General features: G+C 42.6%; 3 protein-coding genes across 5 annotated transcripts in view; all 3 read left to right on the forward strand.

Annotated features, from left to right (window-relative positions):
* The first annotated feature begins 9,150 nt into the window (after nt 1-9,150).
* On the forward strand, nt 9,151-195,357 carry LOC140462893 (protein phosphatase 1 regulatory inhibitor subunit 16B-like). Of its 3 annotated transcripts, none has more exons than XM_072556328.1 (11): nt 9,151-9,534; nt 60,278-60,676; nt 128,371-128,441; nt 159,889-160,034; nt 160,950-161,053; nt 170,933-171,057; nt 172,797-172,922; nt 176,990-177,065; nt 178,049-178,178; nt 182,393-182,564; nt 191,650-195,357. In XM_072556328.1, exons 2-11 carry the CDS (start codon nt 60,412-60,414, stop codon nt 192,157-192,159), a joined length of 1,725 nt encoding a protein of 574 aa, XP_072412429.1. In that variant the 5' UTR covers nt 9,151-9,534; nt 60,278-60,411; the 3' UTR covers nt 192,160-195,357. The 3 variants fall into 3 exon arrangements, with proteins under 3 accessions (XP_072412429.1, XP_072412430.1, XP_072412431.1); XM_072556329.1 differs by lacking the exon at nt 9,151-9,534 and adding an exon at nt 23,204-23,328; XM_072556330.1 differs by lacking the exon at nt 9,151-9,534 and adding an exon at nt 39,006-39,025.
* Nucleotides 195,358-208,409: 13,052 nt separating this feature from the next.
* On the forward strand, nt 208,410-226,436 carry fam83d (family with sequence similarity 83 member D). The gene is made up of 4 exons (XM_072556331.1): nt 208,410-209,441; nt 218,317-218,484; nt 222,171-222,295; nt 222,923-226,436. Exons 1-4 carry the CDS (start codon nt 208,968-208,970, stop codon nt 223,920-223,922), a joined length of 1,767 nt encoding a protein of 588 aa, XP_072412432.1. The 5' UTR covers nt 208,410-208,967; the 3' UTR covers nt 223,923-226,436.
* Nucleotides 226,437-234,313: 7,877 nt separating this feature from the next.
* dhx35 (DEAH-box helicase 35) overlaps nt 234,314-236,951 on the forward strand; it is a 65,432-nt gene continuing 62,794 nt past the window's right edge. Inside the window, exons 1-2 of the mRNA XM_072556332.1 lie at nt 234,314-234,371; nt 236,875-236,951. The exon at nt 236,875-236,951 is cut by the window's right edge and continues 57 nt beyond it. Coding sequence (XP_072412433.1) covers nt 234,332-234,371; nt 236,875-236,951 — 117 coding nt within the window. The 5' untranslated portion in view covers nt 234,314-234,331. The remainder of the gene's footprint in view (nt 234,372-236,874) is intronic.

Here is a 236,951-nt window from a genome sequence, read left to right on the forward strand (position 1 = left end):
GTTCTTTTATTCTGTCAACTTCCCCACAACCGATGTTAAAATGACATGTCTACTGTTTCTTCTTTTCAAAAAGGAAACAAACACATAAAGGGTAATTTCCCCTGTCTTCCCTTCTTAAATGCTGAAGTGACTTTTGCAATTTTCCAATCCAAAGCCACACTTCTCAAATCTAGAAAGATTTGGAAAATAATCACTCTGTGCCTGCAATACCCTCACTTATTTCTTTAAGATATGAACATAGGAACAGACCATTCAGCACCCTGAGTCTGTTCTTCGGTTCAATAAGATCATAGATCATCTGATTGTAACCTCAAACCACATTCCTCCTACTCCTGATGACCTTTCACCCCCTTGCTTAACAAGAATCTATCTGGCTCTTCCATAAAAATATTTGAGGACTCTGCTTCCATCATCTTTTCAGGGAGAGAGTTCCAAATATTCATGACCTTCTTTCTCTCTGTTTTAAAAGAGTAACCCTTGATTTTTAGATGGTGAGTTGAGAGTGTGGTGCTCGAAAAGCGCAGCAGGTCAGACAGCATCCAAGGAACAGGAGAATCGACAATTTGGGCATAAGCCCTTCATCAGGAATGAGGTTTGTGGGCCGGGGGCTGAGAGATAAATGGGAGGGGGTGGGGTTGGGGGAAGATAGCTGAGAATGAGATAGGTAAGCTACCTTCCTCCCAACCCCACCCCCCCCCCCCTTCCATTTATCTCTCAGCCCCTGGCCTACAAGCCTCATTCCTGATGAAAGGCCTATGCCCGAAACGTTGATTCTCCTGCTCCTCTGATGCTGCCTGACCTGCTGTGCTTTTCTAGCACCACACTCTCATCTATGATCTCCAGCATCTGCAGTCCTCACCCTCTCCTTTTGAGATGGTGACACTAGTCCTAGATTCTCCCTACAAAAACAAACATAGTCTCCACACCAACCCTAGCAAAACCCCTTAGAATCTTACATGTTTCAATCAAGTCACGTTTAACGTTTTCAGAAATCCAGCAGATACAAGCCAACCCTGATCCACCTCTCCCCATCTGACAACCCACTCATTCCATGTATTAGTCTGGCAAACCTGTTTTGAAGTCTTCCAATGCATTAGTATCCTTCCTTAAATAAGATAACTAATACTGTGCATGGTACTCCAGATGGTCTCACTAATGCTCTGTATATTTGAAGCAAAGCATCCCAAATTCCCGTCAAAATAACTCATTCTATTAGCTTTCCTAATTACATGTTCTACCTGCATATTAACCTTTTGTAATTCATACATCAAGCCACCTAGAACCCTCTGTAGCTCAGAGCACTGCAATCTTTCACTATTTAGATAATATGCTTTCCTAGTCTAACTGCCAAGATGGACAATTTCACATTTCCCTACATTATACATTTGTTTATCTGAAGTTCCATTTTACTCCTTATTCATTTTTTTCCTTATTAAGTCAGATATATTCTTCCTTTTTGATTTTTTAGTATGTTTTCTTCCTGTACTGTGTAAGCAAATATAGTATTTCCAAACAATTTCCAAACTCTTTGTAAAGCTCTCCACATTCACTTGGACAGCATGGTGGCACAGTGGTTAGCACTGCTGCCTCACAGCGCTAGAGACCTGGGTTCAACTCCTGACTCAGGTGACTGACTGTGTGGAGTTTGCACATTCTCCCTGTGTCTGTGTGGGTGTGCTCTGGTTTCCTCCCACAGTCCAAAGATGTGCAGGTTAGGTGAATTGGCAATGTTAAATTGCCCATAGTGTTAGGTAAAGGGGTAAACGTAGGAGTATGGGTGGGTTGTGCTTCGGCGGGTCAGTGTGGACTTGTTGGGCTGAAGGGCCTGTTTCCACACTGTAAGTAATCTAACCTAATTCTGGTATTTTTTATCATTCCTATTATTATTGATTTCCAAAACAAAGCTTGTGCTGTGAGAGCAGATCTGCATCATGGAATCTGTCTACATAAGACATAGGAGTGGAAGTAAGGCCATTCGGCCCATCGAGTCCACTCCGCCATTCAATCATGGCTGATGGGCCTTTCAACCCTTGTGACATCAAGAATTTATCAATCTCTGCCTTGAAGACATTTAGCGTCCTGGCCTCCACTGCACTCTGCGGCAATGAATTCCACAGGCCCACCACTCTCTGGCTGAAGAAATGTCTCTGCATTTCTGTTCTGAATTTACCCCCTCTAATTCTAAGGCTGTGTCCCCGGGTCCTAGTCTCCTCGCCTAACAGAAACAATTTCCTAGCGTCCACCCTTTCCAAGCCATGTATTATCTTGTAAGTTTCTATTAGATCTCCCCTTAATCTTCTAAACTCCAATGAGTACAATCCCAGGATCCTCAGCCGTTCCTCATATGTTAGACCTACCATTCCAGGGATCATTCGTGTGAATCTCCGCTGGACACGCTCCAGTGCCAGTATGTCCTTTCTCAGGTGTGGGGACCAAAACTGGACACAGTACTCCAAATGGGGCCTAACCAGAGCTTTATAAAGTCTCAGTAGCACAACGGTGCTTTTATATTCCAACCCTCTTGAGATAAATGACAACATTGCATTCGCTTTCTTAATCACGGACTCAACCTGCATGTTTACCTTTAGAGAATCCTCGACTAGCACTCCCAGATCCCCTTGTACTTTGGCTTTATGAATTTTCTCATTGTTTAGAAAGTAGTCCATGCTTGTATTCTTTTTTCCAAAGTGCAAGACCTCGCATTTGCTCACATTGAATTCCATCAGCCATTTCCTGGACCACTCTCCCAAACTGTCTAGATCCTTCTGCAGCCTCCCCACTTCCTCAGTACTACCTGCCTGTCCACCTAACTTGGTATCCAAGGTGTTTGTCCAATGTGTGCAGGAGGGTTTCCTGACACAATATGTAGACAGGCCAACAAGAGGTGAGGCCATACTGGATTTGGTTCTGGGTAACGAACCAGGCCAGGTGTTAGAATTGGAGGTAGGTGAGCACTTTGGGGACAGTGACCACAATTCGGTGACTTTTACTCTAGTGATGGAGAGGGATAAGTGTGCACTGCAGGGCAAGAGTTATAGCTGGGGGCAGGGAAATTATGATGTGGTGAGGCACGACTTAGGATGCGTGGCTTGGAAAAGTAGGCTTCAAGGCAAGGGCGCAATTGATATGTGGAGCTTGTTCAAGGAGCAACTATTGAGTGTCCTTGATAAGTATGTACCTGTCAGGCAGGGAGGAAAGGGTCATGTGAGGGAGCCATGGTTTAATAAGGAATTGGAATCCCTTGTTAAAGGGAAGAGGGCGGCCTATGTAAAGATGAGGCGTGAAGGTTCAATTGGGGCGATTGAGAGTTATAAGGTAGCCAGGAAGGATCTGAAGAGAGAGCTAAGAGCAGCAAGGAGGGGACATGAAAAGTCCTTAGTTGGTAGGATTAGGGAAAACCCAAAGGCTTTCTATAGGTATGTCAGGAATAAAAGAAAGACTAGGGTAGGAATAGGTCCAGTCAAGGATAGTAGTGGGAAGTTGCGTGTGGAGGTTGAAGAGATTGGGGAGACACTGAATGAATACTTTTCGTCAGTATTCACTCAAGAACAGGACATTGTTGCCGATGTGAATACTGAGTCACCATTAATTAGAATGGACGGCTTTGAGGTATGTAGGGAAGAGGTGTTGGAAATTCTGGAAAGGGTGAAAATAGATACGTCCCCTGGGCCTGATGGCATTTATCCTAGGATTCTCTGGGAAGCAAGGGAGGAGATTGCAGAGCTCATGCCTTGATTTTTATGCCCTCGTTGTCTACAGGAATAGTGCCAGAAGACTGGAGGATAGCAAATGTGGTTCCCTTGTTCAAGAAGGGGAGTAGGGACAACCCTCGTAACTATAGGCCGGTGACCCTCACTTCTGTTGTGGGCAAAGTCTTAGAGAGAATTGTAAGGGATAGGATTTATGAACATCTGGATAGGACAATGTGATCAAGGATAGTCAGCATGGTTTTGTGAAGGGCAGGTCGTACCTCACAAACCTTATTGAATTCTTTGAGAAGGTGACTAAGGAGGTGGACGAGGGTAAAGCGGTAGATGTGGTGTATATGGATTTTAGTAAGGTGTTTGATAAGGTGCCCCATGGTAGGCTACTGCAAAAAATACGGAGGTATGGCATTGAGGGTGAGTTGGAGGTTTGGATTAGGAATTGGCTGGCTGGAAGAAGACAGAGGGTAGTAGTTGATGGTAAAGGTTCATCTAGGAGTGCAGTTACTAGCGGTGTTCCGCAAGGATCTGTTTTGGGACCATTGTTTGTCATTTCTATAAATGACCTGGAGGAGGGGCTAGAAGGTTGGGTGAGCAAGTTTGCGGATGATACGAAAGTCGGTGGAGTTGTTCACAGTGAGGAAGGATGTGTCAGGTTACAGCGGGATATAGAGAAGCTGCAGAGCTGGGCAGAAAGGTGGCAAATGGAGTTCAATGTGGGTAAGTGTGAGGTGATTCACTTTGGTATGAGTAACAAAAAGAGGGGGTACTGGGCTAATGGTCGGATACTTGGTAGTGTGGATGAGTAAAGGGATCTTGGTGTCCATGTACACAGATCTCTGAAAGTTGCCACCCAGGTAAATAGTGCGGTGAAGAAGGCATATGGCGTACTGACTTTTATTGGTAGAGGAATTGAGTTCCGGAGTCCTGAGGTCATGTTGCAATTGTATAAGACTCTGGTGCGGCCGCATCTGGAGTATTGTGTGCAGTTTTGGTCGCCATACTATAGGAAGGATGTGGAGGCACTGGAACGGGTGCAGAAGAGATTTACCAGGATGTTGCCTGGTATGGTAGGAAGATCATTTGAGGAAAGGCTGAGGCACTTGAGGCTGTTTTCATTGGAGAAAAGAAGGTTTAGAGGTGACTTGATAGAGGTGTACAAGATGGTTAGGGGTTTAGGTAGGGTTGACCATGAGAACCTTTTTCCACGTATGGAGTCAGCTATTACGAGGGGGCATAGCTTTAAGTTAAGGGGTGGTAGGTATAGGACAGATGTTAGGGGTAGATTCTTTACTCAGCGAGTCGTGAGTTCATGGAATGCCCTGCCAGTAGCAGTGGTGGACTCTTCCTCTTTATGGACATTTAAACGGGCATTGGATAGGCATATGGAGGATAGTGGACTAGTGTAGGTTAGGTGGGCTTGGATCGGCGCAACATTGAGGGCCAAAGGGCCTGTAATGCACTGTATTTTTCTATGTTTCTATGTTCTATGTATCATTGGCAAACTTCGCTAGAATGCCCCCAGTCCCTTCATCCAGATCATTAATATATAACGTGAACAGCTGCGGCCCCAACACTGAACCCTGCGGGACACCGCTTGTCACCGGCTACCATTCCGTAAAAGAACTTTTTTTCCCAACTCTCTGCCTTCTGTTAGGCAGCCAATCCTCACCTCGAACACCATGGGCCCTCACCTTGCTCAGCAGCCTCCCGAGTGGCACCTTATCAAAGGCCTTTTGGAAGTCTAGATAGACCACATCTACTGGGTTTCCCTGGTCTAACCTACTTGTCACCTGCATGCTCTGCATACAACTGTATCTTGATAAATCCAAGCGAGGCAATACATTTTAAGGTGATTTCTAAGTCTGGTGATTGATATGCCAAAGCATCCTCTTGGGGGATCTTTCAGGTGGTGGTGTTACCATGCATCTGCTGCTTTTGTCCTTCAAGATGGATGTGATTGTGAATTTAGAAGATGCTAAGGAATTTCTGTAAATGGTATAGATTGCTGCTACTGAACGTTGGTGTTGGAAGAAGCGGATGTTTGTGGATGTGATGCCGATCAAACAGGATGCTTTGTCCTGGATGGTGTGAAGCTTCTTGATTTGTTTGGTATGAAGCTTCTTGAGCTTTACTAAATAAACAGTAGTTCAGAAATATGAAGGATCAGACTTGAGGGACGGCAAGATACATTAAAATGAACATTAGGGTGCATGTGCTTGGGGTGAGGTGGGGCATAGTGGTAACATCATTGAATAAATAATTCAGAGGCCCAGCAAAATACTCAGGGGCATGATTTAAAATGGAGGATGGTGCAGCTTAAATTCCATTAATGAAAATATCTCAAGTAACAATGACATTGAAATGGTCATAAAATTCATCTTGTTCACTAATGCCTTTGAGGGAAAGGAAACCTTCCAACCTCACTCAGTCTGACCTACATGTAAATCTGAACCCACAACAATGTGGTTGACATAATTGCAAGCCATTCAGTTCAAGGGCAATTAGAGAGGGACCCAAAAATGTTCTGGCATTGTCAGCAACATCCATGTGTCATGAAAGAGTAGTGAGAAACTGAGCTTGGTGACAACAGGCACGAGAAATGGGAAATAGTGAAGCAAATTTGGAAGGCTTTTCTGCCACCCTTGTTTCCAAGGGTTGGGCCATGGACTTCCATTGAACTGGTCCATTCTATGGGCAAAGCACTGCAGGAACTTGCCATTATCTTCTGCAATATGACTTACCGGAAACCTCTCCCACTATTACCACTTGCCATCAGGGATATTGGAAGGATTTACAGGCTGACAATCTGTCATATTCATTCTGTGCCTCGGGCAGATGGAGAGAGATGGCACCAAACGTGTGCAGTGATTACTATAAAGGGAGGTTACCTGTTTCCAATCGTGGACTAATAATACTCCAATTTCAGAGACAGACAGTATGTATCAACATCCACCACAACATTGAATTAGGGAGTCATTACGTTACTTCAATGCAAGGGAAAGTAATTAATTTCCTCTAACTGGAATAAGAAGGAAGCAGCATCTTCCAGGTCTAATCAGTTTGTCTAACCATCTCATTGTAGGCAAGAGCACATCATCTTTCACGATACATTGTTGCGTAACTGCCCATCTCACTGGAGCAATGCTACCAATAGGAAAATGACAAAGTCCATCATTAGAATGTAAAGAACCAGAGGTCATTTAGTTTGTCAACTCCAGTCCTTCTATTAAGCATGACATTATCTACATTCTGGCTGTCTATTTGAAGCCCAGTGGGTCCTTTCTTTCTTTACTTATAAAGCTAATTAAACAGAATACCAGAATATATTTTCATCCACTCATCCTCCCTATTTAATACTGCCCTCGAAATAAATATTCTTGGCCTTCACAGCAACACTAACAGCTCAAAATGTCAAAATGTTCTGAATTGTTTATTCCTATTCCTTAATGTAAGGTTGCGCGAGGTCCTAAATTTTTTGATTTTGTTTGATTTATTGTTGTCACATTTACCTAAGTACAATGAAACAAATTTGCTTTGTGTGCAGTTCAAACAAGGGGATCATAACAGACAAGGAGGAGCAGATTACTGCAAATGTTGGAGTCTGTACTGAAAACTACAAATGCTGGAGATCACAGCAGGTCAAACAACATCCATGGAGAGAGAGAGAGAGAGAGAGACGAAAATTGTGGCGTTGGAAAAGCACAGCAGGTCAGGCAGCATCCGAGGAGCAGGAGAATCGATGTTTCGTGCATAAGCCCTTCAGCAGGAACGTAGGGGGGAAGGGGGCTGAGAGATAAATAGGAGGGTGGGGGGAGGTAGCTAGGAAGGTGATAGGTATTTGTAGGTGGGAGTTGATGGTGCTAGGTCATATGGGAGGGTGGAGCGGATGGCTAGAAAGGAAGATGGACAGGTAGGGGTGTTCAAGGGGGCTGTGCTGAGTTGGAGAGTTGGATCTGGGATGAGGTGGGTGGGGAGCAGATAAGGAAACTGGTGAAATTGATGTTAATGCCGTGTAGTTGGATGGTCCCAAGGCAGAAGATGAGGCGTTCTTCCTCCAGGCATCTGGTGGCTTGGATTTGGTGGTGGAGAAGGCCAGGACTTTCATGTCCTTGGTGAAGTTGGGGGGGGTTTGAAGTGGTCGGCATGGAGTGGTGGCGTTGGTTGGTGCATGTGTCCCGGAGACATTCCCTGAAACATTCTGCGAGTTGGCAGCCAGTATGTATCAACATCCACCACAACATTGAATTACAGTGTAGGAGAGGCCCTGTCGAGAGCAACAGTAGGTGAGGTGTTTGGATGTGCTGGAAAATCTCTGCCAGATGTGGAAGGATCCTTTTGGCTTTGGACAGAGATGAGGGGGGACAGCTCCCCTCTGACCTATTCTCCATCACCTCCCACTTGCATCTACCTATCGCCTCCCTAGCCACCTTCCCCCGCACCCTCATTATCTTATTTATTTCCCAGCCCCCTTCCCCTTCCACACCCTCTCCCACATTCCCAAAAAGAGCTTATGCCCAAATAGGCGATTCTCCTGCTCCTCGGATGCTGCCTGACCTGCTGTGCTTTTCCAGCGCCACACTTTTTGACTCTGATCGCCAGCATCTGCAGTGCTTACCTTCTCCATGGAGAGTGAGAGAGAGCAGACTAACATAGCTCTGATGAAGAGTCATCTAGACTTGAAATGTAAACTTTTGTAGTCTTCATAACATACAAAATCATTGCACGCAACATTACTAATGAAGAAGTCTCACTCAGGTAGAGGTGCCTATGGTCATCGTGACTGAGGTACAACTGAGACCAGCAGGACCTATATTTCAATTCCTGCTACAGATTGGCCCAGGAAAAGAATGGACATCCACCAGACAGCTAGATCAGGCTGGTCAAAGAAGACCTAATAGAATACATTTTAAAGAGAAAATTCAAGAGCTGGGCACCACCCGGGTTGGAGCAATGGACAGTCAGTTGTGGAGATTTGCTCCCCATTGTCCTGCTTCGGACCAAAGGAACTAAATCTAAATAAATCTCAACTGATTCCCATAATCTTCAATTACACGATGAGATAGCTGTCCAGCACTTTTTAAGGATTGGGTTAATGAACATTTGAACAACTTACAGATGGCAGTCCCCATGGATGAGTAACAAAACACATCCATTGGCTCAAGATGCTGTGCACAGCTCCCCATTCCCCAAATGCATTGCTTCCCCATCCCAATGAGTCTAATGCAGTGTTTTTATCATTGTGATCTGTTGGTGGCTATTTCCATCTCATCCTTTTGTAGCATGTATTGGTGACGAACTCATTTCATTGATCAGCTCCGTGTGCGGAGACAAGAGGATCCGCCTTCCAATCTGAAGGCTTGAACGCCCAGGGGAATAATTCACTCCGCCTCCTGACTCAATCCACTGGTGAGCAACTCACCCCACCTACTGGCTCACTGCTGCTTCGGCGATTAATGCAGTCTCTGCTCCAACTCCTGGCGCTTACTCTCTGCCCCATGTCTTGATCCAACACTGTCCCTGGTGCATGCCCACCCTGACAGGCAGCCGGGGCTCAGTCCTGTCTAACTCCGCCCAGTGGAGCCGGGGTTCCCTTCCTCCTTCCTACTCACTACTTCTGCCTAACTCCTGTAAGTCTGTGGCGGTCGGTTCCCCTGCCGGGGTGGGTGCGAGTCGGGTCCTAGTGGAGAACTGTCACCCGTTGTCGTGTGCTGGAATTGAGGATTGCTGCCTGTTGCTTGCTCTGTTAACTCCTCTTTTACTGAAACCTGATTAAACCCAGTTCTGATTCCGCCTTAGCTCAGATCATATCGGCTGTGGACCTCGAGAGGTAAGCGTGTTGGAGCTTTCGTTTTATGTGTGTGTGTGAGAGAGAGAGAGAGAGTGTGTGTGTGTGTGAGAGAGAGACAGCTTAACATTTTAATTAAGTGTAGTGTATAAGTGTATCTGATGCAATGGGCCAATAATTCTGAGCTTTAAAGCTAACAGTAGTATGATCTCGCTTTTGTACAGAAAGTCTTTAGTAACTTGCTGTGTTTTTAAAAACACTAAACAATTATATCAAACAATTTATGTGAAGTGTGATGTTAATCATGAGGGTTTCGGGTTTAATCATAAATCACAAATCATTAGTTATTTCGTGTGACAGTTCGAATACCTCGTAAAATTCTTTCTACACTTTCATCTCTCTGGAGCGCTGATGTTTTACAACTTATTAGGAGAGCTCACAGTGTGTCCTGTGACACGTGTCAGGGCTATTCGGCCATGCAGGTCATCACATTGACCTCTGACTGTTTCACCTGTATAGATGGTGATTAGAAAGAGGTAACTCCTATATTCTTCACTTTAAACCAGGAACAGTGAGGTTTCAATTTTAAAGTGTTTCTAGAGATGTTGGCATTGTTGGCACAGACAGCATTTAATGCCTATTTCTAATTGCCCTCAAACTGGCTTGCAAGGCCATTTCAGAGGACAGTTAAGTGTCAGCTACATTGCTGTGGCTCTGGAGTCATATGTAGGCCAGACTGGTTAAGGATTGGCATATTTCCTTCTGAAAACAGCATTATTTATGCCAGATGGATTTTTACAATAATCATCAGTGATTACAGGGTCATCATTAGGCTAGTTTTTTTTTAAATTGAATTCAAGTTTCTCCATCTGCCATGATGAGATTCATATTTCATGAACATGGAGCAGATTACTAGTTCAGTGTCATTACTATTACACCACCACGCCCCTTCTTTGTTTCAGTTTGTAAAGATGGAACATCAAACATGGACCCCTTTGCTTTCGATGAGTTACTTTTGTGGTAACTTATGCACCTAACATGGAGCATAAAAATGTTTCTTTGAGTTTTAGCCAATTTAAGAGTCCCTTGTCCCACCACCTTCACTGGTATAAATGAATCTTTCCTGTAGCTTTTATGAATGCTCATGTAATTATAGGTCTCCTATGAACACCTGGATTTCAATCTCTATAATGTCAACGGCTGAATCTCAAAACAGCAGCCTGTCCTGCCAAAACTGTCAAGCAAGCCTACGTTTCGAAACTTGCAACAGTCTGAATTCTGTGCAGGAAATAGCTCGTGCTCAATTGAAACATTCAAAAGGGAATTAGATTTTTTTTGATTTGAGCAGGAACAATATACAAGAGTTACAGGGAGCAGGAGAGATATTGCACTCACTGAAATCTCCCTTTGAAAGCAGGTACAGACCTGATTGGCCAAAAGGCCTCTTTTTGCGCTGTAGTAGTCTTGTGATTCTCACAGCACTTTGCAAGGCTCTGGGGAAAGAGCAAAAAAGATTGTGTGACAAATTGGCTGCTCTTTCAAAGAGGAGAAAGTGAGGACCGTAGATGATGGAGAGTCAGAGTCAAAAAGTGTGGTACTGGAAAAGCACATAAGGTTTCGGGCAAAAACCTTTCATCGGGAAGGAGGCTGTAAGCTGAGGGGGTGGTGAGATACATGGGGGGGAGGGGGGGGCGTGGCTGATTTGACCACGTTTGCCCAGTTCCACTGACATCCACAAGTGATACAATCACAGATTGCCACAATTTCAAACAAGGAGGTTTAGGCATTGTGGTGTATTTCCACACCAAAATAAAGGGTTTTTAAAAAGAAAATAAACAAATTGCAAACCTAAAGTCAGCTGTAATGAAACAGAGGGTATCACGTGATGCCCTTAGTCCCAAGGAGCTTCCAGCTGGCACGCAAACACTCTATGCTGGTACCCCCAGAGTCACCTTGGCACTTTACTAAAACTCGAGGTGGGGGTAATGGGACCGCTCTCTTTTTCCTGGCAATCTCACTCGTCCAGGAGTTGCCAGTAGCAGGAAGAGCTGACTGAGCCAGGACTTAGCAGCCAAACAAGGATCTGGGAGGATTGAAGAGCACAGGAGGAGGCCAGCCAGTTGAGACATCACACCTGTGCAGGCTTTCTGAAAGGGGGCCACTCCTGATGAAGGGTTTATGCCCAAAACGTTGACTCTCCTGCTCCTCGGATGCTGCCTGAACTGCTGTGCTTTTCTCTTCTCTAATCTCCAGCATCTGCAGTCCTCATTTTCACTGACTTTTTGAAACAAACTGTTGAGAGAGGAACCTGTTGAATTTGTGATACTGCCTGTTAGTCTTGATGGCATTTTTAAGGTTAACTTTCAGATGTGAGACGATGATTAACTTGTAGAGAATCTGACTCTGTGTGTGTGTGCGCGTGTTTGGATAGGTAGGAGTAGGCAGAGCTGGACAATCAAGGTGAGACAATGTTCCTTTGTAAACTTAATAGGGGAAAAACATCACTGTGAGAATAATACAGGAAGAGTGAACACCAAAGTGAAGGGTAGACATACGTAAAGCGTCTGGCTGCTGATGGACAATTTAACAATCAGTTCAGTTGATCTACTGGTCGAACAGGTCTTTACTGAATAGGAAACCTCAGTTGATCTGGTGTGGCCAGTCAGTACCTGATCAGAATTGTTGACGTTTTGGCTGGAGTGATTGGATTGGTATGTAGAGTGAGGATAATGGGGAGAGAGGCTGCAGGGCATTGTATTTAATCAAATCCTTCATGTTGAACAATTAATGAGCAAAGTTGCCGCAGGATTAGGACCTAATTTTAAAAAAATGTAATTTACTCTCTTCAGTTGCCTTCAGGGTATGCTTAATAAAGGTTTCTCTGAAAATGCTGTTAACCGGGGAGCCGATTGTCTAGCTGGCTTTCTCTTTGCCTTCTGATGCAATTGGTTATAGGAATGGACAAGTTAGTGATCCTGTCACTTCTGCGGCTGCTGACTGCTATTCTTTGTAAATTTGGATGGGGATGGGAGGAGTCAGCAACACAGCTGCAGCCTTTCCTCACTGGAGTTTAGCTGAGTCAGAACGGATAGCAATCAAAAATCAGAAGTGGACTCAACATTATTCTGCTGAATGGAGTAATGAAGGGATTGGTAGAGGAACAGAGATCTCTAAGTGGTGTGTCATTGGGAAATAGCTCTCCAATCCCTTCCCCCTTGAAACTGGTCCAGGAGTTAAGGCCAGCCAGCATTCATCTTGTTTTGTTATGCTGATAGATTGATAAAGAAGTTTTGGAAAGAGGTTTGTGTAAAGTAGGGTTCTGGTGGGCCAAATGGTCCATTTATGTTCTGTGCGTTAGACTTACCCATGCTGAGGGGTGAGCTCTACAAACCCCAGCCAGAAACAAGTTTTCAGTTGAGGAATTCGGTGAATTGATTCTCGTTATATGAACAGTGAACCTGTTCCTGAAGTCTTGCTTTTGAAGTCTGTGATCTGCTCAGATCACTTCAATTGCAAGAATCCTCTTGCAAGGATGCCTGCCTTGAAGAAGTTTTCCTCCTCTCTCTACAAGAATCTGGGAGTCCGTCTCCCACTGCAACTCACAGGTCATTTCCTCTGCCATGATACTTTCTCCCCACCCCCACCCTCTTCTCACTTATCTCTCCACCCTTCAAGCTCTCTGCCTGTATTCCTGATGAAGGGCTTTTGCCCAAAACGTCGATTTTACTGCTCCTCGGATGCTGCCTGAACTGCTGTGCTCTTCCAGCACCACTAATCCAGAATCTGGTTTCCAGCATCTGCAGTCATTGAAGTGATCTGAAGTAAAAATAATGTCCAGTTTTAGTATTGAGACATGAGTGAGGCATTTAAGCACTGAAGAGAGTGTAGAGAAGGCCAACCAGGCTGTTAGACAGGGTGGCTAAGAAGGTGCTAGGCACGCTTGCCTTCATTGGTCAGACCATTGAGTATAGGATTTGGGACATTATGTTACAGTTGAGCAAGACATTGGTGAGGCCATTTGTTTTGGAGTACTGTGTACACTACTGGTTGCCTTGCTATAGGAGTGATATTATTAAATTGGAGAGGATTTAAAAAAAGGTATACCAGGATGTTGCCAGGACTGGAGGAATAAGTTATGAGGAGAAGCTGGGACATTTTTCACAGGAGTGTCAGAGGTTGAGCGGTGACCTTTTACAGAATTTATAAAATCATGAGGGGCATAGATAACGTGGATATCAGAGGTATTTTCCCTAGGGTGGGGGAGTTCAAAACCAGGGAGCATAAGTTTGAGCTGAGAGGAGAAAGACCTAATAGGAAGGGCCAATTTTTTTTCAGACGGTGGTTCATGTGTCGACTGAAGTGCCAGAGGAAGTGGTAGATACAGGTACAGTTACAACATTTAAAAGACATTTGGAGAGGTACACAAATAGGAAGGTTTGAGAGGGATATGATCCAAATGTAGGCAAGTGGAACTAGTTTAGTCTGGGCAACTGGGTTGGCACAGACAAATTGGACTGAAGGGTCTGTTTCTGTGACGTATGACTTTATTAGGTTTCTGCATTGTGGGGGGAAAAAAGCTTTGCAGGATGGACATTTTCAAAACTGATTGATTTTAGCTTGTAAATATTCTCTTCTGATGAAACTAGGAAGCACTCTGCTTCATCACTGGCCTGTTCTGAGTTGACAAGACTCCATTCGGACAGCAGTTTGGGTGTTTTGATTGTTATTTGGGATGGGAGCTTTAAAGATCGGTCAGGTCTGTAGTGACCTCCCCTGCTATGAAACCATCAGGTGAGAGGGAGCTTGAACTTGGTTCTGATGCCCCCCCCCCCTCCAAGTTCCAGTAGCTGGTGGCACTCCATATCTAGGCTCACTAAATTAAAAATCACACAACGCCAGGTTATAGTCCAACAGGTTTAATTGGAAGCACTAGCTTTCAGAGCGCCGCTCCTTCATCAGGTGGTTGTACTCGGTAAGAAAGTTTGGCATGAACTAGAACGTTTAGAAGAGGAAACAAAATGAGGGAGAGGTGACAGTGTAAGAAATGACAACTTGAATGATTTCACTTTCAGTTCTAGGATTTTTTTTAACTGCAAAAAGAAAATCTCTTAGCCACTTCACAACTAATGAGAGCCAACAGCTTTTGGGGGAGAAAAGTGTTTTAAAATTTAATGTTCACTGCAACACTGGAGGAAAAATGACTCATTGGTTTAACTGGCCATCAGTCAGTGAGAATGTTTCCAAGTATTTTAGAGGAAACAGGAATATGGGTCAGCTTTCCCAATTAGATAATGTTTTTGTAAGTCTCAGATGAAACAAAGACATGCATTACATCAACTGCCTGAGCTAAGGATTTGAGCATGCATTCACATCCATCAGCCTGTTCACAGTCTGGTGATCTGAAATGTTTTAAAAGGGAAAAATAAATAAGGAGATCTGACTGCTTAATTTTATATATCTGTAAGAATACAGAATTTACAGCATGGAATCAGACCATTTGGATAAATCTGTGTCAGTGTTATGTGCCACTTGACTTCATCACATCTTATCAGAATATCTTCTATTCCCTTTCCTCTTAAAGCCATTGATGCTATTTTATAATCCTAGACATATTATTTTTCAGGATAACTACGAAGGCCACTCCATTTTATTTTCCTTCATTGAGAATTGCTGTGTCATGAAATGGTGGAATACACAGGCCCCCGCTGGTGACTCTTTGTCTGAGTGAAGCAGCGTTACTCTGAGGGAAATCGGGCAGCTTGCAAACTTTCCAATGGAAAGGAAATTACAGAACTACCCTCCTCAAATAAGTTCATAATTTCTGCTGTCCTGGGAACAAGCCCCTTTACGCCAGTGCAAATATAAAGATGGTGCAGCATGGAGAACAGTGAGCTATATGAGGAAATTTAGACTGTGAACCCTTCACTGATGTCCTTGTGTTGGGGGGGGGATTGAGTTCTTTTTTCTGATCTTGCTGGTGAATTCCCAGTATAAGTGACAGTGACTGCAATGGTCTCTTCCACACTGTACTTGTTGACCAGATTGTATGCTGGAAAGGTAATTTTTAGGCAGGATGCTGAGAATATTTGTTTTCAATTATGTTGGATTTAAACATTAAATCTGAAGAAATGATAAAACAAAAGCAAGCAGGTAAATATTATTCTGATGTATTTATTGGTAAATCTGCACTTTACTAATTCTTTCCCACTTTTTAATTCTTTATGACTTTGAGAGATGTAAAAAATCCTGTATGAAAGAACCTTGTAATTTCAGTTATGCTTAATTGAAACCAAAGCAAATTGCTCTGGATGGTAGAGATCGGAAATAAAAACAGAAAATGCTGGTGAACCTCGGGTCTGGGGAGAGGAATCGAGTTAAAGTTCTGAGTCCAATATGGTTTTTTTCTGAACCTTAAGTGCAATGGTTGACTCTTCAGTTACAAGATCTTGGGTCACAGCTCACTTCTTAGAAGTTTGTTTTTTTTTAATTTGGATTAAGGTGAATTTTTCAATTTTGGGAAAGGAATGTTTCATTTGTTTGATACCTAGTTTCAACATTAACATTGCAACTCTAATAATGTAAGTTGGTGGAGCTTAAATCTTCTTGTACATTGCACATTTGTGGGTCCTTTGTTTAAAACAAAAAGGGAACTGTTACAGCAGTTTTTCTATTTTAAATATCCGTTTTAAACCATATTCACAGCCTATCGCATTTTAATAATTCATGGATGTGGCCATTGCTGGTTAGGCTAGCATTTATCCTTCCCTTGAGAAGGAGGTGAAGAGCTTTCTTTTAGAAATGCTGTAATCCTTCTGACAGAGGCACATCAACAGAGATGTTAGGAAGAGAGTTAAAGGACTTTGACCCAGTGACACTGAAAGAATGGTGATATCATTCCAAGTCAGCATAGTGTGTGGCCTGGAGGAGAACTTGTAGGTGATGGTTTTCCCATGTATCTGCTGCCCTTGCTCTTTTTCGATGGTCACAGTCATTGTTTGGAATGTGCTGTTGAATAAATCTTGGTAGGTTGCTGCAGTACGTCTGTTTATGATACACACTGCTGCCACTGTGTGGAGATAGTAAAGGCAGTGCATGTTTTAAGGTGATAGATGGGGTGTCAGTAAAGTAGGCTGCTTTGTCTTGGATGATGTAAATCTTCTTAAGCATAGGATTGTCCCCAGCCAAGTGGGGACTATTCCAGCACACTTCTGTATTCTGTCCTGGTATATAGGCTTTGGAGAGTCAGGAGGTGAGCTACTTGCTGCAGAATCCCTCACTGCTGTTGTAGCCTTAGTATTTACGGTGCTTGTCTGCCTTTGAGAATCAAGGACAGATAGTCAGATCCTCTGTGGAAGATAGTCATTACTTGACATTTGTGTGGGGTGACTGTAACTTGCCACATGAAAGCCAGGGCCTGAATGCTCTCAGGCTCTGGAGTAGAGTGGTGCTGGAAAAGCACAGCAGCTCAGGCAGCATCTGAGGAGCAGTAAAGTCGACGTTTCGGGCAAAAGCTGTATTCCTGATGAATACTGCTTTACTGCTCCTCGGATGCTGCCTGAACTGCTGTGCTTTTCCAGCACCACTCTACTCCAGAATCTGGTTTCCAGCATCTGCAGTCCTTGTTTTTACCTGAATGCTCTCAGGGACTTGCTGTATGTTTGTTTGGATTGCTTTTGTTTCTGAGGAGTCATGAATGGTGCTGAATGCTGTACAACAAATGTCTTAAATTCTGACTTTATTATGTTGGAAAGATAATTGATGAACCGAGATATTTGGGTCTGGGACAGTACCTTCAAGAATTTCAGCAGTGATGTCCTTAGACTGAGATATCCACCAATCACAACTGTTTGTACGAGGCATGAATCTAGTCGGTATTTTCCACTGTTTCTGGAGGGCTCCTTGATGCATCTGATAGAACCCAAATGGAGTGTCAGTGAGCAGGATACTATTGGCTCTGTCATTTGACAGCACAGTTGATGACCCCTTCCATATTTTCCTGATTGTTTGAGAGTAGACAGATGGGCTGGATTTATTCTGCTTTTTGTGTCCAGGTTTCCAGTTAGATGCCAGTGTACTGAGATAGTTTGGCTATGGTGTGGCTAATTCTGGAGCACATCTTCAGTTCTATTGCTGGAATGGTGTTTGAACCCAGAGCCTTTGCAGCATCGAATGCCTTCATGCTTTTTGTTAATAACACGTGGGACTTGCAGGGAGAGACTTTAACTCATTTTAGATTGTTGCAATGCAGAGGGATGGCAATAGCATGGGTTGAGTTCGCACACTCAGTGAGGTTACCAAGGAGGACTATCCTTCTCAATCTCTTTCCTCACCGAAAGTGTGGTGACCCTCAGATTAAACCAACATCAACCTCTCTCCCTTGCTCCCTCACTCCCTCACTCCCTCCCTCTCTTGCTCTGTCCAATGAGAGAGCAGCGATATGGTCTGTCGAACTATGGTCACTTTACTTTATCAATTTGGCTGAAGGCTGGCATCAGTGATGCTGTGGACATTAGAAGGAAGTCAAGATGGATTGATACTTTTGGCTGAAGATAATTGCAAATATTTGATCTTGCCGACTCCTGTGGTCTTTCTCCTGGTGTTGGTGATCGAAGACACTAGTTTATAATTGCTTCTTTATATCCCCTGCCTTACATATTTCTAATTCCATTGTCAAGCTCTGGATGAATTGGAAATGCATTTATGTTGTCATCCAATGGGGACCCAAGCTGGCTGAGACTTGGTGCTGTCAAGGGTAGGGTTCCCTACTCACTCTCAGCAAAAGATATCTTTGGTCAAGTAATGGAGAATGTAGGGCATTTGTGAAATAGCACATCCACTAGGAGTTAATAGAAAATGAATAATGGTGAAAATTGATAAAACAAAATCCAGCCTGGAGAGACATTATGGAGACTTTATCTCTCCAGATTGGGTTGCTCGTGATCTGTAAGTCCCAGAGGTGGAAAAACACTTCTGTCTACAGCGACTCGCATCTGCTTTTGCTTTTAGCACTTGTACCACTTACTGATCCGAGAAAAGAGCTTCAAATGATGGCTACCTAATGAGCTAAGTGACTTGAATAAGTTACATCATCTCGGATGATGTTAGTTGTAAAATTGCTGTTAATTATAATTACATCATGTTGCAGAATAGAAGCAGGCCATTCAGCCCAACAAATATGTTTTGCTGATTATCCACATCATTTCATCCCTCTCCATCTAGTCAGGTCAGCCCATCCATTTATACCTTTGTCTCTCATGTGTATCTAGCCTCTCTTTACAGGTGCTTAGGCTGTTTGTTTTGGCTGTATTTGAGGTCATGAACTCCACATTCTAACCACACTGTGGGTGAAGAATATTTCTCTTGAGTTCTGTACTAGCCCTTTTAGTGGTGACTGTGTCCACACTTCTCTGACTTGCTGCCTCTTATAACGCTCCTTACACCAAGAGGTTTTCAGCATCTTATTCAATATCTCTTTGTTTGATTTGATTCCCTTCAGTATGGGAACAGGCCATTTGGCCCAACAGGTCCACCCCAGTCCACGCCAACCCACACCCCCACCCTATATTTACCCCTAGCTAATGCACCTAACACTATATGGGAAATTTAGCATGGCCAATTCACCTAACCCACACATCTTTGGATTGTGGGAGGAAACCGGAGCACCCGGAGGAAACCCCATGCAAACATGGGGAGAATGTGCAAACTCCACTCAGACACTCAGCTGAGGCAGGAATTGAACCCAGGCTCCTGGGCGCTGTGAGGCAGCAGTGCTAACCACTGAGCCACAGTGCCGCCTGTATGTAGCTGTTTTATAACATGTCTTTCGAGCACCTTGAGTCAGTTCATTATGTAAAGATGCCCTACAAATACATTGTTATTTATGGACCCCTAACTTTGGACCCCTTGTAATCAATCATACAAAGGAAATTCAATTTTTTAAAATCTAGTATTATTGATTTAGAAGATAAAGCGTCTGAATTATTTTCTTTGCTATGTTTTTCATCTTACAATTTAAATGAGGAAGGAAAAGTCATACCCATGTTATATCAATAATGGCGGCATGGTGGCTCAGTGGTTAGCACTATTGCCTCACAGTGCCAGGGACCTGGGTTTGATTCCAGCCTCAGGTGTCTAGCTGGCTGGTGTGGAGTTTGCACATTCTCCTGTGTCTGTGTGGCTTTCCTCCAGGTGCTCCGGTTTCTTCCCACGGTCCAAGATGTGCAGATTAGGTGGATTGGCATTGCTAAATTGCCCATAGTGTGCTCGGTAGTTTGGTTAGCCTGGAAAATGCAAGGCTACAGAGGTAGGGGGAAGGGTCTGGGTGGGATGCTCTCTGAATGGTCAGTGTGGACTTGATGGGCTAAATTGCCTGCTTCCACACTCTGGGGATTCTATGTAATATCGTGATTTACAGGACATTTAAGTAACTGCCTCCAACCAACTATAGAATTGCCTGGATAATGTAGCCTACCAACTGCCTATTTGTATATTGAACTTTCATTTAGGGTTTTCAAACACAGCAGGAAGTTAAAAGCCTACAATTGTGGATTGGCTTATATACTTTGTATTACATTTAATCTGTTTTTAAGTTGCATCCTTTAAAATTTAAATCTTGCTGTTTGATTTTGGTGATGCTTGAGGATCAGAAATAGCTATTTTAATTATTTTATTTACTCATCGTTACACAATAGGTTTCAAGATGGCTTGAAACTAATTGTGCAACTAGAGAGGTTTGAACTATTGGCCTTATAAGGGAGATGGTGAAAGGGAGATTTGGTAGACGTGCTCAAAATGTGAGGTTCTGACAGTAAATGGGAGAAATTGTTTCTTTTGTTAAGAGAGTCAGAGGACAGAATTGAGTTAATTTGCAATGTACAAGAATAGAAAGAATACCAAATCTCAAGCTATACAGTAGTTCCATGTTGGAACCTTTTACTTTGTAAGAGCATCTTAAATTTCTCTGTTTTCAGGAAGGTTTTTTCCCCCTGTTTCATTTCAGTTATTATAAGGAAGAATGAATGGTGGCATTTGTATAGAGCTTTTATACACACTCAGACAAAGACAGCCTGCCACCTTTACACCCACGCAGACACTTAGCTGCAGAGACACAAGTGCAAACAGAGAGGCATAATAGTTGGATTATCTCCAAATATATGTCCTCCTAGGCACAAATCATCCTAGAATTTTTTTCTGCCACCCCCATCACCCACTTCCCCTGTTCAGCTTTTATTCTACCATACTTGCAGGATACAGCTTCCTATGCAGTGATATTAAGTGATGAGAAAAAGACATGTTGACCAGGGCTAGGGAGAGAAATTGTGAGCTCTTGTCCTCCTCCTGTTTCTTGGCTCCTTATTGACCAACTCTCCCGATCACGTTTTAACTTAGGGTTGTCAATTTCTTTGTATGTATGTGCTATAGATTTAAAGTTAATTGAAGATAATAATTTTGGAGGAATTTGTTGAATTCTTCTAATTCTTTTTGAACATCTTTAACTCTCCTTCACATTCTTTGGTTGTCAGAATTGAGAATTATGGTCACCGGTTGAAATGTTTCCAAAAATCTTGATTTTTTGTACTCCATGCCACTATTTATAAAGCCTACCAAAAGCTCTTTCAGTGTGATATATTTTACAACCACAGCTTTGTCACATACAATTTGATCATTTGTTTTAATACAACCATCTCTGTTCCGATGAACCTGGTCCTATTGAATATTCAGGCAGCAACAACATCCAAAAGACAAACCTAACAACCAGCCCTACCAATGATATTCCCAAGTATAAATAAAAATATCTTGCACTAAGAGGGACCTATGCTATTGTTGCATGCTTCCTGATTCCGTTTCAAGTTTTAACATGAAAAACCTTCCAGTAAATTAGCACCAAATCATTCACCTGCAGTAATGTACTACTTTTATTCACGCCACTGGACTTTGATATCAGGAAAAATACATTTTGCAACTGACTGGTGAATATTTTCTTTTTAAATTAAAACTAGCCATACTTACAAATGTAGAAAATAATAGGAGAGCAAAATACTGTGGATGCAGGAAACTGGGCATAATCTTATGTTTTTAATCAGGGCCATTTTTCTTTCCTTTTTTATTCTGAGTCATTTATTAGATGATGCAGTCACATGATGACATTTGCCTTCAGTATTTGTGTTGTTGTCTCAGATATTTGGACTCTTCTAATCAAAGTTAGAAGAATTCAACAAATATCTTCAGTAATCATCCCTCTCCATTAAATTTAAATTTATAGCCCGCAAGGAAAGCATTACATTCTGCGACAGCATATAGTTTGTGCCAATTTTAAACTATCATAAGTTCAAAAACAATTTTTGTTTCTAAAGTAACTGACATGCACTTCTACACAGACCCTTACCATAAACACAGGCTAGTAAGATCAAAGTGAATGGCCTTCTGTTACATATGTACAAATCCGCAAGCTATTAGTTGGGCAGTTACCACTCTATCTCAGATATCAATCTTTTATTTAAATTTAACAATTGTCAGTGATCACTAAAATAATGTCAACTGCATCTTCAGCCAGATCATACTTCCTGAGCATATGCAGCTTTAAGCTAGAGATTCCACATTCATTTGAAACTAGATGCTTACCTCAGATTAAGTCTTCTGAGCTTCCAGTTAGATGAATGTTCCTTTTGTTGACAGGTTTCTCCCTCTGGCGCTTGCCCTCTACCTTGCCCTTGCCCACTCTCCCTCTCATCCTCCCCCTCTCTGATTTGATTGGAAAGGCTTTTCTCTGGTTGCTCCAGTGCTTGAATGTTCCTGAGCCCTGGTTTGTGTGTTGGTGTTCCCTAGTGGATCTGTATTTCTGTGGGAGTGAACACCGCTCAGGGAGAATTGTAACTCTCCAGAATGCATCATTGCTGTCCAGAGCCAAAGGCCACCGGGAATTGAGCTCGCCCTTCAGGACAATTTGGATCTTGATTTTTGGAACTTTGTCTCGGAGCCGAGTGCTCACCAGCCATTTGGTAGCAACCTCCTTTGAATCCACTGGGACAAGGGTAGTGTTACATTAGCCTGGGGCTCCCTGAAGTACAAGTTGCAGGAACAAATGCCATATGCAGACCCTACCTCTGGGCCCTGATGTTGACCCACAATCCTGCCCCAAAACCTTCATGATTGGGGCATCATGACTAGTTACTCTTGACCCACCTTGCCACCATGAAATCTTCCGGGAAGGTTAAGGATAAAAGCCCAGACAAACAGGGCCAAAAAGATAGAGAGTGTGGACATGCTCTGGAAAACATCTCTTGATCTAATGACCAAGATCACTTCCATGAAATCACGTCAGATCTAGAGTAAAGGGGACAGCTCATGTTCTGATGTAACCATTCTCCGTTTAGTCATGGTGGTGATTGTACTGCTGTTTAGGGTCAAAAGATTGAAAAATATTTTAATGTGTTCGCTTGTGTTGACTGTCAGGAAGCACCTGCACATCACTGAAGCCAAACAAGTTTGACGAAAATGAATGCAAAACTGCTGTGATTTGACGTTTAGCTTTTTTGTAATCTTAACATCCATGATATTTCTTTACAACTTTACACATGTTTTCTGATGATCTGAAAGTAAGGTTTGCAGTTGCGACATTATCAGGACCCCAACTTCCTATCTGCTGTCTTTCTATTGGAAACTCAAGCCTGGTGAAATGTACACAAGAGGAAATAGCTTGTCAGTTTCTAATCTCTGGTGTTTCTGAACAGGAAGTGTTAAAGGTAAAATGGAGTGCTGACTGCACTACTGATTATAGAGCTGCATTGAGCGGACCAGTATTGAAACAAAGAATATTCTCCCAGCTGAACTTAACAGGTAAATAAACCAAGCCGAGTTCTGTTGGCTGTTTCATATTTGTGTTGTATCTTTGAAAAAGTAAGTTTTCTTCTGTCTGTTTTGCCATGTGCTACTTGAGGATCAGCTATTGCATTCAACCAGCTTTCAAATATAAAAAAATGAAACTAGTGGTGCGAAGGATACATTTTGGAGAAATTAACATCGTTAATTTTAGAAGGAAGATGGCTATTGGGCAATTTAGTAGGTTCAGAATAGTAATTCTGAATTTTGAGTGGGGTGGGGTGCTGTTGGAATAAATAAAGAGAAACTGTTTCAACTGTAAAAGATTTGCGAGGATGTTGGCAGGGCTAGAGGGTTTGTGCTGTAGGGAGAGGCTGAATAGGCTGGGGCTGTTTTCCCTGGAGCGTCATAGGCTGCGAGGTGACCTTATAGAGGTTTATAAAATCATGAGGGGCATGGATAGGATAAAGAGACAAGGTGTTTTCCCCCAGAGTAGGGGAATTCAGAACTAGAGGGCATAGGTTTAAGGTGAGCGGAGAAGGATTTAAGGGGCAACTTTTTCATGCAGAGGGTGATGCGTGTATGGAACGAGCTGCCAGAGGAAGTGGTGGAGGCTGGTACAATTACAACATTTAAAAGGCATCTGGATGGGTATGTGAATAGGAAGGGTTTAGAGGGATATAGGCCAAATGCTGGCAAATGGGACTAGATTCGGTTGGAATATCTGGTCAGCATGGACGGGTTGGACCGAAGGGATCTGATTCAATGTGGCACAGCTCTATGACTCTATGGTAGGAGGTTGCAAGGGGATCACAGCTGGGGACTTAATATCCAAGAACAACCTCTTATCTAAAGGCAGTTGGACGGGAGTGTGTTTGTCTTGTTAGTAAGAAATTAAATTAAATTGATCGCAAGAAGCAATATAGGGTCAGAAGGTGTGAGTAGAGTTGAGGAACCACAAACGGAAAGGACTCTGTGTGTTATGTACAGGCCTCAGAGCAGTAGTCAGGATGTAGGGAAGAGAGTGTGGTGCTAGAAAAGCACAGCAGGTCAGGCAGCATCTCAGGAGCAGGAGAATCGACTTTTCAGGCAAAAACCCTTCATCATCCTGAAGGGCTTATGCCCTAAATGTTGACTCTCCTGCTCTTCAGATGCTGCCTGACCTGCTGTGCTTTTCCAGCACCACACTCTTGACTCTGATCTCCAGCATCTGCCGACTTCACTTTCTCCAGGATGTAGGGCAGGAGATAGAAAAGGCATCTACGAAAAACACTATTACAATAAGCAAGGAGACTTCAATATGCAGGTGGACTGGACAAATCAGATTGGTAGTGGATCCAAAGAAAAGGAATTTGTGGGATGTCTACCTTTTTTTTGGAGTGGTTTGTAGTACAGCCCACTTGGGAACAGGCAATTCTGGATTTGGTGACATGTAATGATTAGATTAGATTCCCTACATTGTGGAAACAGGCCCTTCGGCCCAACAAGTCCACACCGACCCTCCGAAGAGTGACCCGCCCAGACCAATTTCCGTCTGACTAATGCACCCAACACTATGGGCAATTTAGCATGGCCAATTCACTTGACTTTAGACTGTGGGAGGAAATTGGAGCACCTGGAGACACAGGGAGAATCTGCAAACTCCACATAGATAGTTGCCTTAGGCTGGAATTGAACCTGGGACCTTGGTGCTGTGAAGCAGTAGTGCTAACTGCTGTGTCGTCCCAAAGAGAGACAGTTGATTGGTGAAGGAACCCCCAGGGGACAATGAGTGTAACATGATGATAGAGGTCACCCTGCAGTTTGAGAGGGAGAAGCTGGAATTAGATGTAATGGTATTACAATTGAGCAAAGATAACTGCTAAGACATAAGTGAGGAGCAGACCAGAGTTGATTGGAAGGGGAGCCTAGCAGGGAAGACAGAGGAGCAGCAATAGCAGGGGTTTCTGAGGGTTAGTTGGGAGACACAGCAGAAATTTATCCCAAGGAAGAAGAAACCTATTAAGGGAAGGACACGTCAAACATAGCTCCTGATGGAAGTCAGGGACAGCCTAAAAGCAAAAGAAAAGGCACACAATCTAGTGAGGATTAGTGGCAAGCCAGAGGATTGGAAAGCTTTTAAAAGCCAGCAGAGGATAACTTAAAAAAGAATTAAGGGAGGAGGTGTGTTGCAATATGAGTGTAAGCTAGCTAGTGATGTAAAATAATATTGCAAGAGTTTTTTTTAAACACAAAGAGAGAGGGGCAGGATTGGACATTGGATGACTGGAAAATGAAGCTGGTGGAGTAGTAATGGGGAACAAGGAAATGGCAAAGGAACCTAATAGTTACTTTGCATAGAAAGACACCAGCTGCACGACAGCCCTTCGAGAGTCGGGGGGGGGGGGGGGCAGAGGTCAGTGTAGTGGCCATCACTAAGGGGACGGTGCTGGGGAAGCTGAATGGTCTGAAGGTGGATAAATCACCCAGATCAGATGGACAACAGCTATTCCCTTCCTTGCCCACCTTCCCCCACCCCCACCCCCAAATACTGCAGTGTTCTGAAGGAGATAGCTGACAAGATTGTAGAGGCGTTGATGGTGATCTTTCAGAGATCACTGGAGTTGGGGAGGGTCCCCATGAACTGGAAAATGGCTAAAGTAAAAAGGGAGGGAAGCAGAAGATAGGTGACTTTGGTCATTGGTTAGATTTTACAGTCCATTATTAAGGATGAGATTGCGGAATGCATTTGGAAATGCTTGGTAAGATAAGACTATATCAGTGTGACCACAGTTATTCATGTCATATGTTAGTAATCTGGACAAAGGAACTGAGGGCATTGCTGCTATGTTAGCAGCTCATACAAAGATAAGTGGAGGGAGAGGTAGTTTTGAGGAAGTGGGGAGGCTGCTGAAGGACTTGGAAAGGCTAGGACAGTGGGCAAAGAAGTGGCAGTGGAATACATTGTGGGAAAGTGTGAGGTTTGCCAGAAGAACAGAAGCATTTTGCCAGAAGAACAGAAGCATAAACTATTTTCTAAATGACGAAGGACTTTAGAAATCTGAAGCTCAATCTGAACCTAGGGGTCCCAGTTTAGAATTCGTTGAAGGTTCAGAGTCACACAGCATGGAAACAGACCCTTTGGCCCAACCAGTCCATGCCAACCATAATCCCAAGCTAAACAAGTTCCACCTGCCTGTGCTTGGCCCATATCGCTCCAAATATTTCTTATTCATGTACTTACCTAAATATCTTTTAAATGTTTTAACTGTATCCACATCCACCACTTCCTCTGGAAGTTCATTCCACGCCCGAACCACCCTCTGTATGTAAAAAAAAAGGAAGTTGCCTCTCATGTTATAGAGTTATAGAGATGTACAGCACGGAAACAGACCTTTGCTCCAACTTGTCCGTGTGAGACCAGATATCTCAACCCAATCTAGTCCCACTTGCCAGCATCCGCCCATATCCCTCCAAACCCTTCCTATTCATATACCCATCCAGATGCCTTTTAAATGTTGCAATTGTACCAGCCTCCACCACTTCCTCTGGCAGCTCATTCCATACACGTACCACCCTCTGCATGAAGAAGCTACCCCTTTTTATATCTTTCCCCTCTCACCTATGTCCTCTAGTTCTGGACTCCCACAACCAGGGAAGAAAGGCTCTGTCTACTTAACCTATCCATGCCCCCTCATGATTTTATAAACCTCTATAAGGTCACCCCTCAGCCTCTGATGCTCCAGGAAAAACAACGTCTTTTATAAATCTTTCTCCTCTCATTTAAACACATGCCCCCTAATCTTGAAATCCCCCAGGGAAAAGATACTTGGCATTCTCTGTTATATATATCCCACATAATTTTATACACCTCTATAAAGTCACCCCTCGATCTCCTGCACTTCAACGAAAAATGTCCCATCCTAACCACCCTCTGCCTATAACTCCAACCCTCCAGTGTCAGCAACATCCTGGTCAAACTTCTCTGAACCATCTCCAGCTTAATAATAGACCTCCAATCATAGAGTAACTAGAACTGGACACTCCAAAAGAGGCCTCACCAAATCCTGTACAACTTCAACATAACATCCCAACTGCTATACTCAGTGGTCTGAGCAATTAAGGCAGGTGTGCTAATGTACAGATTCATTGGGCAGTTTGGAAGGCAAATGCAATGTTAGCTTTTATTTCAAGAGGGCGAGAATGTACTGCTGAGGCTGTATAAGGCTCTGGTCAGACTGCATTTGGAATATTGTAAGCAGTTTTGGGCCCCATATCTCAGGAAGGATGCGCTGGAGTTGGAGCGGGTCCAGAAGAAATTGGGAAGAATGATCTCAGGGATGAAGGGCTTGTCATGCAGTTGAGGACTCTGGGTCTGTACTCGATTAAAGCTTAGAAGATAAAGGGGAGTGTGAAGCTCACAGGACACTGAAAGGCCTGGATACAGTGGACGAGGAGAAGATGTTTCCACTAGAAGGAGAAACTAGGACTCGTGGGGACAGCCTCAGAGTGAATGGATGGTCTTTTAGAACTAAGATGAAGAGGAATTTCTTCAGCTAGAGGGTGGTGTCTCTGTGGAACTCATTGCCTCAAGTCATTGAGTGTCTTTAAGGCAGAGATACGTAGGTTCTTGATTAGTGAGGGGTTCAAGGGAGAAGGCAGAAGAATAGGGTTGAGAAACATATCAGCCATGATCGAATGATGGGCTGAATGGCCAAATTCTGCTCCTCTGTTATCCTGTCTCATGGTAGGCAGAAAATACAAATTTAGGTAATTGCAAAAGAACTGAATTGCAGAGGAGAATTTCTTGTTTGCATTGAGTAATGGTGATTTGAAATGAGTTGTCTGAAAGGTTGTTAGATGCAGACTCAGCAGTAAATTTCACAAGGAAAGTGGATAAATGAATAAGTCAGCACTGAGTGCTGTTTGGGAGTGAGACTAACTGAATAGCTGACTTGCTCTGTGAATGGAGCTGAATAGGCCACTTTTTGGACTGTATCAATCAATTCATCTAAGTCAATATGTGAACGGTTATGTTTATTTTAACAAGATGTTGTTAAGTTAAATTTTTGTGTTAATTAAGGTGAGTGGGGTAATAATTCGGCAGCAAGATTAGTTTTCCTGGACTGTCAGTGCTAAGTATTTTGGTACCTCCCAGATAAACCTACACTAACCTGGACCAGTTCGATAATTCTGCAGCTCAGTCAGTAACCTGGTGTTGTGTGATCTTTAACTTTGTCCACCCCAGTCCATCACCAGCACGGCCACATCATGAGTAACATTGATACCCATGGGTCAGGTGACTGAAGGCTAAGTTCCCCAAACAGGATTTGAGGTTGTAATTTGGATGCTACAACAACAATTTACATTTGTGTGGTATATTTTGAATGGTAAATGTTTCCTGCCACTTCACTGTGTTATTGAACAAATGTGGGCACAACACTCTATCAAGCATCAATAGATCAAGTGACTAAAAGCTTAAAGAGGTAGATTTTCAGGAGCAGAGGGACATGGAGAGATTTGAAGTGGGAATTTCAGAGCTTATGGACTTGGTAGCTGAAGAGACACAATGGAAAATGGGAGCGTGCAAGGCAAGATCTGAAATCGAGGGACTGATGGACTGGAGGTGTTGAAAGATGGGGAGAGATACAGACAGAAGGATGAGAATTTTAAATTTCTGGCATATTTGGAATTGGAGCCAATATAGCTTCATGTATTACTGAGGGCATGATGCAATATTAGAGGTGACATTTTTAAAACCTTCTCCTTTTTGGACTTTAAAAACTCTCTGATATTTCAAAGAGGCGGAGAAAGTTCTTGTGATTTTAGCCAACTTCCTTATCCCAACGATCACTGGGTGGGTACAGCAGAAACAGTCTTTTAGCTGATTATTCTGTGAGATATTACTAATGCAAAATGATTGTGTTTACCAACACACCAGTCACTCTGCTGTTACAATAATTCAATGCAAAATGCTTTGAGACATTCCAATGGTATGATAAGACCATTAAACCATAAGAAATAGGAACAGGAGGAGGCCACTTGGGATTGCTCCATCATTCAGTAGAATCATGGCTGATCCAACATTCCCGAAGTCCACTTTCCTGCCTTTTCTTTCATCCTTGATTTCCCCTACTAATCAAGAATCTATCTCAGTTTTTTAAACTTACTCAAGGGTTTTTAGCTGTCATATAAATGCAAGAAATTCTATTGTTCCTATAGCAGCTGTTCTTTATCATTTAACTAAGTTTCTGTAAGTAATCCTGTCAGTTTAATAACAGTCTGGTGTTCAATTTTGGTTAAGTTAGTGCTGCAGGCTCGATGTCCCTGGGCATTAGTTCCAGACAGATTATTGAAGCTCTGAAGCAACAGATGACTTTCACTCTGTTAACCTGGCTGGAGTTGAACTCTGGTGAGATGCCGTAAGGCATCTTACTTATCTAATGAAATATTGATTAGCAATTGGGTATTCTTAAAACGTTACCTGCTTGTGAGTGCAAATGGTTTCTTTTCTCACAAGATATGCTTTTAGAAATTCAAATATTAACTCAATTAATTTGTCCTTTCTATAAAACACATCTTCACTGGAGAGCTACGTTTCTGCCAAGTAGTCAGCTCATCAAATTCGCCAGCTGGGGTCGTGCACAGTACTACGAATAGTGGAGTTGTGGTAAGGCCCAGAGATGCAGGTTCAAATCCCACCACAGCAACTGAAGAAATTTTAAATTTTTACTTGCAATTCTGGGACCAAAAGCTGGAGAACTTGGTATCGCCGATGAGAAAGTGATCTCACAAAAAGACAGATGGGATCAAACTGGCGTATTGAGCTGTGAATGGTAGTGGCTGATTAAACAACTAGTAAGAAGAGATGGCTGTACGTTGTTCAGTGGTGCAGTACATCAGTGCAAAGTCAAGGCTTGTTTCAGCTGTAAACACCTTCCACTTTGACTTCCTAGATGGCCATCTTTACCCAATCAATTCACTCTAGGTGCTATCAACAAAATTGTGAACAGCACAGACTCTGGACTCTGACAAAACCCTGTCAGTAGGAGATATTGTTATGTAACCTGCCTGTTCAGAGGTACTGTGAGACTTCTCTGGACCATGTAGGACTTGAATCTTGGTCTCCTGGCCCAGAGTTAAGGATGCTACCATGACACCTCAAGGGACCTACCATGTCAGTGGTATTAAAGATTTGTAGATATTTCCCCAACCAGGCTGCTCATACTCTGGATTGGATGGGACTTGATCCTGACCCTTCTGGTCCAGAGGTATGGATAGTGCCTCTGTACCACAAGCACCCTCTCCCTGTCAACAGTAGACTTGAATTAGCTGTCTGTCCAGCCAAACTACTTCAGTGTAATGACATTTACTCCACAAAGTGGAAAGTTAGCCAAATATATCCTAGCCATAAAGACCAAGACAGTTTAATCCAGCCAGTTACTGCTCCATCAGTTTACTCTCAGTCATCAGTAAGTGACTGAAGTTGTCATTGACAGTGTTATCAAGTGGCACCCATTCAGCAATAATCAGCTTATCAGTGCACAATTTGTCTTCCACTTAGGTCACTTGGCTTCAGGCCTCCTTATAGCTTTAGTGTAAATGACAGCGAAAAGCTGAATTCCAGAGGTGAAGTGAGAGTGACAACTTTTGACTTCAGGATAATGTTTGCCCTAGTGTGACATCAAGGAATTCTGGAAAAATTTGAACTGAATAGAAATCAAGGGAAATACTGTTGCAGGTTGCAGTCATGCCAGGTTAAAAAATAAAGAGAATTGTGGTTGTTAGAAACCCAAAATTCTCACTCCTGGGACTACAGGAGTTCCTTGGGGGCATCGTCAAAGGGCCAACCATCTTCAGCTGCTTCATCAATGGCCTTCTCCCTATTACAAATAGAAATGCTAGTTGATGATTGCATAGTATCTGCTTGACTTTGCTTCAATATTTGAAGAGCTGTAATGTCTGTCAACCCACAAGACCTGAGCAACATTCAGACTGTGGCTGACAAGTGGTAAGTAATATTCACACCACACAAAGGCCGGGCAGTGACCATCTCAAACAAGAGTGAATCTAACAATCTTCCTGAAAATTAATGGCATCATCATTGCTAAATACCCCTATCATTAGTATTCTCAGTGTTACTAACTTTTATATATTCATGGGGTGTGGTTATCATTGGCTAGGGCCAGCATTTATTGTCCATTCTTAGTTGCCCATGAGAAGGTGGTTTGGAGCTGCCTCCTTGAACTGCTGCAGTCCATCTTGTTTCGCCAATGGCGCTTTTAGGGGGCGAGTCCAGAATTTTGACCTAGTGACAGTGAATGAGTGACACTGTGTTTGCGAGTCAGGATGGTGTGTGACGTGGACAGGAATTTGCAGATTGTGATGTTCCTGTCCATCTGCTGCTGCTATCCTTCTACATGCTAGAGCTCAAGGGTCGGAAGGTGCTATCAGAGGAACCTTACTGCAGTTCATATCATTGATGATAGACAGAGCTGACACAGTGTGCCAGTGATGAAGGGAGTGAACACTGAAGGCAGTGAGTAGGAGTGCCAATCAAGTGCCTGCTTTGTCCTGGATGGTATCAAGCTTTTGAGTGTTGAAGCTGAAGTTATTCAGGCACTTGGAAAGTGTTCTGTTACACTCCTGACTTGCGCCTTTTGATAATGGGCAGTTTTGGGGAAATCAGGAGATGAGTTACTTGCTACAGAATTCTTGGCTGTTGACCTGGTCTTGAAGTCAGTGTTTTTTTAGATAGTCATCGAGTCATAACGATGTACAGCATGGAAACAGACCCTCTGGCCCAACTCATCCACGCTGACCAGCTATCCCAACCCAATCTAGTCCCACCTGCCAGCACCCGGCCCATTTCCCTCCAAACCCTTCTGATTCATATACCCATCCAGATGTCTTTTAAGTGTTACAATCATACTAGCCTCTACCACTTCCTCTGGCAGCTCATTCCATACACTTATCACCCTCTGCGTGAAAACGTTGCCCCTTAGGTGTCTCTTATATCTTTCTCCTCTCACCCTAAACCTCGCCGTCTAGTTCTGGACTCCCCAACCCCAGGGAAAAGACTTTGCCTATCCATGCCCCTCATGATTTTATAAACCTCCATAAGGGCACCCCTCCGACGCTCCAGTGAAAACAGCCCCAGCCTATGCAGTCTCTCTCTATAGCTCAAATCGTCCAACCCTGGCAACATCCTTGTAAATCTTTTCTGAACCCTTTCAAGTTTCACAACATCTTTCTGATAGGAAGGAGACCAGAACTGCACGCAATATTCCAACAGTGGCCTAACCAATGTCGTGTACAGCCGCAATATGACCTCCCAACTCCTGCACTCAATACCTTGACTAATATAGGAAAGCATACCAAACGCTGCCTTCACTATCCTATCTACCTGTCAGATGTATTTCAGTTTCTGGTCAATGGTGATTCCCTAGAGTCAGTGGTGGGGGTTTGGTGATGGTAGTACCATTTGATATCAACGAGTGTTGGTTAGATTCTCTCTTGTTGGAAATGGCCATTGGCTGGCACTCATGTGGTGCAAATATTATTTGCCACTTATCATTTCCCCCACCTGAATACTGTTTGGGTCTAGCTGAATTGGGCACAGACTACTGCAGCATCTGAGATTGTGTGATATTCATCATTATTTGTGCAGTCATCCGTGAACATCCCCACCTCTGACTTTTTGCTGGAGGGAAGGTCATTGACTACTGCATGGAGATAGATCCAGTGGCTGGGAATTCTGTAGTGAATAACTCACCACCTGACTTCCCAAAGCCTCTCCACTATCTGCAAGGACCAAGCCAGGAGTATGTTGCTGTCTGTAGTTCCAACAACACTTGAATCTTCCAGAATCATAGAATCACAGAATTCCTACAGGGTAGAAACAGGCCCTTTTTTTGGACCATTGTGTCGACACTGCCCCTTCCAGAGAACATCCCACCCTAAGTCACCCCCATAACCCTGCATCTCTCATGACTAATCCACCTAGCCTGCACACCGCTGGACACTGAGTCATTCAGCATAGCCAATCCACCTAACCTGTACATCTTTGGACTCTCGGAGGTAACCGGAGCATCCGGAGGAAACCTGTGCAGGCCCGGGGAGAATGTGCAAACTCCACAGACAGTCGCCTGAGGCTGGAATCTAACCTGGGTCCCTGGCGCTGTGAGGCAGCAGTGAGCTGAGCCACCGTGCTATCCCAAACGCAGCAGCCACTTAATCAGTATCCCATCCACCACTTTTGTGGTGTAGAAGATTTAGAGAACTTCCGGTAGACGCTTAAAAATGAAGAGGAAAAGGTGAGGGAGGAACTTAAAACAATTACCATCTCTAGGGAAAAGCTATTGAAGAAACTATTAATCTGAAATCTGACAAATCCTCTGGACCAGATGGCATGCATCCTAGCTTCTAGCAGAAACAGCTGTAGAGATAGTAAATGCAGTGATTATAATCTTCCAAAGGTTTTTAGATTCTGAAAGGGTCTCAGTGGATTTGGAAATTGCTAATATAACACCACTACTCCTACAAAGAGGGACATAAAAAGTCAGGAAACCTAATTCACCTAATCCAATTAATATAACATCCATCTTGGGGAAGATTACTAGAATCCATTAATAAGATGATTATGCCATGATACTTCGAAAATCATAATGTGACTGAAGCAGAGTCAAACATGGTTTTGAAATTGTGTTTAACTTTTTGCAACTTTTTGAGGAAGTAACAATCAAGTTGGATATTTTGGCATTTGGGAAGATTGTTATACAAAATAAGAGATTGTGATTTAAGGAGTAACACACTACAAGGGAAAAAGCATTGATTTAGTAAATACGGAGAAGACTGGATACATAGATCATTTTCAGGTTGGTAAATTGTAACTAATTGAGTGCCAGAAGGATCAGGGCAGATGCCTCGACTATTTACGCTCCTCATAACTTCGATGTGAGAGATTGTATGTATGGTAGCTAAATTTGTTAAGTTGTCAAGCAGAGGTTGAAAAGTCTGCAAAGAGGTATATTAAGCAAGTGAGCAAGAATATTGATGCTGGAGTATAATGTGAGAGAAGGTGAACTAGTCCACGTTGGAAGCAAGAAATAGAAAAGCAGCTTACTGTTTAAATAAACAAACATTGCAGAACTCAGAGTTAGAGAGGGACTTGGATATCCTGGTCCATGAATTGCAGTTCATCTGCAGGTACAGCAAGTGATTAAGAAAGGTAGAATGTGGTCATTTATTGCAAGAGGAACATTTTACTGCAGCTGTACAGGGCATTGGTGAGGCCGCTTTGGCAGTATGGGGTACAATTTTGGTCGTCTTATTTGAAAAATAATGTAGTTGGGTTGAAGCAGTTCAGAGAAAGTTCTCTTGACTCCTCCTCCTTGGGAAGAAAGGCTAATTTGATGAAGAAAGATTGAATGGTTTAGGTCATTACCCATTGGAATTTGAAAGAATGTGAGGTGATCTTATTGAAACATGTAAGATCCTGAGGGGACTTGACTGGGGAGATGGTGAGAAGATGCTCCTGCCTGTAGGGGATATTTGAACTAAGGGCACAGTTTAAAAGTGAGGAATCCCCTTTTAAGATGGAGATAAAGCAAAGCTCTGTGGACTGCTTTTCCTCAGAAAACATTGGAGGCTGTGTGATTCAAATCTGAGTTGGATATTTTGAAAGACAATAGAAGGAGGGGCCGATTTGGGGCAGACAGGAAAGTGCAATTGAGGTCACAATCAGTTCAGCCATGTTCTTATTGGGACAGGGACTGAAAGGCGTACTCCTGCTCCCATGTTCTGCTGAAATGCTTATTCCCTTCACCATCAATAGACAGTGGTGGCACCATACACAAAGATGCACAGCAGGATTCCCTGTGACAGCACCCTTTAAACACGCAGTCTCTACCTAGAAGGGCAATGGCAGCTAAGCCATGGAAATGTCACCACCTGAAAGTTCCCCTCCCAGTCGGTCAAGAAAGCACAACCACTTCCCCCTCTTCCTCAGGAGGCTAAGGAAATTCGTAAGGGCTCTCACCAACTCTTACTGACTCACCATAGAAAGCATTCCATAATGACAATTGTTCTGCACTGGACAGTGGGAAACTACAGAAAGTTTTGTGCACAACACAGATCATTGTGGAAGCCGACCTCCCATCCATGGACTCCCTCTACGCTTCTCGTTGCCATGGAAAGGCTGCCAACGTCATCAAAGACCTCTCTGACCCCAGTTATAATCTCTTCCATCAGGCAGAAGCTTGAAAACATGCACAAATAGGTTCAACAAGGGCTTCTTCTCTGCTGTTATCAGACCTGCTGAACGGACTTCTCCAATTTCAAGTCTAATGTTGATCTTGCTTTGTGCACCTCCTGTGCAGTTGTAATCTTGTATGCCTCGCTCTGCCTAAGCACCCTATGAAAGGAAAGAAAGACAGTCATCCTTCTATAGGAAGGGGTGGGTGCAGAAAAGATTTACATGGACGTTGCTGGGATTGGAGGGTTTGAGCTATCGGAAGAGGCTGAATAGGCTGGCACTTTTCTCCCTGGAGCGTCAGAGGCTGAGGGGTGAATTATAAAGGTTTACAAAATCACGAGGGGCATGAATAGGATGAACAGCCAAGGTCTTTCCCCTGGGGTGGAGGAATCTAAAACTAGAGGACATAAGTTTAAGGTGAAGGGGGAAAGATTTAGAAAGGACCTGAGGGGAAACTTCTTCACACTGAAGGTGGTGTATGTGTGGAACAAGCTGTCAAAGGAAGTGGTGGAGGCTGGTACAATTGCAACATATTAAAGGCATCTGGACGGGTATTTGAACAGGAAGGGTTTAGAGGAATATGGGATGAGATCAAATTGGGATATCTGGTCGGCCTGGATGAATTGGATTGAAGGATCTGTTTCTGTGCTGTATGACTCTGAGTCTATAAAGGCTTGGATAATTTTTTGAACTGAAGACTAAGTTGGAGGTGGAGTTGGGGGCTGATGTGTGTCAAATTCGCATCCAAAGACAGTATACTGGTTGTCTAATGTTACCTTGTAGTGATTTTTCCAGAGCCATTTTCAAGGAGATGACTGATTTGTTTGTTTCTTACCTGGCAATGGTGGGACTGAAATTAACTCAATTAAGGAGGAAATTAACGGCGCTAATTGAAGCAACGCAGCAGGAAGTGGCTGCACAGTGAGAAATAGAAACTGCATCACGAATGCAAGCTATTTAAATAATGTGGCCAGTAAATAACCAGGCTGTTTTTGTTTTTCCCAAAAAGCATACATATTCATCAAGTTTGTAAAGGTTATTGTACAATGTACATTTATATCAGTTTTTAATGCTGTAGATGTGGTGCCACACTGTCCTTGCATTTACACTGTATGCTTACATGTCAAACCTTCCCTGGTATCTTCATGTGTGAAGTTTTATGCTGTTCCCAGCACTGTTAATACTACAGTAGGAGGGTCTTACATAGCACCCCCCACCCCATTGAACTTTTATGACGGCTATCCCAGACTTTAGTGCCTGCTTCCCTCCATCATCTTGTCCTTGGATGTTGCAACTGGCATATTCCAATCACTGAAAGCTGTTTCTGCTGGTAGATCAGCAAGTGGCAAACACACCAACAAATGAGTTGATGGTCTTTCGGCAGTGGTGAATGTTTGTCTCAGAATTCTATATTACAGAGCTGCTTAGGATGAAAAACAACAGAAAAATACTTACAGCGAAGAAAGTTACCTCCGATTACAACAGGATCTTGATCAGATGGGCCAATGGGCTGAGAAGTGGCAGATGGGGTTTAATTCAGATAAATGTGAGGTGCTGCATTCTGGGAAAGCAAATCTTCGCAGGAGTTATCCACTTAATGGTAAGGTCCTCTGAGTGTTGCTGAACAAAGAGACCTTGGAGTGCAGGTTCATAGGTCCTTGAAAGTGGAGTCACAGGTAGATAGGATAGTGAAGAAGGCATTTGGTATGCTTTCTTTTATTGGTCAGAGAATTGAGTACAGGAGTTGGGAGGTCATGCTGTGGCTGTACAGGACATTGGTCAGACCGCTGTTGGAATATTGCGAGCAGTTCTGGTCTCCTTCGTATCGGAAAGATGTTGTGAAACATGAAAGGGTTCAGACAGGATTTTTGAGGATTTGTGCTATAGGGAGAGGCTGAACAGGCTGGGGCTGTTTTCCCTGGAGCATCGGAGGCTGAGGGGTGACCTTTATAGAGGTTTATAAAATAATGAGGGGCATGGATAGGATAAATAGACAAAGTCTTTTCCCTGGGGTCGGGGAGTCCAGAACTAGAGGGCATAGGTTTAGGGTGAGAGGGGAAAGAAATAAAGAGACCTAAGGGGCAACCTTTTCACACAGAGGGTGGTACGTATATGGAATGAGCTGCCAGAGGAAGTGGTGGAGGCTGGTACAATTGCAACATTTTAGAAGGCATCTGGATGGGTATATGAATAGGAAGGGTTTAGAAGGATATGGGCCAAGTGCTAGCAGGTGGGACTAGATTGGGTTGGGATATCTGGTCGGCATGGACGGGTTGGACCGAAGGGTCTGTTTCCACGCTGTACATCTCTATGACTCAATGACTCCATGACCTTTGCCAAGAATCATTCCAGCCGGGGGGGTTGGGTCGGAATCTCCCTTCCCAGCCTTGGCATTGAGTATGGAATTTCTTGGTGGTTGGATGACTGTGATTGCTATGGGCTTCAGCTGCATCACTTGCTCCTGTTGAAAGTGGAGGAACGTTCCTGCTGCTTAGGCCTCAGTAGCCTCTCTCTGGCCACACATTGAGTGTAGTCAGTTTTTCTTGCACTGGGCTGCATTACCCTGAGCTTTTGCTTCCAGAGTCTGCCCACTTCTGTCTAATTCGCTGGCCAAAGCAGAGGCACCATACTAATCGGTCGACCCCTATGAACCCCAGCTAGCAGGAGTGCTCTGATCTTGGGCAGAGTCAGGTCTCGACAGTGGGCCCCAATGGTAGCTCCCCAGTGCTTATGGGCGATTTCAGCTCATCATTTGCACGTCAACTTTCATAACCTCGGTGCTCTGAAGACCTTGTCAACCGATTTTAGTTTCTTTTGAAGTGTAGTCATTGGGTAGTGTGCTTCCTACAACAATGTGTGCTCAGAAGTCGCTGGCAAGCAGCTAGATGATTTTTCTTTTCCCCTTTTTTATTCTTCCATGGGAAATAAGTGTCACTGGCGAAAGGCAGCAATCGTTGCTCATCGTTAATTGCCTTTGAACCGAGTGTTTCATTTGGCCATTTGAGGGCACTTAACAGTCAAACACGTTTTTGTGGAGTTGCATATAGGCCAAACCAGTTAAAGATGGCAGATTTCCTTCTCTAAAGAGCCATTCGTGAACCAGATGGGTTCTTACATTTGTCGTAGTCTGCCTCTGTGAAATTCACCATATGTTCCAGAAGTATTAATTGAATTGAAATTCTACAGGTTGCCATGGAGGATTTGACCTCTAGTCACCAGAACATTAGCATTGGCATCTGGATGGCAAGTGCCATTACCTCAATACCACCCTATTCCCTTATTGAACAGTTTGAGGAAGGGTCACTCAACTTGAAATGTTAACTCTGATTTCTCTTCACAGATGCTACCAGACCTGCTGCGCTTTTCCAGCAATTTGTTTTTGTTTCTGATTTACAGCTTCCGCAGTTCTTTCGGGTTTTTTTTAGTGGGACTTGGGCTCACAACTTGCTGACTCAAAGCGACAGAGAGCTACCAACTGAGGTGTGTGTGTGTTCTTTTAAGAGAGCAGAACAAATTTGACAGTCCATTCTGGGAACAAGTAATGTGAAAGAAAGTGGTTCTATGGTTTAACAATTCAGTTGTTTCACCAGCTGCACACGCTCTGTGGTAGAGTTGTGAAAATATGCTGCAAGATGCAGTAAGATCCTGAATTGAACTATGAAGTGAGCATTGACTGTATGTGTGTGTATGTGTCATGTATCGAATAAACATCCCAGTGAGGTCACTGCAAAAACGTGGGGTCATAGCTTCTTCAGGGTACAATAACTGAGCAAGACTCCCCCAATTCATTATGGTCCCAGATGGATACCTGAAACAGTTACCCCTCTGGGTAAGGAGAGATAACCTGGCTCCCCATCTTTGTTCACCTACCCCCTTTGTTTGGTGGCAACAAGGTTAATGTATGAATTGATCCCTTCTCTCATGGATGCCTTCCCCCCAGTCCAAATACAGCTTATGTTTTAACTAAGCTTTCTTGAATTTAAAACGAGTGAGTGTATTAATTGCTAGATGTGAGTGGAATTCTGAATGAACACGCAAATACAGATTAGAAATACGAAGTGTGTCCAAAAGGATGATGGTTCAAAAAAACAAATCTATGGGTCAGTCTTTGAATCACTGAAAAAGAGTGGATAGTTGAACAATGCTGCTATTGCAGTGGAGAGTGGCATTGATTTGGAGATGCCGGTGTTGGACTGGGGTGTACAAAGTTTAAAAATCTCACAACACCAGGTTACAGCCCAACAGGTTTAATTGGAAACACACTAGTTTTCGGAGCGACGCTCCTTCATCAGGTGAATGTGGAGGACGCAATTCTAAGGCACAGAATTTATAGCAAAAATTTACAGTGTGATGTAACTGAAATTATACATCGAAAAATACCTTGATTGAGTCTTTCATCTGTTCGAATACCATGATAGTTTCACTTCTTTCATGTGTAAATCACAAAAAGATTTTAAAGTTGCATTCTCGGGTTAGCTGTTAACAATGGTGATAGCTAGACAATATGTTGAAGGTGTTAGCCCCCTGTGTTCTCTGTCTATGCCATGATGTTTAGATTGATTCTAATCTAAAAAGTGAGATAACAAGAGTTTTACATGAATTCATGCAGTTTTTGAGCAAAATACAATGTAACTCTGCAGAGTGGCATTAACGTTGGTAATCGAGCAGTTGATTTGAGAGATTATTGGTTTCGTAACTTGACAGGAATCAGAACTACAGAATCTGAACCAATCATGATTTTCTCTCACTCTGATTGCTGGATTTCAGTCTTCACCTGAATCACAGGGGTGATTTTGGCATAACTGTTCAACTCTGACCTTTAACACACACTAACACTCAAACCCAGGCTGGTAAACAAAAAACGTTCAGTCCCACTAGAACATTCCAGTGGTGTTAAAACTGGTTTTGTCCTGGTGTATTTTTGAAATCGGTGTGTCTGCAGTTTGGAACATAACGTGGCTGAGCAGGGGATCATCAGTTCCTCGTTATCTTTGTAGTCACAGGAGATCACTGTCCAGTCTGTTTTGAGATTTCTTTGACACCTTTAGGTGTTGTATCCCATCAGTCACAGCCAATCACTAGACTTACAATTGCAGTGATTTTGTCTCTGTAGCAATCCTTTGTTGACAAACCACATGTTGGAATTAAGGATTAAAATGCCCATTGTATTTTAGGGTACCAATTTGTAATCATAACACAGGGACATTGTGGAAATGTAACAGGGCCGGTAATCCAGAGGTGCGGGCTAAGCCTTTGGGGCATGAGTGAAAATTCCAACCTGGCAGCAAGTGGAATTTGAATTTAGTTAATGAAACTGGGACTCAGTAATGGTGACTATTGTCATTGAAACTTCTCTGGTTCACTAATGTCCTTTGGGGGAGGAAATCTGTCCTTACCTGGTCTGGCTCACATGTAATTCCACACCCAGCAACAATGTGTGGTTGTGTCTTAACTGCCATCTGAAATAGCCAAGCCAGTCACTCCAGACAGGCAAAAAAATGGTAGCCTTACCAGAGATGTCCACATCCTACAAAAGAGTAGCGCAAGTTATCAGTGGGACAGGAGTTGGTTGGTGCAATTGATGAGAAGTGATTGTTTGGCCTTAGATGCTGATTAGAATAGTAAGATGGTTGTTTCTGATTGGCACTGACTCAATGGGACAGAAGGCCTTTGTTTGTACTGTAGACCTCTATGACGGCATGACTCTAATGTTTTGGAGATGTCTGTGTTGGATTGGGGTGTACAAAGTTTAAAAATCACACAACACCAGGTTATAGTCCAAAAGGTTTAATTGGAAGCACTAGCTTTTGGAGCACCACTCCTTCATCAGGAAGAAGGAGCAGCGCTCTGAAAGCTAGCACTTCCAATTAAACTTGTTGGACTATAACCTGGTGATGTGTGATTTTTAAGTTTGCCTCTAATGTGTTTGGCAAGAATTACCTTTGCAAAATACTAGTCAATCCTCTACACCATGGCTGATCAGGAATTCAGGCCCAATTGTTTATTTTTGTTATTATGGTATTAGCTATGGCCCATTCTTGCCTTGGAGGTAGAAAGTTAAACACAGAATCAGTGGAATGCTCTATTGTCAGAGGTGTCACTTTTATTTTGGGCAAGGTTCAAGGCCTTGTCTTCACTCTTGGACAGGCTTTAAAAAATTCCATGCATCTTTTGAAGAAGAGCAGAAGAGTTCTCTCAGGTCACCTGCTCAATATTGATTCCTTAACCAACATCATGCAACCATCAATAATTTAGCCATTACCTCCTCACTGTTTGTGGGAACTCAGGTTAGTTTCTGCATTTCCTGCATGATAACATTAACTTTATTTCTAAAGTCCTTCAGAGCATGGATACTCTTCAGAGAGATCCTGAGATTATGGAATGTCCTATTAATCTGGCGATCTTTCATTCTTCCCAGCTTTTGACAAAATTCTTATGAGATTTTAATCTTTGATTCTTTGAATTCAGCTTCCATTCGTCACATGTCCACACTTGTCTACCATTTGGTATTTTGACGTCAGGCACTACAGAAAATATTGCTCTTAAAGGAGCTTGGTTTTTCATTTTTGTTATCATCAGGACTGACACGCAAGAACCCAAACTTCGAAAGGGGACACCAATTTATAAATTATGAGAAGAAGGAGCTGTTTGTTTGTTTGAGGAGATGTGGCGGGAATTGTTAACTGTCAATCATAGTTAGCTGAAAAATCTCAGAGCAGGCAGGCCCTTTCGAAGCTGCGGTTGTAAAGTCAGAAGTAGGGCAGCAAGTGTGCATTAAGCAAGCTGCCAAAAATAACAAAAGCAGTCAATGCTGGAGAAACTCAGCAGATCTGACAGCATCTGTGGAGAGAGGCACAGGGTTAACCCTTTGATTCTGGTATGATTCTTTTATTAGCAATCTGGTAACCAGATTTTGGTTTTGTGACATTGGTTAGAACATAACAGAGAACATGGAACAGTACAGCACATGACAGACCCTTCGGCCCTCGATGTTGTGCTGACCTTTTATCCTACGCTAAGATCAGACTAACCTACGTACCCTTCATTTCACTATCGTACATGTGCATATCCAAGAGTCGCTTAAATGTCCTTAATGTATCTGACTCTATAAGACCACCGGTAGTGCATTCCATACACCCACGACTCCATGTAAAGAACAGACCTCTGCCATCTCCCCTAAATCTTCCTCCAATTTTCCTTAAAATAAATCAAACCAAATTTCTGCTCTGGGAAAAAGTCTGAGTTTTCACTCTACCTTTGCCACTCATCATCTTGTATGCCTCTATCAAGTTGTCTCTCACTCTTCTTGAGGGGTAAACATTGGCCAGATCATCAACGTGGCTAGCTGTGCTGTTGATGTGGTGCCCCGGGATCCTTCATATCCCCCTGCCAGGGCAGCTCACAGTCTCTGTTTACTCTTTCATCAGAAAGACAGAATCTCTGACCATGCGGCACTCCCTCAGTAATGGACAGCAGTAATCGACAATAATACCATAGTGCTGAAAGCTAGAGTGGGACAGAGGCAAAGTGCAACTGAACCATGGCTTGCACACAGAGAAACTATTTCTACCTAAAGAAAAACATGAGTGGAGAGGAGAGTTTACAACCTTTAAATTAGAGCCAGATTATTCAAATATGATCATATGATCCTGTGTAATTCTGTAATGCTGAAGAGGTCCTTTGGCCTAGCGAGTCTGTAGTGCCAAGCTGCACAAATCCTATCGTCTTCAATAATTCACCAAATATTCTTAGACAGCACCTTTCAAATCCATGACCACTTCCATCTAGAAGGACAACGGGAGCGGATATATGAGAACACCCCCTCCGCCAATCCCACAACCACAGCCAGTCACTGTCCTGACTTGGAAATATATTGGTGTTCCCTCGTTGTTGGGTCAACATCCTGGGACTCCCTCCCTTATGGAATTGTGGGTCAACCCACAGCAAAGAGGACTGCAGTGGTTTCAAGAAGGCAGCTCATCACCACCTTCTCAAGGGCAACTAGGGACGGGCAAAAAACAGTGGCCCAGCCAGAAATGCCCACATCCCACAAAATGAATACATTTTTTAAAACGTTAGAAAGCAATTTTGCGCACACAGAATCCGTGTGAATCTAGGAATGAAAAAAATGGGTAGGAAATTTGATTTGATTTATTGTTGTCATGTGTACCTAAGTACAGTGAAAAGTCTTGCTTTGTGAGCAGTATAGCTAGATCGTAAAAACAGGGACAAATAGATTACAGGGTGTTTAGACAGAGAGAGGCATTCAAACCACAAAAGTCATTTACTAGCATGGTACAAGAGAATTGACTATGTATCTGGTAGGAACAAAGGAAGTGGCACGGTGTCTCAGTGGTTAGCACTGCTAGACAAAAGTGAAGACTGCAGCTGCTGGAAACCAGAGTTTAGATCAAAGTGGTGCTGGAAAAGCACAGCAGGTCAGGCAGCATCCGAGGAGCAGGAAAATCGACGTTTTGGGCAAAAGCCCTTCATCATCTATGAAGGACTTTTGCCCAAAACATCGATTTTCCTGCTCCTCTGATGCTGGTTAGCACTGCTGCCTCACAGCACTAGGACCCAGGTTCGATTCCAGCCTTGGGCAACTCTCTGTGGAGTTTGCACATTCTCCCAGTGTCTGCATGGGTTTTCTCCGGGTGCTCCAGTTTCCTCCCACAGTCAGGTGTGCAGGTTAGGTGAATTGGCCATGCTAAATTGCCCATTACTCAGAGGGAAATGGGTCTGGTTGGGTTGCTCTTTGGAGGGTGGTGTGGACTTGTTGGGCCAAAGGGCCTGTTTCCACTCTGTAGGGAATCTAATCTAATCAAACAGGAGTAGTTTCCACAATTCATTTAGATCATGACTGATCTGTATATAAATTCCAACTGCTTGCCTTAGCTCTGTGCTAAAAAAAAATTTCCTGCTCCTCAGATGCTGCCTGAACTGCTGAGCTAAAATTTCCAGCACCACTCTAATCCAGAATCTGGTTTCCAGCATCTGCAGTCATTGTTTTTACTTAGCTCTGTAACCCATTGTGACTGCACAGGAGGTGCACAAAAGCAAGGGCAACATTAGATTGAAATTAGAGAGGTCCATTCAGCAGGTCTTGCTAGAAATGCTCAGCATGTCAGGCAGCACTGTTCCCACTAAGTTGTTCTGAGGATTTGTGTGTGCTGATCGATGTTCCGACACTGTGCTGTCTTCTGATTCCTCCAGTTAGTGCCACTTGCGTACCTCCACACAGCGACTGGAGAAATTGGAGGGAATGTGGTGAGGTTGCATCTATGGAGAGAGGGACAGGGTTGAGTGAACCTGTATTTGTGAAAATACAGAACTCCTTTTGCCAAACCTCCCTCCTAACCCCCAACTGTTTTGAGGTTAGGTCAGTCAAAAGTTTCAAAATTTTGATAACCTCTTTACCACAAAAATATATTTATGGGTGACAGAGCTAAGCCAGGCGGTTCGAAGTAAAATACAGATCAGTCATGATCGAAGTGAATTGTAGAGGCAGCTCCTCTTCCTCTGTTCCTAAATGATGCATAGTCAGTTCTCTTGTGCCACACCAGTAACTGACCTCTTTGCTGTCATACCAACAGTACATAATGGAGGCAAATTACACTACACCATCCCCCTTTTGTGTTCTCCATTTTGATGGCACAGTGTATGTTGTTGAGTTTGCTTTTGATACAGTGACACAGTGCGGGTTTCAGAACAGACACTGCATTGTCAGCATGAGGTGTGAATTGCTGGAGGGTTTGACTGTCAGACTTGAAAGTGGTGTTGATATGTGTCGACAGAAGGGATTAACATTTGCACCCTGCTGTGCAATCGGTGCTGGCTATGACTCCTTGCAAACAATCCAGATTTATGTATTGAGCTGCTTTGACCGACAGAAAATATATGTAGATTAAATATATTAAGTTAACAGAATGGAATTTATGCTGTTATTCTGGCTAGATTGCTCAGAGACGAGGAAAGAATCCATTGCACTTTAAAAGGTAATTGTAATAAAATACCAGTGTTACCATTAATAAATGTAATGGTTCAATAGATGTTGTTATTACAGATCACATAGAACATAAAACTTGGCACGGTGTTCTGTGAATATGATGGCAGTTGCTAGGATTGCAATTTATTGGGATTTTTAAAAGATAATTGTTTTTCACTCATTCAGTGTCGCTCAGTGTTAACTCTGTTATTTATCCTTAGACAGACTATTCTCTTGCCACTCTCCGTTTCTAGCAAGGTACTATCTCCATGAAATGTTGGAAATGGTCAAAAGTCACACACCACCAGGTTATAGTCCAACAAATGATTTTAAATAAACCTGTTGGACTATAACCTGGTGTCATGTGACGTTTGACTTTGTCCACCCCATACTAACACTGTCATCTCTACATGTTGAAAATGCTCAGTAGGTCAGACAGTATCTGTGGACAGCCCTAATGTTTCATTTTGGTGACCTTTTCTTGTAAGTGTAAGTTCTGATCTGAAATTGTCTCTCTCTGTCTCTCTCTGTCTCTCTCCCCTAGTACAAGAAATGAGAAAGTTCAGTGATTGATTCAGGGTAGATTGAAGAAGTTGGTACAATTCTTCTTGGAGAGAAGAAGGATGAGGGGAGATTTGAAATCGTGAGCGAGTTAGTCTAAGTAGATAGGGAGCAACTTCTCCTGCTTGTAAAAAGAGTAAGAACAAGATGGCGTAGATTTCAAGTGATGTGCGAAAGAAGCAGGATGATAATGTGAGAGAAAACTTTATCAAGAAGGTCGTTAATGTATGGAATGCACCGCCTGGAAATATGGTGGAGGCAGGTTTACTTGAGGCATTTGCAAGGGCAGTGGATGATCATTTGAAGAGAAATAGTGTGCAGGAAGTATGTGGGGAAAGCAGGGGATTGGTCCAAGTGTTTGAATAGCCAGGACAGGCAGAAAGGGTTGATTAAGAACATAAGAACTAGGAGCAGGAGTAGGCCGTCTGGCCCATCAAGCCTGCGCCACCATTTAATAAGATCATGGTTAATCTTTTCATGGATTCAGCTCCACTTACCCACCCACTCGCCGTAACCCTTAATTCCTTTACTGTTCAAAAATCAAACTTTGTCTTAAAAACACTCGGTTGCTTCCCTGGGCAGGGAATTCCACTAATTCACAACCCCCTGGGTGAAGGAGATTAACTTCCTTCTGTGCTGTAACCCTTCTGTGCGTCAGGCAATATTTCAGAAGTCATGAAACATAATGGACAGCGTCACTACCTCCAGGATGGAACCCCCAGGTTCAAGTCCCACTGCAGGACTTGCTTGCCAGGGAAGGAGCATTAATGATGCAATTCAGCTGATGAGCAGCTTGAGAGTGCTTCCACCCTGCTGTCCCTCTCCCTGTTCCTGCGCTGTGATTTTTTTTTGTACTCTTAAAAGGGGGGAAAAAATTGTGTGAAGCTGCGCCATATTACAGATGCAAAATGTTGCCTTTTTTTTTAAGGCCTCCATGCAACTCTGCCTCATTTGGTTTCTACTTGCTATGGCTGAGGCCAGGGGATCTGAAGAGAATGGGACTCAAACCTGTGTTTTGTTTAAGTGGGTTGAATTTATAATCAACTACCCTTCAATTAGGTACCAATTGATGTTGAAAATAAAAATGCTGCATCAGGGAATGGAGGATGTAATCATCTACTGCGGTTGAATTAAAATGAGCTTTCATTATATATCACATCCATGCTGTACCTGACCTGGAAGAATCCCTAATTGGCAGGGCTTCAATAAGTGGAAGAGCAGTTCTATTCAATTACACTGATTATTCTGTCTACTCTGCCAAATCATAATGTTCTTCAAGCTATGTATCTTATTAAAATCGGCTGTTAATTCCTCAACATTGATTTCCCCTCATTCCACAAACTCTGAGAATGGTAACTTCTTACTATTTTCAATTATCCCTATTGGTGCGAATAACCTCATGCAGGAGTTGCTAACATCTCCTGACTTGTGTGTGGACTCGATGGAAGACCTTTATTGAAAGTTTTATTCAGCCGAAAAATCACCTCTTTTCCTTGCTAATCCTGCCTTGATATTAAAAGTGAGGCAGTGTTCTGTGGTTCTGTTCACTGCTGAATGTTAGGATCTGTTCTGTCCTGCATAACAGGAGGATTAGGGCAGAAGTTGTGAGCTGTTTTGTCTCTGATAATGCTGTAACAATTCAAATGAATATCTGTAATATTAGGAATGATAAAACCAAACATATCTGTTGGGTGCAAAAGCCAAGTGCTGGAGAAACTGAGTAGGTTTTGTGACCGAGTTAACATTTCAAGGTCAGTGACCCTTCTCGACCCTCACCCTCTGAGTCATAAGATAACAACATAAGAATCAGGAGCAGGAGTAGGCCGTCTGGTCCCTCAAGCCTGCTTCACCATTCAATACGATCGTGGCTGAACTTCTCATGGACTCTACTCTATTGCCTGCCTGCTCACCATAACTCTTAATTTCTTTAACTGTTTAAAAATCTCTCTAATCTTTGCTGTGAAATCAATCAATGAGGTAGCCTCAGCTGCTTCATTGGGCAGAGAATTCCACAGATTCACAGCCCTTTGGGTGAAGATGGTCCTCCCAACTCAGTCTTAAATCTGCTGCCCCTTATTTTTGAGGCTATGCTCCCTAGTTCTGGGGTCACTGGACTTGATCCTTTACCTGTACTTTTCTCTCCACAGATGCTGCCAGACCTGTTGAGTTTTTCCTGCACTCCTTGATTGTTTCAGATCTCTAGCAACTGCAGTTCAGTATAAATTGGTTGTTGTTTTCACTCTGAGAAACTTGCTGCTGATGCTGCACCAGTGCTTTGTAAGAATGTGGAGATATCTTTGACAGGCACATGCTCGGGGTCACGAGCAGTGTTCATCTTGGCTCACTGATTTGTTTGCTTGAATGTCATTGATGAAAATTCAGCTTTTTAATCAGTAGGTTGTGTGAAATGGGAACAATCCTGGTGCCGCAGAAGTAGCAGCACTGTTATTCTTTGGAGTATTTGTGCCAGAAAGTTTCCAGCAACGTTTTACTGAACCAGCTTCTGAGGGAACCATCTGTGGAAATGATAATGAGCTTTCCTACCGGACTTGGCTTCAGTCTAACCAGACAGATTCCTGGGGTGACAAGACTGACATATGAAGAGAGACCAAATTGGTTAGGAGTAAATTCACTGGAGTTTGAAGATTGTGGAGAGGGTATTTCATAGAAACCTGTAAAATTTCTGACTGGACTAGAGAGGATAAATGCAGAAAGGATGTTCCTGATGACCGGTAGTCCAGAACCAGGGTCATTTTTCTAAAGATATGGGGTAAGCCATTAAGGACTGAGATGAGGAAAAATTTCTTTCCCCACAGAGTGGTGAACCTGTGGAATTTTCTGAAACAGAAAGTGGTTGAGGCCAAAGTCTTGAATATTATCGAGAAGGAATTAAATATAATTCTTGGAGCTAAACCAGTCAAAGGATATGGAGAGAAAGTGGGAGCAGACGACTGAGTTGAATGATCAGCCATGATCATATTGAATGGCAGAGCAGGCTCAAAGGGCCTGTTCCTAGTTTCTGTGCTTCTGTGATATATTGTCTATGAAGGAAGGGACTGGTAGTTAGCTGACAGATCTGTAGCGGATTGAGAGCCAGACATGTGCTCATCCCCTCAACTAAAGCATATATTGTCATCTGCTTTTTATTGCTTTGAGGCATTATGTGGCACATTTTGCTAATAAGGAGACATCCCTTCTCCCCCAGCACTTAATCACCGCCCCTCCCCACGATAGTATAAATGCTGCCCCTTCTGATGAAGAGTTGTGAACATAGTCCAATCCATCATGCAAACCAGCCTTCTATCCATTGATTCTGTCTGTACTTGCTGCTGCCTTGGGAAAGCAACTAATATGATAAAAGACCCTTCCCACTCCGTTTATACTCTTCTCCACCCTCTTCCATCAGGCAGAAGATACAAAAGTTTGAATTCCCATGCCAACAGATTCAAGAACAGCTTCTTCCCTGCTGTAATCTGACTTCTGAATGGACCTCTCAAATTTTAGCATTGACCTCCCTCTCTGCACCTTTGAGTCATAGAGATGTACAGCATGGAAACAGACCCTTCCGTCCAGCCTGTCCACACCAACCAGATATCCCAACCCAATCTAGTCCCACCTGCCAGCACCTGGCCCATATCCCTCCAAACCCTTCCTATTCAAATACACATCCAAATGCCTCTTAAATGTTGTAATTGTACCAGCCTCCTCCACATCCTCTGGTAGCTCATTCCATACACGTACTGCCCTCTGCGTGAAAAAGTTGCCCCTTAGGTTTCTTTTATATCTTTCCCCTCTCACCCTAAAGCTATGCCCTCGTGTTCTGGACTCCCTGACCCCAGGGAAAAGACTTTGTCTATTTATCCTATCCATGCCCCTCATAATTTTGTAAACCTCTATACTGTACTTTGTACTCTGTTCTATTACTCTGTACTTTATGTGGTATGATCTGCCTATATAGCACGCAAAACAATTGTCTCTGTACATGTGACAATAATAATAAATCACATCAAATCGAGAATCAATAGAAGATTATTCAGCAAAGTAAGAAGTCGGAGTAAAGACACAAAGCTAGTATCCAAGTTCAACGAGTAATAGGGAAAGCAAATGGAATGTTGGCCTTTATTTCAAAGTGGGTGGAGTATAAAAATAATAACTATACAAGGCACTATTCGGACTAGTTAGAATACTGTGAACTGTTTTGAGCTCTGAGGAAAGCTATACTAGCATTGGAGGCAGTGCAGAGAGGGTTCACTAGGATAATACCAGGTATGGAAGGATTGTCTTATGAGGAGTGATTGTGTAAATTTGAGCCTGTACTCATTGGAATTTGGAAGAAAGAGGCACAATGTTATTGAATCATACAAGCCTCTTAGGGGACTTCTCAAGATTCATGTGGAAAGGTTGCTTATCTTGGTGAGTGTAAAACGAGGGGGCATAATCTCTGGATAAGGGGTCACCCATAAGCGCAGAGATGAGAAGGATTTTCTCTCTAACAGTAGTGAAATTGCAGAATTGTTTGCCATAGGGACCTGTCAAGGCTGGATCATTGTTTATCTCAGTCTTGAATATAGTTAGATTTTTAATCAGGTAAGGGAATCCAGGGTTGGGGGAAAAGACAGGAAAGTGGAATTGAGGATTATCAGATCACCAATGACTTTATTGAATGGAAGAATGGACATAATGGGCTGAATGGGGGTCTAGATTAGAGTAGTGCTGGAAAAGCACAGCAGGTCAGGCAGCATCTGAGGAGCAGGAAAGTCGATGCTTTGGGCAAAAGCCCTTCATCAGGAATAGAGGCAGGGTGGAGAGATAAATGGGAGGGAGGTGGGGCTAGGGAGAAAGTAGCATAGAGTACAATGGGTGAATGGGGGTGGGGATGAAAGTGATAGGTCAGAGAGGAGGGTGGAAAGGAAGATAGGCAGGTAGGACAGGTCATGAGGGCGGTGCTGAGCTGGAAGGCTGGAGCTGGGGTGAGATGGGGGAAGGGGAAATGAGGAAACTGGTGAAATCCACATTGATGCCCTGGGGTTGAAGTGTTCTGAGGTGGAAGATGAGGCGTTCTTCCTCCAGGTGTCGGGTGGTGAGGGAACAGTGGTGGAGGAGGCCCAGGTCCTGCATATGCTCAGCAGAGTGGGAGGGAGAGTTGAAATGTTGGGCCACAGGGCAGTGGGGTTGATTGGTGCGGGTGTCCCAGAGATGTTCCCTAAAGCGCTCTGCTAGGAGGTGTCCAGTCTCCCCAATGCAGTTTTATAATAGGTGAATGGGCTGAATGTCTACTTCTGCTTCTATGTCTTATGGGTTCAATAAGGAGTATCATGGATAGAAAAATGGCTGACAGTGAATAGATATGTGTCAAAAGTGTAGTGCTGGAAAAGCGCAGCAGGTCAGGCAGCATCCGAGAAGCAGGAAAATCGATGTTTCCGGCATAAGTCCTATTTCTTTTCCCGATTGGAAGGATAAGATGAGTATGGTCCTGCAGTTGGTCTGTGCTGAGGCCTCAGCTTTTTATATTTCATATTAATGACCTGAGATGAAGGAGCAAAGGCATGGTGTCTAAATTTGTAGATGACACCAAGGTAGATAGGAAAGTCTATTGTGAAGAGGATATAGGAGGTTGTAGATGGATTGAGATGTGTTGAGTGAGTGGTCAAAAATCTGGCAGATGGAATTAAAATTTCAAATTTTAGATTTTATTGTCACCTGTACTCCTGTATAGAAATACAGGAGTATGGTGAAAAATGTACAAAGTCACCTTTCTCCAGTGCCATCTTGGTTACAAAACCAGAATTTTTTTTAAAAAGCAGAAGAAAGAGTCCGAGCTAAAAGGAAAGGAAAGTGTATGGAATGCTCAGCCTCTGCAGGCACCAGGGCCTAGTTGCGGCCTGAAGCCTTTTGCCGCCGCCACCTCAGATTGCCAGGGGGAGCTATGTTGCTGCTGCTGCCTCCGGTTGACAGGAGGTTTCCGCCATTCTGCAAATAATCGACTCTCGTTGCTGATGACACCACTGCAAAAGGCTTTAAAGAAAAGAAAATGGAATAAAAAAAGAAAAAGAGCAAAAGTAAAATGGAAATAAAAAGCAGCCGAGGAGACGAGCCCCAACCCAGAATCTCGAACACAGAGTCCTGTTACTAGGCCGTCATCTTGAAACAAAATAGAGGATTATGTTGGAAAATTTGCTCCTTTACATGTTAGCAGGAAGAATAAAGAAAAGCATTAATTAAACAGCAATTGACTGCAAAATTACAAGGTGTTGAGAGATCCAGGTGCTCTTGTTCATGAGTCAGAAAAGTTAGTATGCAGGTACAGCAAGTAAGAGAAAAGGCTAATGCAATGTTATCCTTTTATTGTGAGAAGAATTGTACACAAAAAAAAACCTGTTCTGCTTCAGTTATATCTGGCATTGGTGAGACAGTGTCTTAAATATGTGCAGTTTTGATTTCCTTACAAAGGAAGGATGTAAATATGTTGGGGGGATGTTTAAGAGGATCTTTATTAGATTGATATCTGGAATGAGTGGATTGTTTTTTTTAGGAAAGGTTGCACAAGATGGGCAATGATTTCACTGCAATTTAGAACATTGAGAGGTGATCTACTCGTAATGCACAAAATCCAGAATGGTTTTCACGAGGTGGATATGGAAAGGATGCTTTGTCTTGTTGGTAAGCCCAAAGTGTGGGCAGTATTTTTAAAATTAGGAGTAAACCTTATTGTAAAGAGATGGAGAGAATTTGTTTTCAGAAGGATATGCAACTATGGAACATTCTCAGTCTGCTTCAGAAGGTGGTGAAAGTGGAGTCATTGAATATTTGTAAGGTAGAAGTAGATGGGTTTTTGTTGGGCAGGGGAATCTAAAGTTACCAAAGGTAGACAGAAAAGTGGAATTCAAAATATAAACAAATCAGCCATAATTTTATTGCATGATGGAGCGGCTAAATGGCCTATTGTTCGTGTGAAGTAAAATTTGAAGTAAGAGCGTAGAGCAGATTTTTAGAAGCATGTTCGAGGAGAAGAGGACGGTAGGAAATTCCAGAATTGTGGGCTTTGCCAACTGAAGCCATGTCCATCAGAGGTTGAGCAATTAAAATCAGGGAGGCTTCAGGGACCAGAGTTGGATGTGGATGGCTGGTTTGCGATGCAGTGTGATGTTAACAGCGTGGGTTCAATTCCTGCCCCAGCTGAGTTTGCCACAGAACTGGCTCAAAGGTAGAAGACAGAGGGTGTTTTTCAGACTGGAGGCCTGTGACCAGCGGAGTGCCACAAGAATCGGTGCTGAGTCCATTACTTTTCGTCATTTATATAAATGAATGGACGTGAGCATAAGATGTACAGTTAGTAAGTTTGCAGATGACACCAAAATTAGAGGTGTAGTGGACAGTGAAGAGGGTTACCTCAGATTACAACAGGATCTTGATCAGATGGGCCAATGGGCTGAGAAGTGGCAGATGGAGTTTAATTTAGATAAATGTGAGGTGCTGCATTTTGGGAAAGCAGATCTTGGCAGGACTTATACACTTAATGGTAAGGTCCTTGGGAGTGTTGCTGAACAAAGAGACCTTGGAATGTAGGTTCATAGCTCCTTAAAAGTGGAGTTGCAGGTAGATAAGATGGTGAAGAAGACGCTTGGTATGCTTTCCTTTATTGGTCAGAGTATTGAGGACAGGAGTTGGGAGGTCATGTTGCGGCTGTACAGGACATTAGTTAGGCCACTTTCGCAATATTGCGTGCAATTTTGGTCTCCCTCCTATCAGAAGGATGTTGTGAAACATGAAAGAGTTCAGAAAAGATTTACATGGATGTTGCCAGGGTTGGAAGATTTGAGCTACAGGGAGAGGTTAAATGGGCTGGGGTTGTTTTTTCCTGGAGTATTGGAGGTTGAGGGGTGACCTATAGAAGTTTATAAAATTATGAGGGGCATGGATAGGATGAAGAGACCAAGTCTTTTCCCTGGGGTGGGGTAGTCCAGAACTAGAGGGCATAGGTTTAGAGTGAGAGGGGAAATATATAAAGGAGACCTAAAGGGCAACCGTTTCATGCAGAGGGTGGTATGTGTATGGAATGAGCTGCCAGAGGAAGTGGTGGAGGCTGGTACAATTATAACACTTTAAGGGGTATTTGGATGGGTAAATGAATAGGGGAAGGGTTTGGATGGATATGGGCCAGGTGGTGGCAGATGGGACTAGATTGGGTTGGGATATCTGATTGGCATGGGCAAGTTGGACCGAAGGGTCTGTTTCTGTGCTGTACACCTCCTATGACTCTTTGACCCTCCCTCTCAACTTTGTCCTCTGATTAAACCACCAACAGTTGTCTCTCTTTCTAATGAGAGAGCAGCTCCTTGGTCCTCTGGATGGTACAGTGGTTAGCAATGCCTTCTCATAGCATCAGGGATCTAAGTTTGATTCCACTCTCAGGCGATTGTGTATGTGTAGTTTGCTTGTTCCCCCGGTGTCTGCATTGGTTTCCTCCAGGAACTCTGCTTCCTCTCTCTCAAGGTTAGGTGAATTGGCTATGCTAAATTTTCCATACTGTTCAGGCATGTGCAGGCTAGGTGAATTAGCCAAGAGAAATTGTGGGATTATGGAGAAAGGGTAGAGGAGATTGGGTCTGGATGGGATTCTCTTCAGAAAGTCAGTGTGGACTTGATGGGTCAAATGGCCTGCTTCCACACTGAGAGGATTCTATGACTTTAGCAACTTTACCTTTTACCTCGATGAGCACAAGAATCTAGGAGAGAGAGAGAGCTGGTGTAGATTTGAGATGGGGAATGAGGGCAAGACTGTGAAAGTATTTAAGAATGAGGATGACAATTGTAAAAAGGTAACTCTGAGCAAGTGTAGGTCAGTGAGTATAAAGGTGATGGATGTACAGGACTTGATGGGATTTGGGATATGCCAGTTGGGATTCGGATGACCTTACGTTTATGGAGGCGTTGGCTGGGAGATTGGCCAGGAATGTGGGTTTGGGAAGTAAAACTCTTTCATGCTTGGAGGGAAGCAAAAGGCAAAAGATTTTCTCAATCCATACTTCTCTTGTACATTTAGTAGTTCTCGAATTAGGTCAGACATGTTTTGTTTTGGAAAGGTTATTTTAATAACTGAGGAGTACTTTTTTTGTATTTATGAGTCACGTAAAAAGAATTGCAATGTAAATTGCTGAATGCCAGGATTGTATTATCTTAAATTAATAATTAATGTTGCGTCACCATATATGGATAAAGTAATTAACTTTGCTTTTATCTCACCAAGCTGAAGCCACTCCATTTCAAGAAAGTCTGTGGGAGGTTGAATCCCTAGAGATTTATAGATACAATATGCACGTGGGCTCATATTTGTCTTATGTGCTGTCGTTTGGATTCCCCTGTGATAAAACAACAACATTTCAAAATCCAGCTATTATTTTGTAATCCAAAATTCAGATCTTGCTTTGACTATACTTCATTTATTGCTATTCAAACAAAATGTGGGTACTCCACTGTTCGTTTTTGAGAAGGCCTTTTGTTTTTAATTAAGCTTTCACTCTTCAGTGTGGAACTAATCCTCAATTGGATCCAACTGCTCTGCACATCAGCAGCACACTTCAGTCAATGGGTTAGAATTGGAAAATGTGCCAATCAAATCTAGAGTCAGACAGTGATATCCTCTCTCTTTCCTATCTTGTTCCTGTGCTTCATCGAACCTTTTTCCAAGTCCCTCAGCAAGCATGAAGGCACATGTGGGTTAATAATCCACTAGGGTTATCACTTCCCTGTACATGAATGATATAGCCATCTTTTGCGGTCAAGTGTCTCACCTGGTCTGTTTGGGTGCCAGGAGCCAATAAAGATTCCCTACAATGTGGAAACAGGTCCTTCGGCCCAACAAGTCCACAGCAACACTACGAAGAGTAACCCACCCAAATCCATTCCCCTATCCTACTACTCCTGCACTTGCCCCTTACTAATGTACCTAATGTACACACCCCTGAACACTATGGGCAATTTTTAGTAATTCACCTAACCTGCACATCTTTGGATTGTGCGAGGAAACCCACGCAGACACAGGGAGAATGTGCAAACTCCACACAGACAGTCGCCCAAGGCTGGAATTGAACCTGGGTCCTTCGCACTGTGAGGCAGCAGTGCTAACCACTGAGCCACTGTGCTGCCCTCAGGCAAGAGAAAGATCATGCTGCTTGTGAACTGTCCCCTTCTACAGACTAGACTATGTGAAGATGTTGGGGAATGGTTTAGAGGGGACACAGTATGTGTTAAAATTTGGAAGGAGTGCAACAGAAACTGGTCATATGGTTGTGAAGCTGGTTATCATGTTATTACCAGAGCTTGGAGATCTGGTGTGAGGCACACTCTCTCTGCTGGTCTGGCCCATACCCTAGACCTGCAGCATAGTGTGCAGCCAGATTATCTTCCACCTCATATATCAAAATATACAAACCTCTCGATAAATGGGGAGAAATATCCACTGCCTCCTGATGGCCACCTTTTGAGTAGTAAGCATCAAACTTTGCCTAGCTCCACAGTACACACACGCCAAGTGTCCCTACACGTTGAGGTTCTATCTATCCATCCATGGTGTTGTGAAGGATAGGTCCACGTAGCCGCAGAACTCTCTGCTCAGTGAGTACCAGCCCATGTGGAGGGGTTTATGCAGAAGCACACCTTTTTTGACCACAGTCCCATCAGGCAGTGAAAGCATATGATGTCCTCCAGGCCCTGCAGGAAAGGTGCTGGTGCATTCTATCAGATGGTTCTCTGAACAGACTGAGGAAGTCACTTCACAGAATGCCTCCTCACTAGACCTTTCAAATTTGCATCAAGGGTCAGCTTGGCTGGCAGTATGAAGGCCCCTCCTTGTCAAAGCCTTCCTACATACACACTGCTGTTGGGGCTGCTGTGGTGAGGAGTGGGCTGTTGCCCACCACCTTATTGTAAGTGCTCTGACACAGCAGGAAAGCATTTTTGTTGGGGGGGGGGGCGGGGTTCATAGTAGCTGGTCAGTGAGTTTTACTTTCTACAATAACATTGACGTGCCTTCTCATCAAATTCAATCTAGAGATTTTGCTCCTATTGACAAGGGTGTTGCCAGGGTTGGAGGATTTGAGCTGCAGGAAGAGGCTGAATAGGCTGGGGCTGTTTTCCCTGGAGCATCAGAGACTGAAGGATGACCTTTTATAGAAGTTTATAAAATTATGAGGGGCATGGATAGGATAAATAAGCAAAGTCTTTTCCCTGTGGCTGGGGAGTCCAGAACTAGAGGGCATAGGTTTGGGGTGAGAGGGGAAAGATATAAAAGAAACTTAAGGGGCAGTTTTTTTACGCAGAGAGTGGTGTGCATATGGAATGACTTGCCAGAGGAAGTAGTGGAGGCTGGTACACTTACAGCATTTAAAAGGCATTTGGATGGGTATATGAATAGGAAGGGTTTAGAGGGATATGGGCCAAGAGCTGGCAATTGGGACTAGATTAGGTTAAGATATCTGGTTGGCGTGGACGAGTTGGACCAAAAGGTCAGTTTCCATGCTGTACATCTCTATGACTCTGTGGGCAATGGGCTTTTCCTTCTTTCTTTCATGGGATGTAGATATTTCTCATTAATTCCTCATTGCCCTTGAACAGATTAGTTCACTCGTCCATTCTTGGGGTCAGTTAAGAGTCAATTACATCACTCTGGTTCTAGAGTTGCACGTGGTCAGTCGAGGTAACCATTTCCTGCCTGAAGGGGCATTTGTCAACCCAATGGCCATTGTTTTTACGACAGTTAGGGGGACCATTACAGAAATTAACTTTAAATTTCTGGCTTATGCATTATTTGAACCTATGTCCTCAGAACATCAGACTGGCCTCTGGATTATTAGTTCAGGGACGTTACCACTGGGCCACAACCCCCTCCATGGTGCATTATGATAATAATTAACTGATATCAAAAGATCTTCAACTTGTTAAAATTTGGTCTTTGGTTTGCGTGAAATTTGTTGGTCTTCCAATGCAAAGAGCAGTTTTGACCAAGTATTGCAACATTCCAAGGTTCAGGTCTATTGGTTGAAGGATGTATTAATGCGTGGGGCAGTTGCCACAAAGGCTCATGGGAAAGGTCAGGGTCTAAGGCCCTCATGCACCGAGGGACTGGAAACTGTAAAACCTCTTGCAGTGTGTATGCACAACTGAATGTTTGACATGAAATATAGATGTACATTGTGAATATAAGCTGTGATAGCAATTTACATAGCAGCCCAAAATTAACCATCTATATTGTACTCACACAAACTTTTATGAATAAGGCATAATTTTGGAAAAATGAGTTTTCAGTTCCCAGTGTAGGTTTTGAAAGACCTGTTTCCCTTTCAGTTCAGTAGGCAATTGGAAGTGGTAACTACTGTTTACTACTTACTGTGGAGTAGGGTCTGGATGATTATGCCCTCAGATTCCTGGATCTGAACTCTGGAAATTCTGCATCCATAGTTATGCCTCCATATCTCGCTTTCCCAGTTCAAGCCTATCTCTCTGAACAAGATTTTAGCCATCAAATCCAGTATCATCTTATGTGGCTGCATGGTATAGTTTGGTTTATAATGCTCTTTGCAGTGCTTTAGGATGTTTCATTTTATTCACGTCATTATTTGAATATAAATTGTCATCATCTTTACCCAAGCCATGAAGTAACAAGTTGAACCAAGCATTATTTTTGTACAAAGCATTGGCACCAACGTACTTTATATATAACTAAACAAAAGGACTGTGGATTCTGCGAATCCAAAATTGCTGGAAATACTCAGTCATTCTGGCAACATCTGTAGAGAGAGAGAGAAAAGAGTTACTCTTTTGGGTCCAGTGACCCTTCAGAACTTAAACAGCTCCTTTTAAGGGGACCTGTAGTCGTGGCCAAATGCTTAAGGAGATGGGTTAGGAATCCTTGGGTGGCTCAGTGGCTAGCATTGCTGCCTCACAGCACCAGGGACCCGGGTTCAATTCCCGCATTGGGTGACTCTGTGTGGAGTTTGCACGTTTCCACCCTGTATCTGCGTGGGTTTCCGCCGGGTGCTCTGGTTTCCTCCCACAATCCAAAGATGTGCTGGTCAGGTGAATTGGCCATGCTAAATTGCCCATAGTGTTAGGTGCATTAGTCAGGGGTATATATAGGGTAGGGGAATGGGTCTGGGTGGGTTACTCTTCGGAGGGTCAATGTGGACTTGTTGGGTCAAAGGGTCTGTTTCCATACTGCTGGGAATCTAATGTAAAATGTCCCAGGGTGCTTTGACTGTGCTGAACCAGAACCAGGCAATGACCAGCAAGGAAAGTGGTGATGACTGCACAATCCGATCAACCATGGTTGTATGCTTTACTGAATGGCAGAGCAGGCTAAAAGGCCCAATGGCCTACTCCCTTCCCCCTAATTGTTGAGCTACATGAGCTATTTGGGCACATGTCTGAAAGTTAGGTAATAAAGGTCGGTTGCCAGGCAGTCCTTGGGCGTGTGTTGGTGGACACTGGGGAGGAGAAAAGTGAGGATTTTAAAGTCGAGGTATTTCTTAATCAGGAGCCGGTGCCCATCAGGGTATTGGGCGAATTGGACCTGGGTATAAGTAAGGACATGGACAGCAGAGGTTTAGATAATCTTAGGTTTATGGGGAGTTGAATGTGGGATGCCAGCCCGGAGTATGTTGGAACAACAGATTCACCCATCAGTGTTCAATTTGTCATCACAGCTGTCCTTTACCTTTTCTTGCTAACAATGATCCAAGATGGAAAATTGTTACACGGAGGCTGGCAGTTTTCCCAAGAGACCAGGGATCATTTATGACCCTTGCAGTTTGAGTGCTGTGCCTCCATTTGTTCTTGTCCCATGACCAAGAAGGAGCATTAACTTGGAGGAGGCAATTGTGAGAAGTGGGAATTTTGCCTGGGCTCTGCCTTCCCAGGAAAACCAGAGCAGATTGAAATTTGTGCCCAAGATCTTGTTGCTCTGTGATCAGACATGCTAGGCAATAGAGTTAACTAAATAAGCCACTGTGCAGCCTAAGTGCTCCTCTTCAGGTGATTTGCAAGGTAAACTCAAGAATGGATTTGTAATGTAACCTGCTTCTCTGCAGTTATTAGCTCTGGTTCATTTTGGTTCTGTTTTCTGCAGTGTTATGTTGAATATACTCAACTGAAACGGATTAATCCTCTGATTTTTGTTTTTGTGTAATGCAGGATAAGGCGATGGCAAGGATCGGATTCACTTCTGGTTCGCCCACCTGCACCAAGAGTACCCATAAGTAATACCAAAGGTTTGGATCAGTGCACAGAGTTCTGTGTTTCTCCTCATCCCTGTGGTTCCTCATTTGATGATCCTTCATTCAGTCATGTCGAATCATATGGACCTCCTCACCGAACTCCCGTTCCTGGAGAGGCTGCCTACCCCAGACCGCCTCAGAGCTGCAAAGAAACGCCGGACGCAGCAGCTGAAAAAATGGGCACAGTATGAGAAAGAGATGCAGAATAAAAAGAGGAAAACTGACAAGAAGAAAAACACAGGGAATCACCAACGAGTCTCCTTCACTCTGAATGTTATGCTCTTAGAGGCTTCATCTAGGAATGATATTGAAGAAGGTAAGTAAATCTCTCAATTTGCTTAGACACCATTGTTCTAATCCTGACTTCCAATAATTTTTGAAAAACTTTATTTCCTATTTGCTACATGGTTTTTCAATATCACACTGTTAGATAGTCCATATTTCTCCTTGTCCTTTTTAAGAACAGAAGTAAAAGAAGCAGGAGCAGGCCACTCTGCCCCTCATGTTACCACTGTCATTCAGTAAAATCTTCTACTTATATGATCTGGAGATGCCGGTGTTGGACTGGGGTGTACAAAGTTAAAAATAACACGACACCAGGTTATAGTCCAACATGTTTAATTGGAAGCACTAGCTTTCGGAGGGACGCTCCTTCATCATGTTGGTTCTACCTTTTACTCTTACATTCTCATTAACCATGAAATGATGCACTTACAGTTGAAATTGACGTCTGATGTTGGAGGTGTGTTGACTGGTGTGTTAGCTGTGTGTGTAATGCAGAGTGATACCAACTCTGGTTCAGTTCCTGTACTGCCTGAGATCACGCTTCAGCTTTTCAACCTCCCCATCGCCTGTGGCATCAGGTTATGATTGTCACCGGTCAGCTCTCGCTCTCGCTCTCTCTGTAATGATCCACTGCCACTAAGACAGCTTTCACTTTAGAAACTAGAAATAGGAGAAGGACCTTCAAGCCTTTCCTTTTCTTTCTTCCCTTCCTATCCAAATGTCAATTGAGCTTCAACATATTCAATTGTTAAATCTGCAATCCTCTGACATTAAAAATTTTAAAGATTCTCCACTCGCTGAGTGAAGGAATTTCTCTCCTAAGTAGCCTACTTTTGTATATTGATGCTATGACTCTTTTGACCTGGAGAAGAGAGCCCCCCCAGTGTAGACTCTGCCAAGATTGATAACTTTGTACATTTCAAAAAGATCGCTTGTTCTTTCAAAACTCTTTGAGATTTTGGCCAGTTCTGCTCAACATATTCTCATCTGAGGAATGGAGCTACTGGACTTTCAGAATGCCTCCTGTAAAATAAGTTCATCCTTCCTTGTACACCGTACCCTCTGTGATCTGATCAAAGCTGTGACATTGCAGAAGGTCATCCTTATTAACCGGTTTTACAAAGGCCGGTGAAAGGGGAGGAGAGAGAAAAGACCAAATGGAAAGAGCTGAGGTAAGACAAAGAATGGTTATGGGACAAGTAGGGTTCAAAAGATAGAGTCATAGAGATGTACAGAATGGAAACAGACCCTTCAGTCCAACTTGTCCATGATAACCAGATATCCTAACCTAATCTAGTCCCATTTGCCAGCATTTGGCCCATATCCGTCTAAACCCTTCCATCCAGATGCCTTTTAAATGTTGTAATTGTGCCAGACTCCTCCAGTTCCTCTGGCAGCTCATTCCATACACACACCACCCTCTGTGTGCAAACGTTACCCCTCAGGTCCCTTTTTATATCTTTTCCCTCTCACCTTAAACCTATGCCCTCTAGTGTTGGACTCCCCAACCCTGCAGAAAAAAGTCCTTGGCTATTCTCCATGCCCCTCATTATTTTGTAAACCTCTATGAAGATCACCCCTCCAGCCTCCGACAGTCCAGGAGAGAAAGGTGCCAGTGTATTCCGCCTCTCCCTATAGCTCAAACCCTCCAATCCAGGCAACATCTTTGTAAATCTTCTCTGCACCCTTTCAAGTTTTACAACATCCTTCCTACAGCAAGGAGACCAGAATTGAATGCAGTATTCCAAAAGTGGTCTAACCAATGTCCTGAACAGCCTCAACATGACATCCCAACTGATATAGTCAATGCACTGACCAATAAAGGTTTAATTGCAGTGTTGTGTAAATAGATTTTCAAAAGGTTGTGCATGATATGAACTCCTCAAACATGTAGGTATCTTCAGGTTACTGAAATACAATGTAATACATCTCTTCAGTGCTGGAGAGAAACTTGGGATGGGAAGGTGCAGATCCAGTTGTTATTGTCCTCTTCGTACTTGACGGCATTGTTAGGACTAAAAAGGAATTTCACCGGTAAGAGTTGGAGCAGTTAGGAGTGAAGAGCTGCCTTTGGAATATATCTTCATACCTTCAATATCACTGGGTCAAAATCCTGGAGCTCCCTCCTTAATGGCATTGTGGGTCTTCCTATCACAAATGGCCAGCAGTGGTACAAGAAGGCAGCTTATCATCACCATCTCAAAGTCAACTAGGGTTGAACGATAAATGCTCAGCCAGTAATGAAGCCCATGTGTTATGAATGATTTTTAAAACCATATTAAACATCAGAACCCCCAAAATAATGATCTTGGGTTTACTACAGAGGCTGGTACAAATGCAACATTGAAGAGGCATTTGGAAGGGTATATGAATAGGAAGGGTTTGGAGGGATATGGGCCAGGTGCTGGCAGGTGGGACTAGATTGGGTTGGGATATGTGGTCGGCATGGACGGGTTGGACCAAAGGGTCTGTTTCCATGTTGTACATCTCTATGATTCTATGACTCTATATAGTTAACTGGCATAGGGTAAATAAAGGCAAAGTGCTAAATGCGTGACTTGAAGATTGGTGTGGATGGAATGGGGCATTAGCACCAGTATTGAGGTCGAGGGGAACTGCTCTCGAAGACTCAACTTCACCTGAGCCATTGTCATTGTGAATTGAATAATTAGGGCTTTCAACAAATAAAATGGGATGAAGATTTTGGGAGAGGGGAAGAGTCAGCATTGTCAGGGCATCTATTTGGTTAATGATACTCTGAGTGAATGGGTAGGAATGGACAGCATGTACATGGAGGACAGCAACAGCAAATAAAATCTTGTGGGAGGGGTGTAGGAATGGTAACAAGGCAAATTGATGGATTTTCACTTTAAAGCACGTTGTACTCAGGAAAGTAAACAAATACAGGTTAATGGATGTGATCTTTATTGCCGTTACACAGACATGGTTTCAATGAGATGGAAGTTGGGAGCTAAATATTCAGAGGTCTGTGACTTTTCAAAAGGGTGCACAACAAAGGTAGGGTGGTGAGCAGCTTTGTTAGTGTGGGATAGAGTAAATACAAACGAGCAAAGTTCTTGCCTTGGAAGATGCAGAATCCCTACTGGGGGAGGGATGAAGACCTCTAAGGTGGGGAATTCCAAAGATTCACCACCCTCTTTATAAACAAAAAAATGGTCCTTATCTTTATCCTAAACAGTCCAACCATCCCAGGAGCAAATCTGATGAACCTTCATTATATTCCCTCTGCAGCAATAGTATCTTTTCTGAAACACTCAGATTAAACTGTGCACGATATTCCAGGGGTGATCTAACCAAGCTCCTGTACAATTAAAGCAAGACTGAGACCTGGACTCCCAATTTCTTGTGGTAATGTACCATTCGCATCCTAATAGCTTGTATGTTAGGATACCCTTTGCACGTTTTACACTTGCTATCTTCCAACTATAAGAAACACTCGGCATATATGTCCCTCCAACCAAAGTAGATAACCTCACATTTTTCCAGTTTATATTCCATCTGTTGTGTTCTTATCCAATCATGAAGCCTGTCCAAATCCTCCTGAGAAAACTGGGGGTGGTGGGGAGAAAGAATGACTTTTATGTTGCTTGCTCCAGATGTCCTAAGTCACGTTACAACCAGGTAAATACTTTGAATTATAGTTATCATTCCAATATAGGAATCACAGCAGGTAACTGTGCATAGGAAACTCCATAATAACAACAATCTGATTATGACGAGATTTTGGTTTTAATGACGTTTAATGGGGGGAGAAATATTGTCCAGAACCCAGTTAAAATTTCCCAGTGTATCACTGTATAGACAGATCTTTTGATCAGCATCTCATCTGAAAGACTGCATTTCTGACAAGGCAGCACTCCCTCGGTACTACAGTGGAGTGTCGTTCTCGAATGCGATTGAGCCCACAATCTTGCTGTTTGGTGGATGCTGGAATGAACATAGTAGTGGGCCTATGATCTCAGCCCTTTTCTACTAATCAATAGCTCATCAGTTTCCATTTACAGTTCATTCTGTATTGTTGTAAGTTTGCTGCGTTCATCAAATGTTAGATAAATGCCCCTAGAATATTGTAGTCAAAACAAAGGACCATCTGGAACCGATTTATTGAAAGGAAAGGGATGATGAATTCTGCAGCCTATCCATGAAGGTGGCTGCATTTGAAATGATGAGCGACATATGAAAATCTTTGACAGAATGTATCATTTGTTTTCAGCAATACTGGAGCGAAATTCTTATCCTTTGCTTCAGAAGGGGCAGAGATATCCAGAATAAGAGAGTTAAGATATTTCTGCAGCGAAGGAGGTTAGCAGCACAACAAGTAAAATGTTCTTCCTATGCAAATTTCGAAGAATTTGTGAAAACAATGCTCCTGCCTGTCTTGGCCAGATGGAATATTTTTGTTTTTGCTTTTGCAGCTGTAGACTGAAAACGTTTACTTCTGTCAAAATCATTGCAGATGTGATGGTTTTACATTTTCTATTTTTGTACTCATCAAATCGAGAGACATCAGTGTCAAGAAATGGAAATAGGCTCATTTCACGGATCAATGTTCAATGTCACAACCAACCTAATGGAGTAACGCAGAGGTGTAGCAAAAGTGTGTTAAGATGGGGAGAGCTTGTGGACAAGTTCAAGTCGTAAAAGGAGCAAGTATTGGAAACGTTCAGTGTGTCTGCCACAGCGTCTGTGGGCAAAGAGGAGTTTAGGACAGGAGGAGGTGCCGAATAGGGCACTCATTCAGTGTCTAGAAATTAGGGCCCCTCTCTCCTCCCCAATACGAAAATTTCTAGTACCTCGTTAGTGTGGATCAGTGTTGTATATTCACTTAGAGGGAGTTGGAGCTAAAAGTGTGACTATGTTGTGGAATAAATTATCCATGTTCTAAATGAACGGTGAAACGGGAGCAATCTATTTCTTCTTTTTCTACAGAATAACCCCCTCTCAAATCTATTCCTGCAATCCCCTTAATCTCTCTCCAAATTTACTATGCAGATGAGAAAAGTCCCAGGCCAATCCAAGCAATCTTTGGTTTCTGAACGGATTGATTGTATTTAGCAGCAGTCAGAGTTCTGCAGTCATCCTCTGCTCCACCTGTTTAGAAAATGAAAAATGATCTACTGTCAATGTTCCCGAACACTAAGCATCGTTTCATGCTGTAAATGCACATATGACATAGATTCATAGTCATACAGCACGGGCAACAGACCCTTCAGCCCAATTCCTCCACGATGACCAGATATTCTAACCGAATCTACTCCCATTTGCGAGCGTTTGTCCTATATCCCTCTAAACCCTTCCTATTCATAAACCCCTTCAGATGCCTTTTAAATGTTGTCATTGTACCAGTCTCCTCCTCTTCCTCTGGCAGCTCATTCCATACACACACCGCCCTCTGCGTGAAAAGGTTGTCCCTTCAATCCCTTTTAAATCTTACCCCTCTCACCTTAATTCTCTGTCCTGCAGTTTTGGATTACTCTCCCCTGGGAGAAAGACCATGACTATTTACCTCATGAAGTATAGGGTTACCCCTCAGCCTCCAATGCTCCACGGAAAATAGCTCTATTCAGCCTCTGTTTGCTGAAACACTGGGACAGAGAATTGGCCTCCCCTCTGATGCCCCAGTTTGTCGTGTTTAAAAATATCTCTGATTTATATACCATATTTTGCAACTTCAGGACGACACAAAGTGCTCTATAGTCAATGAAATACTTTTGAAATGTAGTCACTACTGTGTAATAAATGTGAGAGTCACTGTACACAGAGTTAGCTCCCACAAACACTAATGTGATAATGACCAGATGCCTTGGTTTAATTGATCTCAGTTGGGAGATACTGTTTTACAGGGAGGCTCCTTGTATTCACCTTGGCTCATGCGTGTGGTTGAAAATATCTGCTGGTCTGGTTTTCATCACGTTAGTAGGCGTGAAGAGGAATTTTCTAAAATAACTTTTTCCTTTTGGCTGTTTTTTGTCATACAGCACGGAAGCAGATCCTTCGGTCCAACACGTCCATACCTAGTGGATATTCCAATCTGACCTAGTCCCATTTGCCTAGTCCCTTCCTATTCATATACCCGTCCAGATGCCTCATAGATATTGTCATTGTACAAACCTCCACCACCTCTGGCAGTTCATTCCATACATGCACCACTCTCTGCATGAAAAAGTTACCCCTCAGGTCCTGTTTAAATATTTCCCCTCTCACCTTAATCTATGCCCTCTAGTTTTGGACTCCCCTGTCTTGGAAAAAAGACCTTGGCTATTCACCCTATCCATGCCCCTCATGATTTTATAAATCTCTAAAAGTCACCCTTCAGCCTCTGACACTCCAGGGAAAATAGCCACACCCACAACCTTCAATCTGCAATTTGAGAGGGAGAGGGTACAATTGGAAGTGACAATATCTCTATTGAATAAAGGGAACTATGGAGCTATGAGGGAGGAGCTGGCCAAAGTTCAATGGTGCAATACCTTAGCTGGGATGACAGTGGAGGAACAATGGCGGATATTTCTGTGTATAATTCAGAAGTTGCAGGATCAGTTCATTCCAGAAAGGAAGAAAGATCCTAGGAGGAGGCATGGGTGGCCGTACCTGACGAGGGAAGTTAAGAAACATATAAAGTTAAAAGAGAAAAAGTATAACATAGCAAAGATAAGTGGGAAAACTGAGAACTGGGAAGCTTTTAAAGAACAACAGAGGATTATTAAGAAGGAAATGCGCAGAGAAAAAATGAGCTACAAAGGTCAACTGGCTAATAATATAAAGGAGGATAGTAAAAGTTTTTTTTTAGGTATGTGAAAGTCAAAAAAATGGTTAAGACTAAAATTGAGCCCTTGAAGACAGAAACAGGGGAATATATTACGGGGAACAAAGAAATGGCAGAAGAATTGAATTGGTACTTCAGATCTGTGTTCACTGGGGAAGACACAAGCAATCTCCCTCAGCTAACAGTGGCTGAAGGACCTGAACTTCAGGGAATTTATATTTGCCAGGAATTGGTGTTGGAGAGACTGTTAGGTCTGAAGGTTGATAAGTCCCCAGGGCCTGATGGTCTACATCCCAGGGTACTGAAGGAGATGGCTCGAGAAATCGTGGATGCATTGGTGATTATTTTCCAGAGTTCGATAGATTCGCGATCAGTTCCTGCGGATTGGAAGGTGGCTAATGTTGTACCACTTTTTAAGAAAGGAGGGAGTGAGAAAGCAGGAAATTATAGACCAGTTAGTCTGACCCCAGTGGTGGGAAAGATGCTGGAGTCTATTATAAAGGATGAAATTACAACACATCTGGATAGTAGTAACAGGATAGGTCAGAGTCAGCATGGATTTATGAAGGGGAAATCATGCTTGACTAACCTTCTGGAATTTTTTGAGGATGTAACTCTGAAGATAGATGAGGGAGATCCAGTAGAAGAAGTAGTGTACCTGGACTTTCAGAAAGCTTTTGATAAAGTCCCACATAGGAGGTTAGTGAGCAAAATTAGGGCGCATGGTATTGGGGGCAAAGTACTAACTTGGATTAAAAGTTGGTTGGCTGATAGGAAACAAAGAGTAGTGATAAACGGCTCCATTTCGGAATGGCAGGCAGTGACCAGTGGGGTACTTCAAGGATCAGTACTGGGACCGCAGCTTTTTACAATGTATGTTAATGATATAGAAGATGGTATTAGAAATAACATTAGCAAATTTGCTGAAGATACTAAGCTGGGTGGCAGGGTGAAATGTGATGAGGATGTTAGGAGATTACAGGGTGACCTGGACAAGTTAGGTGAGTGGTCAGATGCATGGCAGATGCAGTTTAATGTGGATAAATGTATGGTTATCCACTTTGGTGGCAAGAACAGGAAGGCAGATTACTACCTAAATGGAATCGATTTAGGTAAAGGGGCAGTACAGAGAGATCTGGGTGTTCTTGTACACTAATCAATGAAGGTAAGCATGCAGGTACAGCAGGTAGTGAAGAAGGCTAATAGCATGCTGGCCTTCATAACAAGAGGGATTGAGTATAGAAGCAAAGACGTTTTTCTTCAGCTGTACAGGGCCCTGGTGCGACCACACCTGGAGTACTGTGTACAGTTCTGGTCTCCAAATTTGAGGAAAGACATTCTGGCTATTGAGGGAGTGCAGCGTAGGTTCACGAGATCAATTCCTGGAATGGCGGGATTACCTTACACTGAGAGACTGGAGCAACTGGGCTTGTATACCCTTGAGTTTAGAAGACTGAGAGGGGATCTGATTGAGACATACAAGATTATTAAAGGATTGGACACTCTGGATGCAGGAAACATGTTTCCGCTGATGGGTGAGTGCAGAACCAGAGGACAGCTTAAAAATACGGGGTAGACCATTTCGGACAGAGATGAGGAGAAACTTCTTCACCCAGAGAGTGGTGGCTGTGTGGAATGCTCTGCCCCAGAGGGCAGTGGAGGCCCAGTCTCTGGATTCATTTAAGAAAGAGTTGGATAGAGCTCTCAAGGATAGTGAAATCAAGGGTTATGGAGATAAGGCAGGAACAGGATACTGATTAAGGATGATCAGCCATGATCATATTGAATGGTGGTGCAGGCTTGAAGGGCAGAATGGCCTACTCCTGCACCTATTGTCTATTCAGCCTCTCCCTATAACTCAAACCCTCCAATACTGGCAAAATCCTTGTAAATCTTTTCTACACCTTCTCAAGTTTAACAGCATCCTACCTATGGAAGGGCAACAAGAATTGAACACAGTATTCTAAAAGTGATGTCACCTATGTCCTGTACAGCTGCAACATGATGTCCCAATTCCTGTACTCAATACTCGGACCAATAAAGGAAAGCATACCAAACACCACCTTCACTAATCTATCCACCGTTGACTGCACTTTCAAGGAGCTATGAACCTGCACCCCAAGGTTTCTTTGTTCAGCTATGCTCCCCAGGACCCTAACATTTAAGTGTATAAGTTCTGCCCTGACTTGTCTTATCAAAATGCATCACCTAACATATTTCTAAATTAAACTCCATCTGTCACTCCTTGGCCTATGGGCCCATCTGATCAAGGTCCCTCTGTACTCTGAAATGATCTTCCCAGTCCACTACCCTACCTATTTTTCTGTCATCTCTAAATTTACTAATCCTACCTCCTTTTATTTATATCCAAATCATTTATATGAATGACAAAAAACAGTGGACACAGCCCCGATCCTTGTGGCACACCACTGGTTACAGGCCTCCAGTCTGAAAAGCAGCTCTTTCACCCACGTTCTGTCTCCTACCTTTTAAGCCAATTTTGTATCCAATTGGCTTGCTCCCCGCCCCCGGATCCTGTGTGATCTAACTTTGCTAACCAGTCTACATGCGGAACCTCTTCAAAAGCTCTGCTGATGCTTCCCTCTTTTCTTCAGCCATGATGTAGAGGTGCTGGTGTTGAACTGGGGTGATGACTTCACTTGACGAAGGGACAGCGCTCTGAAAGCTCGTGATTTCAAATAAACCTGTTGGACTATAACCTGATGTCATGTAACTTCTAACTTTTTTTTTCTGCAGCAAGGGCTGATCCTGTAGAAGTTTATTAAAATCATTAGGGGCATGGATAGGGTAAATAGACAAGTCTTTTCCCTGAGGTGTGGGAGTCCAGAACTCGAGGGCATAGGTTTAGGGTGAGAGGGGAAAGATATAAAAGAGACCTACGGGGCAACCTTTTCACGCAGAGGGTGATATGTGTATGGAATGAGCTGCCAGAGGAAGTGGAAGAGGCTGGTACAATTGCAACATTTAAGAGGCATTTGGATGGGTATATGAATAGGAAGTGTTTGGAGGGATATGAGCCAAATGCTGGCAGGTGGGATTAGATTGGGTTGGGATATCTGGTCGGTAATGACGAGTTGGACTGAAGGGTCTGTTTCTATGCTGTACATCTCTATGATTCTTTGACTCTAAGTGATAAGATGGCTGTACAAGGGTTGCGAATAATAGCAGGCTTTAGGAGGTTATTAGTTCTGTTAATGAACGGTGCATCTTGTGTGTGGAACAGGCTTAATGGTCATTTCCTGCACATAACATTTGTACCTTCATAATGGTTTACCTCAGCCCCTACCTCCAATAAAAAGTCAGTGGCCCCAGTTAAGCCACAGTGTTTCCCTTCTTTATTACACAAGCAGGACACCAGCAGATTTTATACCTTCTCCAGATTAGATTTGCCAATTTACTATCAGTTACTGCCAAACTGGGGCATTTTTCTGTTTCCCGCCTGAGTCCAAGAACTGGATTGTAGTCCAAATACGTAGTCACCTTGTAGCAAGAGACCAAATGAGGTTAATGCAAATAACTGTTTCAAATAATGTTCTTTTAAGCAAAATTTACTCTGCAGAATTTACCACTACATGCCTGAGCTAAGACTATGATTACCCACTTTGGTTAGATGTTACAAATCAAATTTTCATCCTTAAAATATTTTTTGTTACAGCCTCTCATTCAATTTAGCTATGTGGTCATTAAGCTATCAGATATCCAAGAGGAATCATTTATGATGATTTTAAAGCCTCGAGGAATCTCTGGTGAAGGCACGGTGGCTCAGTGGTTAGCACTGCTGCCCCACCGCACCAGAGTCCCAGGTTCAATTCCAGCCTCGGACGACTGTCTGTGTGGAGATTGCACATTCTCCCCGTGTCTGCGTGGGTTTCCTCTGGGTGCTCCAGTTTCCTCCCACAATCTAAAAATGTGCAGGTCAGGTGGATTGGCCATGCTAAATTGCCCATAGTGTCAGGTGCATTAGTCAGAGGGAAATGGATCTGGGTGGGTTACTCTTCGGAGGGTCAGTGTGGACTTGTTGGGCCGAAGGGCCTGTTTCCACACTGTAGAAAATCTAATCTAAACTCTGACTGTGATTTAGATTTAGTTACTCCTGGATCTGAGGAATGCCATTTGAATCCTTGAAGAAATGTCACTTTATTGTTGAACATGAGACTGAGGCTATTTGGTCCTACAACTTTCGCTCTGCCTTTTGGATACGATCAAGGCTGATCTAATTGTGGCCTCAAGTCCTTTCTCCTCTCCGTACAACCACTTCCCACAAGATGCTTCTTTCTCTTACAAGCGAGTCTAATATTGCAGAGAACCTATCAGTGTGTTACATTTGTTCTGCACATTTTGACCACCCATTCTGTTTACATCTGAGGCAGCACTCTATTGAATCTTGGGCAGATAAAGGGGATACTGTTGGCAAGTGAAAGATAGAATCCTTGGCTGATTCTGCCTTTGAAAGAATGATTCTCCAAATTCATTGTTCTGGTTGAAATAAAGAAAATATGTTTAAAATGAAAGACAAATCAAGGAGTAGCTTATAGTTAACCGTTTTTCAGTAGTTGGTATCTGCTCCGATCCCTTTTAAGAAGAAGAACTCACTCCTTGCTGGAAGTTTCGAAGTTTATATCTCCCTCCTGATTTTAATTTTTAACCTTAAGTATGTTCTAGTCACATCTGTGTTTGTGAGCACAAGTAGCAACAGAACCAGGAAAATGGCTGGCTTCCAGGACTGAATGCATTTTTTTATTATTGTCTCGTGAGCAATACAGTGAAATATAGAGCGTTATTAACACAACAAAACTGCTCCAGGGCCAATGATATTAATTTAACATACTATTAAATGAAAATAAATGTTTAAAACACTATTAATTCAAACATGAGTAATATTTAATTTTGTCATTGTCTCTATTTCTTATTTCTCCCTATTAGTCCATAATCATAAATATTTGTAATTTTTTAAAAACTTCTTTAATTAATTAATGAATGATTGATTATATGGAATAGCAAATGTTAACCTGAAACACCGTACTACAATACTACCATCTCCTCATTTGATAATCCAGAAACGTGGGCTAATGTTAAAATTACACTATTTAAATACAATTAATGAATATAAAGCCAGTATCCTTACCTGGTCTGATCCATATTCCAGACCCAAAACAATGTGACCCCTGAAATGGCCTAGGAAGCTGCTCAGTTCAAGGGTTTTTAGGGATGGGCAAATAATGGGAATAAAGAATAAAGATTAGATAAAAGGCTAAGCCACAATGATGGGTCATGTCAGTTCAGGTGCAGTATGATAGTGAGAAGCAATCTTCAACATCATGATTTACTACCTGGCCTGGTCAAATAGATAGAGCAGTGGGAGAGGCAAAAGTTCTTTGGGAAGAGCAGTAGGGTTCTACAGAAGAATTAACAAGATGGATTCAGGGCTTCATCCTCGTAGTCGTAGTATTATAGGGCCATACAGCACAGGAACAGATCCTTCAGTCCAACTAGTCCAACTAGTCCATGCTGAACATGATCCCAAACTAAACCAATCCCACCTGCCTGTTCCTGGCCCATATCTCTCCAAGCCTTTCCTATTCATGTGCTTATCTAAGTGGCATCCACCACTTCCTCAGGAAGTTCATTTCATAGAAGAACCACTCTGAGTAAAAACAAATTGCCTCTCCTGTCTTTTTTTAAATCTCCCTCCTCTCACCTTAAAATGTGTCCACCAGTTTTGACCTCTTCATTTCACTGTCGCCGTGCTTGACCTCTTCATTTCAAACTGTCGCCGTGACAGCGACCTCCTCAACCTGTCCACCCCCGTCACCCACTCCAACCTCCCACCCTTGCGATGCACAGCTCTCCACTCCCTCCACTCCAACCTCAACCTCACCATCAAACCTGCAGACAAGTGGGTGTGCAGTAGTAGTGTGGCGCACTGACCTCTATACCACTGAAGCTAGGTGCCAACTCACAGACACCTCCTATTTTCCCCTTGATCACGATCCCAGACCATCCACAACCTCCTCATCTCTGGGGATCTCCCATCCACAGCCTCCTACCTCATTATCCATGAAACCAACACTGCCCGATTCTACCTCCTACTGAAGATTCGCAAACTTGACTGCCCCATTCGAACCATTGTCTCAGCCTGGGCCTGTCCCACTGAACTCCTCTCTTCCTACCTTGACACTGTCCTGTTCCCCAAGTCCAGGAACTCCCCACCTACGTTCGTGACACCACCCATGGCCTTCACCTCCTCCAAGATTTTTGTTTCCCCGGCCCCCAACGCCTCATCTTCACCATGGACATCCGGACCCTGTACACATCTACCTGCCACAGCAAAGGTCTGCAAGCGTCCGTTTCTTCCTCTCACACCATCCCAACCAATACCCTTCCACTGACCCCTTCATCCGTCTGGTCCTCACCCTCAACAACTTCTCCTTCTAATCCTCCCACTTTCTCCAAACCAAAGGAGTAGCCATGGGCACCTGCATGGGACATAGCTATGTCTGCCTGTTCGTCGGATACGTGGAACAGTCCATCTTCAGCAGTTTCACCGGCACCACACCCCAGCTGTTCCTCTGCTACATTGATAACTTTATCCGCGTTGCCTCGTGCTCCTACGAGGAGTTGGAACAATCAATCAACTTTACCACCACCTTCCACCCTGATCTCAAATTCACCTGGACCATCTCCGACATCTCCCTCCCCTTCCTGGACCTCTCCATCACAGTCTCCGGTGACTAACTAACCACAGACATTACTACAAGTCCACTGACCCCCACTCTACCTCCTATAAAAACTCCATCCCTTATTCCCAATTCCTCTGCCTCCGCCACATCTGTTCCTAGGATGACCAATTCCACCTCAAACTCCTAGATGGCCTCCTTCTTCCACAATCACAACTTCCCTCCCCACGTGATTGAGGATGCCCTCCAGTGCATCTCCTTCAATTCATGCATCCCTCCCAACGCAACAAGGACAGAACACCCCCTTGTCCTCATCTTCCACCCCAACAACCTCCATATACCTCACATCATCCTCTGCCACTTCTGTCACCTCCTAACAGACCCCACCACCAAAGATACATTTCCCTCCCCACCCCTATCAGTGTTCTGGAGAGACCATTTCCTCTCCGACTCCCTTCTAAGGTCTTTTCACCCCCCTGCCCCCAAAACCCACTCCTGGCACCTTTCCCTACCACCACAGGAAGTGCAAAACCTATGCCCACACCACTTCCCTTCACCTGCATCCAAAGCCCCAAGGGATCCTTCCACATCTGTCAGAAATTGACCTGTACCTCTACCAATGTCATCTGCTGCATCTGTTGCATCCGGTGTGGTCTCCTGTACATCAGGGAGACAGGATGCCACCTTGCGGATTGTTTCAGAGAACATCTGTGGGACGCCTACACCCACCAACCCTACTGCCCCATGGCTGAACACTTCAACTCCCCCTCCCACTCCGTCAAGGACACGCAGGTTCTGGGCCTCCTCCACTGCCAAACCGTTACCACCTGACACCTGGAGGAAGAATGCCTCATATTCCACCTTGGGCCCCTGCAACCACACGGGATAAATGTGGATTTCAACAGTTTCCTCATTTCCCCTCCCCCGACATTATCCTAGTCCCAAGCCTCCAACTCAGCACTGCCCTCCTGACGTGTTCATCACCTTTCCCAGCTATCCCCTCCACCCTCCTCTCTGACCTGTCACCTTTTCCCTCACCTTTCTCAGCTACCTTCCATCACCCCCAATCCCACCCCCGCCCCCACTCCCATTTATCTCAGGGCTTTTGCCTGAAACGTCGATTCTCCTGCTCCTCGACAGCTGCCTGACCTGCTGCGCTTTCCCAACAACACATACTCGAGTCTGCTCTACAGCTTCTGCAGTCCTCACTTTCCCCCAGTCTGGAAATCTTACTTGCTAGAGAGAAAGACACTTACTGTTATCTAGACCCATTATGATAATAGTTATGTTTATATAACATTTGGGCAAATAGGGACAGACAATAAACGTTCTCAATGCTCACATCTCGTGAATTAATTTTAAAGAGTTACATGTGAGATATGGTCACTTTGGGTGGGCTAAAGAAAGAATATGTTGTGTAATTGTCTGTTTAAATGTCTTTAGGTCTGGTTATCTGGTTGTTTGAAACTAAATGAAATTATCTTTCTTCCAGTAATCTGTTTTAAACAAAAAGACACTCATTTAGGTTGTGTCTAGTTAACTTCTTTTCACTGAATGGAAAAAAGTGTGGAAGTGGGAGCGACTGTAAAATATTCGTTACAAATATCCATTAGTGAAAGAGGACTTTTGGAGCAATTGTCTTATCTCTACAAAGAAGGGAATACGTTTAGATAAACAAAACAGAATTTTTCAGAACAGAGAAAGTCCATTTGGCTTGCAAATCTGTTTAAGATTGACCTCAACTTCCCCTAGCTGAACGCCAGAAAGTTCAAAGGAAATTCTTTTAATGCCATATTTATGGTACCATCAAAATAATTTCTTCCTTGCAGCTTTAGTATCTGTAACTCCATCTCTAGTTCATCCTTATCACTGCTGTAAGAGCCTTATTTTTGCCTGTGCCATCAATGTATTGGGCAACTCCAAATTTATCATCATAAATAACATTATATCCAACATACTGCTGTCCTCTGTGGCTTACACAGGCTCCAGAGCTCCCAGCATATTCAATTATAAATCTGTATCTGCATTATTACATTCTTCCATCCTATCTCTACAATCTTCTGTTCCCTGTTCTGCATTGTCTTTGGCTCCCACCTTGAGTGCGTTGACCTTCCCCTCCCCTTTGGATAGTTATTGGTGCTGGTGCAATTACTTTGTCTATTCTGTGTGTAACTTCTTTCCTAAACTCATCTGTGTTGTCTAATCCCTCCACCTTTAAGCCTCCTTCAAAGCCTATCTTTACAACCAAGCTTTTAGTCACTCTATAATCCTGTCACAACTCAGTCTGCATCTCCCTTCGATTAATGAAATGATTTGGGACTCTCTTTATATTTAAGTGGATGCAATTTGCATCCGATTCCAAGGTGTGTTTTTCTGCAAATTTCCCCTACAATAATTTGAATAGTTGCTCAGGGGTGGGTTCGAATGCTTTTCTGGAGCCTATTCTATTTAGTTCATTGTAGGAACAGAGTTGAAAATGTATATGCTAATATCTAATGGCTACAATATTAAGCATCCAATCTTGAATCAGAAGCCTTATTTGGATTTGATTGATTTGGAGATGCCAGTGTTGAACTGGAGTGCAGAAAGTTAAAAATCTCACAACACCAGGTTATAGTCCAACAGGTTTATTTGGAAGCACTAGGCTTTCAGAGCGCCACTCCTTGCCACCTGATAGAGGAGCAGTGCTCCGAAAGCTAGTGCTTTCAATAAAACCTGTTGGACTATAACTTGGTGTTGTGTGATTTTTAACTTGGATTTGATTGTTCTGCAGGTTGAAGTACTGATCGTACTAGTTTCTGAAGCAATCACTAGTGGTGGTATCAAGGTGCTTTTGTGCTGCTTATATCTCATCATTGCTTCTCTGGAGAAAATCACTAGTTTTACTCTACTCCATTGTACAGCAGCTGTCTGTCGGGGTTAATCTCAGAGACTGCTGTGTTTGCATTTGAGCAGAAGGGCTGAAATCTTGACAAGATGGAAGGGACCTTTAATGGAGTGTAAATCTATTAGCTAACTCCTTGTATTCGTTGTGCAAGAAATCAGTCTCTTTAAAGCAACAGCAAATTTACTGAATGTTTGAAGAACAAATTTGCATTCATACCTCAATTTGTATTTCTTCAGGATGTCCAGAAGAATTTTAAAATCACTTCTTGATTTGGGAGTGTAATTACTGCTGTACTGTAAACAAAACATTCCAGCCAATTTGCACAGAGCCAGGGGCAATTAACCTGCCTCATTAATTTTGAGGCTAGAATGGGAGGATTCTGGAATTGTTTTTTTTAAATAGATTTAAAGTAGTGATGGAAAAGGATAGACCAGATCTAAAAGTTGAAATTCTAAATTGGAGAAAGGCCAATTTTGGTGGTATTAGGCAAGGACTTTTGAAAGCTGATTGGGGGCAGATGTTCGCAGGTAAATGGAAGGCTGGAAAATGGGAAACCTTCAGGAATGAGATAACGAGAATCTAGGGAAAGTATATTCCTGTTAGGGTGAAAGGAAAGGTTGGTAGGTATAGGGAATGCTGGATGACTAAAGAAATTGAGGTTTTGGTTAAGAGAAAGTAGGAAGCATATGTCAGGTATAGACAAGGTCGACAGAGTGAATCCTTAGAGTATAAAGGCAGGAGGAGTATACTTAAGAGGGAGGGCAAAAAGGGGACATGAATTGCTTTGGCAAATAGAATTAAGGAGAATCCAAAGGGTTTTTACAAATACATTAAAGACAAAAAGGTAACTACGGAGAGAATAAGTCCTCTCAAAGATCAGCAAAGCGGCCTTTGTGTGGAGCCATAGAAAATGGGAACGATACTAAATGAGTATTTTGCATCAGTATTTACTGTGGAAAAAGATATGGAAGATATAGACTGCAGGGAAATAGATGGTGACACCTTGAAAAATGTCCAGATTACAGAGGAGAAAGTGCTGGATGTCTTGAAACGCATAAAGGTGGATATATCCCCAGGACCTGATCAGGTGTACCCGAGAACACTCTGGGAAGCTAGAGAAGTGATTGCTGGGCCTCTTGCCAAGATATTTGTATCATCGATAGTCACAGGTGAGGTGCCAGAAGACTTGGAGGTTGGCTAACGTGGTGCCACTGTTTAAGAAGAGTAGTAAAGACAAGCCAGGGAACTATAGACCAGTGAGCCTGACGTCAGTGGTGGGCAAGTTGTTGGAGGGAATCCTGAGGGACAGGATATATATGTATCACTGCAGTTTCTGTCCATACTAAGCTGTTGTGCAATCCTCAAACCTACCCAATGGTTGCAGAAGGTGTTCAGGTCTCAATGCTGGATTTCGACTCTCAAATTTGAACAAAATCTGTTTTGTATCGATATGAATATTGGAATATGAATATATAATCACCCCAAAAATAGTTGCATATGTCTAAAATCAGCGACCATTTGTGAAATTGTAGTTCATGGTATAGAAACTGTAAGAGGCTCTACATTTAGAGTCAATGAGGAGGAACAATGAGGAGAATGTTGTTGGAGAGAATCCTGAGGGACAGGATGTACACGTATTTGGAAAGGCAAGGACTGATTAGGGATAGTCAACACGGCTTTGTGCATGGGAAATCATGTCTCTCAAACTTGATTGAGTTTTTTGAAGAAGTAACAAAGAGGATTGATGAGGGCAGAGTGGTAGATGTGATTTATATGGACTTCAGTAAGGCGTTCGACAAGGTTCCCCTTAGGAGACTGGTTAGCAAGGTTAGATCTCATGGAATACAGGGAGAACTAGCCATTTGGATACAGAACTGGCTCAAAGGTAGAAGACAGAGGGTGATGGTGGAAGGTTGTTTTTCAGACTGGAGGCCTGTGACCAGTGGATGTCACAAGGATCAGTGCTGGGTCCTCTACATTTAGTCTTTTACATAAATGATTTGGATGTGAACATAAGAGGTACAGTTAGTAAGTTTGCAGATAACACCAAAATTGGAGGTGTAGTGGACAGTGAAAAAGGTTATCTCAGAGTACCACAGAATTTTGACCAGATGGGCCAATGGGTTGAGAAGTGGCAGATGGAGTTTAATTCAGATAAATGTGAGGTGCTGCATTTTGGGAAAGCAAATCTTAGCAGGACTTATACACTTAATGGTAAGGTCCTTGGGAGTGTTGCTGAACATTTTTTTAATTTCAAAAAATATACTTTATTCATAAAATATTTTGATCTGTACAATTGGTCATGCCATATATCCGTAAACATTTCATTTCTTGGTATACAGAGACAGAGTAATCATTCATATATACAGGTCTGTATGATTACATATTTAGCTGAGGTGTCAGCAGAGCCCAAATTACTGCGTGGGCCCCTGTTCTTCTTAGGCAGGCAGATGTTACATGGTGGTCTTTCCCCACCGTGCCTTGGCGGCAGTGGCCCCAAGCTTGTGCGCGTCCCTCAACATGTAGTCCTGGACCTTGGAATGTGCCAGTCTGCAGACTCAGTCAGGGTCAACTCCCTCATCTGGAAGATCAACAGGTTTCGGACCGCCCAGAGAGTGTCCTTCACAGAGTTGATGATCCTCCAGGCGCAGTTGGTGTTTGTCTCGGTGTGTGTCCCGGGGAACAGACCGTAGAGAACGGAGTCCCGCGTCACAGCGCTGCTTGGGACGAACCTCGACAAACACCACTGCATTCCTCTCCAGACTACTTCTGCATAGGCACATTCCAGAAGGAGGTGTGTGACAGTCTCATCCCCCCCCGCAGCAGCTTCGAGGACAGCGGCAGTGCGGGAGAGAATCCGGGTGTGCATAAAGGAGATCTCAGGCAGAGCCCTTCTCACCACCAGCCAAGCCATGTCTTAGTGCTTGTTGGAATGTTCTGGTGATGAGGCATTCTGCCAAATGGCTTTGACAGTCTGCTCAGGGAACCGCTCGGTAGGATCAGCCTTTTCCTGAAGGGTCCCAAGGACACTACGTGCTGACCACTTCCTGATGGACTTGTGGTCAAAGGTGTTTTTCTTGAGTGTTGCTGAACAAAGAGACCTTAGAGTGCAGATTCATAGCTCCTTGAAAGGGGAGTCGCAGGTGGATAGTGAAGGCAGCCTTTGGTATGCTTTCCTTTATTGGTCAGAGTATTAAGTACAGGAGTTGGGGGGTCATGTTGTGGCCGTACAGGACATTGGTTAGGCCACTGTTGGAATATTGTGTGCAATTCTGGTCTCCTTCCTATCGGAAAGATGTTATGAAACTTGAAAGGGTTCAGAAAAGATTTACAAGGATGTTGCCAGGGTTGGAAGATTTGAGCTATAGGGAGAGGCTGAACAGGCTGGGGCTATTTTCCCTGGACCGTCGGAGGCTGAGGGGTGACATTATGGAGGTTTACAAAATTGAGGGGCATGGATAGGATAAATAGACCAAGTCTTTTCCCTGGGATCGGGGAGTCCAAAACTAGAGGGCATAGGTTTAGGGTGAGAGGGGAAAGATATAAAAGGGACCTAAGGGGCAACTTTTTCACACAGAGGGTGGTATGTGTATGGAATGAGCTGCCAGAGGAAGTGGTGGAGGTGGGTACAATTACAACATTTAAAATGCATCTGGATGGATATATGAATAGGAAGGGTTTAGAGAGAAATGGGCCAAGTGCTGGAAAATGGAGCTAGTTCAGTTTAGGATATCTGGTCAGCATGGATGAGTTGGACTGAAGGGTCTGTTTCTGTGCTGTACATTTTTATGACTGTTGGAGATGCTTGCCCAGGATCACTGCACATTGGGGAAGTGGGGGTGGGTTGGCGGGGAGGCATAAAAAACACAAGAAAAGGAAATCCTGAACCAACAACTTATCCAAGGTCCAGTGAATATCCTGTCCTATTTGCAACAGAACTTTCCGGTCGCCCACCAGAACCCAATCAAACACTAGAAGATAAACAGAGACTCTTTGCCTCGAAGAATGAATGAGAATTAAAATCAACCCAGCAGACTGACAGCTGTGCTACTGAGTTATAAAAATGTTTTTAGACTCATGTAGTTTCCAGATCATTAGTTAGTCTTGTTTGGTTAATGCAATTTATGTAATGGGTCAGTTGGTGTGCTAATTAGCTTGGAGTGCCTGAGGCCTTTGGAGGTGTAAAGATAGTTTTTTTTCCATTTGACTTGATAGTAAAGGTCAAGTGTTGAAGCACGAGTTAGGTTGGACCTGGAATGTGAAGATCCTGCTGCAGTAACTCAGTAGTGCAGGTTTAAAAGAAACAAACTGAAATGAATTTTGATGTGTTCTTTTTCACTTTGAACCACATCCATGTGCACCAGAGGGTGACCAACATACCCAGCAGCTATGATCCAGTAAGATTTGTTATCTTAAGGAAAACAATAAATTGTGTATGTATGGTGCTTACTTTTTGTTTTATATTTGTTAGATTTACATAGGGTAAATTACTGTATGGTGAATCTTAAGTAGTTTCTTAAGAGCGTGTACAGAGGTGTTACAATATACAAATTCCAAATGTTTGGACTCAGTAACAAAAAGGCATCAATTTTGGCATTAGAAAGATGACAATGAATTTCATCAAAATGTTATTAAGGTGGTCACTAGAAAATGTTTCATTTTCTACATTACCAAGTTCTCTGCTTCCAAATAAACAGTTGTTGATAATGATTCGTTCTCAGACAGATATGGTATTTGACAGCCAGCAGTACAAGTCTTATAGTCATAGGATCATACATAAAATCATAAATCACAAAGAGAGAGACCGCTTGGACCATTGTAGCTGTATTGGTTACCTAATTAACCCTGCCCTCCTGCCCTTTGTCTGTATAGTTCTACACTATTTCCCCTTACAGTACTTATCCAGTTCCCATGTGAATACAGGGTATTACTATTGAATCTGTTTCCATCAGCCCTTCAGGTAGTGAGTGCATTCCCAGTCACAGCAATTCACCATATAATGCAAATTTTGAATGGCTCTTGTGCCAACCCTGCCTCTGAGCCAGGAGGTGAGAGTTCAAATGTCACCTGCTCCAGTGTTGTGCGATAACAGTTCCGAGCTGGTTGTTTAGGAATGTCTGTGAAATGAACTTTCTTTATTTTGCCTCTGCCTCTGGTTCTTTTGCCGACCACCTTTAATTCTGTGTCCCAGGGTAACTGATCCTTCAGCCAGTTTATCCTTCTTTGCAGCATCAAATATACTCAGTCATACAGCCCAGAAGTAGACCCTTCAGTCAAACTCATCCGTGCCGACCAGATACCCTGAATTAATCTAGTCTCATTTGCCAGAGTTCAGTCCATATCCCTCTAAGCCCTTCCTATTCATATACCCATCCAGATGCCTTTTAAATGCTGTAATTGTACCAGCCTCCACCACTTCCTCTGGCCGCTCATTCCATACACGCACAAACTCTGTGTGGAAAAGGTTGCCCCTTAGGTCCTTTTTAAACCTATGGTTTTGTAAATCTCTAAATGTTTAAATACATTACCTTGAGAGTGCTGCTTCAGTTTGATCAGAGTCTATCTTTCTGAAGCAGTTGTGTTCCATAGTATCTGCAATGAAACAGTCAAGGAGCATGTAAATACGTTTTAGTGCCTTAGGTCCTATAAGCAGTTAAATTACACCATCTGCCATCATGAGACTTGAGCACATGCTCCCAGAACATTAGCCTAAGATTCTGAACTGCAGGTCCAATGATATTACCATTACACGACTACTTCCTCTAATTGATAATGGAGGTAAGTTAGTGCCAATTGTCATGTGTATGGCTCCCATTGAGAAGCTTGGATAATATAAGTCAGAGCTTCCCAAAAGCTTTGCAACTATACAAAACACTGGTGTGGCCACACTTGGAATATTGTGTACAGTTCTGGTCGCCCTATTACAAAAAGGATGTGGAAGCATTGGAAAAGGTGCAGAGGAGATTTACCAGGATGTTGCCTGGTCTGGAGGGAAACTCGTGAGGAAAGGCTGAGAGACTTGGGTGTGTTCTCATTGGCAAGAAGGAGGCTAAGAGGGGATTGGATAGAGACATACAAGATGATCAGAGGATTAGATAGAGTAGACAGTGAAATTCTTTTTCCTAGGATGATGACATCAGCTTGTACGAAGGGGCATAGCTACAAATTGAGGGGTGATAGATCTAAGACAGATGTCAGAGGCAGGTCCTTTACACAGAGGGTGGTAAGGGTGTGGAATGCCCTACCTGCGAATGTAGTCAACTTAGCCACATGAGGGAGATTTAAACAATCCTTAGATGAGCACATGGATGATTTTGGGGTAGAGTAGGGGGACGAGCTGAGAATAGTTCACAGGTCGGTGCAACATCGAGGGCCAATGGGCCTGTTCTACGCTGTATTGTTCTATGTTCTAAATCCCATGAGTGTCAGTGGGATTGCAAACTCCTAAGCAGCAATTGGTTCTGTGGAGTTCTGACTGATTCTGACAGCTTCTATGCCGCCTCTCCTTGTTCAATAGCTGAAACTCACCTACCCCGTATCCCTGAACTACTTAGCATCGCTTGTAACCATTCCCCAGCCATTTTGTTCTGCGGTCACAGGAAGTCCATGTGATCGGCTGTGTCCTTATTGAATAGTTGGAGAAGGCAAGAGGGACCAAATGGCCTCCGTCATCTCCTAATTCATAATTTGTAAGACTGAAGTATTAAAATATTCATACCAGGCCAAAAAGCTTTGGGAAACACTGGAGTAAGTAACATAAGTGTCCTAAGTTATGGATTCCTGTCCATTTATTGACAGTGTGCAAAATGGGCATAAATGCTGCTTAGGAATAGATTATCCTTCTCTACATAGCTTTATCACAGTTGGAAAAAACTTCTGATTACAACGGACCCTACATAGAATGTAAATGAGATTCACTCTTTGCTTTAAAAAAGTAATTTGTCAAGAAAATTGTTTAGTTTAATACCCTAATGACTAAGCCAGGGAATAATTTTGCAGCAGTTTGTCAAAACTACTTAATTTGCCTTCAAAGAATGTAAATGATGAGTTATTAAATACAATCATTAAAATACAATCGCACATTTAAAAATTAAAAGTGGAAGACTGCATTTCCTGCAGCCTGGGTTTTGCTCTGTACCAACACTGCAGTTAGAACATGAAAGTGTCCAGGAGAGCTCAAGTCCTGAGGCAGCTCACTTGCTGGGGCACTGTACACCCAGGATCACTTCCTCTGGCTTCAGAACTGTGGCTGAGACAGAAACCACTCGAAACTCAAGGTCCTCAAGACGGTAAAAGACTGGCATGGCTGCCATGGACCTTGCCCAGTCTCCCAAAAATGTCTGTTGGGTCATGAGTTCAGGTGGGTAGGTGGCTGCCTGGAGATGTGGCATCCATAAGTTTGCCATAATCATGAAATAAAAGCCACTTTTCTTCCAGACTTTACAATTTACAGTCGGCTGAATGCTCTTGCTGTTGTAGAGACCCAAAACAAGAAGTTATGATGAACCTTATATGAAAATCTGATCTTAATTGGAATGATGTGTCCGATTTGGATCCTTTGGGAATGATATGAAGGATTTAGAAAGGTTACAGATTGAGAATGATTCCAAGAGCTTTAGTAATGTGGACAGAGTGGGGAAGCAGTGTTGCTCTCCTTAGGAAAGTTTGAGGCAAGGTTCTATAAGAGTTATTCAATATCATGAGGAATTCAGATAATGTGGATGGAGAGAAATTATTCTTGTTGTCAGGATGACTGAGACTCAGAGGAGATTTGAAGTGACAAAAGAATTAAAGATGAGATGAGGAAAAATCTTGAAGTAGCACGTTGCTACGAGCTGAAATGCATTGAGTGTATGTGATGCAGGCAGATTCAATACCTCTTTGGAAAGCCATGATTGATAAATTCCTAAATAGAAATAAATTTTGAAGGCAATAAAGATTAGGAGTGTGAGGCCGGCTAAATTGCATTAGCAAGGAGCCCGATTTAGCTGTCTAGCCAAGTGATGTCTTTCGGTGCCGTGACTCTAGATAAATCTAGATATTATGCTACTTGTTGGACTGCATCATCAGTGATGTCAGCTCACATGTCGCTGGAACCTGAAGTACTGCAGCTGTCCACTTTACCAACCTTATCAAGAAAAAAATAAATCTATATTACTTTTTAATGGTGTGGTTTCCAGCTGTTTTCTATTGAAGAGTGTGCACACCCCAGTCATAACTTAATTGTCCAAACTGGCCACGGCATTTGCTCCAGCCTAGATCAAGACATGAGAAATGAAGAGAGAGAAATTGAAGAAGGGTCACTGAACCTGAAACGTTTCTCTCCACAGGTGCTGCCAGACCTGTTGAATTTTTCCAGCAATTTCTGTTTTTGTTTCTGATTTCCAACATCCGCAGTTCTTTTGGTTTTTATTTCGAGAGAAATTGAGATTGAACAAAGGAGGTTCTTTCCATATCTGGAGACCTGAGTTTCTACCAATTGAAAACTGATGCTTTTCCAAAGCCAGAACTCCATTTCCAGGTGATGTAGCTAGGCCCATAGTCATGGGCATGAAGGTGCATAAATTGTTACTCACTCAGCTGATCACCTAACTCCCCCAGAAAAGATTGGCAGGTATGGGGCATAAATGCTCATTGCGGTGTTTAAGATTAAGATAAACTGGGAAAAGGGGAGGTCAGAGTGGTTGGCAGCAGGGGCATGGAAGCTGGTCTGTATGCCTCCTTTCCATATAAAAAGGAAAGTTTACCAAAAGAAAAGCAAATCAACACTTGTTTTAAAAAAAGTTGTATTTAAATTAAAGTGGTTTGATCTTTGATTCATGCAGCATCTGTCATATTTTACGGTTTAATGGAATGCTGCCAAAACTCATTGTTTTTCTTTGTGGCTGAGACTTAATATTGCTACATAGGTTCAGAGAGAGCCTTTAGTCTCAAATGTTTTGTATGTAAACACTTAAACTAAGTGCTTGTGTAATCCCAAGCACTTATACCAGAACTTCAAAACAATATTTTGATCTTAAGGTCCAGAATTGGTGACTGATGATCTGTATTCCTGTCACTTTACTTTCTGAATCTTTTATTCTGAAGACTGTATTTGGGGCTATCTAGGTGTCATGTAATCTTGCAATGGTGATGGTATTTGACATGCACTCATGTATGTGTGAAAATGGATACCTTTCATAATTTATTCTTGCAGCATGTGTGAATGGATGGGCCATGTGCTGTAGATCGCACTGACTGTATAACTCTAATGTGTATTAAAATTTGACATTTAGCCACAGACCTTTGATTAATATTATATCTCATTGTTAGGATGACTTGCGATCCTACAGCTGAAAGGGAGCAGTTTTGTCTGCTTTGTATTTCATACTTTGATCTGTCAAACTGTAGTTAAATTAGAGATGCGACTGGAATTTTTTATAGGTGCCATCGCTAATAGAAGCATGTCATGGTGATAATTGCATCCTGTCTTGGAAGCAGCCATTCGATAATTACTGCAATTGTGTGCAGAAGGAAGTGGAGCCTTTCTTTTTAATTTATAGCTCGAAGTGGTTTGGGAAGCAGATAAGAGGGACCGAGGTTGCTATCTGTTGGGTCTTATCCTTTTGAAGCAAATGCTGTTTCAGATTTATTTTGACAAAACAGAGAAGAGGATCACGAAGAAGGTGACTGATTATAATCATAGGCATTATTGTGCTTGGAGACAAAAATGTTTCAAGATTTTAATGTGGCAATTTTAACGTATTTGATGTTTGAATTAGTACTGTGTGTTTTTTAAAATTCATTTATAGAATATAGGTGTCATTGGCAAGGTAAACATTTGCTGTCCATCCTTAATTGCCCTTAAGAACAACTTAGAGTCAACTAAGTGACTTAACTCTGGATTGGATATAAACCAGACAGAGGCAACATGGTGGCTCACTGGTTAGCACTGCTGCCTCACAGCGCCAGGGACCCAGGTTTGATTCCATCCTCAGACAACTGTGTGGAGTTTGCACCTTTTTCCCTGTGTCTGTGTAGGTTTCCTCTTGTGCAAGTTAGGGTGGATTGGCCATGCTAAATTGCCCATAGCATCCAGGGATGTGCAAGGTAGGTGGATTAACCATGAGAAATGCAGGGTTATGGGGATAAGGCAGGGGGGAATGGTCAGGGTGGGATATTCTTCAGAAGGTCAGTGCAGACTGGATGGGCCAAATGGTCTGCTTCCGCACTGTAGGGATTCAATGATTCCGACCAGTTCAGAATGTCACATTACCTTAACAAAAGGTCATTACTGAACCAGATGGGCTTTTCTTTACAGCAGTCGATGGAATTTCCCACTGCTCCCACACTCAATGCTTCTCAATGACCAATTGTAGGCCCAGAAAAGATGAGCAATCTCTGCACTATAATTGCCAGAACATTGTGATTAAGCCCTTCCTCCCTTTCCCTGTTACCCATATTCCAAGCCTGCCACCTCCCCACGCCCCCACCCCGCCAACCCTGCTCCCTGCTGCCGGGTCACTTCATTTATTTGGGTCGCGGGGGGTGGGGGGGAGCGAAGATCAAAAAGAGCAAAACTCCTCTCTGATCTCTTCAGGTATTCAAAACCTGCCCTGGCAATTACATTTTGTTATCTGTAAGGACACTTACCTTATACAATGACATGATTTCAGGCACAGTCAAGAACTTCCTCCTTGAAGGTGAATGGGACGTCCAGAGCTACCACTTCACCCTGTGATATTTTAAGGGACTTAGGACTTTCTGAGAAAATAAGTGGCTAATATTTCAGGCTATTCCGCTGCTGCGTAGTTTAAACTTGCTTCCTTGATCTTCTTCCATCTGTTCCACTGGCTTTAATCAATAGGGACACAACCCTAGTCCAAGTTTTATTTCATAGACCTTCTTTGATTCACTTCTGAGCCAAACTGCTCTGAATTAAATAGGCTCAGGACCTTAGTGGATTTGTTTAAACTAGAAATCATTCTTGTAGATCCCCTCTGGACATGTTCCAAGTCATGGGATCACAGAATGAGGATGGAACCAGAATTAGGTGTTATAAACAAGGTGTGATCTGACCAATGACCTGCATTTGCTTTATGCCGAATGACCCTTTTAAATATAATCCAATGCACAGCATCTGTTAGCTGCTGTTATCGAGTCAAAGCGATGTACAGCGCAGAATCAGACTTTTCAGTCCAACTTGTCCATACCGACCAGATATCCCAAACTAATCTGGTCCCACCTGCCAGCACCCTTTCTATTCATATACCCATCCAGATGCCTTTTAAATGTTGCAATTGTATCAGTCTCCACCACTTCCTCTGGCAGCTCATTCCATACACGTACCACCCTCTGTGTGAAAAGGTTGCCTCTTAGGTCTCTCATATCTTCCCCTCTCACTCTAAACCTGTGCCCTCTAGTTCTGGACTCCCTGATCCCAGGGAAGAGACTTTATCTATTTATCACATCCATCCCTGTCATGATTTTATAAACCTCCATAAGGTCTCCCCTCAGCCTCTGATGCTCCAGGGAAAACAGCCCCAGCCTATTCCACGTCTCCCTATAGCTCAAATCCTCCAACCCTGGCAACATCCTTGTAAATCTTTTCTGAACCATTTCAAACTTCACAACATCCTTCCAATAGGAAGGAGACTCTAATTAACCGCAATATTCCAACAGTGGCCGAACCAATGTCCTGTACAGCTGCAACATGACCTCCCAATTCCTGTACTCAACACTCTTGACCAATAAAGGAAAGCATACCAAATGCTGCCTTCACTATCCTATCTACCTGTGACTCCACTTTCAAGGAGTAATGAACCTGCACTCCAAGGTCTCTTTGTTCAGCAACACTTCCTCCGACCTTACCATTAAGTGTATAAGTCCTGCTAAGATTTGTTTTCCCAAAATGCAGCACCTTGCGTTTATCTAAATTAAACTCCATCTGCTGCTTCTCAGCCCATTGGCCCATCTGATCAAGATCCCTTTGTAATCTGAAGTAACCTTCTTTGCTGTCCACTATACCTCCAATTTTGGTGTCATCTGCAAACTTACTAATATAGCTCTTATGTTCACAACCAAATCATTTATGTAAATGACAAAAAGTAGAGGACCCAGCATTGATTCTTGTGGCACTCCACTGGTCAAAGGCCTACAATCTGAAAAACAACCCTCCACCATCACCCTCTGTCTTCTACCTTTGAGCCAGTTCTGTATCCAAATGGCTAGTTATTCCTGTATTCCATGGGACCTAACCTTGCTAAACAGTCTCCCATGAGGAACCTTGTCGAACGCCTTACTGAAGTCCACATAGATCACATCTACCACTCTGCCCTCATCAATCCTCTTTGTTACTTCTTCAAAAAACTCAATCAAGTTTGTGAGACATGATTTCCCACGCACAAAGCCATGTTGACTATCCCTAATCAGTCCTTGCCTTTCCAAATACGTGTACATCCTGTCCCTCAGGATTCCCTCCAGCAACATTCTCCTCATTGTTCCTCCTCATTGACTTGATAAATGTAGAACCTCTTACAGTTTCTATACCATGAACTACAATTTCACAAATGGTCGCTGATTTTAGACAAATGCAACTATTTTTGGGGTGATTATATATTCATAATCCAATATTCATATTGATACTAAACAGATTTTGTTCAAATTTGAGAGTCTAAATCCAGCGTTGAGACCTGAAATATTTCCAAAACACTTCTGCAACCATTGGGTAGGTTTGAGGATTGCACAACAACTTAGTATGGACACAAACTGCAGTGAGACTTATTTATTTACTTACTTATAAACTATAACTACATTGAGTGAGTAAGCTAAATCCAGTCATGTGTTTTCTTTTCATTCATGGGATAGGAGCATTGTTGGCTAGGTCAGCATTTATTGCCTACCCCTAATTGTCTGGAGGGCAACTAAGAATTAACCATGTTGATGTGGGTCTGGAGTCACAACAGGCCAGACAAGATAGAGGGCAGATTTCCATCCCTGAAGGGCATTAATGAGCCAGACTGGATTATTTTTCACAACACTTGATAGTGGGTGCATGGTCATCGTTAAGCTAATTTCTTTCTCACCCTTCCTATTCAACTTTATTGAATTCAAATTTCACCACCTGCCTTGATGGGATTCAAACGTGTATTCCCAGAACATTAGCAATGCCCCAATGGTCTCCTGTACATTTGGGAGATGAACCATAGACTGAGTGACTGCTTTGCAGAAAACCTACATTCTGCCTGCAAAAATGACCCTGAGCTTCCAGTTGCTTGCCACTTCAACACATCACTGTGTTCCCATGGCAACTGTTCTGTCGCAGGTCTGCTGCAGGGTTCCAGTGAGCCTCAGCCCAAGCTCAAAGAAGAAAATCTCATTTTCCACTTGGGGACACTGCAGTCTCGAGGACTCAACATTGAGTTCAATAACTTCAGAGTCTGATTCCATCCTTCCATGTTTTTTTACCCACCACATGCCAGATTCTGTTATGACAGGAGTTGCTTTTACCCCTTCCCACCTTCTGTTCAGTGCATTACCACATTGTATGGATTGCTTTCAGTACAGCTCACTCATGTTCTCATACTCTTAGCTGTTATAATCATTTATTCAGCCTTTTGTCTGTCCAGACCTGCTATCCCATAATCTCCTTGTTTACCTACCCCTTTCATATCTATTTTTCTCTGGGCTCCATCTGTGCCTCTCTGCTCACTTCTCTCTTCCTCACACCTGGCCCCACCACTACCACCCAACCTCATCTTCAGCATAAATGCCGCTTTTTCCAAGCTGCTCTCCAGTCTGATGAAAAGTCATCAGACTCGAAATGTTAACTGTGTTCTCTTCCCACAGGTATTACTGGACCTGCTGCGTTTTGCTAGCTATTTGTTTTTATTGCAGATCTCCAGCATCTGCAATTCTTTGCCTGTTCTCCGAACACTTGGCTGGGTTTCTGGAGTACTAGTCCAGTGACATTATAAAGATAAAAACAATGACTACAGATGCTGGAAACCCCAGGGCATCAATGTGGACTTCAACAGCTTCCTCATTTCCCCTTCCTCCACCTCACCCTAGTTCTAAACTTCCAGCTCAGCACTGTCCCCATGACTTGTCCTACCTTTTCCACCTATCCACTCCACCCTCTTCTCCCTGACCTATCACCTTCATCCCCTCCCCCACTCACCCATTGTACTCTATGCTACTTTCTCCCCACCCCCACCCTCCTCTAGCTTATGTCTCCACGCTTCAGGCTCACTGCCTTTATTCCTGATGAAGGGCTTTTGCCCGAAACGTCGATTTCGAAGCTACTTGGATGCTGCCTGAACTGCTGTGCTCTTCCAGCACCACTAATCCAGTGACATTATAACTTCATTGCCACCTCCCCAGTATTCCTGCAGTACATTACTGTGGTAGAGTTCCTACTGTCTGGGGAAAATAATTTGTTTAAATCACTGATCTTTGCAAAATCTCTCTGATCTTCACTTTGGTACATAAAAACAAAATTGAAGCATCCTGCTTGCATTTCTGTTATTTACATTTCACAGAAGTTTAAAGCTCTGGATTGTGTCTCTCTTGGCTGTTTACTCTTTCTCCATTGCAAACAACTTGAGTTCTTTTAGCCCTTCTTCCTAACCTGGATATCAAAAGGCAGTAATTATCCTCTCTCCTGAACCCTCTCCAATTTACCAGTCGTGTTTTGAAGTTCCATTCTTTTCACCACTGTGTTTAATAGGCATATTTAGCAGTAAGCTAAACCAAGGGTTTTCAAAAACAAAGTGCGATACCTCTAAGATTACATTATCCTTTCAGATCTTATCCTGCATTCTCAAAGCAGTGAGTCATCATTCCCAGGCTTTGTTCAATCTCAGGACATCAAGTCATCATCCCATTGATAATTGCATTTCTTTTCTGTTTATAGAAGTAAACAAATTAGCCCTCATTCTGAAGGTAGCCTGCTAAAGATATTGTGGAACAAAAATAAACCGCTTTTACCTCAGTCAAGCTTCAAAACTTGTGTTGTTGATTTTCTTTTCTTTTAGAAATTCATTTCCATTGTCAAACACCGTTATCTGGTGAGCAAGAACTGCATGCTGCTGCAGTTGGCTGTCACTAAACCAGCAGGGGGGATATCAGCTTGATTCAGCCTTACAAAGATAAAGTTTACCCTTTTATATAGCACTCCTTATGACCTCTGGGCATCTCAATACGCTTTATAACCAATTAAATACTTTTGAAAATAGTGAAATAATGAAAGAAATACAGTAGCCAATATATACTCAGCAAAATATCTCAAACAACAACACAATGGTGTCAGCGAACATACTGAGTTTATTTTCACCAGTCTTCAATTTGTATGTCATATAGCCACGATGTTGTACAGCATGGAAACAGACCCTGCAGTCCAACTTGTCCATGCCAACCAGATATCCTAAATTAATCTAGTCCCATTTGAGGCTGAGGGATGGTTATAAAGTCTTGAGGGGGCATGGATAGGATGAATAGTCAAGGTCTTTTCCCAAGGGCAGGGGAATCCAAAACTAGAGGGCATAGGTTTAAGGTGAGTGGGGTAAGAGTTAAAAGGGACCTGAGGGACAACTTTTCCATACAGAGGGTGGTGCGTGTATGGAATGAGCTGCCAGAGGAAGTGATGGAGGCTGGTACAATTGCAACATTTAAAAGGCACCTGGATGGGTACATGAATAGGAAGAGCTTGGAGGGATATGGGCCAAGTGCTGGCAAATGGGATTAGATTAATTTAGGTTATCTGGTCAGAATGGATGAATTGGACCAAAGGGTCTGTTTCTGTGTTCTACGTCTCTATGACTTTGACTATTTGGCCCATATCCCTCTAAACTCCTCCTATTCATATATTCCTATTGTTCAGGGAAAATAGCTCCAGCCTATTCAGCCTTTCCCAATAGCTCAATTGCTCTAACCCTGGAAACATCCTTGTAAATCTTTTCTAAACTCTTTCAAGTTTCACAACATCTTTCCTAAAACAGGAAGACCAGAATTGAACACAGTATTCTAAAAAAGCTTCACCAATGTTCTGTAGAGCTACAACATGACCTCCCAACTTTTATACTCCATGTACTGACCAATAAAGACAAGCATATGAAATGCCGCCTTCACTATCCTGCCTACCTGCAACTCCACTTTCAAAGAACTATGAACCTGCACTCCAAGGTCTCTTTGTTCGGCAACACTCCCTAGGACCTTACCATTAAGTGTATAAGTCCTGCCCTGATTTCTCCTACCAAAATGCAGCACCTCACATTTATCTAAATTAAACTCCAACTGCCACTCCTCAGTCCAGTGGTCCATCTGATCAAGGTCCCATTGTACTGTGAGGTAACCTCCTTCGCTGTCCATGACACCTCCAATTTTGGTGTCATCTGCAAACTTACTAACTATACCTCCTATGTTCACACCCAAATCATTTATATAAATGGCAAAATGTAGTGGACCCAGCACCGATCCTTGTGGCACTCCACTGGTCATAGGCTGCCAGTCCAAAAGACAACCCTCCACCACTACCCTCTGTCTCCGACCTTTGAGCCAGTTCTGTATCCAAGAGGCTAGCTCTCCCTGTATTCCATGTGATTTAAACTTGTTAACCAGACGATTGTGCTGAACCTTGTCGAATGCCTTTCTATCCATATAGACAGCTCTGCCTTCATCAATCCTCTTTGTCACTTCCTCAAAAAAACTCAATCAAGTTAGTGAGACACTGTTTCATACACATGCAGCCATGTTGACTATCCCTAATTGGTCCGGTCCTTTCCTTTCCTGATACTCGTAAATCCTGCCCCTAAGGATCCCCCTCCAACAATTTGCCCAATGCTGATGTCTGGCTCGCTGGTCTATAATTCTCTGGCTTTTCCTTACCACCTTTCTTCAATAATGGCACCACCTCAATCAGCCTTCAGTCTTCTGGCATCATATTCTCCACATTTTGCATGGTTTGGCGAAGCCTGTGATGGGTATATCTCTGGAGCCCATTTCTTATTGATCTTTGCTTACTTCTTTGTGATGAAGTGGAGCTTCTGCCTCCCTGTCAACTCCTCACAGTAACATGACGTTGTATTGCTCGACGAGTGGTTGAGATGCAAAGCTGTGACCAGTCCTCTTTTCTACTCTTTTAAAACGAAACTTGGTTTTGGAACTTATCAAAATATATATGGTAGAAGATTGCACTTCTTAATAAGAAGAGATACTTGTCGTACATACAAGGTATTGCATGATACATGTTACATTGGCTAATTATATCTGGCTATGAAATAATTATAAATGTCACTTCTGCTGCCATTGGGAGCTCACATGAACACATCTGATTATCCACCCCAGAATTGCACTACATTATCATGTTAAGGCCCATCATCATATTGAAGTTCAACGCAGCCTTAGCATTTACTCCTTCAAAACCATCGCATTATAAGACCGAACAGGGCTAAAAGATTTTTTATATAACATATCAGTGGCATGAACTCTGTTCATATCTCTGGTGAAGGCTCATCTAAAAGCCTTTGTTTTGAATCTGTTAGCTGGATGTTCTCGGTGATTTCACAGATAAACGTGTTTTGTTACATTTGTGTAGTGAGCCATGCTTGCCAAAGTATTCTTGGCTTTAGAACCCCTTAGCTGGTAAGTATTAGCTGTTATTGTTCGGTGATCCTTGTTGCGAATGCGCTATCACATGAAGTTGAGATCAACATGCTTATTTACCAACCTGCTGTATCAGAGTGCAAATGGAAGACATGGTTACCTGGTCAAAATATTGACCAACAATTGGAGTTATGTTTTGTTTGTCAAGGAGTTGATTCATTGGGAAAGAAAGGAAATTTGAGGAGTGATTAATTGGGCAAAACTGAACACTAAGCAGTCTATTTTACAATGGTTTTGAATCTAGTTTTATTTGAAGTTGGGAATTATAAGAGGGTAAGAGACTAATATTCATCTAGTTTTTCTTCTATCTTTCTAATTATCGCTTAACTCGTCAGCAAGCCATTGTATTATGGCAAGAAGTCATTAATTGTTTGGGAAAATTAAACTTGAGCATTGCTGGAAAAAGAGACATCCTCTTCAAGCTTTTTTTCTTGCACTCATCAGGACAATTGACCAGTGTAAAAAGAAACAACATTTTATACTGTATGAGAGAAGAGTGCCTCTTAGTTGGCAAGCGAACTCTTGAATGGTTGAGGCAATGCATGAATGAGAGAATGCTCCAGTTAATAATCACCAGTTAATCACCAAACTTCATTTAAATTTTCAACTCAGCACACTGGCTTTGATTGAATGAGAGAATGGCTGCCAGCTATTTTGTTGGGTTAAAACAGGCACAATATCTGTACATGCTGAAAATGTGTTGCTGGAAAAGCGCAGCAGGTCAGGCAGTATCCAAGGAGCAGGAGAATCGACGTTTCAGGCATACAATATCTGTAAATGTTCTTTCCGTTCACAAAGAATGGAGCTCTGTGCATTAATATACGTAATTTCCAGTAATTGCAAATGTGTAACACTCTGAGCTTGACTGATAACACTGAATTGGTTGTCAGACTAATTCTTCACTTACCAAACATTGTCAACCACAGAATCACATTTAATATTCAACACTGTTGCTGGTTTTTGCAAACACCAGTTGATGGAATAGTATCAGTACCTTGCTTGTTGCAAATAGCCAAAGGGATATGCCATTTGTTATGATCCAACAGTCTTTGAAACATAAAACCTACAAACCTGACATTATACTTCATATTTATTTGTGTAATAGGCAGAACAACTTTTTGTGTTGACATCCAGTTAATAGCGAACACCACTCCTGTTATACAGCTGGCTTTACCAGTCATTCAAACATTTGAAAAACCTACCCTTCCCAAGTAAATGAGAAAAGTTGTACACTTCATTAACTGGTGTATTTTCCGTAATAATGCCTTTACCAGAGCCACTTGCCAGTTAATAAACACACTCATACAGTATCAATACTGTTTTCCCTTTAAATTGATATTTCTTGAATTGTCCTGATGAATGCAAGCTGAAAAGCTGCAGCAAGATGTGTCTATTTTCAGCAATATCTTTTTGATTTAGTGATTTTTGGGGCAGTATGGTGTCTCAGTGGCTAACACTGCTGCCTCACAGAGCCAGGTTCAATTTTCCCCTTGGCCGACTGCCTTGGGAGTTTGCACGTACTTTCCCTGTCTGTACGGGTTTCCTCTGGGTGCTCCAATTTCCTATAAGGCCAAAAATGTGAAGGTTAGGTGGATTAGCCATCGTAAATGTCGGGTAATGGGGATAGGATGGGGAACTAGGTCTGGGTGGGATGCTATTCGAACGCTTGCTGCAGAATCGAACAGCCTAATGGGATTCTAGATGATGGAAAGTTTTGGGAACATGTACTCATTTGCAATGTGATAAGGATTGTGGATCTGAATTCCACTCCAGGACCTGAAATCAAAGACAAAATACTGCAGGTGCTGGGAAATCTGAAACAAACACGGACAATGTTGGAGAAACCCACCAGGTATGGTAGCATCTGTGGAGAGAAATAAGAGCCAGTGTTACAAGTCTGATATGACACTCATGTTCCAAATTAAATTCTGAAGAAGAGTCATATCAGACTTGAAGCATTCTCTCTGTGCAGATGCTGCCAGACCCGCTGGATTTTTCTAGCGTTCTGTGTTTGGACCTGCGTAATTCAAAGTTAAAGCTCCAGTGAAAGAATGGTGCATTGTTACTGGTCATGTCCTTGAGTTGAAACAGTGAATTGACATCCCCCTTGCTTGTTCCTACAGGATCTTCAGCACAGTGTTCCTGATATCCCAACTGATGCTCTGTCTTTAACCAGTATTGACATAAGAGTAACAACTAGATACTCATTGCATTACTGTTTGTAGTTCTTGTAGTGTGGCAGTGGCTGCCGCGTGTCCACGTGCAATAGTCGCCTTTCTTTCAAAATAATCCAATGTATTTAAATTTTATAATATCAACTGAGAGCCTTGATGAGGCACTTTGTCTTTTATTTCTTTTAACCCACACAAACGAAATGTTTATTTAAAAAATATAAGTTTTAGGGGATCCAAGATGGCGGAGATCTAACTGGTCTGCCTTGCTGAGCTCCACACCACAACTCAGGCGAAGTGGTGATTTTAACCCGCCCCCAACACCAAGCTATTTTGGAGAAAGTTGATATTTAAATATTGGTAGAATTGCTACATACCTTTTTTTTTTAGCTAGGGAAGATGACTAGAGGCAAAGGACTGAACAAATCTCAACAGGCAGGACATTTCCCTGCAGCATCAGACACGCTCGCAGCTGCAGCTTTGGCCTCCACTGAAACCCTGATAGACTCACCTACTGAACAAGGCTTGGCTGCAGAGTTCGAGAAGCTCCAGGAGAAGACCGAAGCGTTGATTGAAGAAAATTGCACCAGGCTGGAACTGGTCTTGGCCATGCGACAGAAGCAGCATCTGGAGAGCCTCGAGTGGAGGAGGTTGAGTGGTGGATCACAGCGTCGGAGACTGCATTCAGATCCAGGCCCTCGAGAAACAGGCACGGGCCTCAGCGGAGCAGGTCAGTGACCTCGAAAATAGAGGTCGAAGAAAGATCATCTGGGTTGTTGGGCTGCCTGAGGGAGAGGAAGACGACCAGCCAACTTTGAAGACTGGCTGCTGTGATTTCCTGGCTGGGAGGCCGGGGCGGGCTGGGTGAGAATCAATCAATCAATCGATCGATAGGCTTGCGATGTGCAGGCCCAGTTCGAACTAGCATTCCCACCCGGTCCTAGTGCGGTCAGTGTTATAGGGACAAACAGATGGTAATGGAAGCTTCCAGATTGCTGGGGAAGGATCCACTGGCTCTGATCTACAAAAGATCCACGATTATGTTTTTCCAGGATTTTTCTGTAGCTGTGATCTGCAAGAGGAAGTCCTTTTGAGGTGAAGGAGAGATTGAGGGATATTGTTATTCAGTACTCCGTAAGATACCCTGCAGTGCTTCGTTTCAACCATGGTGGTCTGAATGCTTATTGATTCATCAGAGAAAGCGAAAAACATTATGGACACTTTCAAATAGACTGGGTGGTCCTAAGGACATGGACAATCATGTCTTCTTTTCATTTCTTTCCCTTTTTTAAACCTCGTGTACTTTTTATTATAGTAGGAAGTGTTGTTGGATTTTTTTTCCAGTGTTAATTGAGGTTGGGGCTGAGGATGGGTGGAATGCCCACTTTTAATTTCTTTATTCATAATACCTTTTTTTTAAACCTTTGCCTGAGTCTAGGGCGCGGCTCAAGCGTGAAGCAGCTTTGGAGGTGTATGTGGGTGGTGTAAGTGCTCCCGATGGGCAGAGGGTAGAATCTCACTTATCTCTCCACCCTTCAGGCTCTCTGCCTGTATTCCTGATGAAGGGCTTTTGCCCGAAACGTCGATTTTACTGCTCCTCGGATGCTGCCTGACCTGCTGTGCTTTTGCATCACCACTCTAATCTAAACTCTGGTTCCAGCATCTGCAGTCATTGTTTTTACCTAGAGGGTAGAGTCTCCCATCAAGTGTTTTTTGTATTTTGTATTTGGTTTAGTTTGTTGGTTTTTAGTAGATGTAGTTTTTGAAAGTTTTGTTAATGTAGTTTTAGTGTGTATGTTCTAGGCTCTGAGTCTAGTGAGTAGGGTTCTTCCTCTCGGGGTTCAAGGGTTACATTAGAGGGATATGGCTCAGTGTCTTCTTAAATGGTGCACCTGGAATATTAAGAGGAGTCACTCACCGATCAAGAGAAAAAAAAGCATTCTCAAGTCTCAGGAAGGAGAGGATTGATATTATCTCTATTGTAGGAAACACCCCTTGATGATAAGGAACATCTAAAGTTACAGCAAGATGGGTTTGATCAGGTGTTCTTTTCATCCTTTAACACGAAGAGCAGGGGAGTAGCTATAGCTGTTCGGAAGAATCTCCCATTTAAGTTATTAGGTCACATTAAAGATGAGTATGGGAGGTTTGTAATCCTTAAAGCCTTAATACATGGTGAAGAGTATGGCATTATAAATATCTACTGTCCCCTGATACATTCCCTTAAGTTCTTGACTGATGCAGTCTCCAAATCGATTGCCCTTGGAATGCGACATACTATCATAGGAGGAGATTTTAACTGCCTCATGGACCCCACAGTGGATAGAATGTCCAAAGGCCCTCCCAAACATCTCTCTGCAATCTAAGCAACTGGTTGACTTATGCGTGGAATTGGGGCTGGTGGACATTTGGAGGTGTCTCCACCCCACAGGTAGGGACTTAACCTTTTTGTTTAATTCGCACAAGTGTCAAGATTGACCTTTTTATTTTTAGCTCCCTTGGTTTTTCTGGGTTTAGTGATGTCCTGCACAACTGGAAATATTGCCATTTTCAAACATGCAGCAGTATATTTGGAGGTCAAGATTAAGGGCAATGATATAGGTTCAAGGCATTGGCAAATGGATCCTTTTATTCTCAAGGACAGTAAGGTCACTGAGTGCTTCTCAAATGAGTTCAAAGCATTCCTGGCCATTAATTTGGGTATGGCTAGCAACCAGTCTATACTCTGGGAGGCTGCTAAGGCCTATGGTAGTGGGATAACCATCTCTTACTTGGCCAGTTGGAAACGACAGAAGGGGGAACAGCAGCGTCTGCTCGAGGGACGGTTGAAGGCAGCCGAAACGGCATATTTTGATAGGCAATTCAGTAACTAAACTACATCGAGTCACAGCTCTCCGGGTTACTTTGAATTCTATGCTCAGACAGCAAAGAAAGCACGCTCTTTTGTGAAACAAAGGTTGTTTGAATGTGGTGATAACCAGGCAAATATCTGGCCATGAAAAGAATGCCCTCTTCCCCCACAGTCGATTACATCAATCAGAGAAGGCACTGGGCTTCCTACTTGTGACTCTAAAATGATCAATGCTGCATTTCGGAGATTTTACTCAGAACTGTACCAGTCGGAACACTGTCAGGATAGGTTTGCTAAGATGGAGTCTTTTTTTTTAAGAACCTGGACCTTCCAGGTATGACCTCTGAACAGGCGTCTCTTCTTAATGCCCCCTAAACAATGGAAGAGATACAGGAGGCGGTAAGACAGCTCTGAAGTGAGAAGGCACCCAGCCCTGATGGTCTCCCGAGTGAATTCTATAGAGAATTTATAAATTTCCTGTCAGGGCCGATGTACAACTATTCGTATAGTCGTGACTGCCTCCCACCATTCCTGAGAGAGGCTAATATCTCTCTCATCTTCACAAAAGACCCTGGAGGACTGAGATTCATATAGGCCTATAGGCTACTAAATTCATACTTCAAAATTTTATCCAAGACTCTTGTGTTAAGATTAGAGACGGTGTTCAGCCCTCTATTGTTAAGGAGGACCAGACGGGTTTTATAAAGGACAGCAGATCCTCCTAACAATATTAGAAGATTACTGAATGTGGTCCAAGTGTGTCAACAGCAATCGGTTCAGGGATTAGTGATCTCTTTAGACACAGAGAAGGCATTCGATTGGATGGAGCGGCCATATCCTTTTTATACTCTGGAATAGTTTGGTCTCGATGAGGCCTTTGTCGGATGGGTGGAGGTCCTGTATTATGATCTCCTGGCTGCGGTTCTCACCAATGGTGGAAGGTCCAGTAATTTCAATATTGGTAGGGGCAGTCGGCAAGGTTGTCCCCTTTCACCTCTACTCTTTATACGTTGGTGAGTGAGCTGCTGACAGAGGCTATCCAGAGGGACTCTAACATAGCTGCCCTGGAAGTGGAATCAAGGGCACGTAAGATCACATTATATGTGGATGACGTTCTCCTCTTCTTATCAAACATGGCAGTTTCTGTATCCCATTTAATACAATGGAGACTGAAGTTAGGGTAGACCCGGTCTCTCTCCTCCTGGGCTTGCTGAATTTACCTTCATTAAATGTACATGGGAAAAATCGTTTTAACACCCTCACGTTTTGTGCAAGGAAGAACATTCTGATGTGCTGAGTGTCTGAGAGCCCCCGGGCCTGTTGGGGTAGCTTAAGTTAATTATGGAATACGTCCCTTTGGATTTTCTCAATGCACCAAAAAAATGGAACATTTTTATAAGACATGGCAGCCCTTTTTGAATTACCTGGAAGCAGATTTGTCTGCCATTTTAATTAGGGCCTTTCTTTAGCCCCGATGGTTAGGTTTAATGAACCCGATGCCCTAAGAGAGAATTTTGAATGAAGGTGGGTGTAATAATTAATGCTCTCAATTGTTTTGTTGCACTGAGTGGTGTATTTTATTTATTGATCTGTAGTGAGTATAGTTTTGATTTGTTCTGTAGAGTAGGGTAGTAGTAGGTATAATTTTATAATATTGTAAAGAAAATTTTCTCAGAATATTTTTTAAAAATTGTTTTTTGAAACTGTTCTACATCATATGCATGTAGAGGTACATGTGCAAAATGTGCAGTTACTTAGCTGGAAAGACAAGTGCCTTAATTGGTTTTGAAATGAAGACTGTAAAGGCTATGGAATCTGAATTGTTGCCACACTGATTAGCTGTGAGCATTTTAATGCTGAGAAACTCTTGTTGCTTTCCAATATGGTCACTGAAAGGAAAGAATGTGGAAACCTGTGACTGTAAAAGGAACTGCAGATGCTGGAATCCAAAGTGGGACAGACAGGAGGCTGGAAGAACACAACAAGCCAGGCAACATCAGGAGGTGCAGAAGGCGACATTACGGGTGTAACCATTCTTCAGGACTGGGTGGCATGGTGGCTCAGTGGGTAGCACTGCTGCCTCAGATTTAATTCCTACCTCGGGCAACTGTCTGTGTGGAGTTTGGATGTTTCCTCCGGGTGCTCTGGGTTCCTCCCACAATCCAACGATGTACAGGTCAGATGAATTGGCCGTGTTGAATTGCCCATAGTGTTAGATGGCTTAGTCAGAGGTAAATGTAGGGTAGGAGACTGGGTCTGGGTGGGTTACTCTTCAGAAGGTTGGTGTGGACTTGTTTCCATACTGTAGGGAATCTAAATCTAAAATCTGATGCTGCCTGGCTTGCTGTGTTCTTCTAGCTTCCTTCCTGTCACTCTGATCTCCAGCATTTGTTGTTTTCAGTACAGATTCCAGCATCTGCAGTAATTTGTTCCTGCCTGTGCCTTGGTGTTTATGCAGGGTATCCAGCTGGAGGGGAGAACAGGTAAAGCAATATCATGGAATGAATTGAAAATATGAATAAACATTTAATGTGATTTTGATGCTGTTCAGACCATAAGCCTCTCTTTCCCCATTGGAGAGAGAAACTATTGATTACACGGGGGGGGGGGGGCTACATTAAAAGTGGAGCAAAACAAGAGTGCAGGCCTCCATGAACTGCCACACCCAATACCGGGATTGAACCCACTCTGTCATCATGCTGCATCACATTAACTCATCATTTAGTCAGCTGACCTGACCAAATACTATACGGCTGAGGTTAGGCTTCTGGCTAGGGATAACATTTTCTAAATTTAAATCTTTTTTTTATGATTTTAAATCTGAGAAAATATGGGACAGATGTGCTATCTTTTCTAACACTAGTAATCAAATGTGTTAATGCAATCACAGACGTTACGGGAAAGCCTGTCGAAACATTAGTGCTGACTGTTTTGTCACTTCTAACTGTGCTAATCAAAATAATTAATGAGAAACATCATGGTGTTTTTGATCCTTGACTATTTCTTACAGTTTTATTATGGGCACTTTAATCTCTCTCTCCACTCCACCATCCCTTTCAATCAAAAGGAATATGTAACAACTTCAAACATTCTAACTCATTTTCAATTATTTGTTAATTTGATTTGGAAATCTGGAGTTTGGGACTGAATTGGGTGTAAATATGGTAAAATATTAAGGGGAAGGGTAAAGGAATGCTTGCTTTTTACTCTTGTATTTCTAATTTCCTTTTCCATGGATCAAGAAGTCTATTAATTCAGACCCTGGGGTGAAAAGTTCTCTACCCATTCTTCTGTTCACACGTTGGGGCACCAGCTGTAGATGTCTGTCTGCTTCAGTTGCAGAGTGAGGCTGTCTTTAACCCTTTTCTGTTTTTTAACAGAGAAGGGTAAAAGAGCACAATAAATTATGAGGCAGCTAATTGAATGAGCCTTGTGCAGGAAACATCACACCCAGCAGTAAATCGCCTGGTTTGTATTTTTCTTTCATGGGTCTTCCAATCTACATTTGGAACTACAGCCTATGAACTGAAATGACCCAACTAGCAGGGGATCTGAAGCAGGATATCATTATATCAGGACCGTGATGCAGGGGGTTCAATTTAACTACTCAAAGTCTCAATAAAAATGAAGTCTCACTAAAAGCAGGGGGTGGAATTTAGATTTTGAGCAATATTAGGTCAGATCTCAAACAACGATGAGACAGAGTCCAGGAAAGAGATTAGCAGCATGGTGTAAAGATGACAATCTCTCCATCAACATTAGCAAAAGAAAGGAACTAGTCATTTGACTTCAGGGAGCAGAGTGGAGGGCAGGCCTCTGACTACATCAGTGGTGCTGAGGGTGGAGATGGTTGACAGCATCAAGTTCCGGGAGGTGACGGTCACGAGCAGCCTGTCCTGATCCATCCACGTCGATGTAATTTCTTGACCGTCGCAATAATGCCTCTACATTCTTGGGAAGCTCAGAAAATTTGGCAAGTTCACCAAAACTCTTACCAATTTTCATAGATGCACCATAGAAACCGTCCTATTACGACATGGTATGGAAACTGCTCAGCCCAAGACTGCAAGAAATAACAAGTTGTGAGATTAGCCCAGTCCATTGCTCAAACAGCCATCCAACTATTGACTCCATCTAAAATTCCCGCTGCCTCAGAAAAGCAACCAAAATAATCAAAGACCGCTCCCACCCCGGTTATAGTTTGTTTTCACCCTCTTCTGTCAGGCAGAAGATATAAAAGTTGAATACACAGAAAAACAGATTCAATAACCGCTTCTTCCCCGCTGTTATTGGACTTTTGAAAGGTCCTTTTAATATTGATTCTGATCTGTCTCTGCGGCTGGAACACTGTATTCTGCTACCTTGATGCACTTTGTATGGTGCGATCTCCCTGCAGACCACGCAAAACAACACTTTTCACTGTATCTTGGTACATGTGAAAACAATAAATCAAGCTCAGACTCCGTGTATGAACAGGAGATTGCCAATTGTCAGTCCATTTTACATCACTTTCAAAATGAAAGTTGGAATATGTAAAATGTATTGCCAGTTCACTAGAAGCGCACATGTGGAGTTCACATGAGATCGCTTACTACTCCTTCATGAGGGGAGCTTAATTGGTGGGTCTACCAAAAACCATAAGAGGGTGGCAGTGTGGTAATATCAATGAATAGTTATATACAGGCTAATGTTCTGTGTACATGGCTACAATTCTCACTTTGGCAGTTAGTGAAATTTAAATTCAATTAATAAAAAAGTTAAATATATGAAGCTAGTTTCAATAATAGTGACTCTAACAACTGCTATGAATTGTCATAAAAACTCATTCGGATCACGGTATTGTCCTTTAAGCAACGATCTTTGCTTCCCCTACCTGGTCTGGTGTATGTATCACACCAGAGTTACAATAACATGGTTGACTCTTACCTGCCTTTAAAAATGATCTAGTTCAAGGGCAGTTAGGTGTTAGCAACAAAAGTTGACCTTATCGGCGACGCCCACATCCTGTGAAAGAACAAAAGGAAAAAAGGACGAAAAATAAGTCAAATGGCCCCTTGTGATTGCTGTGCTATTCAACAACAATGAGGCACATCTATGGGGCAAAATGTTTTGTTGACACCAAGTGTGGAGGTGAACACAGAAGCAGAAGAGACTTCTATATGGAGGAAGGATGGGTTTTCCTGTGCATTGACATTCTTCTCAGCTGTTTACGAATGCATGAACAGGTAAAATGCCAAGCTTTATAGACAACATTCTGAAGCCCATTGTGACCCTCTGGGTTCCAACAACTGGGCAACATGTTTAAAAGGCACTTGAACTGCACTGCAACCCAGAGTGTCACTCAACCTCTGAAACGCCTGGAGACATCCGAGACCAGGCAAAGAGTGACAACATGCTTCAGCCATGCCTCCATAGAGGTTCTCCTCCTGAAGTAATTATTTGGTAGCACAAGATGTCAGTATTCCTGAAGGAAAGACATATTTGGTTGAATATTTTCATCCTGCATCCATTAAAGTAATGTGCAAGAAATACCGAAATGAAACAGCATTTTTACTGTACAAGAAGTGACTAGTCAATTGTACTAGAGATTGTACCAGTTAATGTTGACTGACAATTAACTTCCGAATTTTATTTACACTGTAAACCAGGCAGATTGGCTCTGATTAGTTGAAGCCTTTTCCTGAGAAATGAATTGGAGAATATGGAGACTGTTAGCTATTTTGTTGGGTAGAAACCGATATGGTGAGCATACGTGTTCTTTCTGTCTGCAAAGAACTAGGCTCTGTGTATTAATGTGTCGCTTCCACTAAAGGCAAGTGTGCCACGCTTTGACCCAATTGACAAAGGTTGCTTCTGAGATCAGCACCCATGGAGAGCTCCTGAAAACCTGCCTCCAGTGCCATAAGAAGATGAATGATCTGCACTCTGCCAGGGTCTGTCACTGTCTCCTCAATGCTTCCAAGCTCCCATGAGTCTGAGTTGGCATGGTGGAGAATTGTTCTCCTGGTCGTTGGGTGCCAGACATCTCTCATCAGATTCCTCATAAGCAATCAATACCTCATTTCTTTGCAGCTACTAGTGTAGCACTACAGCGGTTTTGTCCCTCTCACACCTGTCATGCCAGGGTTCAAATTTTAAATCCTAACAGGAGCTACCACACTCTGCAGCTCTCACTACATTATGTTCACTGACCATTCAGTGTATCTAAGAGAACATACACATCTGAGAACTTTTCACTGAGGGCCAGCATGGGGCAAGGACATCACCATAACTGATGGAGTCTTGAGATGAGCCCCCCCCCCCCATTTGAGTCCAGCCTTACTCGCCTGCCTGGTCAGGTTTGCCAGGGCTGGGTGTATGTCTAACTTGCTTGAGTGAGCTTGTTGTTTCAGTCAGGCCAGCAGTATAAACAGTCAACAGCAAGAAACCATAAATGAATTTGACTTCTGGAGCTGACCAACATGCAGAGGCAACACTCTCTGAGCAATATAAGTGTTTGTGGAAAGACAGAGCCTGGTTATAAAGATGCCATGTAACTAAACCAGCTATATAATCAGTTTGTGAATAGACATGTTTCCCATGTTTGGTTGACAAGATGGCACCCATGAACATCATTCCAGTGGGTTGGGATGTTATTGCGAATTCATGACATGCTAATTAATGCAAAACAGGTTTCTGATAATCTGGGTCAAAGCTTGGGATGTCAACCCACCTGAAAGATTCTGAGAACTCAACAGGTAAACATTAACCAGACCTCAGAAAACTGAATCTTTGTCCCACGCACACAATTAATTTCACACCATAACCATACTCAAAGCTCCCAGTGACATGGAAATTTCTAACCTCCTATTACAACTCCACTTTCCTGCTCTAATCCCATGTCATTTCATTTTCTCCAGAGTCAGAGTCATACAGCATGGAAACAGACCCTTCAGTTCAACTCATCCACGCTGACCAAGTTTCCCAGACTAAACTAATCACGCTTGCGTTTGACCCGTATTCCACTAAACCTTTCCTATTCATGGACCTGTCCAATGTGTTTTTAATGTTTTAACTGTACCTGCGTCTCCCAGCTTTCTCTGGCAGTTCATTCCACCTACGAACAGTCCTCTGCGTGGAAATGTTGCTTCTCAGCTCCCTTTTAAATTAAGTCCCAGGATCTGTCATATATGGTCTTGATAATGCACAATGACTGACTGTTCACAGGGATAGAAGATTTCTAAAATTTGCGAATCTCTGAGGGAGTGAAATTTCTCCTCAACCTAATCTTAAATGGTTGACACCTTGTCCTGAGAGGCTAAATCCTACTTCTGTGCTCACCAGATTTTCAGTTTGGCTCATCTCAATGAAAAGTACAGCACCTCACTTTTTGACTTTGATCTCCAGTGTCTGCAGTCCTCACTTTCTCCGAGTTGATTATCTCAATGAGATTGCCTAAGCCCCAGGACAGTAGAATTGATGAGTTGTGCAGTGTGTTCTTATTCACTTGTCCATGTTGTCCCACAAAACCCTTCTAGAGAAGAGAGGATCAACATTTTTTTCCTGTTTTTTAGTGGGAGATGCTAGAGGGGAAGGTGACTGAGAAAACGGAGTCATGGATTGATTTTATTTTTTGTCTTCCAAGCTGGTGCTGAAAATTCTTCCAACGGATTCTGCAGCATTTTCAGAAAGAGCCCCTTGAAAATGCCTCTTTGCTTTCAGGTCTAAAACCCATTTCTAAGAGGCAAACACTAATCAAGACTTAAGCCACAACATGGCATGTTTCAATCGTGTTTGTCAACATGAAATAATGATTCTATTAATAACACATTTTCGAAAGCATTCAAGAAACTCTCAGTTCTCCTTTTTAGTGTTTCCTTTTGAGGTCCAAATTTTCTCATTCTGCCTTTTCTTGGTGAGCAGAAAGATTATCTCTGGCCAACTGCAAGATAAGGACTTAATTGCTCAAATTTCACTTCCTATCCCAAGTGAAGTGCAAGAATCACTGTTCAATTTGCAGTATTTCAAAAGTGGCTTCACCAATGTCCTGTGCAGCTGCAACATGACCTCTCAACTCTTGTTCTCAATGCACTGACCAATGAAGGCAAGAGTACTAAACATCATCTTCACTACCCTGCCTATCTGTGACTCCATTTTCAAGGAACCTGCACTCCAAGGTCTCTTTGTTTGGCAACACTAGGGATGTGTTGAGCTAATTTTCCTTGGCGCATCGTAGACTGAGGGGTGATCTTAATAGAGGTTTACAAAATCATGAGGGGCATGGAAAGGGTGAAAAGGTCTTTTTCCCATGGTAGGGAAGTCCAAAATTAGAGAGGGTAGGTTTAAGGTGAGAGGGAGAGATCTTTAAAAGGGACTTGAGGGGCAGCTTTTTCATGCAGATGGGGAGATGTGAATGGAAAGAGCTGCCAGAGGAAGTGGTGGAGGCTGATACAATTACAACAGTTAAAAGGCATCTGTAAGGATATAGGAAGGGTTTACAGGGATATGGGCCAAATGCTGGCAAATGGGACTAGATCAGGTTGGGATGTCGGTCGGCATGGATGAGTTGGGCAGAAGGGTCTGTTTCCAAATAGTATGTCTGTCTAATTTTCAAAATAAATGCTGGAAGTACTCAGCTGTACTGACACCATTAGTGCAAGGAAAACAATGTCAAGCTTTCACGTCGATGGCCTTTCATCTGAACTCCAAATTCCAGAGCTTGTGGAGAGTGGGAGATATCAAATTACTCTGTCAAAGATCTCGAATACAGGCATGATGGACTAAAGGATCTCCTTTAGTGCTGTATGATTCTGATTGATTAACCTCTAAAGTTGTCATCTTGCATTGAACCCACCATATGCTAACACGTCCTGAGGCACTTTACAAGAACATTAACATGTGACCCCGAGTTGTGTGAGATATTCAGATGAATTTTAAGGGTGGTCTTACAGGATGAGAGAGGTGCAGATGTTTTTGAAAAGGAAATTCCTTAACTTTGAGTGTGGAAGCAGAAAGTACAGCGGTCAATGTTCAGAAGAGGATTATAATTTAAAATTGTGATGTTGGGTGATTTTTTGCAGTCGAGTGACCATGAATTTATAGTGACAGCACATCATTGTGCGTAGCAATAGATTCGTCAATATTCCAGCTACCTTGACAGCTGAAATAAATCCTTTTTATCGTCTCATGCTACTTGTCCCAGAGTGCACCATAGCAAGTTTAAGTACAATATACAATGACTTGCAGTCCCATTTTCTGTAACAGTTATAATTAGGAGGACTGAATAGGGTTGCATTCCCTAGCATTAAAAAGCACTCACCCTGGCTGATGTTTTGAGAGTAACTCTGACTGTAGTGTTGCACCTCCTGTCGCTATGTTTGCCCATCCTCCATAATTGACCCATCTGCCAACTTCAATGCCAAGGTTCACTCAGTATGGATCTGGAGGACACCTTTAACCTGCACTCCAGGAAGGGGATCAACAGGTTACAAAGATGGGGAGAGATTTGTGATTGGGAAGAACATCATCCATTAGTGTGTAGTCAATGGACCATAAAGCAGTCCGACATCAGGAACACCTTCAGATGAATGAGCAAATCAGCATGGGGTCATCTTTGGCAGTTAGCTAAAAGCATGAGCTCATTGGCCTGTACTGTGTTACTGTCTGTGAAACCTACAGGAAGCCTGCATTCAAAATTCACTACAATTCCAGTAAAAGTCCACAAGAAACCACGCTGCTTGGCATCTGATTTAAAATGCTTGTTTTATTTTGATACAGCTTAGATAACATCTTATCATAAACCTAAATTTCTAAGACAAATTGCACTTGTAAAGGGTAAAAGAAAGTGGTCTCCGGGAACTTTGCAGAGAGGAAAATAGACAGAAACAGCTGAGCAGATAGCGAGAGACGCAATGGGAAAATTAGACTAGGTGATAAAACCCGGTTGTAAAGGTGGAATGTGTGATGCTTTTGAAAGAAAATAAGACGTGGAGCTGTTGGGAAGGAGGAAATGGTTAGGAGGTCCCTCTACGAGTGTGGGGCAGATGCAGACAGAAGTGAATAGGTCTGATTTCCTAATCCTTCCAGTTCCTACTTATCAGAATAAACCAAACTTGCTTTTAAACCTCTTGTTTACACAAGAGAAATGGCAAAATGCTCACAGGGTTAACGAATTAAAGTATTTTTTTTTAAAAGAAGGGAGGCAATGGTCAAGTGGTATTATTGTTAGACTATTAGTCTAGAGAAATAAAAACAAAGAACCGGGAAAGCTGGAAATCTGGAACAAAAACAGGGAGTGCTAGCAAAACACAGTAGGCCTGCCAGCATCTATTTTAAAGAAAAAGTTAATATTTTGAGTCCAGTGACCATTCATCAGAACTGTGTATCTCCAGCACTCTCTGTTTTTGTTATTAGTGCAGAGATCCAAATGTTTGGGGTTCCAGGTTCAAATGTACCATGGTAAATGGTGGAATGTAACCCCAGTTAAAAAAAATCCAATTAAGGGTCTATTTATGACCATGAAACATTGTCAATTATTGGAAAGACCTATCTGGTTCACTAATGTCCTTTTAGGGAGGGAAACTGCCATCCTTAATTGATCCGGCCACATGTGACTCCAGACCCACGGCAATGTGCTTGACTCTTAACTGCCCTTTTGGGCAACTAGTGATTGGCAACACCCACATTCCATGAATAAATAAATGATCGAAAATAAAAGCAAAGCTGTCATCCAGGTAAAATGTACTAAAATGTTTCCAGAGTTGTGGTCTCATTCAGAATGACGCTGTATATCTAACATTAGTCCCATCTGCTCATCCAGGTGTTGCCAAGAGCTGGATTTTTAGGTTAGATTAGATTCTCTACAGTGTGGAAACAGGCCTTTCAGCTCAACAAGTCCACACCGCTCCTCCGAAGAATCATAGAGATGTACGAAGCCCACCCAGACCCATTCCCCTACCCTATATTTAGACCTGACTAACGCTGTGGGCAATTTAACATGGCCAATTCACCTGACCTGCACATCTTCGGATTGTGGGAGGAAACCGGAGCACCTGGAGGAAACCCATGCAGACACGGGGAGAATGTGCAAACTCCCCACAGAGAGGTGGGGATCGAGTCCAGGTCCCTGTGAGGTAGCAGTCTAACCACTGAGCCAGTAATTTAGTAATTCAGATTGAGTTACTAAAATGCTCTAAAGGGAGTGAGAGGTACTAGAGGTCAACTAGCCCAATTCTTTTCAAAATGTATACAATCCACATGAGCTTGACCTTGTATTCAATCACTTGATCTTCTCAGGGAAACGTTTATGTTAATACACCCTGATTCCCAAAAGGAAAGCCAGCAAATGACTGCTTTGGAAACTCTGCTTAATGCCTTATATATAATGATAATGTGTGCGTGAGTGCGATGTTAAATACTGTTGCTACATAGTGTCAACTAATTATTTCTTCTTATAATACCAAGTAAACCAGTTCAGTTTAATTTCCAGCAAGATTCAGTTGCTGCTCAATACCAACCAGCAAAGCCCCAATCTTCGTTTGGGTTCGGTATGAAATGAATATGGTCTCCCCAGAGGCAATTGCTCCAATTGGCCTTCCCCTGGGCTAGGGAGGGGAAATTAGTCATGGATCCTTCTCCTGATTTACAAAAGCATTTCTATTGGTCCTATTGTGACCTCACGTTGTCCCAAAGCACATTATAACATGGTCAATGTTGCAATGTAGCCAAAAAAGCAACTCATTTTCAATAAAGGGTGGATAATAAATTGTTTTTCTTAGGTTGGCCAGGGAATAAGTATTGACCAGCACTCTGCAGGAAGCCCTTTCCTTTATTTTAGAGATTTGACATCCACCTGAGGGTAGTTAGCTTTGGTTTTGCATTTCAGTCGCTATCCAGTGATTTCTTGGAAGTACATGGTAGTGGAGGTTAGATCCAGTCAATATCAGGCTCACTTATAATACCTCCGGGTTCAAAGTCCTGCCAAAACTCTCTGTTAAAATTCACGTATGCAGAACAAATCTAAAACTGTACTTTGTGCCAGAAGACAGTGATATAGTAGTAATGTTACTGCACTAATAATCCAGAGGCTCAGGCTAATCCTTTGCCTACATCAGTTCACATCCCACCTGGTGGCTAGTGGAATTTTGAATTAAATTAATTAATACATTCCTCAGTAAAGTGATGGACGGTGTCAGCAGCAGTACTATCAGCAATGACCTGCTCAGTAGTGCCTAGTTTGGGCTCCACTAGGGCCACTCAGCTCCTGACCTAATTTCAGCCTTAGTTCAAACATGGAGCTGAATTCCAGCATTGAGGTGAGAGTGACAGCCCTTGATATCAAAGCCATATTTGACCGAGAGCAGCAACAAGGACCCTATCAAAACTGAAGTTAGCGTTAGGGGTTTCTGTCTGTTGCTTGGAGCCATGCCTAACGCAAAGGAAGATGATCGTGGTTGTTGGCATTTTCTCATCTCAGCTTCAGGGCATTTCTGCATATGATCCTCAGGCGAATGTCCTAGACCCAACCCATCCTGGGCTGCTTCATCAATGTTCATCCCTACCATGATAAGGTCAGAAATGGAGATAATTGCCACAATGTCCGGCACCATTTGTGACTCCTCAGATACTGAAATAGCAGCAAGACTTGGACAATATCTAGGTTGTATAGGTCTCCAGGTTAGGCATCTGAACATTGAGGATTTCCTGAAGACTGTGAAACATGCCCGAATAAGTTAGCCTTGTGAAGTTGAAGCAGGACTGCCATAATGTTGTCAGCAATTGGCCCAGCAAGGTGCACAAGGTAGCCCCATGGGTACTGTACAAGCCTAGTTCAACAAGAAATAACGTGTGCGTAAAAGAATGTAATGGGACCATGCACTTGAAGGTCCATCACAAATTCACCTGCACCTCCACACACATCATTTACTGCACCCGATGTGGCCTCCTATACATTGGGGAGACAGGCCGCCTACTTGCGGAACGTTTCAGAGAACACCTCTGGGACACCCGCACCAACCAACCCAACCGCCCCGTGGCTTAACACTTTAACTCCCCCTCCCACTCTACCAAGGACATGCAGGTTCTTGGCCTCCTCCATTGCCAGACCATGGCAACAGGACGCCTGGAGGAAGGAATAGCGCCTCATCTTCCGCCTAGGAACCCTCCAACCACAAGGGATGAATGCAGATTTCTCCAGCTTCCTCATTTCCCCTCCCCCACCTTATCTCAGTCCCAACCCTCAGACTCAGCACCGCCTTCTTGACCTGCAATCTTCTTCCCGACCCCTCCGCCCCCACCCCCTTTCAGGCCTATCACCCTCACTTAACCTCCTTCCACCTATCGCATTCCCAATGCCCCTCCCCCAAGTCCCTCCTCCCTACCTTTTATCTTAGCCTGCTTGGCACACCTTCCTCATTCCTGAAGAAGGGCTTATGCCCGAAACATCGATTCTCCTGCTCCTTGGATGCTGCCTGACCTGCTGCGCTTTTCCAGCAACACGTTTTTCAGCTCTGATCTCCAGCATCTACAGTCCTCACTTTCTCCCATGTTTGAAAGGAAAGTCAGACAAAAAAAAGAGACTGGCTTTGCCCTTTGTTTGAAGGAGGTCACCACTAACATATAATTAAAAACTGTGTTTATTTCAAGGAGGGCGGATGTAAATTAAGTGGTTGTCTGGGAAAGAGTCATGGAATAAAATGCTTATGGATGCAAAGGGAACTTCAAAGTGAGAAAGGGGCAAGATGATGGTCACTGGTGTGGGGCAGATGAACTCATACTCAACAGCTTACCACCCTTATGGATTACGACCCAAACTGCAGACCCATTTTGTATTTTTCCCTTTGAAGAATACATAAGAACAGGGGTTAATAATCAAGTGTGTGTTACTGGGACTGGATGATCTCACGTGCACCAGCCTGAGTTCAAGAGTTAGTGTGCTGTGTGCTGTGAAGGTCACAGTGGAAGAACTATTCTCAAATCATCCCTGTCCTGTAGGGTAAAGATCCTTTCTCACTCTGAGTGCTTGACGTCAATGAGCTAGCAGCCTGACAAAAGCAGAACAGGAGTTGGGTGTGAGTAAAGAAGGGGATTCAGTTCACTCCTCATCACCTGGGAGTTTCATGATTTGAGGTATCCTGTCTGGAACCATAACAATTTAGGGAATATCATCCGGGGTCTGCTCTTAACAGTAGTCAGCCCTCGAAGGCGAGCCCGTCGGCACGTCCACTGGGTCAAATCCGGCTGAGCTACCCAGCGTGGAAGACTCAAAGTCGGTATGAGCAGTCATGTTCACTCCCTAACCCTAACCCTAACCCTAACCCTAACCCTAACAGTAGTCTAACACAAAGCCCACTTAGCTGAAGGAAGCTTAGAGGGAAATGAAATTCAGGTATTGTTGTCCAGATTAATGATGGAGCATTCATCTTCTGATATCCGCTGGTCACAAATAAACTTTAATATTAATCAGATCCAGAGTAGTGCCTTCACAAGGTCGAGGCCAGGGAAGAGAGGCAGGCAACTGGAGTGACTCCCCTTACAGGTCCCGCATGTCCTGTAGAGGAGATGAACGTAAATTGTAGAGTACGTTCCAACAAAATAATTGCTAGGATTAACAACAGACACATGTTGCATGTTTCTCTCTAATTTTATTTGTGTAAACATATGCCCTCCACCCCATTTTTGCACACGGTATAATTGGTCTTGTGGAAGCTGACTACTCGTCAGATGTGGATTTTGCTTCACTTAGCAGATGTAAACATAGAGGGTGTGGGTAGGAAATGAGGTCTTCGGTTTCTGTTCATTTCACCGAGTGAGTTACTTGACCCTTCAAATGCCACCAACGAAGTGCGCTGTTTTGTTGAAGTGTGTGGGCAGCTATCTCAACACCTCTTCAGTTCACACATCTGAGCTGGCTGTTTGATCTGCTGCCTTGTGGGGCCTAGCGAGTAGGCCCCCCTGTGAAGCTGCCGACTTGTTATGGCCAAGCTGATTTGTTTCCCTGGAGGTGGCTGTGAGGCAAAGCCAGGGTTACGTTATAAGATGTCAATTGTTTTAAAGCATCATCAGGGGAAGGTGCCAAAAATGAAGGAAAAGCAGCTTCGCAGCTCAATGAAAATGAGGAAGGTGAACGAATGGGGGGTAGCGGGGGTGATTTTCTCCTTCCAGCCTCTCTCGAAGGTGCAACTTGGTTCCTTTTGCCCTCTGGAACCTCACCCATTCTTCATGCCTCGGTCTAGATGAAAGATAAAGTCGCCATAGTCTTACCAGACTATAGGGCTGCTGTATCGTTAGAGTCAGATCACTGGTGGTGGTTTAACCTGAGGGTTACCACACCTCAGGTGAGGGGAGAGGTTGAGCAGAGAGCCCTTCTGGATAACCTCAACCAGTGTGGGAATTCAACTCTCATCAGTCTGCATCACAAACCAGCTATCCAGCCAACTGAGCTAACCGATCCTCTTCCAGTCTAGATGCCAGGGGATACACACTGGTTGCAACTGGCTTTATGAAATTTGTTTTTATTATACTTTCAGGGGATTTGGGCATTGCTGGCTCGGACAGTATTGGTTGCACATCCCTAAAGGTTCAGAGAGCAGTTAAGAGTCAACCACTTTGCTGTGAGTCTGAAATCACATGTAATTCAGGCCACGTAAGGACAACAGGTTTCCTTCCCTGAAGGACTTTAGTGAATCAGCTTTATGTCAAATCGACAGTGGTGACTTGGTTGCCATGAGGCTAGCTTTTAATTCCAGTGTTTTATTTCATTGAGTTCAAATTTCACATCTGTTATGGTATGATTCGACCCAATGTCATCCATCTGTTAGGTACGCCTCAGAAGTGGGATGCGGGTCCATTTTAACTTACCCTTGTTGGACCCAGGGTGCTGGGATGAGTTATATATCTGCTGTGGCTGCTTTGTGACTCAGCAACAACTGTACAATTTACTTCAGCATTTACATTGGAATCATCAGGCCAGTCAGCATAATAACATTACTGAGCAATCTCAACTGAGAAATAAATGTTATCTCCTATTACCACTGAAGTTCCACTGCGATTTTTGATTTTTTAAAATTAAAAAGTGCAATTTTTGAAATTGTGGCTGGACTGGTGGAGAGAATTCCCATTTTACGGCAGTCATTTCTTCAGCCAGCAGTGATATCTGGCACCCTGGACTAACACTCACTTCAACTGATAATGTTTCAGCAATACAAGGGTTAAGTAAGAGTGTCTGGATCCGATTCATTAGTAAAAATAGGTCTGTGTGGATGAGCAGTGCTGGAATCGACCCTTATGGAGAGCCAAGGCTGGCTGGTTTCCTTAGGTGTTATGCTGATTCATTCCTTCCCTGTCGGTTTGTGTGGAGTTCTCTCGCACATCTTAGGGCCCATTGTACACCATGGTGGTATCCCATGGATACGTCTGCAAATAAAAACCCATGGCTTTGCAAGTGTAAGAGGGCAGGTGTTGGTGTAATGGTAATGTCATGAGACTGCTAATTCAGAACTTCAGGATAATGTTCTGGGGCCATGTGTTCAAATCCCACCATGGTCAATGACTTGACTGATTGATTGTCACTAAAACAGACATGGTTGAGAGTGTTTTGCTGGAAAAGTACAGTGGGTCAAGCAGCATCGAGGAGCAGGAAAATCAATATTTTGGGCCGGAGCCCTTCATCAGGAATGAGGCTAGGAGCCTCGGGGGTGGAGAGATAAAATATAAAATGCATTCTGATTTTCTGCATCAGCAGACCTCACTGTCTCCTAATTAAAACAGACATGGCTCATTAATATTCTTCAGAGAAGGAAATCTGCCATTTTTACAGGGACTGCCCCGAGCACTAAATACTGGCCTTCAGCATGCCCACATCCTGCATATGAATAAGCAAAAACAAAATGTGCAAGTGTGGGTAAGATGAAATGGAAGGGGAAACATCTCAACCAGCAGGCACTGGCTGTTGGCCAATACACTGTTACATTTGCAGACTTTGCACCCATGCACTCATGTGATGTTGCTATTTCAGAATGGACCAAGGTCATTGTTGTTTTCTTACTCTCCTGGAGACCCTCCTTGAATGTATCTTTGGGCTGCACATCCACAGGCTGCAGCAGCAGCTGCCTTGTTCTTCACCCAAGTGATTCATTGAGAGTATCTAGATGAGTCAACACCTGAAGTACAGATATAGCAATTCATCTCCGTCAGGTCATGGCGATGGACAGCATGTAACATAGGTTAACTGTACAACCAAAGGTTAATTTAGAAGGAGGGATTACACACACTAGGGTACATCCCCTGGAATTTAGTAGGTGAACAGGAGATTTGATCAAAGGTAGTAAGATTGGTTATATGGAGAGAAACTATTTCTGTCAGTTGGGTTTGGGTTAGATTAGATTACTTACAGTGTGGAAACAGGCCCTTCGGCCCAACAAGTCCACACTGCCCCGCCGAAGCGGAACCCACCCATACCCCCTACATCTACATCTACCCCTTACTTAATACTACGGGCAATTTAGCATGGTCAATTCACCTGACCTGCACATCTTTGGACTGTGGGAGGAAACCGGAGCACCCAGAGGAAACCCATGCAGACACTGGGAGAATGTGCAAACTCCACACAGTCAGTCGCCTGAGGCAGGAATTGAACCCGGGTCTCTGGCGCTGTGAGGCAGCAGTGCTAACCACTGTGCCACCGTGCTGCCCACAAGGGTAAACCTATTAAAGCCAGAACTTTTAAGAGTGAAATCAGGAAACACTTCTGCACGTAAAGAATGGTTGTAAGTTGGAACATTGTTCTCTGCAAATGAAAATTGACATGAGGTCACCTGTTAATTTCAAATCTGAGATTGATAGATTTTGTTATCCAGATGTTGGGGAAAGTGATATGTGAAATTAGCCTGCTAATCAGACATAACCTTAATTGAGGGTATAAGAGCCATCTTCTATTCCATTGGACTCATTAAGAATCGTTAAGCTATTAGTATATTCTGATATCACTCTGATCACATGCAGGATTACATCACTGGACAGTGAACAGAAGTAAATGTCCCAGCTGATTTATTTAATTTTCCACCCAGGTCTCATTGTTAAAGAGGTTTGTAATCAGGATCACGATGAGTCTGCTGGGCTGTATTTATTGCCATAATGAAATGTGCTGACAGGATTATACGGCCTACCTTTCTCAGCCTCTGCAGAGTTTGCAGTCATTTTTTAAAAAATCACATAATGCATCAAATGGCATGCTAAATCACTTCAGAGTGCATGGAGGGTCAACTACATTTTGTGTACAAGAGTTATAGATAGGCCAGGCTTGGCTTTTCTGGCAGTTTTGATGGAGGTTTATTTTTAACCCCAGTGCAAGCCCCACAGATGCATTGAATTCAGTTTTTCCAATCTGTCCTGGTGAAAATTGAACTCAAATGTTGTAATCGCCACACTACGTGAGCCCAGGAAACCTCTAACTAATTAAACTACAGAGGCCATCAATCCAATACAGACTGGAGAATGGGCCATTCTATTCATTTCCTTTCAGAAAATGCAGTTTATTCATAAAATTTTTGAAGTTATGTTACATAACAATTCAAATATAGCATCACAAAAGGTGTGAATCAGATCCGTTTCTTTCATTAAAATATGCAGCACACTGAGGTCTCTCGACACATTTACAGTAACAAGTTATACTGGCAATGTTCACGTCATATTAACCATGCAGCCAAAGAGACTTTAATTGGTATCTAGTCTCTTGGCATATTATTACGGGGTGATCTGACACTGTGGCTGTTCTCCATTGAATCTTTGCAGTGGGTGACTGAAGCACTCTTCAGCATCTAGTCCTGGACTTTGCAATGTGCCGATTTGCAATACTTAGTCGTCAACAATACTTTGCATAGGATATCCAGCAAGTTTCGGGCATCATTCAGCGCTTTGATGGACCTGCAGCAGCAACTGATGTGTATCTTCATGTATCTACCTGAGAACAGTCTGCAGAGTGCTGAACCCTGTGTTGCAAGACTGCTCGGGGAAAGGACCTCTCCAAAACATCCACAGCATCTTTCCAGATTGGCTTTACAAAGGCAGATTCTAGGAGCATTTTCCACACCAGAACCACCTTGAAAGTGAACGCAGGGGAAACTCCAGATGCACAGGGACAATATGACAGGGATGGTCTCTCTCACCACCAGCTATGTCATAGAACATAGAACAATACAGCGCAGTACAGGCCCTTTTGGCCCTCGATGCTGCACCGATCCAAGCCCACCTAACCTACACTAGTCCACCATCCTCCATATGCCTATCCAATGCCCGTTTAAATGCCCATAAAGAGGGAGAGTCCACCACTGCTACTGGCAGGGCATTCCATAAACTCACGACTCGCTGAGTAAAGAATCTACCCCTAACATCTGTCCTATACCTACCACCCCTTAATTTAAAGCTATGCCCCCTCGTAATAGCTGACTCCATACGTGGAAAAAGGTTCTCATGGTCAACCCTATCTAAACCCCTAATCATCTTGCACACCTCTATCAAGTCACCCCTAAACCTTCTTTTCTCCAATGAAAACAGCCCCAAGTGCCTCAGCCTTTCCTCATACGATCTTCCTACCATACCAGGCAACATCCTGGTAAACCTCCTCTGCACCCGTTCCAGTGCCTCCACATCCTTCCTATAGTATGGCGACCAAAACTGCACACAATACTCCAGATGCGGCCACACCAGAGTCTTATACAACTGCAACATGACCTCAGGAATCCGGAACTCAATTCCTCTACCAATAAAAGCCAGTACGCCATATGCCTTCTTCACCGCACTATTTACCTGGGTGGCAACTTTCATGGACACCAAGATCCCTCTGCTCATCCACACTACCAAGTATTCGATCATTAGCCCAGTACCCCATCTTTTTGTTACTCATACCAAAGTGAATCACCTCACACTTACCCACATTGAACTCCATTTGCCACCTTTCTGCCCAGCTCTGCAGCTTATCTATATCCCGCTGTAACCTGCCACATCCTTCCTCACAGTCAACAACTCCACCGACTTTCGTATCATCCGCAAACTTGCTCACCCAACCTTCTAGCCCCTCCTCCAGGTCATTTATACAAATGACAAACAGCAATGGTCCCAAAACAGAACCTTGTGGAACACCGCTAGTAACTGCACTCCAAGATGAACCTTTACCATCAACTACTACCCTTTGTCTTCTTCCAGCCAGCCAATTCCTAATCCAAACCTCCAACTCACCCTCAATGTCATAAAAACTTCCTATGTCTGTGTGAGAGACCAACTATTACTCTTACCTATTATTCTGTTGGAGGTGAGTATGTGCTGTACATCTCCCACATTAAATTTACACAATGTATGACCCTGTGGCAGCTTTTATTATTGGGTGATTACATATAACCAACTGACAGCAGTATATTCTTTTTACATGTCTCCAAGAGAGTGTGGAGAGCCACAATTGGGGCCCTTTGATCATTTCACTTCAACGAGGAATACATTTTCTACTTGTGTTGCTTAGCAGTTGGAAATGCTGCAGCAAGGAGAGTGCGAGTGAAGATGCAGCATCTTAACTAACCCAACACCGCACTGTTCTGTATGCTTGCGGTATTGTCAGTTAACTGTGGCTGCTCCAGTTACCCAAGCTGTGATTACACATTTTAATTGGGTGATTATTTGGTTAATGATCAGCCCCAGCCTGTCGACACAATCAGCAATTTATTGTTTAAAATTGAAATCTTTTTCACTCTCCAAGTAATTAACATGTAATTAACATGTAATTAACATGTAATTCCATCTGATAGAGACAAAGAGCCACTCATTATGAAATCTTTTAGGTCAATACTTTTAATAATGTTGGTTAGGCTAAGTGGCAATTAGTGGTCAGAGTCGCTAGACTGTAATCATTTATAAAAACTTCTGCACTCTGTCCTGAAGCTGTCTGCTGCTTACAAGTGACTGTCAGTTTGTCATGCAAGTTCTTCATTAACATCATAACAAAATTCAATTGTGGCACAAATCACAGCCAGGAAATTCCTAACTTCATCCCCAGTGACCACTTTCCAGTGGCAATCCATGCTTTATTTTTTCTTCCTGGCCTAGAGCATCAAAATCAGTGATGTCATCTCAATTATAGAGTCATAGAGATGTACAGCACGGAAACACACCCTTCAGTCCAACCCGTCCATGCCGACCAGATATCCCAACCCAGTCTAGTCCCACCTGCCAGCACCCGGCCCATATCCCTCCAAACCCTTCCTATTCATATACCCATCCAAATGCCTCTTAAATCTTGCAATTGTATCAGCCTCCACCACTTCCTCTGGTAGCTCATTCCATACACGTACCACCCTCTGAAAAAGTTGCCCCTTAGGTCTCATTTATATCTTTCCCCTCTCACCCTAAACCTATGCCTTCTAGTTCTGGACTTCCCGACACCGGGAAAAGACTTTGTCTATTTATTCTATCCGTCCCCTCGTGATTTTATAAACCTCCATAAGGTCACCCCTCAGCCTCCGACGCTCCAGTTGCTCCCTAGTTGAGATAAGCATACTTAATACTTAAGGATAGGGCTCTTGTGGTGGAGTAGTAGTGTCCCTAGCTCTGGGCCAGAACACCTGGGCTCAAGTCATCACATTTCTAGATAGGTTGATGAACAATATCCCCTTCATACTGATGTGGAGGTGCCGGTGTTGGACTAGGGGTGGACAGAGTCAGAACGACATCAGGTTATAGTCCAACAAGTTTATGTGAGGTGACAGGCTTTTGGAGTATTGCCCCTTCGTCAGCTGATGTCACCAGATGATGGAGCAATGCTCCGAAAGGTTGTGATTTCAAATAAACCAGTTGGACTATAACCGGGTGTTGTCTGATTGATACTTAATACTGAATCTAGAACTGTGTTAGCTGTCAGGGAGTTTTGAACATTTTTTATGTACATAATCCAACATTATATCTGTCAGTAAACTTTTAATGGAAAGTCATGGTGTTCAAGATCTAAAACTTCTCGATCCTAACATTGCTACTTAGAGTTTACCATCCAGCTGCTTGCCTCAAATACACAAATCGATCACTGATCTTTATGTCTTTGGTGTGAATTTATTGTTTGTTCTTGGGATGTGATGAAGTAAGCAAAATTTCCTTTTCTAGGGACCTTGAGAAGGTGGAGTTGTGTGGATGCTTTTCCCTTTAGTGATTTGTTAAAACGTTTTTGTTCCCAAAAATAAACTTTTCATAAGAGTACATCATAAAACTTTTCGACTGAGGGCACAATAAACTTCAACTTGTCTTCATACATCATAGCGCCTCAAATTAGAATGCTTTTGATATTTATAACATTCCATTTCAACCTACAGTTTGAGGGTAAATCATTTCAAATTGAAACTTAGAGAAATGTGATAGAAGTAAACTTTACCCCACTACAGCATGTCCCACTCTCTCATTACAACATCAATTCTTTTGAGGTTCACAATGTTCCTTGCCAGACATACAGGCTGCAGGATGCTATACAGTTTTATATCCCTCCGTCTATTATGGCAGAATAGTCACAGACACCGATCTTTGCCCGTTTTAATGGAGTAGGTTGCTTGGCTAATTTTAACACAGAATTGTACCACTTACGGCAAACTGGAGTTAAGTAGGCCAGGCCACTTTAAATTTTTATATAAATGGATTTTTTTTTAAAATGTAGTTTAGTTGACAAATCTTAGTGCCTCAAGTCTGCAATTCTGGTCTCCTTCCTATTGGAAAGATGTTGTAAAACTTGAAAGGTTTCAGAAAGGATTTACAAGGATGTTGCCAGGGTTGGAGGATTTGAGCTATGGGGAAAGGCTGAACAGGCTGGGGCTGTTTTCCCTGGAGTGTCGGAGGCTGAAGGGTGACCTTATAGAGGTTTACAAAATTATGAGGGGCATGGATAGGGTAAATAGACAAAGTCTTTTTCCTGGGGTGGGGGAGTCCAAAACTAGAGGGCATAGGTTTATGGTGAGAGGGGAAAAATATAAAAAGGACCGAAGAAGCAAATTTTTCATGCAGAGTGTGGTACGTGTATGGAATGAGCCTCCAATAGAAGTGGTGGAAGCTGGTGGAATTGCAACATTTAAGAGGCATTTGGATGGGTATATGAATAGGAAGGGTTTGGAGGGATATGGGCCAGGTGCTGGCAGGTGGGACTAGATTAGGTTGGGATATCTGGTTGGCATGGATGGGTTGGACCGAAGGGACTGTACATCTTATGACTCTAAGTCCTTTCTCAAGCAACATGTTCTCAAGCAACATGTTCTCCAGTGTATACCTGTAAGAGATGCCCCTTTTACTACATTTATTTCTGGTGTAAAGTTGTAAGCTGAAGTTCAACTGAAAACCTCTTGAGTAATTCTTTCCCCATCAACTTTTGTTCAAATAATTGGCTGCAAGTATTGGCTTAAAGTAATCAAATTTAGGGTTTGTGTGTCTAGTTCCTGCTTTTAGTTTAACTGTTCCATGGTGGTTTTAACTGATTCATTCTCACATCAGTCATTAGACCCACACATAGACTTGGTTGCTTAGTTACCACACTACAAGAGTATAACAGTTACTGACATTATTATAAATATGAGGAAAAATTAAGTGTGTGTTTGTTGGAAATAGCTACAAGCTGCCACTGTACTGACAAAATGAGTTTTTCTCTGGTTTTGCTTAATGTATTTTAAGTTCATTCTTGATACTTAAGCTACTCAAATTGGCACAATTCCATAGAGATTTCTACTTTGTCATTCTTCATGTTTTAAGTCAAACGTTCTGCCTGTAGATTGCTTCTAGCATTCTCCCCCACTCCTCTGCCCTCTTCCTGTTTACTTCACTCCTCCCAGAGTTGCTGATTCACACAAAGCTGTGATTTTACAGACATGGACAACTCTTCAATACCATACTTAAGTGGTCATTTACAAACATCAACAGCTTTATTGAGAGATTTTAGAGGTACAATCCGATGTCGGTGCACTAACACTTTTCCATCAAGATTCACCTGAAAGCAACAAACACACAACTTGAATTTGTACAACACATTTTAATGTAGTAAGACTCTCTCCTGGACATTAACAGATTAAATGTCAGACAGGTGACCAAAATTTTAGTCAAAGAGGTAGGCGTTAAGGTGAAGGGGGATGGGATAAAGGCAAGAAGGCAAAGAAGTCTTGAAGAAATTTCCAGGTTTTGGACTCAGGCAGCAGAAGGCATAGTCACTGTTGTATAAGAGTCTGAAAGGGTTAAATCTGAGGAGTGCTTTATGCACCACTATATATGATCACAAGGACTTTGGATCCCGAAGGATTTAAACCAAGTACTGAGGTCTCCCTCATTGGCTTAGTAACAATGTCTATAACTTGTATCTAGTTGCGCTCATACAATAAACCACACCATGTTTAAGACAAAAGCATTAGACTACCAAGTGGTTTACCTCCACCACCCACACCAAGCAGGCTCGATAGATCTCTGGCCTGAAAGAGGATGGTAACAGCGGGATGAACAGTGGCATATATTTCACAACAGCCATCATTGGCGCAGTAATAAACTTCAGTGGTGCAGGAGACCAGACTTCGAGGTGATCAGGAGCTGGAATCCGAGCTAACTTTGTTTCTGTGTCCTTCTGGACACTGAGGCCATTGTGATGCATTGTTGCTACCCCCAATTGTCATCAGTGAAACCATCATGAATTGGATCAAATATTAGTCTTTAAAGACCATTATGGCTTTAAGTTTGCTCTTTAAGCCGTCAGTGAAGTTGAGATCTATATGACCTGGAAAAAATAATGTCGAACCCTTACTCTTTAGGCTTGCACAGAAATCTAACACAAATTTGTTCTGTTTTCACAGAGCATGAGCTAAATATTTGCTCTGCTCTGCTTCCAATTATCAATGTTATACCTTTGCAAAATGCATTAATTAACTACCTTAAATTGTCACGTTTATTTTCCTGTGCTATTTGCGTGGAGTAATGGGAATGATATCTTCAGTATAATGTTTGAGCATGTGTGAAAGCAGTTCTGTCATGGTGATATCAGATCACATGAAACAGGAGTCTGGGCTTGCGGAGCTCAAAGTAAGGTACTCCCTCTTACTATCCTCTGTGTATAGTTTTGTTCAATAAAGCTTGTTGCTGTTTGTTTACAAGTGTGTAGATCTTACATTATTACACATTGGCTAATAAAAATAACTTCGCGTAACATTCTGTCTCTAAGTAATGCAAACCATCCTCCTCTGACTTAAGTTTTCAAAGCATTCTTTCCTTTATTGGTCAGAGCATTAAGTACAGGAGTTGGGAGGTCATATTGCAGCTGTATGCGACACTGGTTAGGCCACATTTGGAATATTGCATGCAGTTCTGGTCTCCCTCCGAGTGGAATGATGTTGGGAAACTTGAAAGGGTTCAGAAAAGATTTACAAAGATGTTGCCAGAGTTGGAGGGCTTGAGCTGTAGGGAGAGGTTAGTTGGAGGCTGAGAGGTGACCTTTTAGAGGTTTATAAAATCATGAGGGGCATGGATAGGGTAAACAGACAAGGTCTTTTCCCTGGTTTGGGGGAATCCAAAACTAGAGGGCATAGGTTTAGGGTGAGAAGAAAAAAACTTAAAAGTTGCTCTTAGGTCCCTTTTCTACGCAGAGGGTGATGTGTGTATGGAATGAGCTGCCTGAGGAAGTGGTGGAGGCTGGTACAATTACAATATTTAAAAGACATCTGCATGGGTATTGGAGGGATATGGGCCTAGTGCTGGCAAATGGGACTAGATTAGGTTAGGATATCTGGTCAGCATTGATGAGTTGCATCAAAAGGTCTGTTTCTGTGCTATACATCTCTATGACTCGAAGTGAATTTGATCTTTATAATAGTCATTGCTGACTGTTAACTCAACATTCACTCAACATTCTCCAAGGAATCATGGGTAAGCTGCATAACTTTCATGATGTTTCGAAATGCCAGCAGTCCAACATTACTGGACATGAATATAGCTGATCACTCATAAAACCAACAGAACACTCAGAAGAAACTGTTTTCCTGAGTAAATGATTAGATGAGGGAAGTAGCATTCGCTTGGAATAGTTGAAGGAAGAAATATTTAGGGGGAAACTAGATAATCACATGAAGGAGAAAAGAAGAGAAAAATCTATTAACCATTTTGGATGAAACTGGAGGAGGCTTGCATGGGGTGTACAATCCGCTTGGGCTGAATGGTCTGCTTCAATGCTGGCAAATGTTGTATAATATTGTTTACCAGATTAGGGAATTCACTAGCACTGAGTGGGTGGAAGTGATCCTTATTCATAGGATTTCATAGAATCCCAACAGTATGGAAACATACCCTTCAGCCGAACAAGTCCACACTGAATCTCCAAAGAGTATCCCACCCGGACCCATTCCCCTAACCTATTACTCTACATTTTCCTTGACTAATGCACCTAATCTACACATCTCTGAACAGTACGGACAAGTTAGCATGGCCAATTCACCTAACCTGCACATCTTTGGACTATGGTAGGAAACCGGAGCATCCAGAAGAAACCCATGCAGACATGGGGAGAATGTATAAGCTCCACGAAGACAGTCGTCCGAGACTGGAATTGAACCCGGGTCCCTGGCACTGTGAGGCAGCAATGCTAACCACTGAACCAGCGTGCTACCCATTATTGATGCCCCAGCATGCTTATTGATTCCTGAGGACTGCTTTAGGCCCAAGAGGCTTTGGGGTTGTCACAAATCCCAGAGTAAAATGGGAGAAAGAGAGGATTAAAAAGGGAGGGAGAAAGATAGAGGCAGTATAAGATAGGAGTGAAGCCAGTGAAAGGTAAAATGTTGAGAAGAAGAAAATAAAAGGCTATGGGGGCATCAGCATTTTTTTTAAAAATCCACATTTTCATATCAGCAGTCACTGATGCATCTATTAGTCAATCGATGAAGTGTAGTGTCCCCTCTTGAGCTTTCACCTTGCTCTCTTGCCTTTGGCTTGTTTCAAAGTCAGCCACACCTTGTTGAAGTAGGGCTCATCATCCACAGGCTCCCACGCACTCTCTTCCCAGCTGTTGGTGTCAAAGCTGAATTTAAAATTGGCTTCAGTGTAACTGAAAAATTTCCTCTGGGCGCTCTCTGACCTTTGACCAATCATCAACTTGGAGTAGAGAGCACACTTCAGGAGGTGAGCGGCACTCAGGTGCAGCGGCCTGGCCAGTGTCATTGCTACATGGGAATGGTCAAGTAGAAATGAGTGACCAATTTGTTTGGAATCCTAAGATCTACAACACTGTGGATGTGGTCAGCCCCTGTGTGTCTGACCAGAAGCAGCCTCCAGTTACTCCTGTCCTCATCCTCCTCTCTGCATTCAGAGTTTGAAATTATTCCATGTTTTCTTGCCCCTTTTACTTGAACCTGGGAACACAGCAACAGGAATAGGCCATTCATCCCCTTGAGTCTGTTCTACCATTTAATCATGGTTAAACTGTGGCCTATCTCCATATACCTGCCTTCGGTCCATATCCCTTAATACCTTGGTTTAACAAAAGGTTATGTAGGTCATATTTCAAATTAACAACTGCATCCAGCATCCACTATGGAAGGGAGTTCCAAACATCTACCATCCTTGACGTGTAACACCTCTCCTGAAAAGTCTCACCCTAATTTTGTAGACTCTGCCCCTAGATCGAAAATCTTCAACCAGTGGAAATACTTTGTTTATTTACCCTGCCTTTTCCTGTTAATATCTTCTGATGGTTTTGATCAGATCACCCTGTAACCTTCTAAATTCTAGAGAAAACAGGTTATATTTGTGAAATCCCTCCTCATAACTTAACTAATGAAGTCCAGATATTATTCTTGTAAATCTATATTGTACTGCCTCCAAGGTCAACCTATCCTTCCTAAGGATTGGTGCTCAGATCTGCTCACAGTACTTCAAGTGAGGTCCCTCCAGGGTTTTGTATAACTGCCGCACAAGGCCATAACATATGAATATTACTTCCTGTTCAGTAATCAAACCTAAAATTTGCCCATTGAACCTTTGGTTTATTGTTTCCCACAACTCAGTAGAACTGCTTCCCCCTTGTCCTCTTTTGAAGCTAGAATTGTCTAAGATCCCAAACCTTCCTCCCAACTGTTTCAGCTGCTGCTTGGTTAGGCCTCGATTGGGATGTTATGATTTAATTGTGAGCACCACCCTTTAGGATTAAAGCCAGAGAATTGGAAAGGGTGCAGGCAAGATTTATTTGAATAGGATCTGGGCTTTAGAGACTTCGGCTTTATAGAGAAGCTCTAGTTGTTCTCCTTCAAACCGAGAAGGCTAAGGGGATGTTGGGCCTTCAACATCATGAAGGGTTTTGATGGAGCAGGAAAGGAGAAACTGTTTCCAATGGTAAGAGTTAATAACCAGGGAGCACTGATTTGTGATGATTAGCTAAATGAACCAGTGGCATAAAGAGAAAACACTTTGCCAGCATATTCCAGATCCCTCTGTAAAACAAAGAGGGAGGTGGATGGAAATTCATTGGAACGTTCAAAAGGAAATTGGATAAATAGAGTAGAGCTTCACAGGGCTAAATGGAAGAAGCAGAACAGTGTACGTGGTTGGATAAGCTCCACCAAGGATGTGACACAGGCATGATGGACTGAATGGTCTCCTTTTCATCCTTTTTATAATATGGGAGTAAGTGAGCCTAAAAGCAGCGCTATGTCCTGTGAGTAATTGTGGTGTTTTTATTGCAGTGAGCCTCTTGCTGAAAAAGAATGTGAACCCAGATCTGTGCAATGAAGATGGACTCACTGCATTACATCAGGTATGGAGCAGACTTCTCATTGACTTGTACTAATGGAAAAATCTCATGCTGTCCAGTTGCAGAAACTGAGAACTTTAGTAATCCCCTGTTGAATGTAGTCTCCAGAAGGGAAAAGTACATAAACATTTTTATTTATTGGTAACAGAGTCTCTCACACAAGATCCTTTAATCATCATAAAAGGCAAGTATGCCCTCACTTCTAAATCTGTTCTAAGTTAGCTGTTCTTGGCCAGACACATGATTAGTTCGACAGAGAGCTCCTGCTCTTATGATATCGTGCGTCCTTCAACTGCCTTTCCAGCAGGAGAGACTGGATATTTGTTCAGGAGCAGTCAGCTGTAATTTCCAAACTAACAACCTGACCGAGATCAACTAACCAACATGGTCCAGGGACTGAATATGGGACCTTTGTGCCTTGTATGGTCCAGTTACACATGGTCTGTACCGACTTAAATATCATGGCATCTGCTTTATATAAAAACAGAACAAATGTAGCATTTATTTTTGTACTCGTTTTATAGCATGGTAACAGATGTTGAAAACTGTATATTATTAATAATATCGAATTTTAAACAGCTTTATTTGCCACAGCATGCCCCAAAATGTTTTAAAGCTAAAAGGAGTACACAGAGAACGCTGGAGTAACTCAGCAGGTCTGGCAGCATCTGTGCAGAGAGAATGAATCATAGGATCCCTACAGTGAGGAAACAGGCCATTTGGCCCAACAAGTCCACACTGACACTCCAAAGAGTAATCCATTCAGACCCATTCCCCTGCTACTCTACATTTCCCCTGATTGATGCAGCTAACCTAAACAGCCCTGGACACTATGGGGAATTTAGTATGGGAAATTCACCTAATCTGCACATCTTTGAACTGTGGGAGCAAACCAGAGCACCCAGAGGAAACCCACACAGACACTGGGAGAATGTGCAAACTCCACAAAAAACTCCACCTGAGGGTGGAATCGAACCTGGGTCCATGGCACAGTGAGGCAGCAGTGCTAATCACTGAGCCACCACACCACCCATTAACAGGGTTAACATTTTGAGTCAAGTGACCCTTCTATAGAACGGTAGTTCTGAAGTTTGGTCATTGTTGTAATGTTGAAAACCTGGCAGCCCCACAGCAAGGTTTCACAAATTACAATGAAGTAAATGACTTGTTTTAAGGTGCTTCAGAAATTGCTGGAAAAACTCAGCACTCTGCTTTCTCTCTACAGGTGATGTTGAGTTTTTCCAACAATTTCTGTTTTTGTTTCCAACATAGAGTCCTAGAGATATACTGCACGGAAACAGACCCTTCAGTCCAACTCGTCCATGCCAACCAGATATCCCACTGCCAGCAATAGAGTCCCACCTGCCAGCACATGGCCCATATCCCTCCAAACCCTTCCTCTTCATATACCCATCCAAACGCCTTTAAATGTTGCAATTGTACTAGGCCTCCACCACTTCATCTGGCAGCTCATTCCATACATGCACCACCCCCTGAGTGAAAAAGTTGCCTCTTAGCTCTGTTTTATATCTTTCCCCTCTCACCCTAAATCTATGCCCTCTAGTTCTGGACTCCTCCACACCAGAGAAAAGACTTTGTCTATTTACCCTATCCATGCCCCTCATGATTTAATAACCTTTTATAAGGTCACCCCTCAGCCTCCGACGCTCCAGGGAAAACAGCCCCAACATATTCAACCTCTCCCTGTAGCTCAAATCCTCCAACCCTGGCAACATCCTTCTAAATCTTTTCTGCACTCTTTCAATATTCACAACATCTTTCCAATAGGAAGGAGACCAGAATTGCATGCAATATTCTAACAGTGGCCCAGCCAATGTCCTGTACAGCCATAACATGACCTCCTAACTCCTGTACTCAATACTCTGACCGATAAAGGAAAGCATCACAAGGTTTGTGAAGGTTTGTAGCTCAGATTGAGGTTTAGGGTGTAGGTTTGCTCGTTGAGCTGTAGGTTTGATATCCAGACGTTTCATTACCTGGCGAGGTAACATCATCAGTGGCGACCTCCAAGTGAAGCGAAGCTGTTGTCTCCTGCTTTCTATTTATATGTAACAGCTTCGCTTCACTTGGAGGTCGCCACTGATGATGTTACCTCGCCAGGTAATGAAACATCTGGATATCAAACCTACAGCTCAACGAGCAAACCTACACCCTAAAGGAAAGCATACCAAACACCTTCTTCATTGTCGTATCTACCTGTGACTCCACTTTCAAGGAGCTATGAACCTGCACTCCAAGGTCTCTTTGTTCAGCAACACTCCCTAGGACCTTACCATTAAGTGTATAAGTCCTGCAAAGATTTGCTTTCCCAAAATGCAGCACTTGACATTTATCTGAATTAAACTCCATCTGCCATTTCTCAGCCCATTGGCCCATCTGATCAAGATCCCGTCGTAATCTGAGGTAACGTTCTTCACTGTCCACTACACCTCCAATTTTGGTGTCATCTACAAATTTACTAACTATACCTCTTATGCTCACATCCAAATCATTTATATAAATGATGAAAAGTTGTGGACCCAGCACTGATCCTTGTGGCACTCCACTGGTCACAGGCCTCCAGTCTGAAAAGCAATCCTCCACCACCACCCTCTGTCTTCTACCTTTGAGCCAATTCTGTATCCAAATGGCTCGTTCTCCCTGTATTCCATGAGATCTAACCTTGCTCACCAGTCTCCCACCTTAAAAATGTGCCCCCTACTCTTGAAATCCCCCACCCTAGGAAAAGGACAACTACCATTAACTCTATCTATACTCCTCACTAGACTTTCCTTTCATCCTAACAGGAATATATTTTCTCTGGACTCTCGTTATCTCATTTCTGAAGGCTTCCCATTTTCCTGCCATCCCTTTACCTGTGAACATCTACACCCAATCAGCTTTTGAAAGCTCTTGTCGAATACTGTCAAAATTGGCCTTTCTCCAATTTAGAACTTCAACTTTTAGATCTGGTCTATCTTTTTCCATCACTATCTTAAAACTAATAGAATTATGGTCGCTGGCCCCAAAGTGCTCCCCCACTAACACCTCAGTCACCTGTCTGCTGTTCTCTGGTTTATTTTTGTTTTCAGGTGTTGTTTGTCGAAGAAATGTTGGCCACGACATTCCCCTGCTCATCTTCCAAATAGGAAACATTCATAGCCACTTGACTTTGACGTAATGTCTCAACTGAGACAGAGCACCTTTGACAATCCAGCATTCCCTCAGAGCTACATTAGTGCGTCAATCTGGACTACCTCGAGTGGGACTTGAACCTAAAGCTATCTGGGCTCTGAGGTGGGAATCCCATTAAACTTAAGCCGAAAATGTCAAGACTGTGAGCTGGGTTGCAGATGGCCTAGGGTTCCTTTAACAGTTGAGTACAGGAAGGTGGGTTAAATCTACAGGGCAAAAGCAACAAACATTGACGGTATGGTTAAGGAGAAAGTGATGCTGAGATTGTGTGCAGTGTCTTGCTGTGTGAGACAGTACACCTCTGGTTTGTGCCTGTGATTCTGCACCCACGCATGGTGAATGCCTGATGTGAGCTGTGCTGTCAGGATATGGAATTTGGGGAAAACAGAATACAGAGGAACGTCAATTTTCTGAACGAGATGCATGAACACTATTTCATTCGGATAATTAATGATTTGGTTAATTGATTCTATGCCTTTCCTCTGGGGCGTGGAGCTCCTCGTTCAGTAGGTGAGGCAGCAGCACACCACACACGATCCCCACCCAATCCAACACCGCCCCTGCACGTCCCCATCACTGGACATCCACAACAAGACTGCTGCTGCCCCCTTTTGGGGGGTGAGTCTCCAAATAGTGCACATGCACACACAACATTTAACTGCAACTTTTTGACAGGTTCCACCTTTGCCCTGTACAGGACAATGTTGGAGAGATTATCTGGGGAAGGGCGGGTACAGGGTAAAAACCCTGTGTTGAACTCCAGGGAAAGTGTGGTGGGAGAGAGAGGGCAGGAGGTCAGTCATTTGGAGACGGTGCTTGGGCTCCCACCGATGCCCAGGACTGTTTACAGCAGCATTTCAGTAAGCCGCGTTCACTTTGAATCATTGTAAACAAAAGATGCGATCAGGGTTGGAAACACGTCTTTGATGTAATGTCTCTAGTGGGACCTTGAGATCTCCTTTGGATAAGCCAATATTTGGCTAATTGATATTTGGATAATCGAGGTTCCTCTGTATTCCCCCACCTTCCTCTCCAGGAGGGAACAAAATGCCTAGGCAAGTCTCAACCCCTCCCCACCTAGCTCCATAGGAATTAACAGCTTTGTAGATGCCATGCAAACAAGATGGGAAAGTATCTGACTTCAATTTAAAACCTTCTTGCACAGTGTACATGATGATCCATCATCAAAATTGAACCCACGATGCCAACAGTAATCTCCGTGGAGGTCTTTGAACTCCTCCAATTCTAAGTTTACTGATGTTTCAGTGCTTCACCACTGATGGCTGTGTCTTTAGCTTCATGGTCCCAAAGCCCTGGGATTCTCTCTTTACATCTCTCCACCTCTCTATTACCTTCTTTAAGCATTCAAAACTTAACTTTTAATGACTCGTAATATTTTTTTCTTTATCCTTTCATGGGAAGTTGGTGTTAGTGACAAGGCCAGTTGCCTACACCTAGTTGCCCTGGCTCGAAATACATACCTTCTCTGCCCTTTCAGAGAAAGGTATGGGTATGTAGTCACATTGAGGCATAGAAACACACCCTTCGGTCCAATCAATCCACGCTGACCATAATCCCAAAATAAACCTGCCTACCCACTCCTGGCCCATATCCCTCCAAACCTTTCTTATCCATATACTTATCCAAATGTCTTTTAAACATTGTAATTGTACCCACATTTACCCCTTCTTCAGAAAGTTCATTCCACATGTAAACCCACCTTCTGTCTATAAAATTTGCTCCTCATGTCTTTTTTTAAATCGTTCTCCTCTCACCTTAAAAACATGCCCCCTACTCTTGAAATCCCCCACCCTAGGGAAAAGACAACTACCATGAACTCTATCTATACCCCTCATTATTTCATAAACTTTGATTAGGTCACAACTCCACCTCCATGGCTGCAGTGAAAAAGTCCCAGTTAATCCATTAATTATAACTCAAACCTTCCACGTAAATTGAATCAGTTAATGATGGTAGATTGCCTTCACTAAACTATTAGTAAACTAGATTATTATTTTTACAGCAATCCATGATGGGTCACCGTGACTGTGATGAGCTTTTAATTCCAGATTTATTAACTGAATTCCAGATTTATTGAGCAAATTTAATTTCAGATTCATTCATTTAATTTCACCAGGTGCCCCAGAGTATTATGCTGACCCTCTGGATTACCATTCCATTGACATTACTACTACACCACCACCTCACACCCCGTACATTCTTGTAAATACACCCTCTGAATTTTGTCTTCTGAAATCCCTAAACTGCATTAACTTCTCAGATTGGAAATCAATGTATTGTCATGGCAGTTGGTAGGTGTGGAACCTTGGAGCAGCCCCGTACAGCAGCTTAGAGAGAAAGTTGCTCTTCATGTAACTTTGTTTGGCTGCACTTATATACAATGCCTTGTGAGGTTTCACTATACTAAAGGTGCTTTGACTGAAGGGAGCAGACAATAAAAACCAAGAGAAAGTATCTGCTTTTATGAAAAACCTGCAGGAATGCAATTGGGGATGGAAACACGTCTTTGATGTAACATTTCTTTTGGGATCTTGAGATCTCCTTCAGAAACTTGAAATACTTCGAAATACAACATGTTAAGGCAATGAAAAAGAAGAGGTATCATCATTATTTAAGGACGGACTGAAATCCACAGGACTCTTCATTTAATAAAAACAGCTTAAGAATACTAATCTATTCTCATTCCAGCAAACCGATTGACGCAAAGGGAATCATACTGTCCTTCTTTTGAAATTTCCTTTCATTCACCCTAGCATCATCTCATCACCCCTATGGTCGTCTACTGCTCAGCATTTCCAAACCATATGGTTACCTTGTGATTGTTCTCATACCGCTGATGCAATCTAATCAATTAGCAGGAGATTAAGAGAGAACCTTTCGCAGAAAGGGTGTTTGACGGAGAAGGAAGGAGGAGACTTTCTGCAGCGTGAACAACAGAATGGACCCTTTTTAAAATTTATTCGTGGGATGTAGGTGTCACTGGTTAGATCAGCTTTTGTTGCCCAACCTCAAAAGCCCAGAGAATGGTTAAGAGTCAACCACACTGTGTGGGTCTAGAGTCCCATGTAGGCCAGACTAGGTAAGGATAGCAGTTTCCTTCCATAAAGGATATTAGTGAGCCAGATAGGTTTTTCTGACATTCAATAATGGTTTCATGGTCATCATTAGACTCTTGATTGCAGATTATTTTGTTGAATTCAGATTCCATGGCATCTGCCGTGGCAGGATTTGAACCTGGGTTCTCTCATTTTAGACCAAGGCTGATAAGCTACCTCAATGCTGTGTTCCTAAGCTATCCCATTTCCCTTGATGTCATTAAATAGAAATCTATCAGTCTCTCTCAAACTCATTTCATGCTTGAATTTCCATAGTCCTTTGGGATAAACAATTCTTAGATAATCATCACCATTTGATTGAAGAAATTCCTCCTCATTTCAGCTCAAAATGGCCTGCCCTTTGCTCTCGCCCCCATAGCTACGGGAGACCTCATTCCCACATCCACTCTGTCTACATCTTTCAGAATTTAAGAAGTTTGTATGAGATCACCTTTCACTCTTCTAAGCGCTGGAGTATACAGCCCCAGTCTACTCCATCTCTCCTCCCGACACACTTAATCAATTTGTTCATATCATTGGTGGTGAGACGCAGCCAACAACAACACTCCGTCCAATTACTTTGCTGCTTTGATCAGGAAGAATCCTTTCTCCCTGCTCAGTTTGGTAAGTTTCTCCAAGTTAGTGATCCATCCAGACTTGCACCCCTGACACGGTGAGAGAAAGAACTCGGGAATTTGAATGTCCTGCAGCTTCAGTGCTGAGTCATGGTGCCTCTTGAAAGGGAAATCAAGTCAAAGGAGAACTGGGAACTACATGAATGATCTCAGAATAGCAGCAAAGATGAAAGCATTTCTCTTGTAGCTTGATCTTTTATTAGCGAGCTAAACCAGTTTTTGATGTGCACCGTTCAGCTTATCAGATGAATCGCTGTTAAAACCTAGCAGAGATGTGTGGCTGTAACTCAGAGTTCATAGACTTATTCTCTCAACAGAAGCAGCCTCATTCACTTTATTGGCACACGTCATAATTAGACAGCAGTATTTTTCTGAGGACAAAGTGGCTGAATATATGTTTCACTGCACAAATAGCCACATTTAATTCTTTTATGGATGAAATCCAATTTTCTTACTGTTATCATCTCAGCTGATTTTACTACTGGACAAGTTAGATCCCAGAATGAAACTTGGCTTAAGAAATCAAATGTTGGTCTTTATTTAATTTAACATGGCAGTCTTTCATAGGAACTTAAACATACAAGGCTGCAGATTTGACTTTAACAACAAAACAGATCTTTATTACACAAAATAAAGAAAAAAAAGCATAAAACAGGCTAAACTATCTACATACAGCACAATTTAAAAGACTTCACACTCCTGGCAAAACAAACTCCCATCTCCTCCCTAACACCATCACTTTACAGTTAATTCAGAGAAACTTTCCTTCCCTGTCAAATCTGTAAGCTGGCTTAATACTTTACAATTTTGACCCTCTGGGCTGAAGAATGGTCCTGCCCGAAATGTCGATTCTCCTGCTCCTCAGATGCTGCCTGACCTGCTTTTTTCAGTGCCACAATCTATCTACTCTGACTCTCCAGCATCTGTCCTCGATGTCTCTTAGCCTCTAAGCTTCAAAATCATCTTCTTTGACTCACAGCTGAGATATTGGACTTCCTTAGATTATGTCCAGAGTTGAAAGGCTTCTCTTCTGAGGAGAGATTGAGCAGTTTAGGTTTATAGAGTAGCTGTAGAGTCTAGAAAAATGAGAGAAGACCTAATTGAGGTATATAGGATACTACAGGAGCTTGACAAAGTAGGAATAGAGCAGCTGGTTCCCCTTGTGGCTCTGTCTTCTTGTAGCTCAGTGAAAGGGCATAGTTTTAGGCTCTGCAGTGGCAGATTTAAAACAGAGATGAGGAGGAACTATTTCTCTCACAGGGTTTGTGAATCTATGGAATTCACTACCTACTAATGCAATGGACATCAGGACAATGAATAAGTTCAAGGAGGAGATGGACAACTTTTAAATTAGCAATGGGTTAAAGGTTTGTAAGGAGCAGGGCAGGAAACAATGGAGGAGGGGTGAAGTCAAAATTAGATCAGCCATGACTGTAGCTAATGGCTGAACAGGCCCGAGGGGCTGAAATGACATCTCCTGCTCCTAGTTCTTATGTCCTTACGTTGTCAGCTTTGAATAACTAGTTCAGATTTTTTTGACCAATCACTCTGGAAGCTTTCACAAGTTGGAAGCTTTAACACTGAGGTAATTTATTTCTTTAACTGCTCTGAGCAAGCTGCAATTTCTGGGACAAACTGTTCTTGCATCTAACTTCAGTCAGGTATTGTTCATATTGAATTCAAAAGCTTCCCCTAAATTTTGAAAAACTTGCTCAACATAGATTCTGCTAATGGCTTTCTTTTTTTTTCCTCTTCTGTTGTAAAATTCCACAATGTAAACAAATTTCCATTAATATTCCAGAAGACCTTTTGTCATCTGCTGCATGACACCTGCTGGGCTTAACACCATAGTTCCAAAAAGACTGACCTATGTAATTATTAAACACCTTCACACAAATGGATCAAGCGCATAAATAATTGTTTTAAAATATAAACTCTAAAACTAAATAATTTTACCTTTAATCATATGTTATGACCACTAAGATTTTTATTTGGCAACTTCACAGGTCAGGAGTGCCTACTGTATAAGACTTATACTGATCCTGGTGAGGCCAGATTCTTCATTTTAAATGGAGGAAAATGAAAATTGAATTTCCTCTAGCACTCTATTTTCGTGTGGTGCTATGGGATTTTGGAAGTCCATTAAAGCATGTCATATCTGAGAATCATAGAATCCCAGTAATGTGAAGCAGGCCAATCAGCCCATTGAGGCTACATTGATGTTCTGAAGAGCATCCCACCCAGCCCCACACCCTACCCAATCCTTGTAACCCACATTTCCCATGGCTAATCCCCCTAGCTTGCACATCCCTGGATACTATGGGCAATTTAGCATGGCCAATTCACCTAACCTGCACATCTTCGGACTGTGGGAGGAAACCCACGCAGACACTGGGAAAATGTGCAAACTCCATACAGACACAGTCGCCCGAAGGTGGGATCGAACCCAGGTTACTGCCACTGTGCCATCCTTTGTAATTGTAATGAACAGCTTCTGTCTTAGCCTGTTCAGGGAATACCATAGTCTAACAGTAGGGCTGCTGTGGCCATTATCACTGCTTTTGCCATGGCCCATGTACCTATTATCTGGCTACCTCTCCTACCTCCACTCTACCCATCTTGCTATTTTTAAGTACTGACGAATTTTAACACATTTGGTGTTTCGTTCCTCTAATAATGCATGACAGTTTCATAAATTGTAGAATCAAGTGTCCTTTTCATGTAGTTTCTGGTTTGTTGTTAGAAGCTAATGAGATTATAAGTGTTACAAGGTCTTTTCCCCCCTAGTCTGAATGAAATGAAGAATTTTACACGGTGAGAGTGTGTTTTCAAACACAGTAAAATATTTCCATTTATACTGTGTGGAATCTGCCGACTGTACATGATGCATATTGGCGGAGTGTCAATGGAAGATAGATAGCAGCATTTGTGTCGTCTAAGAGGGTACAAGCTGGAATGGGGGTTGGGTGCAGGCCTGAGGTTTAAAGGGCTTTTAATTATCGTCTGGAGTTGGAATACTGTGTTGGTGAATGAAGCAGGGGCATTCTAACTGGCCTGCCTCCACTCTGTACTACTCACATACTCTACAGGAGGCTCATAAACCTCACCCTGGTCTGAGCAGACAAAGATGGTGGTCACATTCAGGTTGGATGGGTGTGCAGCTTGCGAACTGCGGAAGTGTGCCGGCCAGATTTATTTGAGGCCAATGGAAGATTTGGCCGTGGGTGTCCAAGAGAAAGCATTACCCTATATGACATTAACAAGAAAAGCAAATGGGCCTGATCTTCCAGTCTCTGGATAGTCGGAACCTGATGTCTGTTGGGATCCTGCAGAAGCCCTGACCTACGGTGGCCTAAATGTGAACTGCCCAGGAAGGTTGAACTCCTGATGGGAAATCACCTTGTTCCCTTGGACCCTCCCTGAGTTGGAGACAGTCATCGGACAGATCCATGATATTTGCCTCAATAGTTACCATGAAAACGTCAGAGAGATTAAAACCTATTCTAAATCCTTGGGTTATCCAGAACTGAGCCCTAGTCAGTGAAACTAAACTGCCTCTGACTAGTCCCACTGAACTCCCAGTCACCATCCTGATCTTGTAGAATCACCCCTCTTCCCCCACGAGTAGCTCTCTGAACCAACTTGACCCATTGTCTTTTTTTGAAAACATAATTCCTTGGCCCCACAACTGTACAATATCTAGAGATGAATACTCCTTAACCAAACCCAATAATTGCATATTAGACCTGACTTTCCTTCGGAATTAGTGTGACTATATTCTAGAGCAGATGATTAGCACCTGATCAGACATGATTGATATCCACCTCCTTTCCATGACCTGACTATCTTGTGGCCCATGTACCTGTTACCTACCAACCTACTTCCACTCAACCCATCTGCTCAAACTACCCATTGTGCTCATTTTGCCATCTACCCACCAACACCCTCCTTATCCATCATGCATCCACCCATACACTCTAACATTCACTAGTGTTCAAAGACTGGATCTTTCAACGCACCATCTGGCAGCTAGGGGCTGTGTTCTGTCTTATGTGGTTAGAGACAAAAAAAAACTGCAGATGCTAGAATTCAAAATAGACAGGCAGGAGGCTGGAAGATCACAGGAAGCCAGGCAGCATCAGGAGGTGGAGAAGTCGACGTTTCGAGTGTAACCCTTCTTCAGAACTGGGGATGGGTGTAGGAGGAACTGCAGATAAAGGGGGTGGTGAGGGCAGGGTGGTGAAGTGGGGATAGGTATAGACAGCTGGAGGGTATGTCCTGGTTGGTCAATGGGAGGAATGAATCCAGTGGTGGCAGGGAGGGGTGGGGCTGGGAAGGGAGTTGGGGGATGGGACAGGAGGATATTTGAAATTGGACAACTTAATGGTGCGACAGTCTCCAGACAGCGTTTACTACAAACCCACAGGCTTCCATAACTACCTGGACTACACCTCCTCCCACCCAGTATCCTTTAAAAACTCTGTTCTCCCAATTCCTCTGCCATTGCCACATCTGTTCAGACGAGGAGACATTCCACTCCCAAGCATCCCAGATGGTCATCTATTTTGAACAATGTGCTTTTCCTCCCTCTGTCATCCAGACAGCCCTCCACCACACCACTTCCATTCCTAGTACCAGTGCTCTAATCCTCCCCCGCCACCCCCAAATGCAATAAAGACTGCGATCCCCCTTGTCCTGACCTACCACTCCACCAGTCTCCGTGTCCAACACATCATCTTTAAACACATCCTCCAACTCCAACTAGACGCCGCCACCAAGAACAACGTCCCCTCCACATCCCTCTCTGCTTTCTGCAAGGACCACTCCCTTCGACAGTCCTTGATTTGTGCCACTTTCTGCACCGACGATCCAAGCACCCACCCCCCCCACCCTCCCACCACCACCTCCCCCCACTTCCCCCCCAACCCTCAGATACCTTCCCCTGCAAATGTAAAAGATGCTAAACCTGCCGGTACAGCACTCCCTTCACCTCCATCCAGGGCCCCAAACAGTCCTTCCAGTGAGACAGAAGTTCACGTATCTTTCCTCCAACCTATTTTACTGTATCAGGTGCTCTCGATGTGGTCTTCTGTATATCGGGGAGACCAAATGTTCCAAATGGTTTTGTCGAGCATCTCAGCCCGGCCCGCAGGGGCTGACTGGACCTCTCAGACACCGACCATTTTACTTCCCCTTCCCACTCCCTTTCCGACACAACCATCCTTGGCCTCCTCCATTGCCACAGTGAACCAAACAGCAAACACCTCATCTTCCACCTACATGCAGTGTTCTCCAATTTCAAATAACCTCCCTTCCCATCCCCTGACTTCCTCTCCAGCCTCTCCCCCTACCTTCCACTTCTCCTGCCACCAACCAGATTCATTCCTCCCTCTACCTGTCTTCACCTATCCCCACTTCACCACCCTGACTCTGCCTCCCCCTTTATCTACAGCTCCCTCTACACCCACCCCCAGCCCTGAAGAAGGGTTACACCCAAAAAGTCAACTTTTGCACCTCCTGATGCTGCCTGGCTTGCTGTGTTCTTCCAGCCTCCTGCCTGTCTACTTTGCGTTCTGCCTTACTTTCAGTTCTGGACCTCTTCATCAGAGATCTTCAAGAGTTGCTGCACTAACCATTTCTGGAAAGTTCAGCTGTGGAAAGTTCCAAAAGACATGAGCAGTGTTGAGTCAGCGAGATGCACAAATGGAGTGATAACATGATGATAATTGCCACTCTTTGAAATATCCATGCCAACTTGACCTTTTAATCATGTCTAGAGACCACCAACAAGGTGGTAATAAATCTCTTCTAATATTGCTCTTTTTCTAGTTGATGGATGGAGCTGAGTCATCCTTTTACTTTTTAAAATAACCACAACACCTTATTTCTATAGCATCTTTAATGTAATGAAACATCCCAAGTTGCTTCATGGTGCATTATTAAACAAAGTGTGACACTGAGCCATGTGGGAGATAAACTTAGTCAAAAAGGTATGTTTTAGGGAGTGAGTTCAGGACTAAATATTAAATAGACAGTGTAGAGGATTATTGGCAGAACTTGGGGCCTAGAAACTGAAGGTACACTCACTAATAACAGGGCAATTAAAATTGAGGGTGTTTCGGGGACCAGGCTCCAATGGTGCAGATACTTCAGATTTGAGGGGTGGAGGATATTATAGAGATAGGAAGGGACAGGACGATGGAGTGATTTTAAAACAAGAAAGAGAATTTTAAATTCTAGATGTTGCTGGATTGTGAGCCAATGTAGATTAATGACCATAGAAAAATAGGAGTAGGCCAGTTAACCCCTACAGCATGTCCCATCATGCCCTGGTTTTTTTTTAGATTACTTTACAGTGTGGAAACAGGCCCTTCAGCCCAACAAGTCCACACCGACCCACCGAAGCGTAACCCACCCAGACCCATTCCCTTACATCTAACACTACAGGCAATTTAGCATGGCCAATTCACCTAACCTGCACATTTTTGGACTGTGGGCGGAAACCAGAGCACCCGGAGGAAACCTGCGCAGACACTGGGAGAATGTGCAAACATTACACACAGAGAGTCGCCTGAGGTGGGAATTGAACCCGGGTCTCTGGTGCTGTGAGGCAGCAGTGCTAACCACTGTGCCACCGTGCCGCCCACTCTGTATCTCAACTCCATTTACCCGCCCTGGTTCAATGCTCCTCAATATTCTTTCTTAACAAAAATGTAGCAATTTTCTCTTAACTCCAAGAGAGAACTTAGCTTTGTCAGGGTTAAGTGCAGAGCTCCATATCGTGAAAGTGTGATAAGAGAGAGAGCCTCAGGCCTGCTACTCTGGTTTGTGGGATCCCACTTAACTGAATGCCATCGGGCACAGTACAGTTAAATAAATTTGGATCTGTCTAGGCAGTGATGGAGATTTTAAATGCAGCCCAGCTTTTTTGCTTCTGTTGACATCCCTTGAGAATATCTGTGTTCCCCCATCTGCCACAATTGGATATTGTGCAATTTCATGCTTTTCCTTCAGCAACACTCATCAAGCCACCCAAATCTCAATTAACTCCAAGCGTATTTGTCAATTAGTTTTAACGGTAGACATTTAAACTGTGATTGAATTTTTTTTTTAAAATGGTTTGCAGATTCTGGACTTGAAGCATCTGGAATAAGGTGTTAGCTTTTAACCACTGGATATATTGTCTTGGTGTCCAGGAGTGAATAGAATTCAGATTTCACTTCAGTTTCCAAACTGCAACCTAAATCTTTTGGGTCAAATTATCACCTGGAAATGAACTGTCAACATTGATTTAAAGAAAGTCCTAGATTAAAATGAGCCTCTACACAAGCTGGGAATTTGGTCCAACAAAACCCCTGTTTTAAAATTATCACCCATGTTTGCAAATTCCTTCCATGGCCCTGTTCCCTTTTATCTCTCAAGCTGCTCCAGACATGTAAGTCTCAGAGCAATTTTCACTCCTCCACTTCTGACATTCCTGACTTTAGTTATAGAGTCATAGAGATGTACAGCACGGAAATGGACCCTTCGGTCCAACCTGTCCATGCCGACCAGGTATCCCAACCCAGTCTAGTCTCACCTGCCAGCACCCGGCACCTATCCCTCCAAACCCTTCCTATCCATATACCCATCCAGATGTCTTTTAAATGTTGTAATTGTAACACCCTCCACCACTTCCTCTGGCAGCTCATTCCATACACGCACCACCCTCTGTGTGGAAAAGTTGCCTCTTAGGTCTCTTTTATATCTAGTTACTGGATCATTGGCGGCCATGCCTTCTGCTACTTAGGCCCAAAGCTCTGGATTTCCCTGCCTCAACCTCTCCTTCGGGACATTCCTCTAAACCTGTTTTGGGTGGTGGTGGAGGGGCGATAATCTGTAAATGACTCTTGGCTAGTCATTCAGGGATGTGGGTTCAAATCTCATCATGGCAGATGATGAAATTTGAATTCAATTTGTTTTTTAAAATCTGGAATAAATAACACTATCATTGTTGTGAAAAATGCCCTGTTGGGAATGCCCTTACCTGGTCTAGCCTACATGTGATTCCAGGCCGACAGCAATGTGGTTGATTCTTAATACATACTTTCTGGGCAAGTAGGGAAATGTGTTAACTGCTGGCCTAGCCAACAACGCCTACATCCCATTAACTAATTTTTTTTTAAATCCCAAAGTCAGATTTGTTTTGATAATGTGAAGTGGCTTTGCAGTGCCATGGGACACACTTAATTTGTGGAAGGCACCATACAATACAAATTGTGGTGAGATGGGATAGGGAGTAGAAGTGCCTTACAACTAGAAGGACTTGTGTTATTCAATCATTTAATGCATTAATTCTGAACATATCTCATGTTCCAATATAATCATTCTAATTTCTAATTAACATTTCTACTTGAAGAGGCATTCTAAATTATCCCAAATGTCTCCAGATTTGTCTGCATGCTGCAACACTGTGATACAGTTCCCTAGTGATACAGTATATAAATTAATTTGGTCTGCATGCATTAAAAAAAAATCAGACTCCCATATACTTAAACCCAAGCCTCCATCAAACCCTATCCACAATAATCAAAGCCATGTATCTCAAAATATCAGACTCCCCTTGTATACTAATGTTCAATCCAACTGTCATTAAAAATAAGATTCTCAATGAACTAAAACTCAGACTATACCATATGCTTTGAGTATCTCTGTACATTAACAAGTAAATTCATATACATTTCTCAGTACACACTGTCTAACTGATGCTTTTCTTGGAGGTTTTGTGGTGCAGTGGGTATCATTCCTGCCTTTGATTCCTGGATTCAAACACTCTGCGTTTGAATCCAATTCCAAGACTTGATGGCCAAGGAGGGTGCATTCATATCCTGGACAAAAATGTTGAGGATCTGTTTGCAAATCCTCCCAACAAATGCTGATGGCAGGAGGTCAGAGTGCAATAAATCCTTGGCTAGGCATGTGATGGAAAGGAAGTTGTAGCCCCAACTGTTATTAATCAGAGCCCCAGACCATAGCATAAATTTGAATGTTGCCCACAGAAACTCAAACTCTTTGAGGTCTAAATTAGCAGGATTAGAGACCAAAAGACCTGCAGATGCTGGAATCCAAAGTAGACAGGCAGGAAGCTGGAAGAACACAGCAGGCCAGGCAGCATCAGGAGGTGGAGAAGTCAACATTTCAGGTCGAGACCATTCCTAACACTGCTGTGTTCTTTCAGCCTCCTGTTTGTTGATTAGCAAGATGGCTGTTGTGGATCAGCTCGGTGTCAACAGCATGGAGTTCAACTCCCATTCCAGTTGGGCTGAGTTTGGGACCTGACTCCTTACCAAGCCTGTGGTTGTGATCTTAGCATTATGGGCCAGGCTAACCTTCTAGCAAAGTGCTACAAGAAGAAGATGCTTTCCTTCCATTGACCTGTCTATTTTCTTTCACCATTATCTTCACTTTCCTCATTTGATGCGTTTAACTCACTGCCACTTTCTCTGTGTGCCTCTCTAATACCTCGGCTATTTCTTCTGCAGTTTCTCGCCAAAACTAGAATTTGTTCGCTCTTGCAACCTTCCCCAACCCCCACTCCATCCCACACCCCACTCAATAAATTTGAGGACATTCAAACTTCTACTCTTTACATCCTAACTTATGCCATGTATGGGTTCTTTTTATCTCCTGGAGAGTGGTGAGCCTGTGGGATTCTTCACTAAAGAAAGCAGTTGAGGCCAAAACATTGAATGTTTTCAAGAAAGAGTTAGATATAGTTCTTATGGCTAAAGAGAACTAAGTGTATGGGGTAAAGCAGGAAGAGGATATTGAATTGCATGATTATAATGATTGGCTGAGCAGGCTCAAAGGAGTGAACGGCTTACACCTTCTCCTATTTTCTATGTTTCTATTACTCCCATGAAGACTGACCCACCTTGGCACCTGGTCCAACATTGCCTCAATTTTAAAATTCTTGCCCTTGTTTGCAAACCTGTTCATGGTAACACCTCCCTCCCTATCTCTGTAATCCCGTACAACCTTAACAATCTGTGAAATGACTGCACTTATCCAATTCTAGCCTGTCACTCAGTTCTGATCTTCATTGTCCCACCATTGGAGGCCTTGCCTTCAGCTATTTAGGCCGAAAGTTTTCCAATTCATTCTGTAGGCTTCTCTACCTCCTGCTCCTTTTATAAGACCCACCTTAAAACTACCTCTTTGAGGACTCCTCTTGGTTTGTGGCTCTGTGTCAAATTTTATTTCAGTACTCTTTCACTACAAGGTACTTTGAGAAGCTTTACCATGTGAAAGTCACTGTATAAATACAAGCTGTTGTTAAAAGCATGTTATATATACAAAATGTTGCTGTGTTTCCTGACAGAGACAGAAGGATTGTGGTCGAGAGTCACAGTGACTCTGGAGAGTATCCAAAGTAGTGGGTAGCATCGAGATGTGGAGGTCCCAGTTCCCATTTCTAAGCAAACTCCATTTTGTCAATAAGAGTGAAGAAACTGAGCATGACTCTTGTTTGGGGAAATCTAAGCTTGGAAGGTCCATTCAAACATGATGCTTACTTCAAACAATTCCCATTTTTTCAATAACAAGGAGCTTTACTCTGCAATGTGGAGGTTATGAATCTTTGCAGGAGATGTACTAAAGCACAGATAAGGTTTGTGGAACTGTCAACCTGCAAAGTTATTTAAATACCAGTACTTAAAAAAAATTAACACATAAGCCTGTCTGTGCTAGTAAAAGGTTGGAAAACTTCTGTTTTAATACATACAGATGCTGTGTCCTGACACTACACAAAGAGAACTTTATGAATGCTTCGCTGCTTTCCACAACCTACAGTTATCTCAGTAGGGGAGCCATAAGTTCATAGCTTCATCAACTATCCAAGTAGACTGGTGGAGTATTAGCTGTCTTTGATATGAGGTTATAAATAGAGATAATTTCTGATGAAGGGCTTATGCCTGAATCATCGACTCATCTGCTCCTTAAATGCTGCCTGATCTGCTGTGCTTTTCCAGCGCCATACTTTTTGACTCTGACCCTCCAGCATCTGCATGAGCAGTTCTCACTTTCTCCCACCTCATTCATACAATAGGAACCAGAATTTCATTGTTTCATACAAAAGCAAATTGCTGGAAATGTTTGAAATCTGAAATCAAAAGAAAAGTATTGAAAACGGTCAGCAGGTCAGCAGGGCAGAGCAGAGAGTGAATGTTGGATGGAATCTTCTGCTCCGAGAGACAACAAGATTGGAGATGGGAAAGGCATTTAATGCAACCAAATCCCACTCTTCTTGTCACCTGTACTGGAATTAAACCCATTATAGTGAGGCCTATGGTTATCCCGTTCACCCCAGTGTCAATTGAGGACCTTAAGTGGCCAGTTAGGGAAGACCTAAGGATGTTAATGTACTGTTGTTGAAGTTATGCAGCTGTTAGTTAAGAAAACAAAGGAACCTAGATTATCAGGCATTTGATTATCTGGAATTCGATTAACTGAACAAAATACTCCCCACCTGAGTCCTTCGGATAATTGAGGTTCCTCTGTATTGCAAAGTAAGAAACTGGGTAGGACCAACCACTGCAGACAAGTGGAGGTTGTGGCTCCCTTGGTGAGGGACATTCGATACTTGATTGAGGCTTGGACAGCCAGCAAAGACCTGCACGTTGGGATTCACACTGCTTGATATTTTTAAAAATATACCTTATCAGTTCAGCTCTGCATAAGAAGAAACAAACAAATACTGGAGTTTCACTCTATCCAGCAATCAAACCAAATGCCTTTCTTACCTGTGTGCAATACTAGATTTATATATATCTGAGGCACTGAGAGGTTCTGAAAGCTGAATGGACTCCCATTGTATTTTGGAAGGAAATAATCAGACAGTGGTCTGAACTGGCCCCAAGCTTTCATGCATTCCTCAGCACATAATCCTGGACCTTGCAAAGTGCCCGGCTGCCACACTCAGGAGGTGAACTCCTTGCTCTGGAAGAACAGGTTTTAGGCAGACCAAAGAGCATCTTTCACCGAGTTGATGGTCCCCCAGGTGCAGTCAAAGTTTGCCTTGGTGTGCGTTCCGGTGAACAGAACATAGAGCAGAGTCCCACCATGGAGCTGCTCGGAACGAACCTCGACAAAACCCACTGCATCTCCCTGCAGACTTCCTTTACAAAGGCACTTTCCAGAAGGAGATGCGTGACAGTCTCTACCTCCCCCTGATCTGCTTTGAGTGTGGCATGCAGTGGCGCAGGCAATCTGGGCGCACAAAGCTATCCTTGCTTCTGAACACCTGACCCCCTCTCTCAGCGGCCTCTGACCCATGAACCCTTACCCTCCCCAACACCCAACTAATCACTTATCTTGGTCCTGTATCCTCTGTGATTCTGAGATGCTCCATGATGCAGCTCTCCCTGGGAAGGGCCTGCCTCCCTGGAGTCTTGATTCCAGTGGAAAACCTGTGGGTGGCCTCACCAATGACTGATTGATGTGTAACTTGGCAGGCCTACCCCAGACAAGGAGGCCTGGTTCTCTTGGCAGCTCTCCAGCCAACTGATAAGGCCCCTGTCATGCTAGCAGAATTCCATCTGTGTTTGAGGCTGCTTACTGTTCTGATGGAAAGGTTAGTGGCCTGAAGCATTCACTTATTTGTATCATGGCTGTCAAGGAAGGTACAGGTTTTTCATCGGCACTCTTCCCGCTTGTGAGCGCTGGACAGTGTTTGGTTCCAAACTATCCACACAGTAAAAGAATGTAGCCCAGAGAATGTTCACTGGGCTAATTTCAGATATGGAGGGACTGTCTGATGAGGAAAGGTTAAATAGATTGAACTGGTACTCATTGGAATGTAGAAGAACAAGAGGCAACTTTATTGAAATGCGGAAGATTCTCAAGGGACTTGACAGATGCAGAAAGTCTAGGACCAGAGGGCATCACCTCAGAGTAAGGTGTAGGACATTTAAGATAGAGAATGGGAGAACTTTCTTCTCTTAAGTGGATAATGAATCTGTGGAGCTCTTTACCACAGAGAACTGTTAAGGCTGGGACATGGTAGTTAAAGCTGAAGTAGACATATATTTCGATCAGTAAGCAAATTAATGCAGCAAAGTGGAGTTGATGATTGTCAGATCAGCCATGATCTCATTGAATGGCAGAGCAGACAAGATGGACTGAATGTAAGAGAGGCAGAAACCCTCACACCATTTAAGCAGCATTTAGATTTGCAATTGTGATGCCAAGGATATAAGACTATGGACCAAGTACTGAAAAATTGGATTAGTATAGTGAGATGGTTGTTTTTGACCAGCAGACTCAAAGAACTGAAAGGTCTGTGTCTGTGCTGTAGATCTCTATGACTGTATGACCCTAGTGGTCTACTATTGCTCCTATTTCTTATGGTCATGCTTTCCTTTGCTGAAAAGCCTTGCTGTATTTTTCAGCTTTAACTAAAATCTAAAATGTGCCAATGGTGATCTGACATATCAGTAGTCAGATATAGAGTCATAGAGATGTACAGCGTGGAAACAGACCCTTCAGTCCAACTTGTCCATGCTGACCAGATATCCCACCCCAATCTAGTCCTATCTGCCAGCACCTAGCCCATATCCCTCCAAACCCTTCCTATTCATATACCCATCCAGATACCTTTTAAATGTTGTAATTGTACCAGACTACACCACTTCCTCTGGCAGCTTATTCCATACATGTAACACTCTCTCTGTGAAAAAGTTGCCCCTTAGGTCTCTTTTATATCTTTCCCCTCTCAGCCTAAACTTATGCCCTCTAGTTCTGGACTCCCCACCGCAGGGAAAAGACTTTGTCTACTTATCCTATCCATGCCCCTCATGATTTTATAAACCTCAATAAGGTCACCCCTTAGCCTCCGACACTCCAGGGAAAACAGTCCTAGCCTATTCAATCTCTCCCTATAGCTCTCATCCTCTAACCTTGGCAACATCCTTGTAAATCTTTTCTGAACCCTTTCAAGTCTCACAACATCTTTCCAATAGGAAGGAGACCAGAATTGCACGCAATATTCCAACAGCAGCCTAGCCAATGTCCTGTACAGCTGCAACATGACCTCCCAACTCCTGTACTCAATACTCTGACCAATAAAGGAAAGCATACCAAACGCCTCCTTCACTATCCTATCCACCTGCGACTCCACTTTCAAGGAGCTATGAACCTGCACTCCAAGGTCTCTTTGTTCAGCAACAATCCCTAGGACCTTACCATTAAATGTATAATTCCTGCTAAGATTTGTTTTCCCAAAATGCAGCACCTCAGATTTATCTAAATTAAACTCCATCTGCCACTTCTCAGCCCATTGGCCCATCTGATCAAGATCCCATTGTAATTCGCTGTCCACTACACCTCCAATTTTGATGTCATCAGCAAACTTACTAACTATACCTCTTATGCTCCCACCCAAATCATTTATATAAATGATGAGGCAAACATTTAGCACAGCTTCAGGTTTGGCCACAGGAGGGATAGGGAAAATGGATGAGAGGCTGACTGAATAACATAACCTTGACTCTGCTGTGATCTCGCAGCCTGTCAGTTCAAAGCCACACACTACTAAGGAGCAGCATGACATTTACTTGCATTCTGCTTCCTCAACTACTTATGAGGTGGGAAAAGAATAAAGAGCACAGCTGCGTGATGGTGCAAGAGGGCGTAAAACATTGCATCCTGGCACAGTGTGATTCTGCCTTTCCTTCAATGCTGCCTTTGTCTGCAAAGAATTAGCACAGATTCTTTCTGTAAATTTCCTTTTCGCCTTTAATTCTCCCATTGTTTGGAGACAAAAGGACTGTTGTACAGTTTAAAATGTTGGTAAGGAGAATGAAACGTTGGTGGTGTGTTTTAATATGACATGAAGAGACTGTCCACATCAGCTTTTATCATTGAACACTAATCGGAGAATGAGTAAACAATTTGCGATGTTCCATTTCTTTGGCTTGAACATTCATGGGACCTACCTGTTGGTTTGTTTTGCTGGAGTCCCTTTATAGTGAATGTTAGAGTGTGGGACCAGCCTGCAGAAAATTAGAATGTTAACTCTTTCCCTTTCAAAAGTTTCCTTTCTCCTGAAAGTGCAGACTCAATACCAGAGTTTGATCTCATAGCCACTAGATGTTCTCTCAAATGCTCATTTTACATCAAGAGACTGAGGGTTGGTACGTGAATGCACCACATTATCTCTGCTAATGTCAGTACATGTGTATCTTTAAACATAGATTCCACCCAGATGAATATTGCACAGCCCCTTCCATCCAGTCAGCTGGTGTACTGAATCCACTCCAACTCTTAGTTGATTTAGTGATGTTATCTGAGGGTCAAATAATGATCAAGACTCCAGGGAAAATTCACCTGTTCTTTGAACTAGTGCCATGGGAACTTCCCTCTTTCTTTGAAATGGAAGGCAGGCCCTTCTTAGAATCCCTACAGTGTGGAAATAGGCTATTTGACCCAACAAGTCCGAAGAGTATCCCATCCAGACTCATTTCCCTTCCCTATTACTCTACACATCCCTGAACACAATGGGCAATTTACCATGGCCAGTTCACCTAAACTGCAAAACTTTGGATTGTGGGAGGGATCAGGAGTGTCCAGAGGAAACCCACACAGACACTGGGAGAATGTGCAAACTCCACACAGACAGGCGCCCAAGGTTGGAATCGAACCCAGGTCCCTTGCGCTGTGAGGCAGCAGTGCTAACCACTGAGCCACCATGCCACCCACTTTAGTTTAACTTCCCATCCAAAGAAATATATATAAAGATAAAAATAGGGTTTGGACCATTGGTCACTCTAAACTGCTAAACGTGAAGCCACCTGAAAGTCCCACACTGACTGGGACAGTCACATGGGCCAAATAGTCTCCTCCTGTGCCGTATTAATTCTATGATTCTGAGTGTGAGTTGGCTCCTTTAAGTTACCTTGCATATTTGACTATTGGAATTACTTAATGGTCTCAAGCACCGCAAAAAGAGTTGAGATCAAAGTGCCATGGAATGGTTACAGTAGAGAAAGAGGCAATTCTGGGTCTCTGGAATTGCAATTCACCGACGCCAAACTTTTCCCAGTAGCCCAGCAGTTTTTTAATTGTGAATATAATGAACCAATTCTCTTTTGAAATCCACTATTGAGTCTGCCTCCACCCCACCTTAGATGATACAACCTAGATCATAATCACTAGTTGCGTGAAAGGTGTTTCCTCAAGTTTCTGTTATTCATTTTGATAATCACCTTAAATATGTGCCTTCTGCTTTGTGCTCCTTCCACCAATGGACTCATTATTTCTGATCTGCTCTGTCTCGAATCCTCATGATTTTGAGTAATCTATCAAATCTAATCAAAGAAACCATTGGTTTAGCGATCAAACTCTATTTTTTAACATTAGGAAATTAAACTTTGATTGTTTATCTCTTGACTGAAAGTTTTAAAACTTGCCCGATGATAGTCTTTCTGACAGAATGTAATAAGTAAAGTTCGTTGAGTGACAAATGTACCACAACCTGATTCTCTTAAAATTGTAGCAGTAATAAATGCAGACTCAAGTAAGGGAACAAGCAGAAATGAAATAAGGGGGTAAAGAAATCAAAGTCCTAGGTTCCAAAGAATTTATTTGATATGAAATCAGTGGCTTATTTGATGAGAAAAAGCTTGTAGTTAGATAGTGCTTTTGATGGCCTGAAGGATTACTCACCACTTGTCCAGATGAGTGCAGCCCCAACAACACTCAAGCAGCTTGGCACCATCAGGACAAAGCAGCCCGCTTGATTGGCACTGCATCTACAAGCATCCATTCCCTCCACCACTGATGCTCATTAGCAGCATTGTGAACTCTGTAAAGATGCACTGCAGAAATCACCAAAGCTCATCAGACAATACCTTCTAAACCAATGATCACTTCCATCGAGAAGGGTAGCAGATATATGGGAGCAGCACAACCTTTAAGTTCCCCTCCAAGCCATTCACCATCCAGATGGGAAATATATCGCCATTCATTTACTGTCGCTGGGTCAAAATCCTGGAATTCTCTCCCTTAAGGGCATTGTGTATCAACGTACAGCAGGTGCACTGCAGTGATTCAAGATGGCAGCTCACCTACACCTTCTTAATGACAACTGGGGACAGGCAATAAATACTAGCCCAACCAGCAATGCTCACAGTCCATAAATGAATAAAAAGTACACTTGGCCTCTCAAAACACTTCACGGTCAATGGGCACTTTTTGAAAGGGAGTAACTGTTATACTTGAGATAATAATACAGTGTTGTGCCCTCCCATTTCATTCAAAGACCACTTATTGTTAAAAGCAGTTAGGACCTGAAAGGGTTACCTAACATCATGAGAAAACTCCACTCATCAGAATGGGCATTTTTAAACAATCTGTCAAGGGATAATATGAGACATCTAAGGAGCAGGTAGGATTTGACCCTAGGCCTCCTGCCTCAGAGGCAGGGGAATTATCACTACAGCACTAGAGCTCCCCGCCCATCAGGTTATAAAGGACTGTACCTTTGAAGGAGCTAACCAGTGCTGTTGATGTTCCCTGTATGTTCACCAGGGTGTGTATATGATTGTTTTTGGTGTTAATAGTATGTAGCTAAGGTAGTAATTTGAACTTAGTTTTAAGCTGAGACAGATGTCTCACAAGAGTCAATTATATATCTTAGAGATGGTGTAACTAGCTATTAGATTATATGCAATAAACCTTTACTACTTAGTCAAGACTTAGCCAATGTTTACTGAGTATGTTGTGTGGACACCCTCCTCCACTTGCTCTCAATAGCTCAACTGATGCCAATAAACAGGATTGGTGGTAGGAATCCAACATACTCTGTTGACAGTACTGACACCCAGTATAATAAGATACTGCCCCCTGGGAGGTGGATGGGCTGGAGACAGAAGGGAGGCTGTTTGAATTGGGTGCTAGGAGATTGCTTCACTTCTTGCAGGCAAAGAGTGCAGAAATGTTAAGCTGAAAGATGGGAATGAAGTATGCAAATGTGACTTGGTGGGAGGTAGGGAAGAGTGCTTTTGTGTTACTGTAGAAATGTCAGACAATTTCACAATCAGCGTTGGCAACAGACTGCAATTTCCCTTCAGAAATCACTGCCAGGGAGTGGGTGGGACCTCCTTGCATGTTTTGCCAGGCTCAATGCAAATGATACAATGTCATGGAAGCTTCAGAAATGAGCTGCCTGTGATATCCTGAACCTCCATGACATACACTGTCCTCCTAAATTCAGGGCAGTTTCTGAAACTCTGTCAGACTTTCTGAGCTTTCTTGGAGCTTGGTAATACCCTATAGTCTTAAGGTATTATGCCTGTGGCTGGATACTGACAAAAGGTACAGACAAAGTTAACTCAGATTAGATGGCTCCTTTCTTGAATGACTCATGGGGACATTGGCTAATATTCAGCGAGTAGGCATCTTTTCAGTAACTTCTTTTTGAGGTTAAGATGCTGTGGCTTAATGCTTCATTACAAATCATTCGCCAGTGATGCAGACGTAACTCATTGTGGGAGAAATACTATGTTTATATCAGGAGAGAGTGACAGATTTGGCTCTTCCTGGCTCTGTATCCCTGTATCTAATGTAATGCAATTCCCCTAATTCTTGATAATGCTTGAATCACACCTTCTATCCCCTTAATAAAGTAGCCACATTGGCAAGTGATTGCTTTTAAAATCTGCAAATCCCCAACACACACACACACACAGACACACACACAGACACACACACACACACAAACATATCAGCCTTTCCCTTCAAAGAGAATTAAAAACGAATTCAAGAAACTGTTGAATGTAAAGGGTTAGTGAACTGTGGCAGGTTAGTTGTGTTTTTCCCTGACACATTGCAGGGTGGTGAGATCTGAGGTGTGCCCCTTGTTGTTTTCCTGGGTGCAGTGAGTAGGTGCTCTCTTTGCTGGCAACAAAAGCTGTAAAACAACCCAAGCCACTTTAGAGGGATGTAATCAGAAAAAAAATGATGAGGAAAGATAAGGATTAAAAAGCTTGGTCAATGTAAAGCTACCATAGACTTACCAGACCACTCTCTCATTAGAGAGAGGTGATGGTTTAGGAGGGAGAGGTTGAGAAGGAGAAACCTTCATGCTCATCTCAGCTGCAATTACTCTGCATTGCCAACCACCTGTCCAGCCAACTGAGCTAACCAACCCCAATTTGGTCAGCAAGTTAGGTTTGAAAGAGAATATGAAGGGAGAAGAGAGATGAGGCAGGGAATTGAATCAGCAATGGAAATTAGGAAATATATAGAGTCATAGAGATGTACAGCACGGAAACAGACCCTTCAGTCCAACCCGTCCATGCTGACCAGATATCCCAACCCAATCTAGTGCCACTTACCAGCACCTAGTCCAGAACCCTCCAAATCCTTCCTATTGATATACCCATCCAGATGCTTTTTAAGTGTTGCAATTGTATTAATCTCCACCACTTTCTCTGGTAGCTCATTTCATACATATACTACCCTCTGCATGAAAAAGTTGCCCCTTAGGTCCCTTTTATATCTTTCCCCTCTCACCCTAAACCTATGCCCTCTAGTTCTGGACTCCCCCAGCCCATGGAAAAGACTTTGTCTATTTATTCTATCCATGCCCCTCATAATTTTGTAAACCTCTATAAGGTCACCCCTCAGCCTCTGACGCTCCAGGGAAAACAGCCCCAGCCTGTTCAGCCTCTCCCTGTAGCTCAAATCCTCCAACCCTGGCAACATCCTTGTAAAGCTTTTCTGAACCCTTTCAAGTTTCACAACATCTTTCTGATAGGAAAGAGACCAGAATTGCAAGCAATATTCCAACAGTGGCCTAACCAATGTCCTGTATAGCCGCAACATGACGTCCCAACTCCTGTACTCAATACTCTGACCAATAAAGGAAAGCATACCAAACACCACCTTCACTATCCTACCTACCTGTGACTCCACTTTCAAAGAGCTATGAACCTGCACTCCAAGGTCTCTTTGTTCAGCAACACTCCCTAGGACCTTACCATTAAGTGTATAAGTCCTGCTAAGATTTACTTTCCCAATATGCAGCACCTCGCATTTATCTGAATTAAACTCCATCAGTCACTTCTCAGCCCATTGGCCCATCTGATCAAGGTCCTGATGTAATCTGAGGTAACCTTCTTCGTTGTCCACTACACCTTCAATTTTGGTGTCATCTGCAAACTTACTAACTATACCTCTTATGCTCACATCCAAATCATTTATATAAATGACGAAAAGTAGTGGACCCAGCACCGATCCTTGTGCTACTCCACTGGTCACAGGACTCCAGTCTGAAAGACAACCCTCCACCACCACCCTCTGGCTTCTACCTTTGAGCCAGTTCTATATCCAAATAACTAGTTCTCCCTGTATTCTATGAGTTCTGACCTTGCTCACCAGTCTCCCATGGGGAACCTTGTCGAACGCCTTACTAAAGTCCATATAGATCACATCTACCACTCTGCCGTCATCAGTCCTCTTTGTTACTTCTTCAAAAAGCTCAATAAAGTTTGTGAGACATAATTTCCCACACACAAAGCCATGTTGACTACCTGTGGTTGTAAATTCCCTAAGATTGTCCAGGAGCTGCCTTGAATTAAAGGATGCTGCTTTGAGCAACCAAGGAGAAAAATCATGGGAACATTAAGAAGATTGCATGAAAGGTACTGTCTTCAGTCCCTAAAATGTGCCTTTTTAACTGATAGACAAACAACTACAATACAGTATTCAGTGCACGGTCATTAGTTATCGTGGGCAATCTCTTTCAACCATGACGAAACACTGCATCCCTCAACAGGAACTGAAAACTGACATTTAATAGTTTTGGTTGTTCTGGTAGTTTAAAAGCTTGTATTGTATGTCTCATTTTAAAAGTCCAAAACTACATATGCAACCAAAATCCAGCCCCCAGTCATCATTCGAAAGTAGTACTTCTGCAGGGAGAGCCTGCATTTCCTTCATGGTTTCCTCCCACTCTATGGAAATTTTCTTCTTAAATCCTAGCAGGTCAGCACACAGGGTACATGGACAATCTGTTGTAGGTCGAGAAGGTAGAATTGTGATGGTGAGTCTAAGATTAGCAATTAAAATTGACCCTATCCTTCAAGTTTACATCATGTGGCCTCCAACCTGTCTAATTCTCTATGATCGAACAGTTTTTCCATCATCTTTTAATATTTTTGTAATTAATAAGCAGAATTGTTCAAAGGAAGTTGGGGATTAAAGGATAACTATCTTTTTCCACTGTATCAGTGATTTTTCTCCAGAATGCTAGCAGCAGTGTCCTCTTGTTCTTTGATTCTCTATGGCAGTCTTAGACAGTCCGCAACCATAAATGAGACGTCATGTGGAGAGCACAGAGCTAACTTAGAGGGATTCGGGAGGACTCAATCTGCTGTAAAGTGTATGATTTAGGTGCAACAAGCAGAAGTGATGTATGTAGCATAAGGGATACTTTAGAGAAAGCAGGTGTAACAGTAACATGGTGTTCTTAGTGAATCAGAGTGAATGATGTGGTAGCGTAATGTCTGGTGTACCCAGAGGTAACTTGGTTATCAATATGAGGAAGCTATGAAACGCCAGGGTTCCAATGTCTAAGACCCATGGGCATCGTGATATATCTGCCCAGACATTGTGATGCTGGAACTGGCAAACAGAATATGAAAACGTGTTACATTTCCTATTTCGTCACCTTGAATGATAACAACAACAACTTCCCATTTATATAGTACCTTTAACATACTAAGGTGTCCCAGTGATGCTTTACTGAAGCATTAACAGAAAAATATTGGCGCTTGCTTCACTGAATGAGTATTAGGTCAATAGATTGAAGGAATATGCTTTGAGGATAGTTTTAGACAAAGTCAGAAAGTCACACAACATAAGGTTATGGTCTGAAATGAACCTGTTGGACTATAACCTGGTGTCTTGTGACTTCTGACTTTGGCACCCCCCCCCAGTCCAACATTCCACCTCCACATAGTTTTAGAGGTGAAAAATTGCACAGAGTTTATATGGGAGTCATAGGAGAGGTTAAAGGAGAGGATTGGAGAGCAGACAGAGGGTCAAGAGAGTTGAGATGGAGTGCAAACGTATATATTGTCAGTTACTTCTCAACAGAAAGATCATTGCTTCAGGACATATGGTTGAAAGGGGAAAATAAATGATGAATAGGCACATGTTTTCAATCCCTGAGGGGTTTCTTTATTTGAATGCTTTGTTTGTTAATGTGCACTTTTTCCATTGTGCAAGATTTGTGCTTCTGCATTCTCTAAGGCTCTGTTAATGAATAGGCAGTGCAATGGTTTAGTATGTCTCTGCTCCCGTGTGCTGTGATATACACTTTGCAGCTGTCGTTCTGTGCACTAAAAGTTCTTAATCTCAATCATGCCGTAATGAAAAGCCTCATCTGTTTGCAGCAGTAGTAGACTTGCCAACTTTAAAGGCATTTAAATGGTCATTGGATAACTATATGGATGAGAATGGAATAGTGTAGATGGGCTTCAGATCGATTTCGCTAGTCAGCGCAACATCAAGGGCTGAAGGGCCTGGACTGCGCTGTAACGTTCTACGTCCTCCTCCTTCTCTGAAGAGCATTAAAATTAAAAAAAGTGTGTGGCCCATGTGCCACATGGTGGCCAGCTACTGAAGCCAGTTTTTGTGGGTCTGGCAGTGGGCAATCACACCTATCGGATGAAAGGGAAGGATAGGAGAAACTAACTTTAATAAAATACCTGCAGGAAAGATCTTGTTCTGTCAACCTTCAATATTTAAAACTGCTTAAACATACAGAACAAAAATCTCACTCCTTGTATCCTTAAATGTGAAGCAATATAAGCAATAACACAACCAGAGGAAACCAAAAAAGTGTCCCTGCAGTTAGCCTGTGTATACATTAGTGTTGTATTAGGCAGCAAATCTCATGGTGCATTTAGTAACATGTTGCTAATCCATTGCTTCAGGTAGTGCTACAATTCAAAAAGCTTGAGAACATGTTTATTTATCCCTGAATTGTTTTTAATTATTAGTTGGTTAATGTCCGAGATGATGCGTTCCCAGGTACTGTTCAACGCCCAGCTGGATGTGGATGAATACATATATTGCACAATCCCGGGATTGCCAAGTTGTGCTAGGGTAAAATGGTTACGTCTTTAGAGTAGCAATCAGAGGTTGTGGGTATTAATCACCAGGACACAGAGTGAAACTAAATTAATTTGTGCTACTACCAGAAAAAAATGGTTTTACAGTCAGTTCTGCTGCAATGCAGTATAGAACATAGAACATAGAAGAATACAGCGCAGTACAGGCCCTTTGGCCCTCAATGTTGCGCCGATCCAAGCCCACCTAACCTACACTAGCCCACTATCCTCCATATGCCTATCCAATGCCCGTTTAAATGCCCATAAAGAGGGAAAGTCCACCACTGCTACTGGCAGGGCATTCCATGAACTCACGACTCGCTGAGTAAAGAATCTACCCCTAACATCTGTCCTATACCCTACCACCCCTTAATTTAAAGCTATGCCCCCTCGTAATAGCTGACTCCAGTGCTGTTTCTGATATGGCCGTAGTTCCATTCTTAAGCAATCCCGTGTTATAAGAAAATTGTGTAATAACATTACCATTTAAACTAATGGGCTGGAATCACATTATAACCAGTACATGCTTTAAAACTTGGCACTTGAGGAAACAAATTGTTTCCTCAATTCGTTGATCGTGCTATTGTGAATTTGTGTTAATGAAATGTGCATTATAGCAGAACGACCTGTATTATATTACAGTAAAAATCCAACTGCTGTCCTTCATCAAAAATGATCAGCCATTGATCTGGTCTGTATATGATTGCATTTTCATATTATGTGCTTGAGCGTGAAGGCCTTCTGAAATGCTTAGCAGGTTGTTTCAAAGGCCGTGTGGGCAGCATGGTGGCACAGTGCTTAGCACTGCTGCCTCACAGCGCCAGAGACCTGGGTTCAATTCCCGCCTCAGGGAACTGTCTGTGAGGAGTTTGCACATTCTCCCCATGTCTGTGTGGGTTTACTCCAGGTGCTCTGGTTTCCTTCCAACAGTCCAAAAATGTGCAGGGTAGGTGAAATAGTGAAGGGGTAAATGTAGGCGAATGGGTCTGGGTGGGTTGCTCTTTGGAGGATCAGTGTGGGCTTGTTGGGCCGAAGGGCCTGTTTCCATGCTGTAAGTAATCTAATCACTGTAGTGGTTTGAGAAGGCAGCACACCACCACCTTCTCCAGGGCAACTGATGCTGGCCCAGCCAACAATTCCCACATCCCATGAATGAATGAACGCAAGAAGAAAAGAAAGCATAAAATGGCTCTCCACTGCTCGACATGGGTAGTAAAAGCAGGTTTGGCAGCATCGCCCATCTCCGTAGAACAAATGTGTTGCGGCGCAGTAATATTGGGCACACTTCCAAGGAAACATTTTCATTCTTGTGCTGGTCACTCTTTAATGCCTTGTGATTCCTTTCCAGTCCTGTATCGATAACTTTGAAGAGATGGTAACGCTGCTTTTGGATCATGGCACCAATGTGGATGCGAAGGACAATGAGCTGTGGACGCCTTTGCATGCAGCTGCCACGTGTCGACACACCAACCTCGTCAAAATCCTCATCGAACGGTCAGTCTATTTTTGCCTTGACACTGAGAGGAGGATACATCCAAACCTCAAAGTCTCACTTAAATTCCCATTTCAGCTAACCTGGCTAACCAAAAATCTATCCCACTCTTACCAATAGTTGTTGACTTGAATTTAAATGATTTGCAGGTTGATACTTAACATACCTTTCTTGGCTATGGGGTTCTGTTTTGACTCAGGCAAGAATTGTAATGACTGTGTCACAAGATCTCTGATGTGGAGGAGCTGGTGCTGGACTGGGGTGGCCAAAGTCAGAAGTCACATGACACCGGGTTTATTAGAAATCACAACTTTTCAGGCTGCTGCCGAAGGAGCAGTGCTCCGAAAACTTTTGAGTTCAATTAAACCTGTTGGACTATACCTGGTATTATGTGACTTCTGACAAGATTTCTGATTAGTACTGTTTCCTGGATCCAACTGCTAAGTCAAAACCTTGAGAGGAATACCCACTTTTCTTAATTACCTTATGAATTATTAGGATACTAATTCCAAAAAACTGGAACGTGACAGAGGTCTATATAAATGAAATAAACTTGTATATAAATTCTATTAATCTTACTGATTTGATTTGTTTGACAGAATAAACTCAGCCCTAACACTGCATTAAACAATATTAAATGTCCTGGTAAACAGCTGTGAATATGTTAACTTTTACATTAAGTTTGATGGATTGAGGAAGGTCGCAAAATGAAAATAAAGCAAGAGGATACAGACTGCAAACTTGGTCCTGTCTGAACGGGAAAGGAGGTTGATGTTGTAGGATGGGATTTTCGGTACAAAGAGATATTTTTATTTTCACCAGATTTTGATGGAGAGCAAGGCAGCTACACCTTTGCAAGTAAAGTATTTACTTGAACCCAGAGTTCACGTTACTCATTCTCACTTCTGTTTCTGTAGGGGAGCTGACTTGCTGGCAGTCAATGCAGATGGGAACATGCCCTATGATTTGTGTGATGATGATCGGACTCTGGAGATCATCGAGACAGCAATGGTTAACCAGGGTAAGTCTACGAGGACAAATAGTCTTGTGGCTATGTTCACCATGATTACCTAGAATTACAGCCCTGATATAGGTTATTCAATCCATTCGGTTAATGCCACACCAGTTTCTTCTCACTCATCTCCACTTAACCCTATCAGCACATGTTTATGTTCTTTTCTGTCTAATGTGTTTCATTCAGTTTCTCTGTGATGTATCCTTTGCTTCAACTATGTTTGAGAGATGGAGAAGACTTGCCCTAGAATTCTCTAGACTTTAGTAGGATAAAAAAAAAATTGAAATAACTCATACAAATAATTGAAATACAGAGGCTGGTATCCCATCAACAAGTCACCCTTAATTTACAGGTCCTTGAAACTGATACAGCTCTGTCAGAGGCAGCTCTCAGAGTGAACAGAACCCCTGACACTTCCTGTTCTTAGCTGTCAGCCAGGGCTCCTGATTATACAAGATTAACAGCCCCAATCAGAGAACTCATATCCTATGACGACTACCTGGCTGACCTCGTTACAATCACTACAGTATTCTCCTTGAAGCATGTAACCTTCTTAGTGCTCATCAGGATAGTTGCAGAAAAGATGTTTCTCCCAGCAGAGGGTGCCTAAAACCAAAGGAAACAAGTCTTGGAATAATGGGCTGGTCATTTCAGACTAAGAAGAGGAAGAAGTTCTCCCCTCAGAGGATGGTGAATCTTTGGAATTCTGTACCCAAGAAGCTAGCAGAGGCTCAGTCATTGAGGATATTCAGGTAGAGATGTATTAATATCTGGATTTTACAGCGATCAAGTGATATGGGGACAAGTGAGGAAATGATATTGATGTAGAAGATCAATTGTGCTCTGGCCGATTGGTTGAGTAGGCTCGATAGCCTACTCCTGTTCGGATGTCCTGCATTTTCGTTCATTATGATGGTGGAGTTGCACACTGTAACCATTCTACGGCAGGGAAATTTGTCCTGAACTCCTGACTGGATTTATTGACGATGCATTTACAAGTGATTATCAATATATCCATGACTCTGGGTTTAACACTCCCCACAGATGGAAATGTCTTTTCTGCATTTATTCTGTCAACCCATTTCATCGTTTTAAAGACCTCTCTCAGGTCAATCACTGCCTTTTATAGATAATAATAGAGGCACAGCCTGTTCAGTCTTCTCTGATAAGTATAACCTTTTCATTTTTATATCAAGCTCATAAGTCATTTTCTCTGTATATCCTTTCTATAATGGAGGAATCAGAACTGAACACAATATTCTAAGTATGGTCTAACACTTCCGTTTTGAAATGAAAACCTCCTAAGCTTCACTTTACTGCTCAGCTCGTGTACAACATGGAAAAAAAAAATCCATTAGCTGTTTCAATATGTGAGGGGGAGCAAACACTGGAGTGTTGATTCTCAGACAATCTCCAGATATTTTAGATGTGGGGGAAGAAGGGGGAGAGGTTGTGCCTGGCATTGTTAACTGAGTAAAAGCTGTACACATCACAAGCTTGTTTCTTTCTTCCCCATTCCCTATTGTCATTCCAATCTTACACTCTTTAGACATATACATAAGAGAACAACAGGGCTCAGTGCTGTTGCAAAGTGTTTTGTTCTAATTTTATATTTCATAGAATCCCTACAGTGTGGAAGCAGGCCATTCAGCCCATCAAGTCCATGCTGACCCTCTGAAGAGCATTACTCCCAGACCCACCCCATCCGTGTAAGTCGCCATTTCTCATGGCTGACCCATTAGCCTGTACATCCTTGGATACTGTGGGCAATTTAGCATGGCAAATCCACCTAACCTACACATCTTTGGATTGTGGGAGGAAACCAGAGCACCCAGAGGCAACCATCTCAGACATGAGGAGAACATGCCAACTCCACATAGAGTGTGGAATCGAACCCAGGTCCCTGGTGCTGTGAGGCAGCAGTGATAACTACTGAGCCACCTAGCTGCTAAAGACTGACAGAGGCAGAAGGTACATTGGCATTGGTACAATGGGACTGTCTTCCAAATCACAAGTCTTCTTGACTTGGAAAGATCCCATCATTGGGTGAAAATCCTGGAACCCCCTCCCTGTCAGCATTGTGGGGGTACATTCATCCAGACTTCAGCAGTTTAAGGAGGAGGTTTGGGAGAGACTATGGATGGGCAATAAATGCTGGGATAGCCAACAATCCAAGCAACCCATAACATAAGACCCACTACCACCTTCTTGAAAGCAACTAAAGATGACCAATAAGCCTGGCCAGCAATGCCATATCCTGTAAATGAATAAAGTAAATGAGATGGGAAAGTTGAGGGGAAGCAAAGGAAATGGAGCAAGTCAGAGGGAATAGGGCAGGCAGTGAGAAAAAACAGAGAGAGTCAGTTGAAAATGTAGCCACAAAGTTATCACATCTTCATTGTAAGAGTTTTTAACCCTATAGTCATTGTGATTTTTGCAAAACAAAAAAAAAACCCATGGGATACTTTAAATTATGTTTAGAAAAGGATTGCACAGCTTGAGGAATGTAATGGTAAACATTCCAGTAATTCCTTCTGTCAGGAAAGGTTGGGCATGCCAAATTTATAATTTATAGCTCCTCACGTACCTCCCATTTCTTTACTAACGGCAGTTTTGGCCTCTTACTGTGAAACTGCAAATGTCATTTATTGCAAATTAACATCAAAAAGGTTTGGACCTTTCTTCCCATTACCCCTTGTTTTAGTAACTTGATGTTGATCGACTTTTACACATTTATCCCCCAGGCATTTGCCTTGATTCACTGAGCGATCAGCAATATTTCATTTTTACCCTTGAATATTCTAAATGATGGAGCATTCACAACCCTATAGGGTATAGAATTCTAAAAAGTCACAACCTCCTGAGTGAACAAAGCACTCTTCAATTTATATTCTTTAAGATTCTGTCAAAGAGGCCCTGTGCAAACTGTCAGCATTAGGAACTTCCCCTCTGTCCCCGATCAGCTCCTTGCCAACAGGAATGTTTTACATTAAAAGTGCAAATGTTTCAAACAAAAGAAGCACAGACTAACAATCAGACTGCTATAACACTAATTTAGGTATTCTTAATTAGGATAGCGAGCACCAGTAATAAAAACGGGAAGTGCTGGAAATACTCTTGGAGTCATAACTGACTTGAGACATGAACTGGTTTTTCTCTCCACAGATTCTGCCAGACTCACAAAGTATTCCAGCAGTTTCTGATTTTATTGCCAATTTTCAACATCTGCAATATTTTACTTTGAAAGCTAACTCCAGCTTATGCAAATGAGCAACAATTAGTGTTTGGTACAGCTACGCATGGTATATAATTGTGTAAACAAATAAAGAAGAAACCTACATTTATATATCACTTTTCATAACATCAGGGCATCCCAAAACATTTTACACCTTATGTCCTACATTTGAAATGTATTCACAGATGTGAGGTGTACGTGACTACATCAGATCTTCTCCAACGCATTAAGATTTTCTCATGTTTCCTAATGTTTAAATTAATGTTTGTTATGAGGTGAAGTATCATCTTTGTATTTACTGTGTCTTTTTCCTCCAGAGTGCGAAAGATTGTGACATATTTATAGAAATGGTGTCAAGCTGTAACAGGTGTCAGTCATGGTTCAGTGGGTAGCGCTTTCACCCCAGAGTCAGAGATTTGGGTTCCAGTCACATTCCAGACATGGAAATTGAGGCCGACAGTCCCGGGGAGCACTGGGACTGTGTTGCACTGTTAGAAGTAATGTCTTTTGAATAAAATGTTACGCTGATAGCCCCTCTTCTCTCTTGGGTCAATGTGTAAAATCCTGTCAACAACTGTGAAGAAGAACAGGAAGTTCACCTGGTCAATATATATCCTTCAGTCCATATCCTCACTTTGCCATCTGTGAGACCTTCATATTTGCAAATTCCTACATAAAAACTGAATGATGCAACTAAATTTCAAATGAGTCTCATTGGTTGCAAAGCGCTCGGGATGCCCCGGGTTTATGAAAAAACATTAAAAGACATGATATCAAGATTTTTTTTTCCCCCTTTCTGTCACTGGATGCTACACAGGTTTCCTTTCCCATGGGAGAAGGAGTTGAATCCCAAGGTTGGTTGATGCCACAAAATGAATGCTGACTGTAAGGGATTGAGATGAATTGAGAATGAGCAGTTATAACCTGGGTCTATAGTAAGCTCAAAGACGTAGCACAAACTGCCCTGCATCAGACACTGATTATCACTTCATTTCTAACCTCGACCAGAGAAACCACAAGAAATTCTGGTGCAAGAAATAGTCAGTTAAAATGAATGTGATCATGCTAAGACACTGAGGAGCTAAGATAATAACGAAGGCATCCATCCATCTTGGGAGACAATGCACAGTCCATTTGGCCCAGTGTGAAATTGGGTTGAATATTGCCTTTTGCGTATGAAGGCTGATTTGTGAGATTCTGCAGCTGGTGTTGGTGGCATTGGTCTGGAGTTGACTTGTAACGATTGGAATGAGGTCAGCCAGGTAGATCTCATAGTCTGTGTGTTCCCTGATTGCAGCTGTTAACCTGGTCCAATCAGGGAGTCCTGGCTAAGAGACATAAACAGGAGTTCTTTTCACTCTAGCTCTGAGCTAGCTGGTTCAGTGTTTTGTAGATTACAAGAGGATCTTGATCAGATGTGCCAATGGGCTGAGAAGTGGCAGATGGAGTTTAATTTTGATAAATGTGAAGTGCTGCATTTTAGGAAAGCAAATCTTAGCAGGAATTATACACTTAATGGTCAGGTCCTAGGGAGTGTTGCTGAACAAAGACAGCTTGGAGTGCAGGTTCATAGCTCCTTGAAAGTGAAGTCATGGATAGATAGGATAGTGAAGAAGGCATTTGGTATGCTTTCCTTTATTGGTCAAGAGTATTGAGTACAGGAGTTGGGAGGTCATGTTGCGGCTGCACAGGACATTGGTTGAGCCACTGTTGGAATATTGTGTGCAATTCTGGTCTCCTTCCATGGGAAAGATGTTGTGAAACTTGAAAGGGTTCAGAAAAGATTTACAAGGATGTTGCCTGGGTTGGAGGATTTGAGTTATCGGGAGAGGTTGGAGACGCTAGGGCTGTTTTCCCTGAAGTGTTCGAGGCTGAGGGGTGACCATATAGAGGCTTATTAAATCATGAAGGACATGGATAGGATAAATCGACAAAGTAATTTCCCTGGGGTGGGGGAGTCCAGAACTAGAGGGCATAGGTTTAGGGTGAGAGGGGAAAGATATAAAAGAGACCTAAGGGGCAATGTTTTCATGCAGAGGGTAGTACATGTATGGAATGAACTGCCAGAGGAAATGGTGAAGGTTGGTACAATTGCAACATTTAAAAGGTATCTGGATGGGTATATGAATAGGAATGGTTTGGAGGGTTATGGGCTGGGTGCTCGCAGGTGGGACTAGATTAGGTTAGGATATGTAGTCGGCATGAATGAGTTGACCCAAAGGGTCTGCTTCCGTGCTGTACCCCTCTATGACTCTAAATAAGGGGTCATTTGGTGATGGGATACCAACATTACGGAGTTATTTCAGATTGATGTTTCTGCTTCTTCTCAGTGAGCTGTTTTGATCATTTGATCATCTGATGATCTGATCATTTCTTTGTCCTCTGCTTTTCCTATGCCCTTCTGACTGCATGCCATAATACAACAAGAACATAAGAAACGGGGGAGGGTAGTCCATTCAGCCACTTGAGGCTAATCCTTGAGACAGTATGAATATTGCTGATCTTGGCATTCAATTCCACTTTCCATCCTTATGTCCTTATGTTTCACTGAGACATCAGGATTATTTCACTCTTGCCCTTGAATCTACTCCATGATGGAGCATTCACAACACTATGGGGTATTGAATTCCAGTCACAACTACCAGAGTGAAAAAAACTCTCCTCGTGGATTTGGAATCACAAGTGGGCAAGAACAGGCAGAGGTGGCCCGAAAGGCCATTCAGTGAACCAGATAGGTGTTTGAAACAACATAGAACAGTACAGCACATGTTTGTACAGCACAGTACAGGCCCTTAGGCCCTTGATGTTGTGCCGACCTTTCATCCTACTCTATGATCAGACTAACCCGCATACCCTTCACTGTACTATCTTCCATGTGCCTATCCAAATGTCCCTAATGTATCTGACTCTATTATCACCACTGGCAGTGCATTCCATGCACCCACTACTCTCTGTGTAGAATAAAAAACTACCTCTGACTTCTCCCATAAACCTTCCTCCACTTACCTTAAAATTATGCCCCCTCATGATAGACATTTCTGCCCTGGGAAAAAGTCTCTGGCTAAAATCATGAGGGGCATGGATAGGATAAATAGACTAAGTCTTTTCCCTGGGGTGGGGGAGTCCAGAACTAGAGGGCATAGGTTTAGGGTGAGAGGCGAAAGATATAAAAGGGACCTAAGGGGCAACTTTTTCAAGCAGAGGGTGGTACTTGTATGGAATGAGTTGTCAGGGGAAGTGGTGGAGGCTGGTACAACTGCAACATTTAAAAGGCATCTGGATGGGTATATGAATACGAAGGGTTTGGAGGGATATGGGCTGGGTGCTGGCAGGTTGGACTAGATTGGCTTGAGATATCTGGCCAGCCTGGATAACTTGGACCAAAGTGTCTGATTCCGTGCTGTACATCTCTATGTCTCTAACCACCCTATCTATGCCTCTCCATATCAAGTCACCTGTCATCATTCTTCACTCCAATAACAATGGTTACATGGTCACTGTTGGCTAACTCTTCCATTGAGTTCAGTCTTTAACCATCTGCCATGCTGGGATTGAAACCCATGTCCCCAGAACATTGGCCTCGAGTTCTGGATTACTAAGCTAGCAACATTACCACGATGTCATCACCTCCAGTTTATCATTGCCTATTTTGCTAAACTCCAGTGAAGACTTTCTTAGAAGAGTTCTGCCATGTTGATGGTTTGGGAAGGCACAAATAATATTTTCTAATTATACATGGGATTGAGAGGTTTAATAAACCCTTTTTCTCTTATTATTACAGCTGAATGTAGAAAGAGAGCCAGCCAATTTGCACACCAAAAGCACCTACAAAAGGCTCTGTGCTATAGTCCAGATAATCTGTTTTACTGATGTTTCTAGAAGGATAAATATTGACTGAAACACTTGGGAAAACCCTCTACCCTCTTTTGAAATAACAGCATTAATATCAACTTGAAAGTGCAGATGCATGAGGCCTCAGTTTGTAACATCTCATCTGAAATATGACACCACCAGAAAATGCAGCATTCCCTCAGTGTCATCCTCGTTTTGCTCCCCAGTCTTTGGAGTGGAACTGGGAATCTCTGAAGTAGGAATGCCACGGACTGACCCAAGTCTAAAACCACCAAGACTGTTTGGAGAGCAGTTTGTAGGGTTTAAAGGGGCTTGAGGGCCTGGGCAAAGTACAAATAATGAAGCCTGTTTCCATCCATCTCATGTAGCTTCCTGGCTGCTTCATTAGACCAAACAGAAAACCTGTGTCTTTACTGCTCATGGTTTGTGTCACTACAAATGTTCTATTTACAGAGTCTGTAAAGTCAACCAGTCTTCTAAATATCTGTGTAAATTGAGTTTATTTTATGTCTGAGCATCCCAAACTCAGTTGTAGTTTTGTTTTGGTGAATTTTGCATCCGGGAGGGTGAAGGATGCTAATATTTGGGACTGGAGCCCTTCATGTACCATATGCTCAGTAGTAATGCCAAGGAGTCTCCGAGATTGAGTGTAACATGATCAGATGCCTGTGCCCTGCTTCTGATGAAATATCACAGACCTAACCTCAGAATAACATGTTCTCCTGCTGCAGTATGACAGGTTGTTTTTCCTGTTGTGTGGCCATTCTGACTAATGTTGCCAATTTATATTGAACAAGAGACTGTTTCATCTGTGGACATGAACCCCCAGGAGCTGGAATGACATCGTCCAACCTCGGTTTTGCAAAGCAGTAAAACACAGGGCACTTTCATCCCATCAGTCTAACCTGGAACTAGGTCCAGTTACCAGAGTTAAAAGAACGCTCTGCTAATCCAAGCCTCACCAAACTTTATGACTGACAGCACCAAGGGAAACACCACACACCTTGTTCTTATACACTGTAGATGTTTCCAGTCATCCTGTTCAGAGATGTTATTACACACTTCTGGAGCAGGTGTGTCTTGATCCTCGATCTCCTGGCTAAGAGCCATTCTCTTATACCCTGTATATTGGGATCTTAGCTCAGTTGGATTAGACAAAGTTCAGCATTTATTTGGTCCAGCAACTGCATTGCCATGTTGTCTTCGATTGGATTAAAGTGGGTTTCACCTGGCCTCTTACTCAGCCAGCATTAGTCACAGGAAATTGCGGATTTGTGGTTTTTTCCTCTAATGCCAATGTTACTCAGAATTAAACTATCAGTATTGAGTTTTCACAATTTGTTTAGTCTAGGGAGGGTAGCCTGCCATCCTTGTCTCATCTGCCCTGTATGTGACTCCAGATCCATGTCCATACGTTTGACTCTTCATGACTCCCTAATATGCCCAAGCAAGACATGTAGAAAGCTTACCTACTGTCAAGGGCAGTAGGAGTGGGCTATAATTGCAGGTCGTACCTGTGATGCCCTCGGACTGCTGTGAACGAATAACAAATAGTCAAAAAGTATGGCACTGAAAAAGTACAGCAGGTCAGGCCATATCTGAGGAGCAGGAGAATCAACTTTTTGGGCATATCAGGAATGATAAAGGGCTTATGCCTGAAACGTCAACTCTCCTGCTCCTCAGATACTGCTGGACCAGCTGTGCTTTTCCAGTGCCACAATTGATCAATTCTGACTCTTTAGCACATGCAGTTCTCACTTTCTCATCATGAATAACAAATAGATTATTACAATGATTGACATAGACAAAAGAAATAGAAGGAGGGTCTAGTGGAACATAACCATCAACATGGATAGCTTAGACCAAATGATCTGTACCTCTGCTGTAACTCCTGTGAAATCTTATCTGTAAATGAGACCAGTTAGTGTTATTAGAGTTGCCAGTCCTCCATGATTATTCTTGAGTCTCCATCAATTGAAAATTCATCTCCTGAACATTGTTCCGAGCAAGCAAGAAAAAAAAGTATGTGTGTTTTTATTTATCATTGTAACGTATACATGGGTGGGGGGGAGGGGTGGGGGGGAGGGTAAATGGGTTAGCTGACTGGCAAGGAAGAGTGGTTGGAAGTGATGAAACACCCAACATTGGGAAGCTGATTCCTGTCCAACTCATGATGAAATCTGGCTTTTGAGAGGAGGAACAGAATGACGTTTACCACATTTACCACCAGTTATATGGGTTCTTTCGTGCCCCCTTTTATTTCTGCAATTTTATTGTACCAGAACAACAAATTAACCAACGTGAAGAAATATTTTTGTTATATTAGCTTCTCAACCAGTTGCTTAAAAATGGACACATCCTAGCTTGGCAATATTTCCTGTTTTTTTTTCAATGCCCCTCTGTTATGTTACTTCCAGTTATTTGTATACAACAGATGGCCAACTTTAATTATATCTCAAAGGCAAAATACTTCTCTTGTTCATATGCTGAAGGGAACACTTAAATTCCCATTCACTGATCAACACATATAACAACTACATTTTCAAACAAAATAGTCATCAATTATTAACAGCTCTGACTTTGGTCTACTTTTAAACTTCTTACTCCTAATGTTTCCATTTCCTGGATGTGTGTAACCTCTCCTTGCTGATTTCCTTCATTCTTTAAAAACAAAAGAGAACTTGCATCCATAATGTTGACAAATTTCCTGTTTGTAGTTTGTGTACGATCGGTCTGAGACACCCCTGCTGAGATTTCTGACTGGAATTAACAAACTTTCATCTTAAAATCTTGCTCAGGGATCACTCAGGAGAAAATTGACCAAACCCGCACCGCAGTAGAGCAGCAAATGATTATAGACATCAAAGATGGTATTCAGGCAGGTGCTGATCTGAATGCAAGAGATGCTCAGGGAGCCACCCTGGTAAGTAAAGTTGCCACCATTTGATGCGGGTTGACCTAACCTTACCACTGGGTGTACTCAAAGAGTATCATTTCCCAAATATGGGAAGTCACGCTCATTATAATATTATTTAGAATTTGCTTTAAGTCTAATTGAAATGAAATCATGGGAATGAAATAAGCCGTACACAAGGCAAGAATGCCTAAGCTTTATCACCTTATCTCAATTCTAATGCAACTATTGTCAACACAATGTGTAATTAATGCAGGTAAGCCTACATTTTACAAGGTATCCTGACCTTGAAGGTGCAACTTGATATTCATTTTTATGTTTGCATGACATTGAGGTAAGAATAAACATTATGCGGTTACCTAGATTTATTTTGGAAAATAACCACCAGATTAACTTTTCCAAATTTATAGTCTCCCTCACTTCTCTTATTGTTCTGGAATAAATAGCATCTATTTAGACAATTCTGAGGAAAGGTCACCAAACCGGAAATGTTAACTCTAATTTCTCTCCACAGTTGCTGCTGAGCTTTTCCAGCAATTGCTGTTTTTGTTCCTATTTACAGAGGATTTGTTTGGTTGATCCCTATCTGCAATGTTATTTTAAAACTGTCATTAATTCTTAGATAAATTATCTGATATTTTCTAATGATCAGACTTTTTGATAGTCCAGCTGATGTTAATTTTGAGATTAATTATCTGACTTTGCTACTTATAGAGATGACACGTTGCTCATGCTCTCCCTCAGGAGGGTTGCATTTTCTCCCCGTGTCGGAGTAGGTTTTCTCTGGGGGCTCCTATTTCCTGCCATAATCCAAAGATGTGCAGGTTAGATGGATTGACGATGCTAAATTACCCATCGTGTCCAGGGATGTGTAGGCTAGGTGGATTGGCCATGGGGAATGCAGGGTTACAGGGGTAAGGTATGGGGGTGGGGGCATGGGTGGAACACTCTTGGTAGGGTTGGTTTGGACTCGATGGGCTGAATGGCCTGCTTCCACACTGTAGGGATTCTATGATTCTTCGATTTTTATGCCTATTTGGAGTAAATAATCATTCAGAATGTTATTTCGTCAACTTTCATTCCAAGTTTCAACCCCTATTTGCAGTTATTACAAGTCTTTCCTTTTGTTTGGCTCTGAATGTTCACAATTCAGAGAATTTCTGGTCATGCTAGACTGGTGGTCTTTGGGAACTAAGAATTGAGAGGTGTTCAGTCCTGTCAAGATTGAGGAGTTTGTGGATGCTAGGTTTCCATTATTCCTTTTAAAGATATTGTTTGCCTGAAGCTTGATTTCCAAGTTTCAAAACTCAGAAATGAAGTATGTGTATTGATGCAGCATTCAGTCATAAAGATTAGCTTGGAGCAAAACAACTTATAACATCTTGAAAACATGTGGCTGCAACAGTCATGAGGAAGGCAGAGCATAGAGAATGCTTCTGCACAATAAGTCCCAGCACTCATTAGTTTGATTTAAGTGAATGTCTGTCCCACTATATTCTACTCTGCTGGTGCCTTAAACACCACATTCAGTGTCACACAACAACCTGCATTCAAATAGCACCTTTACCTGGGTAAAAGGTCCCAAGACATACAAGCCCCTTTCCTCACGTACACAGCTATCCAATTGTTGGTTTTTTTTCTTCTTTGTGGGATTTTCCCTAAGTCTTTTCATTTGAAATTTGATTATTGTTGATTTATGGGTCAGTGACCAGTTTGTTTAAGGCCTTTTTCACCTGTCTCTCCCTCAGCTCCATGTGGTTGCTGCCAATGGGTACTGCACAGTTGCTGAGCTCCTTCTCGAACACGGGGCCAAAGTAAACATCAAGGACCATGACGGCTGGGAACCACTGCATGCTGCTGCCTGCTGGGGTCAGGTCAGTCACCCTATATAACTGGAGGTATTGATGTTTTGTACGCAAATTGCTCAGAAAGGTGAGAAGATGCATCTGCATTTGTGTAGCACCCTTCACATACTCGTGATGCCTATTTGAAGCCAGTTAGCACATTTTTGAGTATGATCGCTGTTGTACTGTAGGAAATTTGGCAGCCATTTTGCACACGCAAAGCTCCCTCAAATAGCATTATGATAATGATTAGATAATCTGTTTTTGTGATGTTGTTTAAGGGATAAATATTGAGCTGGGCACTGGGGATAACTTTCTTGCTCTTCTTTTGAATAGTGCAATGGAAGATTTTACATCCAACTGAGGCAGTAGACAGGTCATCAGTTGAACATCTTATATAAGATATAGTCCGTATAACAGTGTGGCACTCCCTCCATACTGCACTGGAATGCCAGCTTAGGTACAGTACTCAAGGAGTAGGACTAGAACAAACAACCTGCAAAATAATTCTGCAACATAAGAACAAATTCCATGGCAACACCACCAACAATCAGAGCTATCTTGCCAACTAACCAGCACATTGTATGAATAGTTGCTTGTTTTAAAATTTGGTGTTCTTGCAACTGTCCCGATGAGTGCAAGACAAAAGGCTTTGACAGCATGTCCCTTTCTTTTTAACAAAACCTATAAATACATTGGCACAGTAACAGTATGTGAGAAGGTCTGGGACCAGGGAACACAATCTCACAGTAAGGGGTCACCCACCTAAAACAGAGTTGAAAAAGAATTTCTTCTCACAAAGGATAACAAATGTGTGGAAATCTTTACTGCGGAGCGCTGTTGAGGCTGGGTCATTAGGTATATTCAAGTACATTGAGATAGAATTTTACTCAAACGAATCAAGGCAGGATGGTGGAATTGAGGATTATCAGATCAGCCATGATCTCACTGAATGGTGGAACAGATACAATGAGCCAAATGCACTGCTTCTGCTCCTGTGTCTTTTAGTATATTGCTTAGATTTTGATTTGATGAACTCCTGGTCTGGGCAGAAGGTGACAATGGGTAGTCTGTTCCTGCACATTTCATAGTCAACAGATGTAGAACAGCATTGATAGATTGTCAGCTACTGGTTACCTGCATACATGACATCTACCTCAGCTGAAATAGGCTGGAACATGCTGCATGGGTTTGAGAGAACTAGAAAAGTGATGTGAGGAGAAAGTATGCGATCGTACATTTAACCAACAGTAAGATTATAATATGTGACTGGTCAATTCTCAATCTCCATTTGGACTGGCCTCTCCTTGCAAGCCATTCTTTACCAATACTTTGTCTCCCATCCAGAACAAGATTTCAGTTCTACACATCAGTCGTCTAATGGCGACAATAAGATGGGAAGGGTCAGGGTATCCTCCCGCTGGGGACACATGGAACCCAATTGGGAAAAAGCAGAATTCCCCAACTGAGGACTTAAACCTGAGTGATGGGCAGGTCTAGGAGTTTTCCAAACTGGGTCATCGAGCCAGATTGCTAGGGTGTGGCGATTGGTGCTCAGGGTTTCAGGGAAAGCCAAGTTGCTCCATTCCTCGGTAACATTGTTAACACTTCTCTGTGTGTTATTACACATTCCGCACTGGCACACAGTGGTTGTGGTATGTATCAAGACAGCTTCAATAATACCCATGAGGATAATCGTGATAGGTGCAGAGTGACACTGTCAATGCCAAATATCCCTGGAAGTTACTAGAACAATTTGTAAAGATGTGGCTTGTTCCTTCGTCATGGCTGTACCAAAATCCCGAACTCCTCCACTAACAGGTGCAGTCCTAAGGGTGGCACAGTGGCTCAGTAATTAGCACTGCAGCCTCACAGCACCAGGGATCCGGGTTCAATTCCGACCTCGGGTGACTGTCTGTGTGGGTTTCCTCCGGGTGCTCCAGTTTCCTCCCACAATCCAAAGATGTGCAGGTTAGGTGAATTGGCCATGCTAAATTGCCACAGAGGGATCTGTAGTTTAGGTGCATTAGTCAGGGGTAAATATAGGGTAGGAGAATGAGTCTGGGTGGGTTACTCTTCGGAGGGTTGGTGTGGACTTGTTGGGCTGGAGGGTTTGTTTGCATGCTGTAGGGATTCTAATAAAGTAAAAGTTCTAATAACCGTTCAGGGAATGTTTCCATCCTATAGACTGCAACAGTTCAATAAAGCCAGCACTAGTTTTTCAAAGGAACCAAACATACTGATTAGAAGCAGGGCCCTCCAGCCTACTCCAACATCTAGAGTCATGGAGATGTACAGCCTGAAAACAGATCCTTCAGTCCAACTTGTTCATGCTGGCCAGATATCCTAAACTAATAAGTCCCATTTGCCAGCACCCAGCCCATATCCCTCCAAACCCTTCCTATTCATATACCTATCCAAATGCCTTTTAAATGTTGCAATTGTACCAGCCTCCACCACTTCCTCTGGCAGTGCATTCCATACCCGTACCACCCTCAACCTAGGCCCTCTAATTCTGGACTCCTCCACCTCAGGGAAAAGACCTTGGCTGTTTAATAAGATCATGGCTGGTCTAATTACTCCACATTCCTGTCTACCCTGATAAACTTTCACCCCATTACTTCTCAAGAATCTATCTCTCTCTCTGCCTTAAAAATATTCAAGACTTGGCTTTCTTTTGAGAAAGAGAGTTCCAAGGATTTTCAATCCTCTGTGAAGTGGTGGGGAACAATAAGCCTTATTTTTAAACAATGACCCTTAGTTATAGGTCCTCCTACAAGAAAACAAATCCTTCCCATATGTATCACATTAAGACTTCTTTGGATTCTATATATTCTAATTAAGTCTAATTATCTCCAGGGGATATAAGCCTACCTTTCTTCATAACATTAACCACCTACCTCCAGATATCCAACAAAGGATATGCAACAGAGTGGGGAAAGAAACAGTAAAAAAGAAACATGGAAATTAATTTCCTGGTATTACTGGAGCTCCCTTTTAGAGTATATAAAACAAGTTGTACTAATATGTGGCATTCGCAAGTTTTGCTGGTTTTCCATCTGGAAACATGCAGTGATGCCCAAAATCCTACAATATTTTTGTTAAAGTTTCACGTGCAAGTGATACAATGCAGACATTGACAATGCAGACATTGCAGTGATGCTCTCATGCTGCAATACTAATTACAGTGCTCTGCACCCAGGAATAACTGTGGTCGTGTCTATCCAAAATATGTGTTTGTTCAAACCCAGAGCGATTCTGCTGGTTTGTGTGTAACATGTAGCGACTCCCTCTTCTGGTAAAACCCAGTGAGGACAGATTTTGTGAAACCGACCCACACTAAAATAAGAACATGTTGCTACCCCAGCACAATCACTGGTCCAGTTGCATTTCTGAAATTGGTTAACACCAATATTTCTTTGTGCCCTTTGATACATGTTTTTAAAAATTAATTAGTCATAGATTCACATACTTGCCAAAAACCTTCTTGATGAAAGAATTTCATAACTTGAGAATAGGATTCACATCCTTTCACTTTGTCCAGCTTTGCACCTTTCCCTTTCCTCTTGTCAGAGGGCAGCATGTACATGCCAGTAATTTTTGTCCATTTATGTCCGTCTTGAGGAACACAATAGAGATACAGCCCTAAATGAGCTCCTTTTAAAGTGGCTTTTATTCTATCAATGGGACAGAAAAATGGCAATTCATTCAGAGAGAGAAAATCATTCCTTTTCATAGCATTCCAAGGATTAATTAGACAGTTGTTTTGAACAACAGCAAAACACTGTGAACGCTGGAAATATGAAACAAACACAGAGAATGCTGGAAAGCCTCAATAGGTCTGGTGGCATCTGTGAAAAGAGAAACAGAGTTAGTATTTCAAGACTGGCATGATTCTTCTTGAGAACTACTGGAAGCTAGGTACCCTGCAGTTCTGAAGAAGAGTCACACTAGACTCAAAACACAAACTGTTGCTCTCTGCGCAGATGCTGCCAGACTTGCTGTTTTGAACATTCGAGGTGGAACAAGGAATTGCACTAACTTTTCTTGTGTTCCCACTGTTAAAATGTAAACATGTTTCTATTTTTTTTTTGTAGATGCAAATTGCGGAATTGCTGACAGCTCACGGTGCGAGTCTCAACGCCAAGACAAACCTGAAAGAAACACCAATTGGTTAGTCATAGATGTAAGGTTGGCACCATTTGCCTTGCCCAACAAAAGACAGATTAAGGCTGGGGAAGGGATAAGGTCCAAGGCTTGAATTCTTCTGGAATATTCCAAATGCAACAGGAATATCATAGAAGTCACGAGTATACTTCTGATTCTGCTGTCTAGTCAGAAATGTAATAATGAAACTGCTGACTAAAACAGCATTCAGTCCCTTACTTTATCTCTGTTTGTATCTCATTGAAATATTAATAATATCTCTCTGTTACATTTTAGAGTCTTATCTGTTCATGCAAGTGTGGATCCTTCAGCTTTTGTATTTTGGAATGTTTTACATCAGAAATGTTTAGCTTCTTTTAGCTTTGCAAGTATCTTTATTGGCTCTGCTGTTAGGTTCTGATAATGTGCCCAGCATGGCAAACAGTAAATCTTGCTTTAAATTTTTCTTCTGTGCTGTAACTTACCCTGTGCCCTCCTCCATGCACCTGAAATCCTCCAGTCAATCACAAAATTGAGGCTGGGTAGGAAATGGCCAATAGTTGGCCACTTGAGGCCCTGAATTAGGGCAGAGGCAGTGGCAAGGCTACCCAGCCTGGTAATACTCCAGGGGAGACCATGACATTCTCCTCAATGACTCTATTCTTTCACACACTCATTGTATCAGATAATCTTCAACTTGCAAGGAAATTCAACCTGGTGTGTGGATTTCGGTGCCACTAATTTGCACCCTGTGAGATAATCCACTTTGTGACTTGAACCATCTTGTCTGAAAAATGGACCTTAAGCAGTGCAGCCCTCCTAAAGTTTTGGCATTGCAGGGTCAGCCACAATTCTATAGGCTCAGCCCACAATCTGCAGATTTAGAGACAAGTGTGCTGCTGTTGGGTCATAGCACAGGCAGATAGCACAGTCTACAGGTTCAATCTCAAAATGGTGCACTGTTGCATTAAAATTATCTGAAAAGGACTAATGTTACTTTTCCATTGTAGATCTCTGTGATGATGAGGAGTTCAGAGTCTTACTTCGACAGCTCAAGCACAAACATGATAGCATCCTGAAATCACAGGGCAAGAACAAGTCATCTCTAAGCAGGAGAACCTCTAGCGCTGGAAGTCGAGGGTTAGTAGTTGCACCCTGATTGATGAAAGATCTTCTTCTACAGCAACAATCAGATGATTTACTTGGATGTCGCTTTCCTTGGTCACAGTTTCTGGCTTCTTTAGTTAACTTTCTGGGCTCCATTTCCCCTTATTTGTAAAATGAAAATGGCCCTGAGTAATTTTAGTTGTTGGTCATGAACATATGATCTGGAATTCGAAATAACTCCACAATCAACACCATTGAATCAAAGAATTGAATCCTTGCAATATGGAAGCAGGCCATTCGGCCCATTGAGTCCACACCAATCCTCCAAATAGCATCTTACCCAGACCCACCCCAGCCCTGTAACTCTGCATTTCCCCTGGCTAACCCACCCTGCTTGCCTGGACAATATTGGCAATTTCCCTATGGCCAATCCATGCTAACCTGTACATCTTTGGACTATGGGAGGAAACTGGAGCACCCAGAGTAAACCCACACAGACATGGGAAGAATGTGCAAACTCCACATAGACAGTCACCCGAGGGTGGAATTGAACTTGGGTCCCTGGTGCTGTGAGGCAGCAGTGCTAACCACTGAGCCACCTTTATTTACACGTGAATAGTATTTGACACTGGTTCAGCTAGCACAGAGCCAGCTCCTAGAGTGAGCCAGACTCCCTAACACTCCTGTTTATATCTGTCAGTCAGTACTCCCTGATTTGGACGAGAACAGAACAGAAAGGCAGATCAGGGAATGTTAACAGCCCTAATCAGGGAACTCATAGTCTGTGCAGTCCACCTGGCTGAGTTCATTCCAATCACTGCGGAATTACTAATAGGCTTGATCAAGATGTATCCTCTCAAATCCACTCAGGGAAACCCTGAATAATCCCCCGTGCCTCTTCTCTCAGAGGTTTGTGAACCTTGGAATGGCAGCCATAGATACTAAGTCATTAGTTATACTCACGACGGAGGTCAATAGATCTGAGGGATATGGGGATAGTGTAGAAAGGTGGAGATGAGTTAGAAGATCAGCCATGATCTTCTTCAATGGAGGAGAAGGGTCGAGAGCCAAATGATGGACTCCAGTTTCTGTTTACGTTTGAATTGAGAAAGCTGGACACTGCTTTACTGGGGAATGCAAAAGAAAAACCAACAAGAAACTGAATAAGGGCAAAACGCTGCAAATAATGGAGATAGACATAAAATCATAGAGTCATACAGCACAGAAATGGACCCTTCGGTCCAAACAGTCCATGTCGAACATGGTCCCAAACTAAACCAGTCCCACCTGTCTGCTCCTGGCCCATATCCCTCCAAACCTTTCCTATTTACTCACTTACCTAAATGTCTTTTAAGCATTGTAATTGTATCCATATCCACCACTTCTTCAGGGAGTTCATACCATGAGAAAACCACCCTCTGTATAAAAAGATTGCCCCTCATGTCTATTTAAAATCTCTCTCCTCTCCCCTTAAAGATGTGCCCCCTTGGGGAAGTTCAGCAGATCTGGCAACACCATTGCAGAGAAAAACAGAGTTAACGTTTCAAATTCAATGACTTTGGAAGTAAAGAGGTGGAAAAGTCATGGCTTTTATGCTGTAGAAAAGGGATATGGAGGGTAAATGAGCAGAAAGGTAGATCAGGGAAGTGAAGAGATTGGAAATCAAAGATGTCATTGAACAAAAGACAAAGGGAAAGATAATGATTCTAGAGATGAAAGGGTATTGAAATGGAATAGGCAGTAATGACAAAATAAAGATAAACTCTGAATGAACCATGAAAAACAGGATACAACGAGAAACAGAAGTTATCCTTCCTAAACCTTTCCTTCCGATGTTCTGGTTCTGTCAGCCAGTTGCTATGCTTTGAACTGGAGCATGAGTACATCATTTGGCTTATTTCTTTAAAACAATCATAGCTGATCCTATAGTATTTCATATTCCATACTGTCGTTAGACCTCCAGGGAAATGATGGATTAGCCATGAATTTGGAATTGAAGAGCAGGGTCACAAGGGATACTCCTATCCTCTGAGAGACCAAAAGTCTATTTCTCCAAATGTTAAACATACTCTGTGACTGAACATCCACAATCCATTTGGATAGAAAATTCTAATGATTCACAAGCCACTGAATGAAGATATTTTTCTTCCATTTTAGTTCTGATGAAGAGTCATTGGACTTGAAACGTTAGCTCTGTTTTCTCCCCGCAGACACTGCCAGACCTGCTGAGTTTCACCAGCAATTTCTGTTTGTGCTTCAGCTCTTCAGCATCCACAATTCTTTGTTTTATACTGAATAATAAGCTTCTTATCCTTCAACTGTATCCCCATGTTCCAGCTTCAGTCATCAACAAAAGCAGCCTTTCATGTGTCTACCCTTTCAAGCCCATTTCGAATCTTTGTTTCATTTACATTACCTTTTGTTCTTCGAAACACCAGCGAATATGGGGTGAATCTACTCAGCCTCTCATCACAGGCCTACACGTTCATTCAAGTATACAATCTAGTGAACATTGTTGTCCCACCTCCAAGGCAAGTATATCCTTCCTCAGGTTTGGAGACCAAACTGTGCATCTGACTGCATTCACTTCCCTTATCTCTGCTGCTTTTCCTGACCCATTATATTATTCACTACACATGAGGAAAGTGCTTTGGATATGTACATTTTCAATCACTTTTTCTGGCCTGCTTCTACACTGTAGGGATTCCATGATTCTGTAAACTCATCAAAGTCTTTGATAGGCAGATTAATAATAAGAGGGTGGTGAAGGGACCAAAAGGGGAGTTATGTATGGAGGCATGAGGCATGTTAGAGGCATTAAATGAATACTTTGCATCTGTCTTTCCCTACAAGGTGGATTCTGCCATCTTAGTGACATAGGAGGAAACTCCATCACTATAAGTCTTTAAAATACATAATGTGGAGGTCCTGGTGTTGGACTCGTGTGGTCAAAGTTAAAAATCACACAACATCAGGTTAGATCCAACAGGTTTATTTGAAAGTACAAGCTTTCGGAGCACTGCTCCATCTTCAGGTAGCTAGTGGAGCAGGATAATAGGACACAGAGTTTATAGTAAAAGATCAAAGTGTCAGACAACTTTTGTTGCATCAGTTGTCTGACACTTTGACCTTTTATTATAGACTTTGTGTCCTATGATCCCGCCCCACTAGCTACCTGACAAAGGAATATGGCTCCAAAAGCTTGTACTTTCAAATAAACCTGTTGGACTCTAACCTGGTGTTGTGTGATTTTTAACTTAAAACACATAAAAAGAGGTACAGGTTAGCTGTCAAAACCTAAAGTTGATAAGGTAACCAGGACTAGATGTGATACATCCAATAAGATTGAGGAGGTGAGAGTGAAAATTGTTGAGACATTGCCAATAACCTTTCGCTCATCTCTGGCCTCAGAGGAGGAGCCGGATGTTTGAATATTTATGTCCTTGTTCACAAAATATTGTAAAGAGAAGCCTAGCAATTATGGACCAACCAGATTAACTTTGTGGTGGAGAAACTTCTGTTACATGAGATCGGATTAATAGTCACATGAAAAATGTGGGTTAAGGAAAAATTGTAACAAACTACCTTGCTGAAGCCTTTTGAAGAGGTAATTGAGAGGGTTAATGAGGGTAGTGTTATTGATATGATGTACGTGGACTTCTAAAAGGCATTCAATACAATGCCATATTATAGACTTGTGAGAAAAGTTATAGAAGAAAATGGACAGTAACGATATAGATACAAATTTGTCTGAATGATAGGAAACAGTATATTGGTTAATGTGTGTGTTTTCAGGCTGGAAGGTTTATAGTGGAAAGTGGAGTTTGTCACCCTGCACAGTAGGTTAGATATAACATTTAAAGAGTAATTAAGCACTGACATTGATCAATTGAAATACACTTGTCAATCAATCAACTGTCACTTCTCATATAGTGTAAAAATATTGTTACTCTTTGTTTTGGTATTTATTGCAAATTGTATTGAAGAGTGAAAGATGAAAAACTTTGATGAAATATGACTTTTTCAGCAATACTCAAGTCGTGTACTACTAAACGACTGTAAATATTCCTTAAAGTGTAGGATGTAAGAACACCAAGCTTGTGTCCTGTGTGCTAATTTAAGGACTGGATTAGCCCCAGCGTGTGCACAGTATGTATTTGTGAGTTCAAACAATCCTGATAGACCAAGGATAGCTCCAATTTGAAACTTGGTGCAAATAGTAATGCCGGAATCCTGTTTCCTTTCAGGACGGTGGTGCGGCGAGCCAGTGTGTCGGACCGAAATAATTTGTACAGGAAAGAATGCGAGCAGGAAGCAATTATCTGGCAGCAGATGGGGCAGAAGGAAATGGAAAAGGAAATCGCAGGCAGTGACGGAGAAGATAAAGACTACTACAAAGATCAGGAGAATGTGACCCCGGTAAAACTTTAGCTAAAATATTTACCTGTCGGGGCTATCGTCCACCAGAATGTGATGTTAAACTAAGCCCTTGTCTGTCTGTCTGTATGTCCCCTGCTAATGTTCTTGATCGGTTTAGCACTTCCCACTACCTGGCCCTCTCTCTCACACTCATGTTTTGAATTAAAATCAAGTTTTGAAGGGTGGCATGGTATCTCAGTGGCTAGCACTGCTGCCTTGTTGCATCAGGGACCCGGGTTCGATTCCAGCCTTAAATGACCATGTAGAGTTTACACGTTCTCTCCATGTCTGCCTGGGTTTCCTCCCACAATCCAAAGATGTGCAGGTAATGTGGATTGGCCAAGTCCGATATCGCCCCAAAGTGCCCAGGGATAAGCAGGCTAGCTGGATTAGCAATGGGGATTGGATATGTTTTTTTTCCTGTCCGGGAACAGCAGGAGACAGAGCGGAGGTGACGTTGGAGACCAGGAGGTTGCCTGAAAGGTAAGGACTTAGTGTAAATTTGGGCAGCGGCTAAGCCCGAGGTACTACACATGTAGTAACTCCCTCCTGTCCCCCTCCCCACCCTAACCAGAAGAAAAGGATTCTGTACGGCAAACTTTTTTGTTTCTTTTCTTTCATATATTTAAGTGCATTATTTGGTTTTAGTTAGTTGATATAAAGCTAAGGTTTACAATGGCAGGGGACCTCACTCCTGTGGAATGTGCCTCTTGCTTGATGTGGGAGTTCAGGGAAGTGGCTGACATTCCTGACTCTTACACTTGCAAGAAGTGTGTCCAGCTGCAGCTCTTGTTTGCCCGCATGACGGCTCTGGAGCTGCGGATGGACTCAGTGTGGAGCATCTGCGATGCTGAGGAGGTCGTGGATAGCACGTTTAGTGAACTGGTCACACCGCAGAATTGCTGAGGGAGACAGTGAATGGGTGATCAAAGGGCAGAGAAAGAGTAGGAAGGCAGTGCAAGTATCCCCTGCGGTCATCTCCCTCCAAAACAGGTATACCGTTTAGGATCCTGTTGGGGGAGATGGCTCACCAGGGGAGGGCAGTAGTTGCCAAGATCATGGCACCGTGGCGGGCACTGCTGTTCAGAAGGGCGGGAAAAAGCCTTGTAGGGCCATAGTCATGGAGGATTCTATTGTGAGGGGTGTAGATAGGTCGTTCTGTGGCTTAAAAACAGGACTCCCGGATGGTATGTTGCCTCCCAGGTGCTCAGGTCAGGGATGTCACCAACCGAGTGCAGAGCATTCTAAAAGGGAAGGGTGAAATGCCAGTTGTCGTAGTGCATATGGGTACCAACGATATAAGTAAAAAATGAGATGTCCAGAAAGCAAAATTCAGGAGCTCAGAAAGAAGTTAAAAGGGAGGACCTCAAAGGTAGTGAGATCCACGTGCTAGCCAGTGTAGAAATGAAACATTAGGCAGGATGAACATGTGGATTGAGGGATTGTGAAGGAGGAAGGGGTTCAGATTTGTGGGATATTGGGACTGGTTCTGGGGAAGGTGAGACTATTACAAATTGGATGGTCCACACCTGAACCAGACTGGAACTAATGTCCTTGGGGGAGTTTTTGTTACTGCTGTTGGGGAGGTTTTAAATTAATGTGGCGGGGGATGGGAACCAGATAGAAGACTAGTAGACAGTGAGGTGGAAACTAGAGACTGTAGGGATCATGAAGTTAACATTACCAAGGGGAAGAGTAGACAGAGAGCAGATGAATGCAAAAGAACTGGTGGCCTGAAGTGCATATACTTTAATGCAAGGAGTATAGTGGGTAAGGCAGATGAACTTAGGGCTTGGATTGCTGCCTAGGAGTATGACATTATTGCGATCACAGAGACTTGGTTGAAGGAAGGGCATGATTGGCAACTAAATGTTCCAGGATACAGATGTTCAGACAAGACAGGGAGGGAAGTAAAATGGGGTTGGGGGGAGACATTGCATTGCTGGTCTGGGGTGATATCATGGCTGTGCTAAAGGAGAACACTATGGAGGGCTTGAGCAGTGAGGCATTATGGGTGAAGCTGAGAAATAAAAAGGATGCAGTTACATTGGTGGGGCTGTATTACAGGCCTCCCAACGGTGAACGTGAGGTAGAAGAACAAATAGGTAAACTGATTATGGAAAGATGTAGAGGCAACAGGATGGTGGTGATAGGAGATTATAATTTTCCCAACATTGACTGGGATACACTTAGTGTCAGAGGTCTGGATGGGGCAGAATTTGTAAGGAGCATCCAGGAATGTTTTCTAGAGCAGTATGTCAATAGTCTGACGAGGGAAGGGGCCATATTGGACCTGGTGTTGGGGAATGAGCCAGACCAAGTGGTAGATGTTGCAGTGAGGGATTTCTTTGGGAATAGTGACCAGATTTCTGTAAGTTTTAGATCACTCGTAGACAAAGATGAGAGTGGTCCTAAGGGAAGAGTACTAAACTGGGCCAAGGCCAATTATATCAAAATTCAGTAGGAGCTGGGAAATGTGGATTGGGATCAGCTATTTGAAGGGAAGCCCATATTTGATATGTGGGAGGCTTTCAAAGACAGGTTTAAGATAGTGCAGTATAGGCATGTCCCTTTGAAAACAAGGGATAGGAAAGGCAAGATTCGTGAACCATGGATGACAGAAGAAACTGTACGACTAGCCAAGAGGAAAAGGGAAGCGTATATAAGGTCCAGGCAACTAAGAACAGAACAGGCCTTTGAGGAATATTGGGAGAGTAGGAACAGTCTTAAATGAGGAATCAAGCAGGCTAAAAGGGGTCATGAAATAGCTTTAGAGAGCAGAATTAAGGAGAATCCCAAGCCCTTTTTTTCATATGTAAGAAGCAAGAGGGTAACTAGAGAAAGGGTTGGTCTACTAAAGGATAAGGAAGGAAGGTTGTCTGTTGAATCTGAGAAAATGGGTGAGATTCTCAATGATTACTTTGCTTAAGTGTTCACTGAGGAAAGGGACATGATGAATTTTGAGATTAGAGATAGAAGTTTGGTTACTCTGGATCACGTTGACATAAGGAGGGAAGGTGTGTTGGGTAGACTAAAGGATATTAAGGTGGACAAATCCCCAGGATCCGATAGGATCTATCCCAGGTTGTTGAGGGAGGCGAGAGAGGAAATAGCTGGGGCCCTGACAGATATCTTAATAACATCCTTAAACACAGGTGAGAGGCTGGAGGATTGGAAGGTTGCTCATGTTGTCCCTCTGTACAAGAAGGGTAGGGATATTCCAGGTAACTACAAACCAGTGAGCCTGATGTCAGTGGTGGGAAAGTTGCTGGAGAAGGTACTGAGGGATAAAATCAGTTCTTATTTGGAAAAGAATGGGCTTATCAGTGATAGGCAACATGGTTTTGTGCGGGGGAGATCGTGCCTTACCAACTTATTAGAGTTCTTTGAGGAAGTGACCAAGTTGATAGATGAAGGAAGGGCTGTTGATGTCATATACATAGACTTTAGTAAGGCGTTTGATAAGGTTCCCCATGGTAAACTAATGGAGAAAGTGAAGTCACATGATGTGCAGGTTGTTCTGGCTAGATGGATAAAGAACTGATTGAGCAACAGGAGACAGAGAGTAGTAGTGGAAGGGAGTTTCTCAAAATGGAGAAAGGTGACCAGTGGTGTTCCACAGGGGTCAGTGCTGAGGCCACTGTCGTTTGTGTTAGACATAAACAATCTGGAAGAGGGTATTGGTGGTCTGATGAGTACGTTTGCAGATGACACGAAGATTGGTGGAGTAGCAGAAAGCATAGGGGACTTCAAAAAATACAGGAGAATATAGATAGACTGGAGAGTTGGCAGAGAAGCGGCAGATGAAGTTCAATCCAGGTAAATGTGAGGTGATGCATTTTGGAAAGTCTAATACTAGAGCGAATTATACTGTAAACGGAAGAGCCTTGGGAAAAGTTGATGAGCAGAAAGATCTGGGAGTTCAGGTCCATTGTACCCTGAAGGTGGCTGCACCAATGGATTGAGTGGTCAAGAAGGCATATGTAATGCTTGCCTTCATCGGACGGGATATTGAGTATAACAGTTGGCAGGTCATGTTAAAGTTGTACAAGACTTTGGTTCGGCCACATTTAGAATACTGTGTACAGCGTTATGGTCGCCACATTACCAAAAGGATGTGGACGCTTTGGAGGGAGTGCAGAGGTCTACGAGGATATTGCCTGGTATGGAAGGTGCTAGTTATGAAGAGAGGTTGAGTAGGTTAGGATTGTTTTCATTAGAAAAAAGGAGATAGGGGGGACCTGATTGAGATCTGCAACATCATGAAGGGTATAGACAGGGTGGATATAAATAAGCTTTTTCCCGGGGTGAGGGATTCAATAATGAGAGGTCACGCGTTCAAGAGAAGAGGTGAAAAGTTTAAGGGGGATACACGCAGCAAGTACTTTACACAGAGGGTGGTAGGTGCCTGGAAAGCGTTGCCAGCAGAGGTAGTTGAGACAGGCACGATAGCTTAAGTTAAGGTACGTCTGGACTTATGCATGAGTAGGTAGGGAGCAGAGGGATACAGATACTGAGGAATTGGGCGATAGGTTTAGACAGTGGATTTGGATCAACTCAGGCATAGAGGGCCGAAGGGCCAGTTCCTGGGCTGTAAAATTTTCTTTGTTCTTTGTTCTTGTGGTCTGGGTGGGATCCTCTTCGGAGGGTCAGAGCACAACTTGGTGGGCCAAATGGCCTCTTTCCACATTGTGGAGAATCTATGATTCTAAAATTGGACCTAATGACATTACTGGATCTGATCTTCATGGTTAAAACAGACACATTTTAAAGAAGAATGTAAGAAATGGGAGCAGAACAAACCATAATAGCCAAATAAAATGGCTATGGATGTGCTCCTGCCTTCACTACAGGATCTCAGAATAAAGGGTCACCGATTTAAGAATGAGATGAGGAGACATGTTTTTTCACTCAGGAGGTTGAGAGTCTTTGGAACTCTTTTCCACAGAGACTCGTTGAATATATTTAAGGCTGAGATGGCTAGTTTCTTGATCGGTCAGGAATCAAGGGTTATAGGGAAGGGGCAGGAAAGTGGACTTGAGGAATGTTGGAACAGCCATGATCCTAGTGAGTGGCAGAGCAGTCTCAGGAGGCAGAATGGGTGACTCCTGTTCCTATTGCTCACTGTCTTTCCACCCATTCCATTATTCCTTAAAATCTGAGAGACCAAATTGACACTTTCATAATAATGGTGTGAACATCAGGAAATTATTAACTATGTGTGTTAGTTTATTTAAAACAGTAAAACACTTTTAAAAGTTACGAAGCAAACATTACAGCAGCCAACTGATATCTGTGTGTGCAGTTTACAATCCCATAGTAGACCAACAAGCAACGGAATCACAACATTGTATATACACAGCACATGGAGTCCTTAAAAGTATTCTCTCTAGAGGCATGGTACACAACAACATCGCTTTCAGAATAAACATAACCGTCAATGTGGCATTGAAAGGGGTGGTTTTGTCAGCAGCAATCAAAATTAAGATTGGACATATCAGGAACCAGTGGATAAATATTCCTAGACTATTTTACATACTACCCAGCCTGGCATCTGCCTAGTGGGAGAATAAGAATTGATCTCCAAATATCTATGCAAAACAAAGATAACTAAAATGTTTAAACCAATATTTGACGGTAAAAGTATGTTCAGTTCTCTTCTGGCACTACTTAAAATAAAACATGGTGGGCCAGATTTTCCAAGGAGTGGCAACCTTCTGCAGAACATCGTTCCACCCTACATTTTTACGAGAGGAGAGAGCTCTGTTTTCCTGATAGGAGATTCAGATCGCAGTCGTTCAGGAGTGCGGAGCAGTACTTCCAGTCTGATAGTTAACGTGCAAAGTAAAACTGTCAAGGGGAAGATAATCGCCACCCCTTCTCACAGCAGCTTGCTGCTGTTTCTGAGGTGTAAAGGTCCAGATTCCCAGAGTTCCACTTTGATAGCTGCCATCAAATTGTCACGATTGAATGTATGTGTGAGGTTGGGGTGAATGGAGGGTATGGTTCCAGGTGGGTAGGGGCTAGTTTATCAGGTAAAGGGGATGCCAGGTGTGTAGGGGACTAGTGTACCAGGTAAGGAGGGTGTCATGTGGATAGGGAACTAGTGCATCAGATAAGAAGGGTGCCAGGTGTGTAGGGAACTAGTGTATCCAGTAAGGAGGGTTCCAGGTGTGTAGCGGGCTAGTGTGTAAGGTAAGAAGGGTGCCAGCTGGGTAGGGGACTAGTGTATCAGGTAAGAGGGTGCAGGTGGTAGTATCCCAAGTGGATAGAGGGATAGCGTGATTGGTGGGTAGGGTGCAAGGTGGCAATAAGTGGTGCAATCTTGGGGTTAGGTCAGGGCAGTGGGACTGGTTGGGGTCAGGGGAGAATGGGTATTAAGTCCCAAGGTGGGCCTGTCTGGCAGCAAATGGAAGGGTCTAGATTAAGTTTAGAACAAGGAGGACCCAGGTCTGGAGCAGAAGAACGGGTAGGGGGTGGAGGAAGGGCAGGTCCACAGTCTGGGGAGGGGAGGATGGGTCTGGAATTTGGGAGAAAGGATATTGGGTCTCAAACAGGGTAAAGGGAGTGTCAGCTCTGGAGAAGCACAGGAGTGATGGGTCCCAAGAAAAGAGACCAGGTTGTCAGGTCAGGGTCTGGAACAGTAACTGGTCCAGGGAGGTGCAGTGTGTGCGGTAAATATGGAGTCAGCTGAATAGAGTACTCAGGAGTTAGTTGATATATTTAATAGTCTAACTTTTCCTAATTTCATCAGAACCTTTAAAATCATCCAATTGAAATGGATACCTTTGAAAGGTTCCAAGCATTGAGAAATTTCCCAGTGGAATCTTCAATTTCCAGGGCAATTCCTTAGGAGTCTGTTTTGATATGGATCCACAGGGTCCCCAGCACAACTCCCATTATGTGGGAATAATGACTGGCCATCAGAAAATCTGAGCTATTATGGTCATATCCCATCACATTCAGATTTGATGCTTTGATATTGACCTTTGTGCTGTGGTTCTCAGCCATTCCACTAGGTGGCAAGCAACCATAATACAAACTAACGTTAAAGGTGTCGAATTAATCCTGGTGTTCTGCAATTACGTCACTCAGTATTTTTCTTTCTTTTGTGGATTTATTTTCTAACACAGCATTTCATTCCACATGAGTGTAAATTTTATGGGACAAGGAGGGATCACCATCAACATCCTGGGGAGTACTATTTATCATAAATGTAGCTAGACTAGGCATGTAAATACTGTGGCTGTAAGATCAGGTCAAGTCTGTCCACTTTCCAAAAGGCACAAATTAGGAGTGTGATGAGGTACTCTCCACTTGCCATAACATTCAAGAAGCTCAACATCATCCAGGATAAAGCAGCTCACTTAATCAGCAATCCATCCACCACTTCAAACAATCATTCCCTCCACCAACAGTACTTCTGTGTGTGTAAAATGCACTTCAGCAACTCACCGTTTGGTAGCTCCTTCCAAACTGTAACCATCTGGAAGGACAACAGCAGCAAATGCACTGGAACACCATCTCCTCCAAGTCACACACCATCCTTACTTGGATTTTTCTCACTGTTTCTTCACTATTACTGGGTCAAATTCCTAACACTCCCTTCCTAACCCCAATCCCTAGTGCCATGCTTCAAGAAAGCAGTTCATCACCACCCTCTCCAGGTCAATTAACAATTGTTAGCCTTGCCAAAGCACAAGGACAGCATTTTTCTTTCATAAATTCCTGCATCTTGGACTGTCACATCCACCTCAAAATAAAATCTGCACAGTTTCCCCCACTCTTTGGGCTGACTTTTGTTTATCTCCATTGCTTATTCAGTCTCGATGCACCGTGTACCATTCTCTTACTGAATACAGTTGAGATGTCGGATTTGGAAAGTTAACCAGATCTGAAAAAGGTGGTGACGTTCACCAAATCAGTTCGCTAACGGACAAAGCTCAAGGATCCAAGAATAAAAAGAGCATTGAATCCATAAGAGTTTGTAGCAGCACAGTTAAAACAATTTATCTGATAGCAAACTACACAGGAGATGTACTATGTTGTAGAATTAAGCCATAGAAACGTCCATTTAAATGGGAAAACTCTAGGCTCCTTTCAAGTCTCCCTTCTATGCTATCATGAGTGACAATGATTGTCAAAATCTTGTATTCCTCTGACTGTGCCCCTGGGAGAACACAATAGATTATTCCAGGGCTGTGTCAGTCTGAATCAGTCAGCCTACTTATAAGACAAGATGACAAGCTAAAAGCTTCTCCAACAGCTCCACGTTTAGCATGGTGCAGCTGAGGCTTAATTTCTTATCTCTTCTCAGTAGCTGAGCCAACCAAGATGGGGCTGGAAATATTAGTGTTCCTAAACTGGGGAAGAGCAGGGGAAAATCACTCCAGACTATTTCCCCAGGAATGTCGTGAACATTGAATTTGTCCACACTGCTTCTACTCTTGGATAGTGCTGATAATGACCACCAATCACTGTTGAATTGTATCCCAAGATTAGTCAGCACTTTGAAACCAGAGGGAAAATATAATAGAATGAGCACCACAGAAGAAGGCCTTTCAGTCCATCAAGTCTTTACTAGCTCCATAAACAGTGCTACCTGGATCATTCCACTCCCTTGCTTTTGCAGCAATAGCTCTGCAAATTCTCTTTTCAAGAATTGATGGAGCTCTCAATTAGAGTCAGACAGTCATAGAGACATGCAGCACAGAAACAGACTCTTCAGTTCAACTGGTTGTCCATACCAACCAGATATCTTAAATTAATCTAGTGCCATTTGCCCCATATCCCTCTAAACCCTTCCTATTCATGTACCCACCCAGATGCCTTTTAAATGTTGTAATTGTACCAGCCTCCACCACTTCCCCCTATGGCGGCTCATTCCATACACACAACACCCTGTGCGTGAAAAAGACTACCCTTGAAAGTTAGTTTTGAAACTGCTTCCCCTGCCAATACACATTAATACTGTATAATCCTTCATCTCTGGCGATTGGAATACTATGGAAATCAGGTCAGTTTTGGAGGGTTTTTTTAATAGTTTTTACCTGTGGTATTTTTAATATGCTTGTTTTAAATGCAGAATCTGTCATCCAACTCCCAAAAAGATGTGACGGAACAAGTTGGGTCTGTGGAAGAGTCGGCAGATATTGGCAGAAAGAACAGTCCTTCACTCTCAACCTCAACTTCCCGGCGGTCTTCGTCTGACACGGAATCCCTGAGGATATCGCCGGCGTCAGAAAGAGCGAACGGCCAAGCTGTGCCTGACAATCCCAGCCCCGCTCCTTCACCGCAGCCCAGCCGGGACAGGAGCAGCCAGACGCTGTCGGAGCTGAAGCGACAGCGAGCGGCCGCCAAGCTGAAGAAGCAACTCTCTCAGGAAGCAGCTCTGGCCAACGGCCTGGGGAGCATCTTAGAAAGTGAGCAGCTCCAGCCCAAAGGCAGCCCGGTGGGCTCGAGGACACCGGAGGTCAGTCCCAATGGGAACTCGCTCTATTATTACCAGCCCAGTGGGGACCCTCCGTTATTAAAACTGAAGGCACCACTGGAGGAACCGGATGCTAAGAGACAGGGCTGCTGTAGGATTGTGTGATGAAAGGAAAGGACCTGCAAAGGTGTTCTGTTACACATTGCACTTGGGCCAGAGATGGCTACACATTGGTAGCTGCTACATTGAAGTACTGACGTGAGGATGTTAATTTAAGCACTATTTTAATTCATTGACAACTGAATTCTCTGTAACTTTATGGAGTTCTTTATTCTGCAAGGTAGGAGAGAATGACTGTGTAACTGTTTGGAGTTCCTGGCCACCACTATGGTAAGGATTCCGCACTGTATTACTGTACAGAGTTTCTGACTCATTTGGGACTGTCCTTTTTTTATTCTCCGATGCTGCAGGATTTAGAATTATAGGGTCATAGAGATGTACAGCAAGTTTTAATCCATTGGTATTTCATTGAATGCCAGTTCAGCATTCACAGCATCTGTAACCAGTTTATGAAAACGACTGTCCATTTTGAATGGTTTCTTTTAAAGTAAACAATTCGCACAGCACCAGATTAAACAATGCTGCATTTTGTTTCAATGTGAGCAACTGTTGTAGAGCTTGTCCTATTTAAGGTTAATCCAGCATCATTGTTACTCCTGTCTTCAGGGGACTACATTGCACTCTCCAGGAACTTGGAGGGAGAAGTGATTCATTGAGAAACAGCGGTTTATAGTGCAGAGGTATTAACCTCTCACTGATGGACAGGTTGGGCTATCTCTACAACTGAAAATGAGAAGATATGGAAGCATTTTCCCATTTGTCACTGAGGGATATTGAGTATTTCCAAGTTGGTCCTGCAGTGGTCAATTGTGCTTTTGTAGCTAGAAGCCAGTAACTCTGCCCTGCTTCACTGAAGCCATTCTGCCCTAGACTGGGAAACACTCCCTTTCCCATGTGAATTTCATCTCTACTGCAGCTGGAGGCAACTATGCTTCTTGTTGGAGAGCTATGTAGGAGTCCGGTATTTCTTTAAACCAGCATTGCTTGCAACCCAGTTCTACCAAAATCCTGCTCCCTGTCAATCCCAACTCCATTATTTTGGAGGGATAACATTCTGTGTCACGGTGAACAAGGAACTGAATTATAGCAACATGCACGATAGCAACTGTGAATGTCATGTGATCATCTGGTATGGTCACATGGCAACATTTTCACTGCGTTAAAAACATCCAAATGTAACACTCAAAGCTTAACTTGACATATCCCACAGTCGTCTTGGCTGACATTTGGAAGTCACCATTTTCCCAGAGGGCCATAGGGCTGTCCTCTTACTGGAGAGAGAGAGATAGGAGATAAGCGGTGGTGAATTTCACTGAGGGTCACGATGCCCCAGATGAGTTGGCAGGGCTTTTAAAACCTTCAGCCAGTTTGGAAATTGAGCCTGCTCTGTTGGCATCACAAATCAGCTATCCTGCCAACTGAGCTAACTGACACCTAGACTGGCATTTCACCCTCCAATCAGTCCCATCAGATTTGCTGGTTAGTTATTGCACTGTTGGTTGTGAATCTTGCTGACTGCAAGTTGCCTGGCGTGTTTGCCTACAAAACTAGAGTGACTGTACTGCAGAAGGTTCTGAGGAAGCGAGTTGTGTTATCCAGATGTAAATTTGTCCCCCTCTTTTTTTTATCCAGCATCTCACTTAACCTTGTGCGCTCTCCCATACAGGAGACGTTGCCTCTTTTTCATGTTACCACCCAAACCTGAGTGAATCAAGATAGGTTTCTTCCTCTATTCTTGATCTGCAACAATTCCCTCTACTCTCCCTTTCCTGAAGTTATGCTAGTGTACAGATTCTCAAGGTCCAGCAACTTTGGTTAGCACTGCTGCCTCACAGCGTCAGAGACTTGGATTTGGATTCCACCTTGGGTGACTGTCTGTGTGGAGTTTGCACATTCTCCCCGTGTCTGCATGAGTTCCGTCCAGGTGCTTCAGTTTCCTCGCACAGTGAAGAGAGTGAGCTCTGCAGATGATGGAGATCAGAGTCAAAGAGTGTGGTGCTGGAAAAGCACAGCAGGTCAGGTAGCATGCAAAGAGCAGAAGAGCCAACGTTTCGAATATAAGCTCTTCATCAGGAAGATGAAGGAAAACATCGACTCTCCTGTTCCTCGGATGCATCCTGATCGGCTGTGCTTTTCCAGCAACACACTCTTCGACTCTTTCCTCTCACAGTCCAAGGACGTGCAGGGTTAGGCGAATTGGCTGTGCTAAATTGCCTGTAGTGTCCAGGGGCGTGCAGGTTAGGTATTTGGCCATGCTACATGTAGGGTTACAGGGATGGAGTGGGGGGCTGGGTCTGGGGAGGCTGCTCTTCACAGGGTTGGTCTGGACTCAATGGTCTGCTTCCTCCAAATCCCTTTGTTAATCAGTGTGTTGTCTTAATGGTAATGCCATTGGACTAGTAATTCAGAAACCTAGGCTAATGCTCTGAGAACTAAATACAGAAAATGCTGGTTGAAATTCAAGAGTTCTGACAACATCTGTAAAGAAAGAAACAGAGTTAATGTTCAGAGTCCAATCTGACTCTTTTTCAGAACTCAATGTTTGAGGGACCCAGGTTTCAATCCAACCATAATGAAATAAGAATTTTATTTAAAAAAACCTCATATTAACCTTGTCTAATGGTGACCATGTGTCGATCTGGTTCACTAATGTTCTTCAGGGAGGAAAGTTTGCCTCCCTTACCTGGTCTGGCCTATATGTAACTCCAGACCTACAACAATATGGGTGACTATTAACTGCCCTCTGAAATGGTTGAGAGAATCAATCATTTAAATGAAATTAGGGAGGGACAACAAATGGTGACCTTGCCAACAATGCCCAGATCCCACGCATGACTTAAATAAAAATTATGATGCTGCAATTTCTTGCTATGGGAACTGGCTCACCGCTAAGTGCTCAGTATGTCACTGTCTGATACAGTTAGGGGCATACTTTGGGGCCTCCACCACATATGGGCACCCTGCTTGAACTGATGAGCTGTAATAATCTACCTATTACAACCCAAAGTGGATCAGTGAACTGGCTGTCAGTGTTTCTGAGTATCCATAGAATCGCCTAAGTGTGGAAACAGGCCATTCAGCCCAACAAGTCTGCAAGGACCCTCCAAACAGCATCCCACCCAGACCCATCCCTACCCCATATCTCATGCACCTAACCTACACTTTCCTTAACACTATGAGGAATTTAGCATGGCCCATCCACCTAATCTGCACATCTTTGGATTGTGGGAGGAAACCAAAGCCCCTGGAAGAAACCCAAGCAGACACAGGGAGAACGTGCAAACTCCACACAGACAGTCACCCGAGGGTGGAATCGAACCCAGGTCTCTGGTACTGTGAGGCAGCAGTGCTGACCACTGAGCCACTGTGCCCCCTGGAGTACTGCAGAGTAGCAGCTTAGCCTTTTCTAGTTGCTGGGACTTGATGTATCAGTATGGTTGAGTGTTATAGGGTGGGTGAGTAATCCTGTGGAGGAACTCTAAATGTTCTTTGTTCTGGACCCTAAAAATTCTTAACTCCAATTGGTATTGACTCACTGGAGGGGCAGGTTTTACAGGATTAATGTTCAGATGAAACAAAAACAAACCTTCAAATTCCTACTTAGCTTCTGATCAATTGACAGAGCAACAGAGTGGGATGGTGCCAGACGGAGGAGCTGATATATACAAGGGCAAACAAGAGTGGAGTGTCACAGCAGGGTGTCTCCTGATCAACTACAGGGAACTCTCTGGGAAACAGGGAAACCATTCTCTCCGAACATTTCTCCTGGCATCAGCGATGTTAGTGAGACTTAGGCAGAGTGAACACAGGATTGTAGCAGGAGAAGAACAAAGAAATTACAAGTTGGCAAAGAAGCCCCCCACCTCCTCCACCTTTCTGCCATTCTTGATGCCCTCCTAACCCTGGAGAGCTGTAAAAGCCAAAGGAGAATCTCAGCACTGAGAGCTGTGGTGTTTTTTAATGCCCCAAATGTTGTTCATTTTATGTTTCCAATGATCATATTTAAAGCTTTACAATTTAACTGCTTTTAATTTGCGATTGGAGAGGCATTTTATCAGGTAAACTGGAGGAGAAAACTGATGTGGAGAAATAGCACTCATTGTTCAAGCTAATATGTAGGACAGTGCCATTGAGCGGACTATCCCTCAAGAGTAAACAAAGTGCACTTTTGAACCCAAAGTTTCATGATCAATCTATTGTGACTTTACTCTCACCTGATTAAATAGGAGAGCGATATTAAATGAGAAAGGACAAAACCTTTATTGATAAATGCAAAAGTCTGAGGGAGCTTGATAGGGTAGGTATTGAGAATATGTTTTGAGGGATATGGGTCAAACTCGGGCAAAAGGGACTAGTTTAGCTAGGGAAACATGATTAGCATGGATGAGTTGGACCAAAGAGTCTGTTTCCATGAAGTAAAACCCTGTGATTCTATGACTCCACATTCCCACAAGTGGGGTCTTTCAAGCTAGGGACATCGTTACAGAATAAGTGGACACTTATTTAAAACTGAGGTGCAAAGAAACGTCATCCAGCGGGTAGTGAGTGTCTGAAATTCTCAAACCCAGCGAGTTGTGGAGGCTCAATCACTGAAAATATTTGGAGGGGGTAGATAGGTTTTTAAAATATCAGACAGTTTTAGGGCGAGAACGAGGTGGCACAGAAGAGGAGATGAGGCCTCGGGGTAGTTAAGTCATGATCTTGTTGAATGGCGGGGTAGGTTTGAGAGGCTGTACGTGTTTATGTTCTCAAATGTCCCTGGGTTCAATCCACAGCATCTTAGAGGCTGCAGGAAATTGAGTAAATCCTTGTCCAGCCATTTGAAGGAGAAAATGGGCTATGGTTATCTTCCTAGATTGTAACAGTTCCCCACCCCCCGTCCCCCCGCCCCACTTCATTTTGGAAAGTACATACATGGATAAAGACTTGGGTATTACATGAGTTGTTTCAACTGAGCCTACCATCTCTGACTAAAGGTGGGGGAAAGTGAAAAATGCCATGTAACTTTAACTATAGTACTTGTACTATGATCGGTGATTCTCAGAATATGATTATCTCTGGTTAAAGTGTGCTTATGGTTTAATCATGTCGCACAGCAATGACACTGCAACCACAATGAGGTACTGTTACACTGGCTTGAAGAACACATTTAATGTTGGCATCCAGTGTACAGCTTTTTGTAAAATTTGAAGCTGCATTGGGTTGGTGCCACTGGTGCGAACCTGTAACCACTTGGTGGTTTAATAAATGGCACAAACCCGAAAGGTTTTACCACGACAGAAATCAGAAGGTTAAGTTAACGTTCTATTCCTCAGGGAAAATAATCAAGACAGGCAACCAATTTCAACCATTTGTAATTCAAGTGGGTGTAAATTGCTCAGTCAACCAGGTTAAGCTGTCAAAGGGAGCCTATTTCTCTGGTTGTCCTATGGAAAAAACATTTAATGGCCCCACAGGGTTGAAAGGTCTATTGCTCCTCTCAAATATGCTTCAATTGATGATTTAACTACTGTGCCCAATACTGCTTACAATGGCAGTAATTCCATTGAGGACTTTTTGTGGTAGAGGTTGGTGCCTTTGTGAGTTTTGTGTTAAAGAGGAGATGAACAGGTGGGTATAAATTCATTGTCCATGGTGAGAATTTCATCATGAGCAGCATGTGGCTTTTTTTTTTCCCGAAATGGGTCAATGTCATTGACTTTTGGAGTCAGCAGTGTGTGCACAAGTTGTGTTTTCACCTTTTTCTGCAGATTTTACTTTCGACTTTGGTTGTTGCATGTGCTATTTTATGCACTGAAACAAGACCTTATTGTATATCATATGGAACTACCCAAAACTTCTGATAAAATAAAAACTGTACAATATATAGTTATATATATATATATATATATATATATGTGCTGAATGTTGTTTATATTTTTATAAATGTCTATGTTTCATTTTATGCTTAATATTAAAAAGGATCAATCAGTCTAAATGACTCCCATTTAACTTCAGTTTCATCTGTTGTGTTTTTTTTCTTGTCAATTGCATATGCAAATCATAAACCTGTCACTGAGTAGTTAAGATGTATCACTCTTGTGGAAGTTAACATGAATTAGTAAGGTCTCTACCCTACCAAATCACCAGCTATCAACTGCCCTAGTGGTTTGTGCTAAAATATAGGAACGCTTTGTTGGTCTTGGATGTGTAAAACCCTTACAAAGCTGCAGGTTTTTTGTTTGGTTGCGCACTCCCAGAAGGTGGTAAGCAGTTTTCCTAAGTAAAGCAGAAGTAAGTCACTCAGCCCCTCCAGCCTGCTCTGCCATTAACAGGATCATGGTTGAACTGATTATAATCTCAAATGTACAATCCCATTTACCACCAACCTTACCACCCCTTGCTTAACAGGAATCTATGTACCTCTGTTCATTTCAAAGAATGTTAAAGGTCAGCTATTAGTGCAGACTGGAATCATGTGTACTCCAAAACCAGCTTCCCTTTCCTGATTCATTTGTTACTTTCCAATACTGAACTTTTACAGTTTTTTGGTGTGAATCCACAAGTGATGTGTTTAGCTAGTCTGCTTTACAAAACAAATATAAAGAAATATAGAGTTGCAGTTATATAGCCTGCCTTTCCTCAATCAGGATGTTCAAAACATTACCATTTTTTAAAAAAGTAATTTGTTTTGTATTGTCAGCATAGTAACACAGAATGGACAATAACATAAATATAGTACTTTAATGTAATAATGTGTTTCAGGGTAACATTTTGAAATAAAGTCTGACAGAAAGCAACACAAAGGAGATTTTAGGTCGTGGAACTAAAGGATTGGCGAAAGGGAGGTTTTAAAGAGCATCTTAGAATAGTTAGGTGCTAAAGTTTGACCAGAACAGTCCCGATGAACCATAGGCTTTTTTTCTGTGCTGTAGACCTCAATGACAAAGATGGACTTAGTGATGTGTAGGAAAGGAATTACAGGGCGTGGGACTTAGGGGAAAGTAAGCCACTGATAGTAAAGATGGTAGAACTGCAGATACTCAAAAGGCCAGAATTGGAAGGGCATAGGTATTTTGGAGGATTTACAGCTAGGGAGAGTCAAGGCAATGGAGGGATTTGAAAACTTGGCTGTGAATCTTAAAATAAAAATATTTCTTGACCGGATGTGAATATAGTCAAGTGAACACCAAAGTTCTCACTGACATAGAAGGTAATTTGCCTCACTTAATCTTGGGAACAAATATCTGGCCCTGTACAATCAGATGTTGATATGAGGGGAGCTCATCAGCCACTGAACAAATGAAAATGGTGAGTAGTTAAAGACCAGATAGTCCCATCAAACATGTATACTCATGATGGCTATTGCATCATGCATCGACGTGTACTAGTGCAGAGAGATTACTTTGGGAAAGGCAAGAATAGTAGAGAAAAAAAAAACAGGGATAATAAGTGAAGAGGTATACAGAATGGTCTCTGACCCTCACTCAGGTGACTGAATTAAACTCAAGATGATATGTGGACCTACTGCCTAAACTCTAACCAGCGACCTTTTCTGGGATTGTTTTATGGACAGTGTATTGGCACAAGGTTTTAACCAATTCAATTCTTCTCTGCTTATTTTCATCCTAGTAGTGAAACTGTGATATAGTTTGATATTAACTCTTGTCAGTAAATAACCCACTTTTGTGCACCATTTTGGGGAATGAATATTTGGTCCCACCTCAACTTCCCCCTTCAAGATGGCAGGCAGTGCACTAAATACTTCATAACCACTGTCCTGGATGTAGTAGGTGGGGGCGGGGAAGAAACGGGGAGTGTGGTTTGACGGCAACACAGCATCTCAGGTAAGGAGTGAGACAATTCTTGCAGCAATAGGCTCATATGCAGCCCAGGGAGGGATGAAAAATAAATCAACAATCCTGCCCCATTCTAATAATCCAGTCATCAAATCTCTTGTGTTGTTAAACTACCACCTAGAATGACAACACAGCAGATGCATGGGAGTGCCACCATATATAATTCCCTCTCCAAATTCCACATCACTGACTTAAACAGCAACAGGAGTAGGACACATCCAACTTACTGCACCATTTAATAGGATTATGGTTGATCAAACACTTAAATGCTTTTTACCCATAATATTCCCATCACCCTGCATTCCACTCATGTCTGTCTCTCCCTCACTCCTTCAAACTCATGAGAATACAGGCTCAGTTTGCCCAATCTGTCTTCATTGGACAGACTTGCCATCCCAGGATGGAATCTGGTGAACCTCCATTGCACGCTCTCTGTGGCAGTAATGTCCTTCTTAAGATTAAAACAAAATGCACACAGTGATCAAAGCGGAGTGTGATCAAGCATCTTTACAATTCGAGACAGTTAAAGCAAGACTTTACAACTTCTGTACTCAAATATTCTGCTATGGGTTCTGCCAATTTCACTAGCATTCCTAAAGGTTTGCTGTACCTGCTTGACAAGGACACCTACTACCACACAAAGGTCTACTTGTATATCTACAGGCAGTTCTGCTATTATGTGGGAATTACATTCCTTTGCCACCCTGCACTATGCAAATATCTTGCTATATAAATCACATTGTAAGTGTTGGGATGCAGTCATACTATAGCCAACATAAGTTTTGAAAGTTTGTGCTTTAGAAACAGCATCCCTTATTTGTCAATTGCCTTAGCGACTTTGTTGTCACACAACAACCTGTACACTTTCTAACCTCTTGCTATTTAAAAAAGTATTCTGCACATCTGTTCCTCATACTAAAAGTGGATAATCTCACACTTTTATTATGTTGGTGGGGGGGTGGGGGGAGGCTAATGGTACTATTGCTAGACAATTAATCTAGAGACCCAAGTAATATTCTGAGGATGTGGATTCAAATCCAGTCAAGGCAGATGGTGGAATTTGGATTCAATAAAAATCTGGAATTAAGAATCAAATGATGATAAATTGAAGTTTTATCAAGGGAAAACCTATCTTGTTCATTAACATCCTTCAGGAAAAGAAACTGCTATCCTTTCCTAGTTTGGCTAACATGTGACTCCAGACCTGCAGCATTTAGGGATTGGCAATAAATGCTGGCCTAGGGCAGTGAGGCCCACATCTCACGAATAAGTTGAAAAATATATATATTCTATCAGCTATGTTCTTGCTCAGTCATTGTTTTAGATGATCTTCACAACTATCCCACTTAACTTTGTGTAATCTGAATGTTTGGTAAAACATTTGATTTCCATATCCAAGTCATTAATATGTACAGTGAACAGTTGAGGCACAAGTACAGATCTTTGCAGTACCCCACTTGTCAGAGTCTGCTAACATAACAATTCCTAGTCTGTTTTATCTCTTAAATCAGTCCATAATTCATGACAATACATTATCCCAAGTGCTTTTTAATTTTGCTAACCAATCTCCTGTCCAGGACCTTATCAAAAGCCTACTGAAAATCCAAGTGTACTACCGCTATCGATTCTCTTATCAGTTTTGTGATATCCTCTACAAACTCCAACTTGGAACTATTCTGTCGTTCCTTCACTGTCACAGGGTCAAAGTCCTGGAAATCCCTTCCACAGCACTGTGGATGTCCTTCCATCCCAAGGATAGCAATGGTCAAGAAGGTGGCTCAGCAGCACTTTTTCTAGGATAAAGAAGAATTGGCAATAAAGCAAAGCTAACATTCCCTGAATGAACATGGAACATTACAGTGCAGTACAGGCCCTTCAGCCCTCGATGTTGCGCTGACCTGTGAAATCAATCTAAAAGCACATCTAACCTACACAATTCCATTATCATCTATAATGTTTATCCAATGACCATTTAAATGCCCTTAATGTTGGTGAGACCACTGCTGTTGCTGGCAGGGCATTCCACACCCCTACTACTGAGTGAAGAACCTACCTCTGACATCTGTCCTTTATTTAATCACCCCTCAATTTAAAGCTATGTCCCCTCATGCTAGCCATCACCATCTGAGGAAAATGGCTGTCACTATCCACCCTATTTAACACTAATTATCTTATGTCTCAATTAAATCACCTCTCAACCTTCTCTCTAATGAAAACAGCCTCAAGTCCCTCAGCTTTTCCCCATAAGATCTTCCCTCCATACCAGGCAACATCCTAGTAAATCTCCTCTGAGTCCTTTCCAAAACTTCCACATCCTTCCTATAATGCAGTGAAGTGACCAGAACTGTACATAATATTCCAAGTGCAGCCACACCAGAGTTTTGTACAGCTGCAGCATGACGTCATGGCTCCGAAACTCAATCTCTCAACCAATAAAAGCTAACACACCATATGTCTTCTTGCCACCCAGGTTGATAGGGCTGTTAACTTTCAGGGATCTATGTACATAGACACAGATCTCTCTGCTCATCTACAAGAATCTTACCATTAACACGGCACTCTTTACTCCTGTTGTTCCTTTCAAAGTGAATCACCTCATACTTTTCTGTATTAAACTCCATTTGCCATCTCTCAGCCTAGCTCTGCAGCCTATGTCCCTCTAATCTGCAACATGCTTCTGCATTGTCCACAACTCCACTGACTTTCGTCATCTGCAAATTTACTAACCCAGCCTTCTATACACTCATCCAGGTCATTTATAAAAATTACAAATAGCAGTGGCCCCAAAACAGATCCTTGCAGTACACCACTAGTAACTGAATCCAGGATGAACGTTTCCCATCAACCTGTCTTCTTACAGTTAGCCAAATTTTCTGATCCAAACTGTTAAATCATCCTCAATCCCATGCCTCTGTATTTTCTGCAATAGCCTACCGTGGGGAACCTAATCAAATGCTTTACTGAAATCCATAGACACCACATCAACTACTTTACCCTCATTCACTGTTTGGTTAGAACATAGAAGAACAATACAGCGCAGTACAGGCCCTTCGGCCCTCGATGTTGCGCCGATCAAAGCCCACCTAACCTACACTAACCCACTATCCTCCATATACCTATCCAATGCCCGCTTAAATACCCATAAAGAGGGAGAGTCCACTACTGCTACTGGCAGGGCATTCCATGTTCTTACGACTCGCTGAGTGAAGAACCTACCCCTAACATCAGTCCTATATCTACCCCCCCTTAATTTAAAGCTATGCCCCCTTGTAATAGCTGACTCCATACGCGGAAAAAGGTTCTCACTGTCAACCCTATCTAACCCCCTAATCATCTTGTACACCTCTATCAAATCACCCCTAAACCTTCTTTTCTCCAAAGAAAACAACCCCAAGTGCCTCAGCCTTTCCTCATAGGATCTTCCTACCATACCAGGCAACATCCTGGTAAACTTCCTCTGCACCCATTCCAGTGCCTCCACATCCTTCCTATAGTATGGCGACCAAAACTGCACACAATATTCCAGAAGCGGCCGCACCAGAGTCTTATACAACTGCAGCATGACCTCAGGACTCCGGAACTCAATTCCTCTACCAATAAAAGCCAGTACACCATATGCCTTCTTCACTGCACTATTTACCTGGGTGGCAACTTTCAGAGATCTGTGTACATGGACACCAAGATCCCTCTGCTCTTCCACACTACCAAGTAGTCTACCATTAGCCCAGTAATCCATCTTTTTATTACTCTTACCAAAGTGAATCACTTCACACTTAGCTACATTGAACTCCATTTGCCACCTTTCTGCCCAGCTCTGCAGCTTCTCTATATCCCGCTGTAACCTGCCATATCCTTCCTCACTGTCTACAACTCCTCCGACTTTCGTATCATCCGCAAACTTGCTCACCCAACCTTCTAACCCTTCCTCCAGGTCATTTATAAAAATGACAAACAGCAATGGTCCCAAAACAGATCCTTGCGGAACACCACTAGTGACGGCACTCCAAGATGAATCTTTGCCATCAACTACTACCCTCTGTCTTCTTCCAGACAGCCAATTCCTAATCCAAACCTCCAACTCACCCTCAATGCCATATCTCTGTATTTTCTGCAGTAGCCTACCATGGGGGACCTTATCAAACGCCTTACTAAAATCCATATATACTACATCTACCGCTTTCCCCTCATCTACCTCCTTCGTCACCTTCTCAAAGAATTCAATAAGGTTTGTGAGGCACGACCTGCCCTTCACAAAACCATGCTGACTATCCTTGATCACATCATTCTTATCCAGATGTGCATAAATCCTATCCCTTATAATTCTCTCTAAGACTTTGCCCACAACAGAAGTGAGACTCACTGGCCTATAGTTACTAGGATTATCCCTACTCCCCTTCTTGAACAAGGGAACCACGTTTGCTAGCCTCCAGTCCTCTGGCACTACTCCTGTAGTCTTAAAAGAACTCAATAAGATTTAGAGGCACGACCTACCCTTCACAAAACTGTTTTGACTATCCCTAATCATATTGTTCCTTTCTAGATGATTATGAATTCTCTCTCTTATAATCCTTTCCAAAACTTTGCTCAGGAGCAAAGTAAGGTTCACTGGTCTATAATTACCAGGGTTGTCTCTACTCCTCCTTGTAGAAGGGGACAACATTTGCTACCCTCCAGTCTTCTGGCACTATTCCTGTAGACAATGACAACAGGAAGATAACTGCCAAAGGCTCTGCAATCTCCTCCCTGGCTTCCCAGAGAATCTGAGGATAAATCCCATCTGGCCCAGGGGACCTATTTATTTTCACACTTTCCAGAATTGCTAACACCACCTCCTTGTGAAGCTCAACCGTGTCTAGTCTAATAACCTGTATCTCAGTAATCTCCTTGACAACATTGTCTTTTTCCTGTGCAAATACTGATGAAAAATATTCATTTAACATTTCCCCATCCAATTCCACGCACAACTTCCCACTACTGTCCTTGACGAGCCCTAATCTTACCGTAGTCATTCTTTTATTCCTGACACAACTATAGAAAGCTTTAGGGTTTTCCTTAATCCTACCTGCCAAAGACTTCTCATGTCCCCTCCTGGTTCTTCTTAGCTCTCACTTTAGGTCCTTCCTGGCTAACCTTTAGCTCTAAAAGCACCCTAACTGAGCCTTACATCTCATCTTTACACAAGCCTCCTTCTTCCTCTTGACAAGAGATTCAACTTCCTTAAACTACAGTTCCCTTGCTTGACCACTTCCTCCCTGCCTGACAGGTACACACTTATCAAGGACACACAGTAGTTATTCCTTGAACAAGCTCCACATTTCAATTGTGCTGATCCTCTGCAGTTTCCTTTCTCATCTTATGCATCCTAAATCTTGCCTAATTGCATCATAATTTCTTTTCACCCAACTGTAACTCTTGCCCTGTGGTGTATATACCTATCCCTTTCCATCGCTAAATTAAGCGTAATCAAATTGTGGTCACTATCACCAAAGTGCTCACGTACTTCCAAATCTAACACCTTGCCTGGTTCATTACCCAGTACCAAATCCAATGTGACCTCACCTATTGTTGACCTATTGACATACTTTGTCAGGAAACCCTCCTGAACACAATGGACAAAAACTGACCCATCTTAAGTACTCTTACAATACTGTTTGCAGTCAATATTTGGAAAGTTAAAGATCCCATAACAACTGTCCTGTTGTTTTTGTTTCTATCGAGAATCATCTTTGCAATCCTTTTCTCTACATCTCTGGAACTTTTCGGAGGCCTATAGAAATCTCCCAACAGGGTGACCTCTCCTTTCCTGTTTCTAACCTCAGCCCATACTATCTCATCTGGATGAGTCCTCAACAAGTGTCCTTTTTGCCACTGTAATACTGTCCTGGACTAACAATGCCACAATGCCGAAGTCCCAGGTACCAACCTATGCTGCAAGTTCACCCACCTTATTCTGGATGCTCCTGGCTTGAAGGAAACACAGTTCAAACCACACTCCTGCCTGCCGGTACTCTCCTGCAACCTTGAAACCTTATTCATGACCTCACTACTCTCAACCTCCTGTACACTGGAGCTACAATTCAGGTACCCATCCCCCTGCTGAATTAGTTTAAACCCTTCCAAAGAGCATTAGCAAGTTCACCACCCCCTGACCCAAATATTGGTACCTCTCTGTTTCAGGTGTAGACCATCCCATTTTTTCGAGGGACCACCTACCCCAGAATGACCCCCAATTATTCAGGTATCTGAATCCCTCCATGCACCATCTCTGTAGCCATGTGTTCAACTGCTCGCTCTCCCTATTCCTCACCTCACTAACACCTGGCACAGGGTAACAAACCAGAGACAACAACGCTGTTTGATCTAGCTCTAAGAATCCCCCTAGCTCCCTGAATTTCTGCTTTATATCCCCATCCCTTTTCTTACCTATGTTGGTGGTGCCTATGTGGACCATGACTTGGGTCTTCTCCCACTCCCCCTTAAGGATCCCCAAAACACAATCAGAGACATCACTGACCCTGGCACCTGGGAGGCAACATACCAACTGTGAGTCTCTCTTGTTCCCACAGAATCTTCTATCTGTCCCCTTAACTATGGAGTCCCCAATGACTAATGCTCTATTCCTCGCCCACTTCCCATCTGAGCAACAGGGACAGACTCTGTGCCTGAGACCTGTACCCCATGTCTTACGCCGGTAAGTCATTCCCCCCAAACAGTATCCAAAATGGTCTACTTGTTATACAGGAATGGCCACAGACGATCCCTGCACTGACTGCTTCTTACCTCTTCTAACAGTCACCCAAGTATCTTCATTTGTAGGAGTAGCTACCTTCCTGTAGCTTTTATTTATAACTATTTCTGCCTCCAGCATGATCCTGAGTTCATCCAGTTCCCTAACCCTGTCTTCAAGGAGCTGGAGTTGGTTGCACTTCGTGAGGGGATACTCAGCTGGGACACTAACGGTGTCCCTCACCTCAAACATGAATTGAAAAAGAGATCTGCAGTGTATTGGTTATTCCAGTATTGCCCGATCTGCTGAGGAGGTTTCATCACACGTCCAAAACCCCACCTCCAACACTTTTACAATTGGCTTATTGTCCAGAAGTAGTGACCCTCAACAGCCAATTGGAGAGTGAATAGATTTTCTGAACCAATTGGATTCATCTTAACTGAGAGTGTTTCGCCCCACCTACCCTTATCACCAATTTACAGCGAATAAACTTGAGGGCGAGTTTGGGGTTGCATTGGCGGTATCTTTATTTCTAAGCCAGGGTTCAAGATCCACCTGCTCTAAAGGTGTGTCTGAGTAGGTTGTTTTTTTTTAAAAAAAGTCCCTACCTCTGGACTACTTCACATCCTCCCAGCCATGGAAGAGTCATGAAGTGCAGCTTTTTAAAAAAAATCTTTAAAAATTGATTGTGTACCTATTCAAAAGAAAATAAATAATAAGTTTTATTTAATGTCACTATGGGTTTTAACCAAAAAGATAATTTTTAATCCCTGGCCAGTCCCAGAAGGTTGTTAACAAACTGAAACTGCAGGAAAAGCTCAGCAGATCTGAAAGTATGCTGAGCTTTTCCAATAATTTCTGCTTTTGTTTCTGACTTACAACATCCGCAGTCCTTTTGGTGTTTATTCAGTGTTCCTGTAAAGTAATACAAGATTAAAATACTGCTGTAAAATCTGAAATCAGAACAAAAATTAACTCAGCGTGCCAGCCAGTAACTGTGCAGAGAAGCAGAGGTAACCATAAAACAGAGGAGCAGAAATAGGCTATTCGGCCCATCCAATTTGCTCTGCCATTCTCTGAGATCAAACTAATAATCCTCAAAAATAATCCTGAAAGTTTGAAACCAAAACAGAAATTGGATAAATTAGCAGGTCTAGCAGTATCTGTGGAGGTAAAAAAAAGAGTTAATGTTTCTAGCCCAGTGCCCCTTCTTCAGAACTAATAATCTTCAAATCCACTTTCCTGTCTTTTCCCCATTACCTTGTCCGCCTTCCCGATTAAAGAAAAATCTCTCAGCCTTGAATATACTTAATGAGTCAGCCTCAACAAACCCCTATATTAAAGGATTCCACTCCATAACCCTCAGAGAGAGAGAGAGAGAGAGAAAAAAATCCTCATTTCTATCTTAAATGTGCGCCCCTTTATTCTGAGATTATGCCCCTCTTGCCCTAGGCTTGAGCTGAACTCCAGACTGGCGACTCCGTACTAAATATTGCAATTGGAGTAAAACTCGAAAAGGGCTGCTACTTGTCCACGTTTTTATGTCCTGGACTGGATCAGATACGAAAGCATAAATTTAAAATAGACCGTCAGTCAGTGGGCGGAAAAACCCCAGCTGTTTTTGGATGAATTTAAACCAGCAGCCAATCGCAATGGGACTGTTGTCAGAATCCGTTAAAGAGTAAAAGGGAGAGTGCTGAATTAACAGTGGGTGGGAGGCGCAGCCGGGAAACTGGTTCGACGGCTTTCGCTGTAGCCAATCACTTCTCGTCGGCTGTGGGTTTGAATAGTCTGTCGGTGAGTTTCAATTGTGGAATGGAAGACAAGCAGCGAGCTAAGGAATGTGGCTGCTTTTGTTAAAAAAAAGTATAATCGGACTCCTGCCTCTTCAAACCAGCAGAAGACCCCCGTATCTGTGGGTGCACACCAGCAGAAGACTCCCCGTATCTGTGGGTGCACACCAGCAGAAGACTCCCCGTATCTGTGGGTGCACACCAGCAGAAGACTCCCCGTATCTGTGGGTGCACACCAGCAGAAGACTCCCCGTATCTGTGGGTGCACACCAGCAGAAGACTCCCCGTATCTGTGGGTGCACACCAGCAGAAGACTCCCCGTATCTGTGGGTGCACACCAGCAGAAGACTCCCCGTATCTGTGGGTGCACACCAGCAGAAGACTCCCCGTATCTGTGGGTGCACACCAGCAGAAGACTCCCTGTCTCTGGAGTGAAAGGGGACGCTAATAGCAGACTCTGGGTCTGAAGTCTCCAGCCTGAGGTGGACCGTGACCATGAATGATTCCCAATGCCTGGATGACCTGCCGATCGTTTCCAGGTGGTGCGGTGCTCCCAGGCAGGAGCTGGGACTACGGGAGTTTTACAGCGAGACCCAGCGCCTGGCTTTGGAAGAGCTGATCGCCGGCGGCGAGGGGGCTTACAGCGCCTTCCTGAAGAGGGAGAGAGCACAGGGCTTCCTGTCGGCCGATGAGATCGCCAGCATCTTGCAGTCCACCATCAGCCCCCCTGGGCTGGAGAGTCAGACACTGGAGCAGTCCTTCACCGGGTCCAATGACCTCTCCTCGGGGACCTACTTCCCCGATGCCTCGGACACTGAGGTGCCTGTTCTGGACATTGGGTGGCCAGTCTATCCGAGCAACTGGTACCGGGGGGTGACCCAGGTGGAGGTCTATTTCCAGCCCAGCTATGGGGAGCTCATCTACAGCTGCAAGGAGGCGATAAGGAAGCTCATCAGAAAGGCAGAGAAGGTATTGAAATGGGGGCATATGATTAACCTGAATTTGTTTCATTTTGGACCTTTCATTTCAATCTAGAATCTAGTTCGTCGAAGCTTTAATATACGTTATATACTGAAGATGGAAACTTTTTTAAAAATATAGAGCTACATTTAAGAGACTTGATCTAGCCAGTGGAAGGAAAAGCTGACAGGAGACAGCCAGTGGTGTTGGTGGAATGCATAGAGTCCTCCAGGATTCACTTTCAGCACTTTACTTGGTCTACATTAGTTAGCAGGGCCTGGGTGCAAAAGCCACTATTTCAGGTACAGAATGAAGTTCAAGCTCCCCAGTGCTGGAATGATTAGTATTTCTTGTTTTTGCCCACTACAGAATTCCCTGATTCTGGACCAGGGAACAATTTCCCCACCATTTCCTCAAAGGTTTAGGTAATGAACTTTGTAATCCAGAACTTCCATAGGCTGGAGAAATAGGTTCAAATCCCACCATGGCAACTGGGGCAATTCAAATTGAATGTCTAAATCTGAGAATATGAAATAATGTCTAATATAACGGTGGCCATCCATTGTTGTAAAAACCTTTCTTGTTCAGGAATGAATCTACCATCTTTGCCTATTTTGGCCAACGTGCACCATGGCTGGTTCTGAAATGGGTCAGCAAGCCATCCACTTCAAGGGGAATTTATGATCCGTAAATAATACAAACCTTCATAATGGGTCCTACGTCCCCTTCAAAGATTAAAGGGGGAAAAAAAATTTCCAAGACAGTTAAAGCTAAATACCAGGAATAGCTCAGGCATAGTCTGAGAATTAGGGCCAGACAGTTCAGGAGAGATGGTAGAAAGCACTTCCACACACACTGTGTTAGAGGTTTGGAATTCTATTCCACAAATGGCAGTGGATGCTGGATGCATTGTTAACTTTAAATCTAAGATAAATATGTTTTTGGTAAGCAAAGGGATATGGGCTAAAGACATCATATGCAGTTCGGCCAGACATCAGCCATGATCTCATTGAATGCTGTAATGAGAATGATGTTCTGATGAGGGGTGGCACAGTGGCTCAGTGGTTAGCACTGCTGCCTCATGGTGCCAGGGACCTGGGTTCAATTCCAGCCTTGGTTGACTGTCAGTGCGGAGTTTGCACGTTCTCTCCGTGTCTGCATGACTTTCTGGGTGCTCCAGTTTCCTGCATATTCCAAAGGTTAGGTGGATTGGCATGCTAAATTACCCCAGTGCCCCCAGGGATGTACAAGCTAGGTGGATTAGCCGTGGGAAATACAGGGTTACAGGGATAGTGTCATAGAGATGTACAGCATGGAAACGGCCCCTTCGGTCCAACCCGTCCATACCGACCCGATATCCCAACCCAATCTAGTCCCACCTGCCGGCACCCGTCCATGTCCCTTTAAACTCTTCCTATTCATGTACCCATCCAAATGCCTTTTAAATGTTGCAATTGTTCTAGCCCCCACCACTTCCTCTGGCAATCCCTTCCACACACGCACCAGCCTCTGCGTGAAAATGTTGCCCCATAAGTCTCTTTTATATCTTTCCCCTCTCATCCTAAACCTACACCCTCTAGTTGTGGACTCCCCACATCAGAGAAAAGACCATGCCTATTAACCTATCCATGCCCCTCATGATTTTATAAACCTCTATAAGGTCACCCCTCAGTCTCCAACGCTCCAGGGAAAACAGCCCTAGCCTATTCAACCTCTCCCTATAGCTCAACTCCTCCAATCCTGACAACATCCTTGTAAATGTTTTCTGAACCCTTTCAAGTTTCACAACATCCTTCTGATAGGAAGGAGACCAGAACTGCACACAATATTCCAAAAGTGGCCTAACCGATGTCCTGTACAGCCGCAAAATGACCTCCCAACGTCTGCACTCATTGGATCAGTGTTTACTGTGGAAAAGGATATGGAAGATGTAGAATGTAGGGAAATAGATGGTGGCATCTTGAAAAATGTCCATATTACAGAGGAGGAAGTGCTGGATGCCTTGAAATGCATAAAAGTGGATAAATGCCCAGGACCTGATCAGGTGTACCCTCAAACTCTGTGGGGAAACAAGGGAAGTAATTACTGGGCCTCTTGCTGAGATATTTGTATCGTTGATAGTCACAGGCGAGGTGCTGGAAGACTGGAGGTTGGCTGACCTGGTGCCACTGTTTAAGAAGGGTAGTAAGCACAAGTCAGGGAACTATAGGCCAGTGAGCCTGAGGTCAGTGGTGGGCAAGTTATTGGAGGGAATCCTGAGGGATAGGATGTACACATATTTGGAAAGGCAAGGACTGATTGGGGATAGTCAACATGGCTTTGTGCATGGGAAATCATGTCTCTCAAATTTGATTGAGTTTTTTGAGGAATTAACAAAGAGGATTGATGAGGGCAGAGCAGTAGATGTGATCTATATGGACTTCAGTAAGGTGATCGACAAGCTTCCCCATGAGAGACTGGTTAGCAAGGTTAGATCTCATGAAATACAGGGAGAACTAGCTATTTGGATACAGAACCTGCTCAAAGGTAGACAGAGGGTGGTGGAGGAGAGTTGTTGTTCAGACTGGAGGCCTGTGACCAGTTCAGTGCCACAAGGATTGGTGCTGAGTCCATTACTTTTTGTCATTTTATATAAGTGATTTAGATGTGAGCTTAAACTTTAGTTAGTAAGTTTGCAGATGATATCAAAATTGGAGATGTAGTGGACAATGAAGAAAGTTACCTCTGATTACAACGGGATCAGATGAGCCAGTCAGTTGAGTAGTGGCAAATGGTGTTTAATTTAGATAAATGCAAGGTGCTTCGTTTTGGGAAAACAAATCTTAGCAGGAGTTATCCACTTAATGGTAAGGTCCCATGGTGTGTTGCTGAACAGAGAGGTCTTGGAGTGCAGCTTCATAGCTCCTTGAAAGTAGAGTCGTAGGTAGATAAGAAAGTGAAGAAGGTGTTTGGTATGCTTTCCTTTATTGGTCAGAATATTGGGATAGGGGTGTGTCTGGTGGGATGCTCTTTGAAGGGTTGGTGTGGACTCAATGGGCCGAATGGCCTGTTTACAGTTTGTAGGGATTCTACTTTTTTTAAAAAAAAATTCACACTGAATAGCATTCCAAGAGGTGCAGAAGTAATCCTGAAATTTCAGAAGAGAAATATTTGGAAAATATGTGTATTGATAATAGTGAATGTGAGGAATTTAGTTGATGGAGCTAGAGCTGTTGTGGTTGGTAAATTAGCGTATTGGTTTTATAATGAGACAAGTAACCTACTCATACCAATCTGGTCTGTCAGTTTTGTGACAAATTTGTGCAAACGTAGCTCAGATACTGTGATACCCTTATCCTGCGAATGAATAATATTTTAAAAAAACTATCATCTGTGCATTTGGTAAGATTGCAGTTAAAACCTGTTACGTCAATGAAAGGCTGATTTGCTCTTCTGTGTCCTGATTAATTGATGACCCTCTTGTGGCGCAATGGTAATGTTCTGTCCCACCGGACTAGGAGGCCAGCTTCTAGTCCCACGCTCCAAAAGTGTGCAATAATATCTCTGAACAGGTTGATTAGAAAAATAGGTTAATTGCCCAACAGATCCTGCTGTGCACAATAAGGTCAGAACTTCTTTAGTATCAATTTTGCAGGTGACGCAGAAGCTATTGTTCATTTAGTCATCTAACACCTGTAGTGGAAGCAGATATGGCTCATGTTTCTTATTCAGTGTCTGCTTTGGTTGTTTTTCTAAACTGTGAGTTCTTATGAACCAAGCTGATGTCAGATATTTAAATGTTATCTGCATGGTTTTAAAACTGTCAAGTTACTTATTCTGTGCCTCAGGCGAAATGTGTGGATATAGATATTTTCTGCAAAAAAAATAGTGCGAAATACTAAAGATGCTGGAAATCAAAAGCAAAAACAGAAAATGCTGGAAGCAGATGATGACATGTTACATAGTGCCTTTAAGAGGAAATAAGCAAGTTACCTATTGGTAGCCCCCTCCCCTCTGAGTCAAAGAGCTGAGAGTTCAAACCCAGGCCCAGAAACGTGAGCACAAAATCTAGGGTGATATTTTCCGTGCGATACCAAGGGAGGACTGGATATGCAGGAAGTGCCTTCTAACACCGCTGCCCCTTTTGAGTGGACAAGGTCCCAAGGCATATTCTAAGAATAGCTAGATGAGTCTCCCCTAATATCCTGTGCCTCAAACAAAACCTAAAGCGATTATAGAGTCATAGAGATATACAACATGGAAACAGACTCTTTGGTCTGACTCCTCCATGCTGACCCGATATCCTAAATTAATCAAATTACATTTGGCCCATATCCCACTTAAACCTTTCGTATTCATATACCCATCCAAATGACTGTTAAGTGTTGTAATTGTACCAGATTCACCACTTCCCCAGCAGCTCATTCCATATACGCACCAACCTCTGGGTGGAAAAAGTTGCCCCATAGGTCCCTTTTAAATCTTTCCCTTTTAAAAGTTATGTCACTTTTGGAATACTGTGTTAAATTCTGGTCTTCCAACTATAGGAAAAATGTTGTCAAATCAGAACGGGTTCAGAAAAAAATTACGAGGATGTTGCAAGTGTTGGAGAGTTTGAGCTATAGTGGTATAGGCTGGGGCTGTATTCCCTGGAGCAGAGTATGAGGGGTGATCTTATAGAGGTTTATAAAATCTTGAGATGTTTGGATAGGATGAATAGTCAAGGTCTTTTCCCCAGGTTAGGGGAGTCCAAAACTACAGGGCATACATGTCAGGTGAAGGGGAAAGAGTTTTCCATGATGCAGGATGCTCTTAACTATGAAAGTAGGTAATTAGCTTGTTTGAGTCAAATGTCTTGTCTTTAAAATTCTCATTTGTTTTCAAATCACTGCATGGATTTGCCCCCCTCTTTGTCTCTGTCACCTCTTACAGCCCCACAACCCTCCAAGATGTTTGTGCTCTTCTAGCCTTTTGTACATTCCCAATTAACCTCCAATGCTTAGGCTCCAAGCTCAGGCATCCCTCTCCATACATGTCTGCCTCTGTATCTTGCTTTCTTCCTTTAAGATGTCCCTATAAAACCTACCCATTCAGTCAAGCTTTTGATCATCTGACCTGATATCTTTTTGTGGCTCATGTCATAATTCTGTTTTATAATGCCTCTTGAGATGTTTCCATATATTGAAGACACTTTTTATATAAATTTTAAAGAACTTTTGGACATCCCGAAGTCATGAAAGGAATGTGGAAATGGCATTACATTCATTCTTTAGCATGAACAGAATCCTGTATGATGCCATAAAACAATCTTGATTCAAACTGCTCTAGAAGGTAAATTGACCCACTAAAGTGAATGGAAGGAGTGGAAATGTTAGCTGACTTGATGGCAGTAACAGGACAAAAAGCACAATGCCCTCCAGTTCCAGTTACTGGAATCTGCTATTGTTGCCATGGAGATAGCAAGGTTGATCGTAATAAATAAGGAACATCGTGTTTGGGTGTGTGTGGTACAGAAGTGATTCTGTCTGTGGGAATACATTATAGTGCAGTGATTCACTCTTGTGTAATAGATGCGCTAACGTACAAAGAGCAAAGCTTATAAGGTTTCCGTCATGTGAGCCTTCGAGATTGGATTTCTGCTCTCTCAAACCCATTGTAAAATATCAATGTACACATTGATCAGCTGCCTTAGAGAAATGGTGTACAATAACCTCAGACTGGAATATCAGATTATTAACTTCCTTGGCTCTCTCCTGTACCTACACCATTAACAGTAGGGACAAGAGTTGGTTGTTCGGCCCATTGAACCTGATCCAACATTCAATAGGATCATGGCTGATTCCACGTTCCTCACACCCATTTTCTTACCCTCGCCTCATAACCCTTGATTCTCCAATGACACATGTGACACTAAACTAATTGAATTCAATGAAGTAGGTAAAGCACATGCTGCCATCTGTTTCCATTGCTAGTTTCTCCTGGAACAAGCTGTCACCAGTGTTACAGCTGGAGTTGAATCACTTCAGATCAAGTAAACTGTCAAGGAGACATTTTTTCCCTGCCTCTTGCCATCCGCCATTGGCAGACCATTAGGATTAATATTGGCCACGTTATTGATGCACTTTCTTTCGCCACCAAATCCTTGCGTGGGACTTGAATCTAGAGCTGCTAGCTCACAGCCAATGCCACAATAGCTCCCCATGTGGTTCTTTTAGGAGGGTGTTTTCCCACTGGTTCATTGGATATAAGAATTACTGGCAAATTGCCTTTGAGAAGGGGACGGTGAACAATGGTTCGGAATACTGCAGTGAGTAATTCAACTCCTCATCCCTTTGACATATCACCACCATTTGCAAGGCATAAATTAGGATGAAATATTATCTCTTGCTTCAATTAATTTGTTTCCAACAACATTCAAGAAGCTCAGAAATATCTGGGATAAAGCAAACTGTTTGGCAACACATCTAACACCTTCAACATTCACTCCTTCTACCACTGGTCAATAGCAGCGTGTGTACCAGCTTCACTGCAGCAACTCAGAGGCTCCTTTGACAGCACCTTCCAAATGTGTGGTTTCTGCCACCTGGGACAAAGTCCTTCCATGTGTGGGATGCAGCAATACCACCGTCTGCAAGTTCCACTCCAAGCCATCCATTGTTCAGACCTAGAACTGTATCACTGTTTTAAAATCTTGTTTTTGAAAGCTTGGAACTTTTGTTTTAAACCCCTGCCAACACTGTGTAGCTGGAACTACACCTTGAGGAGTGCAGCAGTTCACAAAAGATGAAAAACCACACTGTTCTTGGGGGTAGCTGGAGCTGGGTAATTAAATGCTGGCCCAGTCAGCAACGCCCACATCCAATAATTGATGTCTTTTAAACTATAAAGTACTGCAGTCTGTGATGTTGAGGACTAAATTCCAGGATTTTGATCCAATAAGAATGATGTGTAACTTGGAAGGGAACTTGGTACGGTCTGATGCTTATTTCCACTTATTGTACTTCACGATGGCGGAGGTTGTGGATTAGGAAATTGCTGCAGAAGGAGCTTTGAATTGCTGTAGCGCATCTTGGAGATTAATTTGCTGCTGGTGGTGGACAGAATGAATTCAAAGTGTAGTGCATTCAAATCAACTTTTCATTATGCAAGGCATTACTGCATTCACAACAGAACTCCACTGGCAGAAGTGGGAAGCAAAGGCTGATGGGTGACAAAGAACAAATCTGTGTACTTACTCGATGGTATGAAGTTAAATACAGTGGATGTCCAAAGAGACTTTTAGGTTCTACTGCATGGATCTTTTAAAATACCACAAAATAGGTGCGGAAAATAATCAAGGCTTCTAATGAAATACCAGCTTTTGTATCAGAGGACCTATAGTATAAAGATGCAGAAGTTATGCTGCAGTTATACAAAATCCTGGTTAGACCCCACATGGAGTACTGTGAACTGATCTGGGTACTACACCTTGGGAAGGACGTTTAGGCCTTGGAGTAAAATATATGTTTACAAGATCGATAACTTAACCCCTGGACTTTGGGGGTTATGAGGAGGCCTGTTTTCTTTAGAATTTACAAGTTTAAAAGGTGACCTGATTGAAGCCTTCAGGATATTAACAGGAAAAGATAGTTTATCATTATCTATTCTATCTTTTCTCGTGGGGATTCAGGAACTAGGGGACATAATCTAACAATTAAGGCCAGACCATTCAGAAGAGATGATAGAAACCACTTCTACACTCAAAGCATGGTAGAGGTTTGGAGCGCTCTTCTACAAATGTCAGTGGATGCTGGATCAGTTGTTAATTTTAAATAAGCAAAGGTATTAAGGGATATGGGCCAAAGGCCACAGCGATATGGAGTTGAGCCATGAGATGTTGCTGAACAATGGAGCCCCTTTATGAAGGTGCTTTGTAAATGCAAGCCCAACTATCCTTTGTATGAATGAACTGTTTATATTTTGGCTTGAGCTGGTAGTCATCCATTCATAGAGTCATAGAATTCACTCTAAATAAATTCCCAATCTAGAATGAATGACCTTCTCTACTCTGACCTGTTGATTACAGGCCAGGTAAGTGGTGACCTCCACCCTCTGTACATCAGTTAGCTATGTGCTGGCTTGGGTTTCGCAATTTCACATCAAGGCCTAAGTTAGCTCAATATGAGTTAAGCCATCACCTTCTAATGGCCCACACAGTGAATAACATCTGGGTTTTCTCTTATCTTATGAAGGCTGAATGAGTTATGGCCTCTTTCTTAAAATATAATTTAAAAGATTGCACTCTTCAGACAACTGGGGTCAAACAAATAAGAGATGATCAGAGTTTAGCTATCTGATCACCTTGTCTTTTTTATTTCCCCTCTTTGCAATAGTGTTTATTACACTTGCATAGTTTGCAACCACATCTGTGTCCTGAGGGTGGCAAGTCATGTTGTAAGTCCAGGGAAGAAGAATGCACTGCTTCATTAAGACCTTTTGAGTCTTTCTGAGGAGTGTGCTGGCTGGCAGAAAATATATCTTGTATTTTATCAGCTAACTTTTAGCAGTGGTTCAAATTCTGAAACCTTTACTTGAATGAGGTAGCCTGTAGTATCCATGATAAATTATACAGGAGAGAAGACTTCAGTAGTGATGTGCTGTGATGGTTCTTGCAGTAAATGCTACCCAAATCACCTTTCCTGCAGTCCCAGTTGCTACTCTCCCAATAAGGTAAAATGTGATGCACTCCTGGGCAATGTCAAACCTATTCTAGAGGAGTTATGACTGTCGTTGGAATGGGCTTGGCTATTTCTGATTGCAAAAGTACATCTCCTTTTATCTGTCTTCCATCCTCCCAAGCTAAACTCCGTACAAAAATTTGAAATATCAAATTCCAATATTGTCTTCCTCTTCTTTGGTCCTTTAGGTTATTGCCCTGGTAATGGACACCTTCACCGATATCGACATTCTCAAGGACCTCCATGAGGCTTGCCGGAGGAGACGTGTCCCCGTTTACATCCTGCTTGATCAATCCAGCCTCCCACTCTTTCAGAAAATGTGTCGGGATGCTGGTGTCCAGGTGGAGGAGGAGAGGGTAAGTCTCTGTTTAAATGGAGATGATCTAGGATGCCACCTTTGTCAGAAAACGTAGCCACTGTGCATCAAGAACATGTGCAGGACTTCAAAAGGTTCAGGGCAAAGAGGAAAAGATGGGAAGATTTTTGAGAATCGTGGTTTTGTGCACCAAAGAAATATTATACTGTATATTTTCTACCGAAGCCCAGAGATGGAGAGGAACTAGACCAGAAACTGAACTGGACCAGTCACGTAAATAGCATGGCTACAACAGCTGGCCAAAGGCTAGAAATTCTGAGGTAACTAATATATCTCCTGATTCCCTGAAGCCTGTTCATCATCTTCATGGTCCAAGTCAGTGTGTGTGATGGAAAGTTTCCCACTTTCCTTAATATATCCAAGATTCTTTAATGCTTCAGAATAAAGCAGCCTGCTTGAACAGCATTGCAGCAACATGCCAAAGGTTCACTGATACGACATTCCAATTCCAGGGCAAAGGCAGTGGGTGTATGGAAACACCATCAGAATGGGCCCCTCCCAGCCACATACCATCTTGACTTTAGCTATGTAAGAAATAGCAACAGAATTGGGCCATTTGGCCCCTCAAGCCTGCTGTGCCATTCAATAGGATCCTCTATCCCTCTTCCTTCACTGACATTAGATCAAAGTCCTGGAACTCCCTCCCTAATGGCACTCTGTAAGCACAGCATGGACTGCAACAGTTTTAGACATCAGCTCACCACCGCCACAAGATAGCTTGGGAATGGGCAATAAATGTTAGTCTTGTCCACACAGTTCATATCCCATAAATAAATTTCCAAAAAGTTGTGGTCCTATGATAATTACTTATGAACTGGCAAAGGATTGACTTTTCACTGTGGTCATTGTGACAAGTAGGAATTGGAGACTGTATAGCTTTTGTTGTTTGTCTATTATAGTATTTTTAAAAAGCAGCTTTTTTTTTTCTTTTCTAACCACTGCTATTTTACTGATTTGATTGCTTTCCATTTGCTTCCATACAAATCCTGCTTTCAGTTGCCTCCAATTGCTTGCTGCTTTGAAAAATTTAACTTGTTCTTTTCACGTCCCCTCCCGACATTATTTAAGATTGTGGCGTGTTAGAAGAATGAGCACAAAACCTGATTCTCCCACAGACCAATGCAATACCAATGTGCTGTGCCTTCTGTTCTGAAGAGTCACGGAACTCGAAACATTAACACTGCTTTCTCCCTACAGGTGCTGCTAGACCTGCTGAGTTTCACCAGCAAATTCCTTTTTTTTTCTCTGTTACTGTGTCTCTGTCTTCAATTTCAGCCATCCACAGAAAAATCAAACTTGCTTAAAACTTTAGATTTTTTATTTAATTAAAACAGAAACCACCAAAAATACTCAGTGACTTAGGGGATGGTAGCCATGATGTGGAGGTGCTGGTGTTGGACTGGGGTGGACAAAGTTTAAAAATCACACAACACCAGGTTATAGTCCAACAGGTTTATTTGCAAGCTCTAGCTTTCGGAGTGCTGCTTCTTCATCTAAGATTGTAGTTCCAAATAAGCCTCTTTCAACTATAACCTGTTGATGTGTGATTTTTCTTTTAATAAAGGGGATGAGAAGGTTCACATTGTCAAATAAATGACTTTCTGCCAGAATTGGGGAAAAATTAGTGATGTCATAGGTTTTAAGCAAATGGAAGGGATAGGAATGGATTTGCAAAAAAGCAAAAGGCAAGGTCTGTGATAGATGGGAAGAAATTTTAAATAGCGAAAAAAAAGGTTGTGGTGCAATCAAAGGCAGTGGAAATGGGACAAGTAAAGAAACAAAAGTTGGCCGGAGGTGGTGTGAATGGCAGAATGAAGAAGAGCTACTGTCTTGAAACAAAAACAAGAGAGGAGAAAAAGATAAACGTGAAACATGTGAAAAAAGGAGTGGGGAGGGAAAGATGGGACAGAGGTTGCAATATGAAATTGTTGATCAAAATGTTGAGATCAAAAGCCTGATGCAGGAGGCCAAGGAGAGAGTGGGACCCAGTTATGGGATTGAACATTGGAGTCAAGTTTATGGAATGCATAAAGATGATCAACAAAGTGAACTCCCTACAATGGAGGAGATGGTATTGTGAGCAGCAAGTACAGTATACTGAACTGAGAGAAATACAAGTTATTGTCGGAGAAAATGGGGTGATGCCAGTGGCTCAGTGGTTAAAACTACTGCCTCACAGTGCCAGGGACCCAGCTTCGATTCCAGCCTATGTGGAGTTTCCACAGTCTCCCCGTGTCTGTGTGGGTTTTCTCCCATAGTCCAAAGATGTGCAGGTCAGGTGAATTGGCCATAGTGTTCAGGGATGTGTAGGCTAGGTGCATTAGTCAGGGGTAAATATAGAGTAATAGGGTAGGGGAATGCGTCTGGGTGGGATACTGTTCGGAGTGTTGGTGTGAACCTGTTGCCAAATGGCCTGCTTCCATACTGTGGGGATTCTATGAATTTGTAGGGGTTGCATACCTAGGGCAAATTCCACCAACTGGGCCCTTCTCCTGAGATCATACTGTACAGTAGCATCTCGTCCCAGCTCCCAAAGCTCTCTAGCTTTTCCTTCTGTTCTGTTAATGATGTGCAGGCCAGGTGAATTGGCCATGCTAAATTGCCCATAGTGTTAGGTAAGGGGTAAATGTAGATGTAGGGGTATGGGTGGGTTACGCTTCGGCGGGGCGGTGTGGACTTGTTGGGCCGAAGGGCCTGTTTCCACACTGTAAGTAATCTAATCTAATCATTAAGACTCCTAAAGCTCCTTCAACAGCAAAGACAAGGCAATGGAGAAACCCAGCAGGTCTGGCACCATCAAAAAGCAGAGTTAACATTGAGTCCAATGACTCTTCTTCAAAACTGGATCGTAAAACTCGTTTGTGGTAATGATGCCTTGCAACTTCCGCACTGAACCAAAAATAAAACAAGATGCCACCCTCACCTATTCAAGGTGACTCCTCTCCTTGATTTCCAGTTTTTACCAATGCTGAGAGCCCCAGCTTGGGGCCTGAGGTTGTCACCTTGATTTTCCCTACCCTACCCTAGGGGCTGTTCTAGTCATTGCTTCCTGTAGAAGGATTGTTTTAGGGCTTGGAAGGTGAAAGGCCAAGTGGTGTTGGAAGCGGGGGGCTGGTGAGGAAGGTGACTTGTGTAATGTTCCAGCTATGGCAGATGGAATAATACCTTTAGATTTCAGAAAGAGGAGGGGAAGGGAAGACACGTTTTTGATGATGTCATGCTGGAGGATTGTGACCCATTGTGTAGATGGTCTTGTGGGATTCAAAACTGCATCCTAACCTGAGGCTGGGAGGAGGGTGAGGGCTGAGAGTTGAAGTGTGGGAATCAGGACAGATCCAGTTAATATCCTTTCAACTATGATAAGGGCAAGTCCTCAGCTAAAGAAAGCAGGAATATTCAAAATGTTAGTCATGTGTTATTATAGATGTGCAGCAAAATCTGATGTTATTTGATTATGCTTAGGAGGAGAAACAGACTATTTTACCATTTCCCAAATCCAGGCATCAAGGTCTAATGATAGTGGCCTGTTGTTCTCTGGCTCATGTCCAGCATGACTCTGTACACAGTCTCTTTATCCAATGAGATGGGGATATATCACAAAAGTGTATCTCTGTGGTTTGCTCATTTTGGCCTGGTATCAAATGCATTTGTTTGCTTTCCTTGCAGAAGATGAGAGTCCGCACAATAACGGGATGCACTTATTGCACAAGAACAGGAGCTAAGGTTATCGGCAGAGTTCATGAAAAATTCATGTTAATTGATTGTGATAAAGTAGCCACAGGCTCTTACAGGTGAAAATTAAATGTTATTTTTATTTTATTCTCTGTATGGTTTGCAGTCAGTCAAATAGCTGGTTCTGTTCTACTTTAGTTCCTTTTTATATTATTGTCTGATTAGCCTCCCAAAGCTTTTTAATGGGTGAGGGTAATGAAAGAAAGATTCTAGGACTGCTCTTTGTCTGGAAGTGAGTGTGAGTGATAGATATTCTGCACTCCCACCCATATCTGCTGCTCGCTCTCTTTAGGTTTACTTCTCTGATGGAAGATTTCTTTTTACTCGTTTATTCAATATTATGTATAACTAAGTTGGTCATCTGACTGCAACATTGAATGCCACAACTGACTTTCTGTTTCTTGAAATGGGAAGCAGGACGTCAGGTTTGGATGTCTTCAGTGTGTATGATTCAATGTTAGTTAAGAGTAACCACTTGGAAGGGGCACCCAACAGCCAGTGGTATGAGCCTCCGAAAGAGTCACCTGCTCCTGGGCTAGATTTGGGACAGAGGAGCTGGAATTGCTTTGGAAATTGTTGGTTAGTTTAAGGTTATTCTGCAATCAGTCCTTGGAACAATCATTGCATGTAACTTGTATAATCAGTGTTTGTCTTTTTCTGACCTCGCTGTTGGTTTCCTTCTGCAGTTTTACTTGGACTGATGGGAAGCTGAATCGCAGTAATTTGACTGTGCTCTCAGGACAGTTGTCTGAGTTTTACGATGAGGAGTTCCGAATCCTGTATGCCCAGTCACAGCCAATACCAACCCAGTCAGCAGATTTCAGAAATTGTGCCATCTATGAAGAGATTGCAGCAAAGAGGTTGGTGTCTAGACAGCCCACTGCCAGCAATGCCATCAACAGACAAATAGTGCCATGTTCTCCATTAAAGTGTAAACACGAGGCTGTGGACCAAACAGCTGAGAAAAAGCCATGCTCACAAACATCTGTTGGCTCAGCAGATAGCCATGTGTCAGAAACATCTACTCTCAGTGACAAAGCCCCTCATAGAACCAAGGATGTGAAGAGTGTTTCTATACAGACTGACCTGGAGGTACAGCCAGGGACTGTCATGCACAGCACTTCCACACAAACCTGTATTGTGCTGAAGGATGTGGAAGCTCAAACTGCACTCCTGTCAAAATCGAGCTCCACTCAGACCTACACTTGTACCAGAATTGGTGCACAGGCTGAAACTTTGACTGCTCCTGCTCCATTGTCAGTCACTGAGCAGTCAGATACAGATGGATGTCCAGCCATTGGAGAGTCAACTGACACTCCCGGTCAGCCTCCTCCCTCCCCTACAGAGTCCAGTGATAGTTCAAGTCGTTCTTCATCTTCCACAACCTCTGAAGGTCAGCAATGTCATAATTCTGCCAGCTATCATCACGCAGGTCTCCACAGCACCAACTCCACACTGAGGAACTGCTTCCAGAAACTCACCAAAGAACGCCAGTTCCATTACATCACCATTCGCTCCAAACTGGACAGCATGGTTGCCATTCTCTCAAGGAGTCGACACTTGAACAAGTTCCCTAGCCACGAGCTGGACCGGTATAATGTGAGAGGTAGCGAGTTAATGAGCAGGAATAGAGTTTTGGGATTCAGGGAGGTATCTGCATTGGCTTCGTTGGCACTGCGTAACTAAACATTATTTCAATTCGCATCTGATTTATTTTTCACCATGTTGTGTGTGGATTATTTAGTGATTGATCAAACTTTGGTAGTCTTTAGCCAAGTTTTAACATCAGTAACCAGGATTTTTTTTTTTAAAAAAAGGATTTGTGATTCTATAGAATGTTCAATTATCAAGTCAAACTATGATTTTTGTTCTTACTAGCATTGCCTTGTATGAAAGAGGACAACTATTTCCATAGGTGACACTTTGAGCCCTCTAAAATAAAAGTTGTCAATATTTTTTGAATAAACTACCTTTGTCACTGTACTTCAGGTGTTGCTCAGTGGGTAGCAGTATAACCACTGAGTCCTGATTCAAGTCTCACTCAAGTCCTGAGTACAAAGTTTAGGATAATACTTTAATTCAGTACTAAGGGAGCATTGACTTAGTAACCTGCTAGTTAATGGATGAGTTATTAAAATGAAGTCCTGTCTGCCCTCTTGGGTGGATGCAGAAGTTGCTGTTCAATGAGTTAAAAGCATCAAGGTCATGAAGATATATAAATGCAAGCCTTTCTTTCCTTCTGAATCTACAGTACCTTGTTAATATTTTGATTTTTCACAAATTATGGGTGTGATAAATGAGGACTGAAAAGTGACAATGTTAAAATATGAACAGAGAGAAGCAATCCTAAGAGCCAGTGATGGTAGATGCAGCAAGCTGAAAAGAAATTGGATTCATTCTGAGTTGGTTGTAAATTCAAATTTTGTATTTAAGGTGGTTCATTCTTTTAAAAAAAAAACCTGTAAAGCTTAATATAAAACATGCATGTGAAAATATTCAATGCGCTGTCTCATTTGCAATTGAAGATTACAGTTTTGATATTTAACTCTTCTCTTGTAGCTTGATGTACTGAAGTTGACCATATTGGTTGACTTTCCAATTTTTAAAGGAGAGGAATTTTCTTTAGTCACCACAACTGCATTTAGTTCCTAAATTCAGAAACGTATGTACGTACGTAATTCCTCCAGTAGGAACCAGATGGTGCTTCATAGGTTATGTTCAATAAAATGTTCATATCTCTCCATGTAGAATTTAGTGAAGGGAACTGGCCATTTGGTCCAACTGGCGTATGCTAGTGTGTGGATCGTGAGTCTCCTTACATGTTACTTCTTCTGAACCTATTACTATATCCAGCAAATGTAGCACCTAGTTTTCCCCTTGAATGACCTGTGCTATTTGCTTCAACCAGCTTATGAAGTAGGTTCCACATTTTCATCACTGAATAAAGAAGTTTCTTTATTGGATTTGTTGTTGACCATCTCATTTATAACCCCTTGCTTTCAACAATCCCACTAATGGAAATGACTTTACCCTAACTTGCCCAATATTTCTAATCAAATGCTCTTAACATTTTTCACTTATTGTGAATTTTATGTGCAAGTCATGGAAAATTTGGTTTTGGACACTTATTTCCAGTATCTCTTTGGGTAAAGGCTGGAATCCCAGTTAACATCAGGAACAAAACCTGGATACGGCTTTTAGAAAGCAATGGAAGAATTGCTATCCCGTTTTCAAATTCCTGGTTGGATATTATATACCTGCTAGACTGCCTCAGTCACACAATACAATCCTAACTTCTGCACTGTGAGAGAGATGTTTTATTTTGTCCCATGTCAACAATTCTGTAATTTCTTCTAAGTTGAAATAACGTTCATGTGAATGTATAGAAGATCATTTTTTACGTAGCCACGGTAAATGCCTTGAAGTGCCTTAATTTTTCATTAGCAGGTCCTTACTAATGAACTCTGAAATGGATGCTGGTGTCAAATTAGCTGCATGAGCTAGAAATTCCTGTCAAATTGTTCTGGCTCAGCATCTGCTAGTGATGGACTCAATCTTTTTTAAAATATTCTCCGTAACATTAAAAATGTAGCAATATTGATCAGTGGGAACATAATGTTCAGAGATTTTGAAGCATTATTTGTAATGCCTTACATTAAAGTAGCCCCGAATCGGTGCATAATCCAAGCTGTCAAAGCAACCACAACAGATTGTTGCCCAATTGCCATGTACTCTACTCCTAGCATTATCATTTAAGGGGTTTGCTTATAAATAGTATAAAACTGAGTGCCTATAGTACCTGCCCTAATGTTTTAAACTTGTATGTTAATACCTCAAACGTTTAAATTGGACTGATGATGTAAACTTTATATCCATTTAATTTGGTGGCTGGGATATCTGATGGTATTTGTATGTTTGTTTATTGACTATTATTAGCTTTCTGTATTGTCTTTTTAAATGTATATCCTTATGCTGTAAAATTAAAGAATTGGTCTAAGTTCACTGCCACTCTGGGATCCCAGATTGAATCTGTCCCTTGGCTTTTCAAATGATTGAATGAAATCCTTCATTTTGAGGATTGTTGCTATGGGAAAATTATAGAAATGGTGTTAATATTTGATCTATAGAGATTTGCAGCATTTATCTGCAGGTCGCAAGATTGGCTGTTGTGGAATGCAATAAAAGGTTTTTTTAAAAATACTGATATTTTTAATTCTGAAGTGTTTTTAAATGGTGTACAGTATATCTTGTTTTAATTAGTAACTCTGAAGCTGAGAATTATTTCTCATGATTTTAGAATTCTGAAGCAGAAGAATATGCCACATTGCAAGTGTATGGTTTTTTAATTTCCATTTATATTAATGTATCTTTGTTTGGCCGGTCCCAGGCTAGCTGCATTGTTCACGCTACCACACAAAATCAACTACTGAAGTGAAAGGACCTGATACCCACAGCCAACAGAACAAATATCAGATACAAAATACCCTGCAATGACTGCAACAAACATTACATTGGACAAACCTGGCAGGAAACTAGCCACCAGGATACATGAGCATGAACTAGCTGCCAAAAGACATGACCAACTATCACTAGTAGCCATTCACACAGACTAGGAGCAACACCTGTTCTACTGGGACAGGCTAAACAAAGACACAGTGGAATTCCAAGAGGCCTGGCATTCAAACTGAAACATTCTTAACCCACACATCGATCTGGACCCTATTTACCAAATTCTCAGAAACCGAACCAGAAATTATATCACCCACCACAACAAACCAAGACACACAAATAGCAAGCAGGGCAGAACACCAACGCTTCACTAGATGATGACAAACCGTCCAAGAATGAACCTATCAGCTCAGAGAGCCAACTGATGACGTCAGCCACAACCTGAGCTACAAACCTTCTCCAAAGCCTCAAATGTCGGTAAACATTCATTATTTGCCAGTGATTTAAGTGATAAAATAAATCCCAAACTTAAAAATGAGTGGTATAGTCCAAAAATCATTAATAAATCTCAGATGGTAACATTTCCAATAGGAAGGAGACCCAGAATTGCACGCAATATTCCAACAATGGCCTAACCAATGTCCTGTACAGCCACAACATGACCTCCCAACTCTTGTACTCAATACTCTGACCAATAAAGGAAAGCAGACCAAATGCTGCCTTCACTATCCTAATGACCGGTGACTCCACTTTCAAGGAGGTATGAACCTGCACTCCAAGATCTCTTTGTTCAGCAACACTCCCTCGGACCTTGCCATTAAATGTATAAGTCCTGCTAAGATTTGCTTTCTCAAAATGCAGCACCTCGCATTTATCTAAATTAAACTCCATCTGCCACTTTTCAGCCCATTGGCCCATCTGATCAAGATCCAGTTGTAATCTGAGGTAACCTTCTTCGGCTGTCCACTACACCTCCAATTTTGGTGTCATCAGCAAACTTACTAACTATACCTCTTATGCTCACATCCAAATCATTTATATAAATGACGAAAGGTAGAGGACCCAGCACCGATCCTTGAGGCACTCCACGGGTCACAGGCCTCCAGTCTGAAAAACAACCCTCCACCATCACCCCCTGTCTTCTACTTTTGAGCCAGTTCTGTATCCAAATGGCTAGTTCTCCCTGTAGTCCATGAGATCTAACCTTGCTAATCAGTATCCCATGGGGAACCTTGTTGAATGTCTTACTGAAGCCCATATAGATCACATCTACCACTCTGCCCTCATCAGTCCTCTTTGTTACTTCCTCAAAAAACTCAAGTTTGTGAGACATGATTTCTCATGCACAAAGCTGTGTTGACTTCCTAATCAGTCCTTGCCTTTCCAAATATATGTGCATCCTGTCCCTCAGGATTCCCTCCAACAACTTGCCCACCACCGAGGTCAGGCTCACTGGTCTATAGTTCCCTGGCTTGTCCTTTCCACCTTTCTGAAACACTGGCACCATGTTAGCCAAATTCCAGTCTTCCAATACCTCACTTGTGACTATCGATAATACAAATATCTGGAGCGTCCGAGGCTGAGGGATGACCTTATAGAGGTTTATAAAATCATGAACAGCATGGATAGGATAAATACTCAAAGTCTTTTCCCTGGGGTGAGGGAGTCCAGAACTAGAGGGCTTAGGTTTAGGGTGAGAGGGGAAAGATATAAAAGAGACCTGAGGGGCAATCTTTCCATGCAGAGGGTGATAAGAGTATGGAAAGAGCTGCGAAAGGAAGTGGTGAAGGCTGATACATTTACAACAGTTAAAAGGCATTTGGATGGGTATATGAATAGGAAGGGTTTGGAGGGAGATGGGCCAGGTGCTGGCAGGTGGGACTAGATTGGGTTGGGATATCTGATTTGTATGGACGTGTTGGACTGAAGGGTCTGTTTCCATGCTATACATGTCTATGACTCTATCTAAATAGCATTTGTGAATTAAACTTTGTTTTCATAGATACTTAATGTTATGTACTAAATATGATATTCTCTTGTAAAATCCAGTAAAATAAATCATTGGTGGTTCCAATGGTAAAATTTTCTATCAGTCAGTAAATTGTGCAAGGTTATAACTTTTTAAAGTAAATCCCAATTTCAGAAGAATTTGGAATTTGATTCTTGTTTTCTGATATTGCCAACACTACCAGTATTGTTCTGCTACATGTCTGTTATTAGTATTGCCAATTCCTACAATTATATCTGGAGAATGACCACGTCAAAATTTTCATGTTAAACACTTTGTGTGATTAGTACTGAACCTTCCTGAAGTGTTGATTTTGCCTCCTACCTTATCCAATGGTGGTTTCTCCATTGTCGACACCTTTTGTTTCTCAGATTCCTCCATCCTGCTTTTTCCCCATCCCCACTCCCACCTACATCTTTAAGTAAATAGAGTCAGAGTCATACAGCATGAAAACAGACCCTTTGGTCCAACCAGTTCATGCTGAACATAATCCGAAACTAAATTAGTCCCACCCATCTGCTCCTGACACACGCTCCTCCAAACCTTTCCTATTCATGTACTTATACAAATGTTTTTTAAACATTGTAATTGTACTCACATCCACCACTTCCTAAGGAAGTTCATTCCACACTGTGTGAAACAAATTTACCTCTTGTTTTTTTTAAAAGGTCTCCCTCATCTCACCTTATCGTTTCCCTCCAGTCTTGAAATCCCCCTCCTAGGGAAAAGACACCTACCATTAACTCTATCTGTACTCCTCCGAATTTTATAAACTTTATCAAGTCGCCTCTCGATCTCCTATGCTCTAGTGAAAAAGGTCCAAGCCTATCCAGCCTTTTTTTTAATAAGTCAAACCTTGCAAAGGTGGCAGCAACCTGGCAAATCTCTTCTGAACCCTCTGCAACTTAATAATATCCTTACTGTAACTAAGTGACCAGAACTGGACATATGAGGCCTCTTCTGGAGTACTCAATGCTCAGTGCAACCTCAACATGACTTCCCAACTCCTATACTCAAAGGATTAAGGAAGGCAAGAGGGCCAAATGCCTTTTTAACCATCCTGTCTATATGTAATGCAAGCTTCAAAGAATTATGTTCCTGAACCCCTAAGTTTCTCTGCTCTACAACACTACCCAAGGCCCTAATTGTCTAACTTTTATCCCCTTTTGTTGTACCAAAATGCAGTACCAGAGTGAAATCCATCTGCCATTTTTCAGCCCATTAACCTATTTGATCAAGATTTCTTTGTAGTCTCCGATACCCTCCCACGCTGTCTACTATGTCACCAATTTTAGTGTTGTCTGCAATTACTAACCATGCCTTCTATATTCTCATCAAAATCATTTCTATAAATGACAAACAAAAGAGGACACAGAACTGATCCCTGTGGAACACTGCTGGTGACAGGCCTCCAATCTGAAAAACAACTCTCCACCATCATTCTGTACCCTGCTATTAAGCCAATTAATGTCCAATTGGCAAGTTCATTCTGAATCCCATGTGAACTAAACTAACTTTACTAATTAGTCTGCCATGTGGAACCTTGTCGAAGGTTCTAAAGTCCATGTAAACAACGTTACTGCTTTGCAATCATCAACTGGTATGGTAACTTCCTCAAAAGATTCAATCAAGTTTGTGCGACATGATTTTCCTCGCACTAAACCATGCTGACTATTCCTATTCAATGTTTACCTCTACCTCTCTTAAATGTCCATAAATCCTATCTTTAAAAATCACCTCCAATAATTTACCCACAACTGAAGTTACACTCACAGGTCATAAAGATGTAAAGCAAGGAAACAGACCTTTCAGTCCAACCCGTCCATGCCAACCAGATATCCCAACCCGATCTAGTCCCACCTGCCAGCACCCGGCCCATATCCCTCCAAACCCTTCCTAATCATATACACATTCAAATGCCTTTTAAATGTTGCAATTGTACCAGCCTCCACCAGTTCCTCTGGCAGCTCATTCCATACACGTACCACCGTCTGTGTGAAAAAGTTGCCCCTTAGCTCTCTTTTATATCTTTCCACTCTCACCCTAAACCCTCTAGTTCTGGACTCCCCCAACCCAGGGAAATGACTTTGTTTATTTATCCTATCCATGCCCCTCAATTTTGTAAGCCTCTATAAGGTCACCCCTCAGCCTCCGATGCTGCAGGGAAAACAGCCCCAGCCTGTTCAGCCTCTCCCTATAGCTCAAACCTTCCAACCCTGGCAACATCCTTGTAAATCTTTTCTGAACCTTTCAAGTTTCACAACATCTTTCTGATAGGAAGGAGACCAGATCATTAGTTCCCTGATTTCTCCTTACCACCCTTTTTAAAGTACAACATTAACCACCCTCTAGTCATTAGGTGCCTCACCCATAGTTATAGATGATGCACATATTTCTGCAAAGGGTCTTGCAATTTCTTTCCTTACCTCCCACTTCTGGGATACATTCGATCAGTAAAACCTTATTTTTTAACTTAGCCAGTCATCTTGATGTCACAATGTAGTTAATTCTGTTTCTTAATCCAAACAGACAAACAACTATACTGCATTCCATATACTACACAAACTTTATTGGAACAGAATATATAGCTCAAGTACCTTTCAATAAATCTTTCAAGCACTCTTTGAACTTCCTTTCTGGAAATATCTCAAACTTAAGTATATTTTCTTGTTGAATCCACTTTAGAGATTTTCATTGTGGTCAACAGCTGAACATTTAATCTGCTAGTGATAACAAAGATGTTTTAGGTTATTGTCAACAATGTGAAAATGTGTACAGCAGCCTAGGATTCTTTTTGATCAGACTTGAGTTTATTTTGACTGCAAATTTGGATTGTACATCCCAATCTATGTTGTGGATTAAATGTCTTAAACATGAAGCATTATTCCTGTAGTGTCGTAATCCTCATCACATTTTTTTTCCCGACAATATCTCAATCCTATAAAACAGTGAGTAGTTAAGGTCTGGAAAGTGATGCCCAGAGATTCAGGTTAACTTAAAGCATTCAAGAATAAATTGGATTGTTATCTGGAAAGAAAGAAGCTGCAGGATTACAGGGAGAATGTTGGGAATAGCACTTGATGTGTTGCTCGCCCCGAGAGCTAGCACAGACATAATGGCCTGAATGGTCTCCTTCTGTGCTGTGACAATCCTGTGATAAAAAGATGCTCTGACTTGTCATTAATAATTCAGTTGGGTGCTTTCATTTAATGTAATGAAAAGCTGAAGCACTATTCGTAATCATCTAAGTTAAAAATCACACAACGCCAGGTTATAGACCAACAGGCTTATTTGGATGTAGAAGCTATACTATAAATTCTGTATCCTATGATCCTGACCCACCAGCTACCTGATGAATGAGTAGTGCTCTGAAAGCTTATACTTCCAAATAAACCAGTTGGACAATAACCTGGTGTTGTGTGGTTTTTAACTTTGTCCGCCTCAGTCCAACACCAGATCCTCCACATCACATCATCGTCTAGGGATTCCTTTCATCCCAAACTCTGATTTTTAACCTGATAATCCACTTCCAATCTGTACAGCAAATAGTCCCCCATTCCGTGGTTCTCTATTTAGATATTTCTTATATGGTTCCTTATCAAATGCCTTTACAGGATTGATTTATATATCATTCATTGATCCTTCTGTATCCAAATACATTATTGACTATCAAAGAAGCCCATTCAGTTAAATTTACCCTCTGGCTAGAAGACCAAACAGGCTCTTCTAATCCATATGCACTTTCCAAGCACTCTCAGATTCTGTCCTTAGTGAAACAATTTAAGCAAATAGACACAATGATGTTGTTTGTCTCTCTTTTTAAGTAAATAATTTGCCACCACATAATTTAGTTATTGAGAGTGTAAAGTACATCTTTAACTTCTTTGTCATTTTCTTTTTAAGATCAATATCTAATCATTTCCCTTTGATTATGTAATTTTATTAATTTCTATAAATCTGTCTTTGTTTCTTTTTATCTCTCGCTTCTATGTACATTTACTATGACATTTTTCATCTTTAGTGAAGAATGAAGCAAGATAACTGTTGAGCAATCTACTTAGCATCTCTGACTTTTAATGATCTACTGACATTCAGTTGGGATTTTGTCATTGTGTGTGGAACTTCTTACTTCTGAGTCAGAACAGAAAAGCATTTGTGTCATCTACTAATCCTTCCAACACTTTGCCACCAATCTCCAAAGAAAAAAATGTGTGAGAAGATACAAAATGACTACTTACATTCAAATTTGTTTTAATTAGCCCACCTTTTTGTAACCACCTTTTGCTGATGCATTTATTATCCTGACTATTACCCTTTATAAACATCTTTTCATTGGCCTTTATAGGTGATGATTGCTGTTCAACATCACTGTTCATCAGAACCAATAATTTATTTCTTTTTATTCCAATTCCTTCTTCATCCCTTGACTATTTAATTCCTTTGTTTATGACTTATTTTCTGTTATTCAAACCTAATGGTGCATCAATTATTTTACTCTTCCCAATATGTTGTTAGTACAATAATGAATTCTTTCTAATGTCACTACAAGATAATTATGGTGATTCAGGGCTGTTTGACCCATCTTAATTAATCATTCCAAGAACTCCAGTGTTTCTGACTTGAAATATCTAATTGTTTCTTAAATGATTCTAGAGCTTTTACATACACTCTTCCATCTGGGAGTCTTTTTCAAACATTTTGTCATAATTAAATCAGGTGCTTCTTGCTCCCCATGTCAAACGAATGGCTTGTGCTTTTGAAGGTTACTTTGAATGCATTTTGTACACATTCTGTTATTTCTGTCCAAATCAATGTGCAGATATGGTATTTCTCTTACCATGAGCTTTCATGATTTGCAACACATTCCTCTTAAATTATTATTCAATTGCTGTATAAAACATTCACCAAAGTATTATGCACTCTTTGGTTTGCCTGGAATGATTCCAGGGCTGATACTAATGCACATATGGATGACTTCACCATTCATAATGTCAACTATTATTAATATAATCGCTCCCTTCTTTCATTTCCTTTCTAAAATATCCTTTACATACCATCCGAACCCCACCTAAGCTGCAACTGGGACCGTGCAATTTCCTGCCATGCCTTTCCTTGCCCCATTTTCTCTCTCCAATTCCACCCTTTAGCTGTAATACTGTAAGCTTTGACACAAAGATAACTTGTTTGGTTGGCCATTTCCTCAGAACTATCGATGCAATCACTCTACCTCTATGACCGTTTTATATTTCAATTTGGTCCACGCCACCTTACTCGTTCAAATTCTTCTGCCAGTTCAAACGTTCTGGTCACACCTTGCTTATTTAAACACAAAAGTCACTTTCAGATATTTGTTTGGCAGTTTCAGTGTTTTCTTTTGTTTGAATCAGTGTCCCAACATTTAATGTCATGAGATAAATCAGGACCTTCTATTTCTCCTCTTCTAATTGGTCTACTATGAAGCAAACCAACAAATGCAATGCGACCTTTATGTATATTATCCATTCTTATGTTTTATTTTTAAACAGAATACCAAGGTCGTGTTAACTGGGCTGACCGTGACCCAATGCAGTTCTGCAAAGAGGGAGCGTGTGTGACATCATGATGATTGACAGATCGCCCAGTGACCTTTCACACCAAGATGGCGGCCCCCATGTTAGTGCCGAAGTTTTGGAAACCAGGTAAAAAAAATGAAATATTGAATGGAATGAGTTAAAATCCGGGGCGGCAGCGGTGGGGGGGACATTGCTGCGCAGCGGCAGGTAGCCCGGAGAGCCATAAATTAAAAAAAGACTTTCACATTTTAATACGAAGAGGACGGCTGTCAGCTGCTGCAGAATGGACGTTATTTCAATTTGGAAAAGGGACTATCGCAGGAAGGTGCCCGGGGAATTGGTTGTGGTAACTTCGTCTCGACGTTTAAACACCCGGCAGGGTTTCCTGATCGTTCTCCACCCCCAATGTCCTTCTGTTGCCATGTTTATTCTTGCCCTGGCCGACCTCTCGGGCAGGATTGAGTCTCTGACTGACCCCTTCCTGGTCTGAAGGGCTTGTGATGGCATTATGAAGAAATTGCACAAAATAAACGAAAATCACTGCGAATGCTGGAGATCTGAAGTAAAAAGAGGAAATACCGGAGGCACTCGGCAGCATCTGTGGACAGGGAAACAGAGTTAATGTATCAAGTTCGAAAATTCTCTGAAGATGCTGTTGAGAGCCTCCAGTATTTAATCTTTCTATTTCAGATCTCCAGCATCTGCTGTAATTTACTTTTGTTTTTAAGGAAATTACATATAGTGCGATCACAAACAACAGTTTGCAAATTGCTTTGCCTGGGGTCTATAACGAAATTATTCATATCAAATTTAAAATAAAATGCTGAAGGAACTCAGCAAGTCTGGCAGAATCATTTGGAGTGCTGAAGAAGAGGCACATTGAACTTGAAACATTAATTCTATATCTCATTCCACAGATGCTGTCTGACTTGCCGAGTTTCTTCTGCACTTTTTTTTTGTTTTTAATTTTTTAATAGGAATTTGTGGTTAAGAAACCTCAGGTACTGACCAATTTGTAAACAGTTGAATGATTAAAAACCCAATGAACTTCAATATGTTTGTAACTGGCCTCTTCTGAGATTCCTATGTTGCAATGGAGGATGGAGTTTCCCTTTTCTGACTGACCTTAATTAAACATTTATGTCTAGGAGCAGCAGCAGTGGACTTACTGTGTTTCCTTTGTTCCATGTGACTTTCTGGAAATGCCCTAGTTCTCTTTTCCACCAGTGATGATTACATGACTGAGAGTGTGATTCCCATGGTTAATCTTAGGTGGAGTTCCTGTCCTACTGTCATTGTATGTCTACCTAATACAAATTGGCTGTGATGTTTCAAGAAGGCAGCCAGAAGGTTGCCATAAGTGCTGGCCCATGTTCCATGAATGAATAAAAGCCCCCGTCCTATTGCTTAGTGAAGCAATTTATTGGAGTATCATAAAGTGGGGAATGAGAGCACAGGGGCCATATTATATGATGAGTATTCCAAAAGTCCAAACTAACAGTTTGGAGACATGAATTGAAAAATCATGATGAAAATGAGGGAATTTAAATTCAATTAAGTTAATAAATCTGGAATGTAAAAATAGTATCAGTAATGGAGCTACTGGATTGTTGTAAAATTCCATCTCATTCACTAATATCCTTTTGGGAAGGAACTCTGCCTCCCTTAACTCACCTGGCTAACATGTGACTCCAGGTCACTGCAAAGGACTGTAGTTTGCTGTTAACAGATTAGCCTAACGCGCCATTTGGTTGTCTTCAAGATTCCAGCTCACCATGACCTTCCTAAGGGAAACTAGAGATGGACAATAAATGCTCTGCCAGTGCTGCCCACATTCTGTGAACAAATTGAAATAAAATATTTTGATGAGTTTGGATTCCAAGCCACTTTGAAACATGAATCCTAGCAATCCAACTGAAATTTCCTTGGTTGGTTTTCTGTCTGGCTATAAAAATGAGTGTTGACAGTGGAAAGAATTTATATTTGTGAGATGACCTTCAAGAATGTCTGAAAATACTTTTATATCCAATCTAGACTTTTCAAGTCTAGTCACTATTCTTATGTAGGAAACAGAGATTTCTCACTATGCCTTGGTTTAAAAGCTCATCTAAAAGAGGCACCACTGACATTGCAGCACTCCCTGAATGTCACCCTAGATTTGTGTGCTCAGTTTTCTGGAGAACGAATTGAACCCACTTACCTTTTGATTAAGCAACACAAATGATGAATCTAAACCAGGGCTGATGCTCTTAAAGAGATCAGGACTGGCTATAATTGTAGGATTATGCCTTTAGACTATAAAGGTATGAGGGGTCAAATGGTCTTTGTCCTTTTTCTTATGTTTTGTAAGGTCCTATCTTCATTCAAATCTGGGACTGTGGAGGGGAAAGCCATATTTCTGACAGGTGACACGTTATGTCCGTAGTGAATAGTGGGTAAGACTGAAACGTATCTTGCGATCAACTAATCAGTTAAATACCTCCTCTAATTGTTGAGAAAGTTCACAGGTTAAAACACATACTTTGGCAGGAATGTGAGTTCTTCAGGAGGGACATGAGAAGGATTACATTTTTATTTCAAATAAAAAGGCTGATTTTAAAATTTGGTTTCACTGTATCCTATTGTTTAGGTACCGAGGGACCTGGTGTGGGTTTATCTGAGGAGCGAGTGAGTTCTGCAGAATCAAGTGGCACTGCAGTGATTTAC

The sequence above is a fragment of the Chiloscyllium punctatum genome, chromosome 37 (genome assembly GCF_047496795.1).
Source record: "Chiloscyllium punctatum isolate Juve2018m chromosome 37, sChiPun1.3, whole genome shotgun sequence".
In the NCBI taxonomy this organism is placed as follows: Eukaryota; Metazoa; Chordata; class Chondrichthyes; order Orectolobiformes; family Hemiscylliidae; genus Chiloscyllium; species Chiloscyllium punctatum.

Excerpts from the sequence above, each read along its gene's own strand:
- LOC140462893 (XM_072556328.1), top strand. The coding sequence starts at position 60,412 with ATGATCCTTCATTCAGTCATGTCGAATCATATGGACCTCCTCACCGAA. Across the intron at positions 60,677-128,370 it reads TAGGAATGATATTGAAGAAG|TGAGCCTCTTGCTGAAAAAG; the intron begins GTAAGTAAATCT and ends TTTTTATTGCAG. Across the intron at positions 178,179-182,392 it reads TCTAGCGCTGGAAGTCGAGG|GACGGTGGTGCGGCGAGCCA; the intron begins GTTAGTAGTTGC and ends GTTTCCTTTCAG.
- fam83d (XM_072556331.1), top strand. The coding sequence starts at position 208,968 with ATGAATGATTCCCAATGCCTGGATGACCTGCCGATCGTTTCCAGGTGG. Across the intron at positions 209,442-218,316 it reads TCATCAGAAAGGCAGAGAAG|GTTATTGCCCTGGTAATGGA; the intron begins GTATTGAAATGG and ends TTGGTCCTTTAG. Across the intron at positions 218,485-222,170 it reads TCCAGGTGGAGGAGGAGAGG|AAGATGAGAGTCCGCACAAT; the intron begins GTAAGTCTCTGT and ends CTTTCCTTGCAG.